The following is a 220719-nucleotide window of genomic DNA, read 5'->3' as shown; positions in this document are numbered from 1 at the left end:
TTTGGGGAACTTGGTGGTATTTTTCAAGTATTTTCAAGTAAAATTTAGGGGATGAATTTGTAGATTTTGGAGGGTTTTACTGGAAGATTTGGGGAAAAATTTTGGAAATATATTTGCATTTTAAGGGGGGAACTTGGGCAATTTGAATGTATTGGGGAGCTTGTTTTGAAATTTTTAAGTACTATTTTCAAGTAAATTTAGGAAACTTAATTGTATATTTTTAAAATTTGATTGGGAATAGGAAGAATTTAGAATTTCAATATAAATTTCAGGGAATTTGTTAGGGTATTTAGGGGAGTTTAATACAACATTTATAGAAATGTGGAAATCTATTTTCAATATAAGGTGGGAATTTAGGGGTTTGTGTCCTTTGAATTAAAAAAACAGTAAGTTTATTAGAATTTTTTGGGATGTTAGGGGAAATTTTCTTCAATTTTCATGGAATTTTGGGACATGTGTTTTTCAGTTTTTGGGGATATTTTATTCAAACAATTACAGGAAATTTGCTTGAAAATTTTTAAGGAATAGACATGGATTTTTTTGGAGATTTTTTTTTATTGGAAAGGTTAGGCTTTGCAATAAAGCTTCACAGCTCAGGTCTCAGGAGGTTCACCAAACATTTTCAACCAAAAATTCAAAACAGCACTCCTGCTGTTGATCGGATGATATGGGTCCAAGAGGCTTTTTTTGTAGGTCCTGGCATTGTGCATAAGCCTGTTAAATTTAAAAATCCAAGGTTAAATGTGCTGCAGGGGCTGATTTTTTAAAAATAATAATTTAGTTATGCCCACCAACACTACTAGCCTTGTGTCTGATTACATCGATCAAGAAGTCACCAGTGTTCAGTGATAAAACACATGCTTTGACTGATCAATGATCCTCAATTCTGTCTTTGAAATCTTATAAACTAACACCAGGCTTGGGTTAAAGGTGACCCAGATTACGGTGCATAACTTTGCATGCATTTTACCAAAAACAGAGCGAGTTTGAGGACTTTCAGCCACGATGAATCCATGAGAATGAAGGTTATAGCTGCTAACAGTTTATTCCACCCATGAAGACCAACCAACTTTCTCTGTGAGAAACAATGATGGGTGCAAAAGTTCAAACTAGAGACAAATCCCAAGGCAGCATGGTCCGACTCAGTATTTTCAGAAGGATGATGCAGCATTCATATAAAGTATGTCACTGCAATCATAAGCGCCGCCTGAATAAGTGCTCTGAGCTCTACATGGTCCTACTAAAGTCTCCTGAGATGCTGAAAAAGCAGCATCCAAACCTCAATAATTCATCACACTCCGAATCTTCTACTCTGAATGGTTGTGAATGAGTGCGTGTGTATTTTATGACTTGGATGCTGTAATGTCTTGGACGGACTAACCAGTGTGCGAATGGAAAAGATGGACCAGTTGGAAGCTGTGAGGAAGCCAGCAGGAGTTCACCCGCTTTAACGCCGCCCACCTCGGCGGGATGTTCTGCAGAGCTGGCAGGAAAATTCAAACAGCCTCTCGATGTCTCTGCACCAGTCATTTGTGTAAAAACTGAGGAAATGATGATGAGGATGTGATGAGTGGGAGGACGGACACTCAAACTTCCATCTGTTTTGGTTTACTCCATTTTTTTCAGTGTTTGCAGCTTCAATCTGTGGATGGTAATGTCAGTTTGTTTAGGAGAAATGCACTGGCAATTATTGGACCAAATCCCAAAATTTAACCATAATGTGGAGCTTAACACCATTTTAATCAGCAGCAAAGTCATCTTCACTGACAGATATTGCAGGTTAATGCAGAAAAGCCTTTCCAAATGCTCAGCCCTCATCAGACTGTTATTGTATAGTTTAGATTTGTTTGATGACTGGACTCCTGCAATGTCAGGATTTCTGGGCCCCACATAAAGATGTCAAATTGGGCACCTCCAAAAAAAGCCCAAGCCAAACCTACAGCACTGCATTACCAATCTCCAGTTCACACAACCCTTTACAGTGTTACTCAACCCTGCTCAACCAAAGAGCCAAATTGTTGAAAAATACCTTTGCAAGAGCCACAATCTAAGAGGTGAGAAGTGGTAAAAACAGCTTGAAGAAGCATTAAAAGAAGTTAAAGGTGGCAACAATGATCAAAAAGCAGCAAAAATGGGTGAAAAGGGCAGAAAATGGGGGAAAAGTGGAAAAATGGTACAGAAACAGAAAGTAGCAAAATGGGTGAGAAGTGACAAAAAATGGGTTACAGGTGGCAACAAATGGTCAAAAAATGGCAAAATCGTGGGGAAAAAAATGAGTGAAAAGTGACTAAAATGGGCTGAAAACAGTCGAGTGGCAAAAATAAGCAAAACAAAAAGGGAAACAAGTGGTATGTAATGGGAAAAGGTAGCTTAAATGGGCAAAAAATGGTGAAAAGGGCAAAAAAATGGAAAAAAATGTGGCAAAAAGAAGAGGCAAAAATTTTGGGAAAAAATGAAACAAGTGGTATTTAATGGCAAAACATTACTTATTTGGACGAATGGTGGCAAAAATGGTTAAAAAAAAAAGGGGGTGGGGGGGCAAAAATGGGATAAAAGTGAGCACTTGACTCGAAACCATATGGATAGATAAATTTATGACAATGCCTATTTAGTACAATAGAATCAGTTCAAAAGCAATGAATTCGTAGTAGAATATTTCAATCAGGACAGACTTCATGCAAGTTTTGCAATAATTTACTTGACAAAGAGAAAGGGGTGCTGTCTTTGGCAAATCAATCATGATGACTTCATGTTCTTATGTTGGAATAGAATACCCCCGTATGGAGTCAAGGCACTGGTAGGGATGAGGAATGCTGGATCAGATGTGGACTAGATTTCTGAGAAGCTGGACCAGGACACCAGTGAGGTTGCTTGGAGAAGGAGATTGAGGTGTGCAGGATGAGATGAGCTAGATGCTGAATGGAGGTGGCTGGGGTGGAGGACAGTCGCAGTGTCCACACTGAATGACAGGCTGACAGTGAAAGACAGGACAGCAGATAAAAAAATGCAACAGGTGCATGATGATTGGTCGAACTAGATTATGCAGCATCTGGTCAGCTAGTCCGTAAGACTGGTAAGAACCAGTCTTCCTGCTTGAACTTCCACTGAGCTCCATAAGAACCTAAAATTGTAAACATAGTAAATGTTTGTGCTGCACAATTAATCAAATTGCAATCACAATTGCAATTATGATGTAAGGATGTGCAATAACAAAATTACAGAATTGTTCAGTATAATTGCAATTGCACATTATTAACAAATAATGCAGCTCTAGTTTTAGTCATATGTGTATTTAATATCTTTGGATATAGAACGTTATTTTGGAATTCTTAAACCTTGCACCAGACTAGTAACAGCTACTAAACATTGTCATTTGCAGCTGTGGCGTTCAGTTCTGAACTCTGCATAAACACCAAACCCTGCAGCTTTAACTCTGGTCTTCACAGTATGAGGATGATAAAAAAAGCATTCCTATTCTCTCTGGACTTATTCTCCACTCACTGTGGCACACACAATTACAGCCTCGCTGTAACACACCAACAGCTGCTTCCTGCAGAGCCACAGCAGCAGCACAACTGTTGTATTAATACCACCCTCACAGTCAGGACTTTGAATCACTGTGACATGTTTTTTCCTAGAAATCTGCTCCTCTGTGTGTCATCAGATTATGAAAAATGTCTCCAAGTATCATTCATTTTCATGTCATATCATCTTATCTTCCCAGACATGATTATCCTTTCTCTTTTTTCAGTAAGAACAAAAATGTGTGTCAGGTGTCTGTGTGTAAACCCTGCTGCTGCCTCTTTTTTCTTCTAATCCCTCATTTGCCTCATGAAAACATGGTTTTATTCTGCCCAATCAGCCCAGCCTGCTGGCCTCCAGCAGTCAGACAGAGGATGTCTTATCATCTCTGCGGATAATAATCTTTATTATTGTGCTGTGAGCTCTGAGACTGTGCTTTATCTGCCCAAACAAAGATTGAAATTACAGACATTAAATCAAGGATCATGAGTAGCTGTGTTGACGATTCCACCTCCAATCGCTTGCCACCATTTGCACTTCTGTACCCTGGTACTTTGATGGTGCAGATACTGTTCGTAATGTGTTTTGATTAGTTTCCACTAGGGCTGGTGCTTTGTATAACATGAGCGCCCCTACTGGGGCCCCTGCAGACTTTATCGGTCCAGCTTGTATGTTGTTGTCCATCTGTATAATGCTAATAACCCTTATGGCAACCTGATACATACTATTTACTGCCAAAGGGGTCTCTCCATCTCTACCACCTACAGAACAGCTCCTGCCAGGATGACCGCCAGACTCCATTCAGCCACTGAGACCCCAATCCACTCTGTCTAGACCTCACCTCCAACGTGGCATGGCAGTGCCAACCTCTGTGTACCTCTAGGTACAAAACTGGGGCTGTTTGATATCTCCTACCCTGTCAGGATCTCATACTTGGTGGGACAGATCATCCAGATAATTTTTAGGGGGGATCTTCAGGGTTAGCACTGTTGCCCGGTTTGATCAGGGCCGTTCTGTGTAGAGTCACAATTATATCACAAACTAACAAAAAGAGAACACAAATGAAGAGAGACACTGAGAAGTAAAGCTGGAGAAGATTCAGGACTGAGTGATTGGTCCTAAGACATTTTTGGATGTGACGGATCATCATCCAACAGTGATCTAGTTCTCCTCCTGTGGTTTAAGAGCTGTTCACTGTCAGTGGATTAAATAATTTCTCTTGATCAGTACTATTAATGAAAACCAATGCAATCTAATAACAGGTCAATTTGACCCGCAGGCTGTTTTAGGTATGTAGAGATCCCTGGCAATTCACCAATCTGTTCTCCTCTTCTCAGTTGTTTCAGAGCGACTGCTGCTACCCTCCTCCACCCCAGCCACCTCCATTAGAACTCATCGATGTCCAGGTCCAGCTCCTTCGTGCCATCCTGCATCACTTCACTGCCTCTGATTCTATCTGTCTCAGCACAGAGACATAAGAAAGAGTTGTTACTTAATATATAGTCTTAAATTTTGTTTAAAAGGAAAAGAAAGAAAAATATAAAAATATGGTCACAATTTTGAAGAGCTCTCAAAGGCTAAGGGAGGAGGTAATAAAAAATTAGCAGCAAATTGCAGACAAGAAGGCATATCCTGGTAATAAATGAAGCCTAGCGTTAGTTCATGCTGGACATGGTGGTCATACACCCAGCAATCAGCTGACAGCCAGCTGATCCTAAATATCGCCTCCGATCTCCTTCAGCCAATCAAAGCTCTTTCTCTCAACACAGCAGTGTATTCAGATATGATGTACTTCTCACTAATTCCTGCTTGCATTAAAGCTGCTGCTGCTGGCAAAGCTTCACCTCCTCCACCCCAGCCTCCTCCTTTACACCATAACACTTGTTGCACCCTCATATTCAGATTCACGCTACCATCCACCGTGATGAATTCTTGAAGGGGAAGAGAGGCTGGAATAGGGCAGGAATAGGTTGCCCCCAGTACTATTAATGAAAATCAGTGCACTCTATTAACACGTCAGTTTTACCTGCAGCGGGCTGTTTTAGGTACATAGAGATCCACGGCAGGTCTAACTTGAAAAGGTATCAACCAGTGTCGAAAATATTAGACAAGTGATGCTCAACGTGTGGCTCTTTTATGTCTTAATTTGAAATATTATTCCCCAGAAAACCATAAAAAGGAATCTATGACCTCAGAAATTATGCATTGCAAGTCACATTAATCAGTTTTGTTTCCCACACTACAGTAGGCTTTAATTGTCAACTTCTATTTTCTCTCTGCATATTTCCATTGCCCTTATTTGCAATTTTTAAATACTTGGAATGAATTCTTTCTGCTTTTAGCCCATTTTTAAAACTTTTATCCAGCTTTTTGCCATGTTTTCCCTCTTTTTTTTTTTAACCTTTTTGTCATTCTTAGCCCATTTAAGATGCCTTTTGCAATTAAATGCCACTATTTTCCCATTTTGCCACTCTTTCATGCTTTTTGCCCATTTTTCCCACTTTGTCTGATTTTTGCCCATTTTAGTCACTTTCCACTCATTTTTCTCCACGTTTTTGCCCCTTTTCTCCCAGGGTTTGCAGCTTTAAGCCCATTTTTTGCCACTTCTTTTTGTCACTGTTCTTCCCTTTTTGACACTTTTATCCTGCCTTTTGCAATTAAATGCCACTTTTTGCCCATTTTTCCAACCTTTTTCCTGATGATTCCCCATTTTAGTCACTTTTCACTCATTTTTTGCAACGTTTTTGCCACTCTTAACTTATTATTTGGTCACTTCCCACCCATTTTTGCCACTATTTTCCCAGTGTTTGCAGCTTTTTGACCATTTTTAACACCTTTAACTTATTTTAATTGCCTCTATTCAACACTAAGATTGTGGCTCTTGCAAATTTATTTTTCAACAATCTGGCTCTTTGGTTGGGCAGGGTTGAGTAACACAGTATTAGACTATATTCACTAATCTGTTCTCCTCTTGTCTGCAGTCAGTCTGTTTCAGAGCAAACGCTACAACCCTCCTCCACCCCAGCCACCGCTATTACATCTCATATGGAGTTGTAATGGAGGAGAGATCCGGGGCAGTTTAAGTTTGAAAAGGTATCGACCAGAGTTGAAATTATTCACCTAGACACTTTCTAAGTAAATCTTCTTGTTGCTACATTTGCAGCTATTTTGCACTTACAGGATCAAAATAGGCCTCATTTTTGCCTTTTTTTTTATCTTGGAATGAGAAGCTTATCTAGATGGCCACTGGCTCATCTTACCCCACTCTTCTCCCCTCTTTCTCGGTAAACCCCCGGCCCATTGCTAAGAGTTAGCCTATCACAGTAAGACAGCAATTCAGGCTTAATGCTGCACTAGTGCCAAATGGGAAAGTGTATCATATGCATGCATCATCTTCGGTGGCAGAAAATCTCAACATCAGGCCTGACGCTCTCCGTGGCTCGCTCACGTCTGCATCCTGTCGCTTGAACAGCTGGTACAACTTTCACAACCACAAATGATGCTTTGTTCCTCTGACGTCTCCTGGAAAAAGTCAGTAAGCTGCTCCTACAAATGCCTGATTATGAAAACAGTCAGACTTATTTAAGGATGCTCGGTGGCATAGGAACGTAAAGATAGAAACCCGCCTCTCTGGTTCCATTTGTGTCAGATTTATTTTTCCTTGCTGCTTTTCAGCCAAAAGAAGGAGATGTAAGGTCATGTTGAGTTATTTTCAGCACAGTTTGGTATCAAAGATCTTCACTGTGGGGTTATATGTCAGGATTTGGTTTCAAGATTCTTTTAAGCTCCACAGCTAAACTTAAAACATTTCACAAAGAGAAAGAATGACATTCTCTTGCCTCTCAGGAGCCTCAAAAACACTAAAAATGAAATACCGTGGCTTAGAGTATCAGTCATGGTCTAAAAGTAAAAGGACGTCAGTGGCGTGGAGTCAACTCACTCCCGAGGCTGCTAACTGTCCTCACAGCATGGGAAACCCACACTGGTTTCTTCCACATGAGGACAGGAGCTCAGACAAATTCCTGCTCAATATTTGTGAGTCTGTGTGCTCTTTGACTCTCCATGTTTGCATAACACACTCACACACAAGCCTGGGCCTGCATGTAGGTAGAGCTGATGATCAGTGGTTAGAGCCGGGAAGAGGCTGGCAGAGTTTCCAGTATTATCATAGAAGAATTCCACACGGGCTCACAGGACTGTGTTTGTGTGTTTGTGTGTGTATTTCTACCAAACCTTGCAGGCTTTCCTCTCTTATCTTGCTGGACGTTGTGTGAAAATGAGAACTGAAACCTCTGTGTGTCTTCTCGCCTTTCTCCTGTCTCTGTGTTAGTGAGTCTCTGCGCTCCTCTCTGGATTCACCGTTTTGGCACCGGCATCTGAAATGCCAGGAGTGACTCTCGGCGGAACTAAAGAGGCTGTCGGCGGTCTGTGAGAGTCTGCAGGAAGCACGCATTTTTATGAAGCTACAGCCCTGATTCCCAAAAAGTTTGGACGTTGTGTAAAATGTAAATAAAAACAGAATGCAATGGTTTTCAAATCCCATAAACCCATTTTTAATCAAAATAGAACATAACAAGATGTTAAACTGAGACATTTTACCATTTCATGAAAAATTTTGAATTTTAAGGCAGATGGAGACCAGTAGCAAGAGTTTTAGGAGAGTAATGTTGTCCCATTCTTGTCTGATGTAGGATTCTACCTGTTCAACAGTCCTGGGTTTTCTTTGCCAGATTGAAACGATAGACTGCGGACAGGCCAGTTCAGCGCCCGCACTCTTCTTCCATGAAGCCATGCTGTTGTGATGGATGTGGTTTGTGGTTAAGCAAGGCTGTCCCTGAAAGAGACGCTGTCTGGATGGGAGCTTATGTTGCTCTAAAACAGTGTTACTCAACCAAGGAGCCAAATTGTTGAAAAATACCTTTGCAAGAGCCACAATCTAAGTGATGAAAAGTGGGTGAAAGTGGCAATAAAAATAAGTTAAACCTGGCAACATAGGTGAACAAGCTGCAAAAAAAGTGGCCAAAAATGGGTGAACGGGGGTAAAATAGGCAGAAAATGGCAAAAACTGGATGAAAAGTGACAAAAAATGTGGAGAAAAAGTGGCAGAAATGGGTGAGATGTGAGGAAAAAATGGCCTACAAGTGGCAATAATGATAAAAAAAAAAACAGCAAAACATGGCAAAAAATGAGTGAAAAGTGACTAAAACTGACCAGAACAGATTTTCATGTTGCCTCAGTCTAACTTAAATGGGCTTTGGACTAAAGAAGACAGCAATCCTGTTCACATATGACTTTTTCTTGGCATGATCTAGCTTCAACTGTCATTTTTGGATGGAACGGTGAACTGTGTAAGCAGACAGTGATGTCTGAAAGTGTTCCTGAGCCCATGCAGTGATTTCCAGCACAGAATCACGCCTGTGTTTAATGTGGTGCTGCATCTAATTCTAATGTTGACCTTCAGCCTTGTCCATTGCTCAGAGATTTCTCCTGATTCTCTGAATCTAGTGATTGTTACGGCCTCAATTAGCATTAAACAACAAAGACTCAAACACACCAAGAGACCAGTAACATATAAACGGACACCAACACAAACTTTAAGGTTTAACAAAAATCCAAGCTTTATCAATGAAAAATGTAGTTAATTAGTAAAATAAACTTAGAAAAAGTAAAAGGGACTGTAGGTGCCAGCCAAAATGAACAAAAGAGGGAGACAGGCGTGGCCAACCTCACAAAGAAACAGCAAAAACAGGACTACCAGCAAACTACAGCCCAAACTAAAACAACAAAACCCAGCAACCTAAACATGCTGAGGAAAGAATGAAAAAGGCTTGGATAACAAAAAAACTAAAGGTTAAACTGGAGAGCAAACCTCAAGCTCCTCTATACCCAACCTTCATTCTGATTGCAGGGTGAACTCAGGTGCGCTGCATGCAGAGATAGCAGGACACCAGGGAGCCAAGGAGAGAGAATAAGGCTGCACGCAACAAAGGGATTACTGACTGTAGATCAGGGGTGTCAAACTCAATCACAGCAGAGGCCGAAATCTGAATTTAGGTTTAACCTGAGGGCCTAACAGGGTCAAGATTTAACTGAAAACTGTCAACACTGACTTTTGGGGGAAATTAAAAAGTGATGAGAAATGATTTTAAGATTTCTAAAAAATAAAGTCAAAATGATTAAATACCACAGCATCAATGAATCTGAGATAAAAAGTCAACTTTTTAAGTCCTAAAGGTCAAAAAAAAAAAAAAAAAAAAAAAAAAAATTAAAAGTCAAAATAAGGTTTTAAAAAGGCAAATACAGAGATAGAGAGATAAAATCACGAGTTTAAAGGTCAAGATATGAGATAAAATACAAAATCAAGAGGTTAAAAAGTCAAAATAGAAGATAAACTTCAAAATTGTGACTCTCAAAGGTCAAAATAAAAGGTAAAATTCTTGATCAGGAGTTTAAAAAGTGAAAACATGGGATTAAAAGTCAAAGTTAGGATTTTAAAAGGTCAAGACTTGATTTAAAATGAAAAATTGTGAATCTGAAAAGGTCACAATATGAGAAAAAAGGTCAAAATTCTGAATTTAAAAAGTCAAAATATGAAATAAAAAGTCAAAATCCTAAGTTTCAGTCATACTCTTGGGATGCAAAACAGAAATATGAAATGAAAACACAAACAATTTTTTTTCTTAATTATTTCTACTCTCTACTTTTTCAGATTTTTATAACTTAAAGATTTGTTTAATCTTCAAGGTTGAATTTTGCATTTTTATACTGGGGGAAATCTACAGACCTCATGGCAGCAGGCCAGTTCTAATTAAGATATAATCTTGCGGGCCAGATAAAACTGCACCAGGGGCCACATTTGGCCCCGGGCCTTGAGTTTGACACCGTGCTGTAGATAGTGGGAGATTCAAAGTCTTCACAATATTACAATGTGGAGCATTTTTCTGAAATTTTTCTACAATTTTTAGATGCAGTTTTTTGCAGATTAGTGAACCTCTGCCCATCTTAACATTTGAGAGACTCTCCCTCTCTAAAATGCTCCTTTTAATCCAGTCATGTTACTGATCTTTTGTCAGTTAACCTAACTGGATGAAAAATTCTTCTCCAGCTGTTTTTCATTAGTACCACTTGTTCTTCCATTTTACCTGTCCCTACTTTTTGAGATATGTTTCTGCTATGTCTCAGTTATTACATCTGACATGTTGTTTATTTTCTATTGCAGTGATACTCAACGTGTGGCTCTGGAGCCACATGTGGCTTTTTTCTGATTACTTTTGGCTCTTTTATATCTTCATTTTAAATATTCCCCCAGAAAACCTTAAAAAAGGGAAACGTTTTTGCCACTTCCACCATTTTTGCCACTTTTCACCCATTTCAACTTTTTTTTTGCCATTTTTCAACTTCTTTTTGCCACTTTTTCCTTATCTTTTTCACTTTTATTCGATTTTTGTCCATTTCCACAATTTTTAGCCCATTTAAGCTGCCTTTTGCTATTATATACCCTTTTTCCTATTTTTTTCCCATTTTCAACTTCTTTTTGCCACTTTTATCCCATTTTTGCCCTTTTTGTTTTTTACCTTTTTTGCCACCTTTTGTCCAAAGAAGCTACCTTTTGCATTTAAATCTGACTTGTTTCCTTTAACCAATTTTTTGGGTCTTCTTTTTTTCCATATTTCCCCCATTTTTTTGGCCACTTTTTTCAATTTTTTGCCCTTTTTCACCATTTTTTAGCCACTTTTTACCCCATTTAAGCCATTAAATACCTTAGCCTTTTGCCATTAAATACCACTTGTTTCCTTTTTCCCCATTTTTGCCTTTTCTTTTAGCCATTTTTTAGCCATTTTTGCCCTTTTCATCATTTCTTGCCACTCTTTGCGCATTTAAGCTGCTTTTTGCCATTAAATATTACTAGGTTCCTTTTTATTGCCCATTTTTGCCACTTCTTTTAGCCATTTCTATCCCATTTTTGTCCTTTTCACCATATTATGCCTATTTAAGCATCCTTTGCCATTAAATACCACTTGTTTTCCTATTTTTTGCCCATTTTTGCCAGTCTTGACTGCTTTTTGCCCATTTTCTTTTTTGCCTTGTTTTTGCCTCCTATGGACCTTTTTTGCCACCCGTAACTCATTTTTTTGTAACTTCTTACCCGTCATTTGCTGCTTTCTGACTCTTTTTCCACCTTTTCTCCCCATTTTTGCTCACTTTCATCCATTTTTGCTGCTTTATGACCCTTTTTGCAATCTTTAACATATTTTTATTGCCACTTTCAGCTGTTTTTGCCACTTTTCACCACTTAGATTGTGGCTCTTGCAAAGGTTTTTTTCAAAAATTTGGCTCTTTGGTTGAGCAGGGTTGAGTAACACTGTTCTATTGCAAATAAATGTGGATTTATTGGATTTGACTATCACTGCATTCTGTTTTCATTTACATTTAACAAAGCGCCTCACCTTTTTTGGAATTGAGGTTGTACTTCCTGCATTTTTTTGTAGTTTACATTAAATGTTTTATCTCTTCCTCCTTTAGGTCGGATATAACCTTTCCTTTCATTTATAACACACGAATCCAATGTTTTCCCAACCAGGGACACGACTTCTGTCCCCAATTGGATAATCCGTCTCCAGGAAAAGCCTCAGCAACAAACACTTAGCTACCATGTTACTCTCCCTTACAGGGTTTGCTCAACTCTTTAATGTAGAAACACTAACACACAAATGTGTAATTGGTATGACCTCTGGAAACCTCCTATCCACCTACAACAATGAAACAACAAATGAAGAATAAGCATTGTCCTGAGGAAGGATATCGTCCACATTTGTATGATTATTTCATTGTTTTGAGCAGCTTGATGTGATATGTTTGCAGATTTTGATCAAACAAACGCTGACTTATTTGTCCCAGTTCCCACTCTGTATTCCACTTTGGAAAGTCTCGCATTTTTCTTTTTTTTTTCCCTGCCGACATGGGAATGTGGCTCTTTGTCTTTCCATGAGCCTCTGGAGAGATATTGTTGACACGAGGCTGCTGGAAACTCTACATACAGGCCTGGTTTCCTCTCCGCTCCCAGTAATCTCCACATCACTGAACCAGTGACGGGCTGAGCGGGTCCAGAGGCGGTGAGAGAGCAAAGAGCTGCCAGTACCAACACCTCTGTGTGGCTGCTGTGTGCCTTTATCCCCTCCATGTCTGAATGTGCAGACACTTTCCCTCCCTGCTCTGAGGCGTCAGCCTCTCTCCCACAGATAACAGTGACAGCAGCGCCGCGAGAGGCGCAGTCCTGTCCGTACCAATGAAGGCAAATATGTCCCAGCCTTCAGCCAGATGTGGCTGTGACCCCTGCAACCTTCCCCCTCCATACACACAATCTGGATGCAGGGTGGATCTGGCTGGCTGACGGATCTCTCCATGACGGGATGAGAGAGAAGAGATAGCAGCTTACATGAATAATGAGATTAACCTCGCTCAGATGGAGCGGAGAGACCACTGCCTGCAGCCTGTTAGCTCTTTGATTCTTACATTTATTAAACATGCGCTGATTAAATGAACTAAAGAAGGAAAGAGGCTCATTTTACATGGAAGTATTTGATAGAAAATCAATCCTTTAATATTTTCAGATTGGTATGGAGGCACATTTCTCATATTTTGTTGCTTTGTAAAAGACTGCAAGTGAAAAAGGCATCAAAATGTCACGTCAATATTAGTTTTTTAGAGGCAGAGCTGTGGTAGAAAATGAATTTTAATAAATCCAGATGGTCTTTGGTAAATGTCAGAGCTTTACTGAGTCAGTACATCTACTAAGGATATACTGTTTTATCTTTTTATGCTTTACAATGTCAGTTTTCATGTTTTCCTTTGGCTTTTTGTGTTTCATTTGCTCCAGATTTCACGTTTGTAAGAATGTCTGTACCAGGAATGGTTGTCTTTCTGTAGTTGAATTATGGGGGGTGTTAGAGGAGGGAGGATCAGCACTGCCTCTACCTGGAGCTTGCATGTACAGAGCCTGGGTTTGAGCGCTGATCGTCTTTGTAGGGCACAGGTGTCTTGTGTTTCTCCAGAATGTTTAGTCACCATCAGCTGGTGGCTGGAGGGCACATCAGGCCCCTCACAGCTTCCCACCTGGCCGTCAGAAGATTATTAAATTCAGAAAAATATTAGAAAAAAAAAATTAAATTTAAATCAAAGCCTTCAACCTTGTAACTTATTGAACAACAAGCACAGTATTTAGTATAGTTGAGTATAGTCTCTGTTATTTAGTACAGTATCAGTCCATTCTTTGAAGCTTCGGTTTTTACGTCCATTCTCCACTTCAAGCTACACAATGACGCTGCGGCGTCATGTTGCATCATGTGATGCGACTCAAGGCTCACCTCTAAAGGCTCAGTTATGCTCTCTGCATCGATGGCCACTCTGACACAAACTGATGCGCAATCCTGACGCCAAAAAATCTGGTGTGTTACAGCCGGACACTCACAACTCTACGGATGCCTCAAGCATAAAACGAGTTTAACACACACCAGTAGCACACAATAATGGTCAAACTCCCATCAGCCACAGCTGGGTCAGGTGTTTCATTCTGGGGTTAAAAGCTCACTTGCCCCCCTCCCCAAGGTGGAAAGACAATGAGCAGTGACATTTCACTGGCCTTGAACAGAGGATGGTGCTAAATTTCTTCTTCTCTGCTCTTAAACAGAGCTGCTACTCAACAGCCGAGGTGGAAAAGCAGCTGTTCTCACAGGAAAACACTCCACCAGCTCTGTCAGCTGTGCTGGGATAGAGCAGTGGCATAAAGTGCTGCAGCATGGCACATCCACACACGTCCAGCCCCGTTGATGTGAGTTCAGTAGAAAATAATGGGAGTGATTGGACCTGACAAGAAATTCGGCTATTATTGCATTCTGGCGTTCAAATAATTATGATCTCGTACCACCAGACTCATTAGCAGTTTCTTCCCAAAAGCCATCCACTCTCTAAACCATGAACACATACCAGAGTCGCCCACATTACCATTCAAGATCTGTGCAATGAAATACTGTTTTTAAATTTGTTTTTATTCTTATACTCATGCACTTTATACCCATGCACTTAACTGTACCTCAACTTTTAATGATGATTAAGTGTGTCTGTTTTGGATCATTGAGTCTATTTCTGAGTGTGCAGTTTTGAATGTTCTTTCTTTTGCTGGTAGTATGTAATAACAATAAAGGCTTCTATCTATTCTATTCTATCTTTTCAACCTCTTTTTACTCTTTATGACCATTTTTGCCAGTTTTTTCCACAGTAAACCCACTGTTGCTACTTTTTGACCATTTTTTCACCATTTTACTGCCCATTTTTAACAGTTTTGTGCCACTTTTAACCAATTTTTGCCCATTTTTTTTCAACAGTTTCACCGCCCCTTTTTTCCCTTTCCTAACCCATGTTTGCCTCTTTTCCCATTTTTTGCCACTTACAACTAATTTTTGCCACTTTCAACCACATTTCAGCCCCTCAACCATTATTTATTTATTTATTATTTATTTTTCCAAAAGTTATAAAAAATTCCTTCCTCCTTATTTTATGGTATCCTGATGTTTTTGCAGATCATCAGAAGAAAACAGGATTATTTTCTCAACATGTGGGCCACAAGCACACATAATGCTTGGTGGTGTAACACTTCTGTTTTTCAGCTAACATCATGAAAAACAGCTTCCTTCTGGGGTTCTTTTTTATTCTGGATAAAATTTAATACAGCATTAATTTTGTATTAAAATACCACTTACTTCTCACTAATCCCTGCTTGCATTGATGCTGATGCACCCCCCTGCTCCTGCTGGCAAAGCTAAACCTCCTCCACTCAAGCCTCCTCCTTTATAGCATAAAGCTTGTTACACCCTCATATTCAGATTCATGCTACTATGGGTTAACTGCTTTTGTACTTATTTTAGTGTTTTTATACACACTGTCATGAATGTATCTATCTATCCATGTGGGGTTTCTAGCCATGCGCTCCCTGGAAATTCAGCTCATGCTGCTCCACTAACCCAGGTGACCTGCAGAGGTGCGGTACGGCAGCAGGCGTCTGATGGTGTCCTCCAGTGTGGAAAACTTTGTGCCCTTCAATAGACCACATATTACCAAACTTAGCTGATTCAACAAAGCAAAAGTGGAACCAAGGAGAAGAAACTCCCGTCTCTGAAATGGAAGACATCACTCAGACTTTGTCCAGCTTTCTTCAGTCTGGGCTGTACTCTCTTCTCATATAGAAACAAATGAAAGGAAAGACTAAACTATGTAAATCCACCATGTTTGTATCTCTGAATAGTTCCCAGCATGCTTCACAGATAAAATACAAGAGTTGGATTGATTTCCTCTTCATTAGCTGGACCCAGCTCTCCAGCTGACTTGGGATCACGTTTCTGATGAGGGAAATCTCGGCATTCCTGAATCCTGATGTTTGTGTTGGTGGGCCCAGCTGTGTGGAGTGTAGCGCTGTTAGGTGGGGTTGGATGACCTCATACTCTCAGCCGTTTTTCTACCAGAGAAGAAGAAGATGAAAAAAAAACTGCAGCCTCCTCGGCTCTGCTTTGTCTCGGGGGTGTTTTGCTCGGCTCTGATTTCTCTGCAGACGTTTTAAGGAGTGTTATAGATTTTTTCTAGAGGAGGGGTCCTCTCGGTCTAAATCATTCTGGCATTTTTAAGGCCTCAGATTTCTTCTGACGCGGTCTGAGCGATATTTAAAGAGGTCATCTGTGGAAATCCAGAATTAACCCTGTATGATGTTGAATATTCATGATGCTGCTTTTCAAAGACGGCCTCTTTTCCTCCGCGATCACTTCAGCTGCATCACTTAATTCACTCTGTGGGAGCTGCAGGCTCTTAATTTAAATGTATAATTTAAAATGCATTGGCAGAATAATGAGTCTTCTTATACAGAGAGCAGAAATATGATGCAGATTTCATTTCAAGTATTGCTGGAGGGGGAGTGATACAGAAGACACTTAAGGATCACTGAAATCAACATATTTCCTCATTCAGCCACCCAAAAAGGTTTTTAAGTTTAATTTAGCCTGGTTTTAATTTCACTTTCATTAAATATATTTAATACAGAGGAAATGTTCCCAGTTAAAGTGTTCACAGCAAGAGCTAAGCTTTGTCCATGGTGTCAAATATTAGAAGATGCTGCTGCTTCTGTGTAAATGTCAATGATAAAATGACCTTTTCACACCATGAGACGGAAACTTTAACATAAAATTACATGCAAAATAAAAGCAAGACTATGAGCATGAATACTAGAGCACATCAGGAGTTTGAAATATAGTGTTTTTGGCGAAAGGAGCGTTAAAAACAATGAATAATCCCGCACAAAGGAGCATGATAACCTGTTTGCAACATGTTTTAAGAGTTTTCACAAAATAAAATGATTTCTTAAGAAGAGAAAATTAACAAATCTGAGAGCTATTAAGTAATTTTGCAGTTACATATCCACAAAATTGGTCAATTTCAGCTTTTCAGATATAATTAGATAATTGGTCAGTCAAATTAACCCAATAAAAGGACATCTGCAGTCATGAAAATGGACATTTATCTCTGCCGTCTTATGTTTTGGAGACTGTATGAAAACATCCACAGTAAAGTCTAATTAAACAGTATTTTTGCAGCAAACCCCAGCTCCAAAAAAAGTTGGGATATTGTGCAAAATGTGAATCAAAACATTCCACAGTGATTTGCCAATGCTTTCAACCTATATGCACCTGAATGCAGCAAAAAGACCAGGTGTTTTACTGTTAAACTTATAAACTTTTGTTAACATATGCTTTTTCTGAATTTGATGCCTCCAACACACTTCAAAAAAGTTGGGACAGGGGCAAGAAAAGACCGGGAATGTTGCAGAATTCTCAGGAAATATCATGAATATTCCACAGGTGATATCCATGATTGGATATGATTGGACACTCCAGAAAGGCTCAGTCATTCACAGTCAGTGATTGGTGCGAGGTTCTGCACTTTGTGAAAGACTGTGTGGGTAAATAGTCCAATATTTTATTCATTTAACTTTTACTTATTCAGGGGTATTCACATTAAGATACAAAAAAAAATCTCTGCTAGAGGGAGTTCAGGCCAAGATAGCAAAAAGCTCTCCAAATACTCTCTAATTCTGGTTGTAAAATCTCCTAAACTTACACAAAGCTCAAACTCAGAACAAGATGATGGTGCAAAATCATTGAAAGATCTTTTACCAAAGACAGAGCGAGTTCAAGGAAATTTCATCATGCATGATGTCTGTCTTCATCCATAATATCATTAAAAGATTCAGAGTCTGTAAAAATCTCCATGCATATGGGGTGAGGCCTAAAACCATAATTGAATGACCTTTGACCCCTCAGGCAGCACTGCATTAAAAACCATCATCATTTTGTGATGATATTACAACATGGGCTCAGAAAACCTTTGTCAGTTAATTCAGTGCATCAGTGCATCTACAAATGTAAGTTAAGACTCCACCATGCAAAGCCAAAGCCATATATCAACATCTAGAAGTGACACCTGCTTCTCTGGGCCCCATCTCTCCTGAGATGAATTGATGATAAGTGTAAAAGTTTGCTGTGGTCTGATGAGCCCACAGTTTAATTGTTTCTGGAAATTACAGCCTTGGAGTCCTTTAGGCTAAAGAGGAAAAGAACTAGACAGAAAGGTATCAGCACCAAGTCATAAGCCAGCCTCTGTGATGGTGTGTAAGTATATTAGTGGCCATGGCATGGGTCACTTGTACATCCATGAAGGCTGAGTTAACACTTAGAGGTATACACAGGTGTTGGAGCAACATGCTTCCATCCAGATTACGTCTTTTTCAGATATGTTTCTGTTTATTTTGGCAAGACAATGCAAAGCCACATCCTGCACAAGTTACAACAGCATGGCTTCACAATGAAAGAGGGCAGGACCAAGACCAAAAATGTATGGGGTATTATAAAACTCCAATTATATAACAAAAGAAACACGGGGCTGGTGAGAAACTTAACATGTACAAGCAAGACTGGGAAAGAATCCAGGTCACGTCGGGTCAGGTATGCTGGTTCGGCACTTAGCCGTGTCAAAAGGTGTTAATTTTGTCGACTAAAACTCGGACTAAAAATGCTCGCCGACAGCCTTTTTTTCCCCATGACAAAAACTAGAATAAAACTAACAAAAATAGATCTATGATGACTAAAACCGACAAAAAGTCAGTTTAGTTTTCGTCAAGATGACTAAAACTAGACTAAAATGTAATATAGTTTTTTGTCGGACATTCAAAATCTGTGATATAAAGGCGTGCCACGTGCCTGTGAAAGCAAAGATGCTGTTCCCATATCTCATCCCTGCTCTCCTGAGTACATCAGAATCAGACACAGTCTTCCCAGCAATACAAAAAATGTACCCAAGAGAAGTTGTCACAATAGAGTCCAGCCGGAGTCTCTAACCAGTCAACATCCAGGCCTCACAAGAGTACAGTAAAACCAGGAGGACCAAGGACTGAAAGACTCTGACTTTTGTGGACATGCTCAGAGAATTCCGCTGTCAACACTTCAACAGTCAGTGTTTTCAGCTGATGTAACACTCTGGTAAACATGCTACTGTCCCAGCTCTTTAGGAACATGTCGCAAGCACCAAATTCCCAATGATTGCAACATGTTCCTAAAAACACTAAAGTTTGTCAGTTTGAGCATTACATGTCCTCAGTGGGGGACAAAGAATTCAACTCCAGTACTTGAGTCAAAGTATTAATACTTGTGGTCAAATCTTACTCAAGTACAAGTAAAAGTTGCTCGGTGAAATTTTACTCAAGTTAAAGTACTAAAGTACTTACTTTTAAAAATACTTAAGTATTCAAAAGTACATGCATTTAAAAATACTTAAGTATTCAAAGTACAAAGTACATTTTCTAATATCAGAACATTGCTGTAATGTTTTCTCAGTGCTTTTACAGAACCTTGTAACTCTGAAACCAGCTAATGATGTTCTGACTTACATGTAGAACCACCCTGCTACAAAGAGTCTATAAAAACACCTGTAAAAACTTCACCATAAAAATGCAATCAAAAACAATAAGGACAACTAATGTCATTTAATTTTTTTTCTTGAATGCAGAAATGTAGTTTGTTCGCAGTGTGCACAGAAGACATCTGAAATGATATGAATCATTCCTCATTTCTGAAATCTCAAACATGGAGCTGAGATATGGCCATGGGTGCACTGGTTTTTCAACTTTAGTTTCTCCTGCCATCTCCATTGTAGAGTTTTGTTTGAATGAAGGCGGGAGAGCTTGCTACACAGGGTAAGGATGACGTAGCCTATTACCAAATCCATCCCAGTTGTGAGCGGTGACCGTGATTATTTCCCCTCTGTGAGGAGCCTAGCGTTTGGCCAATTGCATTTTAGAAAAGAAAAACACCAACATCTGACTACAAAGATATGCTGAACCTAAAAGGGAACGAGTAACGACAAGCTTCCTAGAAATGTAGTGGAGTCGAAAGTAAAATATTTGTCTTTAAAATGTCGTGGAGTGAAAGTCATAAGTTTCCAAAAACAAATACTCAATTAAAAGTACAAATACTGAAAAAATGTACTTAAGTACAGTACTCGAGTAAATGTACTGCGTTACTGTCCACCACTAGCCTTGCAAATCAGATGGATACGCCCGTTTCCTTGTTTTTCACCGGCGAATCCATCTTGCAAAGCTCCCATCTGAACCGTTCTGCCGGTTAGAAAGCGACAGGACCAATCAGGCAGCAGAGCTGTGATGTAAGCAAGCAGCAGCAAGAGCTGGTTGTGGTGGAAGAGATTAGCATGGATGCTGCTAAAGCGCTAGTTTTATCAGAACTTGACAACATTTCTTCATTAAAAGAAGAACAAAGAACAGCAGTGAGTTGTTTTCTTTTCAAAAACGACAAAAGTCGAGTACTTACATGTCTATAATCACCATGTTTCGTTATTCCTCTGTGGCTTCTCCACAGGTAGCTCCAGCGGCTACCTCATGTGTTTTGTTGTTTTGTTGCTCTTATTGGCCCATAAAGAGTTCATCCTATCACACTCCAAGTTTTATTCAAATCCTCGGCCTTTTCTCAGACATTTGTTATTGAAGCTTTCCCAGATGGATGTGTGAAACAAATCCATCTGGCATGTCAGGTTAATCAGTAGTACTAAACAACTTTAACCAGTCTCAAATGTAAGCCTGTCCCAAACAAAGGCTTGGTCATCTGACAGACTGGAGTAAATAATCGAAGTTTTATGGTAAATTAAAAAAAACTGTTCTAGAGGAAACTGTATGTAGACATTGCACGTTTGATTTAAACAAAGAAAACAGCTTTGCGTTTTAAAGGGCTAGAGAAGATGTGCTCGTGCAACTCAAAACAAACAAAGCCTGCGGACATGCGCAGAGGGACTTGGAGCACACGGATGATATACACGGGAGGTTAAAGGAGCAGAAGTGTAGAGAATGCATCCTTGACTCCCTCTCTCTGATCTGCACCTGAAAGCTGCTGGATGCGGATTGGACTCCCTCTCCTCTGTGGATGGATGGGATGATATGACTCGGCGCTAGGACCGCGGCTGTGTCAGTGCGCCGCAAATCCCAGCAGAGGGAGAGAGGGAGAGAGAGAGAGAGAGGCTGCCTGGCTGTGTGCGCTGCGACTCAACCCATCACCACCGGCGGGGGAGGCTGCACCTTCTGCCGAGCACGGACCTGAACCAGCGGGGCTCGCCTCCGGAGCCCTCCATATGGGCTCACCATGCGCAGGATTCGGGCCAACGCCATCGCGATTCTGACCGTAGCGTGGATCCTGGGCACGTTTTATTACCTGTGGCAGGACAACAAGCCCCAGACGTCGCCTTCGTCGTCGGTGGCGCAGACCCGAGGCAGGAGCCATGGGCAGAAGGGGGTCTCCGGCCGGCTGGAGATCCACCGGGACGATAGGACCATCCCGCTGATAGTGAGTGAGGGGAGATAAGGGGGAGGTGGAGGTTGGTGCTGCGCACGGTGCTGTCGCTGCAGGAGAGTGTGTGCTGCATGTTGATGTGTGTGAAACCTGGGTGATGATGAGGATGGAGGAGGAGGAGGAGGTGATGCACAGCTGGGCTAGGGCTGGGGAATACGGACCAAATATCACAGCTCCATGTTTCTGAGCTGAAAGGCAACAGAAATCTCAGCATTTACTCTTTAGAGAACCACAAATGGATGTGGAGGATAAACTTTGATACAGTCCAGTAAAAAGAGACAATACTGAAACCTGTTTGACACAAAGGCAACAAAAACAGAAATCCTGGACACCCAGGACTCTGCTCCTGATTATCAATAAACTGCAGTCAAACTCCAGCAGCATCTATTTTTTTACAGAATCATTTTTCAGCCTTTATACCTTCATTCTGTTGGAACAGGACTGTGGATGGAACAGTAAACATGGCAAAGAGGATGGGAAATGACATGTGGAAAAGGAGTAGAATGATCTCTCAGCCTATGAACACTGAGCATGCAGACATAATCCCAACATGTTCAGCACCACACAAATCGTCTAAATCAGACAAAAGCATTGGCAATCTTTCTGTTTGTTGAGATTTTCAAAATCTTCAATAGTCTATAATACAGTTTGTGTCACAAAAGATCAAATCAGCATTATTTCAACAAAAGGTGGCATCAAAACCAACAAAAAACTTCAATCTTTAGCTATGTTCTCAACCAAAAGAGAGAAAGCACGGTCAAAATTGCACAAATACACTGTTTTTATTTGCAAAAATATCAGGCAAAATCTTGAACACGTCTTAAATTGCACAAATTTGTTTGCAACACTTGGAAAAATCGGTGGGACTGTCAAGGAAAGCAGGCTTCTCTTGTTCCTCGCCAGATTGCACAAATTTGTTGCAGATATTTGACAAAATTGGTAGGACTGGCTAGTTAAGCAGCTTTTTCTCAGTGCTCCATAGTCTAAATTGCGCAACTATGTCGACAACATTTGGAAAATTGGTGGGACTGGTGAGGAAAGCAGGTTTCACTCATTTGTCGCCAATCAAATTGCACAACTGTGTTGGCAACATTTGGAAAAATGTGTGGGACTGGTGGAGACAGCAGGTTTCCCTTGCAACTTGTCAGACTTAATTGCACAAATATATTGACAATATTTGGAAAAGTAAGTGGGACAGATGAGGAAAGCAGGTTCCCTTGTTCTTTGCCAGCCTAAATTGCAGAAATAGTTTAACAATATTTGGAAAAGTAGGTGCAGACAGGTGTGGAAAGCAGGTTTCCCTTGTAACCCACCAGACTAAATTTGCACAAATATGTTGCCAATGTTTGGAAAATCAAGGGGTACTGTCGAAGAGCGCATGTTTGTCTTATTCTTCACCAGGATAGATTTCACAAATATGTTGGAAATTCATCAAATTTAGACAGAGTTCTCTCTCCTTGATTAAAGACTTGACTAAACATGTTTTTTTTTATGCCATGCAAGATATGAACCATTCAGAAACACTTGGTATTCAAGCTTAGACCTTATAAAGAATTCTGACAGCTGTACAATTTAGATTTAGTTCACAGGTCAATAAGAAAACTACAAATTACCCAACAGAAGTGTGGTGATATCATTGTGAGAGGGAAGGTTAAAACTGAGATCAACAGGCGACGTAGACCCGGTGATGTAGTCCAACATTGAACTGGAAATTACAGCTAAATATGCCCCTTAAGTTATTTGTTTGGTAGTTAGCGAAAAAAAACCTGATCTATTATCTGTTCATAACAATCAACCTTCCCTGATCCTGCATGCACGCTGGGTCGGACACATGTGATCCATGGATTGATAAACAATATTTAATCATTACGATGTGAAATAAATGCACAGCTGATAAAAACCTTACATAAGCAGTGATTTCCAGGAGGAGACAATTCTTAGTTAAAGCTTTTAAATTGGAGCAGCATCTCGTTGCATTTTGCGACTTTTAAGTGAATGAAAGACTAAATTTCCTGTCATATATTTCGTTATCAAAGTAGAAAAAAACATGTAAAATCTCCTTTTCTTGTGAGCTAAGTCTCGCCACATCCCTTTTACCCAATATTGTGGGTCTAGAACTTATTTTTTCTTGCTGATATCAAACAGATATCAATATTGTGACTTTTTGTGTTAAAAATGTAAGATCTGATATCCTGACAACCCCAATGTGTTCTACTTCATTTGCTATACTGATCAAATTAAGTTATTCTATTTATTATGATTTCCCATTTAGATTTAACATGTCCGACGATTATCTTGTGGTAAATAAGCAGATAACAATCAGTGGTTTTTACTGTAAACAATCTTTTCACTGAGCTTTAGGTCTGCCGGGAATTCCTTTTATTTGTATGAAACAACATAAACTATATCCATATAAAAACTCTGTCTTATTTCGTTTGAAAATATATTGATATATCTTAAAATGTGGTATACTGCCCAGCCCCAGTCCAGCCTGTCACAGCAGGAAAATGTAGCCCTCTAGTCTCTACCGTTCACCATCTCCATCCTCCACCTCTGTCTGTGCAGCCGTACCATTACTCCATAGCCTACAAATCAGCTGCCTGCTTGTGTTGCTGTTTCACGCCTTTCCGTGCCTTCCTCCAGCCTCACAGAACCTCGAGGACATGTAAGAGGCTTTCCATAAGTCCCATGCATCGTGTGCAAACGCCTCGTAAACCATATCATGCTGTGAACCTGTCTGTGGCTGCACATGCGAGGTGAAAGAAACGGGGGTTTTCTACATGGATGGGGCACAGAAAGAACAGACATCCGTGTTTGATCTCCTCTTCACCCCAGTGTGTCATTAAAGGCCTGTTTGTGTCTGTTTGCTGCCTGTTGTTGCCTGCACACGCCAGGGTGGAGTAGTGAAAAGAACCTCTGCCAAATGCCGTGGCTGTAAATGTGGTGGTCGTCAGGCTCGGTTTGCAGCTACATCTCCTGGTTTCATCACAGCGTATGCTCAGGGTGTGTGTGTGTTTGTGTGTGTGGGTCCGTGCCAGAGCAGATTAGGAGGTCTGGTCTTCTGATGCATTAAGTGTAAAGGGATATGAGACCTGTAGACCATGCTTTTAGCCCTGCGGGCATACACAGATTTCATTCATTCATAAAGCCATCATGCAGGTTTTTGGTCTGGCTCTGTTAAATATAATGGTTTCTGATGCATTATATAATTTTAATTGAGTTTATTGGTTTTGGAGCAGAATGAGGATGCCACTTTAAGCTTTAAAAACACAATCATGACTGTTGTATTCATGAGTTTCATCATCATGCTGTCTGTGAGAGACTTGCAAGTAAGGAAGCATTGTCCAACATGTCTGTGCATCAGAAACGGAAATACTATTGATTTTTAGGAGGGAAATGAGGTCACATTGCTGTTTCTCCTTCTCTGGAATAGAAATAAAGGCTATATAATGAAACATTTCTAAGAAAAAAGAGAATAAGAGTTAAAATAGGCCTTCAGACCATCATGACTCTAGAATAAACAATATTTACATAAATGTGCTTCGTATTAAAAGCATGGTTGAAATGCTGTAATTACAAATTATGATTAAAACTATGATCTCATGGCGCGCCGGTAGTCAAGTGGTTAAGGCGCATGCCATATATGCAGGCAACCTGGGTTCGAATCCGGCCCATGGCCCTATTTCCTGCATGTCTCTCCCCGCTCTCTCCCCTGTTTCCAACTCTATTCACTGTCCTATCAAATAAAGGCCAAAAATAAATCTTTAAAAAAAAAAAAAAAAAAAACAATGATCCCACACTTTCTTAATAAATCTGCATAAAAGTGAAATCTTTAACTCTGTGATGCTGTAGTATGTGTTTGTTTGATATTTAGATCATTTTCACATTATACAAAACTGTTGCATACTGAGCCTGTAAAGTCCTGCTTCAACCCTCCTGGTCTCCTGTTACATTTCTAACATTGTTAACAACAGAAAGCAAGATGAGCATGATGGATGAGAAGAAAGCAGGGAAAGAGAGAAAGATGAGCATGATGGATGAGAAAAAAGCAGTGACAGAGAGCAAGATGAGCATGATGGATGAGAAAAAAGCAGTGACAGAGAGCAAGATGAGCATGATGGATGAGAAGAAAGCAGGGGCAGAGAGCAAGATGATGATGATAGATGAAAAGAAAGCAGGGACAGAGAGCAAGATGAGAATGATAGATGAAAAGAAAGCAGGGACAGAGAGCAAGATGATGATGATGGATGAGAAGAAATCAGGGACAGAGAGCAAGATGATGATGATAGATGATAAGAAAGCAGGGACAGAGAGCAAGATGAGCATGATGAATGAGAAGAAAGCAGGGATACAGAGGGATGAGCATGATGAATGAGAAAAAATCAGGGACAGAGAGCAAGATGAGCATGATGGATGAGAAGAAAGCAGGGACAGAGAGCAAGCTGAGCATGATGAATGAGAAGAAAGCAGGGATACAGGGCGAGATGAGCATGATGAATGAGAAGAAAGCAGGGACAGAGAGCAAGATGAGCATGATGAATGGGAAGAAAGCAGGGATACAGGGCAAGATGAGCATGATGGATGAGAAGAAAGCAGGGACAGAGAGCAAGATGAGCATGATGGATGAGAAGAAATCAGGGACAGAGAGCAAGATGAGCATGATGGATGAGAAGAAAGCAGGGACAGACAGCAAGCTGAGCATGATGAATGAGAAGAAAGCAGGGACAGAGAGCAAGATGAGCATAATGGATGAGAAGAAAGCAGGGACAGAGAGCAAGATGAGCATGATGGATGAGAAAAAAGCAGGGACAGAGAGCAAGATGAGCATAATGGATGAGAAGAAAGCAGGGACAGAGAGCATAGAGAGATAATTTACACAAGCTTATGTGAAGGAAATAATACAATTTAATTTGATCCAACCACATGGAAAATATTTTTATGAATACAGGGCAATTATAGCTGGAAAAATGAATTAAATTGCATTTATATTCTTAAAACAATGCAATTTTATTTTTTGCTGGCCAGCTAAGGGGGGGGTACTGTGTAATTTTCTTTCATAGGGCCCAAAATCCTTAGCTACACCCCTGGGTACATTCATATGCAAAGACCCACATGTTACAATACAGAGGGGGACTGTATGACTATGCTAAAGACTGACCAGGACGAAAGTAACCATTGCAGCTAAAGTGCAAATGGTAGGATACAATACAACAAATTACACAATATGATGCAATTTGATATAATACTGCACGTTATACAATACGATAGAATTTAATACGACACTGTACAACATGATACCACCCGGTACAGTTCAATACACATTACTGTACCTCTGGAGAAAATTATCTTGAACTTCCTTTAAGTCCACTGGTGTCACTGTTAGAAACAAATTTCTAAAAAATCAACACAGACTTTGAAATTGCCTAACACTGGCTAGTTTTTGCTATCCATTTCACTCATTAACAGCCAGAATCCCAACCTTACAACTTGCTACCAATGTTTTAACTGACAGGTAATCAAATGTTACAGAGGTTTGTAAAAATAGATTTCTAGGAAGAAACTTTCTGACTTGCTGAATAAGCCAACAAATCCAATCCAATAACCCAAAGGCCATCAGTTAGATATGGACTGTATATCCTTATGAATGTTTAGAGTCCATGGAGATGATACAGCACAGTGGAGCCTCCTTCACTAGTCTAATAAAATCGTCCCAGCTGTGGGTGAGGATGTGTGCCAACATGTCAGGATGTTTCACTCTGACAGCAGTGGCCTCATTTAAACCGTGTTCACACGATTGAATAATTGAGGGGTAAATGCAAAACGGTGGAGCTGCTGTAGCATTTGTGCTCCCAGGCCTGCTTTAGCATGTATAGACAGAAAAAAAGAGGAAACCATGATGTGTGTCAGTGAGCGAAGGCAGGCCAAGAATGTGGCTCTGATCAGAAGAACCAGAGAGTTTGATTCTACTAAAAAAATAAATAAAATAAATTTAGTGTACAGGCCAAGCCTGCAGACTGTGAGTGAACCACGACTAATCAGATTGTTCTTTGAACAGTAAACATTGGATTTAAGGGTTTCCAAGGTTTTCGATCTTTGATTTGCTCTGCAGGGTCGTTCACCTTTGTCACCAAACTGAGATTTCCTCGCTGCAGTTTGTTCTGGGAATCTGACCTAAAGCTCAGCTCAGACTGAAAGGGTTTTTTTCTTTTCTTTTGCTTCTTTCTTTCTTCTGTGAAGGTATTCTCATTTCCCTTTTTGCAATCAGTTTCTCATCTCTTTTCCCGAGGCTGGGTAATTGGATATTCAAATGATTACTGATTTTAAAGCATGGGAGACCACAGACATAAGGATAGCTCCAGCCATTTTCAAACATAATCCTCCGAACGCACACACAAGACAATTCAACCAGACAGTGAGACCACATACCTGCTGATTGTAATAAGAATGTCCCAGCAAAGATTCCCAAACACAAGATCTCATAGAATCTTGCGTGATCAAATGTGTCTTCAGAAGAAAAGCTGTGGGAGATGGCCGACATGCTCAACCAGCTATAAGCAAAACAGAAGAAGCAGGAAAAAAATACGAGTAAAATCCTGGCTGAGAGGACTGTATAGTTGTATTTATGCTCATGTACCATAAATAACATCATCTAACCAGACTGCTCACTCTCATTGGCTACTGCAGATATTCTGTTGGAGGCAGGCAAGCCTAGAATCGTTAATATCAAACATGTTTGACATAAATGATTACAGATCGGAGGGGGGTCTGATTCCATTTAGAGCACTGACGCCAGGATTATTTGGACAAATAACTGGTTGAGACAAGTCTCAAATTAGGCCACACCCCTCTGGTTATCTGGATAAATTGGGCCTTGAATTGGGCTTTAATTGTCTAGTGCCAAGATCACTAATTAGCAGCCCACAGTCTGGATCCGGGTCCAAGTACCATCCAGTCTGGACCTGTGCGTACCTGTTATTTCATTCTGATGGCCACTCCTTTCTGAACCAGCGCACCTGTTACATTAACAGTGATCTATCCTCACCTGTACAGCTTCCCATCTTAGTGGTAGATACATGTGATGCTACTCGGCCAATCAGATGCTTCACTCGGACGGGGCACTGTTAGTGAAGATGGAGGGTGTTTTAGCAGTCCACAGCTGCAGAAAAAAAAGAAAGTGAGTTAGGGAAGAGAAGAGACACTGAGCTTTTAAATAAGAAACGATGACAACGACAGAGAGACGTTTCAATGTTGTTCTTTCTCCCCACGGGAGGATTAAAACCAAAATTCCTTGTATAGTTCAATACAATCATTAAATGCAGTAATGTCAGACATAAGTAAGAGTCAAAGCACAGGTTTTTGAACAACTACACTGACATCTGATCGAGGAAGCAGAAAATAAACGACTTCAGAGCTTGATGGCATGATCATTCTCTGACACCCCCTTAAAGTTGTCCTGGCTTTAGGTTGACATATAAATCTCTTTATGACTCCAGGATTCTCTTATACAGGCCAACACGCCATATTTTATTTACTTTTTCCTGATTTTACTCCACCTTATTATGTGAACAAGGCACTTTTCAAGAGCTGTCTTTAAAATTATGCATTTAAATAGCCTATAAATCTATACTGATATTCTATTAGTATTGTTAGATCATTCAAATTTATTTCATACCTCCAGTTCATAAAATGTTGTTGTTTTCAGTGTTTTTCATAAATTCAGCGGTCAGTCTAAATTATAATCCAGACCTTCACTTGAGGAAATTTTTTTGTCAAACTGGACCTCCATAATGTTTATTAATGACTCCTGGTCTAGTGTGTAGCCGGACAACGGCTCTTTCACACTGGGTGCATGTCGGCTGTGTGACGGCGGCTGACTCTTGCCATAATAGCTTTTATACTGGGTGCCAGACCGGGAGCATAGACTGTAGAAAGAATTGGACAAACCCTGTGTGACGTCAGTCGTCTGCTTACAATAGGCGAACTCAAACAGCTTTTGAAGCCCATTCGTGGATGCTTCCATACTGAAATCGCGGTTTCAACCGAACTTTAGATCAACCTAACGGCCCGCCCACAAAGCATGACTTCCTGTCAGCCTGCTAGCTAGCATTCCAGTTGACAGAAATGGAGCCTCTGCCTGCCAAGCTATCTGTCAATCAAATGAGACACGCCAATCACTGTGAAGTAAGGTTTATCCAAAATATAATCCAAATGATTGTGGTACAAAAAAATTCACCCCCCATACAGTGGGAGCACAATAAGACACTAGCTTATGAGACACGTTTGGTGTTTTGAACCAGGCTGTAAACCAGTTTGTTTTGTGTGTCAAAACCTGCTGTTTAACATGTGTGCAGACGGAACTTCTGGTTTTCCTGCAGCCGGCCTCAAGTGGACGATTGCGGTACAGCAATTTTTTGCACTTCATTTGGCTTCATTTTTCAGGACTGTGAGCCAGAAAAAATCTAAATATAAGCATTCTGTACAAATGAGGAGAGTTCCTCTAAAGAAGGCCAGGCTTTTACTTTAATAAACACAATCCAGAAGCATGACTTTGAGGTTTATAAATCCTATGACTTATCAATGTGGGCATAAATACCTGCAAGCCACATATTCTCTGGATTCTCAACAAAGTCATCCAAGCAGTGGTTAGAAATCCGCAGCCTCACAGCATCCATGCTGCTGGCGAGGGAGTGGGCACCCACGAGAAAGGAGCTTGGTATGGCAGGTTTGTGTGGGGCAGCTCTTAGCCTATCCTGCAGCCTGGCTCGTTTGCTCCGCTTCTGCCTTCTCGCACAATGTCGTCTCTGCCTCTTCCACACCCAGCTGTAGGTGCCGTGCTGCTCCACGTCCTCCTCCTTTCAGTCTCCAGATCATCTCTGTCAGGAAAGATGTAACTGAATGTCAGTTCTGGTGTAAGTGTAGGGCTTTGTTTTGCTGCTAGTGATGGAGTTGCGAGCCTCTGTGTTTGTATGCGCCGCCCCATGCCATCTCAATAGGTAGCATTCAGTAGTCTCCTGTTGATCAGGCATATTCTGTGGTAGTTACTGGCAGTTATTGTTAACTTTTAAGCTAGCAGGAGTTGTAGTTGAGACTGAGGTCTTCTTTTTTATCCTTTTAGTGTTTTTCTTGATGGAAATTTCCCATTCTTTCTGCCAAAGGTGTCCTGGACTATCCATCTTCTTGTTGTCATAGATTTCAACATATGTTTAATTATGAAATAACACTGCAGTTCAAAGATATAACTCAAGAGTGCATCTTTCTTGCTGCCAACTGCTCTGGTTGCCTGGCAACAGAGCGTGTGAGATGCAGTAAACATGCTTGCAGTCTGAAAGTCCTGTCTTGTTAATATGGACGCTGAAATAAAAGCCGAGCCATCACACAGAGGTTACGCAGCTGCCACCAAATACACGGCTGTAGTACTCTGTTTTTCTTAGAAGGTTACACACATTTTCTGCTGCTTATGTCCCTTTCTTTCTTTTTTAATTTTCTCTCTTCTGCTATCCATATTTTCCGTTTTCCCTCCTTTTTGTCCGTCTTACATCTCTCTGTATACTCTAACCTTTTCTCTTTTCATCACAGTCGTCCTGCTTCATTGATCTCTTTTCTTTGGTCCCTTTCTGTCTGTTCATCTGACTTTTCTTTCTTCAAACAATTTCCCTTTTCTATCCTTTGTCTTCTTATTTCTCCTCCTTTCTTGTTCTTTTTTATTCTTTTCTTGTCATCCATATCCTCTGATATGGCAGTGACAGTGATTGACTCATCATAGACAATCATATAGATCAGGGGTGTCAAACTCAGTAACAGCAAATCTGAATGTAGGTTTAAACTGAGGGCCTAACAGGGTCAAGATTTAACTACGAACTGTCAGCCGTGTTTTCACAGGTAATGAATTTTAGGGGAAATTAAACAGCTACAATAAATGATTTTAAGATTTCCAAAAACTAAAAGTCAAAATGATTAAATATCACAGCATCAATAAATTTGAGATAAAAAGTCAACTTTATAAGTCCTAAAGGTCAAAATACAAAAAAGTCAAAATAAGGTTTTTAAAAGGCAAATACAGGAGTTTAAAGGCCAAGATATGAGATAAAATATAAAATCAAGAGTTTAAACAGTCAAAATAGAAGATAAACTTCAAAACTGTGACTGTAGAAGGTCAAAATATGAGATAAAATTCTCAATCAGGAGTTTAAAAAGTGAAAACATGGGATTAAAAGTCAAAGTTAGGAGTTTAAAAGGTCAAGTCTAGATTTAAAATGAAAAATTGTGAATCTTAAAGGTCAAAATATGAGAAAAAAGGTCAAAATTATGAATTTAAAAGGTCAAAATATGAAATAAAAAGTCAAAATCCTAAGTTTCAGTCATATTCTTGGGATTCAAAATGAAAATATGAAATGAAAACATGTATTAATTTCTTTCTTATTTATTTGTACTCTCTACTTTTTCAGATTTTTTAATACTTGACTAGGATTTTTTTTTTAATCTTCAAGGTTAAATTTACATTTTTATACTGGGGGAAATCTGCAGACCTCACAGCAACAGGCCAATTTTAATTAAGATATTATCTTGCGGGCCGGTTAAAACTGCACATTTGGCCCCCAGGCCTTGAGTTTGACACCCATGACATAGATGATCTGTACTGCCAGCAAAAATAAAATAAAAAGAAATAAAAATCAGGGTCTCTAGACTTTTTTTCTTTCTTTTTTACCCTACCTTGCTTTCTCTTAATGTTATCCTACTTCTTCTGGCATTCTGTCTTATGTAGGTCTTAAATTTTCCTCTTTATCACAACTTTCCTTCTTTTTCTATCAGTTTTATCACCCGTTTCCCTCATTATTTTTATGCTTTTTTCTTTTCTCCACTTTAATTTCCTTTTTTTGGTCTTTTACATATCGATTATTTCCTTTCCGTGATTGTTGCCTCTATTTCTCTCATCATAGCTTACATTCTTCCTTTTGTTTTGTCACCCATCCTTCTCTCTTTTTTCTTCGTCGTATCCTTTCCCTCGATTTCCTTCCCTAAGTTTTCTCTCTCTCTCCTTCCGTGCCCGTTCATTAGCAGCATTAATAACATCATCTGTGAAATCGCCACTCTCTCTTCCCCTCATTTCCTCCGTTGAGTGCTTATTTCCCAGCACCACTTTCTCTCTCGCCCTGCAGTGTTTGTGTGTGAACAGTCAAAACTTTCACATTAATCAGGAGTTTTTCTCTCTGACCTGCACATCTGCTGTCATGACTCAAACCATCGGCCACATTGTGAACATCTGACCACATGAGACGCGTCCAGTTTGTCAGTTTGTCTTTGTGTTTTCATCTGTGAGGCCTTGTTTTTATTCCAGGACAGATACGGATTAGCTGAAATTACCATCCTCAGATCAGGCGGTGACTGCTGGTTTGATTGAGTAACACAGCAACACTTTCATGATTTGTCATAAGACCGTGTAAACAGAGCAGGAGAACTGGGTTAATGTGCCGTTTATAATCACATGTGGATAAGGATTAGCTGCTTTTTCCAGCCTCCACCCTTGTTACACAATATGGTTTCTTTCTGTGCATCTTTTTTGGCCCAAACATGACTCTGTAGTTATCAGTCCAAGAAAGACTGAAGAAGAACAGGATCTCTGACCCAACTGACGTGTTCATTTTCTAACTTTTACTATGCTTCTAACAGACTGTTGACAACATCCTAAAATAGCATATTAATATCATATTTAATGCTATTTTGACTAGACTGGTAAAATAGTTCCCTGACATGTAAACATTGTGAACAGGACCCTCAAACCCATCACTGAGACATGATATGACATGCTGCATGTTCTCCTTCTGTCAGCACAGACTCAGGGTCACTGCGGGGCCTCATCCCCAGCCAATCAGGCAGATTTGACTTGTTTGTGATCCGTCTTTTCATTGGACTTGAAAGAGCCAGCAGACGTGTTCATCTTCCAGACGAGCTTCATATTTAATTCAGTGGACTGAGCCACAGAGAGCCTTCTGTTATTTTTGTCTTACTATCCTCAGAGAGCCGTTTCTTTGTAGCCTTTAATACTCGGTCATTATGATACTCTGTGGATTACCAGGGGATGGAAGATATGAGATTTTTGGAAAGAGTGAAGCCTCTTTGCTGTGTAATGTTGTGGGGATGAGAAGCTCTGATTAAATGTAGGTTCTAATGGAAGATTTTCTTTTTAAATTTTGGGTTTACTGCTGATGAGTGTGTGAAGTTGGATGGCAATTTCAGATCATAAACTGCAGGGGTAGAAAACATAACGGCACACTGGCATACTTCACTGGAAACTAGGGTTGTGTTATAATACCAGATTTTAAGCTTCAGAATGTTGCTATTTAAAACTGAACAGTTGATGCCTGTTTTTGCAAGGTCAACAAAAATAGAACTTGTAGGAATCTACTATTGGGTCTTTTTTTTCTATTACCAAAAACTGCCCCAGCAGACCTTCTGCTCATTGTCTAAAAGCACAAATTCAAACCAGTGTTTTGTGCAGTTTAGACAGCATGCAGGAGTGTACTTGCAATTTTTGACAAACCTGTCTTATGAGATACATTTTAACCCTTTATGATAGGGGTGTCAAACCCAAGGCCCGGGGACCAAATCTGGCCCGTGGGACAGTTACATCCGGCCCTTGGATCTTGTATTTTTGTTTAGAGCAGGGCAATAAATCTAAAAATAATCGAAACCAACATTTAGAGGCTCTAACTGACGTAAACCTGCTGTGTCAATTATTTCAATTTTTTACCTTTTACTTGGAATAAATTGACTTTATGAGAAAAACATAATTATTTCAGCTGATTTGTGTTTTGATTTCAAATGTTTCAATAAATAACCATAAATTGTTCATTTGTGCCAGATCCTTTTAGTTGTTTGTTTTAAAATTATACAAATATTTACAGAACAAACAGAGTCAAAGTTTGGGAGTGGAATAATCATTCATTAATTGTAATCAAGGTAAAAAGTTCAATCAATTGTGATTTTGATTTTTGCCATAATCGCCCAGCCCTATTTCTGTTATAACTGGCTCATCAGTATGAAATCTGAAGATTTCTTCCAGTATAAAAATGTCAACTTATCCTTGATGATTTAAGATCTCCTTGTTGAGTCATAAAATCTAAAGAAGGAGTAAAAATCATTAGATAAGAAGTCAGGAATGTGGGAAAAGAAATTAATTTGTGTTTTAATTTCACATGTTCAATTTTGCCTCACAATTGACTCAAACTTATAATTTTGACTTTTTATTTCGTACTTTGAGCATTTTAACTCATAATTTTGACTTCTCATATAATATTTTGAGCCTTAAGATTCATAATTCTACATTTTAATTCATGTTTTGACCTTTTTAACCAATTATTTCAGATTTTATCTATTTTTAACTCCAAACTTTGACTTCATAATCCCATAGTTTGACCTTTATGAACCTATAAATTTACTTTTCTCTGATTGTGAGCCTTCAAACTTTTCGTTTTAACTTTTTAGTTAAGTTTACAGTGCTAAGTTTTTGTAATGTTTTATTAGTGGTGAAATGCGGTTGACAGTTTCTGGTTAAAGAGGTGACCCTGTTAGGCCCTCAGGTTAGACCTGATTCCAAATCCGGCTCCTGCTGTGATTGAGTTTGACACCCCTGCTTTATGACCTACCATAGAACAAGTCCACCAGAGCATATCTTTACATTTTTGCATGTTGGAGTGACATTTTTTAGGGTATTTGAATTGGCTATAGGCTACATCAATACAACCCTTAGAACCCAAATTTTAATGATATGTATGTAATAAGTCTGTAGTAACGAATAAAATTGCTCAAAAGTGCAAAAAAAAAAAAAAAAAACAAGAAAAATGAAAAGCGTTTTTGTTTTTTTACACATTTTCCTAAATACAGAGATGTCATAGCTGTATGCCTCAAAATTGTGATTGTAAAAAAGTTGCACAAGCTCATATCAAACCACAAAAAAATTATTTTGAGTATGTTCATAACTTCATTTTTGTAACACTTATCTTTATAAATTTGGCAAAAACAAAAATCAAATGAAATTGTGGTCAGTTTGCAAAAAAGACAGCATCTTTAGAAAAAAATAAACTATTTACAGTTGTGCAATCAAATGTCTGAGTGTGCCAGAGACTTTTTACATATGTTTGCAGAAAACAATGCTGAAACAATAACAAGTGCGACTCATGATCTGCAAGAAAACAACACATTTAAAGCCCAGATTATATTATATTATATTGTTTTTGATGTGTGTGCTGTGTACTACATTTCCACAAAAGAAGGATGGATATTTCTAGAAGGAAACCGTACTCTGGAACACATTGAATGTGTGACATGTTAGTGTTACTCCTCTGCTTTTATATGCAAAAAGAATTATTGCTCTATCTCATTTGGTTACAGTTCTACCCACGGTTGAAAATAGATATACAATGTGAGTGCCAGCGATCCTGTAGGTTTTAGAGAGTTAGAAGGTTCTGTTCTCTTTAATGTATTCGATCAATAAATAACAGATTGTTTCATTACTAACACATTGTATAAAGTATCAGAGGTTTTCAACAAATTCAACTTTATAAGTACTAATAAAGATTCCTTGCGCCTTGAATTTAGACAAACTGCAAACTCTTAAGTGCAAACAATAAGTCCTAGTTTTAAGAGAGAGTGCTTATATAAAGTGTTCACCCACTTGGATGTTTTTCCCTTTTATTGATTTTTTTCCAAATCAATCACAGTCAATATAATTTGGCTTTTTGTCACACAAAAAAATACAAAAAACCTCTTTAAAGTGAAAACAGATTTCTACAAAGTAACTCAAATTAAACAAAAATATGTAAAATAATGTAAAATAAGTGACTGCATAGACATTCACCCCCTTTAAAGTGACTGACCAAGGCTAATTCAACAGGGCAGTGAATTGGTCTCTTAAGAGTGACTGTAGTATAAAGACACCTGTTTCTGGAAGGACCAGTTACTGGTCAATCAGTATTCATTGCTACCATTACACCATGAAGACAAAATAACACTCCAAACTCAGGGAAAAGGTAATGGAAAATTCTAAGTCAGAGGGTGAACATCCTCCTGAGTTCAGTTAAATCCATCATCAAGAAATGGAAGAAATATGGCACATGTGTACGTCTGCCTGGATCAGGCTGTCCTCACAAACGGAGTGAGCGTGCAAGAAGAGGCCATCAAGACACCTATGACTACTCTGAAGGAGTTCCAAGCTTCAGCAGCTGAGATGGGAGAGATTCTGCAGACAACAACTGTTGGCTGGGTTCTTCACCAGTCAAAGCTTTATGGGAGAGTGGCAAAGAGAAAGCCACTGTTGAAGAAAATTCATTAAATCCTGACTAGAGTTCCCAAACAGGCATGTGGGAGACTAGTCTAGTAGAAAAAAGTTCTTTGGTTGCTTTTTGGCCATCATGCTATGTTTAATGGACTTAAAACACTACGCATCACCACAAACACACCATCCCTGTAGTGAAGCACGGTGGTGGCGGCATCATGCTGTGGGGATGCTTCTCAGCAAAATACAAGAGAAACCAGTAGGACAATCTTATTTAGTTTGTAAAAGAACACCAGTTTTGGAGATGTATATTCTAGCAAGATAACTTGAAACATACAGTGATGGTTCCACAGAAATGTTTAAGACAGACAAGCGCTATTCTTTTGCCAAAAAAGCCAAATTATATTGACCATGACTGATTTATAAAAAAAAAAAGGGTAAAACATACAAGGGGGTGAATACTTTTTATAGGCACTGTGAACCCATAATGGTATGATGCAGTCAAACCAAAGACAGACTTGTAGTTTAATATGTAGGTTTTAGTAAGTTGTTCCAAGGCCCATTACGTCCACTGGACTCTAGTTCATATGATGTAATGGAGTGTGGACCTAATCCTTGTGTCTAGCTTTATTACTCAGATTTAGTAGAGTTGTATCTCATTCATTCCTAATGAAGTGGAGCTGCACTGTAGCTTGTGTATGGGTATCTTGAAGAGGTGGAAAAATACTTGTAAGATGAGTCATGACTGTGGTAATTAAACATTATAATTAACATTTTTCAATGTAGAGGAGTAATTAAATTAGACATCTAAGTCCCAGAATCTCTCTCTCCAGATCTAATTAGATGCTGAGAGGATTGAAAAATTGTATTTCTTAATTGACAACAAGTGGAGATGGCCTTGAAGTTACAGGATGAATATTTAGCCATCATTTTACAGGTGATCTGATGGACAGTAGATAGTTTTTTCCTCTAAAATGTTTAAAGCATAAAGTAACAACCCTAAGAAATACGGAGGATGTATTTATAAATGAATAGCGCTTTTTAAAACAGTATTGAAATGCTTTGAATTGCAAGAACATTTTAACAAAGAGCACTAAATGAAATTGCTACAAGACAGCTCAAAGAGTTCTTTTTAAGGATATTTTTTAGAGGACGGCACATATACATAGATGGTCCTCAGTATCGTTTTTATTATCTGTTAAACATTGGTAAACACTTTTTGTCTGCATTAAACAAAAAATCCTGCAGAAGTCCCAGAAACTGAAAAAACGTAGTTCCTGAAGTGGTTGCACAAGGCTCATCACTACAAAATAAGTCTCATCAGGCCCTATACAGAAAGTCCCAGCAGAGTATACATATGTCAACAACGTAGTAAAAATACAATTCTCAAATTAGATAAATCTATTAATCATATAATCAAAACAATATGTACAGTATATGTATATAATATGCGTTGTTGGGGGCGGAGTCACTAGATTGACAGGTGTTCGCTGCTAGCTTGTTCTGTCATGACAGTTAACATCTCGACCGTTGGTGGACATTTTGGTGCCGTTAAAGATATTTTCAATGCATATTTCGGGCTATTAGTTCCCCTGCTGTGTATTTCACGGCCCTGACTGAGAGTTCAGGTTGTCTGAGCTCCGTTTCTTTCGGTAAGTGAAAGTCTAGTAGCCTACATGTGAGCTATAGTTAGCAGTTGCCCATGTTTGTATTCGCCTTACCTGGCTCGGTAGTTTGTTCATGGTTGGTCATATTTAGCTTAATCCATGGATATCTAAACATGACTATATGTGGGGTTAATTCCTGGTGGTTGGCGCGTTGTACAGCAGTTCATTGTTGTATTTTCACTGCAGTGAAGTCGCTAGCTGTTACTGTCCGTTAGCCGTTGGTCTCGGTGTGTTCAGCGGACGCTTGCGCTCTCCGTCTCCTTCCACAAGCTCCTCAAACCCTTTTTCTGTTAGTTATAATTGAAATAAAGCCTTTTCTTGGTTGTAGTTTAGTTAATTTACCATCTAGTTTATTAGCCAACTGTGTAGCCTTGATAACTTGATGGTAGTTATTAGCTTCATTCTAGGCTTCTATCTGCAAGTACGATCACTAATCACTAGTTCAAATGCTGTCGCTTTTTCGATCATGAAAACCATCATGGCGGCGGCTGGAATTTGTAGCTTCTGAAGCCAAGTAATGCCAACTGTTATATAATAGTATGTCACACAGTATGTAAAGTAATAGTACACAATGCTATACAAGTAAATGCTATACAGGCCTCTTTATTTACTTAAATTAAGCTTTTTTGACAGATAATCTGCAGGCTTAGTTTTAATATTAGTCAAATTATAAGCAACTGCAGTGAAGCTACTAAGACTGAGTTATGGAAGCCCATTTCTGCCGCTCATAAAAAATCAAAAGAAAGGTAATTATTAGAAAAAAAGTAAAAATAATAAGAAAGTAAGTCACGACTATGAAATGTAAAGTTGAAATGATGAGAGTAAGTCACAATTATGAGATGGGAAAGAAATAATGAGGGAAAGTCAAAGTTATGAGATAAAAAGCCATAATTTTTTTTCAAAGGTTTATTTTTGGGCATTTTGTGCCTTTATTTGATAGAGGAGAGGATAGTGGATAGAGTCGGAAACAAGGAAGAGAGCGGGGGAGAGACATGCGGTAAAGGGCCTCAGGCTAGATTCAAGCCCGGCCGTCTGCGTGCATGGGGCACGCGTCTTATCCATTCTGCCATCTGCGCCCCTAAAAAGCCATAATTGCTTACCAGTGTTTACCAATGTTTGTTATATTGATCACCTCAATGCAAGGTTAACCTGTTAATCTGTGGTAAAAATCACCTTTTTGTAAAGTGTAGGGTTTGTACTCAAGTTTCTGATGATAACTGCGGTGTAGAGGTCTATTTAGAGCTGTAAAGAACTAGCTCTCCTTTGTTCCCTTTTATTTCTTTTCTTTTTTTTTTTTTTTGAGATTTATTTTTGGGCTTTTTCATGTCTTTATTTGATAGAGGAAGGACAGTGGATAGACTTGGAAACAGGGAAGAAAGTGGGGAGAGACATGCGGTAAAGGGCAACAGGCCAGATTCGAACCCGGGCCGCCCCCTTACATGGGTAGTGCCTTAAATCACTCGACCATCTGCGCTCCCATTCCCTTTCATTTCTAATGGCAGTCCCCTACCTCCCGATCCCAAATGGACATTCAGGATCACATAGCAGAAGATAGCAGCTTATAGTTATTAGAAAATAAGTCATAATTATGATAGTAAATCATGATGATGTAAGTCAATTAAAATTGTACTGCGTAATTTAGATTTATTTCAAGGAGGCCAAGGAGGTTATGTGATCGGTTGGGTTTGTTCGTTTGTTAGCAATATAACTCAAAAAGTTGCGGACAGATTTTGATCAAAATTTCAGGAGATGTCAGAAATGGCATAAGGAAGAACTGATTAGATTTTGGAAGTGATCTTGATCACTGTCTGTATCCAGGAATTTTTTAAAGGATTCTGTACTATTGGGAGATGGGGCTAACGGCAGAGGTCTGCGCTGTTACCACTTTACACCAGGAGATGGCGGACATGAGTAACTTCACTCCCAGCAGCATGTTTTTGATGTGTTTCTATTCAAAGTTTTGGAGTTTATAGAGTTTGAAAGACGCACACCTGGTTGAGGAGACGAGTCGGAGTGTAACAGAGAGAAAGACAGCAAATTGTAGTGAGAATACTCACGGTGCTGGGAGGAATAGAGGAATATTCACCCTCTGCCATGACTTCAGTCGTACGGTGAGACCATGGGTGAGACTGTCAGTGCATCTTTTGGCACCGGCAGGCAACGCTTCCACCATGACAGTCCACCCGTAGTGAAGCCAATGCTTTGCCTCACCGCGTGTCCACCCCACCGGGGAGGGAGTAATCGGTGAATGCCGTGGTGGGGGGCACATGAGGACGGATCCAGGAATTTTTAAAGGATTCTTCACTATTGGGAGGCAGGGCTAATGGCAGAGGTCTAGTTATGACTTACTCTCATGTCCTTTTATCTAAATTTTGACTTTTTAATCTCAGAATTTTGACTTTCTATCAATTTGACTTAATCTCATAATCATGACTAAATATATCATAATTAGTTTTTTATTGCATTGGTTTAAGAATTTAAGATTTTAGATCTCTTTAATGAATGACCTTACTTTCATAATTTTCTTTTTTAAGTGGTGGAAATATGCTTCCATGTGACTGCTCTTTACTTCTTTGTGGGTGTGGTATTATTATCAGTCAATTTTTAACCAACAAAGGTGAAGATAGCCAAGTGAAAGAGAAAGCATTGTCTGAATTGAACAGTGTTGTTGTTGACAGGGTGCACAAGATTAACATGTTTGCATGTTTTTTTGTTAAAGAAATTTGCCGCCCTAGACTTGTACTTTGTTTCCGTTGTATCTAAACAGATATCCATGAATTTGATTTCTATTTGTGAAAATCTGAAATCTGGAAGCCCTGAACTGCAGCAGGGTTTGTGTGTAAATCCCTGAAACTTTCACGCTGTTTACCTGGAGAGCCTGAAAATGAAGTAGGTCTCACCTGAACCTGGCCAGGAACCTTATTTTTTAATCCTCCATCTACACTGACCTTCAGTATAGCAGCCAGAACAAAGCCACATCCTCACTCTCATATCCTCTTTCCCTGCTGTCCATCTAGCTGAAGCGTCTCATTGACAAGGGAATACTCTCATCATCTTATTCTGTATTCATTAGCTGTTTTAACCTCCCACTCATCCGTTCCAGGTTTGTTGGAGTGTTAAAGCTCCTTGTGGGGGAACCCTTTAATCTCTTAGGATTTATAGAGTATGTATTAAGATTTAACAAACTGCCTATTCCATTTTGCTCTTTTGGCACTGACACTATTACCTGAATAAGAAAGTAGCATTTACATTTTAATCACTTGGCTGATACTTCATGGTGCAGCAGAGGAGGATGGTTTTATCCTCTGATGAGCAATGTTGGAGCAGGATTGCAATGCAGATGACTGCATTTACATGACACATTGCTTTGAATATATGGGTGGAAATTCTCTTTGGTTAATCTGGCCAACTGAGGTTTAGAAAGTGAAGGAAGTCACTGATTAATCAAAGATTTTTTTCTTCATGCTCATCCTGTTCACATGTCAGTGTCCTTGAGCAAGACACTGAGCTCCAAATTGCTCCAAATGGCCAGGCTAGCACATTACCATGATGTGTTTGGCAGGGGTAGAATGGGTCAATTTTTAAAGCACTGTGTTTGCCAAGGCTAAAAAGCTTTTTATTTCCATTAATCATTATGTCAGCAGAGTTGATACCATAAACAAGTAACAAATGTCATGTTTCTCTCTCTGCTTCTGTCACGTTTTGTTTGCTGGTTTTAGCTGGCAGAGCTTCTATTCTCAAATGTCCTTGAAAATCTACTCAATCCAACAGTGGAATTAAGAATGTAAAATGCCATCTGCTAACTGAACAAATTGTTGAGACCTACAGTTAAAAATTGCAAACAAAAAGCCCCCCCGTATGCAGATGTGGCATGTGGCCACTGATGTGTCAGATTAACAGTTTTGTTGACAGAAATGATGGTGGTGAAGGAGTGGAGTGTTGACACCAAAAACAACTCAAGCTGCTGTGTTTGCTCCTTTGTGTGTTTACATGAGCAACACAGTGTGGATTTGTGTCTGTGTGTCAATTAAATCCTTCAAAATCTCTCTCTCCTTTTTTTTTTTAGATTTTTATTTTTGGGCCCTTTCATGCCTTTATTTGATAGAGGAAGGACAGTGGATAGACTTGGAAACAGGGAAGAAAGTGGGGAGGGACATGCGGTAAAGGGCAACAGGCCAGATTCGAACCCGGGCCGCCCACGTACACGGGTAGCGCCTTAAACCACTCGACCATTTGCGCTCCCTCTCTCTCTCTCCTTTTTGATTACATCTTTGACTTGATTAACTATATCAGCAAGCCCTGCTTAGATGCCAATTCCAGGATCAGAGTATACTTGATCCAGCCCAGTTTGATTAGTGTACCGTACTTGAGCACAATGTCAAAGTCTGCTTAAAAAAAAAAAAGGTGGTCTTGGGCACAGTGCTTGAAAGATGTGAAACAGACCGTGCACAAGTACATTGTACTTGTCAGCAAGTAAGGATGATAAAGGCAATCCGGAACATCTGCTACACAATAGATGTGGAAGTAAGAGGAGTCATTGTTGGCGTTTTGAAAATATTTAAAACATCCATAGACAGCTGCAAGATGGACTCCATTGTTTACACAGAGCATAAATGTTGACACAAGTTGTTTTTATGGTGTGTCCTCTTTTTCTTCTTTCTTGTCGAATCTGCAAACTGACTACAGTTACCTTACTCTGCTGTATCAGTCAGAGTACACACAGGTGTGCTAGAGCATGAAAAAGTGTCACCAAAAGTAGACTGAGAGAGGAAGGGGAGGGAGAGCAATCGTGTTGGGGCATGGTATGAAACAATCATGTCTGATATGGCTAAAAGATTTTTAAAAATATATAACTACAATTATTTTGACTCATATTTTAGTTTCAATATGAACGGTGGTATTGAAGGGAATGATCATTTTTATGTCACACTCATTTTGATTAAGAAAAAAAATTTCAAAAAATAACAATAATAGGATTTTTTTTGAAGGGGAACTGAAATGTTTGCGTGGTGTACAAAACATAAGATCCCTGCTGCAACATTTTGGTAAGATTGTAAAAAAGTGGTAATTTGACACGTATTTCCAGTCAAATAAACATTGGACCTTCACAGATTTGGAAATTGTAGAAGGACATACAGAGATTTAAAGCCTTTACACACTGAGTCTGTTTTATTCATCCCAATTTTTTGTACATTACAAAAAGAAAATCGATCTCATGTTGTAATTATGTTGGCGCACAGATGCAGAAATTTAGTGTCATTATTATTATTATTTTTTATTATTATTTTTTTTTTCAGAATGAGTTTAATTTTCTGAAAAATTTGCATCAGTCCAAGTCATAATATGGGTGATCGATGATTCAAAACAGTGTTTGTTGCTGCCTCCTCTCTCGCTCACCCCCTTCTCCCCTTTCTCTCCCTCACTTGCACATAAACCTCTCTTTAAAGACCCTGTAAAGTGAAATCCAAACTTTTTGTCTGAACACTCTAGATATGTTGGAATATGGTTACTGTAAACATGTGAAAACACTGAGATCTATGTAGCACAAGTTTACTGTTAGAAACTTTATTTAGAGTAAAATTATAAGCAACATAGGAAATAATAAGGCTAAATTAACTCAGAAGATTCTAAACTCGAAAAGAGGAAGAAACAAACTGATATCAATAGTCACTGAGGAGACTCCGATAAGGTTACTCAAAATTCTTGTATTAAAAATTTGAACAAAAGTAAACACACAAATTAAATATGCACAAAAAAAAAAAAAAAAAAAAAAATACCAAGAGTCTTTTTTAAGCTCTTTCTTTCAATGGGGTAAATTAAAATTTCGTTTAAACACTTTTTTTGGTTTCAGTTCATCAATAAAAGGATAAAAAATACTTAAAAGTCCTTGTTTTTTTTTTCAAAAGTCAACTTAAATAGGTATGAGGGAAAAGGGGTTCATTTGTCCTACAGGCCTGGTAGGTACACGTTGGGTGAGGGGGATGATAATGATGAAGACGATGATAATGATAATGATTATGGGTGAGGGGAACGGTGATGACTGTCCTGGGTTTAGCTCGCCATCCAAACTCCAGGGGGAAAAAACCTGGCCTGGTAACAGGGCCAGAACAAAAGTTTTAGACATTTTTTTCCCCACATAACTTTAACATTAACTTAAATGCATGCACACTTGTGCTTTCATAACAAAATATATTTATTTAAAGCACTTTAACAAACAAATGCCATGCCATTAATTAGTCACAGTCATCTACAGCTGCAGAATGTTGCTTACCAATTCGCATTGTCTATAATCTTTAAAGCGGTCCTTCTAGTTATTCAGGCGTTTAAAACAGGAGTTTGATTCATCAGTAGGTCTAATGATGTTGCAAAGTTTGTTTAATCAAAGTTGGATCAGGCTGTTCGGTGCATGCGTCCTCTCAGCATCTCTCTGTGTCTGTGTCTTACTTCCTGTTTAAAAATACTGCATGTTTCCACGATAGGCTGTAGCGTCGCGCAAGATTTAAAACGAGATAAAACGAGATTTGACATTTTCCGCTGTATAATAATGGCATTTGATTATTAAAAGCGTCACAAATAATAAATTACAATTTAAACATCTTTGTCCAAAATTGACAATACATAATTTAAACACAGCATTATTCACAAGGTTTATTCTTTTAATCTTTTTCACCTTTTAATTCCTTTGTAAAAAAAACAAATAGATATTAATCTGGTCATTTTGTGACCTGGGTTGCATCTACGTGTGGTTGAATTCTGGATTTAGGCCATTTCATCTCTTTCCTGGCTTGGTTTCATGTGGGCGGGGCCAATATGTGGGCTTATGATGTCATGAGCCCACAGTAGGGAATGGCCCCGCCCCTCTAACACTACAATATTGTGGAAGGAAGCAGTCACCTGGAGCAGGGACTTCTGGGTTAATTTTGTGCAAAGGAATTCACTTTTGTACCGTTCTATAATGTTTATGTTTCATTGCAAAGTTATAGTTATGCATGTTTTGTTTTGTTTTGGTTCATGTTTTTAGGGGAAAGTATTTTTCCAAGTATGACACCATGAGTGAGGGGGTTAATGCTGCAGACTACCCTACCTGTAAGTGTCTTTATCTGTGGTTCTAAATAAAAGATAGCTGCTCATGCTTACTGCATGAGGGCTTGTTAAACTCGTTCAATTTATCTATGAGCCACTCCTCATCACAGTTTGGCTCAATCTAAAATCACAGAGCAGCTCATCTCGGTACAGTGTGTTGTCACAGTGGTCTATGGATCATTTAAAGCATCATAGCAGAGATTTGAACAGACTTTGTCTCTTCTTCTATGGTCAACAAAAGTTCAAGAGACAGGCTAATAGAGTGGTGCAGTCGTGAGGTAATTTTGTAGGCAAACCCGGAAGTTAGCATTACATGGGTTCCCTCGGCGCCGAGCCTATGGGATTTTTCAATGGGTTTTTGGATTATTGCTGAAAATAAGATCTGTATTTTATGTCATAGGATAAAACGTTAAACTCTCCTGAACTTGTGTTCACCACAGACCTTATTTCAGGCATTTAACCAAAAACGCATTTAAAATTCCTATAGACTTTCAGATGAGGGAACCGGAAGGGCTAAAATGCTAACTTACTTCCACGTTTTAGGACTCATTCCTGCACCACTCTATGGCATCAGTGCTTTCCTCCATTCAGATTGTAACATTTTTAAAACCTGAGAGGATCATATTCCTCCTGAGTGGGTGTGGCTTCAGCTCATTCAGCAGACATGCCCACACCATCCTGGAGCAGATTTTACTGCCTCAGTTTTCATGATTTGAAGCTTAATTTTTTAAACTTGGAGATGCTTTATTTGACTGAAATTTGACCTTGGGGTTCATAACACAGTGATCTATCATACGACAAACGTAAATACAGATTTATTTTTACGTTACAGGGTCTTTAAACTCTGGGATTTCTCTGTGAAAATAACAGACTCAGTGTGCATAGACCTTTACTCTAAATTCTGATAAATGCTCAGCTTTAATGCCTACTGTGAAAAATACTAAAAGACTGATTACAGTGTTATTTAACTTTGGTCATTTTAAAGCATATTTTTTAATCTAAATGCGTATTATGCTGCTGGGCTAAACCATTTATCATTTTACAGTTATGATTGGAATGTGCATAGCTAAGTAGTTACATCATGGGAAGTGTAAAGCTTGTGCAAGGACTTGAGGCATGTCATGCTGCTACCTCTGTATTGTTTGATAAGAACAAAGACTGAAGTGAGGCTTTAATGGATGCAACTTAACTTCTCTGGGCAAATGGGTCAGATTAAAAGTGTTTATTTCAATCACTGAAAGGTTCAGATTGTTCTTAAGTCTTAGACGGTATAGAAAGAAAATCCTGCAGACATTTTATTGGAGTATAAGATAGTTTTATGAACCAAATAACATCTTTAAATCATGTTTTGTCAATCTGCCAGACTCCATTGACAAAAAATAGTAACTTTACGAAACAGAACAAGAGTTACTGTTCCAAGGCTGCCTTATTCCAAATGATTTTTGTGTTGTGTGTGATACAGATAATCTGTTGAATCTAAAACTAATCATTTACAACACTTAAGTCACAGAGTCGTGACAAAAACAGATCAAGGCAGCAGTGTACCAGCATTTTGTTGCGCAATTCAAAATGAATCTTTTTCTATGACATCTGGTGGCTTTGAAGAGAAAATTGTCCGCCGTTTCTGGTTGAATGAAAAGCATCTCTCTGAAACTAAAAATGGTCAGGAGGATGCCTTTAAATATGCCGTGAAACACTTGGATAACAATCTGTGCCCGTCTGTGGCAAAACAATTTTAGTGGTGGGACTTTAATCATACTGAATTGCTCCCAGGTTTAACCCCATTTTTCTCAGTATGGAACCGTCCTTGTAGCTCTGACAGACATAAACATTGTTGTGTCCTCTGCAGGTGACCCAGCCCCCACGGCCAGAGACACAGAGCCAGCTGCTGGGCTCCTTTGATGAGAAGGCATACCTGGCTGGAAAGCAGCTAAAGCCAGGGGATGATCCGTACAGAGAGCATGCCTTTAACCAGCAGGAGAGCGACCGGCTGGGCAGCGAGCGAGCAATCAGGGACACCCGACACTACAGGTGAGCCGGGTTAACACCTCATCCCAGTTGTTGTCCGTCTGTCTGCCTGATCCGCACAAAGAGATCTAGGATTAATCTTTCTTTAGCTGCACGTGGATTTAGGGTTCAGAATCTGTCCTTGCACTTATTGGTGGTTTAAGAGTGGGATGGGGAGATTATATTAGAAAGTCTTAACCTGATTGACCTGACTGACCTGACTTATGGGTTCAGTCAAGGCTGAATCTCTCAGACTGGTGAGGGTGGGATAACAGACAGCTTATGTTGGAGACCTAAAAAGGTTTGAGAAAACATGATATAAAATGTATTTGTGGAACAAATATAAGACCATTTAAAGTTAATTTTGAAAAGGCATATACTTTGCATCCATAACAAGAGGTGTTGTGTTTTCTCTGTGGATTTTTTACAACAGTGCCGTGATGAGGCTCAGTTGTCACTGAGGCATTCTTACAGATACTGCAACAGCATGTAATTTGTGTTATGCTGATACCTTTTAGCTGGTTGATCAGTTACTTGGTCGATAAGCTCTCGTCCAGCTAAAAGTCGGGTCAGCTGTTATTCTGGTACAACTTAATGAGGTTAAAGATAATTTGATATGTTGCAAAAGCTTGTTATGTTTATTTTTAAGTTCATCTATTCTGCCAGGGGTTGCTATGAGGACACTGAAACTAATTAATTTGATGATATTTTTTTTACATCAAGGACCGATTGATTGGTCAGTTGGTGGACATGATTTCAGTTGACCAAGGTTATTTGGTGGGCCACAGGCCAGGTCAGTTCACAGCACATTTAGGTTTAGTGAGAGCACAACACAGTGGGAGCTCTCTGCACTCCTATGCTGGCTCTGCTCATCCTTTTATCTGCCTCAGTTTCTAACCCTGAAGATGGTACTGAGGGGAGATTTCTTTGCCCCACTCTACGCCTCCACGATGTTCATAATGAAGCTGAAAGTCACAGGAGCATGATGTCACTGCCCTGCATGGCACTGTGAATCAGGCTGATGGCTGTGAAAGTTTGTGACAATTCTGTCATGTTTTTTAAGTAACTTTGGTGCACTTATGTTTCATATGTAATTTACATGAACATGCAAATCTTATTTTAACCACACAACTGTGCTTGTACAACCCCAGTTCCAAAAAAGTTGGGGCACTGGGTAAAATGTAATAAAAACAGAATGCAATTATTTGCAAATCTGATAATTCACAACAGAACATAAACAACTTATCAGATGTTGAAACTTGAAACATTTTACCATTTCATGAAAAATAATAGCTCATTTTGAATTTGATGGCAGCAACACATCTCAAAAAGTAGGGACAAGTCAACAAAAAGTGGGGAAAGTAAGTGGTACTTATGAAAAACATCTGGAGGTGCATTTTGTAAATGATTTGGTGGATTGGCAACAGGTCAGGAACATGATACAAAAGGAGCATTTTAGACAGGCAGAGTCTCCCAGAAGTAAAGATGGGCAGAGGTTCACCAATCTGAGAAAAACTGTGTCTAAAAATCATGGAACACTCTCAGAAAAAAATGTTCCTCAATATGAAAATACATAAACTTTTAGTATCCCACCATTCATAGTCTATAACATCATCAAAAGATTTAGGGAATCTGGAGAAATCTGTGCACGAGTGACAGGGCTGAAGGTCAGTATTAGATGCTTGTGATCTCCAGGCCCCTGCATAATTCTCTACTGGAAATCACTGCATGGGCTCAGGAAGACTTCCAGAAATCATTGTCTGTCAACACAGTTGGTGTTACCATCCACAAATGCACATTAAAGCTGGATCATGCAAAGAAGAAGCCATGTGAACAGGATGCAGACACACCTCATTTTACTGGTAAAGGGAATTGAGCTTGGATACCACTTTTCTAGTCATCCGACTACTCAAAGCACTTTTACACCGCAGCTCACACCTACCCATTCACACCAATTCACTCACACATTTGCACAGAGGTTGCTATGGAGAATTGGCCATCAGTATTAGCTAATCCCATTTGTACACTTCCATACCTGTTTACACAGCACTGTTGTAGCAGTGGGAGTAAATTGGGGTTAAGTGTCTCGCCCAAGGACACATCGACATGTGACTGCAGGAGGTGGGGATCGAACCCAAAACCTTCCGATTGTGAGACAACAGATTAAACCTTCTGAGCCACTGTAGCAAAATGAAAAACTGTTCTGTGGTCTGATCAAATCAAAACTTGAAATTCTTTGTGGACACCACAGATGCTGTGTCCTGAGGACTAAAGAGGACAGGGACCATCCACCTTGTTATCAGAACTCAGTTCTAAAGCCGGCATCTCTGATGGTATGGGGTTGCATTTGTGCCTATGACAGTGGCAGCTTACTCATCTGGAAAGGCATTATCACTGCTGAAAAGCAGATAGAGGTTTTAGAGCAACATATGCTCCCATCAGGAAAGGCTTTGCATACCTCAGCAAGACAATGCTAGGCCACTTACCACATCCATCACAACAGCATGGCTTCACAGTAGAAGAGTCCAGGTGCTGAATGGACTTCCCTGCAGTGCAGACATTTCACCAACAGAACACATTTTGCACATCATAAAAGGAAACAATCTGGCAAAGACAGTAAAGGAGGTCAACAATAAAAAAATTTATTTAAAGAAAAATTGTATGAGAGCCCTATTCCCCATCCTCTCTCCACCTCTCATCTTCCCAAATTATCTTGTCAGCCTCTCTTTTCCTACATCCACCTTGTATAGTTATTTTCAGTTATTTTGTCACGCCCACTGCTGCATTTTTATTTTTAGTTTGGTTTAGAACAACCTCGTGTTTGGTGCAAGGACTTACACGATCAATAATCATTTCCTGATTAAGACTGGCCATTCATAAAGGATGTTTTCTCTGCCACATAGGCATTTTTTAAAAGCTTCTTAAGTTTTTGTTCTGATTTTAAAAAAATGTCCACAAGGTTCTTCTTACCCAGGTCCTTCTTTTTGTCCTTTGCAGATGAAAATTCTCTGTTTTTGCAGTAACATTATATGAATTTTCCAGACTGCTTGTCTGTAAAAAGTTATTCATTCCGTCAGTTTTTCTGCCTGGTGCACATACAGCACCACTGATGTCTGATATGTAAACTTGTTGTGTTTAAAACTGGTGTTTAAGCTCTGAACAACAGGCAGCAGCTCAAGCAGAGGGTCAGAAACATGTGAAGCCGTTGCCTCACAACCAGATATTTCCATGTCGCTACAGCAACGATGCTGAGGCAACTCTACAGGGCATGAGGCTGCTCATCATTAGAGGCTGCAAAATATTTGTGTATTAAAGGATTGAAATGAAAATGCTGTGTGAAATATAATACACTTGTAAGAAAAAAAGTAAATCAGCTGTAAGTTTGTGACAAACTCCTCTCTCTGTCTGCAGGTGTGCTTCTCTGAATTATGACACGGACCTTCCGGCCACAAGCATCATCATCACTTTCCACAATGAGGCTCGCTCCACTCTCCTTCGCACCATTAAAAGGTAATGAGGTTGCACACAGACAGCCTGATTAGACAACAACAATGACTCTGACTTATGCTTTCTCCTCCGTTTAATTGTGTTTTTTCTCCCTCTCAGTGTCCTGATGAGAAGTCCTCCATCCCTGATCCAAGAAATAGTCTTGATCGATGACTTCAGCTCTGACCGTGAGTTTCTGCTTTTTCATTTATGATAAAAGCTAAATCTGTTTAACATAGGGGATGCTGACGTTTGGTCATTTCTGTCTTGGAACTGGAGGAGTTGATAGTCATCTGATAGCAGCTTTTGTAGTCTGATTGATAGGATACATAATAATGATATACCAGGCCTCTACTTGAAGCAGACTGCTTCTCTTTTACATTAAAATTGATTAGTTTTCCTGTAAGGTTCCCTTGATTAAATCACAAGTTATTTGATTTAATTTTATTGTGATGAACATCTTGTAGAAAACATTCACTGATTGGAAAAGTGTCATTTACAGTCACCCGAAACGCCTTTTCCGTGTGGATGAAACGCTGATACAACAAAAAACGTTCACGTATACACCTGAATTCATTTCCGTGTGGACGGAAACTAATTCAAGTGGAAACAGAAGAAAGTTTGTTTCAGTTTTCTGTGATCTTCTTCCTCTCCTTTCCATGGCAACGTTAAAGCGCCACGTACAGGCTTGGCATATGCACTACAGCATTTTCAGTTGTTTCAGTGGTTCTGTGTTTACGCGGTTGTTTCCTGAAACGATTCCATCATTACAGAAAACTTTTCCAAAATGAAACAGCAATATATCGTTTTCGTCTCTGCGTGGACGGAGCCTTACAGTTACCCGAATTGCCGTTTCCACTTGGATGAAACGCCGATACGACAAAAAACTTTTGCGTATACACCTGAATTCATTTCCGTGTGGACGGGGCCTAAGGTGGCTTTCCAACTTTACTTATACTTACTTTACTGGCCCAAGTTTCAAAATTACCTGCTAAGGCGGGTCAAGATTTGAGTTGCATAGTTTGACAAAGTGTCATCTTGAAGGACCAAAGAAAATCGTGTAGTCTGAGCTGGCCTTAAGGGAGGTACTTCAATGCAGCTACTGAAATTTTGCGTCAGACCAAAACAGAGATTAAGTAGAGTCTGTGTTTGCTAGAGGGACAGAACTTGACCCAAAATAAATGCAAAAAGTTTCTTATTGTCATTGATCCACAAACAGCCATATCAATGTCAGAGGTGATACTATGCAAGTGTTCTGTTTATGGATGGATAATTTTATTGTATCTTTAAATTCTACTGAAATAGAAAGATACAGATGTTTTAAATGGACATAAATTTGAGAAACTAGTCTCCACTAGACATTGCTTTGGGAGAAATTTTCATCAGTATGTATGTCATCATGTATGGAGTTAGATTTCTCAATTTCTCAAGGAGGTGGTTCTAAAAAAGGGTTGTGGGCACTGAATGAATCTGGATTTATTGCGTTTCTAAAATTCTGGCTATAGTCCCTCAGTGCCAGGTGTTAGGCTCTTTTCATTTTACCATCTGCTCTGAATATGTGTGAGGCAAATATCACACAGGAATGTTCCAGCAAACAAGACGGCCAAATCTGAGGATAGTGTAGGTGGCAGAAAATGCCAGGAGACAGGAGTGCATTCAAAGATGTGTTACACTGGTGTCTGGTATCACAGAGCAGCAGACTTTGAAGAAAAGCATCCTTAATGTTTGTACCATTCTGATTTAGTAGAGCAGATTTGTTGCTGACTGATGGTTCAGTTAAACTTATGGTTGTCAGACATTTTTATACCTCTGTACTTTTCAGTGCTGCTTGAAATAAAATGATGCAATCCCTGCGTCATTTATAAGATTAATAGCTTTGAAAAGTGTAAAATCTTTAAGAAGTACTTCATTCGAAGCTTTTAACCAAAATCCGCCCCAAGCCAGAGACATCATTGTCATTATTTTTTTTTACTCTGTTTTCTCTTTGTTATGATTGGATACTGAGTATGAATAAAAATGAATTTTCTGACAGGCTGCAATTTAACAAATGGAAAAAAAGGCGAAGGAGTGCACGGTACCTCGAAATATGTAAACATCAGTAATTCATTACTACATTATGTTTTTGATTATAAAAAGGATGTTAGGTTTTTTAATCCACCAGCAACACTGGCAGTTAGGCAAAAAAGTTAATTTCCACACCTGGTAAATGGGCTCTTTCAAAATAAAGTTAACAGAGAAAAACTTACACTTGACTATTAATGTGATTTCTTAGAAACTAATCCTTGTTCTAAAACCATCATGTAGTGATTTTGAAGCACTGTTGCCTTCCTGCCTTTAAGCTCCTTCTGAACTCGGCAGTTTTATTGTGCATTACTTAGCAGGGATTATTAAGTCTTTTATTAAGACGCAGCTCTGGAAAGTAGTGACATGGTGAGACCACCAAGAAGAGCTTGAAGAAGTGAGTAGTCAGCTAATGTGAAGCTTTACTGGTTCACAGTCAAAACTAAAACCCCAAACTGGAACAGGAGGAGTTTTCCACGGCAGCTGATACTGAAAATTGAAATCACAAACAGGGAGCAGGTTAAAAGTCTTGCCCAAGGACAAGAGACACGCTAATAATTCCCTGTTTCCGCTTTAATCTCACTGTGCTGCCAGTTTAAGGTGCGTGCAGGTATTCTGGCTGCAGCAGAGAGAGCAAACGGGGCATTAGTAAGCTAATCGAGCTCCGGCTGCTGCTGGCACTCAGACACTACTGTGTAGATGTCTGGCCAGCTCTGACACCAAGGAGTGTATGAGTATGTGCGCATGGCACACGCACACGCTGAATGTAGGTCACTGTGCCCTTCCCACAGACTGAAGATGCATGTGGTGGTAATTACAGGAGCCATGGTAGACAGTGTGCAGCATGGGTTCATGTAATTCTCCTGTTTTAAGCTGACAAAGGGGAAATAATTACTAAAACATGGTTATCCTCTTATTCCGCAGTCCTGGTTTGCTACATAAAAACAGAAGCAGCTGTTTATGGTGCAATTAAGTGATTGCTTTCTAAATGCCAAGGTCAATTAGTATACTTATGTGTGTTTTCTTATAAATAAGGAGCTTCTCATGGCGGTCGCAACTCTAGCTCCCGACAGCCTTTTGCCATGTGTGCATGGTGCCCTGCCATACTTTTGTGTTTCACCACTGCAAATTTATAAGAGAAGGGAATCTGACTAATAGTTGTGACTTAACTCATTCGTGCTTATAATGAAATTCAGGAGGGAAATTGGGTCATATTCAAAGACAAAAAACAATGTAAAAAAGATTTAATATCTAATTATGTGCCATTAGACCAACAGTCATCATGTGGTTAAGTATTTCAGAGAAAACACTGTGTGTTTCATCATACAAGAGAAAGGCTTAGATTTAATGCAAATGTTAACAGTGCATTCAGGAAGTGTTCAGCCTGATTCTACAGTTGAAAAAAAATCATTTTTATTCTCATTAATCTGCACTCAGTACCCCATCATCACAAAATGAAAAAGAATTTTGAAATGTTTGCAAATAATTAAAAACCTTTAATATTACATTGACCCAAGTTCAGATCCAGCTCACATGATTGAGCTTCTGCCTCGAGCATCATTCCTGTGTATCTGTGACTGCCGTTGTGTTTTTTCCAGACTGAATGAAGGGTACACACAGTCCCCTGCTTGCACAGGGTGGTTTAAAGGGGACATATTATGCAAAAATATCTTTTTCAGGCTTTTCTAGCACAAATATGTGTCCCTGGCCTGTCCACAATCCCCTCAAGTACCAGAAAAATCCACTCCCTCTCCCTCCTCTCTTTCTCCACCTTTCAGAAAATGTGTGCTGAAACAAGCCGTTCTCAGATTTTACATCTAGTGACCTCACCAGGGGCCTAAGCACCCACCACCAGGTTTGGTTGGCCCTCCCCCACTTGGAGGAAAGTTCTGCCCTTCTCTACTGATCCTCTCAGCTGCCAGCTGAGATGCTGGATAGCTCAGTGGTTTACCCTGAAGTCTACGGAAGATTGATGGTTCGAATCCCGGTCTAAACTTTGGGGGAAAAAAAATTGTCTGTAATACCATGAGTGCTGCATTCATTTCCTGAGAGGGGCGTGGTCAGGGCCAGAGTCAGACAGCTAATTACCATTTAAAGCCACAGACAGAAATGGCTTGTTCTGAGAAGGGCTTAAACAGAGGGGGTTTTAGACATGTAAAAATCCAATACTAGAGTGTTTTTCCAGCAACAAACTTCACAGGCATGTTTTGGGGACCTCTGAGAACAATATAAATTTGTCTTAAAAGGGTAGAATATGTCCCCTTTAAGCTTCACATTAAAAGAAGTGCATACCCTCCCCTCTTCCTTTACAGCGCAGCATCTGCTGTGGTCATTTTGTAAAGTGGGAGATCTTAAGAAGATAGCAGAAAGGCAGACACCCTGGTTTTCAGGAGTCAGACCTGGAATATTCCAAAATAACAAGCAGAATTTGTCACATGGTTGTGGCGGCCCCACATAGCAACTCAGAATTCATGCGCAAAGTGTTAGAAAACTGAATGTGATCTCAGTCACAATAGTCTTGGTTATGATTAATGCCATAATGAAGCAGCCTGAATTCAAGGATTTTCTTGAGTGTCAGCTGTCAGCCAAACAGCTGGCAAAAGTCACTTAATGACATCCAGCTACTTTTTCCTGTTGACTTTTTATAGTTTGACTAGTCTGTGACCTGCTTTTCCTGTAGGTGTAGAAGCGTTTCTGAAAATATTATGCTCTTGAGCAAGTGTCCGTCTGTGTCAACCCCACCACTAAGAGTGTAAATGTGAGAACACAGGGACACTCATTCCTCCACATCCCCCTAGCTGGCTGCTTATTCTCACTAGCTGAGTACAACATATGTCTGAGGAAAGCCCTGCCTAATTCATTCATCTCCTGAGCAACTGTCCGATGAAAATCGCTGTTGTCTTTTAATATTTAGGTACTTTTGACACAAGTGTTGAATAGAGAACAGAAATTGTATCATTTTTTAACGTGTGGTATTGAAAAGTGTTAAAGTATTGATAATTTTGGCAACCTTTTTCTTCCTGAAAGTAGTTAAACCAATTATAAAATGTAAGTCAGGTGAGGCAGTGAGAGTGTCAGCTTGTTGCTAAGTAGATCCGACCCTGCAGGCAGACGGCTGATGGGGGCGGTGGGGATTGTAAGGGGATGTTGGTCAGCAGGAGCAGAGAGGGATAGACCTGCCTGGGCGTTAATCCTATTTAGGCATGCCTTAATCATGAGGACACCGTCCTTAATCATGGACGGTGATCTTTACTCCCAGTCCAGACAGCAGCATGTGACGGCAATTGTGCTGGGACCAGAATAGACACCAGTTAACACTATGTGGTGGAGAAACATGCACAGCAAGAGTTCAAGGAATAAACAGCATTTATGGTTTCAGATTGGCTGGAACTCATGCAAGCTTTTCTATGTATTACATTAAATTCAAATTTATTTGAAAAATTTCATCATATTGCACCTGTAAACACAAAACACAAGGATTGCATTGCTGTAATACAATATAGTGTATAGTGTAATTGGCACTGGTATTTGTTTTACTGAAATTAGTCATGTTAGTGCTGCTTCCGGCCTCTACTTACTGTTTGTGTTTGCTAGTTTCAGCATTGCTTTGTATGCCGGGATTTCTACCATAGGTGGCTGAAAATGGGCACTTCTAGTGGAGCATGTTCATTATCTGGTACTTTTTGAAGGAAGCTGTACCTGTCCTGGAGCTCCTTTGAAAACACTGAACTTCCTTTTCATCATGACAGCTAGCCTACCTGGTGATATGCAGCCGTTCCTGTCAGTATGATAAACTGGGCTAATTAAGCATTAGCGGCATGCCAGGGTTGACTGACACATGAACTGATGGATCAGTATTGAACTTTGACTCACAGTGCATTAGTGGTGCTTTTATATCAACGTAAACAACTAAAGCTCTGGCATTGACATTGATTGACTTGCACGTTACAACCACTAAGTTGGTTGATGGGCTCTTGTCCAGCCAAAATCTTAAACAGCCTGGATTCTGGGCAAATTTTGCTCCAATGAGATCACATCTTCATCAATCCATCCATTTTCTTCAGCTTATCTAGGACCATAGTGGCAGCAGGCCAAGCAAGTCAGCCCACATCTCTCTCCTCAGCAACATATCTGACCAATCAATACACTTGTTGCTGATGGTAGAAGAGTTTTGAGGCAGACAGAGGAGCAAACTCTTCTTTTCTTTTCTCCTTTTTTATGAATGTTTGTCTCTAGCCTGGGCCGAGTTATTTTAGTCTTTAATTTGAAATCATGTTGCATGGTAAAAGAGGGAAATGGGCAGCAGACAGTTCAGCACAGTACATGTGAACCAAAACGGGCTATGCACACAGCTGGAGCTGTTTACAACCAAATGGGACTTTAACCCAGTGATACATTTAACACCAAAGTCTCCTCTGACCTCAGACATACACTGCTCCAGATTAATCAGCTCCCTGAAATTACTCCTCTGACCGGTCCATAACACACACAGGTGAGCCATCTCCTTCTTGCAGCAAAACTTGAATATGCCCTTAATATTATCAGTCATATGATTTAGTTTATAGAATGCATAAAAGCTGGTCCCCCTCTCCTAGTCAAATTGGCTCACAGGAGTGATCTCCTGCCTGTGAGTAAAGTTGCTGTTAAGCATGGACTGGAGGAGACAAAGGCAGAAACCTTCTTCTCCGGTGTCTTTCACTTTACCAGAGGATAGTGTAAAACCCTCTGCAGAATTTTGCTGTGCAAATGTTTAATAGAATAGCTCCTGATGTGCAAAGAAAGCCGTGACAAAATTTGCCTTAGAATTATTCACATTTTCACGTCATTTATTTGGGTTGTGCTTGATATGAAAAGGTCTTTATGTTTCCACTTATATCTAAACTTAAGTTTGTACATTTAACATGTAGTTTAGTCTGTGAAATTTACTTCATCAAGTTTATTTTTCCTGTGTAAAAAAAGTAATATTGTAAAAAAAGATAAAAACAACACATGGTGCTCAGTTGAACTTAATAACATGATAGATTCAATCATGGACACAAACATACATCCATGTGCACTCATGAGCATACACTCAATCTGGTTAAAAGTATACAACATCTGCTGAGTGGGCGTGATCTGTGACTTTCTGCTTCTCCTTCCTGAATGGTTAAAGCCCCTTTTCTCTTCACTACACTTCTACACATATGAACAGACACAGGCACATACATGCCAGCTGTCCTCTCCTTATGAGCGCCGTTAAAGCACTAATACATCCCTGCTCTCGCTGTCACACTCACATGCTCACGGCTCCTGTGATACAGCAGTTCAAATGCAAACAGACAGGTTTGTAAACACGGCAAATGTAATCACGGAGGATTACAGCGTGTCATGCTCGTCTCCATCGGCGTTCAGTGGTACCACGACAGAGCAGGGGGCAGGGCTGTGGTCTGCTTGATCTACCAACAATCCCCCAGAAAGATCACACTCACTCTCTGCCACTAATGCTAATCTCCTCGACGGGGGAGTGTACCTTTGTGTCTAAGTTGTTTGTTATGTCTGTCCACCTGCATCAGCATGACTTAAATACGGAGACATGAAGCCAGTAGTGCTTTATATTTAACAAAAATGTTTGAGTAAAGAGGGCTCTGTTGATGAAAGAGGGGCTGATGAGAGGAACAGTAACATAACTTTCCCCCAGGGTGAAGTCAGGCAGGTTCCCATGGACGTATGACCACCTGTCCCTCATTGATGAGAAAAGCTGATTGAGACATCATTGTGCACCGCTCTCATCCATTAAAAGTCATCTATCAATGATGGATCCTTCCACTGATATAAGTGGACTTAGTAAATTAGCTTGGATTGAGCTTGTATAGCATCTTTCTGGTAGTCTGGCTACTCAAAGCACTAAACACACTTAAGGTTATGCCTACCGATTCACTCTCATTAACTCCACATTCACACTCTGATGGTGAAGGCTGCTATTTAATGTGGCATCCATTCTCATTCATACGTCACTGATGCAGCAGAAGGAGTGGTTCTGGGTTAAGTGTCTTGTCCAAGGACTTATCGACATACAACTGTAGGAGCTGGGAGAGATGACTGACTCTGCTTACTGAGCAATGGCCACCCAAATAATTAAAATCAGCAGACACATAATCCATCCAAACCATCAAGAAGTAGACATCCCAACCAGCCCCACGGCCCCTCACTAACACCGACACCAATAAAATAACCTAATTAACAAGCTGTCCTATCTAAATAAAGCCCAAAAATGATTGAATAAAAAAAAAGAAAGATTAAAGGAGAGAAAATTCACTCCAGACCGACACTTCTTATGGTTTTTTTGATGATAATTCAGAGGAAATTACATTTTTGGCTGTTGTTACCTTAACAAGTATGTGAATTTTTTCATTTTTTACAGTTTGCCGAACCTTTCTTATGTGTATGCCATAAAAAATTGAAAAATTATTAAAGTGAGCCATTTTGGATGCCCAGGAGATCTTTTTTTTTTGCTGTGCTACTAGTGCTGCACAGTTAATCTAATTGCAGTTGCAACCATGTTCGCAAATGTGATGTCAGGTTGTGCAATTACATGATTGCATAAATGGCTGCAATTATTTTTGAATTTAGTAGCACTTGAGAGGTTTGCAAAAATAGCATTAGAATGGCCTTTGTGTTACAATAGTGTCACTTCTGCACTTTGCAGCAGTGCCTTTATTTTCAGAGAGCATACACTGTTATTTTTTGGGATATAGAAGAGAACAGAAATCTCCAGCAACTCTTGTAGTTTAAAGAACAACTTTATCAGACCAATGCATTTCAGGGATGACCCTGACGAAGGCTACATGCCGAAACGAGTCAATCTAAAAAAGTTGTTCTTTAAACTACAAAGTTGCAGGAGATTTCTGTTCTCTTCAAGACTCTCTTCATCCTCCATGCACCTTGGAAGTTGGTGCTGGAGTTACCTACTTCATATTTTTTGGAAGTTATTTTTAAAGCAGTTCTGTAAAAACTTCAGGGGTTGTATTTTTATGTTATGTTATGAGTGGAGAAATACAAACTCCAAAACTATCATTATGCTCTCCATTTTCCTTGATAACCAAGCTTTAGGCTCATGATATCATCCATGGGTTATATTTTAATCACAACGTGTGATGTTGTTCAGTCAGGCTGAACGATATTAGGAAAAGTTACATTGGCATAGTTTTATGCACACATGGAGGAGTAAAAGAAAAAAGAGAGAAAGTAGGTAGACTAAGCGACTCCTTTCTTCATGAACTTTTACAAATAAACTCACATAGTTCCTTAAATGTCGTCAACCACTTCTGGCGACATTGAAAGATTATGTAGTTAGAAATTGTGAAATGTAGTCAGCCTAGTGTTATTATGATTTTAGTTTATAACCTAAATTTACCAACATCAGAGCAGACGGGGCCTCACACCTCCCCTGAGGACTTTGGCATCCCCCTAGAGGCTCCTGGACCCAAGGTTGGGAACCAGTGCTTTAAGAGAGTACAAATCAGTGAACAAAAAAAACGTTTAAAAATTCCTTTAAATAAGACAAATGAAACATCAGGGACAAGCTTTAGTTAAAACAACAATACAACCTTGGACCAAGGTTTTAACGTTGCTCCAGATAAAGAGCCAGATGAAAAACAGCTCTTTCATTCTATTTGAACACAGAGAGCGTCAGCACTGTCTGTGTCAGAGATTTCTTATGTGTAAAGGGCGTAGACAGTGGGAATGTTCTGCCTGCTGGATTTGTTTATGGAAAAAAAGGATTTGGAATTTCATTATGCAGTGAAATGAAGGTCTTTTGTTTGAGCGCTCCGTCCCTTTGTGTTTATGCATCTCTGATTGTGATGGAGCACCAATAGATGTTGTTTGTATGAGTTTAGGTCATGTCATACTGTGGTCTAAGCAGCCTTTCCAGAGCATGTGTATGTGTGTAAATATCTCCCTGTGTTACCATGCTTATGTTTGTTTCTGTGGGTTACATCCATGTGGAAGTGTGGTGTGTTTGTGGGTGAGTGAGTTGCGAGTGTGAGACAGAAACATGAGGAGAATATGATGTTTTTCTCAGTGTGTGTTCTGCCTCCACAGTAACATCCCTCTCTCCTCTTATTTCCTCCTGCAGCTGAGGACTGCCAGCTGCTCTCTCAGATCCCAAAAGTGCGCTGCCTGAGGAACGGCAGGAGAGAGGGTGAGTGTGCAGGGACGGGGGAGAGGGGATTAAGGTTAAAGATATATGCAGTGGGTTTTCTAAAGCATTTTTCAGCTAAAAATTGCCGTCTTTTAAATAACTAACCATGCTCACCATGATTAGTATAGATCCTCAGCCGATAGAATGTGTTTACAGAAATGTTTAGAGCCATAACAGTACATTAATAAAGCCACTACATTAAGCTGGGATGTTATAGTAAATACCACAAGTATTCAATTAGTTATGAATATAATCTAAACCCCACTCCATTCACCAAGGGACAATTCAGACCTTAAATTTCAGCAGATCAACAAGGCGGTAAAATAATATCTAAGGTGACAAGGCATCTCAAGACAGTGGATTATGTTATATAGCTAGAGGCTAAATTAAGTTCCACAATGTCTGAATAGTACAGCTGGTTTTAAAGGAGAAAGGAAAAACATTTTCAAGCCAATATTTACTCCAGATTAATTAAAGTTTATACAACATAATGTGACAGTTCAGAGTTGTACGGTGTAAATTTGTCACATTAAAAATAAAATGAAATGAAGGTCTGATTGGCATTAAAATCTAACTAGATTGGGAAAGAAACTGGTTATGTTTACCTCATTTTGAAATAAACCCCACATTTTTGCAAACAGGATAAACAACCACGGAGCGATCTTTTTCATAGATGAGCTGAAGTAAAAAGAAGTAAATAGATCACTGAAATACAAAGAAACAACTGATCAAAAGCTTTTATTAACTAAACTTTGACGCTATATCTGTTTAATAACCATTAGTGATGAATCAGGCTGAGTGGCTTGAGACTCTGCTTTGTATACTTGAAATCAGGTCCATAAGGGTGACAGGAAACTCAATTTATGACCACATATCATCGACAACAGTTCCTGTGTCTTTAAAAAACAAGTCAATTCAAATTTTCCCAAGTTAAGGGGATATTCATCTGTTTTTCTCCCATTTTCAACTGCTCCCCCATAGAGAAGTTAGCAGGCTTTTGCCACTCTGCCAACTGAGCAGTCGCATCACATGCCAATAGTGACGTCAGTACCCTCCATATCGCCCTCAATGAAAAAAAAATTTGACACCCTTGATTTAGAGTGAAAAAGATGATAAAACAGATTATCCTGTAGGACATAGATATCTAAGATTAGCAAGTTGCTACCCCAGCAACCTGACAGCCAAATGTGATTTTAGCAGTGCATTTCCTGTCCAACCTATTGTCCATACTTGTTCACCTCTGTCTACAAAAACCAAGATGAAAACAGCCAAAATGTGAAACCCAAGGCTTTTTCTAAATGCTTCAAAAAGCTCCAAAGAAACAGCAGGTGAAGTCTTAGTGATATCAGGAAACTTGAGGTACAATAAACTGACCGAGTATCGCAACAAAAATGTGCTTCCACAGCCTCAACCACTTTCTGAAAATACCAGCAGACACATCACAATTTTTGTAATTATAGCAAGAAAAAAATACTGTCAAGACTTTTTGAACGTGGTGAAAATAACTTGCTTCAAACTGCTCCATCATAGAATAATCACCGTCAAAGAAACCAGGCTGTCTCTGACAGAAAGAACAGTTAAATGTGAAAAGAAGAGGAAATGAATGGAAGTGATGTTTGAGTCTTTGCCAACTGGTTTCTGATTGAAATTAATCCCTGATTTACATGAAATCCTCACCCTACAAATGAGAGTTCAGTCAGACAAAAAGCATGGAGGAGCAGTGTTTTTGAGTTATTTGGATGTCTTACAATAATCCCTCTTATTTGCTGGGTATGCTGCCTGTGTTGCTGCTCTCACTGCAGACTAAAGACTTTGTTTGGGCTTACCGACCACATGCTGACAAAACATGAACATATTGGATTCACTGACTGCTCCCAACTGTCATCTGAGACGCACGAGCCAAAACGAGCTGAAGTTTACTTTAAAACAGTCTCAGAATCTACGGCAGGGAATAAACCATCAAGAGTAGAATAAATCTTTGCTAGCTTATTGCTCATTCTGAAAATCTGCTGTAAACAAAAGCTCAGAGATGCATAAACAACTGTCAATGTCACTTTTGTTATTGATTTTAATATTAGATTGATGTTGGGCAGCTCTTAATGGTGTCACACCTTCAGGCATCGTTGACTTTGTCCTCTTTAATGTGTCAGAATGCTGCAGCCTGAGGACTTTTAGCACTGGAGCATTAATAATAAATGGACCCACAATAACAGCAGACAAGCATGAAGAGGCAGGCTGTTGTTGGTTATGACCAGTTAAGATTTAATGTCTGACCTCTATCATCTGAGAACTCAGGTTTTTAATGTGTTTATGGAGTATTTTGATGTTAAAACAATACATTTTCTTGCTCATTTGATTGAAAAATTGTCAGTTTAACAAAATCCACAGTTATTCTCAATTTTCATAAATTTCAAGATCCTTTTTGCAATCTCTTTATGCCTTTGACTCAGTTTTAAGCACCCTTGGCTTTATCTTTAATAAGAAGGGAACCTTGAAATTACAAGTCAGAGTTATTTCTTTATTGATCAGTGTATTGCCTGTTTTCTGCAAGTACTGTAGTTATTGTTTGGGCTCTAAAAATTAAGAATACATCCTTTGTCCAATGTAAGGGCACAAAATGAAGTGCTTTAAGTTTATTAGATTGAATTGAATTAAATAATGAATATTATCAAACAAAGCGAAGCAGTAAATAAGTGGCCATGATTGTTTTCAGCTCTGTAAATGTCCTAATCTTGACATTTCAAGCACCTAAGTTTACTTTTAGAATGAGTTTTGACTGACTGTTCTGCCAAAGTGGCACCAGGTAGACTACAGCTGCAGTTTTTGATATTTGAGCAAATATTTGAGCATTTTTCCAATTAAATTGTGAAGCTGAATGTTTAGCCCCGCTTTCCAGAAAGTGTAGAAGGATGTGCAGAACTTTTGAGTGCCTTTTCAAAAGAATTGGAGACAGATCTGCAGTTAGAAAACACAAGCGCTTAGCAGACATACATTTCTTCATCTCCAGTGATAATGAGCCTTTTTTGGTTGTTTTCTGACATCTCTGCCTCTGCATTTTAAATCTCTTGAATTTCAGAAGCACAATAATATTGAAATAGGCTTTAAACCAGATATACGGATGCATTTTTGGCTCCTTTAGAGAAGCATGCACCCTTGTACAGAGGCCAGAGTCATCAATGCACTGGTCACAGGTTAAAATCTTGATCCTGCTGCTATTTTGTGCATGTCTTCCTCCACTCTCTTTTACCTTATTTCCATTTTTTCTTCAGATGTACTATCAAATAAAGCAAAAAGCCTAACAAAAGCCTTTTAGAATTACCCAGTTTAATCTTGGACCTTGCCACAAGCCTACATAAATAACCAGACATAGTAGTACATCTCCAGAAAAATAAAACTACAGGGGCCCAGATAACCTATTGGTTTTGGTAGTGGCCCATGTAAAGAAGAGACCCAGGTTCAAGTCCAGCCTTTAGCTCTTAATCTTTAGCTCTAAAAATAAATCCTAAAAGAAAAGGTTTCTATGAATCAATGCAAACTGCAAGCCCTGTGATTGGTCATCTGAGTAGCATCATATTTCCTCCACTTAAAAAAATCAGTCCTCTCTTAAACAATAGGAAATACATTAGAGAAGCCAAGAGTAAATTTATTCAATATGAGCTACGTAACAGATATTATGCCTAAATAGTTAATCAAAGAATACAAAGGTTAATCAAGTGTAAAGCAGAGCATAGCACATATAGCAATGTTTTATGGGAAATCAGAATGGTTTTCCCATTCTGGCACATGTATGCATGCAGTGTTCATGAAGGCCACAATAGAGAAGTAAAGGTTAACAGGTTAAATTAGTGTTGGTCATTCAAAGAAATGGTCTCACCTGACTGTCACTAGAATGGTCACTGGTACGGATGCACATCTGCTGAGGGATTTTTAAGAAACTAATACAAAGTTTTCTCTTTGGAAGATGATTTGCTTCAAGCTACACAGTCCAATTCTTCTTCAAACTAACTGAGCTTATTTTAGAGAAGAACACCATGTATTTTTACTTGTTTTCAAAGATTTATGTCTTAAGGCAAAAACCACATAAAGGCAGAATGGAGGGGGAGAAAAAGTATCGAGAGGCTGATTAACACTGGTTTTGACCTTTTCATGTGATTTTAGCAAAACAACAAACATATTGAATGTTGCAATCCTCTGCCAGAAGCACTTTTGTAAGTGTTTTAGTAGGATGGCGTGCTGCTTTTTTTCTGTTTGTCTGAGCCAAGCTTCTTCACACCGGCTCCTTTTAAGTCCTGTTTATTCTCTTAGCTTTGTGGTGTACGTACTTTTTGTCTAAGGCGGTTTGATCGGCGCCTTAATGAGCAGCGTCTCTGAGGAATTTTACTTAAGAACATGTCAACAAAAATTCCTAAGGGAACGTATTTCCATAGAGCACAAGAAAATGTTTTCATGGGGCCAAACAAAAGAGGAGCTAAAACTGATCCTCTTAATTAATCTGAGAATCACGACGAGAAAGATTCAAGGCTGCGCTCTGTTATCTTCTGACAAAGCACAATAAGCTTTGCTAATGATTTTACAGGTTACTGTTAAAAATATCAGTATTTGAAAGATAATCTGTTTAATTAACAGTGGATGCTGTAGAAATATAGCCTCATCCACAGTTAAGAGCTCATACTGGTGATGTAGACTCACTTTAATGAAGAAAATCACCTGAAATCACAGTTTCTCCTCAGCCTGTAGCGTTTTTGTTCTTAATTTGGTGTCTTTTAAAATAGATACAACTCGCAGCTCTAAATTAGCACTTTTCTAGCCTTTTCTCAGAAGCGTGGCTAAGTGGTTTCAGGGCAAAAATGGAGAACCAGTCTAGTTTCTACTTAAAACTAATCCAATTAATGCGTCTCATTTCAAAGGGCTGCTTGTTTGGGAAAAACTCTTTCACCTCCGAGTCAAATGTAAATATCACAGAAACACAAGAAAAGCAAGTATTTAATGAGCAAAGTGGGCAAGGTCTTTGGATTTTTCTGAACTTCAGAAGAAAACTGATTAAAACACCAGACATGTACTTTTTAGGACTCACTATGCTGTTTTTTTTTCTAAATCTTTAAGGCAGATGAAGCAGATATAATGTGACATTTGAAACCTTTTAAGTTTATTTTATTTTCATATAGAAGGCTTTAACTTCCCCTCAACATGCTCATCTTCAGTGCAGCAAACTCCCCGACCAGGTGGAGCCATCTTTCTTCTTGTGGTGCATCGATGCATGGGTCGTAAATTAATGTGTTCGAATACATTATCGGTCGCCCCAGCTCTGCCTCTGAGCCTCCCAACCTTGAATTTAAAATGTCAGACATGTTTGATTTCTTCTCCTTCTATTAAAAATTTCACTGCACACGAGCACAGCTATCTGAGGATTTCATTCATCCTCCACGTTTGATCACACTTCTTGAGTATGTGGAACCTCTTCAGTGAAATAGTTTCTACAAACAGCAGCTGCGTGGTCTCACAGTCTGGTTTGATTGTCTAGAATGTTGTTTTTGTAGGATTGTAATTCAAAAACTTTGTGTAAACTGTCTTTATGTCTGGTGTCTCACATTTTTAAAAATCATTTCAGCCCTAAAAATCCTCTTTTGTGTGACCAGCTCAAAAGATTCTTGACAAGCCTGTGCCTCATAGCACCTGCTGCAGCTATTACAGAATGTTTGCTGATGCTTGTTCCAAGTTTTATGGAAGCTATTTCAAAAAAAGTCTTTGACATCCCAAAATATGTAAAAAAAAAAATCCTCCTTATCTCAAGAAGCTAATCTTTCAGCTCCTGAGTGGTCAGGAGTCATCTCTGTGACATGTCTCTGACATTTTGAACCAGCGCTGTAACACCAGCTGTCGCTTTACAACACCAGGCATCAAAATGTCAGCAGTGAGCAAAAATATTTAGCTGGTCTCAGTCTCCTTCAGTGCCCTCTCCTCTGTGCCCCTCCCTCAGGTCTGATCCGGTCACGTGTGCGAGGAGCCAACACGGCCTCGGCCTCCATCTTGACCTTCTTGGACAGCCACTGCGAGGTCAACACTGATTGGCTGCAGCCGATGATCCAGAGAGTCAAGGAGGTATGAACCTAAAGGCTCACAGTCTGCAGTGAGACACTTACAACATGCTGCCAATATACATTCATACAGCAGACAGGCATAAAGACATGCATTTTAGCAAGGGACACTTTTCACACTCCCTTCTGGAGATTTTGCTCCATTTCATGGTAGGTTTTACTGGCTGTGATGTAATATTTTGGCGTTGTGTGTAGTTAAATAAACCTTCAATATGTTCAGTGAAGATTTAAGTCAGCACCAGATGTCACACTCCACTTGGCCGCTGCTGGAAACACAAACAGTGTGGTGCCATTTTCCCATCCAATCCTTTTCTCACTTGCTCCTGGAGGGCTTTCGCTGTATTAGCAGGTCTGTTTTGTGTTGCTGTGGTGGTCTGTGTTGTTCACAGTTAAAGCATTAACTCTGGCTTTAGGCTGCGTGCTGGGCTCTTTTCTGATTTTTTAATGCGGTGGGAAGATTCTCCACATTCACCACATCTTTAATTAAATTAAGCAACCCACCAGGGACTCTAAGACCACATCTATGCATGAATGTTTCTCAATTTAAAACACTAACAGGCGGTGATGCAAATCCAGTCACTCCTCATTATCAGAGGGGATTTTTGTTTCCTTGATATTTCCACAGGAACCATCAAGACTGTTTCATACAGAGTGCTCTTCTGCACAAAGCATGCTTGGAATTCAGATGAATGATTAAGACACACATAAGGTGTACGCTCACTGAGACAGAAGTGTTTGGTAATTTGATTAAGAGTGATGTAGCTGCGGAAGGGGACCTTCATCACACGCTAATGAGCACCCGGCTGTTTGCTGGCACTCTTCCCTCCCCTGACATGATTACAAACCTGCCACTGGGCTCCAACCAGCACAGCTGCTGCACTAAATCCGCTGCCATCATCTCCAACCAAAGGGCCAATGTTCCTACTGACTCTGCAGAAGGAGCTGTTTCATTTCAGATTATCCCAGGCTGACACTCAGACTGAGCTGCTTCCAATGTGTCTCATTTGTTCATCCACTCACTTCACTCTCAGGAAACGCTGCAGCTGTTCCAACTACCCCGATTCCCCCACTTTATTTACAGGATTTGTGCACAAACATGAACACTTCTATCAGTGCACTCAACATAATAGCCACAACATCTAGCTAGAAATCTAGGGAATAACTAAACATTTATTTCTTGTCTTGCTGAGACATAAATGAACATTAAGTCACCACTTCTATGTAAAGATGAAAATTGAAAGGCAGTTCCATAAGGACCTGGCTCTGCATTTTCAAAACCAGAAAATCAATCATGTTTGAGCATATCAATACTGCTGTTGAGTCCCATGGGTCCTCTATGTAAACAATAGAAATATTGAACAAAACCTGAGAGATTGGTTACTGAAGGGGCCTCTAGAGGTCAATCTGTAAAAGCCACCATATTGAAAACGCTTTCTCAGGCTAATGTAATGTAACTGCTACGTTCTAACCTATAAGTATTTAGCACATTAGCAAGGTGAATCAGTAAAAAACTTGTCAACTCATGTGTAGGGATGGGGATCGTTAATTTTTATTGATATTGATACACTTATCGATGCTCCTTATGGATAGTCCTTATCGATAGCACTATTGATGCTTTCTATAGTTTGATTGAAAGACAAAATGAAAGCAGATATTTAAACTACAAGTGGTCTTAGCTGAGTAGAGCTTGAGTTAGCTATGATTCAGTCTGTCACATTTATTGTATATCCCTCAAATATAAGCGCATTCTTCATATTCACAACTGTATTTATTGAAGTTTCTCATTAAAAAACAAATTTTCCCATTTTATATGACATTTGAACACATCATAACATATAGAATACAGTCGTCTAATTTACTGAGATTACCTGAATGCATCATATTTTCTGTTGTTCAGCTCGTAAAGTTGCTAGTTAACTTCAATTTTGCCGATTCCACCATGGATTTCTACTCTGGATTCATATTTTTAACAAACAAGAGTTGCTACAAAATTTTGGAGCACTTTTCAGCATTTATCTGAGCAGCTGAAGAAGAAAACTGTCCCGAAGCAGCTGAAGAGATTTATGAGTGCATGTTACTCCCAGCGCAGGCAGATATGATTACATCAGACTCACAGTCAGTCCTTCGTCCTTAAACAGCTGAAGGTACCACAATCTGGTTTAATGTGATGCACAATAGTGACATGCCTTTAGTTTATGTTCCCCTTGTAAGAACTGATGTATGTTTTTACACCAGTTATATCTTAAAGGGACATCATGTCACAGAGCCTGTGAGACTCGTTAGCAGTATCAATAAGCCAAAACGTTATTGATTTTCGGGTATTTGAAAAACACGGGTTTTGATCCTCATCTCTACTCATGTGCTTGCTGCTGTGCGTCAATTATTCTTATCCATCAAAGCAGCTATAGTGAAATCCACCAAACTCTTGTTTTATGTCCCACAAGTTAGAAGCAGTAGAGATGCACTGATGCATCAGTATTAGTAAACATCTGAGAGAGAAAAAATGTTTGCAGAGTGGAAAAGTGATGAAAAAAAGTGGTATCAGCAATTGGCTAAATTATTATTTCAAAAATTGAATCTGCCATGATTTTCAAAATCAGTGCATCCCTAAAAAATAGAATCTGTGTTGAAAGCTAGCATGATAAATAATAGTTACCTAACTGAGCTGACATAAAGTAACAGTATGATGTGTTTCAGGTCATGCTGGTTGAATGAGTTTTAGGGATGGGGATTTTAACTTGGATCTGTAAAGACCTGGTTCTGTATTTTTCAAATACCCAAAAATCAATAACGTTTTAGCTTATTGATACTGCTATCGAGTCTCCCAGGCTCTGTGATGTGATCATTAAAAAGATCATTAAAAAAGACATGCATCTTGCATAAGTTTTCATGACGTCAGAGCTCTGAGAGCTTTGGGAGGCACAAATTTTACTGGAGGTGGCTGCCTTGCAATTATACAAGCAAGAAAAATGCTGATATTTGTGAAACCTTGAATAAATACAGTTGTTTGGAGGTGACATTTGTTATCTCAGCAATATCTGAACAGAACTGGTATATCTATGGCCAATGAAAGAGCTTTTTTATAATAATAAAAGAAGTGTTATGTTAGTATCAGTAAGGCCTTGGGTCATTAAGGAGTATCAGTAAGGGTATCAATATCATTAAAACAGGCCATCCTCATCCCTATTCACATGTCTGTAGTGAAAATGAAGCTGCAACTGTCAGCCAGTAATCTTAGCTAACTTTCTCAAGACCAGCAGCTTGAAACTGAGATAATCCCTGACTGAGACATCTGTTCACTGAAGTGTCCCAGGTCCATGTGTTGGACTTCCTCCTCCCAGAATAGACCTTTTTCTGAGAAAAAGAAACACCATGTTTATCAATGACCTTTTAATGTACAGGCTGATGATGTTGTTACTCTGCGTTAAAGTCAGGTTGCTGTTTTCCTCATTTGTAGTCTTTATGCTGAGCTCCGATACTCCACCTTCAGATTAAAGTTTCATTTTCACTGAACAGTAATGAGGATGGTTACAGTCTCAGCCTGCTTATCTTCCAAAATGTTGATAAAAAGAACAACAACTCATTATCTACAGCATTAAACGTAATCATGTTCTCCACTGAAGGTCACTGAGGCTGTTTGTTCTAGTCAGAAACAAACTCATTCAAAAACTCTGCATGCAACAAACCTGATAATCAAACCACATATTCAGAACCCTAAAAACACCACTCAATGATTTATTCAGGAGACTCGGCACATTGTGAGTTCATGCACATCGTTTATACACTCACTCACTCACGGCGTGTATGTGATTCCACACACTCATCCTCTGGGCTCCCGGCAGCTGTGACTCATCCCGCTTGCATTACAATCTCTTAGTCTGGTGTTCATGAGAGCGCCGGGCTCAGAGATAATTCACCGGCTCCACTGCCTGGCTGCACCCGCTGCTGCCTGGGTGTGTCAGAAACCTTGATCCCGGGTTCAGGAAGGTCTCAGAGAGCAGGAAAATGGATGAAGGATCTCAACAACACAATGTCATATAATGACACTTTGTTAATTTAGAACAGCTGCTCTTTAATTAGTGATAAGGACCGGTAATGAGATCTACAGTTACAACTGTTAAGGGATTAGAGATTTAGGCTCAGTGAAAGGTAAAGTCATCTGGTTTTCTGAGGGTGAGCAGGGCCAGGGGCTTGTGCCAACCCTCCTATCCGCCTGGAAAGTCCCTTAAGATGTGCTTATTCACCACACCCACCCCTACTCCGCCTTAAAGAGGCAGACTGTGTTATTTTTGCAACGTATTATATTCAGATGCCCCTGGTAACGCTCCAAGACATCCAGAGCATGACCAGGGTTGTGTAAATCCTCTTTACCACCAATGGTGCCCCTGCAGGCAGCTTACTCGCCACGCCTATGCCTTACATCAGTCTCAGTTTTTAGCCCAAAAATGCCAAAAAGTTCTGCACATTACCATAGATACAGCAAAATAAGCGAAAATCATTCATAAAATTATTTTTAATTTCAAGTAAGCTGACTTTAGAGATATGACAGCTTACAGGAGTTCTCAGATCTTCAGACTGTCACAGGGGGTTAAATCATCCTGATGAGGCGAAAGAGGTTTTCACATTCTTTTAACTGCATTAAACTTCACAGTAAGAACATAATGAGCTATAGATGAGCGCCTTGTAGTTCATCATAGGTAAATTGTAGCTTTTCCTCAGCAGACCTATGTGACGTCTTTATTATCCGCCTGTAAGTGCTGTCAGATCCCCCAATCACAATCATCTTTTCCAGTCGCCTTATCCTCATCTTTAAGTATATTTTTTTTTGGTCTTCTTGACCAAACCCAAGAAAAAAACAGACCAATAAAATTGTACCAGAGGAATTTTGTGACACAATAACGGAGCTGGAAATAGTTCGTGATCATGTCGGCTCCCTCCCTTGTTTTTATTTATCTCCTCTCTGATCATAACTTCTGCTGAAGGTCCACAGTCTTTGGCGTGTGGCTCCATAAATTGTGGCTTCTTCAGAAAGCTCAAGATTGATTCCTGTGCAGCTTTAGAGACTTTATCCTCTCAGGTTTGCGGTCTGTCTCCGGGGAATGTGATAATTCAGGAACACCTGGAGGGATTTTGCTCAGATTAATGTGTCTGATTCATTTTGCTGTTTTCTTCTGGGGAGCTTTGCTGCAGCTGCAGAGACTGGAGAGCAGAAATAAGAATAAAGGGAAAAAACAGAAACTCAGTGTTATCATTCAGCAAGTATCGGCTAAAAAAATGAGATCTTTCTGCATGCAAGGTTAAGAGAAAGTAGAGAAATTGACTATTTTGAATGACAGAAAAATGCTGCACTTAATTTAACCTGGTTAAACTGATTGCACCACAGTAACAAATCCATGGTGAATGCTGTGGATTAGACTTGACACAGAGTTCTGAATCAGGCTTTAAACTTGAGGATAAACTGGTTAGATTTTGGTGTTTAAGTTCAAATGTTGTTCTGCTTTCACATCCTTTACAATCTCTTGACCACAATATCTCAGCTACACCTGGAAAAAATGTATCTTTATCTTTATATTTTTTACTCCTGTGACAGCTAAACAAACAAAATCCTGTTAAATCTATTAGTGGACGACCACCCAAACTCAGTCCTTTGCATATCCTTTCCCTGTGATATATCTCTCCTTTAGATTATCGTTATCTAACATCTACTATTTTATGTAGACCTACTTTTTCCTGATATTTTCATTCATAGTACATTCAGAAAGTATTCAGACCCTTCTCTTTTTTCAGTTATGTTGCAGCCTGATGCTACAATCATTTAAAGTCATTTTTTCTCTCTTTAATTTACACTCAGTACCCCATAACGACAAAATAAAACATTTTTTTTGTTGTAAATTTGTTTAAATGAAAAGAAAAACTGAAATATAACACATTCAGACCCTTTACTCAGTACTTGGTTGAAGCCCCTTTGGCAGCGAATACAGCTTCAAGTCTTTTTGAATATGACACAGCAGGCTTTGCACACCTGTATTGGGGGATTAGCATCCTTTTTGCAAACCCTCCAAAACTCAGTCAAGCTGAATGCGGACTGTCAGTGGACAGCCATTTTCAGGTCTCTCCAGAGATGTTCAAGGCCACCTGTACCTGAACCACTCCTGTGCTGTCTTGTCTTAGGGTCTTTGTCATGTTGGCCTTCGGGCCAGTCTGAGGTCCTGAGCACTGCAGAACAGGTTTTTATCAAGGATATTTCTGTAATTTCCTCCATTCAGCTTTCCCTTAACCCTAAATAGCCTCCCAATCCCTCCTGCTGAAAAACACACCCACAGCATGATGCTGCCACCACCATGCTTCACTGTTTGGATAGTATTGACAGGTTTCCCTCAGACATAACGTTTAGAATTGAGGCCAAACGGGTGAATCTTGATTTCAGCAGACCAGAGAATCTTGTTTCTCACAGTCTGAAAGTCTTTTCAGTGTTTTTTTGCAAACTCAAGTGGGCTTTCATGTGTTTTGCACGGAGGAGAGGCGTATGTCTGACCACTCTGCCATAAAGCCCAGATTGATGGAGGGCTGCAGTGATGGCTGTCCTTCTGGAACTTTGTTCCATCTTCACACAGGATCTCTGGAGCTCAGACAGAGATACCATCAGGTTCTTGGTCACATCTTTTACTAAGGTACTTCTCCCTTGATGGCTCAATTTGTCTGGGCGACCAGCTCTTGTAAAAGTCTTGGTTGTGCCAAACTTTGAGAATTCCAAGAACTTGATTTGAGAATCCTGGAGGACCTTCAGTCCTGCAGATTTTTTTAGCCTTCCCCAGACCTGCACCTTACAACAATGCTGTCTCTGCGCTCTACAGGCAGCTCCTTTGACCTCATGGCTTGTTTTTTGCTCTGATATGCATTGTCAGCTGTGAGGCCTTCTATAGAGAGTTGTGTGTTTCTTTCTAAATCATGTCCAATCAATTTAATTTAGCACAGGTGGACTCCAATCAAGGTGTAGAAACATCTCAGCAAAGATTCAGAGAAAAAGGAGGAATCTGAGCTACATTTCAAATACAATAGCATCTAAATACGTATGTTAATGTGATATTTCAGTTTATTTTTAATAGATTTGCAAAAATATCAAAAATTCTGTTTGCAGTTTGTCATTACTAGGTACTGGGTGAGGATTAGTGAGAGATAAAAAAAATAATTTGAATGACTGAAGTGTCAGGCTACAACATAACAAAATTCAAAGTAAGAGAAGTGGGTCTGAAGACGTTGTGAATATATTTTATTCATGGTATTTAAAGTACTCAAAGATCCTCTATCTCTGGCTTTCTGAGCGATATACTGATGGATGTGAACTGCAGCTTTGCTCACATGATGAATTGAACAACCTGATGTATAAGATCTTCCACTTTCTCTTTATGAAGTCTGAACTGCACCACATTAATGAAAATGTGTCCACACAGCCTATGAGCCATATGCATGCATGAAAGAGGAATGATTCAGGGCAGACACTGTGTCCTCTGTTAGGCTCTTACTCAGACACTGATGTGACATTACTGGGCGATGAAGCAGAGGAAAAGAGATCTGCACACGTCAAAGGGCATTTATAAGCTGTGAAATTCAGAGAGCATGCGGCACATTTTCAGTCAGAGAGGCTTTTTCTGCTGTTCTACTGCTCATTTCTCATTTTCCTTCTGTTTCATTTGTCATTTCATTGCATAAATTTTATAAAAGTCAACAGACAGCAGAAATACACAAGATAAAGATTATTTTCAGGGGAATATTAATTCAGAAAGATGTAGCAGAGAGTCTCAGCACCAGGAAAAAAAAATGAATAAATGAAGGAGTGTAGAGATATTGAGGGATCATCAGCGACATCCATTTTTGGCAGTGCAGCCTCTTCAAGCAGCACCAAATCACAGACGCTCATTAAAAGCTCAATAAATGTGTGTTGTTTAAAAAGCTGTCAAGCCCATCACTTGTAAAAATTGCTCTCCAGCAGAGTGTCGTTTCACACTGGCTCTTCACCCGCTTATTTTGATGCAGCGAAGTTCAGACGAGTTCAGTGTGAGCGCAGAGAGGGACAGCTTTGATTGGAGAGCTGTTCAACACACATGCAGATGCCTCATGGGCAAACAGCAGTGTTGGCACAAACCCACATCCACAGACAGATGCAGAAAACTCTCACACACACATAAACACAGTCACACCATCAGCGATCAACAGTTCTCGACCCATCTGTGTTTATTTTACGGGTCATGTTTCATTTGCAGCTGAAGGTTGTTTAACAGTTCAAAGTTTATTTCACTAACTTATCATAAACTTTGAGAACAAATCAGGAACAATCAGTTTAATCTCTTCTTTATAAGATAAGCAATGAATCATGGTGTCATGATGCTCCTTTAAAAGGGCATAGAAAGAAAGAAAAAGAAAGAAATCAGTTAAAATTGGTAGAAAAGTATTTGTACCCTTCTGGATTTTTTATTTTTATTTTTATTTTTTTGCATATTTGTCACACTGTAATGTTTCAGTTCATCAAACTAATTAATTATTAATGTTACACAAAGATGTCCAGAGTAAATACAACATTCAGTTTTTAAATATACTGAGGGAAAAAAGACATCCATCCTACCTGTCTTTAACCTTGCAGAGCAGATGGATACTCCCTTTTTCTTGTTTCTCACTGGCAAATTCATCTTGCAAAGCTCCCATCTGAACCATTTGGGTCCGGTAAAAAAAATGACAAGACCAATCAGCGACAAGGGGCAGTACTTTCGGGCGCGGCCCCAGTTGTGACGTAAGCAAGCAGCAAGAAGAGGCAGATGCCGTTAGAGAGATTAGCGTGGATGCTGCTAAAGCACTAGTTTTATCAGAACTTGACGACATTTCTTCCTTGAAAGAAGAACAACGAACAGCAGTGAGTTGTTTTCTTTTCAAAAATGCCAAAACTTGTGTACTGACATGTCTATAGTGGCCATCGTTCACATTATTCCTGGGTAGCTGCACACACGCACCTCGGTCGCAGCTACGTCACGTGTTTTGTTGCTCTGATTGGCCCTTAAAGATGTGTCAGACAGAATGTTCATCCAATAACACTCTGAGTTTTTACAAATCCTGTTCCATCCTTGGCAGCAACAACTGTAAGCATGCGTTTGCAACTGGCAATCAGTGTGTCCCATCTCTGTGGAAGAATTTTGGCCCATTCTTCTTTGCAGAATTGTTTTAATTCAGCCACATTGGAGAATTTTCCAGCATAAATGATCTGTTTAGGGTCATGCCACATCATCTCAAGCAGATTTAAGTCTAGACTTTGACTAGGCCACTCCAAAACCTTAATTTTGTTCTTTTTTAAGTCATTCACATGTGGACTAAATGATGTGTTTTGGATCATTGTCCTGCTGTATAACCCAAGTGTGTTTAAGCTTGCAGTCACAAACTAATGTCTGGACATTCTTCTTTTGATTTTTCTGGTAGACTTCATGGTTCCATCAGTTACATCAAGATGAGATCCTTTTATGAAACTGAGCGTATAGCGTTAGTTCAGGCAGGCCATGGAGTCAAGCAGTGCCATAAAATCAAGATCAGCTGATCTTACCCAAGCACTAATCAGCTGACAGCTAGCTGATTAGCTCCAAGCAAGCTATTGGCTAACTGCACTCATGCTGCTATATTTAAACTGCTGTAACATTGAGATGTTTTTTTTTCGAACGTGAGACGAGCCTTTGTGTTCCTTTTGGCTAGCTGTAGTTTTGGCCTTGGAACTCTCCCATGGATGCCATTTTTGCCCAGTCTATTTCTTATTGTTGAATCATGAGAACTGATCATACCTGAGTCAAGTGAGGCCTGCAGGTCTTAAATTGTTGTTCTGGGTTCTTTTCTGACCTCCTGGATGAGTTGTCGGTGTGCTCTTGGAATAACTTTAGTAGCCCGGCTACTCCTGGGAAGGTTCACCACTGTTCCAAGTTTTCTACATTTGTGGATAGTGGCTCTCACCATGATTCACTTGAGTCCCAAAGCCTTGTTGCTTTTTGAGGTAAAGAAATCAGGAAGGGAGCAAATACTTTTTCATGGCATTGTACCTCTATTCATGCCCACGTATTTCCCAAATTTCTACTTATTTTTGAAATGTTGAAACTTGTGCATTCAAGTTGATTATTTAAATATTTAATCTGGCTAAGTTGGATCTATTAGGAGGTGTTATAGATTTTTGACTGCTTGATGTATCATTTCTTTACGCCCCATTTCCTCTGAATGAATCATAATTGATCTTGGGATGCATACAATATTGATTTAATTTTGTTTTGGCTGCCAGTGTTGTAGAGCTGGGCGGAAATGCATTTGTTATGTTCATTTTTTAAGAAGACAAATATAACTCTCTCAGTCATGCCATATTAACAGTATGTTTTTTCTTTACAGGATCATACTCGAGTGGTCAGCCCCATTATCGATGTCATCAGCCTGGATAACTTTGCCTACTTGGCTGCTTCTGCAGACTTGAGAGGAGGTCAGGACACAAATCATGCATAATAACAGCTGCAAACACACAGCTGCATTCTGGGAAAACCCCATTTTCTCAAAAAACATTGTTAAACTTTACAAACATCCTTGCCAGATTGATTCAAAACCCCTGAGAGAAATTTATCAACGAGTTAGTCATTGTGGAAGAAGTTATGTTTGTGAGAGGCAGAGTTTTCTTACAACAACTCTAAACTTTAGGGAATGCAATGTGACTTGCAGATAGAAGTGACTAGATAATTTTGTCCAGTTATTTGCTTAATTAAATCTTTCTTGACAAAATTAAGGCTGGATTTGAATACAGGGTGACTTTGTTTCTCTCCTTTGCTCCCCTTCTCTTTAGGGTTCGACTGGAGTCTTCACTTCAAATGGGAGCAGATTCCCATCGAGCAGAAAATGGCGAGGAGTGACCCAACACAGCCAATCAGGTTCTTTATCAACAATGCATGTCTTCATGTCTTCTCTCCTCCATCCAGTAAAAACAATTGCAAATGTGATTCACTCTATCATGAAAACAAAGATATAAAATCCTTATATTCTTCAGGTAATGATTGTAGTCATTGCTTTCAGTCATATGACTATCCCAGAGAGCTGGAGGGCAAAAAGGGTTTCAGTAAATAGTGACTACTTTTCAACACACTGTGGAGCTTTAGCAGGGCCTTTCAATTCACCATCGCTTAAAGGTAATGCACGTTCACATCACATGACACCTGCAGGGAAAAAAACAGAGATTGAGGATATACTTAAAGTTTTGGTCCTTACACAGCAACAGGGACGCTAATTTGAATACTAAAATCAGCACTGTCTTTACCATGACTCAGCTTAGTGATGTTTATATTTAGCTGAGAATCCTCTCCCTCAAGCTGGCTCTGCACTAGACTAATTATAAAAAATTCCTTTTCACCTTTATTGCGGAATCTCTGTGTAAAAACGGCTTTTCACAAGTTCATGGCATGAGAGCATCTTTAGACCTTATGCAAGGAGCTCTCCTGTGTGATCATCGGGAAAAAGCTTGATTGGAGGTACAAACTTTTTAACTCCTAGTTGTCAGTGTAATGTGCTGTTCAGGCTACAACTATAGTTGTGGAGAAGTGGATTATATTTGTTAGCTGGTGGGCCATCTTTTCTCTCACTGTCAACAGAGTTGTCAACCAAAATGATTGCTTCCGGGCAAAAATTTTAAATCCTGTCTTTTCAACACTTGGGGCCATGTCTTTGGTCATATGTTGTGTCACTGCTGCCGTAATTTCGGCGTAATCCTGCGTCATTTTTTTACAGATTTACATTTACATCATTTACTTACATCTCAAACTACTGACTCTTGCTGACTTGCTTTGGATGTTTACTTTTCCCACTCTCATCTTTTGACACAAAAACGCACATGGTCTATGTAGTTTTGTGGATAGGTGGGGGAGTGTGCTGTCTGCTGAGAGAGAGACGTGAGGAGACTGTGAGAGCAGCAAAACTCCAGAGACAACTGCATGCTGACCGCTTAAAACATCCACGAAATTTATACCAGATGCTCTCAATGTAGTAATTTTATACATCTCACGTAGCAAAAGCTGTGATGCTTTGAGTATAAATAATAAATCGCCCACCCTAGCTCCATCAGGTCTTTCTGTGTTTTTTAAAGCATATTTGTGTGTCTACAGTAGCTTATTTAATCCAAAATGGCACAATGCTTCCAGCGGGTATGTCAGATTCAGATCAGTTTATGTTTTTACTGTAAACAATCTGTACCAGAGTCTGAATAAAGCAGACAGAGACATACTTTTAGAAGGTTTATCAGTATAGTTGTTTGATCCACAACAGGATTTGATCAACAGTTTTCACATCAGCACAAATGAACTACTCTTACAAGGCATACGGACTCAAGTTCATTTTAACTGAACCAAACAGGTGAAATATGAAAGCCCCCTCAGTATCAGTAACTTCACAATGTTAACCTGCTCGGATGCAAGAAATCAGCTTCAACACTTTCTCTCCTCTCTTCGTTGTTTGTTTTCATTCTCCATGGCTCCCAGTTTAGGGAGCTGTAAAGTGATTGAACTGAAACAGTTTGGGATTGTGCGCCATGTTACTGCAAAACTGAAATACGAAGGTGATGAAACTAGATTCTTACACATGGGCCCTCTACAGAAACACCATAAGGATTTTTTTCTGTGGCTGATACTGAGCTTTAATAACGCATATTCCCAAACAAACCCTCACAAAAAAGCAGAAGAATAACAGCAGATGATTAGTAAGCAAGGAGCACTCCCAGAGTCCTTGAACAACTCACTGCTGAGAAAATGGAAACACAGAAAAGCCAAGCTCAGAAACCTTCTTTGATTTGTTCTGGTGTTTCATGTGCAACTTTAAGTGACAAAGACATTGTTTACAGAATTCACAATGTTCAGATTTAAAAGAACTCTTAAAACTCCTGGCTTCACAAAAAATGTATATGACCAATAACAAAACAGTTAGAGAACTTCTGTGACTAAAGATGCCGATCTTTATTGTGCTAAAATAAGAGTGAGAGTGACAGCAGGTGTAGAAAATCCATCTTACTCCTTTCCCTCCTGTTGTGCAGGACTCCCGTCATCGCTGGAGGGATTTTTGTCATGGACAAGAGCTGGTTCAACCACCTGGGCCAGTATGACACCCACATGGACATCTGGGGAGGGGAAAACTTTGGTGAGCTCACTGAATATTTGCCATCTTTTACTGGAAACAGAAGAACAAATGATAGTGAAGCAACCTCTATAGACATTCTGTTTGGATTTCTTTATGTAAATGTGCACAAAACTGAACTATTCTCTGAACAAAATTCAGATATTTACCAAAAAAACTGCAAATAAGTGCTCTGTTATGATCTCATTTTAATATAAGTTTTAAGTGTTTTATTTATTCTTCAATTATTAATAAGTGAGTATAAACTCGTCCCACAAGACAGCAACACTCTGAAGTGGAACTTTTTGCATCATTTACTTTATATTGTAGTTTGTTTTTTTTCCATAATTACTATGTGTAGCAGGTGGATGTTTTTTGATTTCAGATGTGGGATGAAGCAGATTACACAGAGTGATAATTAGAAGCCTGCAGAGTTAGATTTTATTCCTCCGTCTCCCTCCTCCTGCAGAGCTTTCTTTCCGGGTGTGGATGTGTGGAGGAAGCCTGGAGATTCTTCCTTGCAGCCGCGTTGGTCACGTGTTCAGAAAACGACACCCGTATGACTTCCCAGAAGGCAATGCTCTCACCTACATAAAGTGAGTATGTTCAACTGTAAGGCACCAAACATTCTGTGTGCTGTGTAGTGTTGTTACTTTGCAGAATAGCTATGAAGAAATAAAGCTGTTTAACCATAGGTATTGATAATCATAGAGTCAAAAGTCAAAAGTAGGAATGTGCATGGTTAGCCAGCTGATTAAAGATCCAGAATTATCAGTTGGTTAAACTAGTTATTGTCATATTTTCAATCATGTTGTGCCCCTAAACCTTGGTGCAATGCTGTGTTGGAAATGCATGCTAATGTTTTTAATATCTCATTGAAATTATTAGTTTTTAAGTATGCAAAACAATTAATATAGTATAATACAGCAAAAGAACAAAAACTAACAAAAGAAAACAACAACAAGCCGCTAGTATCTAGAGCAGTGATACTCAACGTGTGGCTCTTTTAAGCTACCTTTTGCCATTAAATACCACTTGTTTCCTAATTTTTGCCACTCTTGACTGTTTTTGCCTTTTTTAGTCACTTTTCACTTGTTCTTTTGTCACATTTTGACATTTTTGACCATTTTTGGCACCTGTAACTCACTTCTGTCACTTCTCACCCATTTTTGCTACTTTCTGACCCTTTTTCCACTTTTTCTCCTCATTTTTGCCACTTTTCACCCATTTTTGCTGCTTTTTGAGCAATTTTGTCACCTTTAACTTATTTTTATTGCTTCTTCAAGCTGTTTTTTTCCAAATTTCCTCACTTAGATTGTGGCTCTTGCAAAGGTATTTTTCATGAATGTTGCTCTTTGGTTGAGCAAGGTTGAGTAACCCTGATCTAGAGTCTCACAAAGTATTTCCAAACTGGTGTCACTGTATCAAAGCCTAGCGTGTTAGGTGGGATAACTCAAATGTATGATGCTTAAAATTTTAAGTCGAACGTTGTTTGTGGTTAAATAGGTAAGGTCTCTAAGGATTTGGATTAATATGGCACAATGCCAAGAAAGGGACCCAGTTTTTCCCATTTTACCTGATAGGTTTATCCTATCCTTAATCCACTGTGAAAAACTGTGTGGTGAGGTAGACTTTTAGGAGAGGAGAACAACTTTTTAGCAGCCACCATTCCCAAGTGCAGAGCATTCTGCATGTCATGTGCCAGTTTTAGAGTTTCTGTAGAGCATCTGTCTTTAGAACAGGCCTTCAAGAAATGCAGAGAGATTGATGTTCAAGAATTACTCAGGACAGGGCAAAACCAGAAGAGATGAGCTAGTGAACCTTGAGCAGACTTTCACCTGTTTATATAAAGAAGACACTAATGGAAAGGTACGGTTAAATTTTGTCTTGGAGTAATACAGTCTATGCACCACTTTGAACTGGATTAGCCCATGATGTGTGTTGACAAAGCAATGGTGAACTTGAGACATTGCTTAAACATGCTATGTTAAAACTGAAATGCAGACACCTGCCACCATGGCTACTGCCATGCTCTTATAAGGACCTGTTAGCACAGTTTCTTTGTGCTGACAACACCCACAACCTTCATTTCAGAGCACTTCTAACCAACTTTTAGTGTTGCCGGATTACAAAAGCTGACTTCCACTTTTTCATTACTATCTATAGAGTTGTTTATGGTTGGCTCTATGCACTTGATGTTTTTCTTTATTCAAGGAAAAATAATGAGGAAAGTACTGATAGCTCTCCTGGCATTTGCAGCAGCTGTATCAGTAGAAACAACACAATCAAAAGGATGCATCAGATTGGCATTTTCTCTGCCATTGCCGTTCACAAAGTTGATATCAGAAGTCACCTTCATGAATTTGAAGAGTCAGTGACGGAGAAATGACATTGACAAGCATGGCGCTGTTCCAAAAGTTGAAATGTTTTAAACTGTGAGCATAAAAACAGCTGACACTGAGAGCGTTTTAGCACTCAGGATGCAAGGCTAGAAAAAAAAAATGCTGGATGCAGTTGGTTTTGTGTTAAGAAAAATGAGTGCTGCCAGTGTAAAAAACAGCAGCAGCAGACTTAAACCCTAACGGGCTTTAACCAGATATACCAAATATAAACTACAGCTCCAGATCTCCTCATGGGAAGACAAAGTTTAGCAATATTTGGACTGGAAAATGGGGATTAAGTTTCACATAGCAATTATGCATAACTGCATAATTGAGTGACAGCACTCAGCACAGGAATGCACATGTTGACCTACAGAGAGAATCAAAACCTAATCATCCTTGCACTGCTATCTGCCCCATTTTTCACATCATTTACCCATTGCTTCTGTGATTCAGTATCAAACTGTGCCAAATTTTGCCTGGTCCCTGGGTGTTTTATTTACTTAAAACCAGTCAGATGACTTTAAAAGTTTACTAAATGAGTTTTAGCTGAGATGCATCTACCCTGTTATTTAAAAAAATGCCTTGGATTATCAAAATGGGCAAGACTGGTTTTGGGGGGTAGCCGTCACCATCCGCAGCTCCATCATACCGTCTATGCCACACTCTCAGACAGAAACACATAAAACCATGGCTTGCAGAGTGGGCAGGTTTTCTGCTTACATCCTCAAACAGCTGTCAACTTCAGGGAGTCTTGGCTCCGCAAAGCTATCTGTCACATAAATACTGTTTAACACTATGTGACTAAATAAAAACAGGACACAGCACGCTAGTCAACTAAAAGTAGCTGCATCTGCCTCTTGAACCATCTGGGAATTTAAAGAAACAAATTGAGACGATAAAACTTCCTTTTTCCCAGATTTAATAAATGACATAGCTTAAAATTAAACCCTTTTACTTCCCTCCCATCAGAGATAAGATCTGCTTATTCACTGCTCTAATTACTTAGCTTCATGCCAAGCAGCCAATGAGTTTATTAAAAGGGGCAAGAGAATAACTGTTCCACAGATTGGAAATGACTGCAACTACAAGCAAACTTAGAGGCAGATGTGAGCATAAACACATCAGACTGATCAGTTAAGAAGTGAGACAAGACATGGACGGATAAACTCAAACACTCAGTCACGCACAAAAACAAACACTTTATTTCTAACCAAGCTTACTCCAGGGAGAGATTACTTATCAGATGCTTTATGCTGGTTTATTTCTACCATAAAGGCAGAATTTACCTCCACATTTATCAAGCTGAGCTTTAAATACAGATGTAACCTTGTAGAAAAATTACAGTCTCAAAGACACTGCTGCTGTCATTGTGAGTAAATAAATCAGACCAAACGTTCTGTACTTACTGGCTGGCACACCAAGGATTTAAGGAGGAAATTCCTGATGGAGACATGTTTTTTTCTGGTGTCTGTTGGTTCCTGTGTGTGACACCATGTCATTAGAGCTTCCTGCAGGAATGCCAGCAGCATTACAGTCATTACAGTGTGTGACCAGGTGTGTGTTTGTGTCTGCAGGAACACACGGCGGGCAGCAGAGGTGTGGATGGATGAGTACAAACAGTACTACTACTCTGCGAGGCCGTCAGCCCAGGGAAAGGCCTTTGGCAGGTTAGTCTGTTATACTCTTGACCTTTGTGTGGTTACTTTTCACACAGTTTAGAGGTTTATGCTTTCATCTGTATAACTTGTTTCTGTGACTACCAGTGATTTATTTGAGTATAAAAACTCTCTTTAGCTGATTATCCTCTTGGCTTAATTGTTTCTAATTTGTTTGTACAAATCTATAAATGGACATAGCCATCTATCATGTTTTAAGAGTTTTTACTGGTTCAACACCGCTAATAGAATCACTCTGTGTATCTGAATGTCCAAATGAAATCTCCTCTAGTAAGTAGGGTGCTAACTTATTGGTTTTTTTCTTGCCATGTCCTTCCTGCATGTTCTTCATGGTCTCCTCTCTCTGACCTTCTCATGTGCTTTCTTGTAGCATCACAGACCGCCAGACACTGCGGCGGAAGCTGGACTGCAAACCTTTCCGCTGGTACATGGAGAACGTCTATCCTGAGCTCAGGTACGACTCTCAGAGCTCTTCTGTTATCTTTGATGTTCATCTGGTTCATTCATGTTACCTGACAAAAGTCAAAAAGGTTAGAACAAATTTAATACAGATACTGCTTACATACAAAGCAATACGATACGGGTATGATATGATGGCTATTGGTGTATGATATGGATTCAGGTACAATAAGGACACTAGTGTGATAAGGTTACCAATGTGATATGATAGAACATAATACAATACTGATGCTATAGGACACAATATGATATTATGAACCTTGCAAAGCAGATGGATACGCCCATTTCCGTGTTTCTCTCTGGCGAATCCAACTTGCAAAGCTCCCATCTGAACTGTCTGGGCCCGGTTAGAAAGTGACAGGACTAATCAGGGGCAGTACTTTCGGGCACGGCCCCAATTGTGACGTAAGCAAGCAGCAACAATAGGCCAGTACATTTATGGTGGAAAAGATTAGCGTGGATGCTGCTAAAGCGCCAGTTTTATCAGAACTTGACGACATTTCTTCGTTAAAAAAGAACAACAAATAGCAGTGAGTTGTTTTCTTTCCAAAAACGCCAAAACTCGCGTACTGATATGTCTCTAGTCGCCATGTTTCGCGTCATGCAAGCTTACTCCTTTGGTAGGGGCGCATCTCACAGGCAGCTACATCACGTTTTTTTGTTTCTCTGATTGGCCCGTAAAGATGTGACGGACAGGATGTTCATCCAATTACCCTCCAAGTTTTTTTTCAAAGGTTCTGCCCTTTCCCAAACGCTGTGTATGAGAGGTTTACCGGATGGATGTGTGCAAAAAGTCCATCTGGCATGTCAGGTTATGATATTATATGATTTGATATGAATACAGATATGATATGGGGAGATGGAGCCAGTCCCAGCTGTCACAGGGCAAGAGTCAGGTACATCCAGGACCAGTCAGGGCTGAAGTAGAGAGACAGCCACACTTACCCCCAGGGGGGAGTGAGGAGGCCAGAGCACCCAGAGGGAACCCATGAATGCATGGGGAGAACATGCAGAAATGCCCTCTCTGACAGGACTTCAGTTCAGGAACCTGCAAGCTGTGAGACAACAGAACCAACTTTGTGCCACCATGCAGCACAGATAAAATACATTAAACGATAAATAAGAAAAGGAAAACATCGCTATGAAAATAAAAGACACTTGACCAGCCCTTTGGTGGCACAGATAAGATACAAACAAATACAATATAAGACATCAAATACACAGCAAGATATGAGATAGTAAAACACAGGAACGTGAAAACACAGTTGTCCGTGCATACACTAGAAAGACAAAGTTAAACACTACACCCTGTGTGAGCAGCAAAAATATCCATTTGCACTTAATACTGTGTAATCATGATGTTAAGTCTGATTTGGTTCACAGTAAAATTAGGAATTAATAAATAAGATTAGATAATCTTTCATTGATCGCCAGAGGGGAAATCTGAGTGTTAAAATAGCACAAAGACAAAGAGAATGTTACAGGAAACTAAAAAAAGACTAGATAGATAAATACACAGTGAATAAAAAGATAAATACATGGTTATACAGGTAGTGTAAGATGGAGTGATGATGTAAAGTGATGGTGTGATGAGCAGCAAGTTTTGAGTGTTAAATTGATGTTGCACTGAATTTTGGGAAGTTTGAAGCTGAATAATCCCAAATATTCAGTAAGGTAAATGGTTTGTGTGTGCTTTAGACTGAAAAATGACTCAAGTTTAACCTGTGGCTGTTATAAAGTTTATATTTTACTTTTTTGCTTTCTGGTGATCTTACATCCAGAAGTAAAGGTTTCTACTCGGACATCTTTAAAATTAAAATAATAGAAAACCTAAGGAGTCTTCATCTTGTCTTTGAATGATAACTCAAGTTAGAAGAGAGACAAAAATGATTTTCATCCCATATTTCCTTGCAGCATAAATTGTTTTTCTCCAGGCACTTAAATCAAAAACAATCTTGCTACTCCTTTGGGTGTCATGACCCAAAAGTTCAGTCCAAACATCTAAATTTATCTGATTTGGATGGGAACCCTTGAGTGAGTTTCTTAAAGTTCAGCCTGCTCCTCTCTGGCCATTTCTGCTCCATGTCATCTTTCCCAAAAATCTGCGGTTTCTTGAATAATGATTGTGTATTTTTACATGAACGTGTTGTAACAGGATGTATTACTTGTGGTGGGATTCAGTTACTCAACAGGGCGGCTGTACGATTTAGCCCATCTGTTCTTTATCACTGTAATAAGACCTCTGATTGGCCCCGCTCCTCTCTGTTAATGGCTCCCTCAGGGTCCCCGAGCAGGAAGCCGTGTCCAGTGTGCTCAAACAAGGAGGTCTGTGTCTGGAGACCCGCGGGACGGACGGCCTTGGGCTGGCAGAGTGCAGGGGCATCGGAGCGAACAGGCCACAGTCACAGGTCAGGATTCTGCCACTAGAGGGAGACTGTTGAGGTCTGGATTATCTCCAGAAAATGTAGAAAAATGTGATCCAGTGACACCAGTGTAAGGGCTTACATTGGTAGAGGGTTGACATTTTTACACATCTAATATTCTATGAAAGAGGCCCCAGTCTAGTTCTGCACAAATCACAGTTTCTGCAGATCTTTAGCACAACTCAACAATTCTTAAATTTGATTTTCTAAAATTAAAGGTCTTTAAATTTCTGATTTGTATTAACGCTGGCATATGATTACAGAAAATTCTTGTTGAAGTGTTAGTTCATGGGCTTTAATGAAGTATATCATGCACATAGTTACAAACCATAAAAGGGAGAAATGAGAAGTCAGGGAAATGCATGTTAATCTGACATAATGATACAAATTACCAGGATTTTGTTTGCAGAAAATTCACCAAACTACACAGGCTTCTCAGTTGCAAAAATTGTGTTTATTTTTTTGGGTTGGGTACTAAAAAGGTCTGGAGAATTCTCAAATTTGATTATAACAAGTGTGCAGCAGCCCTGAAAATTCAAGACAGGTTTTTTTCAAAGTTTTGAGTAGTTCACAAATATTTTGTTGGATCTGAACCAACATTTTTTATTACCGATATAGTAGTAATGTACCAATTTAGGCAATGGTAGACCAGCAGTCATCCATGTTGTGGATGTAAAAAAATACATGTTTGCAAAGTAAGGAAATTTACTTTGAATGAAAATAATGTGGTGGCTGTTTGTTTTTATCTTGAGACACTTGAAATACCAATCAAAATCTATCAGTGGTAAAGTAAACACCTACAGTGTACAAAGTCCTGGATTTGGATGTACAAAGATATGGGATTGTCATGAAATCAGAATTTTAAACTTTGATGCCATGCTGTTAAAAATAAAACAACATCTGTGCATGTTCTGATGCCTTAACCACAAAATAAGAGTCATAATGTTGGGTTACTTAAAATCTCAAACATGAGTTGCACCAGCATAAAAGACACAATCAGTTTTGGGGTCTCCCAGAAGGAAAAAAAAGTTCAAACTCTTTCCTTACAACTATATGTTTCTTTTAGCGTAGTCTGTTTTCACCATGTAGAGTACATAATTCTAGCTAGCTAACAGTACAGTAGTAAAGCTCTCATCCAGCAGGGATCATTATGAAACAAAGATTCACACCCCAACATCTGCTGGTTCCATGTGGTTGAGTCTTTTAATTCAATCCAGTTCTGCATAACCTTTATTTAATTAAAATTACACCACTGTTCTCTTTAAGTCTTCCTCAAATGCAGACCTCTGACCTGATTTGTGGAGGTTTGACCCTGAATGACTAAGTTAAGACTGTAAAGAAAGCCCAGTCAGTCCTTGATCAGAGCCATCCTTTGTTCTCTGAGTTTAAGTCCAGCCACAGATCCATCCTGCCAATATGCAGGACAAAGACACTAAAGAAATCACTTGTCTGAGCTGCCATTGACTTTATGAAGGGCTAACTGTGTGCTAGTTTTATATTTACTATTTGTTTTAACTGTCGTATTTTATTGATCATTGTCTGCTGGTTTGTTTCCCTTTAAAGGACAATTTGTTTTACTGCTGATTGCAAAACAAATTGCCTTTCATGGGGATTAAAAAGACAACCTTGACCTTTGATGAGGGAGAAAAGCTGTTTAAAAGCAGCATCCCTGTGTGTCACACCATGCTTAGAGAAGTGAGGCTGCCACTTGCATTTTACAATGAGTGGTGGCCAAATTTAATAGCGTCAGATTGCGTCCTGTTCAATGGTGGCGGCTGCACTTATCATGGTAGCTGCAGATGTCTTGGTATTTAATTTAATACTTATATATTATGCACAATAGTAGACAGGACAGCCAGTGTTTTACACAGAATAACAGGCATTAAAATTGCATTTTACTCACTGAATTTTATAGAAATTTCTTGTTTTTAATGACCAGAAATATAGGCAAACTCCTATCCAGTCTAAATTGATCTAATAAAATTGCAATGCAATTATTCATGCTGTTTAAAGCGGGGGTGGAAAACTCAGATTGCCTAGAGGGCCACATGTGCGGTATTCATACTGCCTGTTGCTCAGCATAGATTTAAATCATATTTGAGTTACTTTTTTCTTTTTTTTTTTTTTTTTTTTTTTAACATGTTTTATTGAATTTTGAACATTTAAGAGGAAAAAAGGAGGAAAACTGAAAAGAAAAAAGAAAACGAAAAACACATGACAGCAAGTACTGAAATAAGCAGAGTATAAACCAAGTGGGATCAGACAATACATACAAAATAAAACGAAATGGTCAAAATATCCCTATAACAAGCATGATGTACTAGTACAGGCGGTTCCACGTAGACATTTCTATATCACTGTAATTGGATATCAAATGTGGTTCAATGAATCCACAAAGCAGGAAAGGTAATAAAGCACAATAAAATAACCTAATATTAAAATAAGATACACATTAGAGAACCTCAAGGATTTTGAAGAGTACATGAGGGGCGCCAGTTTACATCACAACATCCCTTCTTTATTAAGTCTGTGATGCAGTCTGGAAGATAGTCAAGAAAGGGCCCCAAAGCTTGTCAAAAGACTTCTCATTTCCTTTCAACCTTGAACTTAAACGTTCCATCGGCAAAACTTTAAGAATTTCTCCATGCCACTGACTGATAGTTGGAGGTCTGGATTTAATCCACTGAAATAAAACACATCTTCTTGCCAAGACAGTAAGCTTGCTCAAAAGTTTATGTTGGACATTTGTCAAACAGAGTTTCTCACTTGCTATGTTTAAAAGAAACAAACTGGAATTTACCTGTATTGTCTTACCAAAAATAAGATTTAATTCCTGTGAAACTTTTACCCAAAAATCATATACTTCAGAACAGCTCCAGATACAATGAATGTAAGAACCGACCTCTTTCTTACACTTTATGCAAAGGGGAGACAACTCAGGATAAAAGGTATTAAGGGATTGGGGTGTACGTTGCAATCTGTGAAGGATTCTGTACTGACTTTCTGATATCCTGTTGCACAAAAAAGTTTTCCCTACGGACTCTTGAGTTACTTTTTTCAATGCACTGGACAGAGGGTTTAACAGTTACCAAGTGTATTTTATGTGTCTCCTTTAAACCCTAAACGCATGTAATAATGATTCATAAAAGAGTTTTATAGAAGCATTTCTGGTCATTTATTTCTTGCAAAGAACAGAACATATAGTAATGATCACCTTTTATATACGTATAGCTCAGGTTTAATTGCTTCACGTTCTTGTTTTCTTTATGTCCACTATTTGTTGATACTTGAAATTGACTCGGAGGCCACATTTAGTTTGGGCGGGGGCCGCATTCGGTCCAGGGCCCACCAGTTGCCCACCCCTTGTGAAGACATTAATCTCACTCTTATACATGACAGCTTTTATGTAAAAAATATGACTGAGGGTTGCGTTTTAGCTTGATAGGTAGAGCAGTCACCCATGTACAGAGGTTATAATCCTCGACACACTGGTGTGGGATTGATCCTGATCTTAGTGCTGTTTGGTGCATTTCTTTCCCTGTTTTCTCCCTCTGTGTTTCCTTCTCTCATAGTAGAATACTTGCTTCTTGTATATAGTAAAGGGACTTTATAAACTAGATAAAGCACTCATGTAAAGAACCAGAAAATTCAGTGCTTGAGTAAATCTACTCTGTCTCTGGCTGCATGGATATCTACAACACTACAGCACTATATAAATGACTTTATACAGGAGGAATGTTTTCAATAATTTCTCTGACAAAGGAGCAGTAACTGTGAGAACATAAATGTAAGTCTAACATTTAAGTAACACCAGGATTTTCATTCTTCTTCTGTTGCTACAATGAAAAAGTCCCTCTGTTGCCAGGCAACAGCTCTGACAAACACATGTACACAATCATCACATCAGGAGCAACACGCCAACCCTTAATCTGAATTTAGTCATGGGAGCAAGCATTAGTCACTGTTATTATTCTGGCTTTATATTCATCATAATTTTAACAGATGGACTGTTACACCACAGATATGATCAGGTGGTTAATGTTTTTAATTCTGTAACATGAAGTTCAGATTAAAACAGGCGAGTGATACACAAAGATTACAGGATATGGACCTAACAACAGTTGTAATCAATCTCAGAAGAAGTGAGGACAAAATTGGAAAAGAGCCTCCTTTTTCTGGGAATAAACCAAACTCCTAATCTTTGACTTCAGGCTTCATCTCTTTGAATAATTTGTAGTTTTTTTGCAGAGGAAACTTGTAATCCAGGGAGATTGAAGATTTTCTACAAGGCTTTTGAGTAGAAACCTACACATAGTGAAAACATAAGTAAACAGAGGTACAGGCACTGATATTTAAGTAATGCTGGTTTTAATTAAGACTTCATTTAACACTTAGGACCATGACTAAGGAGAGGACATAAAAAAGAAGGGAGGAGATTACAAGATCATTATTCAAGATTGAAAAAAGAGGTCGTCGGTGTCCAAATGTTCATAATTTCCATCCGTGCATGCATGCTTGATGTAGTCATTGCAGACATTTGAAGACCCCTTTTTTGCTCAAACTTGCTCTCTGTTTGATGTAAATCAGTGTTTTTTCTGAAGGGTAACCTTTAAATGCTCTTCTGCTGAGAGGTTTAAAAATCCATTTAAACATTTCTATTCAACATCAGCACAATTCCTATCATTTTTTTTCTTTTTTTTCTAGAAATGGGAATTAATAGAGCCACTGATCCGACAGCAGGACCTCTGCCTGGCCATCTCAGCCTTCACAGCGGGCTCAAAGGTCAGGATGGAGTCCTGCAATGCAAAGGAGCCCAGACAGGTAAGATGAAATCACCATAGCCTGTCAAACCTCAGCAACTCTGGGACCTGGATTTCTGGTTAGCAAGGTACACTATATGGACAAAATTATTTGGCCACACCTGTTAATATTCTTGAATTCAGGTGATTCAATCAGACCTGTTCCCACAGGTGTATAAAATCAAACAGCTAGCCATGCAGTCCATCTGCAAACATCTGTGATCTTAAAATGGTCATTCTGAAGAGCTCAGTGACTTCAAGCGTAGTGCTGTGATGGATCCACCTTTGCAGCAAGATGGTTTGTGAAATTTCATCCCTGCTGGATATTCCACAGTCAGCTGTATGTGATGTTATTAGAAAGTGGAAGCATTTAGAAACAAGACATCAGAAACTCAGGCACTGATATTACAGAGCAGGGTTAAAGTCTACAAAGGTGCATGGTGCATAAAGTCTCCAGCGCTCTGCTGATTCTAGAGCTGAAGATTTCTGAACTTCTGCTGGCATTAATGTAAACACTGAAACAGCAGGAGCTCCAATGCTAAGCATCTGATGGAGTGGTGTAAAGCACACCGATGCTGGACTGTAGAGCAACCAAGACATCTTCTGTGTTGTGATAAATCACTCCTCAGGGTGTGGCGGATGCCAGGAGAACGTTACCTGCCTGACTGCATTGTTCCAACTGTGAAGTTTGTTGGAGGAGGGATAATGGGGCTGTTTTTCAGGGTTTGGGCTAGACCCCTTATCTCCAGTGAAGGCCATGTTAGACAATGCTATGCTTCCAACTTTATGGCAACAGTTTGAGGAACGCCCTTTTCTATTCCAACATGGTTGTGCCCCAGAGAACAAAGCAAGGACTATAGAGACATGGTTTGATGAGCTCGGTGTGGAAAAACTTGGCTGGCCTGCACAGAGCCCTTACCTCAGTGCCATCGAGCACCTTTGAGATGAACTGGAACGGAGACTGCAAGCCAGGCCTTCCACTCCAACATCAGTGCCTGACCTTATAAATGCTCTGTAGAATGAATGGGGGGCAAAAATCCCCATAGAAGTACTCTAAAATCCTGTGGAAAGCCTTAAAAGAAGAGTGGAGGCTGTTAAAGCTGCAAAACGAGGGCTAACTCCACAATAAAATAAATGTATTTGAATACAATGCCTTCATAGTCCCTGTCAGTGTAATGGTTAGGAGTCCAAATACTTTTGTCCATATAGTGTAACTTTAGGCTTCACTTCTTCCAAGGTAGATCGTCATGTAACTATGTGTTCTTCTACACTGAATGATGACAGCCTGCTCTTTGAGGTTTTTCCATTAAGGGGTTAAAAAGTAAGGTTAACCTTAATCTCACTGTCAGTCACTTTTACTATAGGTCTTAGATTTTCCTAACCATTATCCCATTTTGGAATCAGGCAGCTCGTCTGTCATTTAGACGTGAAAGATTTGAGAGGTGGTGACCTGAAAAGATGCTAAGCAGACCGCCTGCTGCTGATTCAGTCTGAGCGAGCTCGCTGCACAGATGCAGCTCACGCCAGAGGAAGAGGCAGCTGATTTTATAGATGCAGAAGAACACGCGCTCTCATAACCTCCGACCCCACCCTGTTCCTTCCTCCTCCTTCACTCTGTGCATGTTGAACACCCAGCCCATGTGGACCCTCGCTGACTTCACGCTTGATTTATGACATTGAAGAGCGAGCTATTAACTCAAACCATGTGTACGGCATGCAGGACTGCTGCCAGGCGAGCTCTCATCCCTATGCAGACTCGTCACAATCCTCGGAGAGTTCTTCAGGAGTTTGTTCTGATATGGGAGACGTTTGGACTCTTTGTCCTGACTGTTTAATCCCTAAGAGGGGAAAAAAAAATCACTTATGTTGAAAAGGAGGAGAAGTGATGTGATAAACTCTTGGAGCATGTATAGGTTAATTCTTTTTTATGAAAAAGATAACAAAGAAACCTTTGGACCAAAAACAAAACTGATGACTCAGTAATCTGAAATGCTTGATCCTTCTGGGCTGTTGTTCACTATTGTATATCTTCCATCACCAAAATGATAAGAGGTGTTTCTCCTGACCCCTGCTGCCCTGAAACTGTCTGAATATGTCAGCAACATTTTATTCTCCTTTCACTTTGTGGCTAATTTACAAGAAATAAACAAGTGAAGGTGGAGACTAAATCAAAGCTGAAATAGCGTGCAGATCCAAGCTCTTCCTCGAGACACACTGGCAACAGCTGAAATTGTTTTTCAGTTAATATAGCTAACTCTAAGGACTAGAATAAAATCCACAAATAAGCCCTATAAAACCTAAGGCCCTTTTTATTAAACCAGAAAACAAAACCTTGTCGGAGAGGTCTTTGGGTTTGTTTCAAGGAAAAGACATTAAACCTTGAGTCAGATCTGGAGGGAGAGTTTGTTATGCGAGAGTTTTAAGAGGATTGTACAGGTTTTCTTCTCCTTTATACAGATGAGGACAAAATTATTATTACTACCTACTTAACATACACAGTGTAGTCATCATTTCAAAATTACCTCTTTTTGCACTAACATGCATGCATTTTAAGGCATGTGCGTTGGGGTGGGAGAAAAAATGGATACAGCATAGTATCATGATATTTTGTCTATTGATATATCAAATCATCTCGTCCACCAACTATTGATTTTTTCAAATTAATTGCTAATATGAACTGAAGTCTATGATAATGAAAAATAACCAGGGCAAGGACATTAGCATTGCAAGATGGACATGACACATGAGGTTTGCAAGAAGTGCTACATGAAAATAAAATTCTGCAGAAATATGACAAGCATAAGGGCAAGGCTAAATTAGCTAAACAGTTGAAAAAATGGTCTAGATCGCAATATATCACAATATATGGTATCGCAATACTCACTGTAATGGAAAATGTTTACATCGCAATAATATCGCATCATGACCCAAGTAAAGTGATAATATCGTATCGCGGGGCCACTAGTGATTCTAACCCCTAATGTGCATACCATACACTCATAACAGAGTGTGTTTAAAGAATACAGCATGCTTTCTTGAATACAGACTCTCTTTCTCTCTCTGTATTCCATCTGGGATTTGCAGATTAACTCCACAATCAAATCCTAAAATCTGTACTTGGCCTTGTCCGTCTTCTGTTGCCTCAAGTTCAATTCTCTTTAATCAGTAAGCCAATAAACAGAGCACTTACACCTGTTGATTTATGGAGAGCCAGTTTATTAGGAACAGTCCTTTAACTGTGAGTGCTTCAAGCACTGGAGTCTCCTCTGAGGGTTTATCAGATTTATTTAAAACTAAACTAATAAAATCATTACCTGATGTTTTCTTCTGAGAAAGACCTGAAGTTCACCCTGTTAGTGCGTCCCGTCAATGATTAGTAAGGGTGATTCAGTTCAAGTGATGTAATGATGGTCATAAATAGATATTAGGAGAAAGTACAGCAAGAAAACATCTTTTCCAAATCACAGTTCTTCGTCAGGGAGAGAATACAAGCCTGGGTGGCCTTTCTGGGATTAGTTAACACCTTTAGTTGATGTTTAAATGTGACGTGAAGTCAGACTCACTCTGGGTTTGTTGTTGTCAGCTCAACGTTCACAATGATATGCGGCCTGTCTTTGGTTTTGTGTGATTAAGCAGTCATAAATTTCAACTTATGGCACCAACATGATGTTTATTTTGATAACAACAGAAACAGGTTTCCAACAGCCACTTTTGCAGCAAATACCTACAAAAACATTTAAATATAGAATCTAATAACTTATTAGGTAATTGTTAGTTAATAAACGACACCACTTCATCAACAGTGAAGCTACGATTTTAGTCAATAGTAAATCAGTAAGGTTACAGAGATGTTTTATATTTATCCTGCAGATTCTCACAAAAATATCATGTGGATAAATATGAATTTCACCAAGAAAAAGTGATCAGTTTGAAATGATTTTAGTAGAGTGTTCAACATATAAACTCAGTCTGGGGGTAGTATAGTGCAAACTGACTACAAGGCAAGTGGTTCAGTTAACAAGTCTCCTGAGGCCAGCAGAGGGCGCTCATTTTACACAGAGTGCCAGACCCTGTGGAAACTCATTACAATACTTTTTTTTACACAGTATTTGTACAACTGAAATAATAAATTTAAGATGAACAAATGGCAGTGGAGTCTTTAAAACGTGTTCCATTCATGTTTTCCCCTCCTTCATAACTGTTAACCACCACACAGGGGAGGACAGATGGCATAATGGAAGAGTTGTGTTATAAGAATACATTTCAAACAACAAATTCCCACACTGAAGTCAAGTCTTGACATGGTTTAAGATACATGTGTGTAATTTTTCTGTATTTCAAGAAAATATCACACAGCTAAACCACACCCATAGCTACTGTCTGTTTCTCTTCAAATAACGACTGGTGCGGTCATTCTCTGACCAGGAACAAGCGTATCAGCTTGAAGCTTTGATGGATGGATTTGGTCTGTTGACTCACATGGACTCAGGCCAATTCATCCGATTTTCAAAGTTAATTAATAATTAAGGAATATGCAGATGAGTTAATGATGCAGAATGAATGCAGATTTGTACTTTTTTTTACATCAGCATACCGATGCATCTGAAAAATGTTTTTTTGTTTTTATTTTTGGCAAGTATGAAAAGTATGATTTCCAAATATTCTTAATGTATTTGACATAACTTCAAGCCTTTAATTGTTCCAGCCTCTCTGGCTCAGATTTAAGGTTAATGAAGGTAACCCCTCTGGAAAGTATGTTAATTTATGCACTTACTACTTGGTTGAGGCTCCTTTTAGAACTGTTTACTACATAACTGTGGCATGGAGCCCAGGTTGTCTCGATAGTGGCCTTCAGCTAATCTCTATTGTTGGCTCTGCTGTCTCTAATCTCCCTTTTTTTTACTTGATGTATTTTGAATCTGTACTATATAGAAGTTTTACAATTTGGTTTAAATTACATGGAAAAAAAATATCATGGCATTTTAATTCTTCTAGTTCCAAAGATCCAAATATTGTCCTGAATATTTTATGAGCTTAAACAAACGGTCTCTCCTGTTGGTTTGATGGCGGGCTGCCGTGAATCTGCAGCTGGCTGCTCTGTGATTTTTCCACTCAGAGTTCAGAGAGTCAATCATTCATTCATGTGATCACTGTTAATGCAGCTCTGACTCAGCCCATTACTCAGCACTAACATGAACCTGCTGTGCTGATAAACAGAGACACAGAGCTCAGAGTTTTTCATGTTTTTATGCTAACAGATGAACATTTTCTCTTTGTTTCTCTCTCTGCATGCAGAAGTGGAAGCCCAGAGGCTCGGCTCTGCAGCACATGGTCAGCGGCCTCTGCCTGGACAGTCAGACCCCGACGGGCCCTCCAGTCATTTCACAGTGTCGCCCCCTGGTGGCCGGCCAGTCCTGGGAGCCTCAAGTGATCACCTGAGCCACGTTGGACTGAAGGGTGGGGTGGAGGGGGACGGATTCTGGACCTGGCCTGCGGGAGGACTGGCCTGCTTTCTGACTGTGGCCTCGCTGAAGGAGGAGCGAGTGAGAACTGAACTTCTGTGATGTCAACTTCAAGATCCTCACTGAAAACATTTGATGGCCTTTTTGACACGGACATGAGGGTCTTTTTGTGTACAGTGCTCCATCCCTTGAGGATGCTGCGGTTCTTCTACGTAATCTAAGCTTTCCACTGAAAACCGTTGCACATCTCACGTTTCATTTCTGTATCTTTCCTGGTCAACTTTAGTTTCTTTATGCAGTAGTAAGGATTACCTCGAGTGCATACTGTTCTGTAGCAAATGTGTGGAGGTGCATCTGACCTACGCTGAGTCGACGCCACTGCTCGTCTGGTGCCCAATTTAAGGTCGAGGCATGTCAGAGGACCATGTGGACCAGGGCAGCTTTATGTATAGCCAACCTTAATCTGAGCTTTTTTTTAATGCAGTCTTGAAAACACCATGCAAAGCACTGTCAGGAAGATTATTTATTGTTTTGCATGGTCAGACCCAAAGAATGTTTTTGTTTTCTGTCTCTCAACAAAGTTTTATGTAAATATTTGAAGCAGATAATGGCCTGGATTTTGTGCAAAGTAATCTATATGTTGTTTGAAAAAATAAAATGTGGTACTAAAGAAAGTATTGCTGGAGTTTTTTTTTGCAGGATCGGCTGGGATGTTTGATCTTGTATGCATGGTTGTGCAGAGGATGCCTTTCCTAGCAGGCAGCTGCATTTCTAAAAGTGCAGCAAATTTTAGGGTTTATTAAAATACTTAACATGCTCATCTCGAGAAGCTGGAATATTGCAGAAAAATTCTGTTTTTCTCTGTAGTTTAATTCAGAAGGTAATACTTTCAGATAATTTACATTTATTACACAACAAGAAATAAACCTAGCACAAAAAAGTAAGGAAATTAGTGTTTGGTAGATTATTTCTTGGCTGTAACAATGCTTTTTGCAATAGACCTTAACTCGTTGGAAAGCCTTTTTATTTCCCTTTTAAATGGTTTTATATTTGTAAGGAACATGCATTTGTGGGATGAGCAGCAGAGCTGAGGATGTGGGTTGCACCCATGAAAAATCTGCCAATGCGAAACAGCTTATTCTGCCGTTGACTCTTGTTTGGCGGATTGGATGATTGAAGTTTAAAGAGACAAGACATATTGGCAATATAACCATTTCCTTCATTCAACAAACAGGAGCCTCAGTAGAGTGTGAAGAACCATACACAACAGCCTGGCACCTCCTCCTTAACAGCATGGTGACATACTGCTGTAGGATGGCTTGAAGCTTGAAATGCTCTAAGATGGATCAGCCTGATGACAGACATGGAGTCACACTGATACACTGGCTTCGTTAGGTTAATTTGCTCCACGATTTTGGCTTCCAGAAAGTAGAATATCATGGAAAAAGTTCATTTTTTGTGCTGCTATTTCATTCAGAAAGTTTAACTGCTATATATTCTAGATTCTTCTCAAACAAAATGAAATTAAGATTTTTTTTTTCTTTTTACTCTTGAATCTAAAATCCATTATCTCAAAATATTAGAATATCATGGGAAAGTCAAATTTTGCAAAGGTTTTCTGAGCCTTCATTCTCCCACCTTGGTTCAGTCCACACAACTATAATCATGAGGAAGACTGCTGACTGAAATTTTTTATGACACCCTCCATGGTGAGGGTAATCCACAGAAGGTCACTGCTGAAAGGGCAGGCTGTTCTCAGAGGCTGTATCAAAGCTTATTATTGGAAGTTGACTGGAAGGGAAAAGTGGTAAGAAAATGAGCTCAAGCAACAGGGGTGAGCTCAGACTTCAGAGGATTGTCAAACAAAGCAGAGTCAAGAACTTAGGGGAGCTTCACAAGGACTGGACTGAGACTGGAGCCAGTGGGTCAAGATCCACCACATAGACAGGAGAAAAGGAACTGGTTCAAAGTCCTATTTTCAAATTAAAGTCAATTTGGCATTTCATTTTTTAAATCAAGGTCTCAGTGTCAGTCCAGTGTTTCCAGTTTCCACAGTCAGTGATGGTTTGGGGTTTCATGTCATCTTCTGCTGCTGGTCCAGGGATATTTATCAAGTCCAGAGTCAAGATTTTAGAGCTTTATGCTTCCATCTACTGAGATGCTTTATGGAGATACTGGTTTCCTTTTCCAGCAGGACTTGGCACCGGTCCACAGTTAAGCCAAAACTACCAGAAACTGGTTTACTGACCATGGTATTTCTGAGCTTGATTGGCCAGCCGACTGGTCTGACCTGAACCCCGTCGAGAATCTCATTAGTATTATGAAGAGGAAGATGAGAGACACCAGACTCAACAAGAAAGATGAGCTGAAGGCTGCTATCAGAGCAACATGGGTTTCAATAAAAGGATGAATGCTTTTATTCCATGCCACATAGATGCAGTAATTCATGCAAGGTCAGCATTTCTTTAATATAAATCACTTTTCTCATAATTTGGATATTGGAGTTTTTTTCATTAGCTGTAAGCCATAATTTGGTCAGACTGATACAAAAAGATGGCCTCAAATATTTCCCTTTACATGCAATAAAATGTCCCTTTTTATATCAGTTAAACAAAATGTTTAATTTTTTGAGATTCATCTGTTGTCCGATTCCAACATTTGTTTGCATGAGTGTAGTCATCTTGAAAATTATGTACATCGCCCAGAAAAAAGCTGTTATCCATAGAAAGCAACTCTAGACACTGTTTACAAGTTTTAGAAAACTCAGGAATGCTGAGTATTTCTACTCTAATCTACGGGTATTTCAGTCAGTTTTATGATGATTTCTTCCAACACTGACAAATACAAACATGCCATGATTTTAAAACACACAAATAAGCTTCAAAATTAGAGCAAATTAGGTCAAAGTGCAAAGCAGAGTGAGTAAAAACCCGTCACTTTACTAAAGTTGTTACACAAACTGACCACAAGGGGGCAGAACATCCTCACTTATGAATGAGAGGCTGCCTGGTTAGTGTTATGACTGTGTGGCCTCCACAGTGTGATGGATGAATGCTTTGTTGTAAAACAGAGACCATAAAGAAGATTAGCTCTGAGATAATTAAGCCTAAAAGAAAAGAGGCAGTGAGGAGCAGACAGGAAGTTTATGTTTGAGAGATTCACAGCAGGAGCATTGTTTAAGAATATATCGACAGGTAATCATCAGCAGAACAGGCTTGACAGCTTTATTAACCTCAGGTTTTTTTTTTCTTTGTTGGTTTTGCAACCTTCCAGGCCACAAGACATGCCACACTGCTGCTTAGTAGGCCTCAGAGCTATGTGAGGAATGCAACTAAAGTCTGATAAACTTCTGGCCTTTTAAAGGGGCAGGGGTTTCATCATCAAGGGGGCAGAGGAGGGGGAGACGCTTAAACGTGGAGAGAGGATCTTAGCAGATAATACAATAAAAACAAAAAGGCCCGAGTTTAAACTATGAAGCAGGTGTGACTTTGAATGCTCACTTCAGCCGTAGGTTTCATAAAGTTCCTCCTCTGACAGCAGGGCTGTTTTTGCATATCAGACTGAGAGATAAAGGAGAATAAGACAGGAGCTGGACACCATGAAACACAGTGTATGAACTATGCTCTAACTAACATAAGAAACATTGCATTATAAAGCAAATATTCTTCATTAAAGGGAGAAATAATATCACAATAATAACAACAACAGTCTACCTACACACTCAGGGTGAAAACAACAAAAACATAAGAAAAAAATTAACTCATATTTTAATTTACCAATAAAGATCAGCACACAGTGAGCTTAAAGCTAAAATAGAGACAACAACAAAAGGCTGGAAAAGTAAGTGGTAGTGATGAAAAACGGCTGGAAGAGCATTTTACATAATTTTACATTACATTAAAATACAAAGAAATGTGATTTTTGGTCCTTTTTCCCAGCTCTAGTTGTTTTAAAGTTTCTGTTTGGAGTCATCGTAGGTTCAAAGTGCAACAATGTGAGTGACTTATTGTGAAATATTTCCCTAATCTTCCATCTACAGCTAGATAAATCTATAGTCTTCTGCTGATATCCATACATATTCAGAGAATGTCTTATTTGATCCAGGTTGTGCTGTCAATCGTCTATCGATCACCTCCGATCTGCGCTCCTCGTCCAATGAGCTTCCTCGGAGGCGGTCCGTTGCTAAGGAGGAAGTTTGGTTGAGTCTCCGCGTAGCAGCCATTCAGCGGCGGTGGCTGAAGCGATTGGACTGCGAGCGTCTCCCGCAACACTTTATGTGGAATTTGAATTATTTTTGGCACAGCACGGCTCGTGATACACAGGTGACGGCTTCAACAGGGCATCTTCCGGGTCGCAGCGGTGATCACAGGTACGTTGAGAATGTGTAACGGTTTCTTTTATATCAGTCTGCCCGGTAACGCTTGTTAGCTCTCGAGGCTAAGCAGCACTAGCTTGTGTTTTTCGGATGCGGCACGCGCAGCTATATGGCTGCTCGCTCCACTCAGACCCAATTACATGGTTTTTAGCCTAGCTCGCATTGCTATCATGGCAAGAAAAACAGAAAAGGATAAATGAAAGACGGTGGGGCTGTTAACCATTTTTAGGGGAATGTTTACCTTACCGAATGAGCTACCAGGTTATGTAGCTAGCTAACGTTAGGAGACCAGCTAACGACACTCAACTTACCTGGTCAACTTTAGGAGGCGGACGTTACTCAGCATTCCGGTGTTACGTTTTAAAGAGTGACCGTGTTAATTGGCGACTTTCAGCCAAAATTCGTCCGTGGTAGTCGTACTTATAACTAAAACTGTGGACGTTAAATGTCTCAAGAAATACATCTTTACTTGAACCCGTAGTAAAACCCTTAATTGTAGGGTAATTGTTTTAGGACGTTGAATGTAAAAAAAAAAAAGTTAAACGTCATGTTTTACATCGTTATGGCATGTTTATATTACGTGTTGCTCCTAAAGCCAATAATACTTAATGTATCAAAGCTAATGTAAAGGAATTCCGCTTATGAAATGTTGAACCTGTTATCAGAGTAGCTGCATTCAGTAGACGTCTCAAAGTCGTCTCTTAACACGGGCACACTTTAAACCGTAACACCACGCTAAAATAATGAGAAAGCTACCTGCTAGCTCCAAATTGCATCTAAAATTCTCAGAATTTCATTCATATTACATGTGCAATAACAGTTTAATGAATGAAACCTGGCTTTCACTCCTAGTAACTAATTATAGGGCCATGTATAACATTACCTCTACAGCTTGGTAAACTTGTATCAGTATGTAGTATTGATAAAATGTTTTCTGTGAAGTCCATAAAAGCATTGGTTCCTAACCTGGGGTCCCGGACCCATTGGGGTTGGGGGCATGAGGCTTTGTATGATCTGAGTTTGTCAAACTCAGATTTACACAAGATGAACTCAAATAATGTTAAAACACCTTTAAGTGTTATGTAGTGGATAGTTTACATTTATAGGGATTGGCATTTAAATCTCATGGCATGATTATACCTTAGTAACAAATCCGTGGCACTGTGATTATTGTGGTATCACAAAACACAACATCAAATGAAGACTTGGAAAAATTGGGCATCTACATTTATTGAACAACAGCAGCACTTTGAATTTTAGAATATGTGCAAAAAAGTGCCATCAGTGTGAATTAGGCTTAAAAATATGCACTTTTGTTTACATTTTCTAGAACCTACTGAAAATAGCCATTGGCTTCTGGCGATATAGGTACACCTTGTGATCTGTTGAGCCCCACGCTGTTTTGGGGAAGTGAGATTGTGAACTCTTCCTTAAGAGTTCATTTGGCCTGGCTGTTTTATGTTCCTCACATTTTCATGAATCTTTTCAGAGTGATGATTTGCCAAGTTGTTCCTTGTGTTGCTGGTATCCCCCATCAAGTGTATCACCACAGCCTGAAAGACCGTACATATTGTGTTCTGTTTGTCCATCTCCTTTTCTCATTTCTTGATGCCATGAAACTAAAATGCTCCCAATTTCAAAAGTCTCTGGAGCCACCATCTCAAAAAATGGTCACTCTGTTCCCCCTTGCCACTCATAGCATTCACCATTTTCATGCTATTAGGTCAAGCCAGCGCATAGCAAGATAGGCATACAAGGGCTGATGGTAACTGTAGTTCCCTCTTCCATTAAAAAATGCACTTTTTCCTTGAAGATCTACCGTTTGAAGCTGTCACATGTCCACAGCAGTATTGAGTAGAGCCCAACCGACATGGGATTTTTTGGGGCGATGCCTATACCGATATTGGGGGCTAAAAAAAAGCCGATATCCGATATACTGGTGTATGGTATTTAGTTGTTGCTGATATCCGATATGCTACAAATTAATTAAAGCTGGCACAGATATCGATGCTGATATTTAAATGTAGTTCAAACCTAAAACTTCTGTCCTTTTAACACAGTTTAAAGCATGAGGATAAACAAATTGATAAATGTCAGTCCTTAAAATGCACTTTAAAGTGTAATGAATGATGATTAATAAAAATAAAGACTTCAGCTAAAGTAGGTCTGATGATCCAGCCTAAAACTCCATGAAATTATTAGGTCATATGGCCAATATTTACAGCTGATACAGGTAGATCTTTATAGCCAAAATATCCACCTATTTTTATGTGCAGTCTTTTAAAAAGGTAAGACTCAAGCATCCGCACATGCAGGTAGTAAACACCACTGAATAATACATCACAACACTAGACACATGAGCAGAGAGTGACATGTAGTACATCACAAACACCCCTCCTAAGGTAAAAAGCTTCAAAAATCATGCCATTCATAAAACAGGTGCTTCAGAGAGGAATAGAGCCATCAAAAAATTGCAAGGAAACACCAGCACTAGGTGTAAATTTCACAAATCCTCTGGTCACATCTCAGAACCAAAATGCTGCAAGGGTATTTGTGCAATTCAAACACTGTGCTGCCAAAGTTTTGGTAATTGCGCAAGAAATTGCCCAATTCTGGTGCCAGATGTTCTATTTTTGTCTGCATGGAACAGTAAAAGTACAAAGTATATATATTAGTGAAATTAAAGGCAATGCTAAAGGAGGTTTAGCATCTACTTGTCTTTTTAGTGTGGCTTTAAAGCTGCAGCTCTTGTTGTCTTCTGATAGGACCATCCACTGTTGTTGTTGTTATGAGAGAATGTGCAGAGAAAATGTCACCAAAGTAACTTTTATGGACCTCTGTCTGGGCAAAAGTCAACACAGCAGTAGATGCAGGAAAACGTGCTTATAGGGTACCCATTTTGCATAGATTTGTTGTCCAGAAATTGTAATGTTTGTTTGTTTAAGCTTTATGGCAATTTTACTAGCATGCCCCTGATTTGTAATACAGTACGACATGTGGCAAAGGATCATAGCGAGCACTAAGGGGGTTGTATTCATTGCAGTTAGGTTTAGTGACTTGGCAAGTTTGTAAAAAAAAAAAATGTGGTTAATAAAAAGACATCTGCTCAGATGTTCAGCACCGGGCCACACGGCAGGTTGATTTGCCTGCAGATATAAACTGTGACTCACAGCCTTAACATTTTTGTGAGGTGTGATAATGTGTCCTAGTTTATCTTATATGGAAATGATACCATTGCTGGACCTTTACTGAGTAGTGAGGGAGTTTACTCCTCAGAGAAACTTCAGATTGAGCAAGAGATTTCCTCCTTTGATCAGATAAACTGTGGTGGTCACATTACCTTCCACATGCAGACTTTACACAGATAGCTGCATGACGGATTGTCTGATAGCAACGTTCAGCAAGACATCCTGCTGATCGGACACTAACCCTGTCTTAATGCTCTTATTAGCCACAACCGTCGACCCATGTCTGTTTTGTTTACATGCTGGTGATGAGGCTTTAGACTGGGATGACAGAAGCTTAGTTATGTATTGTGGCTAAACTGGTTGTAACTTCAAGAATGTAAAACATCAACACTGCATGTCATGTTCTGTGCCTTCATTTTGAAGATAGTAGTGGTTTGATCCCCAACATGATCTTACATCTCATTTGTAAGTGAAGCTGGCTACACGCTAGATGACTTTCGGAACCAATGGTAAAAATATGGGAGACTACAGACTAAAGAATGCTTTGGCTGATTTTTAACATTATAATCCTCTGAACACACACTAGATGATTCAGCCAGACAGCGAGACCACACACCTGCTGTTTGCGGTAACGATTACACCATGATTTTTCCACAGAAACAAGATCTCAGAAACTTGTCATCATGTGACTTTTGAAGAAGAACAAGTTGGGAGGATGATGGATGTCACAAGCTAGCTGTCAGGTCAGCATGAGACATCTCACAAAGTAGTTTTCAGTATTCCACTTGGCTCAGGTCACAGTTGAGTTTTGTATTTGATGCCACATTTGTGATCTGTAAAAGTACAAGGGATGCACAACATTATCATCAGCATGGTATTAGTATTGGTCAAAAACCCTTGCGATATTTACAATGGATATCGACTGTGAGTATTAATTTTCTACAAATATTGGCCGTATTTAAGAACACATTAATGAAGTTTTAGGCAGGACCATCAGACCTACATCAGTGGATGTCTTTTTCTCTGTTCATCCTCATTCCTAAACTTTTAAGTGTGTTTAAGGACCAAAGTTTTAGGTCAGACCTACGTTAATGTATCGATACCAAAAACATTTTATCAGCTTCAAATTGAATCTGTAAATATCAGCATATCAAATATTGACCGGTGCATCCCTAGAAGTTCACAGCATCTTGTTGGTGAGGTCTCCTTGTCTGCTCACTCTCATTCTCCCCATTCACAGTTCCTTTGAAATGTATAATATTTATGCCCTTGTGATGTTTTGCCTTCACTATAAACATCTCAGAGGTGTAAAGGGGAAATGAGGTGATCCCCCTCTGTGCCGGCCTCATTGGTAGTAAGAGAGGCCTGAAAGAGGTGAAAAGGGGGTAAGCTGAGCCAGCGGGGCAGTGCTATGTGTGTGAATACTTAAATACACTGGGATTTGAAAGAGCAGGACATGTAATATCACGCTAACACAGTCTCAGTATGAATGCCTCAAGGTGGACAGACAACGGAGCTTGGTAACAGCACTGTTGCATAAATGCACTGTGGAAACACCTGCTGGCTACTGAGGGTATTCTGTCCATCTGGAACCATTAACATCAGACATGTTTGATGTTTACACTTCGACATGGGAACCACTGGCTTGTTTGGGAGCAGTAAAATAATCATCTTGACACCACATAATTGAGGATTATTTGGACAAATAATTAGTTGCGACAAGACTTGAATCGGGCCAGAACCCCTGATTGTTATATGGGGAAATTTGGCATGCAGAAGGAGCCTAAAATTATCAGTGTTTTAGCTTTCTTTAGGCTTTTTCATTATCAGTTACACTGAGGATTGTAAAAAAATATAATACTAAAGATATCAAGAATTCAGAGAATTTCCCTTTTTATATATTTTGTTAAGTTCTTAAGGAAGAAGTGCCAGAAAGCTTTGACTCTATCACTTTATATTTGAATATTTTTACTTAGTAAACTGAATAGGGATTTGAAGATGCATCAGTTCAACATTGTTATTGGTCAGTATTAGCCCTTTTGACAAACGTGGACCATCGGCCAATGATACGGGCGTGAACTAAGGGTGTAAAGGTATATATTTTCGTACCGTATCTGTTCGGTATGGACCTCTCAGTACTGTACGGACGTGTACTGAACGGATACATGTTGAAAGAAGCTCATACACAGATAGAGAACCAGAGAACAACTCGCTGTCACACTGTCCTGGCAGCCACACAACCACAGCAAACGGCAGCAACAGCATGAATATTCCCAGATAAAAGTGTCCTGTTAAGGAACACTTTGTGTCCCAGTAAAATACAACAGTGGAAAAGACAACAACAGTAGCGCTGACATTATTCAGCAGTGTCGCTGACAGTAGGTCGTCCAGCGGACCAATCAAAGCATTTGAAAAGGCACCATTTAAACAAGAACGTCACTGTAATGAGGAGGAACAACAAAAAGTCTCACCGGCCGGTCATGAATTTCCCATGATTTAAGATCTTTTTATTAAAACTATGGTTTTGTGATTCATATTAATTCTAATGGTACCTTCAACTGTCAGTGTTGGAGGAGGGGGAGAGGGGACTCCATCATGACTGCAGCTGCACCATAGGTAACGTTCTCCTCAGATTTCACACGGCTCTAACCTCTTTATCCACCAAGATGGGCTGTGAAAAGTTCTCTAAAACTTTGTAGTAGGTCCAATTGGTTGATAAAGTAATCCAATGCTGAAGTCCGTGTTGAAATAGGCAGGATAGACGTTTATTAGCATACTTAAAAAGCTAAATTACAGTTGTATAATGATGTGTTCATGTTGGCTGGGAAATTTTAGTTTTTAAAGAATGAGTATAAATATGTCAAATTATAAATTAAAACAACCTAGTAATTCTAAAATGTAGTCATTTATTATTGATTTTATTTATTGAAGACCTTTTGGAAGAGGGTTGCAGCATTATTAAAAATTCAAATGTAATTTATTCAGCCTATTTATTTTAATACAATAAAATAAAACAAAATCTATTATTTATTCGCTTTTATTACCGTACCAAAAATGTACAGAACCAAAATTTTTGCATACCGCTAGACCTCTCGCATGAACCGATGTCAGTAGCAGATGTTTATCTGTTATGTCAGATTTGGTTTAATCCTGGAATTTAACACACCTAACACTGGGTTGAGAAACGTGATTTATTATGGGGAAAAGATGTTACTTGTTAGACAATTGCTGATCTGTTTTTGTGGTCAAATGTGAGAGAAGGTGTAGGCACCGCTGGAGCATTAGATTAAAAGAAGTAAGGGAAAAACATCGGTACCAGCCATGGGTCAAATTATCTCATTAAACTTAGTTGTCAATATCAGCATCGGCCTTGATTTTACCATCAGTTCATCTCTAAAACTGAGTATTTTGGGGGCTTTTTAAATGTTTTTATTCAGAGAGGAGGACAGTGGATAGAGTTGGAAACCAGGATGAGAGAGTGGGGGAGAACCATGGGGGAAAGGAGCGGCAGGCCAGACTTGAACCTGGGCCACCTGCGTACATGGGGCGCAACCTGACGATCTGCACCCCTTAAACAGAGTATTTGTAAGATGTAGACAAAACAAGACATTTAAAAGATTCTTATCATAAATTTTAGACCTTTTTCAAAATACAGTGGACTGAAGTGATAAGTTAGCAAAGAAATACATCTAAATCAGACCCTTACTACCAACTGTCCATAAGCAAAGCTGCTAAATTCATTATGATAAATGGCACTGAAACACAACGCATCAAACCATTTCCCAGTATTTGTACTTGTAAAATCACTGGAACAATGAATCAGATTTTAAAGTAGTTGGATCTGTTAGTTTTGTTTTAGAGGTTTTTAACAGTTGAAAGTGATGCATGACTTCTAGAGGGGAAAGCGATGTGTCCACCAGACAAAAAAGCAGAGTGATGTGGGAGTTTTTTCCCCTCCAAATTCTGCGAGTAACTCACGGCTTAGCTCATCACACAGAATGAGGGAGTGTGAGATTGGCTATCCGCCTCCCAAACCCACTGTGCGAGTCCGTCAGCTGTTTGAGAGAGAAGGAGAATGCGAGAGTCAGGATCTGTCCAAGGCTTTGTGATTCAGTCTGTGGGAGAAACCAGCTCTTCTGACAGCAGCCTGGCCTGTTCTCTAAGGAGAGGCCCTTTCTTGGCAGCAAGCTGTGCATGTGAATGCTGAGTAGTGATGCAACATGGGTAGATAAACTCACTGTGTGATGACGACGCAATCAAAGGGCTTTACTTTCGTCCCCTGTTAGTAGCGGGACTGTGCTGCTCGCCGCCACTGATGGTGAAAGCAGCAGCGGACATGGATGTGGTTGTAGCTCCCAGCCCTGGGTTAATGTAATAGATATGACAGGAGATACGCCTGCCTCTGTGTCTGCTCCTCTCTTACACCATCAGATGTTCTCCATTGAGGCGATTTGCCTGTGACCATCTCCTGACCGCTCACCTGTCACTTTAATCCCCGTTTTTGGCTGCAGTTTCGATGCGGACCATTGAACAAGCCGGCTGATGTTGTCATTTATAAACCAGTGCTTTCTGTCAACATCAGCGCTCACTGAAATGTAGGCACACCAAGCATGATTGGAATTACTGAATGAAATGCTCAAATGTTTGCTTATTCAGTTTGAGAAGTGTGGGAAGGTGAGAATCAGGATGTGTTAACTCAGGTGCACTGAGAGGCTCAAATATCAGATTTTTACTCAAGAAGAGCAGCTGTATTTTCTCTCCTCTGCACAGCTATTACCAGACAGCATCGACTTGTATTTATTTGTTGTCATGAAAGATAAATATCACTATAATGCCAGCTGAATGAAGCTCATGCTATGGATATCTGCAAGTAATGTCTTCATAAAGATGAAACTAAAGCATGGCATAGTTTACTAACAAGGCCAACATGAAGGTTCCCTTAAAAGCCAGCAGATTTACAGTTATGTCCACCCTGTCCTCTGTACTGTCATATATAATGTCAGAGGCTGTATGTAGCAGACAAATATGGAATTCAGGGTTGGTTTGTCACCAAGGTTGACTCTACTTTTTGCCTGCGCTTCACACATTCTTCCTGCATTTATAACTTTGAGGCAGCCACCAGTCTTTTTTTTTTTTTTTTAACCATCTCTGGGCTCGTCAGGTGTGTTTTTTGGTGAAGAGGATCATTGTTTTTTATTTGATCAACAGTCTAGTGCAACACATGCGCTGCCAAGCTACCAGTGAGGAAGAAAATCGAGGTGAGGAAAAGAGGTGAAGGTTTGTCACTGGAAAGATTTTGTTTCTCATGCAGGTGTACCATTTAAAGATAAGTGGCAATCGCTGAATTATTCTCTCCTACAAGTTTGTTTATGATTAGAAAGAGATGCACTGATACAGGTATTGGTGCTGATACTTAGCCTCTAGTCTCTCAGTGCCCATATTGTTGAAGGGCTGCAGTATTGGTTGGAACTTTGTCCCATCCCTTCCCTACACAGGATCTCTGAAGCTCATTCAGATGGCCATTGGTTTATGGGTCACTTCTCTTACTAAGGCCCTTCTACCCCCGATTGCTCAATTTGGCCTGGCGACCAGCTCTTGAAAGAGTCCTGGTTGTGCCACACTTCTCTGTTTGAGAATTATGGAGGCCGCTGTGCTCTTGAAAACCTTCAATGCAGCAGATATTTTTGTAGCCTTTCCCAGATCTGTACCTGGCACTGGTCCTGTCTCTTAGCTCTTCACACACCTCCTTTGACCTCGTGGCTTGGTTTTTGCTCTGATATGCATTGTCAGCTGTGAGGCCTTCTATAGAGAGGAGTGTGCCTTTCATATCATGTCCAGTCAGTTAGATTTACCACAGATGGACTCCAGTCTAAGTGTAGAAACATAACAATGGTCAAGGTAAATGTGAGGAACCTGAGCTACATTTCAAGCAGTGTTGCACAGGGTCTAAATACTAGGGCTGACAGCCTCAAATCAATTGGTTGATTAATTGGTCGATGACCTCATGTTTGACCAAAATCCAATTGGTCGAACAAAGCGTGCTACTTTAGTTGTAAGAATCCATTTTTTGCAGGGGTGAGAAGGGAGACGTCATGTGTTTTTATTTTTTCAGTCATCTACTATTCAAATATAATGTACTCGTGCCTCTAATGGTAATTAAAAAAAAACAGGTTAACTACCCAGAAGTCAAAACAACGTCACTAGGACCCTCCTACCTTAGAGTTGAGCAAAGCAGGTGAAGCACGTTTATACTCCATTTCCTGTTAATTGACAGCATGTTGAAAAAGTCAGAAGTGTCACAAAATTTTGTTAAAAATGATGATTTTGGTCCGTCCCATGACCAATCAATTAATTGATGATCTGGTGCAATTTTAGTCAACCAAGTTTTTCTTTGTTTGACTACAGCCCTACTAAATACTTGTGTCATTGTGATATCTTAGTTTTTAATTTGTCATTGATTTGCAGAAATTCCTAAAATTCTGTTTTCACTTTGTCATTATCGGGTCCTGAGTGTGGAAAATCCATCCATCCATCCATCCATTTTCTATACCGTTTATACCGTTGGGGATCGCAGTGGGGGCTGGAGCCTATCCCAGCTGTCATTGGGCGAGAGGTGGGGTACACCCTGGTCTCACTGGTCACCAGTCAATCACAGGGCTGACATATGGAGACAAACAACCAGACATGCACACATTCACACCTACGGCTAATTCAGAGTCACCAATTAACCTCATAAGCATGTCTTTGGTGGTGGGGGAAGCCAGAGAACCCACACAGAAAGGCCCTGACTGGGAAGCGAATCAGCAACCTTCTTGTGAGGCAACAGCGCTAACCCCTGTGCCACCGTGCAGCAGAGTGTGGAAAGTAATGAGAAAAAAAATAGGTATCTGTAATATCAAGCCACAACATAACAAAATTGGGAAAAGTGAAGTTCTGAAGACTTTCTGGATGCACAGAATGTTTGTACAGCCAACATTTTCTTTAAATATTGACAGAAACGATCATATCTGTCTATATCGTAACCTGACTTTTTTAATGAGTATCTGTCACTGATACTGTGCTGATCATATTGTGCATCTCTGCATGTGACAGCTGTCACTGTTGGCAAGTCTTAATAGAGACTCCAAACTGCAGTGGATTTCTGTCACTTCACAGAGGCTACACTCGAGGCCTTAATGCTCAATTCTGATCATTTCTCAGATCTGACTGTTTTGTTTGCCTGTTCACACTGCAGTCAACTTCAAAAAGATCAGATATGTATCTGATGTAGAACCACATAAAAAAGTGACCTGAATCTGATTCGAAAAGGTCCGATTCAATGTGGCTTGCGCTGTTCACACTGTCAGAAAAAAATCAGATGTGAGTCACTTGTGAGCAAAAAAATCAGATTCAGGTCACTTTTAAGTGCAGTGTGAACGTAGCCAGAGAGACATGAAAGTGATAAACAGCAGCGACAGGATTCTACCTTTATGGAGCCATCTTTATTACTTCATGTCAGCCTTGCTGTTCATTCACAAACGTCTTTGTTGGTCCGTCTATCTTTGTCACCACAAGCACAGCTTAAATCTTGAGTATTTGATATTCAGCACCTTCAGGACTTGGTTACAGCATTGCTGTGGTACGTGATTAAAAAAGTTTGAATTATTGTACAAGTATTGGAAAAACTCACTTTAACAGAGGAACCTTTCCACAGTTAACAGCCACAGCCACTGAGGCCGATAAAGAGGTCATGCAGTCATGATTTGGTGAAAAAGTAATCTTTTCCATGATTAGGAAAAAGCATGTCTAATGTGTCTATAAGAGAAAAAAGTAATCAAATTTGATTTCTCATCTGTAATAAAATAAAATTTAAAAGTCAGTTCTGTAAAAATGGCTAATTCAGTGGGTGAAAGCACAGCATGTGTAAAGATCCTCCTTGTTTTATGCTCATCATCTGTCTGTAAGAAGTAACATACTCGTCTAATTTCTCTTTAGAAAAATGAAGATATTTAATTTTTGAAATCCATCAAAATAAAAAGAATAAAGCATCTAATGGTCAAAGATTTTCTGCAGGAGGACCCCAAGATTCCCTTGGATCTGATTTAATTACACTACTTCTCTATAACTGTTAATTAACAGCTTTTTCTTTTGTGTTTGATTTATTTCTGAACATGTACATTTGTTTGTGTAATCAAACAGGCATTAATGCTAGAAATGTCCTTTCTTCCAGTTATACAAGTTTTGCAATCCTGAGCATTGCTAATGAAAGTGTTTCAGCCAGCACACACATGTACAGTCTACCTCAGTTTGACCTAAGAAAACTCCAGCATTATGACCTTTTCCTCCATTTCCTGCATTTGAAATCTCAGCTGATTCTCTCCTGTACAACTAAGCATGATTCTCTTCAAAGAAATAATTGTCTTATTCATTTTAACAGCTATTTCTGACTGTTAAACTTTGCAGGGGTAAATGTAACAATGGCTCTTATTGTCTGCTGTGAACAACTTTGCCTAAATGTGACTCCGTAAGAAAGAAAAAACTGAACACTAAGCCTGTCTTCATGCTGTTTGTCTGTTTTTTAGGTTGTAAAAAGGTAGTATTTTTAAAATCAAGATAGCTAAGATAGTCCTCAGAGTGGGTTCAGGGGTGTCGTCATGCTGGGATAGTCATGGAGTAAATGTCAGGTGTTATGGTTAGAGTTACATGAACTAGAGAAGGATTTGTTTTGACACTAGTCCCTGCTAAAAGCTGCAGCGTTTTTGGTATGTTAAGTCACTGAAAACACTGCTTGATAATGCTGTAGTTTATTTATAATTGGAAATTGTGACTCAGGGAAAATGTGCACAAAAATCCACAGAGGGCAGATTTTTCCGCTGCGGTTAAAGAGAGAAAACCTGACCTGTAAATATACGCTATCAGAGGATAAACAAGCATTGTAATCATCCACTCTAGTAAGTGGGAATTGTTGGCTTTGTACCTTTTTAAAGAAGGCATACTGTACTGTCACTTGTAGTCTCCACACACTCAGAGCTCTACTCACTGAGCTGATTGGGACGAGATCCAACAGGGACACTCTGAGAAGATTCAACCAGAGGGAAGCTTTTAGAATCAGGATCTCAGATGTGCAGCTGACCCCGTTTCAATCTAAGTAGACCAAAATAGCCCGTGTGGCAGCGCAGAGTTGGATTGAACTTTGTTTGATGTGTTTGTTTGGAGGCTGCAGTGTAGTGTTATCCTCCAGACTCCACTGTACTGCAGAGAGAAATTCTTGTTGTTGTTCCATATGACCTTTTCACAACAGCTAGATCTGTTTCAGAAACAGACTGCCACTAACAACTCCGAGGCTGCTGGGATGAATTTTGTGTTGAGATGCTAGTGCACACAGACACGCACGGAGCAGTCAGGTTATGTTAGGAAACTTGACATCATATTTATGTTTGTAGCATCGTTCTGACTGTGCTTGACTCTTTGAACCCTACCATTGCCTGCAGAGATATTTTTTACCTTTCTGAAGACATTTCATGGAGTATCTACAACAAAACATACCCACCAGATCTAGAACGGCTACGCTTAAAGGTCATGTATATGACTAAACCATTTTATTCAGAAAAGAATCCTACAGTTTGTCATTCAGTGAAGAATGACACATTGATCCATATTGACTGCCAACAGACTGTCACCACCTTCTTCTATGTAGGACCAAACCTGCCAAAATTAAAAAAAAAAGAAAAAAAAGTAAAAATAAAAACTAAAATATAAAATAAAAAATAAAATTTAGAAATTAAATACAAAAAATGAATATAAATGGAAATAAATACAAAAATAGAAAAATAAATAAATAAATAAAAGAAAAAATAAATACAAAAATAAAAAATAAGATTAAAAAATTAAATATAAATAAATAAATAAAAGCAGAAGTATTTAATATTTGAATCTTATTTTTTATTTTTGTATTTATGTTTAATTTTATTTATTGATTTATTTATTTATATATTTTTTATTTTTTATTTATTTCCATATATATTTATTTTTTTGTTTTTAATTTTTGAAATGTTTTTATTTATTTTTTATTTTTTGTTTCTATTTTTACTTTTATTTATTCATTTATTTTTAATGTTGGCAGTTTGGTCCTCCATACTCTCCCACTGCAGGTAGTTTGACAACTACACAAGCTGACAGCCAAACAGAGGAAATCAATACATTTTTTTTACATCTCTTGAATCTGTCAGTATCAGTGACTAGTACAAGTCACAAACGTAGAAGCTCTTTAACGTTCTTCTCCTTTACTCATGTTGCTGTGATATTACATTCTTCATGTGAGTGCTTTTATTGCACAGTCACATAAATCACAAACTTGTTAGAGATGTGTCTGAGGCAAGAATTTGCATTTCTTCAGAAAACAAATCCGCTTTAACCAGTTTAGTCTCTTATCCTGATAAAGCGAATTTCAACCTTCCAAGAATGTTGTTGGAAATATGCACCTTCTACTATGATAGTATGCAAAGTCTCATTGTTTCTATAAACCACGCAGGAATTTGTAACTGCAGGCAGCTTCTGAGATGCATTATTTGTCTTTGTCAGCACACATTTGAAATAAAATGGGTAGCTTTTGCACAGAGCTGTACTGCTTTGAGCTCAGTTCTGTGAGTGTCCCTGTTTGGGACGGTGTCTTTATCTGTTAATTAGGTCCAAAGGGCATTGAGCTCCTCGTTTTTCTCCTGCTGGTTTAAACTCTGGATTAGAGCTGGGAGGTGTGTGGGGGGGTTGTGTCTCTGTCTGTGAGGAGTTGCCTTTCAGGTTTACGTCTATATCACTCCTCCTGGGGTATAGTATGGGGCTCAGGGACTCCTTTTGTCTCTCTGGACCCCTATGTGGAGTGATACCTGAGCCTTGTGGACGCGGACAGCTCATGCTTTATTCAGCCCTCTGATCTCTGCTTTAATTACGAGTGACCCAGGACACGGCGATCGCAGGTGTACCTCACAGGGTGGGAACTTTGTACGGGCTACCAGCACCAGCCACAGTGGTCTTTTACACCTTACACAAACCAGACTATTTATAAAACAGAACAAGAGGATTGGCTTGTGGCACTGGTTTCAGTTTTGGTTTCAGTAGTTCGGATTAAAAGTTCAGTTCCCAACCTGTGCTTGTTCTCAGGGTTCTTTTTTCAGTACTTTATTTCTAACAGTGTTTGAATGAAGGAATTAGAGTATTTTTTTTCTAGAGGTTTATTATCTTATAGAAATTAGGTGCATAACGTGTCAAAGAAAGGCCTGATACTGCACAGTGCTTGATAAGAGCTCACCTTGTAACTCAAATAAAACTTGATGAGGTGTGTTTGCTCATTGCAGCTTTTATCTTATCTCCTCTGTGTAAACAAAGAAAAAGCCTTGAGCATGTTACTACTCTGGGTTGCTTCTCAAATCCTCTAATTAAATCCTCTGTAATCAGACTCCTTTGAAAACAGGAATAATTATTCTATTATATAACGATAGAATTATACTTTTAAACTCTGCTTACAATTTTTAAACTTCAGCATACACACATGGAGCTATTCATGTCTTTTGTTGTCAAATTAAGAATAAAGCATCTAAAGAAGGGATGCACTGATGCATTGATTCTACCTGCAATATTGTCCCTGTTGACAGACAATAACTATTTTGCATATAATGTGGCATGAATAGACGTCAGTAGTAGATTTTTATCTGTAGTGTGATATCAGTTTAATGCTGGCAACCAACATGCATTTAAATTAACTCCTATGCTGTTGTTTACATAAAAACTTTGGTTGTTTTATGAGAGAGCTCTTGAGATTAACACATGATCATGGAAAAGCCAGCTTCATTATTCCAAGATAAAGGCCCTGTCCACACGACGGAGATGAAAACAATATGTTCCTGTTTCATTTAGAAAAAGGTTCCTGTAAAGACAGGGTCGTTTCAGGAAATATCTGTGTAAGCACAGAACCACTGAAAACAACTGAAATGCTGTAGTGCATATGCCAAGCCTGTATGTGGCGCTGTAACGCTGCCATAAAAATGCACCAAAAGAGAGAAGAAGATCACAGAAAACACAAACTTTCCTCTAGTTGTCCTTCTGGTTGTTCTTAAAAAGGAGCATTAGATTTTGCTGCAAAAGCCATAATAAGCTCAGTAGCTTCTGCGGAACAAACACAAACCTGTCCACCATTGTTGTTTTGGCCGGACCTGTGCAGGCGTCTTGTGAGAGCTACGCTATTTGTGACATAATCGTTTCAAGAAAGATGTGGTTGGCCGTCCACACAGAGATGAAACGGTAGTCGTTTACGGATTTGTGCAATCTGGGACCCATTTTCGAAACGTATCAGTTACAGTCACCCAAAACGCTTTATCCGTGTGGATGAAATGCCGATACGACAAAAAACTTTTGCGTGTACTCCTGAATTCGTCTCCATGTGGACAGGGCCAAAGAGACAAATAAGTCATGGTCTCAAGTAAAGGGCCAAAACGTGTTTTTTACAGCAAGGCATGTAAAATAAGCTGTATGGATGTGTTTCTGCTCAGGGCTTCTGTATATCAGACTTTTATCCAGAGGCACACCTCTGCAACCCACTTTTGGGTCCCAACTCACCAGTTTCATAACTGCTGCTCTCCACTCTATCTCCTGCCCTTGCAGGAAAATGGCCTATATTTGAATACACATTGCCAAATGTTTCCTGTGATGCTTGTTTCCACGGATATATGTGAGTGGTGACTGTAGAACCGTAAACATAAAATGGATTGAACCCTGATCAAAACCCACCTGAAGCCGTGAAGGACATGCTATTTTTGTCTGACGTTCAGTAGTTTTAGGCATGTAGGGAGTGAGGGATTCATCACAGGATGGTCATTTGGCAACCAGGGTCAAGCTCAGCAGCATCTCTTTTGTCTGGATCTTTTCGCCCCTGGTGATATGCTCAGGGGATTGCAACCCTACTAGCTTCCCTGATTGTACCCTAGGCCATGTTCACTCAGGTGTCGACTTTATTTTTTTATAACAGATTTTCCCAAGCCCCTGATAACATGCAAGGACATCCAGAGCACTACCTGGGTTGTGTCATTCCTTCTTCCTGCCCATTGGGGACATCAGGCTGGCTCTCTCTCCACTACACACCTTACTGCAGCCTAAACTGTGGCCCAAACATGCCTCAAAGTTCTGCACAGCACTGTATGTTTGGAGAGTTATTTGAGCAATATAAGAGAAGGACTAATATTGTAGATTGTTGATGTTTAGTGTAGTTCTTACCATGCAGGTAAATCTGACTATATTGCATATCAAACTGATAAAGATGGTCTTGCTGTATGTCATTCAACACCATATTTTATCAGACATCAGTCAGATTCACAACACACTAACACACTGTCATGCGCCACAAGAGTTCAATTTTTTGCTGTGCACAGAGTCTGAACTGGAAAATGACAGAGGGAAGGAGTTTTGTGGACACGTCAGACACCATGGAGGTTCCAACATGAATAAACAGACTTTCAGATGACTTGTGTCCGTAACCATAAATATATGGAAATGAGGTGAAATCCAGAGTAAGATCTTCCTGCATTTTTATGTACAATAAACACTTTATTACAAAAAGAAAACACAGTAAGTGTGACTTTGTTGTCTGTTCAGTAGAATCACAATAGTGCCTCTCTTCTCTCTGTTCTTCTGTATGAACTGCTGTGAACATCTCAGTGTGTGGTTGTTGTAATAACTCCCTGTCTCAGTACTAAGTGACATGTGTGCGTCTGTGTTTATGTCTAATGACTGCCTGTCTATAGTGTGACTGACAGTGAAGGCTTTCCCTCACACATGCTGCACTATTTCCATTTACTCTTCTGAGCTCAGCGCGGATGTTATTTTTCCAATAGAGTTGGGTCTAGCCTGATGTCAAGTCCTGATCTGACCCTGTGGAGAGATTCTGATACTAGTACATGAATAAATGTGCCTCTGCTTTTAGAAATATGAGCACGCTGCAGTTTTTAATGGAGGTTCTCAGCAGGTTTATTTAGAAGCACTACTTTGTATCACAGTATTTGACCCAACTATCATAACACATTCAGTGTCAGTCAAACAACAAAAACTTTTTAGATGATTTGAGGTTTATGTTGTGAATACCATCTCAGTTATTGCAAGTGTACCCTCTACTTTTGCAGTGATGCTTGGTGTAGCAATGAAGTTAGTTGTTGTGCATTTGTATTGCAAGGGATGGGATATCCCACATGGCTTTGGAACACCCCATGGATGAAATTCTGGGTCAGCAGAACCTTAAACGAAACTTTCAGGATGATTGGACAAATGTGCCATCTTGTCACATTCATGACCGACCAATCAGAGCAACAAGACATATCATGTAGTAGGCGTGCACCACTCAGAAAGTTAGCTATGTAGAGCTAACTCAGCACTGTTGTTCACTATGACGGGAGCCAGTTGGTGAATTAAACTCTTGCTGAAGGGAGTCAGGAGAAAGGCAGAAACTTTTTTTTCCACCAAGAAAAGCTTTCTGTGTGGTTCTGTGCTCTTTTTTATACATAAATGTTATGTTTTTGGTAAAACTCCCACTATAGTTGCATCAACACCAATATCTTCACAAACCACCTTTGTTTACTGGTTTGCAGTCGCTACACCTAAATCATGCTGGTAGCTATGGCTTCCTTCTCGTCTTAAAGCTTTGTGAAATGGACCCAGCTGATAACAGACATGGAATCTGGATATTCTATTGGCTTTGCAAGGTGCAAACTTGCAATATTTCACCTCCTTCTCTGGAAATTTTTATACTTTGGGAATAAGAAACAGTCCTGAGTGAAGAGGCTAAAACAATGGGAATGCCTTAGATGCTGCCATTGAATCTGTGAATGTGAGTGCATGTCAATTGTAGAGCAGTTCACTTACCTACCTTGGCAGCTTAATCCATCTTTCTGACTTCGAGGCTGAGATCAATGGCAGGCTCGAACTCATGCATGGGGCGATGTGTTCGCTGAGCAAGACAGTGTGGCGTTCCTGGGATCTGAGCTTGCAGACTAAAGTCAGTCTTTCAGTCCTCGGTCCTCCTGGGCTGACTATACTTTTGTGAGGCCTGGACATTGACTGATGGTCAGAGGCGCTGGCTGGACTCCTTTGTGACAACTTTTCTTCAGCATTTTTGTTATTGTTGGCAAGGCTGTGTGTCTAATGCTCAGGAGAGAGGGAAGGGGAAGGGTCAGCAGCTTGATACAAGAATGGCAGCTGCATATTTACACCTGGCGCACTTTTCCAGGACTCATCCAGGTCACTGCATACTGGGTGCCCAGGACCCGGTGGGATGGTCCAGGCGCTGGCGGTGCAGCTGCGTGTGTTGTGCAGGGGTAAGCTGGGAGGATACCTGGAGATAGGGCTGGACGATTATGGCAAAGATAATAATCACGATTGTTTTGATTGATATTGAAATCACGATTAATAAACACGATTATTCATTGATTTCAAAATTTGAGTATTTATTGAACCACAACTTAAAAGAACAATCAAAAATTAATTAGTAACAAGTAAAATAATAATGTATTAAATAATAGCAATAAACAAACAATAAATAAAAATAAATATTCAATCTACATGCACTCCTGTAAAATTTGCAAAATTTGCAACATGCATAAAACACTAATAACACAGCCAAAAACACAACCCAAAAATATTCTTTGAAGCACACATTAATAATTTTTCTTTGATTATAATGTTTTTATGATCATGAGTAGCCAAAATTGAAATCACAATCAAAATTAAATTAATTGTCCAGCCCTACCTGGAGAGATGGGGCGGGGGCCTGACGCAGGCCTGGATGATGGTCATCAGGAGGCCAGAGCAGTACAGGACTGAGGCTGACACAGCAAAGTGCAACCAGCATATGCTCTCATACCTGACGTGAATAAGAAAGAGAAGAAATGCTTCTTACTGGAATCACTTTCTCTGTCTGTGCCGGTGTCATCAACAGCTAAAGTTTTTCTTTAGTTGGCATTGCTATTTTATGCAGTCTCTGGTGTAGACAGCTTGTTACTCCATTTAAATTTTTCAGATGTTCTGGTTCATTTGTGAAAAATGCTGTGAAAAGGCTTTGTAGAGAATTCTGTCCTCACTTTCCGTTAGAAATTGCAGCCTTGGTAAAAAAAAAAAAAAAAACCCAAACACTGAATTTGCTTCAGCAAGTCAGAAAATTTCAGTGATATCCATCTTTAATCAAACGGCCTTTGAAACAGTTTGACATGCCTCATAACTCCAGGCGTTAGAGATTCGAGAACAGCCTCTTCTGCTGACTGAAGGTTTTCAGGGAAGCTCCTTCTGGCCCATATGGATCTGCTTGGACCGGCATGGACTGTTGTGTAACTGCTGCTTGTCTAATCCAAAGTCCTTGTGCTAATGTGCTTCTGGTAAATCACTGTATGATATGAGTATGCAAAAGATACCCTGATGGGACACTGTAGTTCATGTAACTGAGTTATCACATTATTACAGCAGTAAAGAAGTGGCTGTTTTAGTGGTCTGGGAGGCTCAGTGGGTCACTGTATTGTTGACAAAGAGGGAGCAGCAGCCAACACATTAGCCTTACTCAATCAATGATGAACGCTCTCCATGCACAGAAAAGATATCAATTATTGATGAGCAGAATATCATGTTCTGCCTCAAGTAGAGAGGCTGAGTCTTTGTTTATAGAGATAAGCTGTTGCTAGCTCACCACACTGTTGGTGAGAGGTGTTGAAAAATGTTTTGGATGCCACTCACAGTCGGATTTACTTTTCTCTCTGTCCACATTTCTTTCAGATCAAGCAGAAAGAGCCAGGAACAGGTAGTTAAGCCTTTCTCTGAGCATGAAGTGGTTATCAGTGCAGATTGGCAGCAAGAAACATGTTTCCTGTGTGTTGCATCACCGTGCAGCACTGCAGCATTTTGTTTATCACAGAATAGCAGGGACAGGTGTGTGAGCAGCATGTGTTAGCACATTAGATCTGTGTAAGTTTCACTGCAGAGGGAGAGAGAGAGAGGCAAAGTGTGTGAAAAACAGAGACATGTGCAGTAGTAGCAGGTTCACACACTTCCCATCATTGCACCATTCAGTCCACCAGCGAGCGGTCTGCCTAGAGAGGGATGTCTGGCTCGTGAGAGTTCCACTGTGCTGAGTCGACAGGCGGGGAACAATTGCTTCACTGTGCTGCCTGTCCGTTTGGCCGCCTTCGTGCAGCATTTCAACGAGGGGCACCGTCGGCTTTTGGCTCCACCAGCCTTGTTGACCAGGCCTTTGCCTGCTGGTCACTGACCCGTTGTGCCCACAGTGCCTGCAGCTCGTCAGGCCTCTGAGGGCTGACGATTATCCCACAGTAATTGGTGCCTTGGCTCTGGCTGATCAAAGGTGCCCGTCTGATTGTAGAGTTCTGGTAATTTTCCATTCTTAGATGCTCTGCAGTCTCTGCCTGTTTGTCCGTCTTCCTGCCTGTGTTCCTGCCCAGACCCCGCCGACGTCTGAGGAGGGACAGGCTTGACGTCTGTTGGCTTTATTAAACCTGCTTTTCTCATAAGAGATGGCAGAGCTGGCTTGTCCTCTCCCTGCTATGTTAGATATCTCCTCTTTAAGATCAAGGTTTCAAATACGGATTTAAAGGTAAATCTGTACATCAGCACCTCAAGATCAATGGATAAGAAAGGTAAAAAGTTCAAGGGAGGAATGGTTATTTCAAACAACATTATTGTTCAAATGTCACCTGCAATTCTTCAAATAAAGTTCGATTAACTGCATCCCCTTTCTTGCTCCAGGTGTAAAGGAACACAGAGGCACATTCACCGACATTAGCCTTTAAAAACACTAAATGATGACAACAGCACGCAATGCAGCATAGCGAGAAGGTGAAATGCAACATTGTGGACATGTTTTGCAGAGGAGTGATGAAACACAATGAAGTGATAAAATTGAAACAGACTAAACTAGCTGATGACTGAGACAGACCCACACTATAAAACATCAGTATTCTAACTGTGCTGCTGTATGAATCACAGACAGACAAGGGTTTATGTTTTGTTTCACTTTCTTAATTCCTATATATAATGGAAATAGCTAAGGATGCATAATAATGTTGGTTTATATCTGTATCTGCAGGTATTGGCTGAAAAAGGTTTGAGTTTGGTACCACTTTTTAATGGCTTTTCTCCTTCATCAGGTCATAATCAAGCATTTAATGAGAACAGGAGACATGCTGTTAATGCCGTTACTGTGCAGTGCTGGTTTGACTTTTAACACCTCTCAGTAAGGACCACAAGTGTAAGGGAGAGGGCTGCAGGCTGCAGGTTTCACAGCAATCACCACAGACTGAGAGCTCCACTACTGTACTATAGCCCATAGATGTGCAAACTCCATACAGCAGAAACAGACGGTACTAAAAAGACTGACACAGCTGCACAGACACCTTTATGTAATATTCTAATTTTTTAATGCACATGTATATTTGAATCCTCATTGCTAAAATCTGCAGGAATTAGGGCTGAACCAATTGGGGAAATAATTTATTGTGTTTTTTTTTTTTACCCAATATTGCAATTGCGATTTAATGTGCGATTATTTCTTAAGTTCCTCATCTCATGTATTTTCCAAAAAAAACAATAATACATTTTATACTATAACCAACACAATATTAGATTAAACTAGGGCTGAAGAATTTTGAAAAAATATAATTGTAATGATTTTGACTCATTTTGCAAATTGAATATGAACTGTTGCATTACAGGGAGTGATGATTTTAATATAATTCTCATATTTAACAAGAATAACATACAAAAATGAAGAAAATTTGATTTTTTTGTTCGCTATTTTAAAAATCCGCCTCTAAAATGATTGCATGATATGTAATGCATGATGTCTCAGCTGCAAAAAAACCTTTTAAACTATTTTGTCACAAATTTCAGGTTAAAGAAATATTAAACCTTTTGCGATTTGAAAATTGCAGCAGTCCATATTGCGATTGTATCTCATTTGTGATTAATTGTCCAGCCCTAGCAGAAATCATTATCAATAAAATATAAAATAATCAGTCTTCTTTTTTCAGAATTTAATTGGAAAAAATATAAATTGGAGAGCTGGAAAACATAAGGTAGAAAAAGTATAAATTTAGTAGTTATTGGTGAAGAAGTCTCTTAGCTCTCAGCACAGAAATTGCACTGTGTGGACTTTACTGAACATAGTAGAAGTCTTAAGCAGAACATTCAATACACAGTTTGAGACTTGTATACCAGGGGCCACTTATCCAGATTTTATGGTATTCTCCTAGCATCTCAACAGTCTTTAATGCAATGGTTGTCACCCGCATTGCAACAGATGCCAGAGAAATATAGGAAAATATACTTCTTTGAACTAAGCTAAAGGTCATGTGAAATCTTTTAATTTAAACAAAAATGAATATTTAAAGATTTGAAAATGTCCCCTCACATCTGAAGTTTATCCAACAACCTTGACTTGGCAAAGCTTGTTTGAGTAGGACACCTCCACGTTTGTCATTTGCCACGCACGCTTCCTGATTACCTGAACTCTGCACCCTCTGATAAGTTTCTATCACGTGCTGGAGGTTGAAGTGTGCACTGACATCTTTTATTACTCTGTAGTGCATTTACAGCTGTCATACCATAGTTCAACAAATATACTGCTGATACAGGTGTAGGGCTGGGCAATTTTCGCAAATTAGATTAAATCGCAATATGGCCTGCTGCAATTTACAAATGGCAGAAGTTGCAATATTTCTTCAACTTCAAATGTGTCAAAATACCAGTTTAATAAGTCGATATTTTTTGCAGCAGAGATTTTATGCACATTATGCAAACATTCAAGTGCCATTTTTTATAATGGTTTACAAAAATCCTCCTTTTCATGTTTTATGTATGTTTTTCTTAATCAAAATGAGTGACATAATGATATGCCCTTAAACAAAGCAAATGACATCACATTTGCAGTATGAGCAAAAATAGTTCGCTCATTCTAAATAAAACTGATGAAGCCTAGCGTAACTACGCTAAAAACATACCCCAGCTGTGATCAGCTAGTAGCCAGCTTCACGTCCTCCACCCCAGCCACCTCCTTTATAGCTTAAAGCTTGTTGCACCCTCATATTCAGATTCATGCTGCTATGGATTAATTGCTTCTGAAATAATTTCATTGTTTTCAATGCACATGGTCTTATTTATGGATTTGTTTATTGCTTGACTTTGTTAAAAATACACAATATTGACTGAAGAATAATCACATATTAAAATCGCAATATCGGGGAAAAAAATTTATTATTAGATTATTGTTGCAAATCCTTCAGCCCTATACAGGTGTATAACACATGTATCTCTTGCAGATGTATTTGCCAGTGCAGCAGGAATCCCATTTTGGTCAGCTCTACCACAGCACTTACCGAGAAAGTGTGATTAAACAATGCTGCTGTAAATGCATGCTTGTTAAATGTCCCTCAGGTTTTAAAGTACAGAAAGGTTTTATGTCCTTCCTGAGTTCCATCTTTGGCTGCTGACATAGAACTTAATTGCCCGGCTCCTTGGCTTGGTGAGCGGACATGGTGAAATCATCTCATATGTTCATATTACAGCCTAATACTTTGGACTCTTTTATAACAGAGCTGTCCAATGTTTTTTGGAAAATGAAGGCGTCTTACCATGACTGCTGAATCATTCCTGGCTCTGAAATAAAAGGGCACCATTGAATACATTGCCTGCTCCATTGCTCACATAAGCTTTAGTCTGTATGACGTTAGAATCACTGTATTTTCTGCTGAAGCTTGCCATGATTAAAATCTCATTCTCTAATAGAATTCATCATCCAACCTTCCACATGTGCTTTCAGACTGCTTTCTCTCACCAGTGAACCTTATTCAGTCTTCTTCCCTTAACCATTGAAATCAGCAAAGACTGATGTGTCCCCTATGCATCAGAGCCAGTGCTGTTCACTAATCTAATTAAACCACCCAGCTAACACAATTCCACCCATTAAGACGTAAGCCATTGCTAGGGAACATAGCATAGTCTCAGAAGATAAAATCCTCACATATACCTTTGAATTTAAAGCATGTCTGGACCTTTTCAGTGTCATTCTCTAGAAACAAAGTCCTGTTCCCCTCCTGCCCTGAGCTGCACCATAAATCTGCTGGGTAAATATCCAGGTAGCAGCAGCAGTTCTGGTTAATCTGTTGCGTAACTTCTGTTCTACAGTCATCCTCCTCTTGACAAATAGCCCGACCAGGAAACAAAGAGGGGAGTTCAGGTACGTGGAAAGAATTCCTGAAACGAGAGAGTGGCTACCCAGCTGCACTGAATACTACAGCAGCTCTTTTTACATCCACGCTCACAAGACCAGTTTGGTTGGCTGATTCCTGATGTCAGTATGAGACGCCTTGTATCATGCGGACTGCTTTGAGTCAGTTTCCTTTTTTCCTCTTTAAAGATAGAGGGAAAGACGTTTTAGTGCTAAAAATGACTGTTTGTCATCAACACAAGTTTAAAACATAACATCTACAATACACAAACCTTGAAAGTCATTTTAGAACAACTTCTCTCTCATTCCTACTTTTATTGAAGCCTGTAAAAGTTTTGGATATATTGCGCCCTCTTTCCTGTTAAGGGTATTTCCAATCCTTCTATAACACTATCAGAAACAGTGGAGCAAAATGAGGCAGGTTTTGACCACTGTTCACTTTGTGTGCTCCAGTTTCTTATCTGTGGTTATCAAGGTAGTAACCTTAGCTGTGTCAGCATCAAGAGCTTCTAAACCACTAGTTAGAAATTTCCTTCCTCCCATTCACTTAGAGCTAGGCAATGTGACCCCCCTGGTACCCGAATGTTTAAAAATACTTCCAAATTTCCCCTAAACGGTGCACCCAGTGAACAAGACATGACTGTTTATCTTCAGGGTGCCCACACATTGGAAAAAACGGCCAATGTTCCCTCTAAGGTGCCCTCTAGGAAGATAACAAGTAAAAATTTGTGCACTAGGATGCCATCCCTGTGGACAAATGATAATGATAATGATAATGATATTTTAGGGTGTTCTCTCAGCAGATGAAACATGATAAAGTGTGCCCTGAAATAAAGAGCAACGAACAGTGCTGAAAGCTTTTTATGATGGAGAAGATTTTTTAGTTCCTCTGCCGACCTGCTCGAGCATGAGTTCTGATGTAGCAGTTTAATCAGACCTCAACCATATTTTTATTATAACCAAGTAGAGGGGCTCAAACGGCCTAGTGGTTGGATCATGTCCCATATACTAGTACACAGGCAGCCTGGGTTCAGGTCTGGCCTGTGGCTCCTTTCCCTGCTTGTCTCTCCCCTACTCTCTTATTCCTCTGTGCAAATCTAACCACTGTCTTCCACTTTTAATAAAGGCACTGCACCACCAGGTATGGATAGTTGCAAAAGGGGCGACACACACTCAAGATCAGTGGTTCTCAACTGCTCCGGCCTCAGGACCCACCAGTCTGCCTTACGATAGATCGCGACCCAAGTTTCCAAAACATTTTCAGCAACACATTTACTTGATTGAATGTGTTGCAATTTGGAGCATTATTGGACCAAAACACCTGATATTAAAAAGAAAAGCAACAAAACTGACTAATGTTATACCTTCTTTCCCTATCATTATTTGTCAATTTTTGCCAATTTTCCAGAGAACTTGTGATATTACATCATTATCATGGGAAAAGTAGCCATTTATTGCAAGAAAAGGGGATAAATTAGTTTAAATATTGATCAAACATTTAAATCGACCCACTTTCACATTGAAACAAGGTAAAATTAAAGGTATCGATGCATGTCCAATAAGGACTTTGGGACTTTAGCCACCACATTTTTTTCCACCACACCTAGTCCCGACCCACTGAAAACTGCTCCGCAACCCACTTTTGGGTAACTACCAGACTGTTAACTTCCTCGCTTCTCTTTAAGTTCTGCTCGACTCCACCTCTCTTTACTTAAGAGACACTTGGTGGTCTTTACAGTAAAGAAGGTGTGTCTATATTGGTATTGGTATATCTGCTAAAATGAGTTAGGAAATATTGGCATGTTGTATATTGGCAAAAATCCAATATTGTTCAACCCTGCTAAAGTAATACAAGTACACATGAATCATGTTAAGTGTTAGGTGCCTTTTGATTGGATAGTTTGGTGGTGCATTGGGGTTAGAAGATACCATAACCAAGCACTGAAGTCTGTGTTGTGATTCAGCCCTGTAGGTATCAGTAGGTGAAGCAATCTAATATACTGGAATCATACCTCGCTCTAGGTTGGTTTCAGACTGGTCAGATTAATCTTTCTGACCACTCTTCAACAAATGATGAAGAGAGGAGCACTTCAACTCAGCAAACACATGATTGAATCTGGATTTGAAACAGTGCCTGCAACTGTGCATTTTCTTGAGATGTTTGCTGTAAAGCTGATTTATTTATATGACAGTGTAGCATGTTTTAAAATCAGTTTTCCTGATTTTAGAGGGTGACTGAGGTGGAGAGAATAAGATTGGACTTTGTGTGTTTCTGTGTGTCTTGGCTTGATGAGCGTAGTGATTCAGAGTCGGTTCACTCAGCAGGAAGTTCCTGTTCATCTCTATCCTCTCATCACGCCTGCTGCTGGACAAACACTGCTGCTAACACACACAAACACACACTCTATAATGGGCCACTGTGCTGTCGTTTACTGTTATCCTTGTTGGATGAAAAGTAGTATTATTGACAACATATTGACTCAGCAACTGGAACCATAGAGTGGCTTCTCAGTGTGGTATTGATTTTTCTACGAGTATTTTTCCATGGAATCGCTTTTCTCTCCCTCTCACTGTCTTTTTTTTCTGCTTGTCTCAGCGTCTTTTCTAGTTTCTATCTTCTGTCTTTGAATTTTCATGCTGTCACCTCTTCCTCTCTGACTTTTCTTTTTCTCTTCATCACTCGTATGCTTTTGTTTCTGTCTGTCTCTTCCTGTGCGTTTGTGCTTGTATCTAAGCAGCAGACGTGCTCTCTAGTGTATATTTGACGCTTCACAAAGTGTCAGAAGTGTGTGTGAATGTCAGAAGTCAGCGGTGCAGTGTTTAAATCCCCAGCAGAATACATTGTACCCTGCAGCCATGTCGAGACGATGATGGGGGGAGCAGTGAAGAGTGACGGGCCTTCATCACTCACTGAACACACATGCTGACACCATTCCTCTCTGCAGGGCTTCCCTCGCTTCTTATACACTCAGATAGCCAGCCACTGTGATTTTCTGGCCCCTACAAATACAACTAAATCACTTTTTTTACATCATTTTCTTTGCTTGTGGCAGGGTATTACTGAGTTTTGTGACTTTTTTTTTTTTTTTACTGCTGTGACCACGGCCTAAATATCCCTTAATATTAGCAGTATCTCATGAAAATTAAGATTAAAGTGGAAAAACATGTCAGACATAAAAATTGTTCTGAATTTATCTGTAGTGATATCATGTATGCAGCAAATGTACTTTGCCATGCAGCCAGTTTGAAGACAATCCTAATTATAGTGAATGTCTGGGGAAATCAGGCAGCTTATTAGTTAATCTGCATAATATTGTGTAATAACATGCCCTAAAATTGTCTTTCACACCATTTCAGGCCTGTATTCATTGTTATATATAAAGATTAATGCCGTCATGTGGGGAAAAAACTAATTAATTACAGGACTTATGTTTAATTAGTTTTTACTGGTAGGCTCAATACATTATACTATTTCAAGTTATCTGTCTTTGACGTCTACATTTTGATTGAGTTTTCTGCACCATAAAGTCAGGGAAAGTTTAATTTTTCTTTTATGCAAGCATGTGAGATACACTGAGGAGTGTATCAGTATAGAAACAGTCCAATAGCCAAAAGGAGGTGGTTGTAATTAACGTCTACAGATCTTACAGGTGCTTTAAACGTCAGCAGGGATGGATTTATATGCAACTGAAAAGGTCACTCTGCAGTTAGTGCATCAGGAGCTGCCTGAGCTCATCTCTGTAAGATTATGATCATCTGCAGAGCATGTGTGTTGACCCACATGTGCATGAGGAAAGTCAAAGGGACTCTTAAGGATAATGGGAACGTTTTTTATCCTCAGACAGACTGAATAACAGAAAAATGTCCTTTCAATCATAGTTTTTATTACATTATCAGAATTGCTACAGTGATGTATGATGCAAGTGTGTGATTAACCTGCGTTAATTTCCATTGATCCATTGTGTTTTCTGTCATTGAACCATTGAAATCAAAGTTTTTACCTGTACAGTCCTGATACAGGAGGTTATGTACAGCTAAAACAGATCAAAACGGTTTCGCTTTAACATTCAGTTTTCACCGATAATCTTCAAAGGACAGGACAACTAACCTGACATGCCAGATGGATTGGTTCCACACATCCATCTGGAAAACCACTCATACACAGCGTTTGGGAAAGGGCGGAGCTTTGAAAAAAACTTGGAGGGTGATTGGATGAACATTCGGTCTGCCACATCTTTACAGGCCAATCAGAGCAACAAATCACTTGATGTAGCTGCCAGCGAGCTGCACCCCTACCAAAAGCGTAAACTCTATTAGAGCTGCATAACACGAATCATGGCGACTGTAGAAATGTCAGTACACAACTTTTGTCTTTTTGAAAAGAAAACAACTAATTGCTGTATTTTTTTCTTCTTTTGATGAAGAAATGTCAAGTTCTGATAAAACTGGCACTTTAGCAGCATCCACGCTAATGTCTTCCGCCTTAATTGCACCGGCCTCTTGTTGCTGCACGCTTACGTCACGACTCCGCCGCACCTGAAAGCACTGCCCCTCAACGCTGATTGGTCCTGACACTTTCTAAACTGTTCAGATGGGAGCTTTGCAAGACGGATTCACCAGTGAGAAACACGGAAACAGGCGAATCCATTTGCTTTGCACGGTTGCAGGACAACGGCATTAGCTTGACTTATCTTTGGGCTGGAATTTCAAAGAAGTAAACAAGTCCTGATTCCCCAGCTCAAGTGATCTGAAAAAGAGTTTGCTCTTAAAACCCACTCACACTAGCATCACGAAGCAGATGGATTGTCCAGATTCCATGTCAGTCATCAGGCAGATCCATCTTGCAAAGCCTCAATCTAAAATGATGGTGTCAGGTCTGAGAACAGACCAGACAAAACAGCGTTATTTGAGCAGAATGAGGCGCTGGCTATGGGTGAGGTTTAGTCATACTACAAGTTAGTAGCTGCTGCTGCCGGTGTAGGATTCAGCTCGGATGTAGCTATAGTGTTTTATCAAAGTCTCAAGTGGCCTCGGCATGAGTTTTATCTACCAACTAGCTCTACCGTTCATGAACTACATCAATGCCTGCCTGTCATGCTCATGGTCTTGTTGCTCTGAATGGACCGTAATGAATGTGACAGACAGAACCTTCCAAGAACCTACCCCTCCCAAACACTTAGTATTGGAGATTTCCCGGATGAATGTAAAATATATCCATGCAATCATTAAACAGTCTATCTGACATGTCATCAGTCCATTGATCTGTGAAGTGATAGCACTGCAAGGAAGCCAAGATGTAGAGCAAGGTGTGATTGAATGCTGGTGGGTATATAGAGCAGGAACAAATGCTTTCTCATGATTGAAAATGGGTCATCAAAATACTTTGGAAAACACTGATATAAGATAAACTAAGTACTTTAGGGAAAAAATGTCATTACAAACGTACCTAAAACAATGGAAACCTACCTTACAGGGGTATTTAGATGTGTTTAGATGATGTTCCATCACTTGACAGCATCAGATCTAGAATAAATGTAGGATCCCATAAAATCATAATCATTCAGGAAAATTGTAGGAGATGCAGCCTTATTCCTCCTCACAGATTTAACTTATAAACCCCCCTTTTAACCTTCCTTTTTTATTCTTCTTAATGTGCTATGTGTTCCTTCCTGATAACAGCCCAATGTGCAGCATACTGGTGACAGCAGTCTGAATAAATGATAAAATCAGATGTATCTGTCTGTAGTGTATATTTAGTAACAACTATTGAAACTACTTAACATCATGCCTTTTAATCAGCCTGTTTGGTTTCATTTCAAGCAGCACTACATCCACTTTTCAGCAACTTCAGTATGTCTTACTTGGTATCCAGTGAATAACTGTTTGAATATTTTAATATTTGTGTCTCTTCTGATGTCTCTCTACTTCCCTTTTTTTCTTCTCTCTTCTGTCTTCTGAGTGCATACAGCCCTGTATTCTCCACCACCTCAGACATATGTAGTTATTTCCTATGAATTTCCTATCAATTCAAATAGCTGGTGAAAATAGCTCAATTAGCAAAGCTTTACTGGTAGCTCATATACTAGAATAATCTTTCCTCCTCCCTAAAAGGGAACATGCTGTTAAAGCCAACAAAACCACTAAATAAAGCAATTTCTCATAAAAATAAATGTCATCTAACATGACTTGGCAGACCAAAATGTCCTGTGATGGGGCTGTTAGGCAGTCTGATTGCACTTCCAGACAACAGTAATTGTGTTTCCTTTTTTGTGAACACTTCCCTGCTCCCTTTTAGCACGCTGGATTCATATTCTCTCCTATTTTAGACCCCTATGCACCACTCATGCACTGCCTTCTTACAAGAAATGGGTTGCACCAACAAGATAGTTGAAAACCTGCAGGTCGCCTTGTGTTTATTTTCTGCCACCTTTGTACATTGATATTGATTGAAAACGCCTTAGTGTAATGTCTGTATTGCAGCGCAGCAACATTGTTTATATTGAATTTTTATGAGTAGGAAAATATTTTTGGCCTCCAGTTTGTATCAACGTCTTTGCTCAGTCTGTTTTCATATTAGCATACAGGCACTGACTCATTTGCATCATATGTAGAGACACTAACCTCCTGCTACTGTAAAGTGTGCCTGCTCCATAATCTCTGTTTACCAAGAAGTGGGATAGTATTTATCATAAATGGTCAAAACAGCCTTTTTTTTTTAGTCATCAGTAGCAGCTGCCAGATAGCGACCACATTAAAGCATGTTGGCAAGGCTCTGCAAACCACCACCGAAAGCCAAATTTAACTTTCCCTTAGTGCATAAGTACCACACATAGGATAGAAAAATACCCCTATGCAGTTCAATCCCTCCTGGACTGGCTCAGAAGCTCGTTATGGGAACGAGTTAATTGGCTCAGATCACAGCATCATTCCTCCTTCTTTGTAGCTGTTCTTTGATGCTGAAATAGACTCCCTTTACTTTTTTAAATGTGCAATCTCATAATAAGTTAGATCGATAAATGTTGCTATTAGCTGAGCGTTTGCCTCAGGCTCCTACATTGCTCAGAGTCAGGGCCCTATAATCATAGCTTTTTTAAAGATGCAAAGTCATTTGGCAGCTGCAGGGCAGACTTCTCCTCTGGGTCGCCTTAGCTGAAGAGGAGGGTGGAGGGTAAGAGGAGCAGGGCAAACTGAGACTGATGGTTTTTCATCATCAAATAAACAGCTGAGTACTTCAATGACAGGCAAACAATATTATTTCAGAGCTTGTTTAAACTTACTGGAATATGCCAGACCAGGCTAAATGTCCAATATGTGATCAAAAGTACAATATAAAGGAGTCTGGTCTTCTTAGTTCAATTTAAATCCATCTGTTTAGTCAAGCTGCATTACCAGAACTATTATATTATTGTTAGTATTATCTAGAAAGGATTATTTCAGCTCTGTAAAGATACTTTAATGGATCTTTGTCTATATCTGTTCTTCACCATATGCAGTTCTGATCAGAATGAAACTATGCTTTTATAGGTGGTTCTATTCAATGCATTTTTCAAAGCAGAGAGCTGGGAGCAGTCTGTGTATGTCAGCAACAATGACTGTGCGTCAGAAAGCCAGCAGCTATAGCTGTAGTCACATGCTCTGATGTGGTTAAATGAGAATTGACGGAGCTGCTGGGGCAGAGGAAGAGTTGAGTGTTAACCCAGAGATCTGTGGCTGGTGATAGCTGGGGCCCAAAGCTACAAATGTGCATGAAATACTCACAGACTGAGCATATTGCACAACTGTCGATAACATCTTCAATAGATGATGTGTTTCTTTTCTCAGTCAGCAGCTCTACAGGAAGTGCGCTGCGCTGCCTGTCTGTTTTCACATCTTTGCTGTCTGCATACCAGGGTTGGAAATTAACTTTTTCAGCGACCTGCTCCTGTGGCTGCTGGATTCACAAATCTACCAGACCGTCTGTTTGTTTACCCGCCTCTTTATTTAACCAGCATCATTGTTTAATGACATGTAATATAACCTGGGCTTAGACTTCTCAAGTGATCCTATTTTATAAATGGATATGTTTGAACATTAAAGAAAATACTGACATTGTTAGTGCCTTAAAGAAAAAGGAGAAAAGTTAGTTTTATGTTTAGTAGGGCTGTGCAATATTATCTGCTTGATATCTGTAGATATTTACATCCCATATTTTGGCCATGAATATCAGCATATATCGACTGTGAAAATTGGCCATGTATCCTAATAAATTAGTGAAGTTTTAGGCTGTACCAACAGACCTATGTCAGTTGAGATCTTTCTCTTTATTCATCCTCATTCTTTAAACTTTAAAGTGTGATTTAAGAAAAAAAATTTTCTTTTTCATCCTCAAACCTTAAATTGTGTTCAAAAGACTGAATTTTTAGTTATTCAAAACATATTGAAGTATCGTATCGATATCGGTATCGGCTAGAATGGATCTGTAGATATCGGTAAAATCCAATATTGTGCATGTCTTGTCAGTATAATCATTATAGTTCTTTAGAAGCTGATTAGAGTCAGCCATATTCCTAGAGGCTGACATAGCTGCTACATAACCTCTTTTGAAAAGCATATTTTTCCTGAAGCTGAAACACTGAAAACAACCCATTTCCTTAATATAGATTTTCTTTAAAATAAAAGCATTTCAACTGCCAGCAGTGATTTTAAATGACAATGTTGTGAGTTACAGTATTTACAGACGAGCCTTTGACCACGATGCACAGCCACAGCAGTCTTCTTTTAATCATCTTGGATTTGATACAAGCAAGACATCACTTTACAGCATCAGCAGTTAGATTGGATGTAATGGGAGTTACAAATCCATGCAAAGATGGGCTAAAGTTACTTGAGCCAAGCCATTTTACCACAGGAGGCAGGGGTGTCAAACTAAACGCCCAGGGGCCAAATCCAGCCCATGGTGCAGTTTTACCTAGCCTGCAGGATCATATCATATTTTAATTAGAACTGTCCCGAGGTCTGCAGATTTCCTCCAGTATAGAAATGTAAATTTAACTTTCAAGATTTAAAATATTCTTTGTTAGGTAAAAAATCTTAAAAAGTAAAGAGTAAAAAACAATAAGATAGAAAGTAAGGAATGGGGGAGAGAAATTACTTTGTGTTTTCATTTAATATTTTCAACTTGCATCTCAAAATTCTGAATTAAACTTAGCATTTTGACTTTTTATCTCATATTGTGAACTTTTAGATTAAAATTTTAAATTTCAAGATCATTTTAAATTTCATCTCATATTTTGGCCTTTTAAACTCCTAACTTTGACTTTTAATCCCATATTTTGACTTTTTACACTCACAATTTAGAATTTCATCGCATATTTTGACCTTTTAGATTCACAATCTTAAATTTTAAGTCATATCTCGACCTTTTAAACTCAGCATTTTGTATTTTATCTCATATTTTGACCTTTAAACTTATGATTTTTACTTTTTTATCTCATATATTTGCCTTTTGAAACTTTTGATTTTGTGTTGTGATCTTTTTAACTAATATTTTGACTCTTTATCTCAAAATTTTAAGCCTATAAACTTATCATTTTGACTTTTTTTAAAATCTCAAAATCACTTATCATCAGTTTTTCTCCCTCTTTCTCCCACCTGTAAAAATAAGGTTGACAGTTTATGGTTAAATGCTGACCCTGTTGGGCCCTCACGTCTGACCTAAATTCAGATTTTGACCCCTGCTGTGGTTGAGTTTGACATCCCTGACATAGGGTGTCCCTGTTAACACTGAAACCAGCTCTCACACCAGGAGGAAGCTGTGCTCTGTAGACAGTGAGCAGGCAGATCCATCTGAATCTGCTTGCTACTTTTACTAGCCTGTGTGGGACGGCAGGCTGAGCAATCGTAGACAATGCTGCTCTAAAAAAACTGCTTTTGGCAGGTAGTTCTGTGTAAATTTCCAACACTGCTGCATACTGACTGGTTTCTAACAACTAGGCCTGTTCACCTGGTCATAAGTGTTTTGTCTGTACCGTAGAAGGTCGGGGGCAACAGTTATGCCACCCACTGGTGTGTGGATCACTGCTTGAGCACCCTGAGTTTGCCACTTCTGTCATGACCACCCCCTTATGGAGCAGGATGTTTAAAAAGCTCTTTTTAACATCTACTTCTACATAGTCAGTTAAGTTTTTTGCAACTACTTCACTTAGCCTTGTGTTAAATCCTCTGTTGCTTCTTCCAGTGTAGTTCTGGTAAGCATGCTGAAGCCACTGTCTCCACCTGCACTGTAAATAAGCACCGCTGTCACTGAATGCCTCCTCCCCCCATCCACTCACTGTGTGAGATTTTATTCTCCTTCTCTCTCATCTGTGGCTTTGGATGTCCGCTCTTTCTTTCTTTCTTTCTTTCTCTTTTTTTAAGATTTATTTTTAGGCTTTTTATGCCTTTTATTGACAGAGGAAGACAGTGGACAGGATCGGAAACTGGGATGAGAGAGGTGGGGAGAGACATGCGGGAAAGAACCACAGGCTGGATTCGAACCCGGACCGACCGCACATAGGGCGCGCCTTAAACCACCAGGCCACCTGCTCCCCATCTGCTTTCTTTCTTCATTTCAAAATAAGCATTCATTGTGTATTACAAACAGCACTTTTTGCTGCTGTACTCCCAAATAAAACTGAAAGCTCAGCAAATTCAACCTGATGTTGATAAACAGAGGGACTGTGCAGGACTTTCAGACATGTGCAGAAAGAGCAGGTATGTAGACCCAAATATGGAGCATTTTCTCTGATCAGGCTTTTATTCTGGTTATTTGTGTCCATGTAAACCTAGATTATTTTTTATATGATCAGACTCTGTAGAAGCAGTCAGTAAGTGGTTAAATCTTAGCTTCTCTTTGCCATGGCATGATCCTAGCTTGGAATTGAGCAGTTGCTTGTAAAGTGATTGTTGACACATGGGACTTCAACCAAAGTTCTCCAACTACTCAGTAATCCACGTGCACCCTCTGGGCTCAGGCTGCTCCAGATCAGCAGTAGGCTTGAGAATGGTCAGCTATCTGGTCTGCAGGATCACTTTGCTTTAAAATATAAGTTTAGGTACTGCCTGGAGGTAAGAACTCCAATCTTTGATCAGCATTCGTCCTCTGAGACTCAGTAAATGTGCTAATGCTTGCGTTTTCTGATGTGAGGCAGCCATAAGAAGGATTAATAGATCATGTATTAACAGCTCTTTACTGAGGCCTGGTGAATATGTAACATTCTCCTCCTCAGGTCAGTGTATTTCATGCATTAGTTTGTAGTATTTTGGCCTGATTCCTTCACCTTGATGGAGCGCTTCTAATGGCACTTTACATCTCAGAATCAACCAAAGCAGAATAATGGAGTCTTTTTGACTCTGAGGCCTTGAGACGCTGTCGTCGTCTGTTTCTTTTGGGCATTGTGTGTTTAAAGAGTATTGTGTTTACATTCGTGGGTTTATACAAGAGTGTATGCACTTTTTCTTGTGCATTGCTCCTGCTGCTGCTGTGTGTGAGTGTGTAATGCAATGATGTCATGGGGTAAAAGTAAACATGTTTTCCATGAGTAGCCTTTATGCTCCGAGGTTTACTCAGAGTTTCCCTGCAGAGGTCATTTGTGGTAAAGTCAGGGACATCATGTTGTGGTTCCCTCTGAGACTGAGTTTGTACGTCTGTGATGTCCTTCCACAATGAAGTAAGAGGCCGATTTTCTCAGTTATTTAAGAGAATGATGGATATGCACAAACTACTTAGAGGAACAGTAATTAAACAATTACTCCAGGCTGTGACTACAGGAGTTTTAAAGTTTAATACCTTAATCAACCCTCCTTACGATCGCAGGGGAATTCTTTTCTGGGACCTTGGTTGCGAAACAATATTTGACCCAGATTATCTGGTATTGTGAAGGGCTATGAATAAGTCTTTAACCCCCCCTTAACAGCAAGTTGACTCATCTGGACTCTGGGAAACAATGACAGTTTTTATCCTTTTCTGATAACTAATACAAAACAGTACAACAACAACAATAAGCTTTTTTCACATGCACTCCTGAAAAAAATCTAGTGAATTCAAGGCTGACTGCCCCTGAAATAGCCCTGATCTGGTTGTTCACACATGCACCTCACAGCAGGAGACTTTCCTGTTAAATGGGAGGGGTGTGGGGCAGTCCTACAGAAAAAAAAACATGGCATAAAAAGTGGGGAAGGTGACCTCAGGCAAAGTTGTTATTATACAAAGTTTTTTTCTAAATCACTGGAAAGTGGAAAGCGGGAAAGGACCCATAAGTCTGATTTGAAACCATGCTGCCTATCTTTCTATGCTACCTATCTGCCCTCTTCATTTTACAGAGAAGGCACGTCAGTGGAATGAAGTGATCATTCTTGTTCTCTAACAGGCAAATGAATTTAGCAACAGGTTGTGCTGTTTGTAACTTAAGAATAGTGTATTTTACTCAACAATTTCAAGATAGATAGTTGAATTGCTCATTTTCTTCACAATTTTAAGTTAAATAGACTATTTTAGAGCCCTATGAAATCGTTTTATTCTGTTTTTTCATTTCAATTTTTTGGAATTCCGTTTTTAACCTTTCCACAAATTTTACCATGAAAAGAGTGCCCTGTTTATGTAAAATGAATAAAGTGTTCACTGATTAAATAGAAATAACCTTAAATTTATTGAAAAGGGGCCATGGTTGGCCCAGGAGCCACAGTTTTGGATAACCTTGATATAAAATAATTATAACCAGTGTAACAGTCAGATATTTCCAACATTTTAAGACGCATCCACGTGTACAATCACATCCTAACTGATGTTTATATTGTAAATGAAGAAATCCTTCTGTTCTCTCAAACACAGAGTGATGGTAACGTAATAAGAAGGTCACATTAAAGTTAAATGGTTAAAAGTAAACCTGTTCCCTAAACTTTTCTTTACTCCCTCAATATGTAACAGTCCATACAGTTTGATGCTGCATTGTTCTACCTCTGACTGCAACGGTTCTCTCCTCATCTCCCTCTATCCTCGCTGTCCGTCTGCTTCATGTCAGACCGCTACATTCATGCAGACACGTGTTGGCTCGTTAAGCAACCAAAGGGAACTACAGCATCTATGGAAGGAACTATTAAGCTAATAGATACTTGAATGTAACATCATTTAGACAACGGGACTTCATAAAATCTCGAGTTTGAAGCCTCTGAGGAGTGAGCAGGCCTTCAAGTTTTGTCTTCAGTGGTATGCGTTGTGCACAGACACACCTCTTTCTCCATGACTCTCTGGTGTGGTGAGGTAAAATAACTTTTAGCACGGATAAGTTTTCTTGTAGGTGCAGCATTATGTCACCCTGTACTGCCCCGTGTTGAGCTACATGATATTTGCCAGTGTTTTGTGCAGCTGCTCTGACATGCTGTTATTGTTTGGGAGGGGACGGGATGAGTGTGTGTAAGGTGAGGCACAGGTTGTGCCACGCTTCAGTGATCCCCCAGAACATATTCCCCAGATATACATTCCTCTTTCTAAAAAAACACAGCATTTCAGTCAAATTCACTTAATTTCCACATTAAATTTCTGTGTTTCTGCATTAAATAGTAGATTCCGTTTTTACTGGCCAATTCCGCGATTCTGTTTACCTGGAAAGCATAGGGCCCTACTATTTCTTAAGTGCAAAGATGCCGTCATAGTTTTGGAGCATCTTTAGAGTCTGTAACGCTTACAGATTATGGAAGATAGATAAAGCCTGAGTGACGTCAGCCATTTGATTGCTGAATGGGGATTTTGAGTCCAATCAGTGTCAGCTGCCATATTGAAAACAGTCTGGAGGCAACTTTACACCAACCTAATGAATCTTTGTGCTAGTTCATGCAGGATGCAGTAGTCATACACCCAGCCGTGATCAGCTGATGGCCAGCTGATCTCAATTATCTGCTCCCAGCCTCCTTAGTCAATCACAGTTCTTTCTCTCAACACAGTGGTCCATTTAAATATGACACCCTCCTCACTAATCCCTGCTTTATTAATGCTGATGCACCATGCTGCTGGCAAGCTTAACCTCCTCCACCCCAGCCTCCTCTTTTATAACATAAAGCTGCTGCACCCTCAGATTCATTCTACTATGATTTTATGGCTTTTCAACTAACTTTATTGGATTCAATATGCATTGTCAAAATTATCTTTCTATATGGTGGTTTCTAGCTATGTGTGCTCCAACCCTGGTGAGAAGATAACATATAGGTTGTTTCCACCGAGCAGTTTGGTTCAGTTCGGTGCAGGACGGCACGCTTTTTTTGTCGTTTCCATAGAGAAAGGGTCCCAAAAAAGCGAACCGTACGGTCCCACTTTTCGGCACCCTTCCATAGGGGTGCCAATCTTACCTAACCGTACCAAAAAGGTGGAGCTACACACACAACAATAGGGGCTGCACTGACGTCACGTCAGCGCGCAACTCAGCTGCCCGCCTCCGGGCTTCAAAGACGGAAGTCTGCTGTGAGAAGCGGCGAAAACGGGGGAAAAATGGACCAATATCTGCCTAAATGGGAAATATCTGGACTCGACAGAGGTCCAAACTGTTTCCTAGTCTATGGATATTGGTATCTGGCCACAAATCAAGTTTCCTGATGTTTATCTGGATGATTTTAAGAACACAAAGCAGAACCTGAAGACTCACATCAGCCTGATCCATCCGCAATGGATGAGAAACTAAATTAATGCAGAAGTTGTGTGAATACGAAGCCTTTGAACAGTTCATTCTCATCATTAACTAGTTATTAATCTACGTCTTACGTTAGATAAACTGTGAAAACATCGCTCTGTGGTTGTTTAATGGGCTCGTAAAACTTCAGGCTACAGACTGTTTTTAAATGAGATCAGCGCACCCCGGATTTCTGACTTAATCTAGCTTGATTTTAACACCAGCTGAACTTTAACTTTATTTTAAATGCGGCGAATTCTCACAGTACAGCTCTAAACTTTCATATTTTGTCGTATAAGCTGTTTTAGACTAGATATATTCATATATTAACGTAGCGTTACGACTTACACCGTCCCTATACATGTATTCCATCAGCTGAGGATCTGTACTGACAGCGATTAACATCATTAAGATGTAGTTATTTTTTTAAAAGCACTTTAAGCTGAAATAAAGCTGTTTACTGCTTATTCCCGACTGATTTCTGTCACTCATCCTTTCTATAACTCTGCAGCTGGAACAGCTGACTCGCGCTGTCTGTGACTTTACATGCATGCTTTCACAGCCCCGCCCATCCAAGTGAGAGCACGGGTGTCTGTGGAAACGCAAACTATTTTGGGGTTAAGCGTACTAAACCATACCAAACCGAACTGAATCAAACCGGACCCCCGATGGAAACACAGATATAATGCAGCTCACTTGTTCTTGGGATAAGGAAAGAGTAATCTTCATAAAGAGTGAAAAATCTTGCCGTTTGTGCTTCCACATGTAGTGCCTCCTTAAAACTTCTGGAGTTTTGTGCAAGTGTTAAAGCAACTAGTACACCCTTTGCAGCCCCAAAACTACTATCCACTTTACCAGCCTGTCCAAACTCACAGCCACTTTATAAAGACATCCTCCCTGGTCTTCCACATTAGGGGGTATGTATTGTGTTTCTAGAGGCAGTGTGCCATAAAGAGGGGCCAAGATTGATGGAGCCAGAGCACTCAGGCTTCTACATCTAACCTCTCCAAGCTGGCCAGTGTTTTCAGTCAGCACCCCTCCTCCATGGTATTTACAGCTCTTTACCTTTAGTTGAATCTCTTCTCTATTTGGTGTGCTCTTTCCTCTGGCGAGTTTTAAAAAACAATCACAGAAATGCAGTTTTGGTGCAAGCCTAAGGGTCATAAATCTTGAAGATGTCTTGTAGTAGAAACCAGGCCAGATTCATCCTATCGATTCAGTCTATGAATCACAGCCAGGGCACGCCTGAGAGGAGAAGATACTGTGACAGTGATTTGCCACTCCCTGGTGCCAGGGTACTGCCCCGGTCGTTTAAATGTGGCCTCAGCTGTTGCCCAAAGTGATGTGTGGCTCTCTGAGCTGAATGGCCGAACGGCTTTTTGACTCGCTGTTGAGGTAGGCCCCCTAATTCCACACTGCTCACACTCTTAATTCAAGCATGGCCACACACAAAAAAACTGATGAACACACACATCCACAGAGTTAGTCTGGCTGGAGAGAAAAGCAACTCAATATCCCCAGAGCAGCAGCCTGGGCGCTATTTTGTTTCTCTGTCTCAACCCTAACCCCAGCAGTCATGTGTGCTCAGGAAACGGAGGTCATCATGTCTTGCTGGGGGCAGGGAACAGATTGAAGGACTCTGAAATGATTCAGTGGCAGACAGGGAGCGAGTCAGCCATGCAAACAGTAGCCAGTGCTTCTATTCCCACATTTCCTTCCTCTGTTGAGTACCACCCATCTGTGTCGAGTCCTCTTCGTTCTCTCTCTGGCTCTTGTTCCGTCCATGAAACATTTTGAACCCCCTGAAATAGTCATTCTTTAAAAATAAAATACTGACTCATTTTCCTGCTGAGTTATTTCAGTATTTTTATTATTAAGCTTGTATTCAGGCTCAGAAGACTTCCTACATTTGGCTGATATTTACACTTGTACTCTGCTGCAGTTTGGTTTGCATATGTCTTTGCATCTGCTGGATTTTTAGTCATAATATGTTTCAGGTTTGGATTTTGGATCCTTGTGGACAGAATATGCTACAGTCGGGATTGCAGCGCGGACACTGTTGGAAATTATACAGAATGCTGCCGTAGCATGTGGCTGGAGCAAATGTTTATGTCCGCTCAATTATAGACTGCTTTTGCAGGCAGAAGTGTACTGACTGTACTTGGATCTACTTGCGAAGAACCTAATGTGTTTTCTCTGCTTCATTTTCAGCTGCCAATAGTACCTGCTTAATAAAGGACTGTTTTCCACTTAGCTTTACAGAGCTGCATTAAACAACTCTTTTCATCAACATATTTGAAAAGTGAAATATCCCTTTTCCACCTTTTAACACAGTTCACCATGACTTTCAAGAAGAGGTTTTTGACCCTGTATAAACCAGCACAGAGCAGCCTTTCTCTGAATGGTTTGTTTGGTGTGTGTCTCACTAACACTTTTTCACCCTGCCCCTTACTTCCACATGATATGCCAACATGAGTACAGCTGCACACCTTCATGGCGACTCCTCAGCATGCCTCATGTTTGGGCCCATCATTTTCTATTATCAAAACATGCTAACACTGCTAACCTTACAACATGAACAAAACAACACAAGTGCATTTTTGTGCTCAGTCTAAAAGCTGACATTGCTAGTCTGACCATGTGAATGAAACATGTTTGCATGCTAGCCAGTTTGCAACATTGCTAAGGTTGTTTTTTACTTGATATTTAAAGAAACTAACCTTACAAAGCAGATGGTTTCACCCGTTTCCGTGCTTCTCACTGGTGAATCCCTCTTGCAAAACTCCCGTCTGAACAGTTTGGGCTGGTTAAAAAGTGACAGGACCAATCAGTGTCGAGGGGTAGTACTTTGGGTGCAACAGAGTCGTGTCATAAACAAGCAGCGACAAGAGGCCGGTGCAATTATGGTGAAAGGGATTAGTATGGATGCTGCTATAGCATCTGTTTTATCAGAACTTGACAACATTTCTTCGTTAAAAGAAGAACAAAGAGTAGCACTGAGTTTTTTTTTTTTTCAAAAATGACAAAAGTCTACAGTCACCGTGGTTCACGTTATGCAGCTCTCTATGGAGTTTACTCCTCGGTAGTGGCGACGACGTCATGTGTTTTGTTGCTCTGATTGGCCTGTAAAGATGTGACAGACAGAACGTTCATCCAATCACCCTCCAAGTTTTTTTCAAAGGCTCTGCCCTTTCCCAAATGCTGTCTATGCAAGGTTTTCCAGATGAATGTATGAAAACTAAATGCATCTGGTGTGTCAAGTTACAAAGAAACAAAAAAACATACTGCTAGTGTAAATACTTTCCTCATCAGAAGCGTTGTTACCCACAGTTGGTACCGACTAGTGGTGGTAGTAAACCATTATCAATACCACTAATGGTAAAAATTCTGCCGTGGAATAGATTCTTGCAATACAATCATCATTGATTAAATGCATGCTCTGAGTTGCATTGCACACTCAATGCTTAAGTGACGCCACTGTTAGCGTAGCACAGTGATATGTGACAGACAACAGCTAAGTCTGAGTCCAGCATTTCTTGCTCTAACATTATAGGAAGCTAGGTAACTAACCGAATGTTATCCGCTTATACCGCTGCACTCAACATGCAACATAGTAAACTGATGAAACGTGTGTTCTTTCCCACCCAGTCTGATGTCTGTAATAACACCAACATACAGGGAGTGTGCTCGCTTTGCACAGCTTGTCTGTCAGACTGTCAGGGGCTTTATCACATGCTGCATTGTTTGTAGTCCAGCACTGCAGCAGTCCATCTTAAAGCTTAAACAACAGTTTAAAGGCGTTCTAAAAAATGGCTCGTTTGTTTTAAGTTCCATGATGGTTCACAGAAGCAGGGTGTGGCAATGAATGAAGTTAGAGAAGCAGCTGTAAACTCTGCAGCTGTGTAAACTTAACGGTACCTCTGCTAAAGCAATGATAATGATAAACATGCTGCCAAGTTCTTCACAATAAAAGTCTGTAGTTGTTGTTTTTCTCAAGTGCTTTTATTGTAGATGCCCACATCAGGAAATGTGCTTCAGTCAGTAGCAGTCTGACGCACCTCAGCACGACAGAAGAGAAATTTAAATCTACAGATGAAGTTACAAAGATGTGAACACATAGAGACTTATGAACTCCCCTTTCTATGATCTTATGCTCAGACATGAGTTCAGTATGCAACAACCGGCTTGTTTTAGTGAGAGAAGGAGGGTGTAACACCTGGACCTGCATTTATATCTCTTTTTGATTTTGTAATGGCTCTATACGATTACCATAAATGACAAGGAAATTGATAAAATATTCAGGCCACATTGGTTAGGCCTAGGTTAAGTTATGCAGTAGATACCAGGCAGTAATGTTGCTTTATGCGTTGTATGCTGCCTCTTAGTCACACAGTTGAGCTCTTTTACAGTTATTAAAGGGAATGGAATCTATTAAACTCAGTATTGATATGTCTTACGTCCCTTTTGAGGGAAATTTTTAGCCATGCAATTCATGCTCAGCATTGTCAGAGATATCTGGACTAAATGTGGCTCTCTTTAGAAAGACACATTTCTATTTTTGGGTTTTCCAAAAGTTGCAATCTCTTGGGAAAGCTCTCTTTCTGAACCGAATCAACTCAGTGTAGTGCTGGAGAAATCTACACACTAATTCACAGCAGTGATATTATCTGTTTAGCATACTGTACATGATGACATTGAACAGACTTCATTTAGGTCAAACTGCCAACTGTGATGCAGTAATTAAGCCTGTACTGATGCATGTGACCCAGAATATCACATTATGGGGGTTAGTATTAACGATTTGCATTAATGAAGGGAATCAGCAGGACTTCCCTTCTCACATAGTTCAATTGTACTTGAACGTTTACTGTCAATATCTGACTGTCATTGACTCAATCACAGCCCCGGGCTGTAAGGCACATCTGCTGGTAATTTTCTAACTCTAGTTGTTTACTGTTTGTTTCGTATTGGTAGGGGGGGAACGACTTTTTTTATATTTTTGGTTGACTGAATTTGGCTGTTTAGTATGAAACTTTAACCACTTGTTGCTTCCAGCTTAGCCCTTCATTTGACTTCTGATTCAGCCTGCATGAATCCCTTGTTTTACCAGTGGGATGCCACTGGTAAAACAGGTCACATCTCCAGCAGTTTTAGTAAATCATTTAACCAAGAATTAAGCTTTTGTCAATTACTTAAACCCTTGATACCCTCCTGATGTGTGTCACAGTGACATTGACTTGTTACAGGAAGATGCTTGAGTCAAATTTTTTTTTTTACGTAATAGGTACATTTGCTTGGAAAAAGAGTCACAGGCTTTGAAATCAAGACCTCACTTAAAAATATCTCAATCAATGAACAGAGGAAGTCTTTAAGAATGTCCTAATCACACTGATCATTACTGGTACCAATACTGATCAACTATGAGTGAGGTTGGCAAATACTTGTACTGATACTGATATGACCCTATTTGTGTTTGATATTGCTCTTGGTTCAGTTGTAGGTCAGTGGCGCTGTGCATCTTCACTGGTCTCATGATTCAATTCAATTACGATAATCATGTCAGCGATTGGATACAGTTAGATATCATGCTTCCCAGTTCAATATTCCCTTGTTTCAAGTGAAAGTTTTTCATTTGGAAATAAATATAAAGCACATAAAAAGGCATATATGAAATAGATGGGCTAAATTTTTGAAAAATGAAATTAAAGGTTTAGTCTGGTTTTTAGGTCCCTTATTGGTTTCATATCTCTGTGTTTCTGTCAGGAGAATGCAGACTATTTCTGTGTCTAAACATCAACCTGTTCTAAATTAAAGATTTGATTGGTTGGGTAGCATCACGTATGGTGAGTGCTGCTGTAAAGACGAGAAAAGCTTTGCTGTATGAAATAGACTAAGAGCAGTAGAATGAGCCTAACTTTGAGAGAGAAGCAGGTTGTTATTAGTTTATCAGGTGCAGAGGTGCATGGTGATTGTTTACCTTTTGTTTATTAGTCATAAAATATTAGTCATTTGCAGACTTCACCATAAACACATCATAATGTAATATTATATCCCATTGTTTGGTTAGATGACTGGCTTTAGGCTTGCTGGTTTTAAAACAAATTACTTTTGGATTACTATTTATAACTGATAGGACTTGCTATATGTTTGGTTAGCAACTGGACTCTTCTACTGTGAAGCCATGCTGCAGTGGTGGATGTGATATGTGGTTTAGCATTGTCTGATGTTGTCTGGATGGGAGCAAATGTTGCTTTAAAACCTCTACATATAGAGCCTTTCCAGATGTGTAAGCTGCCCACGCCTTAGGCACTAATACAACCCCATACCATCAGAGATGCAGGCTTTTGAACTGTGCCAGGATAACAAGCTGGATGGTTTTTCTCCTCTTTAGTCCACACTACACAGCATCTGTGGTTTCCAAATAGAGTTTCACATTTGGATTAATCTGACCACAGAACAGATTTCCATGTTGCCTCAGTCCAAGATGGTGACGTTTCTGAATCGTGCTCATGTGGCTTCTTCTTTGCGTGATACAGCTTTAACTTGCATTTGTGGATGACTTGGTGAACTGTGTTGATATATGGAAGTATTCCTGAGCCCATGCAGATTTCTAGTACAGAAACATGCCTGTTTTTGAAGCAACGCCGACTGAGGGGCCTGAAGATCATGGACATCCAATACTGACCTTTGGCCTTGCCCTTACACAGAGATTTCTGCAGATTCCGTGCATTTTTTGGTGATTTTATGGACTGTAGACAGTGGGATATTCAAAGTCTTACTGATTTTAGGTAGAAGAACATTCCTCTGAAATTGCTCAGTTTTCTGCAGATTGGTGAACCTCTGCCTATCTTTGCTTCTGAGAGACTCTGCCTTTCTAAAATGCTCCTTTTATACCCAGTTATGTTACTGACCTGTTGCTTTCTGTTTTTACATTTTACTCACAGCTCAGCCTATTTAAAAAATAGGTTGTAATACAAGCTTAGTATTATCAAATGAGCTTGTGGCTCACCTAACAGCATCACCTGTAACCTTTTGTCCATTTAAAGCGTCAAAGACAACCACCTTTTTTTCCGAGCCTTGAATAGTGACTATTATCAGGAGATCGCTGTAGAAACTCTGTTAATCATGTACGTTGTAAGGCCAGTTGAAGACTGGGCTGAGCTTTTCCTCTGTATCATTAGGTCATAATCAGTGATGAAGCTTAAACAACAGCAGTGCAGAGAGTCTTCTGACAAAATTAAAGTGGACTCTGCCCGGCTGATGATCAGATGCCCGACTTTTAGTGGAGCCCTAGTTTTTAGTACTAAAAATAATCAGAGTTTAGCTGGCCTTGTTGTTAGCATTTATCAGCAGAAACAGATTACCCTGACCTTTGAGCCTAGTCCTGGACTTTAGGGTTCTCTCTGCTTTTTCCCAATTGGCTGGTTCTTTTGATGCATAGCACACATCCTTCCACATTTTCTCCTTGTTTTTCCTTTTTCTTTGTACTCCTCTTTTTACGTAAGCAGGCCAAGCTACAAACCAGGGCCCGGAAAATTGGATTACCACGGTTACAGCATTTTTCAAATTCTCTCTTCATTCGGACATTTGCGAGCGGAGCAGGCCAAAGCACTATCACCTCAAGACGGCTGACTCCCCCGATAACAGCGCCTAGCAGATATGCCAGGCGTGCTTTGCATTTTGGATGGCTGGCTGTCTGGCTGGACTCGGTGATTGAAGTTCTCCTATCACACTGTTGCTTTCCAAACTATAAACTCAGATAACAGGGAATTCCATGAACAGAGCAGCATAAAATGGGATGAAGAGTAACGCCTGGCACTGTGGTGGGGCGAGTCATGAAAGGAGACAGACGGACAGTGGAGTCTTTTTGTCTTGAGCTGCAGCCTATTCTTCCTCTTCCTCTGTCTCCAGCTCTCACGCTCACCCGCTCTCCTGGCCTCTCCCTCCCTCCCTCCCTTCTTCTGTATCCCTTCTTTGAAACCAAACCGCTGTACTCATCCCTAGGATCCTTCTGCAAGGATTAATCAGTTTTCCATTCCTGGAGAGATTATTCAAATACTGTTACATCCACAGCCAGCAGCAGAACTCCCTCTCTCTCTTTTTTCCCAAGCAGCAGCAGAGCACAAACTGAGGGAAAAGTCCCTTCCTTTCTCTCTGTTTCCCCCCTTAATCTCTTTGGTTTGCCTGTACTTATCTCTCTTCTTCTGTGTTTCTCTGTCCATAATTGTCCACTATGTATGCTACATTGATCATACTGCATGTTAAATCTTGTTAAAGAGCCCCATGCCTCTGTCTTTCATGGTTATTTCCTTGTATACAGCCACACAGAGAGTATAAATGGACCTTGTGTAATTGTCCTCATTAGCGCTTGTAAGAGAACAGCCAGAGATCCTCACAGCAGCTAACTGGAGGAGCTGTGACAGCTCCAGCAGGGTTCAGATCCTGCTCTTCCAAACCTTCACCTCCCCACTCGCCTATTTTCTCCGACCCTGATCCAACTCTCCTAACCCCCTGTAATGCCTCTCTATCCTCCATGAACTTCTTTTTATAGTTTAAGAGACATTGTAGCTCTAAAACTCGTCTTTGCATGCTGCCTTTGGAAATATCTGACTCCTCTGTTGAGTTGAGTCTTTTTTTGTGACCTGTATGATTTCCCCAGACATGTTGAGAGATGAAAATTGTTGAATTTTATTGATAGTGATGCCCTTATTCTCTGTTTCCTATACAAAGGCAAGACTGGGGTGGGCCACCCAGGTTTATTAGCCATCTAAGTATATTTAACAAGCTTTTTGTCCACCATCTGCATGTACAAGAGAAACTTCCTCCTGTAACTGCACCCCTGGAGGTACAATGTCTTCAGTAAAAATGAAGCTTTGCTGGCTGTAGGTTCATTTGCATTGAAACATAATTAATCACAATAATTTCTGAATGTAGATTTAAAATGTTCTTTGTTGTGCATTTCACGCCGTTAGCATCCTTCTACCCACCTTTTGACAGAGTTGGACTGACAAAGAAAAATCTGTCCCAGCATTTTTGGCCCACACCGACTGGCCCCCTAACAAATTGGCCAAATATGACCCAGCAGAGCCTCCTAAATTACCCACTGTTCAACTGTTGCACAATATCTTTACTCAAGCAGAAGGATCTAACAGTTATAGAGATCTAGAGCTCATTATTTGTCCTCACCTGAGAATGAATTTTATTTAAAATGTTATAACAGCTTTTTTAAGGTATATTTTGGGGCTTTTTAGAGTCAGAAACAGGGATAAGAGAGCAGAAGATGTGGGAACATGTTTGAACATTGAGATGGGCGATATGGCCTTAAATTGATATCCTGATATATTTTTGCTATATCCTGATATACAAGATATATATTGCAATATTTTGAAACGTCCTCTCAGCAGCTGTATACTGTTTATTTCATTCCCAAATGACACTAGTTTGGTGATTAAAATAAACTGTTCTATTGGATTTTTAATAAAATTGTATGCAGAAAGGGTAAAAATCAATATAAAGTCACATTTAGCCATTTTATTTTGAAAGGAACTTCATGGAGTAGAGTTTTCTGGATAGGCAGGGGAGACAGAGAGAGCTCTCTGCTGTGAGAGATGCTTTCAGGGACAATGGGAGAAGGGAGAAATGCACGCTGACGGCTGAAAACTTCCACATAATTTATACTCGATGTTCAGGATATAGTCATTTTATATCGTGCGTGTCAAAAGCTGCGATACATTTAGTATACTCAGTATATCGCCCAGCCCTATTTGGACACAACAATGAGGCTGGAAAAAGGTGTAGATGTGGTGAATAAACCAGCCTGAGGGGAAACCATCAGGTGGAAAAGAGGATTGACTTAACCCAGGTTGTGCTGTGATCGTCCCTGCATATTACCAGCGGCATGGGAAAATAATTTGTTGAAATAAATAACCAAGTCCCCACCTTAATGGTGGAGTAATGGGTGGATGTAGCGAGAAAGCATGGCTTTGGCAGGTAGTATAGTTGTCACAAGCCCCTGGTCGTGCTGTGGATGTCCCAAGGGTCCTTAAACTGCAGGTGGTCTCCAGTTTTATAACCACCTGGAGTGAAAAGGCCCGGGAAAAAGAGACGCCATCGGGCTTGACCTTGACTGCTGAGTGACAAGTATGTTGATGTGTGCGAAACTTGACTCAGGCTGCCCTTCCATGGTGAATTGTTAGTGCCATATATTCCTAAAAGTTATGCACATTACTTTATTTCACCTTTTTTAAACATAGATAATCACCTTTAATCATGCTTCTATGATTTTGGGGGTGCCAATATTGTGACCACAATCAAAATTGAGTTTACTTTGCAGGCCTACTTAACAGACATTTAACAAACCTGTCCTTGAGCATACAGTGTAACCCTGTGCCACTTCTTGTTGGTTTAAATATATATTTTAATATGCAGTCACTTATATCAGAATTTTGGGTAGTTATCTATGGCTGCTTCGAGTAGAGGACGACGACTGACCCACAGCAGCTGTTGAATGCTGAAGGTACCTCACTTGATCCCAGTGTTAATGTGCTTATTGGCTGCTTATTGGCTGGCAGTACAATTATATTCATCATTAGACAGTTGTTTGTGCACAACCAATTGTAGTTGCATGCCTTACTTGAGAAATAAAGTCACATTACAGCACTCAGGAGGTTGGTAGCAGCAAACCTGAGCCCAAACTTTTATTGTTTGAGTTCTTCAGAAATATAGAACTTGGTTTTTGATCTCCATTCCCGGACATGCATCCATCTCGCTTTTATGTGTAAGGTTGTATCTGGTTCATGTCATTTTTGTTGTTAAGAAAAAAAAAAAAGTGAAGTCTATGAAATTTGTCTCAAAAGGATGCCATTTTTTTAAAGAAGAAAAAAACAAATCCCAAAACATCTCTAGAACAAAATCCATTCTTGTTTTATAAAGAATAAAAGTCTTTCTCAGTGGGAAAACAGTACTCCTCTGTGGCTTTTTGCTTTGTGGATGTACTACCAGCAACATTTAGAGGTCACTCCATTTATATATAGCTGTATTTGTCTGCTTCACTTGAAAGGATTACACCAGTGTAATTCTCAGTGCTATTTCCATTAATGTCTATGAAGATCAGGAAACTGTGTGAAGTATTTACCAGACTCAGAACCTTGAGTAACTCTGTTCTTCTGCAGGTTTGCTTTACCGCCATACATTGATCAGATATTTTCTAGTCTGTAAAAACAACACTTACAGACCTACTGTTACTGTGAGAAGAACATTATCCTTATTTTGAACCTAAATAATCTAAACCGGAGGGAAAATGTGCTTAATCTCTAAGCATCTCTGCCTTGTTCCTTGTTAACTCTTTTCCTTTTTTCTTCCTCATCACTCTCTCCTTTTTGTCGACTATCTTCTCTTTTTAACAGCCTTTTCGTCTCCTCCAGTCTTTATCTTTTGCTCCATCATTGCTTCTTACCCTCTTCTTGCCTTTGTCTCTCTGGCTCATGACCAAGCCCCCCCCCCCACATGACCACCACTGGTCCAAAAACCTGCCCTGGTACTGTGCACCAGAGGACACAGCCAGACTTTTCCCCTTCACTGCTCATTGTTCTCCTGCTGGCCCAGTCTGCCTGGCCTCTATCCCACTCACTTACTCACCTTCAGCCAGCATTATACACTCTCAATAGAGTAACCTAATGCTGTTGGTGCTGCAGCTAATGCAGATTTCATGCACACGCTTGATGTTTGACATGGGTTAATGAGCATGTGTAACATTGACCTACCAGTCTACTTTTAAAGGTTAATCCCTGGTTGCTGCTGTTTACATAGAGCTCTGTATGCACCTGCAGTAGAGACAGTTCAACACTGTACAGTATTATAATGGGGGGGGGGGGTGTCAAGTCTTAAAATTAGTAACCTCTTTTGGGGTAGTTCACATATTTACTATTATTTACTACATACACTGCCATCTTACACTGCTTTTCTCACACATACAGGTATGTGCTTTTACTTTAATGTCTTTTTTCTCCTTATTTGACTCTGAAGAATACAGCAGTGAGGATGCGTGGGCTGTAAGCAGCAGAAACATATGTCTTAAGTGATTTAGATGAGTTTGGTAAGGTGTTGTGAGAAAAAGTAGAAAAACAACTATCACCCAGACTGATGGTGCTTTTTTCTCTCTGTCCTTGGGATTCACTCAGACTTTCTTTCAAAGTGAGATCTGCTGGCAGAAAAATATCTGTTGTTTGCCTTCAATTGAGTCTGACTTTTCAGCTTCACCTGCTGAATATCAAGTCTGCTACCCCTTCACCTTCTAACATTGTTTTTGTCCACCAGTTTTAAGGGAAAGTGGACTTTGTAGCTGCTTAATACTTAATTTACCAGACTGCAGAATATAAGCCACAATTAGTTTTTTAAAATCTCCAACGGGACAAAATGTTCAAACCATCTTCCTGTGTACTTTCCATTTTAATCAACAATGTGCATTTTCTATGCAGCCGTGTTTCTCCTCTAGCACCATCTGTGATTATGGAGTTTGTGCATCTACTGACTACAATACAGTAGTTGAGCTCTTGGCTGCAGGTGATCACTGCAGGACAGACTCACAAGCTGCTCAGCTATCCTCTAACAGACCTAACAAGGAAGAAAAGTTGTTAAAAAGTGGCGACAACCCCTTCCAGTGTGGTCTGTGTTATATATTCCAGCATATTCTGACTAGTGAAGCAAACCCTAGCAATACACAGTCAATGGGGCAGGTTTTGAATTCCATTAGGTCTTATGCAGCGTGTGACATAAGCAGCTGTGTTAATTTTCAGTAATGACATTGCATTTCTTATCACTTTGCACTGGTATAAAAGCAGCAGCAGATGGTGTAGATGCCAAAATAAAAATCAAAAGTGTGAAAACTACTGGTATAAGCCAAAGTTTTTGGCTAAAGCATAATAAGATCAAAGCCTAAATCCTAAAGCACACCATATTCATATCCATGTAACATACCTGCTGTAATGCACAATTAAGTAGCTTCTGTTGTAGTTGTATGTACGTTGTATGTAGATGTAGTAATAATGTGTGGTTGCAGATTCCCAAGGCACTCCAAGACTAGCCATTCAGAATTCCTGGCAGGTACACCTGATTTAGCAGTATTCACTGAACTTAAACCCCATTTACAAATGCAAGAACCACCTGTCTTTTATGCCTTTATTTGATAGAACAGTGGATAGAGTGTGAAACTGGGGAGACAGAGTGGGTATTGACATGTAAGAAAGGAGACTTTGTGTCTGCTTTGAGGAAAATGGTTTCAGTACATGTGGAGCATGGACATAACCACGAGGCTATCAGTGCCCCAGTTCCAAATTTTCCCAAGTTTCCAGCAGTCTCCCAAGTATATGACTTTGTAAAACTGGGCATGTGTGATGTGTGAATGCAGCTGGAAATATTCAGAAAAATTCACAGCAAGCGTGTGGGGGTGAAGACGTTTATTTCATGTGTTTGGCACAGGACCGTAGACTGTATAGAACGACCTTGTAGTGAAACAGCTTCATTATGTTTTTTGATCATCAGTTTGTTATTCTCTGCTGTTTTGATGAAATTGTAATTTGGGATTGACAGATTACCCAAACGCAAGATATTGGGGTCAATATTTGGTATTTGGCTATCTACATTCACAATTTACCCATCATCAATAAAATGAATCAGTTTAAATGGGCACTATTTGGGCTCTGCTGCAAGTTGTATCATCTCCTCTAGCTCTGTTTTCTCTCTCTGCCGTCTTCCTAATCTGATGGGCTAGAAGTCATACAAGTAATACTCATCTTTAGTAATCAGAAATGAGGTAGACTAGGTAGACATTCTGTCAGATGTTTAAATCCTGTCGGTTCCAGTTTTAAGTTGTGGGTTTCATAAAGTATCTAAACTAGGGCTGAATGATTTGAGAAAATAATCTAATTGCGATTATTTTTTTCCAATACTGTGGTTGCGATTTGATATGCATTTTCTTTTTTAGTTCCTCATATTATTCTTTGTCAACCAACCTAAGCAATCAATCATTCTATACTTTAACCAGCATAACATTAAATAGAGATGACTAGGGCTGAATGATTTTAAAAAATATTTAATTGCAATTATTTACACTCATATTGCAAACTCTACATAAATTGTTGTGTTAAAGGGAATGGTAGTATTTATGTTTATCATTTTGATGAAGAAAAACATCAAAACAAAACAAAACAAGACAAATATGATTTTTTGTAGACTATTTAAAAAAGACACTTTTATGTTTGCATGGTGTTTAGAGCACAACATCTCCGTGGTGAAGAAAATGTATTAAACTGGTATTTTGTCACACATTTCAGATGGAAGAAGTATTGCACCTTCTGCAGTTGACCATATTGTAATTAAATCTAAATTTTGGTTAATTGCCCAGCCCTGATCTAATCCACTATCAGTATAGGCCCTGAAAAGTTAGTATTGATTCATATTATGATTAAAAATCTAATAATAGCCTCACAAAGCAGACCCTGCTGCTTTGTTTGCCACATCCATACTTCAAGTATGGCCTCCTCAGACTGTCTCCTGTCTGTCTGACAGAGGTGGCCTCTTGCTGTGAGGTGCTAACTGAAGAGGATTTCAGCAGCAGTTGTCCTTAAGTTATATAAGTGTTCAAAAGTGTGTGAATGGAGTGTTTTTGGACAATAGTTGGTTTGTAGGACAGAAAACCAAAAACAGCTGAAAGCTGATTAAAACCATGGAGTGTGTCAGTAAATGCTTGGTTTTACACCTTTAGGTAATTAGGCTCATTCTTTTGCAGTTATACAGATCTATTAGTAAAACTTTAACAAGTAAATAAAAAATCCAGACATTTTCAGATTCTAGCTTCTCTGTGTGAGGATTTCCAATAGGACAAGTTATTGGACATTTGGTTCCTCTGACATTCAGACTGTTATCTGACAGTTTATGACTCAATTCATTGACGTGTTGATGACAGATGAGATGACTGAACTGAGAGGCAGACTCTGCAGCTCTAAAATCAGTCTCCATCTGGTTGATATTTGTAGATGTGTGGTTGACAAGTTGGCAAACTGGTTCACCAGCATGAAAACAGCTGTCTCAGATTGTGGAGAGGCTGTTTAACAGAGATGTTTTGTCGTTGTTGTTGCAGTATCACAGAAACTAGGTTTTATTTTGTAAAGAAAATCAGCAGTCCTGTGAATAAATGAAGCTGTAGCACTGTTTGTTACTGATGCTGTCTGGTGTCAATATGACAAGTGAATCTGAAGCGACAGCATTAGCACGAAACGGCTGCCTGGTTTCATGTTTGGAATTGTTGCACTGAAGACGAGGTGCTCATGAGCTGACAAATGAGTTCTCCTCCTGCTCCTCCTCTTCAGTGTGCAGGCTGGCAGCGTGCAGCCTGTCACTGGCACCACAGTGAGCCCAAACATGATATGACCTAAATAAACGGGTGTGTTAGAGAGAGAGGGAGAGAGAGAGAGAGAGGGATGAAGCAATATTTTCCTTCCCTCTCACTCAGTTGTCTTGTTTTCAAACATTTCACTCTTCTGCAGGCTACAACTTGTGCATGTGTATGTGCACAGCTGAAGGCACAGACAGACAGCTTTATACTTTCTGTGTGCTTTTGCTTCGTGTCACCTGCAGAGGTGTTTGGCTCTTACTACAAAGCAGGTGCTTTTACTCATCTAAGCAGCTGTTTTACACCTCATTAGATGTTTCTCTCTATTTTTTCAAAGTGCTCATCTGCTGCATTTTTATTAATACACAGAGCAGAACTCGGCAGTTTTTTTTTTTTCTTTGTAGGAGCGCTCTAGGAATGAAAAGAAGAATGATGGCTACACCTCAGAGGGATGGGTTAATCTTATTCCTTATTGATCCCTTGTTGTGTTAGGATACGCTGAATAAACATGTAAGAATAGGACTGTTTTTATAATGTCTTTAAACAAAGTTTAGGCAGAGGCTAAGGACCGATGTGACTCTATAAGGAAGAGGTGATAACCTTAGATATGCACCATCAGTGACTAACTAAAAGATTTATGAGCAGCCGCTCACGTGCATTGAGTTTAAAATAAAGCTTCCTGGAAATGAGCCTGTGATTCATAGAAGGATGTTTCAGTGTATTGCCAGTCTTTTCAGGAAGGTGTTCAACTCTTAACTTTTTAACTAGCTTCATTTTTACAAACCTTAAAGCTAGTTCTGTTTAAATGTAAATGGTCAAGTCTATGCACCACAACTCCCAGCAGATTTTCTTGCCATCCCTCTGTAGAAAAGATAAGGTGAACTGATGTATGAACTCTGAGTGCTTTGGGTGTAACGGTTCCCAGAGGTCATGGTTTGGTTGGTTCCTCAGTTTTGGAGTTTGGTATGAGTGCAGTTCAAGAGGGAAAAAGCAACAAAAAGTGCATGTGTATTTCTGTTTCTTTTATTATCTAGAACTGGCAGTTATGACAGTTCCAGTTTGTGTTGTTTACAACTACCTGGTTTATCTGTAGTGTATTGAACACTTTAAAAATAGAGACAAATGAGGAAAAATGAAAGCAACACATGAAGGAATAGCTTCCTCTGATTTGAAATTATAAAGTAAATACAAAAAAGAGGCATCCTGTAGCAATGTGTCCTGTTTATGATTTATGAAGTGTGCGGTCTTGTCGTTAAAGGACAGCAGGTATAGCTGTTATTTGTTCTTAATTTACTGCTTAGCTACATGAGCCAGTAACCAATTGCTGACTGGTTCCTATAAAAACAAGGTTCAAGCACTTTAATACACAACTGAAGCCAGACTCCTCTATTCTAAATCCTTTGTAGCCTTTAAAATGTAGTCCTACCTGTTATGTCTTCAGACCTCTCTGTTTTCAAATCCAGAGGCTTTTCAGAAACTGTGCTCAGAAAAGTTAAGGAAAGGATAAGATGCTGGCAGTTCTTCTTGCTAGTTGCTACTACATGTAACTTTTCTTCTTTGTGTGCAAGCGCTGGTCTTCTGTATGTTTCAGGCTGGTGCTCAAGATTCAAGCCAGATGGAACTACATGCTCACTGATATAAAAGCACTCCATGTCAGGATGGATCTCAGTGTTTATAGTTTGCCTGATTAAGGCACAGCAATCAGGTGAATGTGTGTTTTCTCCAAGTTTGATGTCTGTAAATAACAGCAACATTAAGCGAGTGTGCTCGCTTCGCACAGCGTCTCTGTCAGTCAGTCTGTCTGGACCTTTGACATAGGCAATGTGCTGGAATGGATCAACTAAGGCTACGTTTACACTGCAGGCCTTAATGCTTAATTCTGATCTTTTCTCAGATCTGATCTTTTTGTTTGCCTGTTCACACTGCAGTCAACTTCCAAAAGATCAGATACGTATCTGATTTAGAGCCACATACGAAAGTGGCCTGAATCTGATTTGAAACGGTCAGATTCAATGTGACTTGCGCTGTTCACACTGTCAGAAAAAATTTGATATGAGTCACATGTGAGCAAAAAAAAATCTGATTCAGGCCACTTTTTTTTTTTTTTAAAGGTTTATTTTTGGGCATTTTGTGCCTTTATTTGATGGGGGGGAGCGGTGGATGGGGTCGGGGGCATGCTGCACAATTAATCTAATTGCAGTGGCGATGTAAGGTTGTGCAGGTATTTTTGTTTTAAAAGTACCGATGTTTACAAAAATGCCTGCAGAAAGGCCTTTGAGTTTGCAATGGTGCCACTATAGCACTTTGTAGAAGTACCTGTATTTAAAAATTTTTTTTTTTTTGAAAGCAGAGAAGTACACTTCAAAACTTTGATTATTCTCTGCATTTCCCTTGATAATCAAATAAGTAGGGTCATTATACCATGTAGGACTAAACAGTTAGCAAAAATAATCCAATTGCAATTTTTTTCCCAAAATATTGCGATTTAATACGCGATTATTAAGGTTCCTCATTTTATGTTTTGTTCAACAAGCATAAGCAAGAAACCATTCTTTATTATAACAAACACAATATAAGTTAAACTGGTGATAAACAATTTAAGATATATACATATCTTATTGTGATTTTGGCTCGAAAAGTGAATTTGATGTAAAATGCTATATTAAAGAGGATGATAATTTCTCATATTGATCTCATTTTGATGAAGAAAGCCAAATATATGAGCAAGAACAGAAGGATTTCTGTAGAAAACAATAAACATAAAAAGACACTTTGAAGTTCTCAATAAAGAAAAAAAATTGTATCAAACTGTTTTTTTTTTTTTTGACACTTTTCAGGTTAAAGAAACATTGTACTGTCTGCAATTTGAAAATTACAGCATGCCATATTGCGATTTAATCTAATTTGTGATTCATTGCCCAGCCCTAACATCATGTATGGATTATATCATAATTGCAAATAACAGTATTGTCCAGTACAATCAGGTCAGGTATGGGAGCATATGCTGGTTCCATTCAGATGTATTTGTCAAGTGACTACATGCACTGAACCGTGATTTCCAAACCAGAATGGTGTGGGACAAATAAAAATATTGGTACAGCCCTGTGGAACCAATTTGACTGGTTTGGACAGCTAGAAATACCACAAAACTTTTGCATTTTTAGTGCTTCTCTTTGCAGAAATCCCTTCCTGCCATCCATCTGGAGTTTTGCATGTTGGTGTGACATCATCCACAAACAGCCTAAAGCTAAAATTTTCTGCTCAGTATGATGTCTGACTTGCAAGTTAGCTATGCTGTCACTTATTGGAGAAATCAGCTGTAGTCTGAAAGTATTACTGTACCCCTTTTTACAGAACTTCATCATATAAGCCGAGCAGCGAGTTCAGCTTTGTTTTGTGCTTTTTAAAGTTGCACTGGAGCTATTCAGAGTGCAGAAATACGCTACTACAAACAGCAGGAAATGTTTTTTTTGTGTGTGTTATTCTGGTCCCAGTGTCCACTCCAGCTCCATTCTTTAATGACTGTTGGACGTTTGATGTTTGTTTCGATGGTCTGGACACGACTCAAAGCTTCTTTGTGTGCTGCAGAGCTTTAGAGCATGTCATGAACAGATAAGAAAGCTTCACCTCAAACACTCTCTCTAGCCCCACCAGTCCTGGCTCATGGGACAGGTTTCACTGAGCAAACACACAGCTCAGTCCTCTGTGTGTATTTAAGAAGGCACATATGTGTGTTGTGGCTGTGAGCATGTGTGTTTGAGTGAACTACTGTTCCTGTGTGTGTGTGTGTGTGGGTGTGTGTGTGTGTGTGTGTGTGTGTGTGTTGGCGGACAGTCCGTCCTCCTGGATTAAAGACGTTTAATCCCGTCCATCCTCATCAGATCACAACCTAATGGGTATAACTTGTTAGTCAAGGAGTCCACTCTGCTCACGTGTCAGAAGTTAGCACTGCATGGCTCAATGACTTCTGGTCCTGGGTGAGGGGGTGATATGGTGGAGGTGAGCCAGGCTTTCCATGATGGGTGCACCTCTCAGCTCTAGTTTGGATCAGCAACTTTTAATTGGGTCTTTGCTTTTTTGTGCCTCCTAATCTCCTCCCAGAGCCAAGAGGACACGCCTGCATCGTTTAAAGTTGTGCTGTTAGCCTAATTAATGGTGCTGTTTTCAGATTTTCAGAGGATTTCTCAGTTTAAACCTGCACTCCAGAAAAAAATGAAACAAGATGTAATAGGTAGAACTCATTTCTAAGAGCATTTATTTTTCTGAAAGGATGAGCTCTGTCATAATGACATGTTCCTGTCTTTATATTTTTCTCTGTCATTTTATAGTTAACTATCATTATCAGCAGATGTGAAATTTCTGCTAATATTGATTACCAAAATATTGGCGGTAAGTATCAGTCATCCATACGAATAAGTTTGTAGATTTATGGTCAAGAACAATAGACCTACATCAGCTGAAGTCTTTATCCTCATTCATTCCCCTAAACATATGTTGTAAGGACTGTAGTTTTGAGTCAGAACTACATATTTAAGTCCCTGTTGGTAGTGACTTAAATGAGTTACTGAATATCATATCCAACTAAAAATCCAATGACATGCATCCTTGATATATTTTTTCACCTATTAAAAATGTTTTGAATGAAATATTAAATTCATCAACGTTCTCAAAGAAATTCATTACAGTTTGAGCAGAATTTACCTATAAATTTCTCAGAAAGTATACAGTGAAATCACCTTGAAATTTACAAGCTTAGAGGCAGGGACATAAAGAATAAGAATCTAAGAAACTGTCAATGTGCTGTCCTTAAAATTTGGGCAAAACTTGTCCACAGAGATATATGAGGGTTGGATTCTGCAGAAAGCTGATTTCAGATGCCAAGTTCTTTCTTCAGTGTGTCAAGACTTAAAATACAATCACGATGACTATAACTGCAGTGTTTCGATCATGCAGACAGAACTATAGTGGAATTACCATCCTTTTTAAAAAATTATTATTTGATCCATGTTTGATTGCCAGTGTGTGTGAAAAAGACTGACCCGCAATTTCCACATAGGATGACTGAGCTGTGCCAGAAGCTGGAAGCGAGTCTAGAGCGCTGCGGTGCGCAGCCTTTATCAGCAGGAAGAGATCACGGGAGAACTGTGAGTTCACGCAGGAATAGTATGTCAACAGCGGACAATTTTACTTTTTGGGCTTTATTCATCATCCTTTCCAGTATAAGTCCATGATATAATTGCTTCCACCATTGGGCATGTACATTAGAATGTTAAAAGATTAATGTTTGCTTAAAGGATCTGTGGTTTATGTAAAATTCTTTGGCTAAATATCCTTAAAAGTTAACTTTTCCTCTTCAATGGCACCATTGTAGCTCTGTGACCCACTGACCTCTCGGTGACCCTTTCCTCTCACTGCAGGATGAGACGTAATGTTGATATAGTGATGATTTGTGAATGGGAGTCCATGCACTGTTGTGTTTTGAAAGAACCAGATATTCTATGCTTGTGACGCGGTTTGGCAGCAGCCGGCGCTGAAAATTGACCTGCAGCGTATCTGGAACGAAGTGGGGCGAAGTGGCATTCCAGGCACGCGCCGCTTCTGGACTGGGGCGCCGGCTGTGGAAATACTCTGATAGACTAGAGAGGGAGCGATTTGCTCCGCAGTACGATTTGCCTGTGGATTGCAGCGCGGTCGGTGTATGTGGAAATTGGAGGTGAGGGATGGAGCTAGAAAAAGTCTGCTTGTATTTCCCTAAAATCAATTAATCCGCCTTTATTTTAATACCCCAGAAAGGATTTAGGGGCAACCCTCTTTTAAGATGATGTCAAGTCAATTACAGATAAAATTAAGAGAAAATGAAGTGATTAGATATGGAAGAGAGATTGACAAAAGAAACATTAACAGAGAACATGAGGTCTGAATGATTGATTAATAAAACACAGTCATTAGGACCAAGCCAATATGGACTGAAAATTTCTGCTGATATTTACAGCCGATATATCGGCTGTATGCACAAGTAAGTTTGTGGAGTTTCTAGGCTGGACCAACAGATGTACATCAACTATTTTTTTTCTTTGTTCACACTCATTCCTTGAACTTGAACACAAGTTGTAGGTCTTAACTATATCTATAGATCAGTATCAATATCAATATCTGCTTACATGAGTTTATATTGGATTTTGGGAAAAATCCACCATGGTGCAACCCTAGATTAAATGACTGTAAAAAAAGCTGCATAAAACAACTACAAATAGATGATGGGAGGTTTAAAATCTTTTGAACTGCACAAATGTCAGAATTCAGTGATCTCAAGGAGCCAAGGAAGAAAAAGTGAGCCCACCTAGTTCTGATCTGATGTGGAAAATATAACAACAACTGTTTTCTGGAAGGGCTGCACATTGACGCAGGGGTTAGCGCTGTTGCCTCACAGCAGGAAGGTCCCTGGTTTGCTTCCTGGTCAGGGCCTTTCTGTGTGGAGTTTGTATATTCTCCCCATGGGTGTGTTGGTACTCCGGCTTCCTACCACTACCAAAAACAGGCTCATCAGGTTAATTGGTGACTCTAAAATTGGCCATAGGTGTGAATGTGAGCTGTCTCTATATGTCAAGGTGTGCCCTGCCTCTTGCCCAATGACAGCTGGGATAGGCTCCAGTCTATAGAAAATGCATGGATGGTTTGTCGAACCTTTGGTAACAGTTGATTAAGAAATGGAGCAAGTCTGCACAGATTGACTTGTGATGTTTCTTGTTAAAAACTAAAACTTCATAGACCTTAATTTCAGTATTTCTCTGCAACTGCTTGGTGCAGATGTGGACATGTGTAGTTTAGGACGATTGTTACAACATGCATCATCATCAGTAAGTCTCCATGCGTGCAAACACCTGTTGTGATATCTGAGTATTTAGTAAAGCTTTTCAAAATGCGGGTTGGTAAGATTCATTCTTGTTATTTGAGTGTCTTCTCACACAGCTAATGATAATCACTCCAAAAAAATCATAAACAGGCAAAATACAACGTGAGTCTTTGTGAAACAAGATGCTGAGAGGAGAGATGCAGGCTTGTGTGAAGATAAGGGAATAAAGAGGAAGGATGAATGATGAGTAGACTGATGTGGTTTATGATTTAGAGTGAAACAAGTTGTAAAATTAAGCACAGTTTATTTATTTAGACTTGTGGATTGTAATTGTTTATGTCTTGCTGGTCACAGCAAATCTGTCCCCGTGGATATGCAGCTGCTGTCTGTGTTTTTCTGTTCTTCTTTCTTTTGGTAGGCTGTAAACTGAGTTTCCTTTCTGGGATAAATAAAGGTTTTTGAGTCTTAAATAAATTTATATGCCACTTTTACTATCCAGGTACAGTGCAATACTGTGGGAAACTCTGAACTGTTTGTGAAAATGATATGGATTATTTAGAAGCGCAGTGTAATCGGCAGGTGGAAAGATATCTCATTGGAAGCAGCAGACTGTCCTCATTGTCCTCTGTTCCCTTTTTATCTTGGCCGCCCTGACTCCCAACACAACAGAGACTCAGACTCCAACACAACAGTTCCTCCTTATGAGTCAGAGAGACAACAGCCTGCTGTTGTTCTCTGAAGTCAGTGTTTAAATCTCTCCTATTTACAGGCAACAAACACAACACAATTAAAGAGGTTATCTTGCTCCATGGTTCTGCATAATCACCAGCCACTCATCCGTTATCAAACACAGGAAGTTGACTAATTTGTATTGTGTCATGAGCTGTTGATTGCATGATTACTGGTTCATTTCCTTGACTTATTTTTAATGTTTGCATCTTTAACTGCCACCTTTTGTGTAATTTCTCCAGCCCTCTTGTCAGTGCTTCACATTTTCATTTGTTATTACTCAGTTTTGACCCAGACATTGATAAAACGTCCCTTCTCCCTCACAGGAAGATCAGCGATGAATAAGCTACGGCAGAGCTTCCGCCGGAAGAAAGATGTCTACGTGCCGGAGTCGAGTCGGCCGCACCAGTGGCAGACAGACGAGGAGGCGGTCCGCAGCGGCAAATGTAGCTTTGCAGTCAAGGTGACTCGAACACAAAAACACACCTGCATGTAAAACCTCACACAGTCTCTCTCACTCTCACAGTGCAGCACCGACCTTACTGTAGCACACTCTGAGAAACTTGTTCGCTGCCTGGCTCCCCAAGGACGCTGCTTGTGATTAATCATAAGCATTCAGAGGCTGTGAGCGTGGCTTTTATCTAGGTTGCAACATTATCCACAGGAGCTTTCCAAAGCTGTGGGATGTGTGTGCACTATTGATTTCAGGCCTCCTTGAATCATCAACTTAAATATGCAAAAGTAGAGAAAATGTTTCATTCTTGCTGACAAACAACATTTCAGGGCCACAGCTCTGCAGGCGATGTGGTGCCTTTTTATTGTACACATTGTTTCAAACACAGTTGACCTGGGCGTGCTGTGCTGCAGCTGATGGAGTGGAGAGTTCGTCATATTTTGGCAACAAAGACTTGAACTTTTGCAAACAGAAGTGCAATGGTACACTTCCTCTCATCACATGGCTTGAAATACAGCCCCCACCCCTCCTGTGAGAGTAAACGGGAATTGAAAACCTCAGAGTGGAGAAAGAGAAAGTTTTCCTGAGAATATAGGAACTCTTCGCTGCTCCAGTGCACGTGGATTGCCCAGGCTTGTGGTTTGATGTCTTTGTGATTGCTTTGTCATGTTTCCTTTTAAGAAGGGCAATAACTTTAACTGAATACTGTAGGTGGAAGCGAAAGTGGATGAATTTAAAGGAAGCTGAAGACAGCTGTTTAAGGCTATCTTGGGGTTTTTGCCTGCCAAACTAAAATGATCCCACTCTCCTGATATCAAAACTAGAGTTGTTATTACTCACTAAAATCTTATTTGGACTTGATTTAAAGGGCAGTAGCTCAGCTCAGTAGGTAGAGCAGGCAATCATGTACAGAGGCTAGGCTCCTGTAGAAGAATTGAGTCCTGATACTAGCACTGTTTGGTGCATGCCTCCCCCACCCACTCTCTCGTAGTCTCCTGTCTGTCTTCAGCTGTTTTATCACAATACAGGCAAAAAAGAAATAGTGGTACGTGTGTAAGAATGGTAGGAACATGCCGGAACTTATAATATAACTGGGGTAATATGGCAGAAAATAGTGTGACTTATTGGAAGTTACAAACATACTGTATGTATAATGTTAGCTCACGTAGACCATACTTGGGCGGGCTATCCAGCTGTATTAACAGCCACCCAAATACTGTTGACCATTTTATAAAATATTTTTTATTCTATAATTTAATGCACAAAAGTAAGGCATCTAATAGTCAGTCCCTCAGTAAAGGCATCATTTGAGGAGCAATGTGTGTTAAAATTAAGCTTCTAATGCCACCGCTTTTAACATTTATGTTCAGCAACTTCCTGCCAAGAACTCATGCTCCGTAGGATGAGTGTTTCTACCACATCAACAGTAAGCATTAAAGCCCAGAACACAACAGCCCCAGAACGCTGTGTCGCGTCATATAATGGGCCTCAAGTGCCGCCCCTAGCACACACATGTGTCAGCTGTCAGACTTTCCACCAGCCACTGCATGGAGCTTGATACCTCAGCTGAAAGCCCGCTTAGGGCTCACCTCCTCCACAGAAGATAAGGGCAGTGGTATTTCACCAGCAGCCGAGACCTCCCAGTTATTCTGCACCGCGAAAAAAAAGATGGCACTACATTTACTTTCCATACTTTCAAACAGAGCTGCTACTACAGCAGCCGAAATAGACCAAAAGCCGCTCTCTCAGGAAAACACTCCAGCGATTGTGATCAGCCATGTTGGGAATAGAGCAGTGGTGTTAAGTGCCATGGCGTGGCATGTCCTCGAGTGTACGGCCGCCACCGGTGTGGGTTTGTTAAAAGAAAACAATGGGGGAGATCGTTTGGATGTGCGTCCGATGGCACCTGTGTGTTTCAGACAGGCATTTCACTTGCAATGATTAGGTAATATTAAATAGGTAATATTAATATTTAAACCACTTAAAGAAGTTGAGTGATGTTATATAAGCATCTTTATATAAAGTGCTGCTGATGAATACTGTAATCAGAGCAGAAACACACAAAAGATAAATCTATGAAACGAGGCAGGGTGGGATGACCCTAAGTGTATGGTATTTTGTGGGACACACTGGAGACAGACAACTACAACAGCAGAGTGGAAGATGGATAGAGCAACAACCAAAGAGTTGTGGAGGTCTGTGTGAGACAGCAACCTCTTGTGGACTTTTTAATGTCCACCCTAATAGATATTTTATATTTTTAGGCTATGCAAAATAACAGTATTACAGACCAGGGGTTCTCAAATTTTTTTGACCATGACCCCAAAATAAAAGTGCCAGAGACCGAGGACCCCAACTGTACATGGAGGTGGTTGAAGCATAGATGAACACAGCCGTGCACATTCAATAGTCATGTGCAGACTTGCATTTTAAAGTTTTTTTTAACAATAATTTGATTTCAACATAAATCTGGCCAAATATCCATGTTTAGTTCTACATTTATGTAATTTTATGCATATAATTTGCATATGCATACATCTGGCAACTCTCATTGTCTTAAGACGCCCAAGGGGGTTCAGACTCCCACCTTGAGAACCACTCTTATAGACCATTGCAAAAAAAAATACAGTGCCTCTGAAAAATTCTAACACACTTATATAAAGTCTTTTGGGGATTTTTTGTGATTTTAAAGGGCTATAGATTAGTTTCCTTTAATTGATACACCTGCATGAAGTGAAACAGGTGTGCTCTTATCAAATCATGACCTCAGGTATCTGACAATTGTCTCTACTTGCAGAATCTTTCTGTTAACTTGCAAAGTAGCCAAAGCTTTGACTTTAGCTCCGTTCGCTGTAACTGCTCACTCACTTTACTTCACTCACGTTTCCCCCTCTGTGCTGGCTTTCATCATGTCGGTGCAACCTACCATGCTGCTGCTCTGTGGCCCTCCACCCCCCTCCTCCTGCTCCCGGTCTCCCGCTCTAGGTGCCTCAGAGGAGTCCGGCTGTTGGAGTAGTTGCAGTGAAATGATCACTTACTGCCGCACTGAGGTGCAACCAATAGATGGTAGGAGAGGAGTTGCAGCGGAGAAGAACAAAAACAGTTCAGTCCAGTCAGGGTGAACGACTAAGCCAGTTTGCTACGGATCACATTAATTGTACCTGAGCTCATCCTCAGCCTGTTGGTGGTATTTGTGCTCACATTGATGATTGTGGTGTTCAGGCTGAAACTGCAGTGGCAGACAGTTATTCATAATTCAAGGTGATCGTCAAAGGCATAACAATGTAGACTTGCTCTTTTTGTATGGAAGTGTGTGAAGGTTTGAGCTGAATGTGTGATTAGATGAGACTGCTTGTGTGTCGTTCTTATGCTTACCGGAATGAAAAAGAAACGACAGGAAAGTATTAATTTGGCCTTTGTACCTTTTAAACCATACAGTCTTATTTGTATGGAAATGAGTGCATGAGCTTCTATTCACAGGTCTGGGGGACAGAGTTGTTGGATTTTTCATTCAAACTGATTTGTGTCCAATACCCTGAATTAATTCAACTCTTCAACACTGTATGTCTGTTATTTATGTATCAGCATCTGTGTATAATTTGAAACTTTTACAACAATTTAAATAATGCAGTAAACAATAAAAAGGAAATTTATAAATGCTCTTATCACGGAGCCTTCCAACGCCACAACCGACAATACTTTCAGCTTTGTTTGCAGCTGTGGAAACGTCGGTCTAGTTGGGCTGAAGCTGAATTAGTTGACAACAGAGGTGGATAATATGACCTGAAATCAGTGCATTAGATCACTAATAGATGATTTTTCAAATCAATTCTTTACCTGAATTTTCATGCTTTTCTACTGAAAACACCACATATGCCCTTTAAGCATTCAAACTGCATAACAACAGGAGACATTTATTATGAAGAACTTGGCAGAAACAGTGTTTATCATTGAATTAACTGAGCCTTAGCAGAGCTACATTCAGTGTGCAGAGCTACAGTATTTACGGCAGCTCCTTTGACCACGATCAGAGCCACATCCTCCTGCACTTAAAACACAAGTCATCAGCTGAAAAACACACTTTTAAGAAGCTGTTGTAGGTACTAAAATGGAAAATCACTGCTGCATCAAGCTTTAGACAAACCAAGTTGATCCATTCCAGCACATTACCAGTGTCAAAGCCCAAAACAGAAAGACAGTGACGCTCAGCACATTGAGAAAACTCACTTCATGTTGCTGTTATTATTTGCTGACATTGGACTTAGAGAACAGGTTTACCTGACAGCTCTGCTTTAATTTCATTGTAAACACTAACATCCACTCTGACATGAAGAGCAGATGGTGCTGTTGGGTCCTTGAGCATTTAGGTCCATCTGGCTCTGCTCCTGGAGTTTCAGAGTGAAACAAGAGTTCAGTCGGAACTTTTGTCTTTCACATATCACTGTTAGGATCCACCACTGTAGCTGGTAGGCTTTGCTGGCATTGTTTATGTCTGGTGTATACACTACTACCATTTAGAAACAAAAGCCCAGTTAGTCACATTAGTAATACCATTGGCAGCTTTGATACTGGTTTATCAACCACTGGCATGGTATATTGGTGTGAAATATTTTAGGGTTGTCACAATGCCAGTTTTAGGGTTATAGCCAACTTTTTTTTAGCACTGCTGGCACAAATAACTTTGTAGCACTTCTCACTAGTGACCAGCGTTCCTTATGGCTAAGTTACAAAAGATGAATCCCGCTTTCCTCAGTAGAGTCTGTAAAATGGTTTTAAAATTGCTCTATGTGCTTCATAATTGACCTATGGCTAAGCCACGCCCCCTCCACTCGCTTGAACTAACAATGAACATTCAGTGACAGGCGCTATGGCAGTTGTCACAGGAGGCGACATTTCACAGGAGGCCATTGATAATTTTTGGAGACAGAAAGATCTCATATCATCTAGAAGTCACCAAAAGGGTCTAAACTACGCATTGGAGGGATATATTAATCATTTTATTGTCGAGAAGGTTGACAAAAAGCTTCAGTTACAAGCCAAAATTTACAGGTCCCAGTGCAAACATGATAAACCGCATCTCATTGCCATCACAATCTCAGACCACAAGATAGAGGATCAGCATCAAAGTGCAGCTGAAGTTAAGGTTTTTGACTCAGAATATCAGAAAACTATAACGGCCTTTTTACCATCTTTACCAAGAGTGTCTCTCTGTTAGTCTGGTGCTGCAGTATTTACATTGAATCATTCAGCATAACGTCTGCCAACCTTTGTTATCTCAGCTATTACAGATAAGCTAAACTCCAGAAGTTAACGTTAGTTTACCTAGAGCCCTTTGGACAACAGCTAACAATGATGTACGATCACCCAAATACAAAAACTAGAACAAAAAATGCCAGTGAACTCCCAACAAACAACGTGACACAATGAACAACACAGCTAGGAGCTAACGTTAGACTAACTTTAGCTAACGTTAGAGATGTTAAAGATAACTTAATATTTCTTTCCAGCAAAGTGACATTATGTACCCTCAAAGACGATGTTGGCTTACCTTAGGGCAGATGTAGACATCCGTGTTAACTGTATTAACACTGAGTTGATGTTGTGGTCTACTGCACAATTATATCCAAAGAAGACACTTTTCTCGGTTTAGATGTGGCTCAGGAAAGGGTAAAAATACACTCCATCACCCAGCCTCTCGGGATACCTTGTCTTGGAGTCTCATGTACCCCATGACCATTTTTAAACTTAAAATCTAAAAAAAAAAAAACCTCATAAAACCAGACAAAAACTGACTTTCTCCCATTCATTTCAATGGATGTCCAGGCAGCAGTTGTCTGAGTGTATGGAACGGCTATACGTACTGTGATTGGCTCATCGCGTTTGAGGGCGGGACAATTCCATGTTTCAAGGAAATATCACACAAAAGACATGAAGACAGTTTAGAGGAATCTGTCCTGACTCAGGCAGCAGCTGTAGACCTGAAGACTACCCTCTATAAAAGATTAGTCAGACCAGTAATTCTTCTGCTATTTCAGAAGTCCCGCCCCTCCTGGATTTTTATTTGCAAGTGAGGGAGAGGTGACATTGACGAGCACAGTAGTGCTTCAAAAGTTGAATGGTTTTCAACCAAGAGCGCTTTAAACATGGTGAAACAAACAGCTGATGCTGAGGGTGTTTCTCTGCTCAGAACTGTAAATAAACACTGCCAGTGTTAAAAAAAAAACCACAGTCATCAATGGACACAAACCCTAAAACTTTGATACAAGTAAATAACAGTTGATAATGATACCAGTTTTGGTTCATTGTCCTGTACTTGGCACCAGATTGTTTGAAATTTCCTGTTCAATATTTGCATGAATAAACCTAAGAACACTGGTTCTGGAGATTGCACACATACATGACCAAGTATTTCAACAGTGTCTCCTCCGGTGTCACTCTCTTTGCTTTCCTGCTGTTTTTAAATGACATAACTTCTGAATCTTTTTAAGCAGCAGAAAGGCCTTCAGAAACATCAGGATGCTGACGCGAGGATGTGAAAGGGCCTGCTCTGTGCTTTTATTATCATAGTGTATATATGGATCAAAGGTATAAATTAAAAAGGAATTTCTATTGAAAAGCATTAAAGTGAATCATATTTTGACAACTTGAAAATATTCTTCAATCAAGTTATTTGCACCTTTTGCACAGTCAAAAATGTAAATTACTTCTCCTTACATAACAGCAAAAAAAGACCATGTTTGTCATCATGATGATAATCAATGTAATTTTTCATCTAAAATCAGTCTTATATAGAGCAGAAAAATCTTTGTCATTCTAGACATGTAACATTATCAAATTTACACCATGATCATCGAGTCCAAATTATCAGTGTTACCGGTATTATTAGGATTTCTTATTTATAATTTGATGAAATATTCAAGAAGAACTGATATGTCACACTGTAATCCTTTCATCAAAGTATGAATTAAGAAGGAAACAGCTTAAATTGAGTCAGCAGCACAGAGCACTGTTCACGCTTTACTTGTATAAACATTAAAATATTAACATATTAAAAGTAGACAGGTGCTGAAAGGTATTATGAATTGTTCAGATGGAACTAAAGGGCTGTTTCCCTTTTGTCTAGGCCTAAATGCTTGACTGCTATACAAGATAAAACCCACTGGCATCATCTTTCTGATCTAATACTCTGCAAAAACAGGGATAAGCATATTCTTACTTTTACTCATACCCTCAATAGAGGGATGCCCTGTTATTGTCTGGCTGTTTCCTTGACCTCCATCCTCCTTGGCTTCTCCAGATATTTGTAAAATGTGAGTTTAAAGGCTTCCCAGAGCTGTTTGTTTGTTTTTGTGTTACCTCTGATGGCCCTTCTCCAGCTGGAAAAATCAACCCCAGGGCCTGGAAATGTAAATCCAGCATGTCATGTGACGTCTTTTCCTCGTCAAACAAACAGTGCAGAGGCAGGAAAATAATATCATTATCATGATATACTGTATAAACTGAAAATAATCCAAGCCCACTGTAGGATTAGTGCAGAGGGGAACTAATCCTACAGTGGGCATGAAACTCCATGAATATTCATAACAAAATTAACCTACACATGTAGAACAGACTGTAAAGGGTATGTGTATTTGTTTATTTTGGAGATGCTTTATTTTGATAAATGTGGATGTTTCTGCCTCCAGCTTGTTGCTACCAGCTAGTTACTCACAGGATAGAGTCAGATGGTAAATGAAGCATCTGTTGTGACACTTCAAGCCTCCTCTGCATTTACTCATCACACCTCAGCTCGTCTCAGGGCTGATCTGCTGTTAGTAGAACCGCTGCTTGCATTGTCTTCACTTCCCACAACTGCCTCTTCACATCACTATTATCTCCAGCACATTTTCATGCACGCGTTTGCGTCCGCATGTGTATTCTAATACATCGACGGTGTGACTCACAGCTATGGCGTCACACTCTGAAAATAGCAGGGCCAGAGGGCGGGGTCGACAGGCATGGGTCAGCGTCACTCTCTGTCTGTGTATCTATAAGGAAAGGGTAAGGACTTCCTCTTCAGCCCTGTGTGCACAATGGCCTCTAGAGCGGTCAGGCCTGTGACTTCAGGGCGACATGCAGCCGGGTGTGATGCTGCTTCAGGAGGAGGGAGGTTCAGCCTGGAGGAGGCAGCCTTTTCCGTTCATTCAGTTACAGTTTAATCCACTCACGTAGGATTTCCAGGTTGGGACTGATGTAAGATGTTACGTATTTAAAGCACAGGGTTTCCCCAGGGATATTTGAGATTAGAACAAATACAGTCCATGATTAATCATGATTTCTGGCAGTTTTTTAAGCAGTCTCATAGATCCAGAAGTAACTGGATAAAATTCTCATCACTAATCTCAGTCATTGAATATGTCTGTTTGTAAACTAACCAGTGTACATGCTGTGGCTCCCTTTGCTCCTCACTCAAATGAAAATGAGAGCTGTTTTGGTAGAGGAACAGAGCACACACTCAAGGAGGGCGCACTCCATTTACCACACATGACTAAGCCTATGAATAACACAGCATGTTGCAGTGATTGTGTTACTTTAATTTCATGATCAAAGGAAGATTTTAGAAAAATTAAAAATAGGAGAATGATTTATTCTAAAACATATGCTATTAAAAATGATTAAAGTTTTCAAATTCTGATAACCTGAGCTCTTTAGCTGTGCTCCATGCTCCATCACGTCATTGTTTAGTTTTCCTTGTGTAATACTGACCTCATAAAAACAGACATTTACTGTACGTTTGACCCACATATGATTTTATTTCTCAGGAAGTGTTTAGTTTTCTCCGGAAAAAAAAAGGATCAACAGGGGAGCATTTGAACCGCCATTGACCTGAAAATGGTAATTAATGAGGTGTATAAATCACAAGCAACACTCTAGCAGGGAATATTAGACAATCTGGGCTCATTTAAATACCCAGTCTCCCTCCAGAGCTTATAATTGTTATCTCTCTTAAACGTCAGCAGAGATAGCCAAAGGAAAGATGTGTCAAAGCATTACTAACTCTCTCTCCCCTTCTTTTTCTCTACCTCTCTCTACCCTGCAGTACCTGGGCCATGTGGAGGTGGAAGAGTCCCGGGGCATGCACATCTGTGAGGACGCAGTGAAGCGGCTGAAGACGGTATGTTTCACTAGAAAACCCCTCAGTACTTCCAGGAACGAGGCTGCTAAATATCAGACGCAGTCCTGCTTCCTCTCGATCTGTCTCTTATCTTTTCCCCTGTTAGTTTCCCTCTCTGTGCCTCAGACATCCTACTCACTCCTTCTAACATTTTATCTTCCCCTCCTCCATCTGTCACCAAGTAGTTCTCTTCTTGTTCTGTGGTTGTTTATTCCTGCCTAGTTCATAGTTAATTCTTTACACTGAGGCTGCTTGTCAAGGAGGGTCTCCTCTCATTGTGACCCTCAGACAACCTTCAGGGTGTGAGGGTTGGATCTGAACGTCTCTTCCTCTCTCACTCCTGTTGGCCGCCGTCTCAGCCAGAGGAGAAAGACCGGCATGTACTTCCTGCTGCAGTAGATTCCGGTGGAGTTGCGCAAAAGGAACAAATTCCAGTTTGAGGAGTAGGGTAGAGGAGGGGAAAGGGGGAAGCCTTGGAGGAACTGCTTTTCCATGCTGTCAATTGTTCCAAAGGTCCCACCCAGGTCATAAACTCCTGTGGGTTAACGAGTCGGCAGTCACAGCCAAACCTGAGTCGGCAGGTCTGGGTTCTTCTAAGGAGGATCAGTGCGTAATGCTTCAGTCTTACTGCTTAGGTAGAGTTGATGTCTGCGCCAAGAAAGGTCGAGAAAACCCTGATAGCAGCTTTCAGTTTCATTTTAATCAGTAATTGAGTATCACACCGTTAAATCTGCTGATCATTCTCTTCCAGATGACATAAAAATGCATAAAGGGCCTTTATTCATTTGTATGTTTGGCTTAATGAGCTGTTGGAGACAAGTAGAGCTATTCAGAGCAGTTTGTTTCTTTGATTATATATTGTAGAACATGACTGCCTCGAGAATCATTTAATATTTTATGAGCACAATTAAAGGGTTGTAAAGTACTTCAGTATTCATACAGAGTAGTAAAAATGAAGCTGTATTACTGAATAGCTGAACTCACGGAGTAGAGCATGTTTGACACAGCCTATCTATACACTTTATAACTTTACTAACTATAACGCTCCAGTGTTAATGTCTCGAGTTTGGTATTTTTCACAGTTGTATTTTTTGAAGCCTGATTTTCCCACATCTGGACAAAAGGATATGTATTTCTACACTTTGTCTAAGATGCACAAGTCACTGCAACAGCAACCTGTAAACCATAGGAGCACCCAAGCCAGTTTTTGCCACCTTTGCTCCGTCTGTATTTTTTATGCAAAAATGAATCCCAACCCTTTCAAGCACAATAAAGTAATAAACATCTTTTTTCAGGAAAACCTGGATTATTAGAACATGTGTGCTGCAAGGATGTCTGACAAATGTCTCAAAAGTTATATGACCAGAAAGACAAAGTAAAAGAACAAAATGGAAATTGATTCTCAGAGAACTTTAAACAAATCACACCCTGATCAACAATGAACAAGCCTTTCACGTCTGCATTTAGTTCCTACCAGCCTTGACTATCAGTAGAAAAAAAGAACAACTCTCTAACAAACACAAAGCCCAAACTGTCACTGTCATTCAGCTCAGTGAAACCAGTTCATATTTTGCGCATATGTGGCATTCCAGTACGTAAAATGCATATGAATCCCATTTTTGGATCACAAGCAGCATCTTTTCATTATTTTTTCCTTACCTTTCCAACTGGCAGATAACTATCTTTTCTCTTGTGGATCTTTGTCTGGTCCTGATTGGTCGCTTCCACCAAGAAAACAATAAAAGAAGAAATGGAGCATTGTGATTGTTGCCTTTTTACTGCAACACTGCTAAGGTTTTCATAGCAAAAAGAGTCAGTCATAATATCATGAATTTGGCTAATGTGGATTTATAGCATCAACACTGTGAATAAACACCTGGCTTTGTGCCTGGATTAAAAATGTTCTGGAAGAAGATAACAACAGGAGGCATCTGTAGATCGGCAAAAAGGAAAGCTTCAGATCACATTTCAAATCAAAGAGATCAGTCTTGGTTCTTGAGATATCGTAAAAAAACAATTGCACTACTGTTTGGGATCGTTTGGGATCCTGGGAGGTTCTCAGGCATACCCTGCCTTGACACTTATAGGGGCTATCATTTAAGTAAACATCCATATCATGATTTTGTATTGAAGAAGAATTACTGAAAAGTTCAGTGTACACATATTTTGTACCTACTTTTACATCACAGAAGTTGTCTGCATCCCATACACAGGTGTGACCAACATGTCAGTATTAAATGCTTAAAGGCACAGCCTCATTTACTACACAGGACCAGACACAACTGAAATTTAGCCCTTTTATTTTTTATTTTAAACAGCTGCTTTGCTGCTCAGAGTATGCTGGTATACATGGTGAGGCAAACCACGCTGATGGTGCCATTTTAACAGCTTTTCTCCCTGGTTAAGTCATTGTCCTGCATTAAAAATGGTATTGTCTTGAGGAGTTGTCAAAAAGACACTTAAGTTTAAAACAACAAGTGACCAGTAGAGATGGACAGCTCGACTTCCATGCTTTGGGTCTGTACTTCACAACTATCCCTGTTAGCTGTAAGCTCAACTACCGTACTTTTAGCTAGCAGAAATGCAAACTCCACATGGTTAGATGTAATGATACTGAAGGGCTGTACAGACCCACTGTTCAATTTGGACTTTGCTGAACACAATGGAGACTATCTGACTGCATCTTATGTAAGGATGACGCTTATAGTCTGACAGTAAAACTGGCAGTGGAGACCAACAAGTCCTAAGAAAAAGTTTAATGAGCCATAACATCAAGGTTGAAAAAGGTTCAACCACCCATTGTTGGCTTTTGGATACAGAGGTAGTCCGTAGTGCTTTGTGTGAATGAACCTTAAACAATTTGATATCTAATTCCTTAGACTTCACACAGTGGTGCTCTTGGATTCCTTTATATGCATTGAATTGGTTGAGTAGATACAAAGCATACTGACACACAATAAAGACCACCACATCAACTGATGTGGTCTGCGGTATTCTGCTAGTAAACAAAAGCATGGCTTTTTTATGTCATCCTAGCCTTACTTGGAGTGATGGGATTTGCAGCTCTTTTTAGGAAACTGGATTATTTGGCTCAGCTCTGTCTTAGGAGGTGGCTTGCTGAAAAATTGTCTTGCATAAGAGGCAGGCAAGTTAGTTGTGATGTCAGGTTCCTAATGCAGATGTATTGTTTGTGCATAGTTTGGTTGCACATACTGAGGTGCAGCCGCATGGTATCTTAAGGCCAAAAACACACTGTTAATGCAAAATGTTGATCTGAACCACACATCTCACCAGACTGTCAGCTCACAGGCACACACGGAAACCCACACAGGAAGAAGTGTACCCAGAGGCACATCATGCAGACATACTGTATACACAGTGGTGCCTGATGAGGTCACATGGGGAACACAGAGCCAGAGGCTGTCAGGTCTGATTGGGTTTCATTCATTTAAACAGGGACGACAAAATGGAGCCAACTCAAAGGGATTTAACCTCACATCCTCCTGCAGGCTGCGACTATCTAAACCTGCTTGACTTAATGACATTCTCTCAACCGCCCCCGTGCTTGCAAAGGTGATGCCTGGCTGATCCACATCCATGATCAGTATGGGATGTCAGCTTCTGCTACTTTAAAATGCAAATTCAGGGTTTTGCCCTTTCTGAGGGTATGCTACAGCTTAGGAGACTCTTCCTAAATTAGACCTGTCAGTTAAAAATAAAATTAACATTACTCCATTGCATTTTTTGCAGTTTGACAATTACTGCATCTTTTTCATAAACAAGTATAATTTCCTACAAGTAAAAGACCAAAATGGACCTGTATTCCTGCATTCCTTTGTACTGGAGGCACCAAGTGTCTTTAGTAAAAAGAGAGGCTGAGTCAAGCAGAGAAGTAGACAGTCTGGTGGCTGTTTTACATTTGGTGCTTCTTTCAGAATATTCAGGGTACATGGAGGCCTACTTTAGTGTGGAACACCCTAGACAACCAGCTACACCTGATGGCAGGGCCGCCCATAAGGGAGGAAAGCTTTCTGGGGCCTGGCTGCTGAATGGGGCCTGTGAAGGCCAACAATAACCTTGTTTATCTTTAATACAAATAATGCAAAAATGTGTTTATTTGATCTAAAACACTAACTGAAACTTAGAACACATTTCTCCTCTGCTCTTGACTGTTGCCTAAGCTAAATGTAGCCAGTTTTTGAAATTAGATTCTTAATTTAAAAGAGTAAGGTGTCACTTCATTTGTATGTATAAGTGCAGATGTAATCACTGCACTGTGGATTTATCACACATTATCTTCACTTCTAGACTATGTGTAAAAATACAGTTGATGTGTGTAAGAGCCTTAAGGGAGGGCCTATCATTACTGTCTGATTGTACACCTATGTATTTTACTAATATTTAAGTCCGACACATGGTTTATTCTGCCTGTATCAATGGCTGATGCATCAGCTGTAAATATCAGTATTTTTCATGCCTGCTAAAACTGGTATTTAATCGCTAATACCAATGTCAATCTGATGATATTGTGCATCCTTAGTGTAGGCAAATTTAAGCTTGAAAAATTGATTTTTGTAACATTTCTGATGATGTTTACAATTGATATCTTGACCATGTGTACTACTAAATATGTGAGTTTTAATCAGGACCAACAGACCTATATCAGATAAGTCTTTCTTTTGTTTTCACCCAAATTCCTTAAACTTTAAAGTACATTTTAAGTTAAAACTTTAATTTTTTTTATCTTAGTTAGAGTAATATGTCCGTATTGATGTCTGTATTGCCCAAAATGAATTTGGAAATATTGACCTATCTGCAAACATCTTGTGCATCCTTACTTAAAGACAGTTACACTCTGATAGCTCCATTAGAAGAGGAGAGTTGGTACCCTCCATATGTCCTTTGCTTTGGCTGTCCTATCAAATGAAGACAAAAAGCCCAAACTAATAATCTTTAAAAAGGCTGTTGTTCTGCTCTAGTTAACACAATGTTGATGACAGGATTAGGGGAAGCCTGAATTGTTCCCTAAAGGAACAGTGGAGTGTCTAACAGCATTAATTAGCATTGATCCGATATACGCTCCTCTCCAGGCTCTCTGTCTGATAGGGTGCTGTAGAAGTATCATGCATCCTGTCAAACAAAAACTTTCTTTCATTCAAATAATGCTAATTAAAATAGCTAAAAATAGAAAGTAACATGAGTAACTGACAGCTTTGAATTGGCAGTTGATTGGCAGACCCATCTCATATATTTAGTTTTGGAAAAGCGTGGGATCAGGGCATCTCTGGATTTTATATTAAGATACTTTTACACAGAAGAAATGACGCCTCTAAACTCTGGGGTAGCCTTTCAAATATCTTCATAATTTAAAATGTAATAATACAGCAGAGTAAATATTTGCCAGCATCCAGTACGGGCGCTTACAGCAGCAGAAGAATCACGCCACACTGCTGTGTGTCACTCTGCCCTTCACTTCTGATTAGTTTTGCTCGGTGTGATTTTCAGACAAGAGTTGAATCGTAAACTGTTCTCCTGAGCTGCTCTCTGTACAATGACGCATCTTAAAATAAGGAGTAATATAACGTCAGAGTAAAGTTTGACGCAGGTTTTTATGATGATCTGAATCATGGACTCACCGTTCTAATGCTGTCTGAGGTTCCTTTAAAGGTTTCTTTGTTATAATGGCGGGCTGTAGGAAAAAATGGGACATACATTCTGGCAGCATGCCTGACTCTGCTGCCTGGAGCTGAGCGGCTCTTAGTTCTGGCATACAGTGTGACTGCATGATATCCCTGCCAAAGTAGACTGTCCAGCTCAGACAAGGACCACCCTTTAAGTAAGATATACAATTAGTGAAGCCCTGGTAGATCTCACTTCATCCTCACTGACTCTTTAATAAGCTAGCTGTTACCAGGCAACAAATACAACTCCTGCCGGTGAGTTAATATTACTCAGCAGTTAAGCGTTTCCAGGAACTAATAACTAAATTGGCCTGGAACAAAGCCCCACAACTATTGATTCTTAATATCCTGAGAGGGCAGATTCTTCAAAATTAGGTTACAGCCGCCACAGCAGCAGCCACGTTTAAGGTCCAGGAGCAGCAGAGAAATGAAGACAAACTTTAAAGTATCAGAGGGAAAAAAAAGAAAATGTGTGCCTTTTTTGTCCCTGCTTGCACCCTGCACTGGAGGTTGCACGTTGGTGGTCTAGCCATCACTTCATTTGTGTGACAGCTACAGCTTTGAGCCCACCCTATTGTTTTCCCAGCAGCCTTTGGGACAGTAATGAGAGTTTTCTCACAGCATGCAACTCAGAGGGGAGGATGGAGGCAGGTGGAGGAGGAGAGGGAGGCTGCAGTACGCTCACTGCAGCACCATCAACCTCCAAGCTGCCCTTATTGCTTTGTCATCATGACATCACTTCCTGCTGCTGTTGGCCGACGCCCGGGGTTGGTCATGTCTTCTGTGTTCTCACTGTGAGAATGTTTTCGCTGTTGCTCAGGAGCACTTAGTGACCTGGAGTGTTTCCTCTGTGCAGACTGGGTGGAGCACCCCACCAGGAGATGCTGACATGCTCAAAGTATTCCAATTGTATTTGTACATCAACACTCAGTAGCCTCAGGGAGCGTCATTGACAGTGTATCTGATTCCATTAGACAGGAAGTATATGAGGCAGTGTTTTGACTTTTAGTGTCACATGGTGTGAAGTGCTGCCCTTCCATTTCACCACAGATACTTCCTGAGTAAACACCAAATGTGGGCAACTGTAGAGCAAAATCCTCTCTTAACCTACAGCTCTGCTGCTCTGAGTGGACTCTACAAACTAGCCCTGAACTCCAGTGAAAATGTCACTTATATAAACTGGTATTATTAGCACTGGGAGATGCTTTTCGTTGTAGTGTTGTACACTACTATACCAGATTTAAAACTTTGGCAGGAGACTATCAAAAATGCAAATCTTTACACCTCTAAAGAATTATGCATGTTTACATTCCCTGTCTACCACAGAAAAACAGATACTAATCGAAAATGTAGATTTTGGGCACTTGTGTGACATCCATTACACTGTTGCAGTAACTATAAACTATCAGTACAGATTTTATTTTGATGTTTGTCTACATTTAATGGAGGATCCTCTAATTTTTGATGCCTAACCTCATATGCACATTAGCACTAATTGATAGAAACGGCCTTATCTACCCCATATTAATCTGCCATGTCATACTTTGTTTTGATTTTTGGCCATGTCTATCCAGCATCTTTTCTTCCCTTTGCACTATTTCTCAATTTCTGATTAGATTTTGTACATATTTAATTTTAAAAATCATGTTAGGATTTCATTTTGTATTTTCATATTTAATGTTTTATTCCTGTGCATTGAGAGCAAAGCTAACCAGAGTCAAATTCGTGTTTTGCATTAGCAAACTTGGGCGATAAAGCTTATTCTAATTTGGATTTTGAAGTCATGAAAGTTAATTATATTTTCAGTGTAGCTGGGTTGATAATGCTGGTTTGGGTAACAAAGGACAAAAATATCATTATCAACTATGCTTGCGCAACCCCCCCCCTTTTTTTTTTTTTACTGATAAAGCCTCCTCAAATTTGATTTGATTTTTTGATTTATCTTGGACATGAAATAAGAACATACATTCAGCCTTTGGTAAGGGCAATTTCAAAGTTTGAGAAGGGTCAGAAGGAAGCTGGAAGCTTATTTAGTCCTGTCCCCACCTAATTTTCCCATGGTATATGGAATTACCCCCCCCCTATTTTTTGTACTATTTTTTATTGGTTTTTCAAATCAAGTTTAAAAACAACAACAACAGAACAAAATCACCTGCTCAGACATAATGTAGCACAGATCTTTCTCAGTAAAAAGAATGATTAAAAGAACAAGAAGTACAATACATTGAGTAAATACGTATATGCACAGCAGTATAAGTCAGACATCTAATCTGGGTACCTCATAATTCCAACCATCTCTTTGCAATAAGATGGCATCAACAAGTTACAAAAGAGTAGGTCTGAAGGCAGGTAAGTAAAAATATATTAAAGGGCAAAACTGATGCCAAGATCTAACTGGAAATCTGTGCAAAATTGAAAATGATAAAATAGGTCATATATGTACTAAATAAGAATCCCAGACCTTATAAAAACGATCCACAGAAGAGTGAAGCATACGTGTGATATATTCATTAGGAATACACTCCATAATTAAGTTGTTCCATGACTTCTTTGTAGGCACAGTGTCTTTGATCCAGAAAAGTAGAATTTTCTTCCTTGCTGCAATCCCCCTATTTAAAAAAAAAAAAAATGCATTATACCTTAAGCACGTTGGACCAAGCACTAGCTATGTGCATGCACAAGCTATTCAGTCCTTTCACAAAATACTTTGAGTCTTAAAAAAAAGCAAAAACAATCATTGCATTTATTGTAGGAGCAAAGGAAGAGGTTTATAGTTGTGGCATTGCTTTTAGACTCACAGGTAAAGGTTAGGGACTTTTTACATCAGTGCAAAGGATCAGATGAAGTTGTGTCTCTTTTTTTTGTCTCTCTCTCTGTGCTCAATGCTGCAGATGTGCTTGTGCTGCAAAGTTGATCAAATAGCAATTTCAGTTGCGATATCAGGCTGTGTAGTTATGTAACCGCATAAAAGGCTGCAGCTAGTTTTGTATTCATTGATTCTTGAAAGGTTTACAAAAATGTCTGCAGAAAGGCCTCTAAGTTTACAATAGTTCCACAATTGTATTTTGTAGGAGTACCTTTACTTACAAAAAGGAAAAGCAGGAAAATATAAGGCATTTTAACAGAAGTCCTGTAAAAACTAGATGTTTGGTATTTTCTTATGCTACTTAATATTTTTACGTTTTAAGTTGAGAAATACTCAATTCAAAACTGTTATTACTCTCTCTTTTTTCCTTGATAACCACGTATGATGTTTGACAAATTAGGCCTGCATCACCTCAAGGAGTTATATCATCATTTCCCATTGCAATTTCAAACATAGGTGGTGGTGCTGCTACTGGAAATGGACACACGCCCTAAAGGCAGTTATTATAAACATGCAGTCATTACACAGCAGCTTCTTTGATGAACTAGAGCAATACTGTGGTTGTTTTTAATACCCCAGGATATTGTCTTCAAACCTATCATCAGCATTATTGTTGAGTCCTAACTAGTTAGTGTTAGCCAATGATTATATCAGAATCACTGTCAGCTGTCTGTCAGTGTTCTGGAGCCATAATCTTAGTTAAAAGCAGTCATATTTAAATGAAGTTAATCAGATATTTGATGGCTTGATTCAGAGAAGTCTGCTCCACGCTCCTGTCTATTGTCACCTACAGTGACAGTGGAACTGCTAATGGCATTAGAGTTAATCTCTTATTGGCTTCTTTTTCTGCTGTTTATTTCTCTTCTTACTCAGTTGGGTTTCTGTACAAGAATAACTCAGACTTGTTGCTTTGTTGGATATTAAATCAAACTGAAAAATAACTTTGTTTAGAAAAAAAATCAAAAAGAAAAGTGGTTAAACACAAAGGGGGCAACCGAGTCTTTGAACTTCTCCCTGGTGTGCAGCAGTAGTAGGCCGTCTTTGCCCACTAGGGGGGCAGTTCTTTAAGATTGTGACATCATGTGAAAACTATGAATTGAGGCTTGCTAGCTGTAGAAAAGCTGTTACGTTCCCTGCTTAGTTGTTCCATGTTTGCCTCGTTGTCTTCACCTTGATCTCTAAAAACGTAGCTCTCTTTTCTGCTCACAAACTTTCTCCCTGCTGTAGTCACCTCCCTGTTCTCACAATGAATGCCTTGAATGTTGTATGACCTTTTTTGTTCCTGTTACACATTTTTTGTCTTTTTAAGCAGGTTTTATTGTGTGGTTGCAGAGAAATGCCTTCAAAGTCCCCTCCCCCACACTCCCCTCACATTCTAGTTAACCTTTTAGAGATTTTTCCTTGTCTCACCTTACTAACACTAGCTGTGCAGCCTTTACCACCATCTGCATGTCTGTGGGCTTCTCACAAACACACACACTCTCTCACTCACTAACAAAGCGCTTAGCTCACACCAAATGAATCTCCAGAGCTGGTTAACACGTTAAATCATGCATTAACATGGTGCTCGGAGTGCCGTCTCCACCACGGCTGTGTAACAGGAGCAGAGTGGCACTCCTTTTCACAGCTTACAGGGAGGAGAGGAACTCTGAGGGAGCGAGGTCGAGGGTAAAGGAGGGGGAGGATTAAGACGAGGGCAGGGTCGGGTTGTGGTGTCTTTGTGTGGTTGTGGCGGCCTAAACTTGACCCCTAACTCTGTCTGACCAGTGAACAGTCACAGGTTTGACTCGGAGGTCAAACTGCCGTCTGTGGGAATCCATTTCTGTCTGCGGAACCACCCTGGAATGACCGGGTCTGGGTCTATGAACCAAAGAGGACAGAATAAAATGGGATTTGGGATTATCCCCTCTTCATGCACGCACAGACACACACCTAAAGGGCTGGCCATCTTTATCTCGTCTGTCCAGGCAGCTTTGTGTGCTGTTTTAGCTGTTGTAGGCTTGTAGTGTTGTTGATGATGTTTGAATAACAGGGAACAGCTGATAGGTAATGGTTAATTTGGTTTGCTGGATTCCACTGTGGTAGTACTAACTGTCAGGGCTGGGCGATAGTTCATTAGTCTTTATAAAGGATCATGATAATTTTTCTGCATAACTAAACACCTTTACTGCATTTAGATCAATCTGACAGCCTACTGAGCCTCAGAATCATATCCGGCAATTAAGTCTCTAGTTTTTAGCCTGCATGCTTCAGTATCATAGAAATTATTTAAATCTAAAATTACTTTATGTTGATATGCCACTATAATAAGTCTGAAATGTACAGGAAAAATAGTCGCAACTGGTTATAAAACTACTTTATTAAGTCAACAGTTGAATAGTAGCTGTCTGTAATTAAGTGAGTAGTTGGCTGTTTGGCTGAGAGCTAGAGCTTATGGAAAGCCTGACTTCCTCTATGTGGCAGCGGTTTTGCCTCGTATGTGCAGCTGTGCTCTATAACTTAACAGTGTTTAACCAGTGATAATGATGCAGTAAAAGTTCAGAAGTAATACCAGTGATGGTATCAAATCCAGTTTGCCGCCCATTCCTCCTTAGCAGCTTTAGCTCCCTTGAACCTTAATCTTGCCAAAGAACTGACTGAACAGGCAGATGCAATGAAATATGTGAACAACGGTCACTCAATTTCCCTTAAAAAGTCAACGGATTGGCATGGTTCCACATCTGTTATCAAGTGGCTCCATCTTACAAAGCTTTAAGCTGATAGCTTGTGCCTGGTCAGAGAATGACTGGACCAGTCAACTTCATTTGAGAGGAATCCCCCTCCAATTTTTTAAGAGGATGTAAAACATTAACCTTGCAAACAGATGGATATATCAGACTGTCATCAGGGAAATCCATCCTTCAAGAGTTCCGATCCCGACGTTGTGACAAACTGAAAAAGACTCGGACCAATCAGCGTCATCTGAGAAGAACGAGGCAGTAGCACCAGGCGAGGTTTAGGTGTACTGTGAGCAAATAGCAATGGCTACAGCCAGTGTAGCAGTTAATTAGATAGTATAGCAGCAGCTTTATCAGAACCAGGCCTATTTCTTTAGACCTGCTTTGGCACAGCTTTTCAATTGTATAAGGTGGGTTTAGTCTGTACTCTAGCCTATTATTATTACTAATGCTGAGCAATTAGCTTGACTATAGTTGTAGAAAAGCAGCAGTTTTCAAAAATGTGCCACATATTTTTATTAAAGAAAGAGCAAAGAGCCACACAGAAGGCTTCTCTTGGTGGAGGAGACGTTTGCATTTTTTTCTCAGATGGCCTCTGCATAAGTTTTATCCACATTATGCTCCTCTGTTCATACACTATGGCAGCTTAGAGCTGCACATGCACACACTATGTCTTGCTCTGATTGGCTTGTGATGAATTTGACAGACAGAATGTTTGTCCAATCACCTACAAAGAAGGTTTTGAAAAGTTCATACTGTCCCAAATGCTTTGTATGGGAGGTTTGTATGGGATGAATATGAAATATGTCCCATGCCATTGATATGTGAAACAGTCTCTCTGGCATGTCAGGATATCACTGAATAAATTGTAACCTAAAACATCGTCCCCCCACAAATAGAAGGTGCTGGCACCGATCAAGGCTTGTCACTGCTGAATATTTGTCCAACTTATCCTCCAGTGTGGTGCCATTATGTTTATTTTACTGCTTCTGCAACAACACGATTAGTTGCCTTCCATATTTCTTTCATTTGAAGTCACATTTGATCACGTGAGTTTCTGTGAGATTCCATGACTGTAGAATCACCACTGTGAAATAGTTCCTGTAAGGTAGTGGTCCCTTAGTCCGACTGAATCGTCCAGTGTGTTAGTGGAAGAAGGATTATAATGCTAAAAACTAATCTAAACTGTCCTTACACCTGTAATCTTACATGTTCATAAAGCTGGTTAAGATGTCACATTCTTCTAAGCGTATTTATTTCCCAGTTTTATCTAACTTTACCTTCATAAATAGAGTAAAACTATCATGATCATAATTTTTTCACTATCGCCCAGCCTTACTAATGTCTCCAACATAAAGGCAATAACAACCACATCATCACCCATTAAACCTCTATCAGTACGGCTTCATGTGGAGCTATCTGATCCATCTTCTCACTCACGCACTCACTCATAACCCAGCTTCACTTCCAGCAAAAAACAAATAAAACCCAAATCATATCCCTCCCTGTGGGCTCCAGACCGTTTTTAGACCTCTTAGGTAACATTTTCATGCCTTGTTCATCCCCCGTCTCCTCCACCCTCTCACCCACCCTCCTTTTTTTTTTTTTTTTTTTTTTTTTTATACCACATCCACTTCCAGGACAGGAAATTCTTCAAAGGATTCTTTGCAAAAGTAAGTTATTGCTTTGTGTGTCTGAATGTGTCTCTTGATTATGAGTGTTATTATTATTTTTTCTCCTCTCACATAACACTTCACCCTTTGATCACACTGGAAGAAACGCACACAAACACGCAGAAATGTTTGGGGGGGGGGGGGGTCTGTCTGGAGAGAGACAAACATGCTGCATGAGTGTCTGAGCAGGTGGGGCGGTTTAGGCTGGGGTGGGGCACTTTTTTGTGTTTTGTGGTGTGTGTGTGTGTGTTTTGTATTAACAGGCGTGCCTTCTCTCCCTTCAGCTCTTCTTCCATGAATCAAGAATGGAACAATGAACAGTTTGTGTGAATGAACATTTCCTACGTCTGCCCACACAGTTATTTTATTGTTATTCTAACAAATGGGGCTCACATGTGTTGACTGCATCAGCGCACCAGATCTCATACCAACCTTCTTGATTCTTTGATTAAAATGTGGGTACTACTGAGTGACACATCATAACTCTCTGTATCGTGTCTTCTCTTTTTTTCTCTTACCTGGTGCTTTCTCTTTATTCACAGGTGTGCTTTCTGTGTGTATTGACTTGATTTTTATGAATAGGTACCAGGGATTGGTACAAAGGGAAGGCAAGGAGAGACTGGAAATGCCTCTGACTCGTTGCTGTCCCTGTTGTGTTTCCTTTGCAGGCGGGGAAGAAGCAAGTGCGGGCTGTGCTGTGGGTGTCTGCAGACGGTCTACGTGTCGTAGATGACAAAACAAAGGTAATAAGGCCCTTCTGTCCTTGGACCCCTGTGTTTTTAAGTGTCAAAATGACTGATCCACAACTTAATGAAATTGACAATTATGTTATGCATCTTTTATCTTACAACCCTAAGGCACTCTGTAATATGTAAATAAAAACAGAAGGAAATGATTTTCAAACCTATTTAAAACAGCATAAATAACATCAGATGTTGAAACTGAGACATTTTATCATTTCATAAAAATCGTTAGCTTAACTTGAATTTGATGGCAGCAGGGGCAACAACGGGCTTGAAAATAAGTGGTACTAATGACAGCTGGAGGAGTATTCTGCAGCTAATTAAGTTAATTGGCAACAGGTCAGTAACAAGACTGGGTATAAAAAGAGCATTTTGGAGAGACATGGTCTCCAAGAAGGAAAGATGGCCAGAGGTTCACCAATCTGTGAAAAGCTGCATCTAAAAATGTTCCTTCTGAGTGCAATGGACAAACCTGAATGTCAGAATTGGATGCTTATGATCTCTGGCCCCTAGGTGGCACTGCATTAAAAACAGGCATGATTCTGTACTTGAAATCCCTACATGGGCTCAGGAACACTTCCAGAAATCATTGTCTGTCAAAGTGTTAATTTTGTCGACTAAAACTATGACTAAAAATGTTGGTCGACAGCCTTTTTTTCCATGACGAGAACTAGACTAAGACTGACAAGAATAGATCTGTGGTGACTAAAACTGACAAAAAGTAAGTTTAGTTTCCATTAAGATGACTAAAACTAGACTAAAATGTAATGTAGTTTTCATCAGACATTCAAAATCTGTGATATTTCTACACTGTGTCAAAAACAATGCATCTGTATCTATTCTGCCTCTCAGCTGTAGAAAGCAGGGACCCCAGTTTTGGCAGAGTAGAAAGAACACACTACTATGACTTGGTACTAGACTTAGGCAAGAGAATAAATGCTTGGACTAAAAGTAAAGACTAAAATGTGAGGACTTTTTATGGATTAAAACTTGACTAAAATGTTTTTGAGTTTTCGGCGACTAAAATAAGACTAAAACAAAAACAGTTTGAAATGACTCACATGGGACTAAAACTGAAAGACATTTCGTCTTAAGACTAAAATTAAAAATAGCTCCCAAAATTAACACTGGTCTGTCAACACAGATGGCCGTGCCATCCACAAATTCAAGTTAAAGCTGTACCATGCAAAGAAGAAGCCATATGTGAACATGATCTAGAAATGCCTCCATCCTCTCTGAGCCTAAGCTCATTTTAAAATAGACTGAGACTACACGGAAAACTGTTCTGTGGTCAGATGAATCATTTAACCACAGGTGTCGTGTCCTGTGGACTAAAGAGGAGAGGAAGCATCCAGCTTGTTGGTTCAAAAGCCTGCATCCCTGATGGTATGGTAGTGCCTATGGCGTGGGCAGCTTACACATCTGTAAAGGAACTATCGTGTCTGTCAGAGGGCCTTGCATTTTCAGCAAGACAATGCAAATCCACATACTGCATCCATAACAACAGCATGGCTTTACATTAGAAGAGAGCAACATTTGGCACTTCATAAAACAAAGAATCCAGAAAAAAAGACCTAGGACTGTTGAGCAGCTAGAATCCGACATCAGAAAAGAATGGGACGACATTCCTCTCACAAAACTCCACTTTTTTTTTCACTTTACATAGCATCCCAACTTTTTTGGAAATGGGGTTGTATTTTATACTTACATGAGTTTGTCGTTTATCCAAAATAGTTTTGGTTGTGGGGGTTTAAAGGGGAGAGGGTAAGTGTTTTAGCTGAATTCCTTATTGCAGAATAAATTTATGCAATATTTCTTTGCTCTCAAAAAAAAAAAGATTTTTCCCCGTAATATAATGCATTCAACTTTCATTTCTGCCTCAGTTTAGGCTGCATAAATATCTCTACCTAACAGAAAACAGTTTCATAACAATGTAGTTATTTTAGCAATATGATAAACATAGTAAACTCTGAATTTAGTGACACATGTATGACAGGTGTGTTGTATACAGTGATTAATCAGTCTTACTGCACAGTGTGATATTAACTAAGCTTCTGATGAGTAACAGGTTGTTTCTTCATGCCAAATACATTTTAGGTTCAAAATGTGTAATATCTGAATTATTTTTTGAGTTAAGCAAAGATAAAAATTCTTTTCCCCTTAGGATGAGGGGAGTCCAACACAAGGGTTAACAAAGGCTTAGAAAACACACTGATTAAGAAGAAGGTGATGCGTAAGGAAGTACAGGCGCTGTTATTAAATGCAGAAACTGCCGGTCTCTATAAAAATGTCTGCTTTACCTCTGTGGACTACTGACCTCTAAAAGGCTCTGTTCTGAAATATGTAGTCGCTGCACCTGCACTGTTAGACATGACTCACAGTGAATGCAACACTGACACCTGCTGGATATCAGTGGTACCCCACTATCCTTCCTACATGTCTTGAAAGAGAAATTTAGAGCCAGGTGGAAAGACATCAAACTCTCCGATATGAATAATCCTCTGGCTGTTGCTGTGTTGGCTCAAAAAATCAGGGAGGACTTAGAGATACTGTTCAAAATCCTTTGATCCAAGCTCAACAAACCTGGATGACAATAAAAGGACAACATAAACTAGATGATTAAATACAAATAAGGCAATGAAGAGCCACTGATCCTCACTAAACGGATCATGGATTTGAACCATGGATCACTAAAGCAATTGGAATATCCTTAACATAAACAGAAAAAGGTCAATTTAAAACTATCTTTATTTTAAGCAGTGATTAAAGAATATTGCTTTTGACCTAAATATTCACCATTACATTTTAGAGCAGGCGTTCATGGTTGCTTCAGTAAAATGCAGTCTGTTTCAAAATGTAAACCCTGTTTTGTTAAAATGCCATGAGCCTTTTACAATACAGTTTTTACATAAAGATCAATTTCCCTAAATGCACAAAAGTTAGGGTGTCAGAACAGATGCGAGACAGGAGGAGGGAGCAGGACAAGGCATTTGACCCAACCATAACCTTAAAACAAACTCTTAAAGCTGACCAGAGCCAGGCCAAGAAGGTGGTTATTTTCCAGAGGCAGGCACTGCCTGATCCAGCATCTGTGGATTTATACTAAAAATTGTATCAAATTAGGCCTCCTCCTGGGTCTATCAGGAGCCCAGCCATTTCTGTGGGCAGGCTAGCCTTCAGGTGTGCAGTCTTATGAAATTTTAACCAAGTTCTGAGGCTCCCTTTGGATCAAAATTGGATACCAGCACAAGGCACTGATAAAGACTTGTTTCGCATATTGATCTCTGCTTATTAAAAAAAACCGAATAACTCGGAGAATCTGTGTTTTTGTTTGTTTTGTTTGTTTATTGACATGATCTGTGTTTTTATGTTATTGAGTGGAAAAAGGAGAATGGTCCAGGCACTGTATTTCTACTTAATCTAGGGTCTAATAATAATCTTCTTCAAGTAAGAGAGCAATGATTTGATCAGAGAGCAGGGACAGATGTAAAACACTACTTGTTGAGCTGGTAGCACTTTACACAAATTTGAGTACTCTTAAAGCCTTCGCAGTGATGTATCATGAAATCATTTTGCCCATGTTTTGAAGTGACTTGAAGTGTCACTTCACCCTGATAGTAGATTTTAAATTAATGAGCTAAAATGATTTTTGCAGGACCTGATCCTGGACCAGACAATAGAGAAGGTGTCATTCTGCGCTCCGGATCGAAACTTTGAGAGGGCGTTCTCTTACATCTGCAGGGATGGAACAACGCGACGCTGGATCTGCCATTGTTTTATGGCCATTAAAGACTCAGTAAGTACTTATTCTAACCTGATCAACCAACTTAATGTCCTTCTAAATGTTTATCCATATTCTTAATGAACATCAAAATGCTAGTATCTGCTCCACTTTGGTGTGCAAATTTTTTAGAAGTAGGAGGTTAAGACAATGCATTATCACGGATTAATGATGCATTTTTTAGCAGTCAGATACCGAGTGGCTGCACTTAAGTGTTTGTCCATACTCTGCATTAATATGTCTTTAGTGGTGACCTAAATATCAGAACTCTCTAGCCCAACTCTTATTCAAACAACAGCCCATCATGTCTGCACCTTTCTTCTTACTGTGGCTTTGTATCTCTGCATGCAATGTGCAATGAAGCTGCTGCTGATAAGAATGAACAAGGGAAAATTAGCCACAGGCTGAGAAGCAAGTGCTGCCTATTTAACAGCTTTTACCCCTCATGTTGTCATAAACATGCTTTTAAAGGACATGGTGATATTTAGCAGATAAATCTAATGGTTAGATTGAAATGACAGATCAGTTCAGGCCACAAGTTACAAAGGAGTAGTGATGTGCTGTTTGAGGCTTGTTTTAAAGGCTGGCTCTGTTTTAGTGGTAGTTTCCTTTTTTGTTGTTTTAGAGGCATAAAAAAGCAAAATGGTACCCAATGAAGAGCTGTTGGGAGCCAAAAGATCGGCACTTATTACTTTAGTGAGCCAATGTCCAGTTTTGTAAAAAGAGCCACAATTCCCCTCATTTCTAGCGAGGCTGGGTGGACATAAATAAAGACATGCTTTTGTTTTCTAAAGGAATACCACTTGGTTTTGAATGCCCAAAACAGATATAAATCCCTGTTAAGATATTGTCTAAACCTGGCCTGGATTGAGTTTTCCTTTTTCAAAGCCTATTATCTTAATCAGTATTTTATCATCTGTTATTTTATTGATTTTGTTGCAATGGATTATCTTATACCCAACTTATAAAAGTCTGTGTTGTTTCTTGTGTTTTTAAACTGCTTTTTATAGCTTCAATAGTCTTTATATTGATTTTTGTACCATGGATAAATGATTTTGAAACAATGTTTTATTATTTCCTTCATTTTTTTGTTTAGTTGTTTCATCAAACCTTTATATTTCCTTATTAGCATGTTTACAGTCAGCCTTGCATCATTTTTATACATTTTATGTGGTTATATGTTAAAAGCTTTCTTGCAAATTTTTGATGTTTTTTCCCATCTGATAAGAGGTTTAAACATGAGGCATTTGAAGGTTTTCCAAAAAGCTTGGCAATGTTTTTTTCTTTACAGTGGTTTTGTTGGTGTTGCTCTTTTGTTTTAAGATAGAATTACACAATAATTTTAAATTTCGGATACCTTTTCTGACAGGCTTTCATGCCTTATTTATACTAGCAATATCATCAATTTCTGTAAATCAGTCCTAGGCTGAAAGTGTTGTGTGTTTGATTTTATTTTTCTAAGATCATGTTAAAGGAGCTCTTCATTCTCTGTGTCATCGGTTTCAGGGAGAACGTCTTAGTCACGCCGTTGGTTGTGCATTCGCCGCCTGTCTGGAGCGGAAACAGAAACGAGAGAAGGAGTGTGGGGTCACGGCAACCTTTGACGCCAACAGAACCACTTTCACCCGTGAGGGCTCGTTTCGTGTCACAACAGCAACGGAGGCAGCGGAGCGGGAAGAGGTCATGAGGCAGCTGCAGGACGCTAAAAAAGGTTGGTGGTCCCGTCTTAAAAATGTTGCTGCTTCTTTGTTGTTGTAGTTGCTTCAACATTTCGTTTTTCTGACGGCAGAGACAGATGCTGCAGGGAACTCGGCCTCCAGCGTGACAAACTCCTCAGCACACCAGACAGGAGGCTCACCGTCACCCTCATCCTCGCCCCCTCTCCCTGTGGCCACGTTGGGACCCCAGGCGATACCACGCAGACATGCACCAGCTGATGTTATCGCTAGGCAGGGCTCCTTCAGAGGCTTCCCGGCTCTCAGTCAGAAGACTTCTCCTTTCAAACGACAGCTGTCACTGCGCATGAACGAGCTGCCCTCCACCATGCAGCGCAAGTCTGACTTCCCCATCAAGAACGCAGGTGAGTTTGGGTCCTGACCGACCGTTTGTGTCTGGACACCTTTGTTTTTACTACAAGGCCTGACGGTTGCCTCCAGGCACAACTGACTGTGTCACTTTGAGAAGGAGAAATCAGAAAAAGTTTTGTTGAGTTTAAAGGTCATTTTAAATGTGAAACAAGTATAATAGGATTAAACTCCCAGAGATATAATCTGTTTTTTTTCTTTGTGTCTCTCTGGTGTTTTAGTCCCTGAGGTAGAAGGAGAGAGTGACAGCATCAGCTCACTGTGCACTCAGATCACCACAGCTTTCAGTGGACCCCCAGAAGACCCCTTCTCCTCTGCACCCATGCCCAAACCAGCGTCGTCTCCACAGTCTCCTGTGGCACCAGGTAATACCGGGAAAACATTTTTTGCTCTTTTACCCTAAAACTTCAAATGAAGATCATCCCAAATTAAGACTTGGGTCCTTTAACTAGCCTGGTGTTGCTGCATGTTTTGACAAGAAATCAAGTCTAAATTAGAGACTCATTTGTATTAAATGTTTCAGATGGTACTGTAAAACATCTTACCTACAAGACCGCTTGTAATTTACCTCTGATCTAGTCCACATGTAGGCGTATGCTCTTGAAAACACAGTTTTTATGCCTCTGTTCATAAATTATCCCATCCACATACTCTTGGTTTTCCAAAAAAACATCTTCAGCCACAAGTTAGCTGTGGGGTTTGTCTTTAGAGTGTGGTATGAGGCTGCAGCGAGCTCTGTGGTGCATTCAGACATCTCTGTTCATCCACTGAGCGTGTAAGCACGTCTGAAGTCCAGTTAGCATCATTAATGCATGCATCAATTTAGCTGCACCCGCTGTTGCCATCTAAAGGTGCAGTGTGTAAAATTTGGGGATATTTGCATCTAACGGTCAGTTTTAGATCGCAGTGTTCACTGGTGGGAATTGTGGCGACCAATTCAATTTAAAGAATTGTTTTTTTTTTTATTTGGTCCCTTTTGTAGTACTTTAAAAATATGCAAGATGCAAAAGTCCAAGATGGCCAAGCCTATGGAATGGACCCTCCCTATGTGTGAACAATAAGCTTATTCTCAGTTAATTAAAATAGTACAAAATTGTATGTTTAGGTGGTTAAACACTAACTTAGAGAGGCCTATTTAAACTATATTTTATTGAATTTTTCCCAGGTTTGCTCTGCTGAATTCTACTAAGCTAAATATTACACACTTCACCTTTAAACAGAGGTGAAAACGTCACACATCAGTGACATAAAACAGAGCAGAATTCAACCAACAGTGCGACACTGCAAGCCCAGTTTTCCAGAAATTGCGTTTTCAGTGACCTAAACACTGTTTGCATTTCTACGAAAGGTTAAAATACACAGAAAAACCTTGGTGTCTAATCATACCTGACTACATGTAGATGAGGCCTCAGTCTGATTGGTCCTTTTTGGCATTACGTGCATAATTAAGGGTTTAGAATAAAAATGCTGAAGTCAAAGATTATTTGGGACCCGATTTTTAAAACTACAGTTTAAGCTTAGATGAAATATTTTACCTCTACAGTATTAACTGTCTTAAGACTTTAAATAAGCTCTGTGTTAGACTTTTATATTCAAACGATGAGCTTTATTTATAACCTATTTAACAAGACTTCAAAGTGCTTTTCAGAAGATGCGAGAAATAAAAGGAAAGTTGATTCAACACAAAAAGACTAAAATACACACATTTAAAAACTGCTAAAATATAAACAAAGATATGACTTAAAAACTTTCCTGTAAAGAAAAGAAAAGTGAAACTCATTTAAATTTGCAGCTAGTGACCTAAACGTTTAACAGATCTGTTTTTAACTCTTTGTTTAGTGAGAAATAAAAAAAACTTGCGATCTTGCCCTGAAATGACACTGAGTAGTTTTTGTCAGTGCAGAGTTTCCCACCACTTAGTAACACTCAGACAGACTTCCCAGTTATATTCATAGCGACCTAGGATCATTTTTAGCCTTTCTTATTTTTTTAGTTTGTAAATAATCGTCATTTTGTTTGAAACTAAAGAGAGATTTAAAGAGAAGGAAGTCCACTGGTTCATCCCTCCAACAAATGCACTAATAAAGTTCTGATATCTCATGGTAAAACATAGTCTTCTCCTGCCTTTGTTTCAATATTTCTGCAGCTTCTTGCTGCCAGTGCTTTTCTGTACATGTAGTTTAAGAAATTATTGTGATGTCTGTCATCATCAAGCCTCCACACATGCGGGTAATCTGATGTGGAAACAGAATATTCAGTGAAATGATTAAAATACAGATTATTTTACTGGAGTGTCTTTAATGTACTGCTGATGAGCTAAAAAGCAAAAACAGACCACAAACAAAGCTAAGGAGTGAGGTGAGCAGAGACGCTGTGAGAGGAGAAATGCAGGCGTGTTTGTGTAGACAGGAGGATTATGAGCATGGGAGGGGAATTAAACTAAAGGTTATGATACACACCAGAGAGATAGCAGAGTTAGTACAGATTCAACAGCAGTTAGGACATGCCTCATGTAAACAGTCGGCTTAGGTTTAAGTCTGACCCATGGCTACCCTCCTACATGTCATTCCCAAAAAGAAAACTGAAAGAAGTATATAGATACAAACCTAATACTAGGATACAAAATTCATAGTAAAGAGATAACCCCCCTCTCCTGCCCAGGTACAGCTCAATTATGTGGGAGATACATTCATGCCAAACAAGTCTTCCACAAAAGACAAGAAACCACAACTCTGCAGCAGATGTCTGCCAAAATGTTTCCATTGCCAACTTTCCTGGCCAACAATGTTATTCAGTGCTCACAGATTTGGCAGAATTTTCTGGTCATTAAGCTGTGTGGGAAACGATTAGACTTCCTGTGGTGATTGTGTTGCTTGAATTTTTGAAAGGCTGTTGGCAAACAAGTGCCTGCTCCCATTTTCCCATTTGTAGTATTTATTTAGTAAATGTGATTAACATTATATTGAGCCTGCTGATTAACTGCACGGTAACGTTGTGCATGTCTAACTAAACATCTGGTCATGTCTCCTGACACACGGTCCTGCTCGTACTAGCTTCTGTCTCTTGTTTGCTGTAGTGAATGGCACAGCCCCAGCCTTCTCTGTCACTGCTGCTGCGTCTGCTGCTGCTGTAACCTCTAACCCCCCAGTTCTGCCCCCCGCTCTGCCTGCTCGAGAAACTAACCCCTGGGCTAAGACCCCAGGAGGGGCTCCTGCCTCAGCACAGCCAGGTAAGCTCTCCTGAGAGGCATGATTGTCAGGTTTGCATGGCACAGGATGTACTGAGTGGGTCCTGTTGATATGGAAACGACGTTTTTACAGGAACATGATAATGACAAGAATAATGATTTTATTTTTTAGCGCTTTTCAAAAACAAGTGAGAAAATACTTCACTGTTAAAAGGAGAATTCATGCAAATAAATACAGAAACATTCAAATAAAAGAACAAATATGCGGTGGAAAAAAACGGCCTAGTAAACTGAGTTTTAAGGAGAGATTAAAAAGGGGACACTTCTATGCATCTTGGATTTGAAAAAGTCGATGGTTTCCTAATCCTATAGTAGTAGCTGTACAGTGTAATAGTACTAATCTTTGGAAAACTACTGGACATCTGGTGTAGATTTGCATTTGAAGGAACAGCTCACTTCAAATGAAATTAAAACAGTCAAAAAATAATAAAGGGGAGCACATAATCCTGTGTAGAACTACAAATAAATACTAATTTATGACAGTACTGGTGCATCTAGAATGTAATGAAAAAGCTCATTTTTACTGTTATTTATTTCAAAAAGTAATGCTTCCATATTCTCTAGATTATTAAAAAAATGAAGACTTGATGATTATGGCTTACAGCCCACGAAAATCTAAAATTCCCCATCTCAAAATATTGTGAAGTCAATTTGCAAAGATTTCCTGAGCCTTCATCCTGTCTCTCTAGTTCAGTACACACAACTACAATCACAGGGAAGACTGCTGACATGACTGTTGTCCAGAAAATGGTCACTGACATCCTCCAAAAGGAGGGCAAGCCACAGAAGGTCACTGCTGAAAGGCCAGGCTGTTCTCAGAGGCTGTATCAAGTATTTTCATGGAAAGTTGACTGGAAGGGAAATGTGTGGAGCTCAGCCTTCAGAGGATTGTCAAACAAAGCAAATTCAAGAACTTAGGGGAGCTTCACAAGAAGTGGACTGAGACTGCAGTCAGTGGATCAAGAATCACCACACAGACAGCTCCCGGAAATGGAATGCAACAGGTGTCATGTTTCTAATGTGGAGCCATTCTTGAACCACAGACAATGTTATAAGCATCTCACTTGGGCAGAGGAGACAAATAGCTGGACCAAAGTCCTGTTTTCAGATGAAAGTCAATTTGGCATTTCATTTGTAAATCAAGGTCCCAGAGTCAGAATCTAAAGTGCTTGAAGTCCAGTGTTTCCATTTTCCACAGTCAGTGATGGTTTGGGGATCCATGTCATCTGCTGCTGTTGGTCCTCTAGTCCAAAGTCAATGCTGTCAGCTGTCTACCAGGAGGTTTTAGAGCTTCATGCTTCCATCTGCTGAGAAGCTTTATGGAGATACGGATTTCCTTCTCCAACAGGACTTAGCACCTGCTCACAGTGAAGCCAAAACTACCAAAAACAGGTTTACTGACCATGGTAGTACTGTTTTTGATTGGTCAGCAGACTGGTCTGACCTGACCCTCATAGAGGGTCTCCGTGGACATGTCAAGAGGAAGGTGAGAGATGCCAGACTCAACAATCCAGACGAGCTGAAGGCTGCTATCAGAGCAGCTTGGGCTTCAGTGCCACAGGCTGCTCATCAGTTTTTGACTGATATTTTGTGATATTCTAATATTCTAAATCACAGCAAAATAATTAACTTTTTTATACTCTAAGGTCGTTTTCACACCTAATAGTGAGGGGGACTCTCCATTTTGTAACGGAAATTGAAACATTGTTGCGCTTTCTTTTGGTTTGGTTCGCATTCACACTGCTCTTGGTTGGACGGACCAAACCATCTGAACACCTACACCTACTGCCCGTTGAGGCGGTGTTGTCAAAATCAAACGCGACAGAGAAGAGAAGATGGCATAGAAGAAGACGTAACCAGAAATCTGTCTCCTTCCGTCAGTCTTTCTTCCACATAAACAATGACAAAAAACAGAATTTATGCTGTCTTGGGGTTTCTGACTTTACATGGGGGCTTTATGAGCAGCCAGAGAGGCCGCGAGCTGTCCAGCATGTTGTTCTTTACATGATACAAATAAGTCAGCACCAACTACAGCATGTTGCTCTGGCTACACAGACGCTAAGCAAGGTGCCGACATGTATTTGAGTGTATTAAATTACATATAAATCTGTATATCATTACACCTTATGCCACTGCCTGCCTTTGGTTCACAAGTTGGTCCGCTTTGCTTTCACACCTCAAACAAACCGCACCTGGGATTGTTTGGAAGTGGACCGAGACCCCCTGTTTTCAAGCGGACCAGAGTCCACTTGTTTGGTCTGCCTAAGAGTTTGTGTGAGCTTTCATACCACTCCAAACGAACCGAACTATCCAGGAAAACGGACCAGAGTTCGCTTAAAGCGGACCAAACAGCTCTGGTGTGAATGCACCCTAATTTTCTGCAGTGCACCTGTATAATAAAGCCAACATACAGCTTACGATGTCTGTCAATTTCCACACTTGTTTCTCTTCTGAAGTCGCGTTTCATCCCGAGTTTCTGAGGTCTTAAGCTCTTGGAAATCACAACACGGAAATTGTTGCCAGTAATGGTAGTTCTGTGTTTTTTCTCAGTCTGTTAAATCATCTTGAGCAGTGGTTTTCTCACTTTTTCCCTTGAGATCAAGTCAATATCGAAAGGCATATCCATGGAAAACAGCCTCTTTAACACATGCTGAAGTATCTTTAGTTGTTTTATAGCTGAAGTTTAAATATACAGATATACAAATTCCCTAAAAAACCCACTTAGACTTAACTCAGAGCACAGTATTTGAGATTCACTGGTCTAGTGCGAGGATTCAGAAGTTTATAATGTAATAGACTAGTTGAAACTGTCCATATGTCTGTGGTCTCCCCTGATTTTAAAATCATTTTTATTATTAACTATTTAGTGTCAGCCAAAGCTACATGGCTGCTGAATGTAGACATATTATCTGTCAAATAGTCATAAGGGAATGGTATCATCCTGTTTAACATCCCGTCTAAAATCCATATTCCCCAAAAGTTGTTTTTCCTATTAAACAAGGCAGTATGAGCTGAAATGAAGAATCCTCACCTTAATGAAACTTAAACCTTAAACTACATCAGTATTTTTCCTTTCTTTTTGATACAGTTTCTTTTGTATGAGCTCTTAAACATTGTTTGGTGTGTATTTGCTCACTCTGTTCACTTTTCTGTCACAGGAAGTAACTGGACATCCCCGACTCCGGTGATAGTGGTCCCCCCCTCATCCTCTCCAGTCATCTCTTCTCACAAACGCACCCCCTCAGAAGCTGACCGGTGGTTAGAAGAAGTCACCAAGTCTGTCCGAGCCCCGCTGCCGAATCCCATCCTGGCTGCAGCCACGCCTCCCACTCAGCCATTCGCCGCTCCAGTTGTTCAGATGCCCGTGGCTCCGGCTCCCTCCATTCCCCCGGTGGCCTTCATGCCCTCTCTGCCCTCCGCTGTGCCCATGGTGCCCCCTCGCCAGCCCGCCTTCCACGCTCAAGCTCCGGCCTCCTACCCAATGCCGAACGGGCTTCCATTCCCTCAGCCCAGCGTGCCTGTGGTCGGCATCACGCCCTCACAGATGGTGGCTAATGTGTTTGGCTCAGCCACACAACCCCAGCCCTTCCCAATCCCTGTCACCACAACAGCTCAGCATGATATCCAGGCTATAAGCAGTGTCAGCCCCTTTATTAAACCCCCACAGCCTGCCGTAGTGCACCCCGCTCCCCTCCAGCCCTCCAACGGCAGTGCGACCTTTAACGGAGCAGACAGCTGGGCTACTCCGTCCCAGCTTGCTCCATCCTCCCCTGCCACCCAGCCGCCCCCGCAGCAGCAGGAAGATGCCTTTGAGGCCCAGTGGGCAGCCTTGGAGAGCCGCTCCCGCCAGCGCACCACACCCTCCCCAACAAATCCCTTCTCCACAGAGCTGCACAAGACCTTTGAGATCCAGCTCTGAAGGCAGTTTGAGACGAGAAAGGCCTGGACAATAAGGAGGCCGTTTAACGGACGGGGCTGACGTGATTGACTCAAGACGAGAGAGGAACAACTTCCTGTCTCTCTTCATCTCGATTTCAGCAGACAAGCTCAGCAGGTCAAAAAAAAAAGGCTGGGAGACCGTGGAGAACGGGGAGCGAATCAGCAGGGAGCAGAACTCTGCACAGCACTGAGGGGAGGAAAAAAAACACAGGCTGCTGTTAACGAGAGTGCAGCTCCCCGGGTGTTTCATTAGCTTTGTCTGTATCGTTTTGTTTGTGCTGTGGAGCGCAAGGTCCTCTTTACCCTGTGGAATATCTGTGTTGAGCCGCACCCGGCCCCTTCAGCCCTCAAACACCTGCCAAGGTGTGGTTGCTCCTGTCTCCTGCCCGCTTTGCTCAATCCAGTTCACAGCGCCCCCTATTGACAGAATGAGATCTCCCTCACCTGGCAGAGGAACTGCAGCACTGAGAGAACTCAGCTTCCTCATGAGAAGTTTTCATTATTAACCTCCCAATCAGAAGAATAGAGTGAGACAATGCCAAAATCTTTATTTTTATGCATTAAGTATATTTTAAATAGCTTTGGAATCTAACAGAAGAGTTGTAAGTAATCGTGCCAAAGGCACAGGCTAGCTACAATGAGACATGTTCCTGTATACAAGAAATGACCGTATATATTATACATAAAAAATATATATATATATCTATAAAGAATCTATACTGTACACACAGCTTACAGCAGTGCTAATTTTTAATGTGATGTAAAGAGATTTTGTGAAGGGACAGCTGCTTTACTTTTATGTTTATTTTTTGTTTTGATGTTTTATTTTTGAAGAAAAATCTCTTTATTTCCTTCTGTTGCATCCTATGATTGGATGTGAAGCATCTCACTGTAAATAGGGTATCATTGCAGCAACAATCAATGCGGACCTGGTGGTGGTGCCCAATGGTTGCCTCTCTTACCTGTGCTCAGTTTTTACTAGATAGTACTCATCAGTACTTAACGTTTTTCTTCTTCTGTCTTCACTGTCATTCTTTTTGTGTGGTTACTTTTTTTAATTTAATGCAGTAGGATGAGTCTTTTTCTGTTTCGCCACCTCTTATATTATTTTTTTAAGTAGTTGATATCAAGATTTTTATTTTGCACAAGCACTAAAGTAGATGATTTGACCTCACAGGTGACTTTGATCAACACAGGTCGGTCAGTCCTGGTGCTGACTTGGCTTAACGTCCGTCAGCCGTCTTTGGCTCCAACGGTCAGAAAAACTACAGGGAGATAAAACGGTTTCATCTCTCACTGTCTGATTTCTCTCTGTCATGTTTGTATTTTTTTTTAATCAAACCTGTGAATATGATCGATTATCTGATCTATTTTTCCATTTTGTAATTATTTCATTTCTTTATTCCACTTCTTTGGAGAAATATTGAAGCTAAAAGATTGAATAAATTCATGGTGGTAGAGGAGCTAATGGTCTGTGTTCTTGAGTGAATACTGTTTTGAGTGTGTATCCTGTAATAAAATGTTAACGTGGGTTATTAACATTAAGGGCTATCTGGGTGCTGGTTTAGATCAGTTGGTGGAGGAGGCTGGAATCTTCAATGCACAAATTGGAGGACTGATTCCCTGATCCCGGTTTTATGTCTTTTCCCCATTTTGCCCGTCTCTCTTTGACTATCCTATCTCAAATGCAAAAAATAGGCATGTGAGATTTGACACATTGATATGAGACTTTGTTTGCAGTTAAAACACTGAAGTTTTCTAATTTGTGTTACTAGTCATCTGGTAATAAGCTACGGCAGCAGGTGCATACTACTCAGCATAGCGCCTAAGAACCCCACTGCTGCTTTGACTGTCTCACTTTATTTTAAAATCTCAGACAGCTCAGTGGACAAGCCAAAGGTAACCTGCATCTCGTCATCAAACAGTTTTGTTGTTTTACTGTTCTGTTTAGGTATTTTCATGTACTTTTCTATCCAAAGCAAGCTCTTTTTCCCCCCACTTTTAAGATAATATCAGTTTTGATTTACCAGAAGTTCCTCATTTTTCTTTAAATTAAAGGTTATACAAACAGGAAGTAGAAAAACTGTGAGTGGGACTGTGCAAATCACAAAATAAAAGGATGAAAAAGAATATTATGTTGAGAAAATCTCTTTTAATGTTTAATCCGTGTTGGATTACTTGGAGAAATTGACTGAGCTAGAATTCCTGAAAAGTGTGGTCTCATTATTCATGGATCATTGGACATCAGTGAGTCATTTTGTACATGCACTCCTGCATATTCCTTATGTAACAGTGTTAAACAGTGTATTTGGCAGCCTCTGAAGCTGTCAATCAATCAGTTTGTTCACAAAACTAATAAAAATGCAATACAATCTATCATGATCATTCATAAAAATCTCATTTGTAAAACAGGACTTCCCAGAAGCTATGTGGAGCTTATAGATAGGGGCCCTGATGTCATTATATAATTTACAAATAACATACATAATAAACACAATTACAAATAGAAATCAATCAGCATTCTTAATATTAACACAAGACTTTAGCATACACTAAAATTTATTCTAAATGTCTTAAACATGACACTGACACAGTACATGTAGACAATGGCACTTTGAAAAGAGCCATTTAGATTAGATGGATATTTTTCATATATTTTTCATTTCCTGCCCTGGGAAGCTATTAAGAAATGATCCGAAGTCCTTGAAGGTTCAGGATTCAACATATTTTAGCAGCAGCTTTTGTCTCAGGCTCTTTTTGAAGATGAAGATGGTGGCATTTTTACAGTGCTTTCAAGCTTGTCCCAGATGTGTGAGTCGTGGTTTCAGACCTCACAGGTGTAGCGTTGCTGATTTGTTTAAATAATACAGCGAACATTTGAGGGATATTTGAAGAAAATTCACATTACTTTTTTATGGGATCATTTGAAAAATATGTTTAAGAATTTTCACAGAAATTGTAGGGAATTTGTGTGGATTTTGGGAAGGAAAATTTCCAAGAAATTTAGAACTTTTAGTTGAAGTTTTGTTAAAATGATTCCCCATGACTGACACTATTTCTGATTAACTGAAGACCCCAAACAACTACAGCTGGCCTACACTCTGCGAAAACATCGGCTCTGAAACAGATCCAGGGCTGTATTTTCTGCAGAAACGGTCTTCAGGAGATTTGTGGACATCATTTTTGTTAAAAATGTATTCCTGCCCAAAGATGAGGCTAAGCTCATCAGGTCCTACTGATCCCGAATAAGTGCGAGAAACTAAAAATGTGTTTCACGCTAAATCTCAGGTCTCAGGGTGATATGGATGTAGCTGGTTTGATTATTTCCATGATTATGATGACAGTGCTGGTGTGACATTATAGTAGATAGTGATGTTTTAAAGGAGAACGCCCTTCAAAATAAGGAGCTTGTTACTTTCCATGTATTACCATGGATAATTTTCCATTCTTCTGATATTTTATGGTAAATTGTTGCCCCAATAAGCCCGTGTGTTGTAGAACTTGTGAGTGTTTTGTTGTAGCAGCGCTTGTCATTCCGTCTTTCCGACAGGGGGCGCTGCTTAGAGACCTGCATCGTTATAAATACAGCCCGGAAGACATGGCTCAGATTGGCATTAAAAAGCAAGGGTGCATGTGTGGGAAACTGGCGTTGAGTTGGTTACAAACGTAAAGGTAAGAGTCTGAATTCTCACATTGTTCCAGAAAGTTAATGTAGTGTTATAATACCTTCATGCGCACGAGGACAGCTTCCTGTACAAGCCGAGAGTTAGCAAGTTAGCCGGCTAGCCGAAGAAGCTAACAAGGCTAACGTTAGTTTCACTCTGCGTCAATGAAAAAGCAGACCAGAGAAACGACACGAAACAGTGGTGCTTTTAAAATAAGCTGCAGTTCAGAGGGAATTATGACTACTACTTTATTGCTGGCACTGTAGAACTACAACAAGCTGAGCTAGCAGCAGTTCGGCTAACGCTAGCTGTGAAGTAAATGTTAATTTTAATGGTTGTCAGTGATGTTGCTCATTTATTAAAGATTCAGCATACTTGTGAAAATGCTCATCCTTTATTTGAGAAAGTGTTTTTGTCAACTGTCAGCTTTCAGCAAGTATTAGTTGTTGATTTCTGTTTGGACGACCAATGAAGAGCTAAGAGTCTTAACTTGACAACATGACCTGTAATCTAATCATCACACCTTACCATGAACTTCAGTCCTGCCACAGATATTCTATCACAACTCTGCCCTGAGCTGCTTAAGATGCTTGGGTACCTATTCCTTTCCACCTTTGTAAAACTAGAATCTCAAATGTTCAAATGATTAGTTTTGAAAGTACCTAAACCTGAAGTAGTGTATGTATTTCCTGAGACTGGTGCTTTGGAGAGGAGTCGAAATGAAATATTGATGCATGTTTTGATACCAGGTGCCCAACAGAAGGTTATGTTTGTATTTATTTACCATAAAATGCCAGAAAACTCCTGCCCAATAACTACTTTGCACAGCTTTGTAAGCACATGGGTTAAAATAGTCATCCAAACAACTAAAAACTACAGTTTTAAAGTAAACAGTATGTCAAATGATTATGGAAAATATTTAAAATGTAGACAAACTTATTAAGGACCTTTTACTCGATCCTCATAAAGCCCTGGACCCCAACTTATAATATTTTTTAAAATCCCAAAGTCCCCTATCAGAGAGGATTAAATAGTTATTTCAGAAGTTGTAGGACACTCCTGAGCAAATTAGTTTTCACATTTGCTAAGACAAATTTCTCAAACTCTTCCTCACTTTTCTCTTAACATTGAACTCAAATCCAGTTTTCAAACCACTTTTACAAAACCTCACTGTGTGATCAAAATCAAACAATCACGTCAAAATAGTCTTCAAACTTTGTTCTCGCATCATAAACAGCGGGCAGAACAGACGTCACACACTGCGGAAATAACAGAAAACACTGTGGATAATTAAGATCATGGGAAAAAGTTACATTTTGAGACAATCATTAGACAGTAACTAAGTAAGGATCATCATCATCAAGGATATAGTTGTTAAAAGCAGTTAAATTTCCCTGAATAGATATTTTAAAGGACAATAAGAGATGTGAATACAAGAGAAGTCAACAATCAAGCAACTAAACACTCCAGCAGAATTCCTCGTCACAATGCAGAGATGTGCAGCGTTGCTTTAAAACTCTTAAGTTTGTCAGACTTTCATCAGGTTGATTCATTAACGCATTCAACCAGATGAAGGTCTGAGTACAAAATAACTAAGGTGCTTCTGGAATTACTAGAGCAGACAAAAGTGTGTCAGTCTTTGTTGTTTACTACTTCTGTTTTTGTTTTTTGTTTCCCAAAATGAGTATTTACAACTCGGTCACAGTTCAAATATCACAAATCATCATCCAGTGTGAAAGATCTCAGTCTGTTGGTTACTTGAATTACATCTGAAACTCCTAGGGATGCACAATAATGGATATTTGACGATATCAGATATGCCGATATTTACAAAATAATTTTGATTCCAATATCTAGATGTAGTTCAGACATAAAACTTCAGTCCTTGACACTTAATTTAAAGTTTGAGGACGAACAAATTGACACATTTTAGTCCTTAAATCAGATGTTAAAGCAGACTCAATGAGTCACATTGTTTTAAAAAAATGCCTTTGCAAGAGTCACAATCCAAACTCAGTGAAATATCAGAGCACACAGAGAGCTTGGTTTTACCTTTCATTTTCATATTTTTTCTTTATTATTTGGGTTAAAAAGCTAGTTTAAGCATCACTTTTTATCCCTATTGATGACTCTGTCAGATTATGGTTTTATTCATTTTACCCAAAAATACATTATTCTCTGTTCATTTTATTCTGCTTATTTGATAAAATACCACCTAATCTATACATAACAAATTTATATTAAAAGATTAGTTTAATTGGATTAATATTTAAGATTAAGTTAGAAAATCATGAAATTCAGAGACAAGACGCTACAGATGAATGAAAAATTAGAAATGAGTGAAAATGATGTATTTTTATTACTAAATATCATTATCAACTACCATTATGAGATAACTGAAAACTTGACATTCAACTTAAAGTCGACAAAAATCAAGATTTGATTACCAAAAAATGAAATTGGGGGGGAGGGGGTAGAATTAAATGGAGTCGGTCTTCCTACACAAATATCCACTTTGCATTATTGAAAGTACAAAGCCAAGTCTGGGACATATTTTGTCCCTTTTCTCAAGAATCATGGATATTTATTTTGCATGTTCTGTCTTGGGCACATCTGATGGAACTGTACAGAAAAAAAATAAAGGTTGACAATAAAATTCGGCATATAAAGCCCATGGTGTACATGTGGGAAACAAATTGATTGATGTGACTTACAATGGATCGATTCTGGGGTGAAAATTTCCCTTTTAAGGTTTTCTGGGGAAGTTACACTAAAAAAATCCACGAGACTTCATAAATGTGCCACATCTGGCTAAAGAGCTACACGTTGAGTATATAGGCATTTATAGCCAAAATACTGGTTGTGGATATCTGCAGAAATGTTTTCATATCCGTCGATACGATGATTCACTTTTTACTTTGCTAATATCTGCAGATAATATCCTGCATCCCTAGAAATGTCTGTACTTGGAGTTGGTCTTCCTCTCTGTCTTCTCTCATCCTCTTCCTCATAGTCTACCACCTCTCACTCCTCCACAGACTCTCAGATTGTCACCATCCATTTTTGATATCAGCTATAACTCTTTTTTTTTTTTTGCTCCCTGAACCGGCTTAGACTGGTTCCAAATCATCAGAGACGAGTGTTTTCTATGTGCGGTAAATGTTGCTCGATTATAGCAGAAATCATGATCCCAAATATTCAACACAGTTACTTATTGAGTTAACAGCTTTTGCATCTCTGTGTGAATTTAATATTTTTTCTACATTACCTTGAAGGATAGCTACAACCTTGTAAAATAATTTTCTAGTTATGGTGCATTGTTTCAGGGCAAAACCACAGTGATGGTTCTCTCTGATCCTCACTTAAATTTAAGTGAGTGCTGTGTTGGTGGGAGGGTAGAGCACACAATGTAAAGGAAGGATGTTCTTGAGTTCTCACACATAAAACCTGTGAACAGAGCAAGCACAACACGACATGCACACTAATCTTTTAGTCTTTTTTCCTAAAATCTTGAAAACATGTCATGACTGTGGGAAGCCAAAGTCATAACTGAATGTGAAACCTTGATAAAATTATCAGCCTGATTGTGATAATACGCATCCCTTAAATGAACTTGTATAGTGAATCTTGAGTATTTGTTTTATTCTGTTCCAGAAAGATGAATTTCCTGTTGAAAACACAGAAAGACAGCCAGGTTTATATGGCATCCCACTGACACAGAAAGGGTAAAAATATATTTTGTCATAATAATCTTTCATTAATACATTCAGATTGAGCACTTCAGGACAACTTTTATTTTTTCCTCCAGGATTCCTCTTCTTAGCCACATCACTACAATCACCATGTCTCATCGAGGGCCTTTAACGGCTGTCATAACCACGGTGTTAGGGGCGACCCTAGGTGGACTTCTCATATGGAGAGTTTACCGGACGAAGAGGAAGAGGCTGCCTTTCAACCAGAAGGCGGCTGAACCTGTGGAAGCTTCACATCCGGTGGAAAAGACGTTTCCAGCTGTGGAGTGTAAAGAATCAGACCCTCCACACGTACAAGAGAAAGTGTGTAAAGCCGTGGAGTGTCAGACCTCTCAGCTGCTCCCTCCTGTGCAGATACCATCGTCGGAGCAGCTGCTGGGGGTGAAACCAGTGATGGTGAGCTCTGAAGAAGAGTGGCAGCAGCTGTGGCCGCTGATACAGGAGGAGCTGTCAGTCTTTCCTGTGCTGGGGCTCGACTGTGAATGGGTAAAGGCAGAAGGAGTAAGAAAGACATTTGCATGCTCTTAAATATGAAGAGGAAAAATCCACCCTACATGATTAATTCAGCACCCTAAGTTTGGACTTTTTAGCTTGATTGATAAATCTGTAGGTCTCTTACAAAGAGCACAAAAACCGGCAGATGTTTTTAAACAACACCAGATTAAACTTTAGAGTTTATACGTCTGTAGTGCCATTATCAAACCAGAATGTTAAACTTTAATGCCATACTAGTAACAACTAGAATGGCCATCTGAGGCGGCAGACCCACACCTAAGCAGCGCCACCGAGGAACTTATGCTCCCATTGATTACTATGGTGTTCAAAATTTCGAATTCCAAGAAAAACTGAACGGGAGCATGGATCATCACCAAAATCTAATCGATTCTTCCCTGTCACTACCCCAATATTTCCTGAAAGTTTGGTGAAGATCCGACTTTCCATTCTCGAGTTATCTTGTACACATACAAACAAACAAACAAAGATACGAAACCCTTTACATAACCCCCTGCCGATTTCATTTCAATTATAATGCTTGCATCCTTAAAAGAAGAAAACTTCCCCATCTGTCTAAATCATAAATTGATAATGTGCAACATTAGGGCAAAAGCAGTTTCTTAGCCTGATGGATTTCCAAAGCCTGATCTAAACTCAGATTGCACAGTTTTAAAGGTCACATATTATGGAAAATACACTTTTTCAGGCTATTCAAAAAAAAATGTGCTCCTGGTCTCTCCACAATCCCCCCAAGAATCAGAAAAAAACATTTCCCCTCTTTCTCCACCTTTCAGAAAATGTGTGCTGAACAAGCCGTTCTCAGATTTTCCCCTCATGATGTCATGTGAGGAGTTAGCCCCGCCCCCAGGTTCTGTTGGCCCTCCCTGCTTGGAAGAAAGTTCTGCCCTCCTTTCCTGATCCTGAGGATCAGGAGAGAACCCTCAGGACCATAAAGCCCCATCCATTTCCTGAGAGGGGCGGAGTCAGACAGCTTATTAATATTTGAAGACACAGAAACAGCTCGTGCTGAGCAGGGCTGAAACAGAGGGGTTTTTAGACATACAAAATTCCAATACTGGTGTGTTTTTTCTGCAACAGTCTTCACAGGCATGTTTTGGGAACCTCTGAGACCAATATAAATGTGTCTTAAAGGGGGTAAGATATGTGACCTTTAAATTTGGCTGTATATATTTACGAAATGTACTGATGGATTATTGAAATTAGCAGTTACGGATCTTAACTTTATAGGTGTTTCAAAGTTCATAGTGCTAGTTCATGATACACACAAGTATAGGTTAATAAAAAGGCTGGAGTTTTCCCTTCAAATATCCTCTTATATTATTTCTAATTATTTCCGATGTCGTGTCTGATCCTGCTGCCGTTTCCCATTCCAGGTGTCTGTAAAGGGCCGACCGTCGGCGGTCTCCCTCCTCCAGTTGGCCTCATATTCCGGTCTCTGCGTCCTGGTGAGGCTGCTGCCGTTCCGTAATGACCTGAGGACGTTCCCCCTCAGCTTAATCGAAGTCCTCAGAGACCCCCACGTTCTCAAAGTTGGGGTCGGCTGCTATGAAGACGGGAAGCGGCTGACGCGTGACTACGGTCTGTCGCTGACGTGTACAGTGGACCTGCGATACATTGCCTTAAGACAGAGGTAGTTCACTTCATTAGAAACAGACTACTCTTATTCTGATATGTTTGTGAGTTAAAGATGATCCTGTAAAACTGTGTCTGTGTTTTGAGGCAAACCAAAGTGAGTAACGGCCTGAGTCTGAAGTCTCTGGCAGCAGATCTGTTGAATGTTTCTCTGGATAAATCTCTGGAGCTGCGCTGCAGTGACTGGGAGGCAGATCAGCTGACAAAGGAGCAGGTGATTCATGGTTTAACAGACAGCTGCTCTTTATTCATGTCTTATTTTTCACATCCGTTAATAAATCAGCAGTTCAGAAACTCAGAAGAACGCTCCGAGGTATCTCCATCCAAAGAGCATCTAAAACAAACTTAAGAGAGTGGGAGGATTTATTTGTCTGTGAGAGAAATCGATTCAATTTTCTGAAATTTGAAGCCTTTTTATGACTCCGATGAGAATAAAACTCTCACAGTAAAAAACATTTTATCCAATATGTGCAGTAACTAAAATATCAAGCTTACTATCAATCTATTAATGTAGAGAAAGCTGTCATTAAAGCTGCTTGTTGTCTGCTATTGCTAAAACTTTCTAATCACAGCGTCTGCTGCTCATGCTTATTTAAAAAATAGCATTTTTATTTATGACAAGATGCTGTGCAGCTGAGCTGTTTTTGTTGATTTGAATACACAAGCAAAAATGTCTACTGGCTGCTCAAGCTGTAAGTTTTTGGATGAGATACATCTGTGATCCTGTTTTCCTCCCTTTTTCATGCAAAGATGGCACAGAGATGCCAAACACGCCCCTTGTTTCTGTCACAATCACGCAGCATTGAGCATAAACGCTCTTAAGTTTATTCATTTTTGGACATTCCCATGTTGCATTGGCCTGTTGTGCTATATTTTGTTTCCGGTTGCTGATTTGCATGCAACTCTGAGCAAAGATTGTTTTCCTCTAAACTCTTATCATCCATTCTTACTTCTCCAGATGACCTACGCCGCCAGAGATGCCCAAGTTTCCGTCGCTCTCTTCCTCCGCCTCCTCGGCCTCCACACTGAAGCCGGGCCCGTCTCTTCCAGCGGGTGCTCGTACTCCGAGTTGGCGTCCCGCTGCCAGGGCCTGGTGGATGTTCCCTTCAAGGGCCGAGGAGATGTAGGAGACGAGCGGAACGCTGATGGAGAGAGAAGGCGAAGGACGCGGAAACCGCCCGTTTATGAAAGCCCCGAGTCTGGAGATCAGCAAGTCCCAGACCCTCGAAAGAACAACAAGAGGAAACCGCTGGGTGTGGGCTACTCCGCCAGGTGAGGAAGGTCCTAGAATCATCAAAATAGTTAGTGAGGACAGTAAATCTGCTCAGATTTATTTGTGTCTGCAGGATAGATGTTATTTATTTCTGTCATCTTTTATCTGTACGTTTTCTTTATGCTTAGAGATTTTTGTTACAGAGAAACCTTAATAAATACAAATCCATGGCCCTCTCTCTGTCTTTATTTCCAGGAAGTCTCCTCTCTATGATAACTGCTTCCTTCATGCTCCAGATGGCCAGCCTCTGTGTACCTGTGACAAGAAGAAAGCCAAATGGTACCTAGATAAAGGAATAGGAGGTACACTAGACAATTCTGATCATATTACAACACAGCTGATCTCAAAGCTACAGCATGCAACTTTTACATTTTTGAATAATTCCCTTATTCAATCCAGTGAAATATGAAGCCACTAGCAAAAATGCACAATAACAATGGGAGCATTTTTGTACTGAAACCCTATTATTTGGTGCCTTGAACTGTTTATTTAGCTGTGGCATCAGCAGGTATCAATATGGTTTGGCTTTAATAAACTCAGTTAACATTATAAAATTCTGTTAATGTGGCAGTCCAAATCACTCTGTGTCCTAAGCCCTTTTAGTGCCATTATTAAGATCCTCTATTGTATACTTCAGGACATTCATACTGATTCTGCAGTAGTAGAATATCTGCATCCCTGTTCTTATATTCACATTGCACTTAAGGTGTTTTGAAAAAATGAGGCTCCCATTTTGCCCCTTTAAAGCCTGATCTATGCTTCTGCATTAAAACTATTCTTTAGTCTACATATTGGCTACGTGAAGCCCTGACCTCTATGCAGATCTCTGCATGCAAACAATGCAGATTACAAGACCTGTCACCGGTCTACTGGTGACTATCCATCTCTGATGTAGTAACGTCTACAGGCATACTATGGACGCTCTAGTTTGAGATAAATGGCTACAGAGAGTGTTACAACTTTTTAAATCTACGTGCCAATGCCCTAAAGCACTTATCATCAACTGGCGGCCCGGGGGCCAGATCAGGCCCCCCAAAGCTTCCTGTCCGGCCCCCGAAAGATCATTAAATTCAGAAAAGGAGGAAAAGAAGATTTTAAGAGTATCCTTTTGCTTTAAATGTCTGCAGTTGTTAAATCCATCTCACAAACAATTCACATTGAAATAATTTTAGAATGACTAACCATTTGATCTGTTTTTACAGAAATTTACGGTCAAAATTAGTCCATATTTAAAAAATGGTTAAGGTTGGCAGAAGTGGTGCAAAAATTGACAGAAAAAAGTTGTGAAAAGAGGTTAAAATGTGTCAAAAAAATGGTAAATGACGAAAAAGGGGCAAAAGGTATCAAAAATTGGTTCCAGATGACAAAAAAATAGTGCAAGAAAGTAAAGAAAAGGGGTTAAAAAGTTAAAAAGTGACAAAAGTTGAAGAAAAGTGGCAAGTATTGATAATAGAGTGGCATAAAGGGGATAAAACATGCAGAACAAGTGGTTTAAAGGGGGTTAAAATCTTTCAAAAATTTGGTTAATGAGGCAAAAAGGGGCAAAAAGTATCAACAATGGGTAAAAAGTGGGAAAAATGCTTTTAAATTTGAAAAAATTGTTGAAAAAATGTAATAAAAGAGGTTAAAAAGTGGCAAACATGGATAACAAAGGGGATAAAACATGCAGCAAACATGGTTTAAAAGGGATTAAAATCATGCAAAAATTGGGTGAAAGAGGCTAAAAGTATCAAAAAGGGCTTAGAAGTGTCAAAATGGGTTAATATTGCTGCTAAATGACAATTGGGGAGGGCCCATTCTCTTGGATTTTCAGAGGTCCGGCCAATCCTGTTGTCAGGCCTGTCTCATTGTGGCCTGCTGCATTCTAGATAATAGGGATAGATCTCACTGGTAATGACTCAAAATTTCCCGTAGTTTCAAGGAAAATACAAATACTACTGCAATAATATTTCAATCAGACCAAAATGTTTATTTAATTTTTTTGTATTTGAAAATCTGGCCCCCAGAGCTTCTGTTTAGACTAAATCTGGCCCCATGTGCAAATGTACTTGATGACCCCGGCCCTAAAGTATCAGACGTGCATCTTCTCATCCATGTCTCTCTCTCTGGTTGAAAGAGTGCAGAGTATTCCTGCCTCAGCCATCAGCAGCTGTAATTTCCATCTCCTCTGGTGTCTCCTCTCGTTGTCCTTTGTAATAACTGTAGTAGAATCACTGCTGTTCACTATTTATCAGCCCCAACTCCAACATAATACACTCCATTTCACACACCATGGTTTCCTCCACACAGACATCCATAAAATGAGACCGGAGGCTAACATAAAAATCGCACTGCTGAGTAGAGTTTTGGTGGAGTATTTCAGAAGGACGTGAACGTACCAAAGCACAAGTATGTGAGGCTCATGACAGTGCAGGTCACTGCTGGTGCAGAGACATGAACCAGGCTTAACCAGACCAACCCTCTCTGTAATTATAATGAATCCACATCCACCCAGTTTGTTTGTGTTTGAACCATTTCTGTCAACGTGTCTGTTTAATGATTATTTTAGTCCAGAATAATCAGTAATCATCAAAAGGTAAAATATTTTAATTACAGTTAATCTCAGAAGTTCTTTCGCATTTAAACTTTGTTTAATTCTGGATCATTCTACTGCAGAGGTTCCCAACCTATGGTCCGAACACCCCCAGAGGGGGGCACCAAAGTTCTTAGAGTGGCACAGAAGTATGTCTGCTCTGATGCCTCAATTTAGATGGATATATTTTTAAAAATCAGGATTAGAAACTAAATGTGTAACAGCATATTAGGGCCTACCTAAAGAGAAAAAATAAAGAGAATCTGTTAATTTAAGAGCAAAAAAGTAACATTTTGGGTGAAAAATTGGAATTTTTTGTGATTATGAAGTCATTTATTTTACAATAAAGCATACAAAGAGTTTCATAGTTTAAAGTCTGAAATTTATCAGAAAAGCTTGACATTTAGTTATAAAAAACTCTGAAATTTTGACGTAAGAAACTCAAATATTTAAGGTTTTTAAAACCATAAATTTAGAACAGAGTAATATCTGAAATTTATAAGAGACCAAACTGAAAATACTGGGTGGATTTTCAACTTTATAATCTCAAAAAATTCAAAGCTTTAGTTCAAGTAAATTTACAACTTTTAATGTAAAAATAAAACATTTTTTTCTTTTAAATAAGCCACCTTTTACTTTAAAAAAAATATTTTGAAAAAAAAAAAGCCTCTAGTTATTGTTTTTTTTCTTGAGTGGCCCTAATAGACTGTTGTAATAACCGAGAGCTGAAAAATCGATCTTTTGTCTAGAAGTGTGTATAGGCCTGTTATGTTGGGATTTTTTCAATGAAAACAATTAAAATTTAGGTTTATTTTTCTAGGTGGGTCCTGGGGGGTCTTGGCTTTTCTTAGATATGAGTGGGGCGGCCCAATAACTGATCTACTGTGTTAAGCTGAGGGGTTTTGACCCCCTGTTTGGCTACAGACCTTGTTGATTGGCATTTCTAACATGAACTTAAATACATAAAAATGAAGTTGTTTCGGACAGAAATTAAACTAAGGGAACAATAAAAAGGTAAAGTGTCTGATAACACCAAGTGTAGGTGACTTCTGACTCATCCAGTGGGCTGTAGGTGAGCTTTTAAGTGAAATAAGATATTAAGGAGCAGTGGTGGACGTATATCACATCACTGTGGCTGCAGGCAGATGTAGCTTAACCAAAGTGTGTTGAGAGAGACAAAGCACACAAGAAATCACAGTTGAAAAAAGATTAGTGCACTGATTGTGGATCTTAGTTAATCATGGTTAATGCAATTAATCTTTGCAGCCCTAAAGTAAATTTTTTGATATGATAAACTTTTCAATTCAGTGGCTATATTACTTGTGTTTATTTTTATGAATATGGTGTATATGATGAACACGGGCTGAAGTATTTGGAGTATTTTTTTTTGTATTCAGTAAAATTTGTGGTAACAAAGGGAAGGAGAAAACATGTTGAACTGGTTTTGGAAAGATGATATAGATGATTACTCTGATTTTTCACAATTTGTGAACCAAACAGAGATGATCTACTCTGATATTTGTGTCTGATTCATGGGTCAGAACATCTGCTGCAAAAAATATAATTCAGATGTTTGACACACATTTGACCTTAAAGAAATAATTCACCCTGTGTTTTTCCACTTGCTGTTGGACAGGTGCCATGTTATTGACATTTTGATTTAATTATTCAGCTTTAATTTTCCATAAATTATTGCAGCCTTTAGAAGAAATAACACCAGAGTTAATGAGGCATAAGCTAATTTGAAGCAGTGAGAAATACCTCGGAGGTACTTCATTTAACTGTTTATGAGCAACAAAGAAAGCTTTGTCTGACATGCCAGGTGTGAAATCTGAAGTTCTGTCCGTATTTAGTTTTTTGCTTTAACATTTTGCTTAGTCATTAATGTAGTCTCTTTTTCCTGACCCAGAGCTGATGAGTGAAGAACCCTTCATTGTGAGGCTGCTGTTTGAACCGTCAGGACGTCCCGACTCCCAACAGGACTACTATCTCACTGCTAAAGAGAACCTCTGTGTCGTCTGTGGGAAAGCAGATTCATACATCCGGTCTGATACCTTTAAAAGAATATTCTTTAGTTTCTCTGATCATATGAAGTCTTTATGTTCTGCTAATCTATTAGTAAATCCTCGTTTCAGTGCTTTGAAAAGGACTGAAGGAATTTCTAATCAGAATCAGTTTGTCACTAGATCATTTATTTAGTATCACTTCATTTTGAGACTGCAGCTTTCAGTTTTTTGCTGTGTTTTTGTGACTCTTAATTACACATCAGTCCTTATTAACAAATCTCCTCCTCGATCCCACAGGAAAAACATCGTACCGCATGAGTACAGGCGACATTTCCCCACCGAGATGAAGGACCACAACTCCCACGACATCCTGCTGCTCTGCACCAGCTGCCACGCAGCCTCCAATGTCCACGACGGCTTCCTGAAGCAGCAGCTGGCTGAGGAGTTCGCCGCCCCTCAGGGCTGCGAGGAGGGCGTCCGCCTGCTGGAGGACTCGGACCGACGGAAGGTCCGTTCTGCAGCCCGCGCTCTGCTCACAGCCGGGACTTTGCCGGAGCAGCGACGAGACGAGCTGCAGGGTTTGATCAAGAACTTCCTCAACGTGAACGAGGAGGAGGAGCTGACAGACGACACGCTGCAGCAGGCTGCCGGGTTGGAGACGAGGTACGATCAAGAGTTACTTATTTATGACAAAAAGACTGGAGGTTAAGAAAAAAGAGAGCTGAATGCAACATCAGCGCTATTTTTAATGCAGGAGTTTTGGTGAACTTTGCGTGCTTGTCCGCTCTGACTTTAGCATGAACTGTTTAAAAAATGTGCTCACAAGATTAGAGGTAAGAGTGACCTTTGACCACTGAATATGTAAAGAATGCTTTCAGGGATTTTTGTCAGATTTGCCACAAAGCTACTCTTGAACTTGAGGATGAAATTGTGAAATTTTGGATGTCAAAAGTCACTGTCGACTTGCATATTGTAAGGTCACAACCACCTTTAACTATGTTGTAGCTGTTTAGGAGGTAAAACAGGAAGTGCTTAGCTCACAAAATGCCCCTCTGCCCTTCCCAAACACAGTCTATGAATTGTTACCTACATGGATGTGAAATGAATCCACTGCCATGGATCTGTTAAAGTCTGTCTGGTGTGTTAGCGTAGGTTTCAGCAGCTCTGTCCTGAAATTTCTGACATGCATGAAAAAGTTTTTGCGTGTATTGTACAGAGTCTAACCACTCGCCTCCCCTCTGCAGGATATTCAACGAGGCGTACGTTCCTCACGGCCTGAAGGTGGTTCAAGCTCACGCCGAGGACGGCCTGAAGGGTCTGATGGACCTGGAGCGGCGCTGGAGGCAGCACTTCCTCACCACCATGCATCCTCGACACCTCCCTCCCCTGTGGTCTGTCGACCACAACCACAGCAAGTTCCTCCGCAAGTACGGAGCGGACCTGCCGATCAAACTCAACTGACGGCATGTCGGTGGCGTTGGGACCAGAAGCTGCTACAGACCGAGGCGAGAGACTCTGTTTCCTCCACAGCCACTCGTTCTTTTTTTACAAGAGAAGTTTCTCTTTTAATGAACTTTTGCACCGTTAAAGATGTGATGAACACTGGAGGACGTTTCACTCTTTTCTGGTGACATGAAGAATCAAACTGACTTGTTTTGTAGAGAGAGGATCGTTTTATTATGAACTTAAGTTATTTAACACTCTGCCCTGCTTTAGTTTTCACTCTATTGTCTGTTTTAAGTCAATAGATGGAAGGTGAGAATCCCTGAAGCCTGTTGAAGCCACTCTCCATCTTTGCCCTGTTTCCTTTTCTAAAAGAGGCGTTTGGTTCCAAGGTGCCTTTGGGCTCCGTCTCACACCTTTAGTCTGAGTGATACCGCAGGAGATGATTTCCACATGGTGAAGTTGGCTCGTTATTTTCATCATTTAATCTCCTGATGTTTCTGCCCTGCTGCTGATTCTCCTGACGGTCGGGGCTCCTCATGGCTCGTGTTTTAACGTGCCTCTTAATCCCTGAACCTGACTGGAGACGAGTCCCCGCAGCAGGACGCGACCTTGTTTCAGCCGTTTTCTCCACGACGTCGTTTTACAGAACCCAAACTGCACAGAGACGAAGACGTGCCAACGATCATGAAAGTAACCTTAACACTAAAGCCTCTCTCCAGCACATTTATCTTTTTAAAGCGTGATAAATTTATTTACAACACAGCTGCTTCGACTTTACTCCTGATAAAAGCCTGACAGCTGTTTTCCTAAAATGTGAATGATAAAATAATAAAGTAATATTTGTATTAATGGATCCTTGGCTGGTGTTGTTGATGAAAAAAAGCCTTCAGACACAAACAGGAACATTCATTGTTTCTTTTTTATTTCTTACAAAATCACAGTTTAATAAATAGTCTGTAAAAATGAGTACAAAAGCGGTTTTCTTAACATTTCATATATGAATCACTCATGACTTTCAGCTCAAAGGAGTCTTCAGTTGGATTTTTTTGTCAGGAATGACTTTTTTTTTTCTTTTTTTTTGTACAATCTAGTTTTGCTGGATTAAGGCCTCTTGATTTTGGCATCAGAACAATCTGTCAGTCGAATGTTTTGTATCTGAATTAGTTATGAGCTCCCCTGGTTTCACAGTTCAGTCAGAAAAAGAATAAATAAATCAACAATAAAAAAATACATTTACAAATAAATACCAAAATGGCTCAACATGCAGATGCTGACGAAACGAAGCACATTTCTAATGGTCAGTGTTGCACACTGCAGACAAAAACAATGGCACATGAGGCTGGGATTCCACCAAACATCCCTCTAAAGTTGGAAAAACCTTCTAAAATCAAACTTTTTTGGTGGAATCTCCCTTTTCCTTTTTTTTTTGTTTTTAGAAGTATCACTGTGACAAGGAGTGCAATCCTGTTGTGAAAGACACTCTGACATCTTTACTGCATTACAGAGAAACCTCTGAGGGTGAAAACACAGCAAAGTTCATCAAACTCTAAAATAAACTCCTGCAGAAAATAGTTTTGAATAAAAGGAACAGAAAAGAACATTCAAACCGCTCATGTCTGCACACTTTTTGTAAAGCTAACGGTACTGAAAAAGCTGTTTTACTTGAAGTAGCACAAAGATGTGAGACGGCTAAGGAGTCAGACTGTTTCTAATAGGTTGTTTCCACTGAGCAGTCCCATAAAGGTCCCTAATAACTGTTCCAATTTGTTGGCCCCCTTCTGCAGGGTTGCAGAGCTTATCTATCCATCCCAAAAGGTGGCGCTATACACAACAGAGGGTTTGCACAGATGTCAATTTAAGTGCATGGCTGCACACTGCTCAGTTGGGCTGCAAAACATGCCTGTCTACTCTGAGGAGAAAAACAGACTGTCTGCTTGAATCAAGGATGATTCCTGGATCGTGGGCATTGATATTTGGCCATAAATCAGGTTTCCTGACATCTATATGGACCTGACGTACAGATGAGAGCAAAATTATCAGCCCCTTTAAGAAGATTTTGTTTAAAATTATCTCCCAAGTGCAAGGCATTTTCAAGAGCTTTTCCTAACATCCTAGTTTTATTTTGGGTGCTTTTATTATTTTAGTCTGCATGCAGAAACATTATTTCACAAAACCTAAAAACTTACCACGGTCTAAATTACTCGGCTGGTGTTAAGTGGCTTTTTCTTGCAGTACAGTTTCTCACTGATTTGACCTAACAGACAGAAAAAGCTAAACTCTACTCTAAAGGTCCATAAAGTTGCTGCAGACATGGGAGATTCATAGTCATCACTAAGAACAACGGGTTTCAGGTCATCATTTGTTAGTTTAAAGTCAGCAGACTGGGCTAAAAAAATAAATGCACAATGCCATATTAGACTGTTTTGTCCCTTTGATAATCCAGCGTTTAAGGCCTTAAATAAGAAAGTTGTCAGAGTTAATGTAGACCAGGAGTGTCAAAACTTTATACTAAAAAAATCTGAAGGATGGTGGGGCAACTTTCATATGCCTCTCCTTTATTCTATCAAAGTTAGTCTATCAAGTCCAATTTAGGTGACGATTATACATCACAAAAACATCCACATCAAAAATTGTCATGTCAAAATGTTTGTTTACAGACTTACCACAGTAGGTTATTCATAACATCTTCACAAACTATAATGTTTTTGTGTTTTCTTATTGGCAGACGAGTATAGTTTTGTGTTACCTTTCCGGACGAGCCCCCAAGGTGACACAAAAAATTTTCTCGTCTGTCGAGAAAACAGATAAAAGTTACAGTCAAGCACGGGCGTAATGTTGTAATGCGGGCCATTTTTTACTTATGTTTTAGAGTTGGCTGCAAGCCAATTAAAAATGCCCCCAGCCATAGTTTGGACACCCCTGATGTAAACTGATTTTGCTGCCAGTTAGAGCAGAGCAAGGAGATGGATCACTCAACTTTTTACTCATTTCAACTTAAATCCTGAAGTGCCCAGCATTATTTTTTCTTTCACCTGTGTCCCTAATCTGCTTCCGTAGTTAACAGCTATTTCTTGCAGAACAGTTTCTCACTGAGGCCCAAAACTTCAGACTGCTTTTACTGACCACAAATATTTGACTTAACAGACAGAAAAGAAGCTAAACTCTGCTCTGAAGGTCCATAAAGCCTCTGCAGACATGGGAGAAGTACAGGTTCACCTTTTCAGGTCATCATTTCATGTTTTAAAGTCACCGGACTGGGCTAAAAAATAAATGCACAATGCCTTATTACACGGTTTTGTCCCTTTGATAATCAAATGTTTAAAGCCTTAAATAAGAAAGTGATTTGTTTTCATTTGTTTCTCTCTAGTTTCAGCTCCTTATGCTAAGCT

General features: G+C 39.7%; 3 protein-coding genes across 8 annotated transcripts; all 3 read left to right on the top strand.

Annotated features, from left to right (window-relative positions):
• Positions 1 to 21081: 21081 nt before the first annotated feature.
• Positions 21082 to 98357, top strand: galnt16 (UDP-N-acetyl-alpha-D-galactosamine:polypeptide N-acetylgalactosaminyltransferase 16). The gene is made up of 15 exons (XM_041812935.1): positions 21082 to 21464; positions 47341 to 47522; positions 50910 to 51008; positions 51105 to 51172; positions 61162 to 61227; positions 67205 to 67326; positions 77727 to 77814; positions 78169 to 78253; positions 80398 to 80501; positions 80947 to 81073; positions 84436 to 84528; positions 84908 to 84991; positions 87278 to 87404; positions 92124 to 92240; positions 97514 to 98357. The coding sequence occupies exons 1-15, from the start codon at positions 21264 to 21266 to the stop codon at positions 97655 to 97657; spliced, it is 1707 nt and encodes a 568-aa protein (XP_041668869.1). The 5' UTR covers positions 21082 to 21263; the 3' UTR covers positions 97658 to 98357.
• A 3560-nt stretch (positions 98358 to 101917) lies between these two features.
• numb (NUMB endocytic adaptor protein) lies at positions 101918 to 202844 on the top strand. Of its 5 annotated transcripts, none has more exons than XM_041811870.1 (11): positions 101918 to 102049; positions 164456 to 164592; positions 173663 to 173737; positions 186642 to 186674; positions 187343 to 187417; positions 191073 to 191213; positions 192705 to 192909; positions 192988 to 193278; positions 193504 to 193647; positions 196359 to 196511; positions 199688 to 202844. In XM_041811870.1, the coding sequence occupies exons 2-11, from the start codon at positions 164467 to 164469 to the stop codon at positions 200446 to 200448; spliced, it is 2004 nt and encodes a 667-aa protein (XP_041667804.1). In that variant the 5' UTR covers positions 101918 to 102049; positions 164456 to 164466; the 3' UTR covers positions 200449 to 202844. The 5 variants fall into 5 exon arrangements, with proteins under 5 accessions (XP_041667804.1, XP_041667806.1, XP_041667807.1 ...); XM_041811871.1 differs by lacking the exon at positions 101918 to 102049 and adding an exon at positions 161653 to 161691; XM_041811872.1 differs by lacking the exon at positions 186642 to 186674.
• Positions 202845 to 204039: 1195 nt separating this feature from the next.
• Positions 204040 to 218181, top strand: exd2 (exonuclease 3'-5' domain containing 2). Of its 2 annotated transcripts, none has more exons than XM_041813392.1 (10): positions 204040 to 204140; positions 207788 to 207858; positions 207942 to 208371; positions 209775 to 210031; positions 210121 to 210247; positions 210992 to 211305; positions 211502 to 211608; positions 215788 to 215923; positions 216182 to 216547; positions 217129 to 218181. In XM_041813392.1, the coding sequence occupies exons 3-10, from the start codon at positions 207976 to 207978 to the stop codon at positions 217343 to 217345; spliced, it is 1920 nt and encodes a 639-aa protein (XP_041669326.1). In that variant the 5' UTR covers positions 204040 to 204140; positions 207788 to 207858; positions 207942 to 207975; the 3' UTR covers positions 217346 to 218181. The 2 variants fall into 2 exon arrangements, with proteins under 2 accessions (XP_041669326.1, XP_041669325.1); XM_041813391.1 differs by having other exon boundaries at positions 207942 to 208386.
• Positions 218182 to 220719: the final 2538 nt, after the last annotated feature.

The sequence above is a fragment of the Cheilinus undulatus genome, linkage group 18 (genome assembly GCF_018320785.1).
Source record: "Cheilinus undulatus linkage group 18, ASM1832078v1, whole genome shotgun sequence".
NCBI lineage: Eukaryota > Metazoa > Chordata > Actinopteri > Labriformes > Labridae > Cheilinus > Cheilinus undulatus.
The sequence above is the reverse complement of the archived record's forward strand: the minus strand, read 5'-3'. Positions and strand labels throughout refer to the sequence as shown.

What these genes read in the sequence shown, in the direction of transcription:
- galnt16 (XM_041812935.1), top strand. Translation starts at nt 21,264, where the DNA reads ATGCGCAGGATTCGGGCCAACGCCATCGCGATTCTGACCGTAGCGTGG. An exon ending in CTCCTTCGCACCATTAAAAG is followed by an intron (nt 51,009 to 51,104) that starts GTAATGAGGTTG and finishes TCTCCCTCTCAG; the next exon opens with TGTCCTGATGAGAAGTCCTC. An exon ending in ATGCAAAGGAGCCCAGACAG is followed by an intron (nt 92,241 to 97,513) that starts GTAAGATGAAAT and finishes CTCTGCATGCAG; the next exon opens with AAGTGGAAGCCCAGAGGCTC.
- numb (XM_041811870.1), top strand. Translation starts at nt 164,467, where the DNA reads ATGAATAAGCTACGGCAGAGCTTCCGCCGGAAGAAAGATGTCTACGTG. An exon ending in CAGTGAAGCGGCTGAAGACG is followed by an intron (nt 173,738 to 186,641) that starts GTATGTTTCACT and finishes ATCCACTTCCAG; the next exon opens with GACAGGAAATTCTTCAAAGG. An exon ending in GCTGCAGGACGCTAAAAAAG is followed by an intron (nt 192,910 to 192,987) that starts GTTGGTGGTCCC and finishes TTCTGACGGCAG; the next exon opens with AGACAGATGCTGCAGGGAAC.
- exd2 (XM_041813391.1), top strand. Translation starts at nt 207,976, where the DNA reads ATGTCTCATCGAGGGCCTTTAACGGCTGTCATAACCACGGTGTTAGGG. An exon ending in AATGGGTAAAGGCAGAAGGA is followed by an intron (nt 208,387 to 209,774) that starts GTAAGAAAGACA and finishes TTCCCATTCCAG; the next exon opens with GTGTCTGTAAAGGGCCGACC. An exon ending in GGTGTGGGCTACTCCGCCAG is followed by an intron (nt 211,306 to 211,501) that starts GTGAGGAAGGTC and finishes CTTTATTTCCAG; the next exon opens with GAAGTCTCCTCTCTATGATA.